We start from the raw sequence: 288,358 nt of genomic DNA, 5'->3' as shown, positions 1-288,358 counted from the left end.
CTCATTCAGAATACAAGAAGAGATAAAGAGCTTCCAAGATAGGCAGAAACTGAAAGAATATGTGACCACCCAACCAGCTCTACAAGAAATATTAGGGGGGGGGATTCCTGGGTGTCTCAGTGGTTTAGTGCCTGCAATCGACCCAGGGTGTGATACTGGACACCCGGGATCGAGTCCCATGTCGGGCTCCCTGCATGGAGCCTGCTTCTCTCTCTGCCTGTGTCTCTGCCTCTCTATGTGTATGTGTGTGTGTGTGTGTGTCTCATGAATAAATAAATAAAATCTTAAAAAAAAGAAATATTAAGAAAGAGGATGCCCAAAGAAATAATCCACAAAAACAGGTACTGAATAGGTATTATGATGACCATAAATTCATATCTTTCAATAGTAACTCTGAATGTGAATGGCCTTAATGATCCCATCAAAAGACACAGGGTTTCAGACTGGATAAAAAAGCAATACCCATCTATTTGCTGTCTACAAGAGACTCATTTTAGACCTAAGGACACCTACAGCCCAAAAATGAAAGGTTGGAGAACCATTTACCATTCAAATGGTCCTCAAAAGAAAGCAGAGGTAGCAATCCTCATATCAGATAAATTAAAGTTTATCCCAAAGACTGTAGTAGGAGATGAAGAGGGACACTATATCACACTTAAAGGATCTATCCAACAAGAGGATCTAACAATCATGAATATTTATGCCCCTAGTGTGGGAGCTGCCAAGTATATCAATCAATTAAAAACCAAAGTAAGACATACTTAGATAATAATACACTAATACTGTGAGATTTCAACACAGCGCTTTCTGTAAATGACAGATCTTCTAAGCAAAACACCTCCAAAGAAACAAGAGCTTTAAATGATACACTGGACCAAATGGATTTCACAGATATTTACCAACTTTATTTCCAAGTGCAACTGAATACACATTCTTCTCAAGTGCACATGGAACTTTCTCCGGAATACGCCACATCCTGGGTCACAAATCAGGTCTCAACCGATACCAAAAGATTGGGATTGCCCCCTGCATATTTTCAGACCATAATGCTTTGAAACTTTAACTCAATCACAAGAAGAAATTTGGAAGAAACTCAAACACGTGGAGGTTAAAGAACATCCAGCTAAAAGATGAAAGAGTCAACCAGGAAATTAGAGAAGAATTATAAAGATTCAAGGAAACTAAACACAATTTTTTTAATTAAAAAAAAAATTTTAAAGATCATGGAAACTAATAAGAATGAAGATATAACCATTCAAAATCTTTGGGATACAGCAAAAGCAGTCGTAAGGGGGAAACCATGCAATACAAGCATCCCTCAAGAATATAAAAAAATAGTGAAAGGGAATAAAGGGGAAAGTAGAAAAATTAGTGGGAAATATCAGAAAGGGAGACAGAACATGAGAGACTCCTAACTCTGGGAAACGAACTAGGGGTGGTAGAAAGGGAGGTGGGGGGGGGTGACTGTGTGACGGGCACTGAGGGGGGCACTTGATGGGATGAGCACTGGGTGTTATTCTATATGTTGGCAAATTGAATTCCAATAAAAATGAATTTATTTTTTAAAAAAGCATCCCTCAAAACATTGGAAAAATTCAAATACACAAGCTAAGCTTGCACCTAAGGAACTTGAGAAAGAACAGCAAATAAATCCTACACCAGGCAGAAGAAGAGAGTTAATAAAGACTCGAGCAGAACTCAATAAAATAGAGACCAGAATAACTGTATAACAGATCAACAAAACCAGGAGTTGGTTCTTTGAAAGAGTTAATAAGATAGATAAACCATTAGCCAGCCTTCTTAAAAACAAAAGAGAAAACACTCAAATTAATAAAATCATGAATGAAAAAGGAGGGATCACAACAAATACCAAGGAAATTAAATTCATATGATTTTAAAAACATATTATGAGCAGTTATATGCCAATATATTAGGTAATCTAGAAGAAATGGGCGCATTTCTGGAAAACCACGAACTACCAAAACTGCAACAAGAAGAAATAGAAAACCCAAACAGGCCAATAACCTGGGAGGAAATTGAAGCAGTCATCAAAAACCTCCCAAGACACAAAAGTCCAGGGCCAGATGGCTTCTCAGGGGAATTCTATCAAAAATTTAAAGAAGAAACATACTTATTCTACTAAAGCTGTTCCGAAAGATAGAAAGGGATGGAATACTTCCAAACTCGTTTTATGAAGCCAGCATCACCTTAATTCCAAAACCAAACAAAGGAGAATTATAGACTAATATCCCTGATGAATACAGACGTGAAAATTCTCAACAAGATGCTAGCCAATAGGATTCAACAGCACATTAAGAAGATTATTCACCATGACCAAGTGGGATTTATCCCCGGGATGCAAGGCTGATTCAACACTCGTAAAGCAAACAACGTGATAGATCATACCAACAAGAGAAAAAACAAGAACCATATGATCCTCTCAATAGATGTAGAGAAAGCATTTGACAAAATACAGCATCCATTCCTGAACAAAACTCTTCAGAATGTAGGGATAGAGGGAACATTCCTCAGCATCTTAAAAGCCATCTACGAAAAGCCCACAGCAAATATCATGGTGTAACACTGGCAGCCTTTCCACTAAGATCAGGAACACAATAAAGATGTCCACTCTCACCACGGCTATTCAACATAGTACTAAAAGTTCCAGCCTCAGCAATCAGGCAACAAAAAGAAATAAAAAGCATTCCAATTGGCAAAGAAGAAGTCATACTCTCCCTCTTCGCAGATGACATGATCCTGTACATAGAAAACCCCAAAGACTGCACCCCAAGATTGCTAGAACTCATACAACAACTCGGTGGTGTGGCAGGATACAAAATCAATGCCCAAAATCAGTGGCATTTCTATACACTAACAATGAAACTGAAGAAAGAGAAATTAAGGAGTCAATCCTATTTATAATTGCTCCAAAAGCATAAGATACCTAGGAATAAACCTAACTGAAGAGGTAAAGGACCTATACCCTGAAAGCTACAGAACGCTTCTGAAAGAAATGGAGGAAGATGGAAAAATATTCCATGCTCATGGACTGGAAAAATGAATATTGTGAAAATGGCAATGCTACCCAGGGCAATTTACACATTCAATGCAATCCCTATCAAAATACCATGGACTTTCTTCAGAGACTTGGAACAAATCATCTTAAGATTTGTGTGGAATCAGAAAAGACCCCGACTAGCCAGGAGAATATTGACAAAGAAAACCAGAGCCAGGGGCATCACAATGCCAGATTTCAGGTTGTACTACAACGCTGTGATCATCAAGACAGTGTGGTACTGGCACAAAAACAGACACATAGATCAATGGAACAGAACAGAGGACCAGAAATGGGCCCTCAACTCTATGGTCAACTAATATTCGACAAAGCAGGGAAGACTATCCACTGGAAAAAGGACAGTCTCTTCAATAAATGGTGCTGGGAAAATTGGACAGCCACATGCAGAAGAATCAAATTAGACCATTCTCTTACACCATACACAAAGATAAACTCAAAATGGATGAAAGATCTAAACGTGAGACAGGAATTCATCAAAATCCTAGAGGATTTTTCCACAGGCAACACCCTTTTGAACTTGGCCACAGCAACTTCTTGCAAGATACATCTATGAAGGCAAGGGAAACAAAAGCAAAAATGAACTATTGGGACTTCATCAAGATAAAAAGCTTCTGCACAGTAAAAGAAACAGTCAACAAAACTAAAAGACAACCTACAGAATGGGAGAAGATATTTGCAAATGACATATCAGATAAAGGGCTAGTATCCAAGGTCTATAAAGAACTTATTAAACTCAACAGCAAAGAAACAAACAATCCAACCATGAAATGGGCAGAAGACATGTACAGAAATTTCACCAAAGAAGACATAGACATGGCCAACAAGCACATGAGAAAATGCTCCACATCACTGGCCATCAGGGAAATACAAATCAAAACCACAATGAGATACCACCTCACACCATTGAGAATGGTGAAAATTAACAAGACAGGAAACAACAAATGTTGGAGAGGATGTGGAGAAGGGGGAACCCTCTTGCACTGTTGGTGGGAATGTGAACTGGTACAGCCACTCTGGAAGACTGTGTGGAGGTTCCTCAAAAAGTTAAAAACAGACCTGCCCTATGACCCAGCAATTGCAGTGCTGGGGATTTACCCCAAAGATACAGATGCAGTGAAACAGCAGGACACCTGCACCCCAATGTTTATAGCAGCCATGTCCACAATAGCCAAACTGTGGAAGGAGCCTCGGTGTCCATCGAAAGATGAATGGATAAAGAAGATGTGGTCTATATATACGATGGAATATTACTCAGCCATTAGAAATGAATACCTACCATTTGCTCCAGCATGGATGGAAGTGGAAGTTATTATGCTGAGTGAAGCATAATAACTCTGGGAAATGAACAAGGGGTGGTGGAAGGGAGGTAGGCAGGGGATGGGGTGACTGGGTGATGGGCACTGAGGGGGGCACTTGACGGGATAAGCACTGGTGTTATGGTATATGTTGGCAAATCGAACTCCAATAAAAAAAATATACAAAAACAAAACAAAAAATACGTGATCCAAAGATGGTCCAAGTGCTAGAATGATCAAAGAGGGACTTTAAAATAACAATAATAAATATATTCATGAATTTCTTTGAAAAAGGTAGACAGCATATATGAACAAATGGAGAATTATGGTATAATGGTGAAAACTACGAAAAAGAGCCAGATAGTAACCTAAAAGTGAAAAATAAAATATAGGATAAAGAATTATTTTAATGGACTCATTAGCATACTGAACACATCATATGAATCAGTGAATTTGGTTGAAAATTGAAATTGAAATTACCCAAATTAAAACACAAAGAGAAAACATTTTTAAAAGAGGGGTGATAAGAACATCCAATAATTGTGAAACAGTATCAAATAGGTTCACATTTGTATATCTGGAGTCCCACAACAGAAACAACAACAAAATCAGAGAAGAAATATCAGAAGAGGTAAGGAGTGACAATTTTCCAAAATTGATGGAAGATGTCAACCTGAGGACCTGAGAAGTTCAGAGAAACCCAAGAAAAGTAAATACAAAAAAAACAAAAAACAAAAAAACAACACATGTAGGCATATCATAATCATACTGCTATCATCTAAAGGATAAACATAAAATCCCGAAATCAGAGGAAGAAACATTGCATACAATGAACAATGATGAGAGTAAAGGCTGACCTCTTATCAAAAAAAAAAAAAAAAAAAATGAGCAATGTAATGGCATCTTAAAGTTCTTAGAAAAAAAAGAAGAAAGAAAAACTGTTAATCTATAATTCTATATCCAGTAAAAATGTTCTTTAAAAATGAAGTAAAAATAAACACACTTGGGAGCAGGCAAAAACTGAAAGGATTCATGCTACCTCCCACAGACTTGCATTGTAAGAAATATTAAACACTAGTGCTCTACGGGGCTTTTTCAGTAATTTTTCTCTCTGTGTTTCAATTGTATATTTTCAAATGCTGTGTCTTCAAGTTCAGTAATCACTTCTGCAATGTCTAATCTATCACAAATTCCGTTTTAAGATTTTATTTCTTCATTTGTGAGAGAGACGGAGAGAGAGCACGCACAAGCGGTGTCCGGGGGTAGGAGACAGAGAGAAGCAGTCTGGCTCCCGACCAAGCAGGAAGCCAGACTGGGACTAGATCCCAGGGACCTGGGGGTCACAACCTGAGTTGAACGCAGACATTTAACCAATGGAGCACCCAGGCGCCCACTCCTCAAATCCCACTTACTACATTTTCATTTCACACACCGTAGTTTTAATCCCTGGAAGTTCAATTTATGTCTTTTTAACATTTTCTGTCTTTACTTAACATGCACAATATTTACTCCAGCTTCTTGAAATTGGGGGTGTAGTTATAGTAATTGTTTACTGTCCTGGTTTACTAATTCTGTCTTCTGTGCCAAATCTGGATCAGTTTATAGATTATTTTTCACCTCTATATGGATAATACCTAGCTTATTTGCATGATAATTTTTTATTGGATGCTAGACATTTTGAATTTTATATTACTGGATGCTGTATATTTTTGCATTTCTGTAAATATTCTTGAGCTTTATTCTGGAGTGCTACTAAGTTACTTAGAAACAGTGTGATCCATTTAGGTCTTGCTTATGAGTGTTCTTAGGAGAGACCAGAGCAGCATTTAGCTTGGAGTTGATTTTGCTGTTACTGAGGCAAAAAAATATCTGAGAACTCTACCTTGATTCCAGAATTATGAGGCTTCCCACATTGGCTGATGTCTTCTTTAAGTCCTGGGTATTGTTCTCTCTAATCCTTTCTGGTGGTTCTTTCTCCAGCCTCAAGTAGATTCTTCACCCTCATGCACTGATCAGTATTGAACTGAAAATATACACAGAACTCTGCAGATCTCCATATTTTTCTCCCTCTCTCTCCATAACTCACTCATCTTCTCAACTCAGAGAGACCACCAGGCTTTATCTGGGTTCTTTCTCTCTTATGGCCTGGGAAATCTGTAGCCAATAAGCTTGGGAAATTACAGATCTCATCTCATTTATTTATATAGTGAAGGGAATAACTCCTCTTCATTGTCTAATGTTCAAGGTCTTGAAAACTGTTCTTTCATATGTTTTATTCAGTTTTTGGTTACTTAAGGAAGTAAATCTTGTCTCCAAATTTACCCTTCATCTTGGCTAGAAACAGAAATCTTTGCATTATGCTTTTTAAAATATTCCATGTGTTCTGTGTATTATGACTGAAATGCTTTTCCTTTGAGACCCAGTCAAGTAAAAAGCCTTTTCATTCCTATATGACATCAAGTTTAGAATACAATATGAATTGTGGAGGCAGTGAAAGTCATGACATTAAATAGGGGTGTACCTACTTTCTTCTTCATTTACCTGCTTCCTTCTTCATTTTCAAATTCTTCTCTGACCTGAGTTACCTTTAGGACCAGATGTTCCTGCAAAGAACGTGATTACTTTCCACTCTGGGAGTTGCATAAAATATCTAAAAACTCATATACCAAATTTGTTTCAAATTTGCGATCTTTCATCTAGGTAAGATATCCTTACCTACCTTTTCTAGAATTTCTCTACAACTGAAGAAATACAAACATAAGCAACACACACACACACACACACACACACACACACACACACACCCCTACCAATTCCATACTAAGTTAGTGTCTACATTTTAGCTTTCAGCTGGAAAGGTACTTTAAAAATTTAATTAACTAAAATTAATCTCTGACGTCTCTCTTTTGGACAGCTCTCCTTCACTTCTGACAAACATATTTATCACAATCAATGATTATGAAGTGATTAAAATATAAAAAGTAACATCCCATATTTCTAAGGACAGTGAAAAAAGGCAACATGAGTAGGTTATAAATCTTTCTATTACTTGCAGTATGAAGAATAGGCCACCAGCTGGTATTTAAATAACTAAGTTGTTTTACTGAAAATTCAATAGAGGGATTGGCTAGATGTGGATGATGCATTATGATTATATGATTCAGTGTTATGTTCAGGGGTAATTGTTTTGAGGAACATGGTTATAAAGCTTCAATGAATAAGCATCTTAATTTGAAACTGATATTACATGTTGCACACCAATGAAACAGAAGGAAAAAGGGAATATCATGACATTTATTGTAGAATATTTTTCTATTGCTTCCTTTTCTCATAATAAAAATACACTAACAGTATTCATGAAGTGTTTACTCTTCAAAATATTTTTAAATTTCCCAGTTTTGAAAAATTAATAGCACATTTTAAATATTCCTTTAAATACTTTTTTTAAAGTCAAGCAGTCTAATATTGTCTCTCTCAATGATGAGTCTAGTAAAGCAAAATCAAGTTTAAAAATGAGATTATTTGGATAAATTCAGGTAACTCTTTCCTTTGTGTCATTTGAAGACAAAAAAACTTGTAGGAACTGAATAATCTTTCCTTTCTGTATTAACTGGATTGAATGCTGTAACTGAAATTCATCACATCATTCCCTTTTTTAGCTATATTTTCTCATTGACCTCTATATTTGGGAGGACAGTCTGGCCTGCTGGTAGTGTCAGATTAGGATTTAGGAGCCTTTGATTTGGAATGCTAATTTTCTAGTTCAGAGGTTTTCAACTTTCGTTCAGCTTTGACACATGAAGGAGGATGCTCCCATGCATAACATGAGACATTTTCTTCTTTTTCTTTCTCTTAAGGAAATACTAGGAGGCAAGTAAAATTAAATGACTTTATTATGGAATTGAACTCAACTGTGGCTCAACAAGTATAAAACCAGAAGTCTAAAAAGTATTTGAGGACTGAGGCTAACAATTACATTATACTTTCTCAACATGCTGTATTCCAATGACTATAGAATATATGAGTGTTAGTACTGGCCCTGTCACTTACTACTTGGGTGTCTATGGACAAATCATTTCATTTTGATGAATCTTGAATTGGGTGTATAGTTTCTCGAAAGACTTAATGAGATAACATGAGAAATGTGGTGGATACATTAGAAAAGCATGCACAAATATAGGGTATTTTTAAGGTATTCTTTTATATTAATATCTTCATTTGTGAAGTTAGCAGTAGTGATGTTTATTGATATTTTGTAGTGATTTTGCTCCCATGGCCCCAAACGCATAGGTTAGTAGGGTTTTGTTTTTTGTTTTTTGTTTTTTGCTTATACTTTATCCTCTAACCTTAAGTTTATATTTCTTTCTATACTCAAATCTTTAGGTTTATTTCTTTGTTCTTTAATAAAAATATGAGAACACATGGAAGTGGAATGTGGTAAAGTCATGTAAGGAAATGCATCATTTACCTTCATTAAGTCCCGTTTTTGGATTTCACCAATAGCTACCACCAAAGTTGCTAAGAAAATTCTTACCACACCTGTGCTTACTCTATCTTCTTAACTTTACTGCCTCACTCTATTTGAACCTCTAAGAATACTGTGCTCTGTATTGACAATTTTTAGCAACCCCAGGATTTACTTGCATCATTGCATAAAAAGGCATAACCCTGTCAGTACCACATACATGAGAACAAGCAAAGCAGAACTCTCTTAATTCATTAGCATTCACTTTGCAGCACTGAACTCCTAATTAAGATTCATAAGTATTCATATTCATTCAGGCTATTCTACATTTTATTTGCTACATTTGGTTAGAAACATTTAGACACATTAACTATTCTTTCAGTCAGAACAAATACTTCCTGTGTTTGTGGATAAGCCAATTGATAATTGTCCTTTATCAAAAGCAAAACATAAAAACATGCTTTGTTTCCATTTTCAATTTTCCTTTATTTCTTCACATAAGTCATTGTATTTGGACAAAGAAAAATAATTATTTTAAGAATAAACTTTTGAATTGGTATTGTTAGCTTTTTCCAATGGCCATAATGTCCTCAGAAGTTATGCTGATAAATATATTATAGAAAACAATGAACCTGAGAAGTTTGCACCTTTGATAAAAAACGTGATCAGATGAGGGAAGGGTGACTTGAAGCTCCATCACCTAAGTAATGGTTGAAGGGCTGATGGATGATTATTTCAGAGGAAAGATTTTATGGGCTGAGGAACAGCTTTTGTTAGAACATAAGAGAGGCATTTTATTTATTCTATGTTATCTCAAAAGATACAACCAGGATATGTAGAAATTATAAGGAAAGAAACTGTAGATCAAAAAAGTAAGACCTCGTTTATAATTATATTTGTTCAAAAATAATATAATCTGATTGTGGAATACCACAGGATAATAGGGCCACCAAAATTAGAATCTCCATATATCTTTTTATTACTATACAGATCAGAGACAATGAATAAGACAACCAAAACTCATGCCCTTTTCATGATTAAAACTGAAAAATACTTCAATTTACACGTGACTTAGAAAACATTCTGAGGCCACAAGAACCACCTCTGGAGTACCCTGCAGAGCAGCAAGTGGGCACTTGAGGTGTGGAATACAAATATAATCACCATCCGAAAGATAGAGTCCCACTATCTCTTGATAGAGAATAAATCTGTTATCTGGATGTTCAGAGTTCTGGTTATGGGGTATTGAGAGGGTGAGCCTTGAAAATGGATGCAATAATATTGGGAGTTGAATCCCATCTCCAGAAGAGTGGAAAGACTTGGAAGGAGGAATGGCTTTGGATTCTCATGGATTTGGGGGATAAGGAGGAAGAAGGAAATAAGTAGTAGGAAGTATTATACAAAAACAAAAGAAAATAGAAACATCAGAAGACGTCATTATCATCTCTCCTCTGCGCACAAAAGAATATAGACGTTAATTAAAGAACCTGCACTTCATCATACCAACAGAAGAGGAGACTCGCGCTAAGAAATCTAAAAAGCCACCAATTGTTATTGTTGGCATAGGAAAATGTAAGATACTCCAAAATTAACAGAAAAAGGAAGACACCATCCATACTAAAGGTATTGTAATAGAAAACCAAAAAATGAAAAGCAAAATATTTCAGATGATGAAAATTATTCCCAAAAAACAACCACAAAGCAGAGAAAATGTATAACAAAATATGCCAATCTAAATTAAATATCCTTAAGCAAATATTTGCTGACATGAAAAAACCTCAAAGAACATATTTAAAAGTCCAAAATAAAAATAACATAAGAACAAGATGGAAAATGTGAGTTGACTAAGCTCAGGAACAAAGTTGAAAATAAAGAAAAAATTGGAAAACATCCGAGGAATAACAGATTATGAGTAAAAATTAAGACAATAAGTTAATTAGAATGAAATAAAGAGAAGTAAAAAGGATCAGCAAGAAAATGATAGACAAAATTAGAAAAAATGTAAGTAAAGAAATGGTCATTAATGAAGGGATTAGCACAAAGATAACCATAAGAACAAACACAGAACATGTAAAATACATAATATTTTATATATAACATATAATATTAAAAGTACTAAGGAACATAAAATATATATAGACAACATAGAAAAAGAAATGCAGGGACTCCTGGGTGGCTCAGTGATTGAGTGTCTGCCTTTTTGGATCAGGACAGTGATCCCAGAATCCCGGGATCGAGTCCCACATCAGGCTCCCTGCTTCTCCCTCTGCCTATGTCTCTGCCTCTCTCTCTCTCTGTGTCTCTCATGAATAAATAAATGTTTTTTAAAAAATAAAAATAAATGCAACAAATATATAACACACAGTAAATATTACTTAAACATATATCAATAAATAAAAATGAACTTAACTCACCTATTAAATAAAAAACATTTTCAGATTGGCTCATGTAGCAAAACTCAACTATTAAATAAACAGACCAACTTAAACTGATTCAGAAAAGCTAAACAGGTAAAAGCAGGTACATTCCATGGCTTAAAAATATTAAATTAGACAAAAAGTTTACTTCATAATGCTAAAGAATCCAATTCACAGTGAAGAAGTAATGGCAATGAACACATATTCATCATACAATGCAGCAAATTTCTTAACAAAGTACAAATTACAGAAAACACAAGAAGAAACAGACAGAGCTATAGTAATAACATGGGAGTTTAATACTTCACTCTCACTCAAAAAAAAGAATAAAAAAAGAACAAAAACATTAAGAGATATATATATAGCCTTCATAATGTAATGAATAAGGTAGATCTTATTGACACCTATTAAAAAACATACTTTCTTTTTAAGTAAACCTGAAGCATTCAGTAAATCTGACCATCTATGAGGTCGCCAAAAACTGTTTTAAGTTTCATAGAGTAAAACTAATGCCACATTCTTGGACTATAAAATAACAATTAAAAATTAATTAAAAACAAAACAAAGATCCTCCAATGAAAGACCGTTAAAAAAAATTAACTTTTTATTAAACAATTCTTTGGAAATGAAGAAATAAAAATTTCTCAATTTCTAAAGAATTGTGATAAAAATAAAAATTAAAGAATCTATGGAATACAACAAAAGTGATCAGAAGAAAGCATATAACCTTAAACACATATCAATAAAATGAAAGTTTAAGAATAATCAAATTCCCAACAGTTATAAAAAGTACAGTAAAGTAAACCTGAAGTATAAAAAAGAAGAGTAATAACAGCAGATATTAATGAGGCATAAGAAAGGAGAACAATATGCTAAATAAAACACTAGTTCTTAAAAAGTAAGTAATAATACAAAGTACTAACCAGCTTAACTAGTCAAGAGAGAAAAAAGGAGAAAAAATACAAAGTAAGACATGATAAAGAGAAATTCATCTTGAAACAAGATTTATTTTAAAATCATAAGACAGTAAATTTATAAATATCTATGCAAATAAACTAGAAAAACCTAGATGATATAAATAATTTCCTAGGAAAAAAATGAATCCTATATAGATAGGCAGATTAAACAGATCAATTTCCATAGAATAAGTAGAGAAAGTTATCAAAATGCTGAAGCAAAAAATAATCCTAATCAAATATTAGCAAAAGATATCAATAGTATATGAAAATAATATAAGGCAAGAAAGATTTATTCCAAAATTGTAAGAATGGCTTAATATTCATTTAGTATATTTCACTCTATTAATAATTTAAGAATTTTATTATCACCATAGAAGCTAAAAAGGGCCTTAACAAAATTTGACACTTATCCCTCATTTTAAAAAACACTTCATAAAATAGTATTTAATGTATATGTTCTTAACATGATTACTAAACATCACTCCTAAAGCCAACATCTTTCATAATGGGAAACTTCTAACAAGAGGCATTCCCACCAGGATAAGGAACAAGACAAAGAAGGAGATCCATTGTCTAAGTATTCTTTAATATTAGATTGGCAGTATTAGCAAAGCAAAATTAAACAGTAGATTAAGCATTGTAAAAGAAGAAAGTAAAACTCCCTATTTGCAGATCATATAAGTCTGGAAAATCCGAGGAATTATTAATAAGAAACTAAGTCAAATAAAGTAGAAGGATATAAATATAATATACAAAATCAATAACTTTCAAATATACAAATAATTATCCAGAAGATATAAGGAAAGACTCCATTTATAATAGCAAAGATAAAGTTCTTAAAAATAAACTTAACAAGAAATGTGTAAAATATATATAAGGAAAACTTGAAAACACACTTGTCTTGAAAAAATGGAAACATATCCTTTTTTCTTGGGAAGGACTCAATATCCTATGTAATTTCTCTTCAAGATATTACATATATATGCAATATATGTATGGATATGCATATATGTCTATACATATAGCACTCCCAACAAAAAAATTTTTTTAACAAAGCTGATATTTTTAAAGGTCATACTGAACAATAAGTATTTTAAGAATATTTTGGAAAACCTTTCAAAAGAGGAATGATGAAGCCACTCTATCAGATATCACAACACATTAAAGCCCCTTTACAGATTTAATAGTATGGCATTGAGCATATAGAGAAATAAGCCTAAGAAAATAGAAAGGCCAGACTTAATTACTTAGAGAATTTCAGTGTTTAAGGAATATGGTATCTCAAAACATGGGAGGAAGTATGAACATTTTAATAAATTATAATAAAACAATTATATCAATTTGGAAAAAAGATAAAACTGGATTCACACTTCACAATGTTAATTCCAAATATCTGGAGTGAATAAATTTCAAATACATCTAAGATCTATATGCAAAATATGAAATCATACAAGTAAAAGAAAAAATATGGGTATACCCTTTATAACCTGTGTTTGGGTAAGGCATTTTTAACTATGATGTAGTGTATACATACACAAAACAAAATGTTAATTAGACATTTAAAAAAGTTTTGCATGGCAAATATAAAAGTAAAGTCAGAAGACAAATGATAAACTGGGAAAAAAAAAAAAAAACATTTGCATCATAGATGACTAGTCTCCCTGATACCTGAAGAGTCCTTTAAAATTTGAGGGAATTTCTGCCCCTGGATGCCACCGAGTAAGCACCATTAAAGTCTCCCTTCCCACCGTCATCAGGTCTAAGTCAGAGTCTCCCAAAGAGCCTGAGCAGCTGCAGAAGCTCTTCATCAAAGGTTTGAGCTTTGAAACAACTGATGAGATCCTGAGGAGCCGTTTGAGCAAGGGGGAACGCTTATGGACTGTGTGGTAATGAGAGATCCCAACACCAAGCGCTCCAGAGGCTTTGGGTTCGGCCCATACACCACCATGGAGGAGGTGGATGCAGCCATGAACCCAAGGCCTCACAAGGTGGATGGACGAGTTGTGGAACCAAAGACGGCTGTCTCATGAGAAGATTCTCAAAGATCTGGTGCTCATTTAACTGTGAAAAAGATTTTTGTTGGTGGCATTAAAGAAGACACTGAAGAACATCATCTAAGAGATTATTTTGAACAGTATGGGAAAATTGAAGTGATTGAGATCATGACTGACCCAGGCAGTGGCAAAAAGAGAGGTTTTGCTTTTGTGACATTTGGTGACCATGACTCTGTAGACAAGATTGTCATTCAAAAATACCACACTGTGAATGGCCACAACCGTGTGGTAAGGAAAACCCTATCGGAGCAAGAGATGGCTAGTGCTTCGTCCAGCCAAAGAGGCCGAAGTGGTTCTAGAAACTTTGGTGGTGGTCGTGGAGGTGGTGTTGGTGGGAATGACAACTTTGGGCGTGGAGGGGACTTCAGTGGTCAAGGTGGCTTCGGTGGCAGTAGAGGTGGTGGTGGATACGGTGGCAGTGGGGATGGCTATAACGGATTTGGTAATGATGGAAGCAACTTTGGAGGTGGTGAAAGCTATAATGATTTTGGCAATTACAACAATCAATCCTCAAATTTTGGACCCATGAAAGGAGGAAATTCTGGAGGCAGAAGCTCTGGCCCCTATGGTGGTGGAGGCCAATACTTTGCCAAACAACGAAACCAAGGTGGCTGTGGTGGTTCCAGCAGCAGCAGCTATGGCAGTGGCAGAAGGTTTTAATTACTGCCAGGAAACAAAGCTTAGCAGGAGAGGAGAACCAGAGAAATGACAGGGAAGCTACAGGTTACAACAGACTTGTGAACTCAGCCAAGCACAGTGGTGGCAGGGCCTACCTAGTTGCTGCAAAGAAGACATATTTTACACAATACTCATATGAATGGGCCAAACACTTGAGGACTGTATCTGTGACTAATTGTACAACAGGTTATTTTAGTTTCTGTTCTGTGGAAAGTGTAAAGCATTCCAACAAAGGGTTTTAATGTAGACTTTTTTTTGGCACCCATGCTGTTGATTGCTAAATTTAATAGTCTGATCATGAGGCTGAATAAATGTGTCTTTAAAAAAAAGTGTGAAGGGGAAAAAATCCAACAGAAAATGGGCAAAAGGTATGATCACAAAGTTCACAGAAAAAAAATACTTATATGGTCTTGAATATAATAATATTCATAATAACCTAGAAAACTCAAGCTGAAGTAATACTGGTTTACACAGTTACAATGAATCAAACAATTTATTGCTAGCTACCATACTTTCTATTTCATTTAGCAAATTATTCTCCTGGATTTTTTTTTTTTTACTTAACAATAGACTGTCTTCACATGAAAGAAGAAAGCACACATGATCCAGAACTGGCTACTGAAACTAAGCAATATATAGTGTAAACTATTCAAGAAAAAATCCAAGTATCTTCATAGATGTTTAAAATAAATTTTATTGCCATCCACCCCCATGCTTCCATCACCCTGTCCTTCACCAATAATTTACTTTGTGTCGATTCTGAATGTTTCATATATATGGACTCATATAATATGTGGTCCTTTGTGAGTGGCTTCTTTCACTGAATGTTTTCATCCATATTATAGTATGTGTCAGCATTTCTTATTGCTGAATAATATTTCACTGTATGGATATACAGAATTTTATTTATCCATCAGTTGATAGACCTTTGGATCATTTTCTCTTTTTGGCTACTATGAATAATGTTGCTATGAACGTATACATACAAGTTTCTGTATGCACATTTAAATTTCTCTTAGGTATATACCTAGGACGGGAATTACTGGGTCACACGGTAAGACTATTTTTAACATTTTGAGAAACTGCCAAATCACTTTCCAAAATAATTACATTCTGACCATTCTATTTTTAAACATCCTCCTTAAAACTTATTCTCTTTTTTATTGTAGTCATCCAAGTAGGTGTGAAATCATATCTCATTGTGATTTTGATTTGTACTTCTTTGATGGTTAATGATGTTGAGTATTTTTTCACACGCTTATTGGTCATTTGTGTATTGTTTTTAGAGAAACATCTTTAGATTCTTTGCTGATTTTTTATTACCTGAAGTATAATTGACATATTAGTTTCAGATGTACAACATAGTGATTCAACAATTACATACATTACAGAATGCTAAGAAAAGTGTAGTTACCATGTGTCCCCATACAAAGTCATTACAATATTATTGACTATATCCCTATGCTGTACTGTTCACCCCCATGACTTACATAACTTGGAATCTTATACCTCTTAAACCCGTTTGCCTATTTTGCTTATTCTCTATCCCTCTCCCCTTTGGCAACAGTTTGTTCTCTATATTTAAGCATGTTCCTCTTTCTTGTTATTGTTTATTGGCTTTTTTTTAGATTCCACATTTAAGTAAAATCATATGGCATACAACTTTCTCTAACTCATTTCACTTAGCATAATAACCTCTAAGTCCATCCATGTTGCTGTGAATGACAAGATTTCATTCCTTCTCATTGCTAATATTTCATTGTGTATATATACTACATCTTCATTATACATTCGTCTATTTATGAACAATCCCTTGTTGACTTTTATTCATCTTCCATTATTGATATGTAATAGTTCTTTATATATTCTAAATATAACTCCCTCATCACATATGCCATTTGTAAAAAATTTTCTTCCATTCTGTGGATTATCCTAATATTTTAAAATCATATTTTATTGAGTTTCAATTCCTTTAAAGCCATTTTCTCTAATTTTGTTCTACAAAATCTAATCTGTATCTATCCTTAAGTATATTCTGTGAAAAAAACAAAATAAAAATGCCTCACAGTAAATGATCTTTGATTCACATTAAAGTTCTGAGAAGTCCTGTGTAACATGCTTAACTTTATTTAATCCACTAAGAACTAACACTATGCTCAGTTATCAAGGAAATTACTATACTCAGAACACACTTTGGGAAATATTACTGAAAATCCAATCTGATCAAAAATATAAAAGTTAAGTCGAAATATCTCTTTTTCTTAGTAACAAATTCTTTCTGTATGTAGCAATAGTACCACCTTCTGGAAATCTAGAGATAGCACTGTCATATTTTTAAGAATTTAAGAACAGTCTTCTGTTAGTTATAGTATCAATTTGACAAACAAGCTAAGACTTTGTACTTTACCTGGTAGAAAACAGAAAATGATCATCAATGTATTCTGGTGTAAAACTGATAGTGCTATTCATGGCAAAAAAAAAAGTTAAACATTACTTTGCCAAATTTTTAACTAAAATTTCTATATTTCTGTAGAAAAAAAATCAGAGCTCTATTATCCCCCAGAATTATTTCACTAGATCTATCTACTGACAGGTTTTTATATGCTTTCTTAAGTAAATGGAGCTTTTTACATTAGGTTTTTCATATGAGATTAAAAAATAAAAACTCATTTTGATAATGGTGTTGTTCTGTACATCAAAATTTATTAAACAATTTTAGAGCACTTTTTTGCACAACACACTGTCCTTAGTGTTTTAAAATATTAACTTATTTAAGCATTTTAAGAACTCTATAAGGTATTTTTTATCTTCATTTTACAATTAGAGAAACTCAGTCACACAGAAGATAAGAAACTTGGCTAAGACCACACAGTAATGAAGTTAAGATGTGAACTCAAACCAATTTGGTTTTAGGATCCTTAATAACCTAGTTATGCTGCTTCTAACATTCTTTTTTTTTCTAAGATTTTATTTATTTATTCATGATAAAGTGTAAAGACAGGCAGAGACACAGAGGGAGAAGCAGGCTCCATGCAGGGAGCCAGACACAGGACTCCATCCAGGTCTCCAGGATCCCACCCCAGACTGAAGGCGGAGCTAAACCGCTGAGCCACTGGGGCTGCCCTGCTTCTAACATGCTTATAAAATGTGTAGGAAGAATAAACAACTGGAAAATTTTAAATATTGGATACTTAATTTACTGAGGCTGTAGCAAGGGTCAGACCTCAAATGTGATGAAAAGTTGCTTAGGACTTCTTCCAAGGGTCAAAGAATATGAAGGCAAACATAATTCAATTGGGATGGGAAAAAAAAAAAAAAACAGTAAAAAGTCATCTCACTGTATAGTAAAAATGAAATAATATTGAATATCAAGGAGAAAATGAAACATGAGAACTTTTCACAGTGTACAGTAATGATCAATATAGTTCAGCTACTGTGTGTAGACCTAATGCTAGAAATCTTTTGACAAATGAACACTGATCCGGGAAATAATAAGGTGTTTAAAAAGACAATGTAAAAACCGCTAAGAATTTTTGCTTTCTTTCAGATAGAATTTAGGTCACAAGAGATTGTTACTGTAACAAGAAAACAGAAAAAAAAAATGAAAATTATACTTTGGGCCATCAAGAGCAGTAGGTAAAAACATCTAAATAAATTCCAAGAATAAACAGGGTCTTCTTGGTGATCAAAGAGCTTTTGCTTTTATGAGACCAACTGCTTAATTTGGTATCTGTGGTTGGGATATCACTCCGACGTAGGAAGAGAGATTTTGCTGGCATAAGAAAAAGACCACTGAAGCTTTTAATGAAAATATGATTGATATACTAGATTGCAAATGGAAGAACTCCAAATGTGAAAATAAGTTGTTGATCCCCCAACAGGAATTCTGGCAAAAGACAGAGAGCAGATCTAAAAAACAGAAAAAGTATCATTTTGGTTGAGGGCAACTATAGCCACTAAAGAGGAAAAAATGAGTCTCAGAAAAGAAAAAGCCAGGAAGGGAATCACTAAATTCTCAGTCTATATCTTTGACTAAATTTTGTGTGAGAAACCAACTCAAGTTGTTCACTTAAATAAAAAAGATAAACTGCATGTAGAACTGTTACTCAAGGAACAGAGTTTGCAATGTATATCTAACCATGTTACTTGTTTAAACAAAAGAAACACCACTCATTGGAGAAAAATAGCAGAAGCCAGAGTCTCCACAACTTAACATTTATATTTTTCAGAACAATACAAAACTCTGCAAGATACAAAAATGTAAATGACACTCATTACTTTAATAAAAGAAAACCAATGGAAACTAACGCTTCCAGATTTGGAATTTTCAGACAAGGATTTTAAAACAGCTATTACATTCTCAGTGATGTACAGGAATGTATACCCTCAATGGGGGGTTAAAATGGAAATCTGAGATACAAAATAGAATTAAAAAAAAAAAGAACCAAAGGAAATTATAGAACCAATACATTATAAAAATTCACAAGATTTATTAACAAAATATAGAGTATGAAAATCTTAGGGTTAATCAAATAAAATTATGCAAACTGAAGAACAGAAAGAAAAAAACTTTGAAAAAAATTAGCAATGCCTCAGAGAAGGTTAAATAATAACAAATGGTGTTACATGTGTTGTTACACAACACAGACCCAAAGAGGAAGAAAGAAAAGAATAGAGAAGAAAAATATATTTGAAGAAATAATGAGCCAAAATTTCACAAACTTGGTAAATGACATGAATTTCAATATTCAATATGCTAGTAACTCCCAACCTAGATAATTATAAACAGGGTCTTCCTAGGCACTCTGTAGTTAAACTGTTGAAGACCAAGATAAAAAGTAAACGTGAAATCAGAAAAAAAAAAAAAGGCAAATTATACACAAAAGAATAGAGATGTAATTAGTAATTTCTTACCAGAAACTATAGAAGCTAGAGGAAAACAAAGGAACACTTGAAAGGGCTGAAAGAATAAAATTGCCAACCCAGCAAAAACTATAACACTGTCTTCCTGAGATTTATAACATACAGGGATATACTATATTTAATAGCTATAGCAAAAAAAATGGTATGAATAATAAAACCCACAGTTACAACATTTGTAAATATTACAAAACTGGTACAGTGTTAACTATAAGAAAGCTTTCAAAAACTAAGGAAATATACTGCTATCACTAGAGAAACCTCTAAAAAATGCAGACATGCTAAAAAGCTAACAGAAAAACTTAAATCAATTTCTTAAAAATATGGAATATCCAAAATAGAAAGAATAGAGAAACAACAATAGTGAAGAGGGGATAAATAAATAATAAAATGGTAGATCTGAAGCCAATCATATCAATAATCACATTAAATGTAAATGATCTATACATTCTAAAATGCAGGTATTGCCAGAATGGAAAAAGAAAAAGCAAAATTTGCCATATCCTATCTACAAGAAAAACACTTAAAACATAAAGACAGATTTAGGTTGAATGGATATATCATGAGATCAGTATTTTTTTAATGTTGAAGAGGTTATATTAATACTAGAGAATGTATTTCACAATGAATATTATCAGTAAAAAGGACATCATTAATAATGATAAAAGGGTTGATTCATTAGAAAAATAAGTCATATACATATGTGCACCTAAAAATGTCATCAAAACACACTAAACAAAAATAGTTCAAAGGAAAAATAGATAATTCCCTAATCATAGTTAAAGATTCTAAAGTCTTTTGGTAACTGATAAAAACAACTATATAAAAATCAATATGGGGTGCCTGGCTGGCTCATTCAGAATGAGTGACTTTTGATCTTGGATTTGTGGGTTCAACCCCCACATTGGGCATGGAGATTACTTAAAAATAAAATATTTTTAAAAATCAATATAACCAATATAGAACATCTAAACATAATCAATCACTTTAACTTAATAAGTAGCTATAAAACATTCCACTGAACAACGACAGAATATAAACTCTTCAAGTGCATGTGGCATATTCACCAGAATAAACCATAAGCTGAGCCATAAAGCAAGGTTCAACAAATTTAAAAAGACTAAAATTTTAGAGTATTCTCTGATAAAAAGAGACATTGAATTGGGTATCAATAACAATAAAATATATAGGTAACAGATTAAACAACACTAAAACAATGACACTAAATAATCCATGGATTAAAAAGTGAAGGTATTAGAAAATATTTTAACTGCATAATAATAAATATACAATATTCCAAAATGTGTCCATGAAGCTAAAGAGAGTTTAGGGGAAACCCATAGCTTTAAATGCTTATTTATAAAAATATAGGGGTTCTTGGGTGAGTCAGTTAACCATCTGACTCTTGATCTCAGCTCACGTCTTGATTTTAGAGTTGTGGGTTCAAGCTTTATGTTGGGCTCCATACTAGGCAATTTAAAAAATTAATTAATTAATTTAAAAAAGAACAGAATTAATGATCTAAATATCTACCTTAAAGAAATAGAAAAAAGGGCAGCCCGGGTGGCTCAGCCGTTTAGCGCTGCATTCAGCCCAGGGCGTGATCCTGGAGACCTGGGCCATGTCGGGCTCCCTGGATGGAGCCTGCTTCTCCCTCTGCCTGTGCCTCTGCCTTTATCTCTCTCTCTCTCTCTCTCTCTGTGTGTCTCTCATGAATAAATAAATAAAATATTTAAAAAAAAAGAACTAGAAAAAAATGAAATAAAAAAGATTTTAAAGCAGAAAAACACATTAGAGCATAAGTCAATGAAAGATAGAAAAATCAGTAAAACCAAAATGTGGGTTTTTTTAGAATAATAATAAAATCAGTAAAACTTTAGCTAGACTGGTCAAGAAGAAAAACAATATAACATCAATATCAGGAATGAATTAGGTGATGTACTACAAATATAACAAGGAAAATAGGGAGATCTAATTTTGGCATAATAGCATGAGGGTTCTGTGTAATAGCTCCCTAGAAAAACTGGAGGAAATTATTTTTTTAAAAAAACAACCATTTAAAGTCTCTATATATGGTCCCAAAGCCTACAGAAAATAAAGAAATATTTTCCAAGAAAAAAAAAATCTACTAAAACTCAGTAGAAACAGCAAGTGTCTGGGATTTGAGCCAAAACTTATTCCAACTCCCTCCCTCCTCCAACTCAGCAAGATGGAAACTCCAATCTAGACTGGGGCAGCCAAGGAAGCCGAACCACATTACCTCTCTAAGTTAGAGAAATATCTTCACAGGAGTAGGATGTCAGCATTTCCGATCCTGCCTCAACTACATGCTGCTGAAGCCAACTCCTGAAGGAGTGTACCCATACGTAGGAGCTCCCTTTTTTGGAGCAGCACTCTCTTGTGGGTTGTAGGCTATATCTTGGGACAGCATCATAATAACAGTTTTGTTTTTTTTTAACCCTAAACCTAACCCAAATACTGTGCTCATTTTATTATAATGTTAAAATTCCTCAGTTCCAATGAGATAAGAAAGCTGTAACATTTCCTCTGCAATTTGTAAGAAGGTCTTATGATCATGTCTTATGGGATATTTTCTCTATGAGTATGGAATAGAATTTGGCCTTAGAATCTTATGAACTTTCAAAGTTATGTGAAATAGCAAGTACTTCCAGGAAAGTTTTCACTGAATCAGTACTAAATATGATATAAAATTAATTTGTTTCAGAAAAAAAAAAAACCCAGAAGGTATACGGCCATAATAATAAGTGCAATTCTAATGAATATCCCAGTCTTTAAACAGTATATTTATTAAAAATTAAAATTTCTTTTTGATAACCAGTTAAGGATTCTTGAAAAGAACCTATAGAAAGCTTAGCAAATTTGCTATTCTCCACCAGGGCAACCTCTGAACTGAAATTAGAAATCACAAGGAATGACAGAAGTACAAATTTGTTTTTTCCAGAATTTAATATTTTAAAAAAAGAAAATATAAAAGTTATCAAAAAGTCTTAAAAGGCTCATTTGGGGGCTAAATGCTGAAACATTTTTCTTGTAATTGATTTAAGGTAAAAAGTAAAAATTATATAAAAAACACAGCAGCTACAGCTGTCCCAATATAAAGCCCACCTGCAAAAAGGCAGGACAAAATTAGCTGACTCAGCAAAATATTCACATCATGACCTTAGTAACAAGTTTCAAGGGGTTTCAATTTCCAAGGTCTAAAAGGAGGATCATCTTGTATGCTTAGATTCTACTTCTTCAAGAATCCACTGAATGCCATTCAAAAAACCAGTTAGAGTTTCAGCCTCTGTATCCTGGACCTATGAGCAGATAAGAGAGATCACTGTAAGAAACTGACTCCAAAATCTTATGAATAAAAGAAACATTTTTCTAGATACTAAAAAAAAAAAAAAAAAATAGGATTTAAAAAATCCCAGTAAACTTTAGGTGACTCAAATTTGTCTTCTAGAGAACTTAGATAAAAAATATGATCTGTTTATAATTATTACCAAACTGAGGCTTATTATTTATCTTGGAACTCAGCTTTGGGAATGGGAAGAACCATTTCTATGACTTGTTTGTATTAGAAAAAAAAATTCCTCCAAAGGATCCACTTTGAAAACTAAAACATTTTTTAATGATTCCAGCTAGTCAGCTGGTAAAAGTGGCATCAAACTGCAAAAATGTATTAAGACTGCCATTCTTCCTAATGGTAATGCCACTCTTCCTAATGGTACCACTCAGAAAGGTACACCTTTATGAGTAGCTTTCAAACTGTGTTCCAAAAGAGTCTTTAGAAGACTCCACAGAAGGTATGCAAGGAGGAAGGAAGAAAATCCTCTTATTAAGCATAAGCACTTCCAATTTTAGTTTTTCTTTATTTTACATAGGAGCTTTCATGTAAGGCTTCATTTGAAGAAAGGATTCCATGATTAAAATAAAATTTGGAAAGCAAGGAACAGTAAGATGAAATCTGTATTTCTGATGACCCTTAAAGCATAATACTTAAATGTTGGGAAAAAAACAAAAAACAAAAAACATGATACTGGCATCTAAAACAAAACAAAACAAAAAACAAAAACAACACCAATCTCCAGTTGTTATTTCACTGTGTCTCTGATAGGAGAGGCAAGGAGAGACCAAACGATCAGGTAAAACTTACTGATACCAATCAAATATCTCCCACTGATCAAGCTATTAAAACTAACTTTAGAATGCTATTTCATTAAAGAGAATGAGTAGGAAAGAATAAAATCAAATAGAGAACAGTGAAAATTAAAATAAGATTTTTCTCACCAGAGAAGATAGGACCTTACCATCCATGGGTGGTTTAGATGATTTAGACGCAGCTCATGAGCCAAATAAAAACAGGGCATTCTTTTTACATTTGCTTGAGAAATGCAAGATAAAACCAGCATAGGTCTTCCTGAAGATCCAAAAGCTGGATCTGTCATTGCCATAATACGAGAAAATTCATCTTGCCATTCATGTCCTAGAGAATGTAGTCAAAACCCTTAATTTGCATTTTATAAGGATTTTTAAAATAATAAAACAAACTTCAAAACAAGGAAACAAAAAAATTACCAGGATCCAAACATAACAAACTGCCTCTATCGCTGTTCATTTACTGATTTGTCATAAAATTACTATTAGATAGCATTCAAGGATAGGAATTTCAATGAAATTAGAGGGGAAAAAAGGTCACAATACCATTCAGATGTCTCCAGAGTTTAAATGCAAAAATACTTTGATATAGGTATTTTCCTCTCACAAATTTTGTAGCTAACACTACCCTTTCTTTCAAAGACCTTAGTTTAAACAATTTAAAAATATACTTGGGTCTTGCTCTTTTATTTAAACCAACAATCTCTGCCTTTCATTAGACTGTGTAAATTGCTGACATTGTGAGGGAGTCAAAATCCCAAAAGGACACCCAATGATTCACACCCTTGTATAATCTCTTCCCCTTTGAGTGTGGAAGAAACTTAGAATCAGTGATTGGGTATCACTGCCATAAGTAGGCTACATTATAATACACAACTGACCTCAAGAATGAGCCATTATACTAAGTGAGGCTGACCTAATCAGGTAGGCCCTTAAAAGAGTTGAGGTTTTCTTAGAAAGATTCTCCATTGCTGGATTTGAAGACAAGAGGAAGTCACAAGGCAAGAAATGAAGATACCTTCTAAAAGATGACATAAGCTCTCAGCTGACAGTTGGCAAGGAAACAAAAACCTCCGTCCTACAATAGTAAAGAACTGAATTCAGCCAATAACTTCAGTGAGTTAGCAGATTTTTCCCCAGAGGCACCAGAAAGTACTGCATCAAACCATCCAACTCTGATTTCAGCCTGTGAGACCCTAAGCTGGAAACTCAGCCATGCTGTGCTGACTTCTGACACAGAGAATTATGAGCTAATAAATAGGTGTATTTTAAGTCACTAGGTTGGAAGAAATTTGTTATATATGAAAAGAAAATGAATCAATATTTAATGTCATTATCAACAAGGTGTACTTATTATTTTTAAAAATTTTATTTTATTCAGGAAAGATACAGAGAGAGAGAGGCAGAGACATAGGCAGAGGAAGAAGCAGGCTCCCTGTGGGGAGCCCGATGTGGGACTTGATCCCTGACCCTGGGATCACGCCCTGAGCCAAAGGCAGAGGCTCAACTGCTGGGCCATTCAGGCATCCCAACGGTGCATAGAAACCTAATCATACACTTTTTAGATTTTGACTTGTCCTATCTGTTCTTTGTTCTTTATCCCCCCCCCTTCTTTGGACTAAGTTTGTAATTATTCCATTTTACCTTCACTCCTGGCTTATTTAATTATACCTCTCTCACTTTTTAAGTGGCTACTCAAGGATTTACCACGCACGTTTTTGTAAGTTTACCTTTGGATAGTATTATGCAACTTCACACATAGGAAAACCTTATACCAATGTATTCCCATTTGATCCCTTCCATTTGCTTATATTGTTATTATGTATCTTACTTAAAGGAATCATATACCCACAATACATTATTACAATTTTTTCCTGTACATAATTATAAAAAAATAAAAGTTAGGGAAAAAAATCTTATATATTGCTACCTTGTTTCCATCCTAGGGTTCTTCATTTTCTTTTATTTATTTATTTGCTTTTTTTTTAGATTTTTCATTTTCATTTAAGATCCAATTCCATCTGGTATATTCTTCTGGTTGAAGAGCTTTCTCTAATATCTCTTGTAATGCAAATCAGCTGATAATGAAGTTTCTCAGGTTTTGCCCAAAAGTTTTGATTTTGCTTTCATTTTTGAAAGATATCTTTGGATATAAGGTTTTCTCCACTTTGCAATACCATAAAGATTTCCCTTCACTGCCTTCAGCAATTCTTTCAGGAAATCTTTGTCCTTATCTTTGGCCCTCTATATGCATGCTTTCTTTTGCTTTGGCTGTCTTCAAGATAATCTCCTTATCTTTGGCTTTCATCAGTTTGGCCATAATGTATCTAGATGTATTTTTTTATTTATGTATTACTATTATTTTAAATTTATTTGGAGTTCTCTGAGCATCTTGGATCTGTGGTCTGTTGTCTTTCAGTAATTTTGAAATAATTTTGGCCATTATCTGTTCAAAATTTTATTTTTCCTTATTCTCTTTCTTCATGTTTTGGGACTCCAATTACACATGAGTTATATCAGGTATTGGCATACTACATTCTATGGATCTATTTTTATAAATATTTTTTTAAAACAGCCATGCCTATTCGTTTATAAATCATCCATGGCTACTTTTGCACTCTAACAGCAGAGTTGAGTGTGAGAGATCATATGGCTTATATGCTGAAAATATTTACTATTTTCTGGCCCCCTGAGAAAAAGTCCACTGACCCTAGAGCTGTTTCCCTTGATGGGTTCCTCCAGCTTGGTTTTTCCTATTTTACTTTGGATAATTCCAATTTATCTTCAGTTTTACCAAAGGTTTCTTTTGCTGATAAATCTATTAAGGAAACTGTTCACCTGCTATATTTTCATGTTTAGCATTCCCATTTTATTCTTTCTTCTTTCTCTCTGCTGAAATCCCTATCTATTCATGCATATTTTCCATTTTTTCCACTAGATCCTTTTACATATTAATCATAGTTATTTCAATATCCATTTCTGAGAGTGCCAACATCTGGTTTTATCTTTAGGTATGGTTCCATTGATTGCTCCATTGATTGCTTCATCTCTTGATAATGGGTCATTTCATTTTGATTTTTTTGTGTCTTTTATAATGTTTAATTTAATGCTAAATGTTTTTTTTTGTGGAAGAACAGTAAAGAAAAGATTGAGGCAAAGAAAATATATTCCCAGAAATGGGTATGCTTCTTCTTCGGCTAGAACACTAATGCAGTGGATTGATTCCAACTAGTCAGTAGTTGAGCTGAACTTAAGTTTTTAGCTCTGGTTAACTTCAGTGCACCATAAGCTTTAAATTCTTTCAGTAATGCTGTTACCTTGTTCTGAGTGAGAACAATATATTATATATTCATGCATTAACTTATTCACAAAAGATTGTGGAAAAAAATTACAATACTGGTTTGTGCCCCAATAATATTCTGATTTGATGCCTAAATAGCATTGTGGAGGGCAATTATTCAGTATATGTGGAAAGTATTCTTAACTAATCCCACACATCTCTCTACTATCTTAAAGGTAAAATTTTCCAGTTATCAGTATAAATTATTTGAATAGAGCTAGCAGCAGACAAAACATCAATAACAAGTGCAGAAGCATACAACAAGAAATAGTATGTTGTTCTAGTATCAAACTTTAATATGCATCAGAATTCTGTGGGTGCTTATTAAAAAAATACCCAAGAAATAATCCAAATCTATGAATTATAATCCACTAGAGTAGGAATCAGGCAGCTGTTTTTAACAAGCTCTTCAGATGATTCTAATGCACATCAAGGTTTGAGAACCCACTACTAACATTAATGGTCACAGAATCACATTTATTAAATTAACCACCATGTTCTTAAGAAGTCACAGTAAATCCCAAAAATCAATTGTATTTGCTTTGCAAAAAAAGGTTCTCTTAAAAAGAAAATATGATAATGCTTACTTTTATGAGCTTCAGCATTTGCAACATAGATGAATCCATCAACAACTTCACACACCTTCTGAATTTGTGGAATTACACTATATCGGCTTCCTTGTTGATCATCTCCTTCATTCTGTAGACTGAACATCTTGTTAACTGCACTTGTATGCTCTTCTCTTGCTCTATCTCTTTCCTTTCTATAAGAAAAATGTAAATATAAAATATAAACAAATACTAAGCAGGCTCCAGCCCCCCTAAAGTATTCAAGTCCTGATGCCTCAGGTAGGCCACCAAGTAGGCAGCCTTACCTGGTAGTTGAATATAATATCAAGATGTTGAATTTATGTTGGTTGCTCAACTGAAAACTGACTCCTGATCCAATACCTAAAGGAAAAAATTACAGGTATCAAAGCAAGTCATTAAGAAATTCAAAAAAAGATCACATTGAAAAAATTACTCAGTGCAAGCAAAAAGAGCAACCAAAAAGTCCATGACAAGTTATACATAGCTTTGGAATAAAGGGAAATGTTTGTGTTAAGGTATAGGTGCTGTATGCAGTTTTCATTTACATTATAATAAAAATATGGATAAAGAACAGAGAACTGATAAGGCTTATAGCATTCCTTTCTGTATCATCATATTAGTAGCAGAGGCATCATTAACAGCTAGTAATCTAGTAATATCTATCTTCTAGACTAAGACTCATTTCCCAACTTTTTTGTTTCTTGTTTGTCATACACTCCATATATATTCAGTGAAATGGCTTTTTTGCCCTCTGAAAATGTTTTTAAATTGATGGGGAGTCACCAATGGCACTGTAGAAAATTGAAGAAATATGCAGATACTGAAATGTGAAATTAAACTTGGGCTATACTCTTGAATTTGCCACACTGTCATTTTTTGTGAGCCTTAGTTTTGACATCAAAATACAGCAATAATACAGAGTGCCTGGTGGCTCATTCAGCTAAGTGTCCAACTCTTGATTTCGGCTCAGGTCCTGATCTCAGGGTTGTGAGATAGAGCCTCACATCAGGCTCTGCACTCAGTGGGGAGATCGCTAGAGAATTCTAATTCTCTTCCCCGCTCCTCTTCCTTTGCCCCTCCCACTGCATTCTCTAATAATAAATAAATTTTTAAAAATATGTATAAATAATACATACTTCCTAGAGATACTATAACATTAAATGAGATTATACATGTAAAACTCCTAATAGAGGAGTTATGGTAAATAACACATACTAAATATTAGCTTCTTACTGAAGCTGATTATTTAACCTAATTATTCAACACTCTTATTTGTCCTTTCTTAATCTCTTCCCTTCTTTGGCTGTGTTAACACTCAGGGGCTAACACTCTTACCTCATGAAAAGATCCTTCTTTCTTCCATGGCTCTATTTTTTTTTTTTCATATAAATGCCCTTTTAGATCTGCCTACTTCTCTCCATCCTCAATCCCTCTTTTAGTCTAAAATCATAACCTCACCTGGACTTTCGCAATCACTCTAACCAGTCTCCTACATCCATTTTTTACCCTACTGTCCACTCTTCTTCTGGCTTAAAAATGCCTACCTAATTGTTTTTCTTTCCTTCAAAGCCATTGCTCTTTAAAAACAACTTAATATAATCTTATTCCACTTTTTATACCCTTACTACCTGCATCATAACCAATATAGTTATTTAAATAAACCTGTCATACCATCTTATGTCACCATTCCAGGCAACATATATGCAGAAATCTTGGTAGGTGGAACTGCAAGCATGACCCTGATCTCCTGGCCACCAGGTCTGGTGCACAAACTCCTCAAACAGATCATAGAGACAAATTCAACTATATCTCTTTGTTTTCATCAGTTTAACTTCCAGAGATTATCCTCTCAACACATCTAACCTCCAATCAATATGATCTTCACACTGTTCTGTACCACCTTGCCAGCCCCCATCCCCTCATTCTTCCCTGATCTTGCAGGGTTTGAGGCATAATTAAAATGACATTTATAAACAATCACTTCTGTTGTCTGTAGAATAAAATTTGCATTTCATGATCAGCAAATTTTCCCATATCCCAAACCTCTCTTCTTTAGGTGTTCTACTTCATGGCCTTACCTGAACTGGCCTACCCTTAGGTGCTGCTTCTCTTGCAGTACTCTCAAGTAACAAAACTGCTTATTCTTCCACATTTTAGGATGAAAATGTAGGGTCGATGCTCTCTTTACTCCTCAGAGCTATGTCCTGTTACTCACCAGCCCTCCCAAAACTTCATCTCTTTGAGATACACCATTCAGCTGCAGTACCATCTCCTCTTCTTCAACCTCATTATTTATGAGTCTCCTTTCAATAACCCCTTCCTTCAAACATTCACTGAAGATTTCAGCACCTGGTTCACAGTATTTCTTTTCATCCTCAGAAACTCCAAGTCCACGTGGACACCATGATTCCCAAATCTTGATTTCTAACCCAGATCTTGCTCTTGAGATCTGGATGCATAGAGTAATCCACAAAGTCATTTGCTCTTTTACTTACCAAATCTATAGAGTGCCTACTATATGCCTGACACCAAACACACAGCTAAGAATAAAGCTGGTAAGACTCTTGTGCTAATGGAGTTCCATTCAAGTGGACTGCTTATAGCAGACATCTCTACTTACATCTCCCAGAGTTATCAAAGTCAGCATATTCCAAAGAGTAGCTGTCATTCTCCCTATAAAGATCCCTCAAAAAGTTTCTCTTCCTCCTTATCCTAGGGAATGGCACTATCATCTAATAGGAAAACCACATCAGAAATACTGCTAATACATATTTAGGCCAACACTGCATGCTTCATATTTTTTCATGATATTATAGTGAAATAGCCTCTTGTAATAAATTTTCCACTCAGGAGCCAGATCTTCCTCAAATGAAATCTTGATCATCTTACATCTCTTTAAAATCTTTCAACAGCTTCCAAATGCTTAAGCATGGCATATATATGTCTTTTCACCTAGCCCCACTCTAGACACATAGAACTACTTCAAATGTGTCATATGTATCCACATCTTTGTGCTTTTAGAAATGTAGCTCTCACTGCTCACAATACTTCCCCCCTCCCCCTTTTAGTGGCCTACTTTAACTCATCCTAATGACTCAAATAGGGCATCATGTTCAACGTAGAGCCTTCTTTGACCCTTTCTAGCCAGGAGCTAATTATACCATATCTAATTACCTATATATTTTATCTTTGTCCTTATCTAGACCAAGTATCTTCAGGGCAGACAAAATTTTTTATATTTGTTTTAAATTTCTGTACCTCTCGCATCTAATAGGTGCTTTCAGTAAATGAATAAGCAAGGTATAAGTTAGATTACACTATTACTTTTATTACATCTCCTGCTTGCCAACTAACTACATGATTACTGTTTTCATAGAAGAGGAAGGTGTTAATTTAGCTCTTTTTAAAAATTCCAATATATATCAAAGTACTTTGCCCACAGTAGACACTGAATGGTTTTTGCTATTAATATTCTTTTAAAATATGTAAGTACTGTACAAACATCTTGATAACATATAATTTACCTTCATATAATCTTATATTACACAAATTTGAGTAAATAAGAGGAAGTTCACCTCTCGTAAAAAGTAAATCAATTATTTTAGCCCACTGGGATCTGGGGAGGAGGAGCTCCTATTTACCAAATTACTATATTTCATTACATCAAAAAGTTAATTAAAAATTAATCTATTAACATTAGTGTCAAGCTCAAAGTATTTTGGTTATTATGTACTATAGATTAACATGAAAATTACCATCAATCTGTCTCTGAGGCAAACCAGCTGTTGGGCAAAGTTCCTCAGAGGACATCAAGCTCAACACCAAAGATGTATTCAGTTCTTCCAAACCTGGTCCAAACATAGCAAATCGTGGTTCATTCTGGATGATCAATGAGTGTAAAAACGATGTGACAGCTCCATACATAGGACGGCTAGATTTCAAGGATCTTCTTGTATATGGACAGCACATCTTATAGCTGTATAAAATTGTCAAATTAGAAAATTAACACAGAAAAAAACATAGCCAGTTACTCATTTAACAATATATAGTTTATTGAGAACATGCTAGACACAGGAAATACAATAATACAGTTCCAATCCTCATGGAGGAAAGTAGAGGACATACACATTATAACATGTATACCGGATGTCATAACAAGAAAAAGCAAAGGCTCTCTGAGAATAGAAGTGGTCCAAATGTTGAGGAAGTCTTCCCCAGGAAGTGTTTACTTTCTAATCTTTCATTTTCTCATGGAACATTTTCTCTCGTGGTCTAACATTTGTTTCAGTCATAAAAATTCACTACATAGAGTAGTGATTCTCATCAGTTTGGGGAAATTTTGCCTCCCCACCCCAAGGGAGCATTTATTTGGCAATGTCTGCAGACATTTTTGTCATTATGACTGGGGGGTCAGTGGGTGGTACTGCTGGCATATCTAATGGACAGAGGTCAAGGATATTGCTAAACATCCTACAGTGCACAGGAGAGTTGGTCTAAATACTTGGTCTAAAATGTCAATAGTGCCAAGATTGAGAAACCCTATAGTAAACTATATAGATAGTTAGCATGAATGTCTCTAGAGGTGAAAAAGAAAGAAAAGATAGAAATTACTAAAGCCACCAATATAACCAAATTTCTTAAGTACTCCTATTAACAGTCTCAAATGTAATAGTTTAATAAGTGTTAAATATACAGGGAGGCTTAAATGTTCCTTAAAGGTAATCTAGCAAACTAAGAACCATGTGAAAAAGACCATGCAATTTCTTTCAATAGCTATATATTACTAAATTACCAATTCTACATGTTATCAAAAATTAAAACACAGTACTCAAAATAAAACTTAAAGCCCTTTAACTAAATCAGGCTGGTTAAGATAATTACTAACCTAACAATACAATGATCTTTATATAGGAACCTTGTAATTCAAGAAGGAAAAAAAAATCAACTTTGAGGCTAGGTAGATCTGGCTAAGCAGTTTTTTCATCTGCACTATTTAAGCAATAACAATTAACCCAGGGTTATAAGGATCAGAAATTTATGATTTAAGAAACAAAACAGTGAACAAAGGAAAAAAGAGACAAACTTTTAAATACAGAGAACAAATGGGTGGTTAGCAGAGGGGAGATTGGTAGGGGGGTGAGTGATACAAAACAGGATTTAGAGTACACTTATCGTGATGAGCATGAGAAATGCAGAGAATTGTTGAATCATTATATTATATATCTGAAACTAATATAAGACTGTATGTTAATTATATTTCATTAAAAATACTTTATATGATCATGAATAGTTACTATGATTATTAACTATTCCTGGAGGAAAGTTGGCTCTACAGCATGATATATTTGATGCTATGGTCGGCTATGTAAGACAATGCAGAAGTAACAACCAGCAAGTAAGAGTACAACAGCACTTACTGAAATTGTATATAACATATTTCACACATTTTAATCAAGTAGTCTCACAAGACTAAGTATTTAGATTAGAATAAGGAAAGATGTGAATTACTCAAATAAAATATGAAAAAAAATCCTGAATCTAGGTACTAAATCTAGCAGAGCAAAACCATTCTTACCTAAAACATAAATATTCTTTTAATTTATTTACAATGCCTTAAATTTGGGGCCCTCAATGAAGTAGGTTACATACAGATCCAATGACATTATATGTTTTTAAGGTGGCAAGATAGGATTCCAATCTGAACAGTGCCTTATAAGCTACATGACTTTAAGCAAATCCATAACCATTTTGAACCTCAATTCCATATCTATAACAAAGATAATCCCTTATTGGGAGATGACTAAATAAGTAAACAAACATAAAGCATCCCTCATGGAATCTAATATACTATAGTTGCTCAACAACACTATTCACTCAGCTACATGATATTTAAAAGTGTCAGTGCTTTTGGGTGATAATAAAATCTTATTTCCCAGAACCTTGAGAATGATTTTCTTCCCTGCCAAAGAACTGGTCTCCGATCACTGATCATTCCTTTTTTGGATACAGAAAAGTAGTCACTATTTAGGAAAATGACAAATATGGGGACTTGGGTGGCTCAGTGGTTGAGTATCTGCGTTTGGCTTAGGTCATGATCCTGGGGTCCTGGTACTGAGTGTCACATCAGGGTCCCCAGAGGGAGCCTGCTTCTCCCTCTGCCTATGCCTCTGACTCTCTCTTTCTCATGAATTTTAAAAAAAAAAAAAAGAAAAGAAAAAGAAAATGACAAATGTTCTAAAGATGATGAAACTTTTAAGAACTATTTTATTTCTTAGCATATAAACTATCTACAATTATTCAAATACTCTAGAGTCAGGAACCACAGGCAAATAAAATGTGAAAACTGAAAGAGTCCTATGAAGGAGGTCATTTAACTTAATCCCCAAATTTTAGAAAAGAACACTTACAACCAAATTCTATGAAATAAATTAGTGGCAGAGTCAAGACTAACTTAAACCATTGACTTGTAATACAGTCAAATTTGGAATCTTCTTTTTAATTCATAAACCTAGATACTTACACTGCCATGTAGTCAAAAAATGCACCATCAGTGACCTCAGATATAGGCTTTTTTAACATTTCTAGGTCTGGAAGAGACTTCCAGTCAACAGAAGGCCAAGAAGGAAGATCTCTGAGCAGAAAATATCGCCACAGAATTGGATCTCGTACAGTTTCATTCCAATAATGGCTTGTACTTCCCAACTGACACAGATCATGAGGTGAAAGAAATGACAAAATATATAACTGCACATCAATCTGAAATAGAAACAGCAAATCCGTAAGAGGGATGAAAAATTTATCTTGAAAATTGTTTTCTGATAATAAGTTATAATTATTCTATTATAGCAGGGATCCAAAGGTCAACTGAGCAGTTTGCCTTTTTACTAATTATACCATAATGAATTTCAAAATTAATAAAGAATCACACTAGATAATAAGGATCAACTTAACAGTATTTTCATAATTAAATCTATCATTCCGAAGTTATTTTCCTGCCATCAAAAGAGGAACATAGTGAACATTTAATTGCTGACACACTGAAATATTCACTAAAGACCAATCGCTGCTCTGGTATTTCTCAAGCACAATAACCAAGTCCTTCAATTTCCCCTCCTGGGTACTTTGCCACACCATTTATTTGAACAAATCACTGAAGGAAATAATCTAGTCTTCAAAATAAAACCTTTATCAAGCCGACAAACTTCTGATTTTGTCATTAGTTCTAATCAAAGAGTAAATCCGCCATCTGAGTTCCCCCATAAAACCCGTATTTCAAAGAACAGCAGTTTCCAATCTCTGATAGACATGGGGAGAATGTGTCACGTCCAGTTGAGATAGAGAATTTGAATAATTTCTAGGAATGTCTCCTCTCTCCATTTTCCCCTCTGCCTGAAAAAAAGTTTAACAATGAGTGATGCGGTTTGTTTTAACTTGAGGCACTTTTAACTCAGTCATTGTCACTTAAATGTGAGGGTTTGTTTTTTTTTTTAAGATTTTATTTATTTATTCATGAGAGACACGGAGGCAGAGACGCAGGCCGAGGGAGGAAGCAGGCCCCACGCAGGGAGCCCGACCTGTGCCCCGGGTCACGCCCTGGGCCGAAGGCGGCGCTGAGCCGCGGAGCCCCCCGGCTGCCCCTAAGCCGAGCGGGGTTACCTGAAATACCCGCGAAGGCAACAGCCGCCCTATCCTGGCACTGCGGGTTCGGCCACCCCGGAAGTCCGCAGGGGTCTATCTCCCTAGCCTGACGTTCGGGGTGGGGGCTGCTAGAGCCGAAACTTGTTCTGGGGGTAGAAGAGCCGAGGGTGACCGGACCGCGGCCGCCGACCGTGCTTCACTGCGACCTTCGGTCGGGCTGCGGAGCACCAGAGGTCAACGCCTCGGCGTTTCTGGCCAACTGTTGCCCCCAGGTGACGACACGGCCCGGACCGGCTGCAGGACGCGGCGCCCCCCCCCCGCCCCGAGGCCGCCCGTGCGGGGCGCTCCCCCTCCCCCGGCCCGGCCCCTCGGTCCTCCGCGGCCGGCGGCCGCCACTCACCGGCAGCCTCGTCAGGGCGCTGGCCTCCTCACCCGCCTCCTCCTGGGAGGCCCTGGGCGCCGCCCTCTCCTTGCCCACCGACTGCCAGAAGTTCCTCCAGCCGCTGAGGATGGCGGCCTCCAGGCGGCTCCAGTCGCTGTGGTGCGGCGGCGGGGACCTGCCTCCGCAGCGCGGCTCGCTTCCCGCCATGGCCGCCGGCGCCGCCCGGGACGCGCCGCGGGGTGACGCGCGCTCCCCGCTCCCGCTCCCGCTCCCCGCGGCCCGGCTCCCGGCTCCCGCCTCGCGCCTCCCGCCTCCCTCCCCCACGTCTCCCGGCGGGCGGCCTCCCTCGGGCGGGAAGGGAAGCGGCGGGGGCCCGACCTGGAAGCTCGCCCGGAAGCTGCGCGTTCACCTCGGGCCTCAAGCCCCCGAACCTCCCCCGGGGCCGTGAAACCTCTGGCCCCCGGTGATGTCCGTGCTTCTCCCAAAGGCCGTCTGTCTGTCTGTCTGGGCCCAGGTGACCCCGACTTACTCGCCAGCTCGCCCTCTGCCGCTACCTTCGCGGGCTCCTTACCCGGCGGCTTCCTCCCCTCCGCCCGTGCTGGGTGCAGTTTTTTGTTATTCAGTCTCTGATTTACTGTGTGTTTTAGTTGCGGGAGCAGCAAAACCGAGACCAGAGAGGTGGCCAGGGGCCCAGTCACGAATGGCCTTATGCCAAGGCGAGGAGTCTATATTCTCTCTAGAAAAGTTCAGACCCGTTTAAAAACTCCTGAAGGTAGGCATCTCCTAAAAGGGTAGCAAAATTGGGCTAGGATAAGAGAAACCAGGTATGGTTCTGTTGAAATCCTGCTGGTGTTTTTAGACCTGTCAGAGCAGTTACCCATTTTACTTACACTGTCCAGCCTTACTTTGAAAGGGCTTTAAGATGCTATACTAAGCCCACATTAAAAGGTATTAAAAAACAAAACCTCAGCGGAGTAGTATAAAAGATCAAATTGGCTTTATTGAACAATTCATGAAACTGCAAGCAACCCATCAAGCAGATGGAAAGGAGCTCCAGTGAGCTGCAGGACAAGAAAGGATTTTCAAGGTAATAAACAAATTAATTAATTAAAATAAAATAAATAAAAAATAAAATAAAAAATAAAATAAGTAAATAAAACAAATAAATAAAATAAAAAATAAAATTAAAAATAAAATTAAAAAATATAAAAAAATAATAAAATAAAATAAAAAATAAAATAAAAGAATAAAATAAAATAAAATTAAATTAAATTAAATTAAAATAAAATAAAATATGAGGGGCACCTAGGTAGCACAGTTGCTTAAGGGGCAGATTCTTGGTTTGGGCCAAGGTTGTGATCTCGGCGTCCTGATCTCAGGCTGAATGTGGAGTCAGCTTGGGTTTCTTTCTCCCTCTCCCTCTGCCGCTCATCCTCTAAAATAAGTATTTTTTAATATTTAAAAACAAAAGCAGAGGAGGGGCGCTGGCTGGCTGGGTCTGTGAAGCATGTGACTTTCTGATTTTGGGTTTGGAAGTTCCAGCCCCACCTTGGGTGTGGAGATTATTTTTTAAAAATTAAATCTTTAAAGGCAGAAAAAAATGGAAAAAAAAGAAAATTAGCAAAAAGTACACTGTTGTACACAAGGTCATCCTCCTAAGGGGAATGGGAGAGGTATTATCAGTAAATTTCCTAGTGCTAACCAGGAATTCCATGTTGACGGGTTAAAAAGGTTACTTTCTTGGAGCACGTGGGTAGCTCAATTAGCAAAGTGTGGTATGGTACTCTGAATTGCAGCTCAGATCTTGATCTCAGGGTTGTGGGATTCCATGCCCAGCATGGAACCTACTTAAAAAACAAAACAAAAACAACTGTTACTCTCCTGAGGAGGCTGAAACTGCAGTTGGGTTAGGTATGAAGTCCTGGTTTGCTGAAGTGGGGACCTTAAAATAATTCCTTTTGGGGCCTGTGGATTTCTTTTCCACAAAGGTGAATTATATTGAACTGGGTATGATCTCTATTGGTAAGAAGGACACAAATACTTATTTAGTACCATATGTCATTCATTTTCAAGTAGATTACCTTGATCTAATCCAAAGAATACTCAAAAGCCAGATTATCTCTGTTCCTTAAAGGATTATTTCAATCTGTTATAAAACTAAGTTTCTAAGATTATTCAATAAAAAGCAAGACAGCATCATCTGTTATACCATGCAAAAATAAAAATACATTCAAAATAATCCAGTGATTTAAAAATTCTATTCTTGAGTGGCATCTGGGTAACTCAGTCAGGTTGGGGGTCTACCTTCTGCTCAGGTCATGATCCTTGAGTCCTGAGATCAAGCCCCACATCAGGCTCCCTGCTCAGCAGGGAAGTCTGCTTCTCCCTAGTGCCTTCACCCCACTTGTGTGCTCTCTCTCAAATAAGTAATGTTAAAAAATAAAATACATTCCATTCTTGAGAACGGACATAATAGATAGATCACTACATAATTTGGTTTAAACTCCTTGTCAACCACTAGTTGCATACAATATCCAGGACCTGCAATTATCCATTCTTTTTGTGAAGGTATCAAATATGGAAATTCTAAATTTCACATTCAACGCATCCATCCACCATTGTTTTAATATCTCAATTGTCAAAATAGTCTGTCATATATAACCCAAATCAACTTTGAAAAATTAATCCTTTTTAGTCTTCAAAACAGAAGATCAGCAACTTCATAAAACAAAGTCTATAGGCTATTGGAACATATATGTAAGTTATATGTATATATACAAATATTTAAATTTATATTTAACATTATACTATTTTCACACATTGTCCCTTCATATATATTAAGCAGAGTGAGTGCTTAATACTTAATAATGAACACATTTACTGGCCTGAATTTACACTTCTAAAGGAACTATCTGGGGATCTCAATGTCAAGTAACAGAAATCCAATAAAGCCGGATAACTGAGGTTCTCTGAGATCCGAATTTAAAGTTTCATTATTTTTCTTGCATGCTGTTGCTATTGGGCAATAACTAATCCAATTAATTGCAAGCTTGTTTCTATGAGGCTGTCCAGAGGAGAACAAACTATGAATAGATTAACCATATGGTATTTCTTCTCCCTTTTCTAGGAGCAAGAAAGAACTAGCACAAGAAAAAAAAAATGTGTTTCAAGTATGAAGTACTGAAATGGTTCTCAGCTTTTACAAAGAAATGTGAACATTTATAAATGTATGGGTTATAATTTTTTTTATTATGAAAAATTTTAACATGTATAGGAGAGTTAATAATGTAATGGAATCCCATGTATCCACTAGCTGATTCAAGTTACCAAGTTATCAATCTTGCTTCATTACCATCTCCACCTAATTAATATATACATCTCCATTGTCACTCAATTATTCTGACTGATGAGTATTATATTTTCCAGCATGATGAACTGATACCCAGAATTAGACTTAAGGAAAATAATAACTCTTTTGAGCTCTTCAGATGTGCTAAGCATCCTAGGAAATTAACCCAATTGAATTAAGCAATTTAACATTAACTCATTTAATCTTCAATAACCTGTGAGTAGGTACTATTATTATTCCTTTGTTAAATAATAGGATATTAAGGTACAGAAAGGGTAAGTAATTTATGTGGAGTCACATACCTAGGTAATGACAAGGCTAGTCTTCAGCCCAGATATCTGGCTACAGAATCCATATTCCTAACCACTATACTACCCTATCTGAAAGTTATTAGGACTGTAAGAAATAATATTCAAATGTCAATAGTAAACAAAGTTTTCATTCCGACACAACACTCAGATATAAAAGAAAACAAATAACAGGATACAAATATGGGAATATGGTTTTATTAAAAAAAATTTTATATGCTCCAAAACATTTTACTTGGAAATCTTCACTAGAAGTAGGAAAACCAGAAACTTTAGAACACCAGCATGAATACATAACAAATACTTTAATTGTGGATACATTAAATGTATTTTAATATAATACTTCCAGTAACATGTTATATCATGTTAAAAATAATACAAGGAAATAACACTAGAGAACTACAGAATCCTGGATTCTGTTGAAGATAAGGTATCCTTATTAGAGCCAGAAATGAAACCCTGGAAAGTGCCAAGAGAAAAGTGACTATCAATCCAAAACTCGGATGTCATCCGGTTGTAGGTTTTTAAAAATGCCATTAAAATGAATCTGAGAATACCTTTAAACACAGTTCCCACATTAATGAACATCCTAGAATCCACAGTGGGAGTGTAAATGTAGAAGTAGGAATGTAATTTTATTGTGGGATTTTAGCCATAACTCTCATCTCACTCTACTGTAAGCAAAGGAATGAGAGAAAGTCTTGTCATGATTTGCACCTTAATCAGCATCAAACAATTCACAGTAGCCAGAAACCCTATAAATGCCACAAGGCAGATAGGCCTTTAAGTTTCAAAGCCTACTTAACATAAAAAAAAATTCACACTGGGAAAGAACCACACAAATTTAAGGATTATGAAAAATCCCTTAACAGAGTTTACATTTTCGTAACCATCAGAGAACTCAAAATGGAGAGAAACCCCCAGTGCAATAAACACAATGAGGCCCTTAGGTGATCACTCATTAGTAAAGCCCACACTGGAGAAAACATCTTAAATGTAATCAAAGTAAAAAGGTCTTAAGTAATGACTCATACCTTAATCTGTATCAGAACTTCCATAAGAGAGAAACCTTATGAATGTATTGAATGTGCAAGGCATTTAACCAAAGGGATAGAATTTGAAAACACTAATCCTAAAGTACATAGGTGCCTTCTCAACCACCATAAATAAAATAGCACTTCTTTCCAGTCACACAAGCCCTTTACCCTGCTTTATTCTTCATAGCACTAACCACTTAATACACTATAAATTTATTTCTTAAAATGGGTTAACTTCCCCCACTAGAATATAAACTCCAAAAGATGGTGTTTTACACAGCTATATCATCAATGCCTAAGATGAAACCTGGCATGTAGAGGCACATAATAATTGTTGATGAAGGAATTACAGTGCTTTCCTTACGTAGAGAGTATTTGTTATCTTAAAGATACTTCATTCTAAATGAAAAGAATTTACTTAGGCTTTAACACATGCGTAAAAAAAAATCTGTTGTTCCTTGTTTTGTAATACACCAGAGTAAAAAGCATTTTAACTGTTATGGTCTACAAATTATTCTCCAATCATGTGAGGGATGGAAAAGTTGTACAAAAAGCACCTGGTAGCACCCTCAGAACTACACCAACCAGTGAGGGACCCAAATGGTTCACAAGGGTCAAGAAGGCAAAACGAAGTTCCCATTTCTGAAGAGAAAGTTATGGTTTTCTCAAGTTCCAAATCTATGTAATACTTTACACCTCTAAGGAGTAATTCCTTATTTGCCTTGTCAACTACTGGTATAGAGGGTGTGGCAGTTTGGAATCCAAAAGCAGCAACCCTTTTGTGCAGAGTTCGGCACTTAAGAACCAGGTATCTTGTTAAGAAAAAAAATCACTAAGGGCCTACTCATCATTAAGCACAAAGAATAAAGATAAATTTTTTTAAGGAGTTTACCAACTCATTAAGAAAAGAACTATAAAGCAGTGTTACCTGCTTGCTAACATGTGAGGGAAGATTAAGGGAACAGAAACAAATGAACATCAAACTGTTGAGTGGAATGAGCTGAAAAAGCCTTATAGATAGTTTCACTGGAACTGAGTCCTAAAGGATAAATGGGTGTTCATTTGGCCACAATGAAGGGCAAAGCATTCCAGGCAGAAGTAATAAATGCAAAGAGTACTGAGGGGAAAAACACACAGCATGTTAGAAAAGAAACCAAAGTGCTTGCAATTGATCACCATGCTCCAAAAGGGGAAGGTTAGAAGGTTAAGGTGAGGGAGGGTGATCTGTGTTCTAAGACCATACTAAAAATGATTTAAATCTTTATACTTAGAAAGCACAAAGGTATTTTATAGTAAAATTTGTTAAAAAGCTATGTTAAATAAAAATCTTAGTTGTGTATGGAGAAGCAAGGAGACAGAGATAGGGAGAGATTTTCCTTGTACCAAGAGGCTCTATCAGAATGTTAATCAAATAGGGGCCTGGGTTTTAAGTGTTTGAGGAACACTAGACTAGAACATGATTACACAGGATGCATTGCAGAGATAAACATGGGAAGGTAGACAGTAACTAGGTCATGGCATTCTCTGTTGCCCTGCACTGTGAAAGATTAAAACAACCAAAACATAAACCAAAATGGATTTTAGATAAAAGATGAGGCTTAGTTGTTTAGACATACTGAATTTAAAATTAGTAAAATTATCTAAGTGAATATATTTAATAGGCAGTTATAGGAAGAAGGCTCAGAGAGCAGAAGCTGGGATTCAAGCTCCAAGTCTAGAAGTCAGTTGAACATTATAGGTGTCAGAAAAAGCCATGGCAAGGAATAACATCACCTAAGAGTAAGTAAAAAAAGAGACAGAGAAAGGAAAAGGTAGAGAGGATAAAGAGAAAAAGGACAGATATCTAGGGAAGAACAATACCTAAACCAGGCAGGAAAACAACAACAAAAAAAAGAAGCCCAAGGGAAATAAGGAAAGGTGGAGACTGGCTTTCACCAGGAAGCAGGCAACCTCTTTTCTTCTAAAAATGGAGGAAATGAGTAGGGCAAAGACAGGAAATACAAGTTGAACTCCTCATAGTTTTAATCTTCTGTAAGACAGGACCAAGAGCCATAAGCTAAGGGAGGGGACAGAGGACATGAGGAAAGTTAAGAGGTTTAGATTGGCCACCATGGGAAAAGGAGAGAAGTCACACCAGTAAAAAGCAAAAGGCTTATATTGAGGATTCTCCTAAAGTTAAAGCTGAGATACTTATAGGGATCGCACTTTGAAGGGCTGCATGTACTTCATACGGGATGCAACATTCCAAAAAAGATGGGTGACAGGAATAATTCAATGCTGAGACTTGCAGAATGATTAGACTGAAGGACAAAGGGACAATGGACCTGAAGGGATTGTGGTGTCCCCTATAAGGATGAGGCTGGATCAGGAAGGAGAAAATCTGAAAGAAGCTGATGGTTTAGGACAAAGAGGAACAGTCCAAAGAAGGGGGCTGTGAAGAAGCTGAAGAGATGCACAGAAATAAAGGAGGAAAAAGTAAAAAAAATAAGTACAAAGCTAGAAGGATGTGAATTGTCATCAGTTACTGAAATTTAAGATTTCAGAAAGAGCAACTCAGGGTGGTGATATTCATTCAAAGTGTAGCCATGGGAGTAAGTTCTGGAATGTGATGAAGTCACGGGAGCAGAAGTCAAGGATATCAGCAAGGTATTAGGATCATCCCAAGATGACATAGGAGTTGAGGTAGACAGAGATACTGAGAGTAAGAGAGCAAGTTAGGTTCTCTGGCCTTTATCATTCATCTCTACTATTAAAGACAAAAATATTAAAATGTAAATATATATGAAAAGGTACATTCTAAACACATGAGTTAATGATGGACTAACCCAACTTGGTTTCATCTTCATTACTCATTTGATAAACCATCCATTTTCTTTTAAACAAAATAAGAAAATTGCTTGAAAATTTTTATATAATGCCAATAGCATAAAAACTGTAAATGCCATTAGTAATGGTATAAAAAAATGAAACATTTGTATTGTGGCATCTTTCTATTTATCTTATTCTGGAAATGGAGTCTGAATACTAGTTGTAATTTTTTATTTTGCCAATTTTTATATCCACAGCATATATCTAAAGCAATGAGGTGACTTGATTTTAATCTTTGAAGCATAGCAAACTTCAAAATAGATTTTAAAATAATCTGAAAATCTATAAAATGGTCAATTTTATGTCACAATAAAAAAAAAAAAACCTAACTAGTAATAAAAAAATTTGTAAAGCTACACTGAATTCCTACTTAGTATTAGCTATAGAATATCTGCAGTTCAGGCTGAGTTAGAATAACATACATGTCATCTTAAAAATTAAAGAATCGTTCCTTCATAGATTTAAAAATATATACTGAAAGATGCTTATGGCATTTAAAAACAGGAAACCACGTTGGATATCTTTATGTAGTGTAACATTCTTAAACTCAGTGTCAATATATCTTCTTTTCTGGAACATTTCCATTTCATGGGGTTTTTTTTTGTTTTGTTTTGTTTTCCTGTTTGAAAAGGAATAGATGAACTTACTGGTTAGTGTGATGCTGAAAGAAGTTTAAAATTTGTTTTGCATTTGTTGTATTCCATTCTTGTTCTTTCAGGGGTCCTTCACACACAGATACATACTTTTTCAAAATTTTTTCTCCTACTTCTCGGAAATCCAAGGGTTCTTTTTGTGTCATATAGCTTGCTCCAGAAACACCAGAATCCACTTCGTGATTTTCTGGCTGTTGATCTGCACAATGCTTTAATCCCCAGTAACACATTTCTCCACTGTACATCATAGCCAGCAAATGAATGTCACTAAATATTCCTGGGAAAATCATTTAAGTTGAGAAATTAGAATTTAAATGTTTAAAAAGAAACCCTGGTTATTCAAATTCTAATAAATTTCTTTTATGTCATTAAGCATTTTTCTTCTCATTTAACAGCTACACTAGAAAAACCAAATTATCACTAATACATTTCTCATGTAACTGGCATTTCTCTATTATATGAGGTCCATCACCCCACCCCCTAAAAAAAAAAAAAAAAAACAGGGAGAAAGTAATTATTTAGGTCACTGTGTTCTTAACCTTTTTGGGATTCTCTTTAGGACCTCTTTGAGAAACTAGTATCATCAATGGAACTTTTCCCAGAATATACACCCAAAATTTTCCATATATTTCAGAACACTTAGAAATCCTGAATCTCATCCATGAACACAACTTTTATTTTGGGGTATATTCTAGGATCAGTGATATAGTTCCAGTCGAGTAATCTACACCTCCTGTATTTCTAGAAGAGTCTACAGAAATTTAACAGACATAAACATGACCCTAAGAGGCCATATAATTCTAAATTAACGAAGATGTTAAATTACATATCTGAGATGCTTTATGTTCTCAGATAAAAGGAATATAATGGAGGATTGTCAAGAGTTAAAAGCAGTATTATGAAATAAAGTAATTATATAATTAAATATTTATGGCACTGAGTATATTAATTTGGTAGACAAACAGACCCAGAATCAAAAGATCTGGGTATAAATTATTGACTGTGATTTTGGGCAACTTTGAGCCTAAATTTGCAAATCTGAAAAATGAGATTCTATACACTCTCCTATTTCATGGAGTTGTTGTAAGAAATACATAAATAAAAATATATGTAAGTTTTAGAAACCACAGAATGCTATTAAAATACATGATTACCTAACTTCTTAAAGCCGCCAGAATACAAAATAATGATTTATTCTTATGAATGATTAGAAAAATTTACCTCAAATCAATGAGTACCATAATCTTAGTTGCTCATCTAATATGGCTCATCAGAAATGACTATAATGGTACTAGAGATACAAAATTAGAAGAAAAATCCAACTTTCAAAACTAGCATACTGTCTATGTCTTGAATCTACTGCAAGGACTGTATAATCTCAGAATCTGTTCCTACAGCTTAGCCCTTTACTTCATCTCAAATTCAGGTTCTAAGTAGTACCAAGAGAAAGAACAGGTTTAGCAGGAGAGAGGACTCATTAAACCAACAATAAAGAAACAGTCATTTAAGAGCAGAATCTGAGGCTTGCATTCATGAAAATGATAGGCCACACTAATTATGCTTTCTGTGAATGCATAATTCAGTGTTATGTACTATATAAGTATAAACATTATTGTTATAAAAATAATCTATAAACATTAGTAAGTATAATTATTTCTTTTCACTATTCCTTTAGTTAAAAGATCATAAGCCTCAGAAGCAGGTTACATTAGATGTTATTCAGAATTACATTTTGTATTAGATACGGCATTTTGTTGAATGCATATCCTTTTTATTTTTGGGATCCTATACGCTGTCTAGTTATTCCTCAAAAGAATGGTTGAAGGTAATAAAAAAGATAGAAACTAAAATGGAGGGAAGGATGAACTTTTAAGCAGGCTAGAGCTTTGGGAAGAAGAGTACAAGTATTTTCCACAAAGTGAGGCCACTTGGGAAGGGTGAGAGGAGTGCTTGCCTTGGGGATATCTGGGATCCAATCTCTGCCCAAGTCTAAGTTAACCTCACTCTTTATATTTTTTTTTTTTTTTTTTTTTTTTTTTTTTTTTTAGGAACCTCACTCTTTATATTAACCAGGAGTGACTGCTGAACAGGGGCACAGATATCCTATGGAAAAATGTTACTAGAGAGTGAATGGCTATATGCTAAAGAGTTGTTCACAAACTTGAGCCTACATTAGGATTACCTGGACAGGCTAACATGTTGATTGCTGAACCCCCATCTCTAGAGATTCAGATTTGGATATGGGATTGAGCCTATGAATCTGCATTTTTAACAAAGTCCTAGCACTTAGAGTAATGCTGCTGATCCAGAGACTATGCTAAAGTAATGTAGGTAAGTATCAACAGAAAAGATGAACAATGTAAATTAGGCACTCTCTTTCAACTTCCCCAAGGATTTCACTACTTTCTAGCTATAGTCTTTTTGCTGCTATGAACTTTCCTTGATATTTTTTCTCTTAATGCTCTGCATGGTTTCCAATAAAATATTCACTTTACACTATGCAAGTCAGTGCACTTGGTGAAACACATGTGATTATTGGGAGGGGGGGGGGTGCAGGGAAGGAGGAGGAGGATAACCCATGAAGTGAGAATGAGGGCAGAAAGAGGATTTCCATGGGGGGGAAGAGGGGAGGGGGAAGGTAGCCAGATTGATTTCCCCTAGGAACAGTGGTATCTAAAATCTGGCTGCATTGTACTATGGGAGCTTATTAAAAATGGATTCCTAGGGATGCCTGGGTGGCTTAGCGGTTGAGGTCTGCCTTTGGCTCAGGGTGTGATCTTCAGGTCTGGGGATAGAATCCCTGCAAGGAGCCAGCTTCTCCCTCTGCCTATGTCTCTGCCTCTCTCTCTGTATCTCTCATGAATAAATGAATAAAATCTTAAAAATAAATAAAATAAAATAAAAAATAAATAAAAACGGATTCCCCGACTCCATATATTGAACTGACCCTGCATGTGTTACACAGAAATCTGTTCATTTTTAACAAGCTACCTAGGCAATTAGTAAGATGCTAGTTCTGAGGTATTCCTTTCAGGGATCTAAAATCCAGTTCTGGGTTACACTATGAGCCAGAATGCTGCTGAGAAGGCAGCAGGGGAGGTCCTTAATGGTATAAAAAAAAGTCATAAGCTAAGGGTGTGCAAAGCTCTATCGTACTTTGATTTAATCCATTTTACTCCAGGGTTATTCTGACAAAGCTATTTTAATAAGGGTCCACAGAAGAAAGACACTCAGAAATGACATAAAGAGGCCTACTGAATATATTATTTGGTAATTCTTTAAAGCTGAAAATTTAATGGCATGCAAGTAATGTTCAGAAGACAAAATGATTATCTGACCTTGGAAAAAGAAATAAAAATCACACTAACTATACACTGCTTTGAGTTTTACCTGAAGTTGGGTAAATTATCATTAAGATCTGGCCACAAAAATACTTTGGTAATTCATATTGAACTTTAAAAATTAATATTAAGGATTATTCAGAATTATGCTTCCTCCTCCCTGATGGAGTCTCAGGAGTAATTTGGCCTCTGAAAGATAGGTTTTCCGGCTTCTCATCTTGAAAGAAATGGAGTAGGGAGGAGCAAACTGCTTTAGATGAGAGCAAGAAGCCAACACCAGAAGAGGGACCTGGCCCTGGCAAAACTGCTAGGCAGCAGATACTGTTTTCTTTTTTCTGGAAAGGAGGCCTATCCCTTTTGATTCTCCTCTTGAAGAAGTGGAAGCTAGGGACAGTGCAATCAAATTATGATTTAAGAGAGGACACAAGTACAAAAAAAAAACATCCTGAAGAGAAAATTCCAGGCCATAAAAATATCTTACTCTAAACTGGAAATGGGAGAATAAGGGAAATTGGTGACTCTTGCTACTTTCTTTGGTTCTAAATAGGTTTTGGTGCCCATCCCTGCTTTTCCTTTTATACCAACCCATGTGGATGGGTGAGAAGATTTTAGAAAGGCAATTGTCAGTGCAACTAATCACTTTACTAGTTGTCTGAAAGAAATACTTCCTACAAATAAATCATCATACCCCATGTTTGTCAAAACATCATAATCACTGGAGTAGCATTTGGTATGCACAATTTTTAGGATAAGCTACTTGCCTGAACTAACTGAAAGTAATACCTTTCAGGAGCCAGTCATATGTTAATGACACTTAAATCATGCTGTTTTTTTCTAGGCAATGTTTTCAAATAAAATGGAAAAGCCTACAGAAACTAATAAAGAAAAATAATATATACTTAAAAAGATGGTAAAAATAAGTGGTTCTTCCCTCCCATACCTCAGTCTGAAACTCAGTGATGCTCTATATCCAGTTCCTAACATTTTTAACTGCATAGATATTTATGACAGGAACTAACAGTTGCCACCCAATACTCATTCTTCCCTCCTGTCTCAGTTAAGAGACAATTTTATTTGGGATGGCAATGTATTAGGTAAAGGGCTATCCTGTACATCCCAGGTTCCCTTGTACATGTATGAAGCCATGTGATTAAATTCTTGCCAGTGAAATGTAGGTGGAAGTTGAAGTGTCAGAAACTAAGATGGTTGCTCCAAAGGAGAAGATTTAGCTGAAAGAAACATCCTTTTGCCATCCCTATAGAGTGAAACATAGGTGAGATGAAAGAAGCTCCAGGAGCATCCTGAGACACTGAGGATGCATAGACACTGAGGATGCATTATCTCAACAGGGATTCATGTTGCACAGCTCTGGGAAGAACTGTTTACATGGTAGTCTATATAAAGTGCCTCCCTGAGGCTATAAGGCTACCATTCTGAAGATGATGGAGAAAAAAGGTAGAACATGATAATGCCTTGTGCCACCATAACCAGCTCTGAACTGTTTTTATGTGAAAAAGCAGTAAATTTCTACTTGTTTAAAAGTTACTTCCAATCTCTGTTTCAAGTAGCTGAATCTAGTGCTTGAATGGGGGCTATATGGGGATACAAAATAAAAGCAACATGATACATAATTCTCCCAGAATTTCTAAAGAGAAATTAGCAGTATTTTTCTGTATTACATTAAAAGATATTTAGATTTTTTTAAAGCCCTTTTATTATTCTTTGGTAGATAATGTAACTCCAAATTCATTTAAATCAGAGATAAGTCTAATAAACTTAAAACTTTTTAAAAACCTTTAAAACAGAAAACTTCAAAAAGAAATCACATTACCTTCACTCAGTAATTTAGCTGTGTCTAAGTCTTGGAAAGAAACTCCTTCATTTAACTGGATAGGACACCGATAATTTAGCATCTGTAGCAAGTAACTGATTCCATCAATAAGGTACTAAATAAAAGTCAAAACCAAAAATTGCAAGTATTAAATGCAGAGCTGTAGAAACTTTGAGTGTTAATTTTTTCCTCATTCCTTACTTAAGAGAAAATTGGCTAATATGTAGACATACCTTATGGTTATTATACTACCATGGTAGAAGGACCCACTACCCCCAAAACTTTTATAAATGTAACCTTCCCAAATACTCCAATTAGCAAAATAGTATGGGGAAAAAAAAAATCAACCAAGAACACATGATTCAGTAATATACCTGTCAAAAACATTATCAGAGGAAGAAAAGGATAAAGATAATAAAGATGCATTCAGTAAGTATTTATTAAAATATATATACGCACTTATTATAATTTAGAAGTATTATGATCAAACTTTGTGTGACCTCTCACTTCCAGGCGTACATAAAGCATGCATATAATCAACTCAAGTTAGACTTCTTAGTGATACTTAACACTAAGATTTACCGATTTGGTCACAAGAGTCAAGATGAATCCAAGGGGTACACTGTTCTAGCAGCAGGGTCATGGGATTCTTTATAAGTGATCTGCTGACAGAGAGAGGCTCACCAGGTCTGTTTTCTTTAGACCTAATAAAATTAATAGACTGTCTAGCTTGTATCTTAAAAAGTAAAAATCTGGGATCCCTGGGTGGCTCAGTGGTTTAGCGCCTGCCTTTGGCCCAGGGCGCGATCCTGGAGTCCCGGGATCGAGTCCCACCTCGGGCTCCCGGCATGGAGCCTGCTTCTCCCTCCTTCTGTGTCTCTGCCTCTCTCTCTCTATCATGAATAAATAAATAATCTTAAAAAAAAAAAAAAAAGTAAAAATCCAAAACTTAAAAAAAAAAAAACACACACACAGAACTTCCCAGTTTCGGATCCCTGGGTGGTGCAGCGGTTTAGTGCCTGCCTTTGGCCCAGGGCGCGATCCTAGAGACCCGGGATCGAATCCCACATCGGGCTCCCGGTGCATGGAGCCTGCTTCTCCCTCTGCCTATGTCTCTGCCTCTCTCTCTCTGTGTGACTATCATAAATAAATAAAAATTAAAAAAAAAAAAGAACTTCCCAGTTTACATAGGTTTTCACATGTTATCTTATTTAAATCTTCTCAATAATTCCAATTTGTTTAAGAATACATAGCTAGTAAGTAAAAGATCTGGAATATAAACCCAGCATTCTTACTACATCAAAGACAGCTTTTTGAGACCTATAAATGTCAGTGATCAAAAACGTATAAGGAATGCGCTTTTACCTTTTTAAGCAAACTGGACTTTCTTGTGAGCCACTCTCTCCTTTTGGTCAGAGAATGACAATACATATAGAGTAGGGCTCCCCGTCTCCAAGAGAGACATTCTAGGAGTTCATCCCCAAGCAAATCGCATGGCTGAAATACAACAAAAACATAGCTAAAACAAACAAACAAACAAAAAAAACAAACAAAAAACCTCACATCTATAAAAATCAAAACTTCAAAATATTGAGCAATTCAAAATACTTTCATTTCATAAAATCTCCTCTTTACTTAGGTACTTACACATGAATGCCTTACTTGGAATCAGAAGTATAGAAATCTATTGCTACATGAAATTTAAAGTACTCCAATTTGCAGTATTTTAGAAAATAATATTTCAGTATTTTAGTAGTTAATTCTAATATATCTAAAATAGAAGTTTTCTAAAATCTGATTAAAAAGATAATTTTTCATTCAGTGAGTGTATGGGAAAACTGGACAGTTACAGCAAAAGAATGAAAATGGACTACTTTCTTACACCATAAACAAAAATAAACTCAAAATGGATCAAAGATCTAAATGTAAGTCCTGAAACCATAAAATTCCTAAAAGAAAACATCGGTAGTAATTTCTTTAATATTGGCCTTAGTAACATTTTTCTAGGTATGTCTCCAGAGGCAAGGGAAACAAAGCAAAAATAAACTACTGAGACTACACCAAAATAAAAAGCTTCTGCACAGCAAAAGAAGCCATCAGCAAAATGAAAATGCAAGCTACTGAATGGGAGAAGATATATGCAAATGTTGTATCTGAGAAAGGGTTAATATCCAAAACACATAAAAAATGTATATGACTTAACACCAAAAACCTCCAAATAACCTGATCAAAAAGTGAAGAGGACCTGAATAGACATTTTCAAATGAAGGTGGCTAAATAGAGATGGCTAAGACACATGAAGAGATGCTCACAATCACTAATCGTCAGGGAAATGCAAATCAAAACAGTAAGATATCACCTTGCACCTGTCAGAATGGCTAGAATCAAAAAGAAGAAATAACAAGTGTTGGTAAGGATATGGAGAAAAAGGAACTATCATACACTGTGAATGGGAATGTAAACTGGTACAGCCACTGTAGAAAAGAGTATGAAGGTTTCTCAAAAAATTAAAAATAGAATTATCATATGATCCACTAGTGGGTATTTACTCAAAACAAAGACTAATTTGAAAAAATACATGCACCCCTATCTTTATTGCAGCACTACTTATAATAGCCAACATATGGAAGCAACCAAATGTCCATCAATAGATAAATGTGGTAAAGATGTGGTATATATATACAAAGGATTATTATTCAGCCATAAAAAAGAATGAGATCTTGCCATTTGTGACTACACAGATAGACCCAGACAATTTCATACTAAGTGAAATAAGTCAGAGAAAAACAAATACCATGTGATTTCACTTATATATGAAATCTAAAAAGTAAATGAATAAAAAACAAACACAAAGCAGAATCAGACTCATGAATACAGAGAAAAAACTCATGGTTGCCAGAAGGATGGGTGAAATGGTGAAGGTGAGTATAGGCTTTCAGTTATGGAATGAGTAAATCACAGGAGAAAAAAGGTACGATGGTATCGTAATAGCCTTGTAAGATGTAGCTACACTTATGAGCATAGCATGGCATATGCCAACAATACTTCAATAAAAAATAAATTTTAAAAAAGGATAACTTTTCAGAAATATGTTACTTGAAACAAGATCACACTTATTTGTACTACTGCTAGAATAAAATAATGAAAAAATATATACAAAAACAGTTTTAATAAATCAAACTTTTAGGGGAGCCTGGGTGGTTCAGTCCATTAAGCATCTGCCTTCAGCTCAGGACATGGTCCCGAGGTCCTGGGGTCGAGGCCTGAGTTGGGCTCTCTGTTCGGCAGGGAGCCTGCTTCTCCCTCTCCTTCTGCGCAACCCCCCCCCCCCCCACTCCTGCTTGTGCTTCCTCAAGCTCCCTTTCTCTCTCTCTCTCTCAAATAAATAAAATCTTAAAAAAAAGACTGCTTCCTTAGTCAAACTTCTTAAAATGAGGCCTTTGTAATTTCACTCTATCACTATAAAAAAATAGATGATGATCAAATTTTTACTGTGTTGTATCATTTAAAACTTGGGATTATGTGTTCCTACAGTCAGCATCCCCTGATAAACACATAAAGGACAAAAAAAAATCTAAGAGAGCCAAAAGGCAGTTAAAGAGTTATTTGCATAAAAGAGTACCTAGGGCTAGACACAAAAATCTTGCAATCATCTAAACAGAGAGGAAAGTAAAAAGCATGTGAACAAGTTATGAAGACACAACAGAGACGATCAAAGGATTAAGAAGATCATTGGTGAAGGCCTATCTTTCCAGGATGGGAGAGGAGGAGATGACTGGGGAAGAGCAAGAGCAAGGCTCTGAGACAAGAAGAGGAGCATGCAGGACCTCAGAGGGATGGGGCAATCAATGAGAAAGAAGACAGCAAATATCCAGGGGGATGAAGACTGTAAAAAGAACAAGAGATGTGGTTAATTAGATTCCTAGGGACCTTTAAGAAAACAGCACCAGCAAAAGTAAAGGGAACAGAAACAGCAAATATCTGTGTTTAGAAAATGATCGGCCACCATTAATTCCAAAACAATTCCATCATGCAAATATTCTGAAACATATGTGTGATACTTTAGTTAAGATGTTGGTCTGAAGCGTTAAAACTCTCATATATTCCTCCTTCAATCTTAATTTAAAACAGAGATAAAGATACATTCCAGAAGAAAAAATTAGACTCCAAAGAGCAATACAGCAAGAATTAGCACCATTCCACTATAATTCACAGTCATGCAAAACTTACTTTTGGATGCATATTATTTTCTTTAACTAAAATTTCTGGTTCTGAAAGAAAATTGATCAGCTCTTTTACTTTCTGTGAAGAGTCTTCAGGAAAATCTTCATCTACTAGTTTGTTCTCCTCAAAATATGTCATGTCCAAAATAGCCTGAAGCAAAAAAAAAAAAAAAAAAAGTATCCATAAATGATTTAAACATGAATAATTCTTACAGTTTAACCTTACATATACAGATGCTTTGTAAGACAGTTAAATCTTCTGGCACAATATTTAAATTTGAAAAGTAGGAAAAATGTCTACAGTAAATATAACCTGAGATGGACTTTATAAGAAACTTCATAGTTATTTTACTAAAATGCTGAATTAATGATCTTGCTTCTCTCAAAACAAGTAAATAAAATGGAAACTTAAACTAATCATGTACAATATAATTAGGAAAATTAACTTATGTTCTTTTCAAGTTACACATACCTACTTCTTGAACATTGTCTAAATGCTTGCTATATCAATTTAAGGTCAACACCTCTAGTTTTATATATTGAATCCTCAAAGGATTTGTTCCCTCAAATGCAGAACCAGCATTTGGGGGATATGTATCCTGCCGCCCAATAAAGGCAACATATCACCAACATTATGCAATTTAAACACTAAATCCCCAACATTCCTAAATACAAGATCTTCTGTTCAAGTGCCTTAAAACTTCCCAATTCTATCTCTTTTTTTAGTTTACTGAACTAAGACTAGGAAACTGAATTATACCACTAATCACCTAACTAACCAAGGATAAGTTAATTTTCTTTTATTGGTAAAATGAAGAAACTGCTTTTCAAAGTTCTTTGCTTTGAGGATAAAATGAATTTGTAAAGCACATAGAACATTATATGTAAATATGTAAAGCACATAGAACATTAACTAGCATACAGAGCTACTTAAGCGCTAACTGTTCTTACTCAGAAGGCCTAAGCCAGGAAGGGCAAGATCATTATCCAATGGAGAATTACCTGTTGATTCAAAAACATAATTAGGGTCCAAGGAGGCCTGGGGAATTTAAATCTGTATCTACAGGTCCTTCCTCTTATCTTTAGAAATAAATTAAAATGTTTAGGGGCACCTGGCTGGCTTAGTCAGTAGAGCATGGGATTCTTGATCTCAGGGTCCTGAGTTTAAGCCCCATGTTGGGCATGGGGCCTAGTTAAAATAAAAATACATAACAAACAAATAAATAAAATGTTTAGAACTCTCCCATATGAAAGAAATGCAATAAGCAGGGAGTCCTCCAAAGGAAAAGAAGGTCAGGCAAAGCTCTGCCAAATAACAGCAGGCCTTTTAGGGTTTGTGAGTAGTTGTTACAGGCTCATTCAACCATGATACCTGAAGGCAGAAACCAGCTTTATGTACCTCTTAAAAGAAAGCAGAGTGCCAGGAATCTAAGTGGTATTCATGTGTACTCTGGAAGCTTATCTCAGTTTAGTTTCTATAACCACTTCATTTTTATGATCCTTTCCCCATTCAAGTAAGAGCATATGAAGCACTGTGTCAACTATAAAGCTCTACAGGAATGTTAGTTATGTAATGAAATTACGTTACCTTTTTTAAAAAAAAAAGATTTTATTTATTTATTCATGAGATACACAGAGAGAGAGGCAGAGACATAGGCAGAGGGAGAAGCAAGCTTCCTGTGTGAAGCCTGATGCAGGACTGGATTCTAAGACACAAGGATCAGTACCTGAGCCAAAGGCAGATGCTCAACCACTGAGCCACCCAGGTGCCCCTATGCTTCTTAATGTCAATTTGCCTCAGCAATGTTTGAGAAAACCAAGAAAATAGGTCTTGTCCGCACAGAGACCTGGATTTCAAAGGAAAGTAAAAAATGGGAGAGGGGTCTCAGAAGAATCTTATAAACCTACATGACAATAGCAGGGGTGTCCTGTTGAGAATCTCAAGAAAAGATTAATTTCAGGTGAAAAAAATAATCAGGGACCTCACAGAGACCTTCATTCCCTCTTAATAACCTTTAAGAAGTTGGAAATTGCATGTATTAGTGTTTTATTTATACATAAAGGAAAGCAATTCTGTTATCAACAAGATTTTTTTCCTTAACACGTAAGATAATAAATCTTCCTTTTTTGCATACTGCCTCAAAGTTTCAAGTCCATATGGTTTATACATACAGGGGGCTTTTTTGACAAAAATTAAACACTTTATTTTTATTTTAAAGTTTTTATTTTTAAGTAATCTCCACACTCAACATGGTGCTTTAACTTACAACCCCAAGATGAAGAACTGCATGTTGACTGAGCCAGCCAGGTGCCCCCAAAATCAAACACTTTAAATAGAGAATAAACTGGTTTCACTACACCTAAACCTTGGAGTCAGACATCGTATATAAGCAGTCTACCCCTATGACATGTCAGAAACCACATCTGTTTCTGTACCTGTGTGTAAAGTTCTAGAAGATTTGATGGATTTGAACATTCTTTGTCTTCTCCACACAGAAGTTTCAATTTTTCTAGAGCTGCAGAGGCTCGAATTAAAAAGTGATCTGTAAGAGATAAAAACATGAAGATTATATCATGTAGTTTCAAAGCATTAAACAAAAAGAGGTGTATCTGCAATGATGCTATGTTACAACATTGAAGAAGCAGCATGGTATTAATATCTTGTGTAAAACATGAAGTATATCATAATGCCTAACCCTCCTTAACAAATTTATCATATTTATTTTGAAAAACTACACTGAACTTCCTAGGTTAACTTGTCATTTCTTAAATCCAATTTGTATTTCCATTTTCACAACGCTGCTTTTATGAGGTTCACATACTCAAAATGTTTAAGTAATAAATTTAAAATTTTTATTGGAATATGCAATATATATTACTGAATATATAATATATGCAATATACATAAATCTACAGAAAAGCCTTCCACTGAAAACTTAAAATTTCGTAAATGTATAACTTTATCCTGTGTTTATATATTTATGTATATAAATAGCTGTTACAATGAATTAAAATTACAGAATCCATCTGGATATTTTAAAATTCCTTTAAAAACCTAGAAATGTAACAAATTACCTACTTCCTTCAAAGGAAGAACTAAGTAACCTAGTATGTCCTCTAAAAACAATTTACCCTCCCTCTCCTCTACATTGTCTAATTTCTCCCCTTTCTCTAATGTCATATTCTCTTTGCTTCTACAGGTTCACTTTTTCTTATGCATTTTTCCTCCCTAACCTACAAAGTGTCCATACCAAGGTGCTATCGATCTACCCTTTTGCACCACCTCATGTCAAATTTAGATATGCCCACCATCAAGACATCAAAATCCTTGAGTTTGCCTCTCTGTGCTTCCCTTCTGAATTATATACCCTTTCTGACTCTAGCCAATGGACAGAAAACGTAATACTTGGTGCAAGCCTATCTGATCCAGCTTTAGCATTTACACAAATAGATAAGCTGTTCACTGTTTCAGTAAAGACACCTTCTTAAGTTATGTCTGCTGGTAATCATACGATGACTTCAAGTTTTCCCAGGTGAAGCCTAATCTGTATCTAAACCAGATTCTGCTTGCTTTTAAAGTCCTGAATTCACCTGAATTGAACGCTACTTCTTTTTTTTTTTTTAAAGATTTTGTGACGAAGCACAGAGGGAGAGTGAGAAGGAGAAGGGTATTCCCCGCTGACTGCAGAACTTGATGTGGGGCTTGATCCCAGGACCCTGATATTATGACCTGAGCCAAAGGCAGAGGCTTACCTTACTGAGTCACCCAGGTGCCCCAAAAGTTACTTCTTTAGCACTGTGCTCTCATTTTCTCACCAGAAGTAGTATCTACACAACCCAGAAAAAAAGATTCTACTGTGAAGTGAAATTGTATGGAACATGGCACTCCTAATGTGCTTCTTTAGAAACTGAGCGGAAAAAAAAAAAAAGAAACTGAGCCGATATTTTCTTCTTAAATTGCAAGACTATTTTAAATGTAAAGACTTGCACTGAATTCACCAAACCACTGCTAAAGGAGTAGCTCATATAAACTCCTCTAAGTACAGGAGAAGGGGGATAATGGCTCACATTTTAGCAAACTTTTATAAAATGCAGTACTTTTACTGGGACCATTCCATCAAAGAAATGATTGGCAAGGCAAAGACAGTGATTTTTACGTAATCCCTGAAAAAAAACCTTCTCGTGGAATACTTTCATATAGTAAACATACTGTGTTTGTACAATGAGAAATAAAGAACTAAAATTGATAAGTAATGAAAAGTGCGTTCTTAGATGGAATGTCTGGCTGCATATTATCTAATTTGAGGTAGAAAATATAACCTAATATAAATATATAGTTGATACATTAAAGGGCAAATTTTGAGTGAACATTATTTTTGTTGTGTGGAAAAGAACGCCAAATTCAATTCAAACACGCAACCATGTTTTAATTAAACTTCATAAAATAAGAAAATCTTGCTACTAATACTGATTATAGCTCATACCATGGATCACTATCATTTTAATTTTAAATTCTCGCAACTTTAAAATCTCCCAACAAGGAGCACCTGGCTGGCTCAGAGTAGAGCAAGTGACCCTTGATCTTGCAGTTGTAGACTGGAGCCCCTTGTTGTGTGTAGAGATTATTTAAAATCTTTAAAAATAATAAAGTCAACAAGAATATATAGCACTTTACTTTTACTCTCACCCCTCATTCAGACTAGGATTAAAGAACTCTTCCATGGGAAAATGAGAATGGATTTTGGGTCCAGTGATAAGTGAATAAAAAATTACTCTTCGATCTCTTTAGAGTGGTTTAAATGGAGTTAGGGTGGGGTGGAGATCACTGTATAGTTGAGTTATAAATAACTTGGACATACTTCCAGGTAATAACCACTACAGTCCATAAACACTGTATGTGAATCCTGGGATTCACTTACCACACACCCAACAAGAAGTCAGCTTCAGGGTGATCTATGGGTTTTGAAGAACATACTCCTAAGAAAACCTAATCCAGCAAATAATCTTCACTGGAACTTTTCACTGTGCCCTATCACTGTGCCATTTCACTGTGGCCCTATCCTATTCAATAAATTCACCAACCATCAATCATCGGGCAAAATGTTCCACTACTACTTTCCTGTAGTCCACGAGAATTTAAAAACCTATCTGTAGTAGACGCTCAAAGCTCAAAAAGAAAATAATGTAGGGGGATCCCTGAGTGGCTCGGCGGTTCGGCGCCTGCCTTCGGCCGGGGGTGTGATCCTAGAGTCCCAGGATCGAGTCCCACATGGGGCTTCCTACATGGAGCCTATCTGCCCCTCTCTCTCTGTGTCTCCCATGAATAAATGGCTAACATCTGAAAGAAAAGAAAAGAAAAGAAAAGAAAAGAAAAGAAAAGAAAAGAAAAGAAAAGAAAAGAAAAGAAAAGAGAACCTATAAGAGTCTGAGATACAATAAAAGAGAGTTGGACGGGAGTCGAGATAAATGGGGATCCCTGTGTGGCTCAGCGGTTTAGCGCCTGCCTTCGGCCCAGGGCATGATCCTGGGGTCCCTGGATCGAGTCCCACGTCGGGCTCCCTGCATGGAGACTGCTTCTCCCTCGGCCTGTGTCTTTGTCTCTCATGAATAAATAAATAAATCTTAAAAAAAAAAAAAAAAGTCGAGATAAAGATATAATAAAAAATAAAAGTCAAGGTAATGCTCCAAGCCAGCCTGTGCTAAGGAAGCCACTTAAGACATTTCCAAACTAGTGTTCTGATACTAACAGAGCTCTTGTGAGAATTGAAGTAATGCATATGAAAGGATCCCCCAAACTATACCAACGTAAAGCTTTTTTGTAGAATACTATTTACAGTTGGGTGTAGAATCCAAAACGGAAGACGGAAATTCATAACGCAACAGTGAAAAACTGCTCCCGTTAGCCGTGCCTCGCTATCTTTGCTGCACCCAAACCTCCAAGGACCTGCGTACTATCAGCTTTAACCACTCCTTTAAACTTGTGTACTTTCATCCAGATTCTAACCCTTTCCCAATCGCTATCAAGAGCAAGACGTGCAGCCCTCATCTGAGATTTAGAAGAGGTTTTCACGGGTCATGCAAAATGCGGTTTCGACGCAAACGCCGTGGCAGAGGGCACCGAGGAGTTCCTGGAGGCGGACAACCGGGCCCTGCAGGGAGGCTCACGAGCGCCAGCCCCCGGGCAGCTCCGGTCCGGGAGCTCTGCGGACCGCAGGCCGCAGCCTCCAGCCCAGTCCGCCGGCCGGCGCCAGCCCCGAACTACCGCCAGCCCGCCCGCCCCGCGCTCCTCCGCTCCCTCACCATCTTCGCCGGCGGCTTCGCTGAGCTGCTGTATGTGGGCCTGAGCCAGGTCCCCGAGCTCCTCCACCCGCCTCGCCACACTGGGACTTGCGGCCGCCATGGCCACAACGGGCGGGCACGCCCCAGCCACGTGACTGCGCCTGCCCGCGGTCACCTGACCCCCGGCGCCGGCGGGGCGCGGGGGCGGAGCTCGCGCGCTGGGTGGGCGGGACCCCAGCTCCCGCAGGAGGCCTGTCCGGGCCGGCAGAGGCGGCTACAGATTATTTTCTTCCTCTCGGACTTCCCCCTCCCTCCCCTCATCCGGAGCCACTGGCGTGCGTTAGGGGCGGCCATGACGTCAGGGCACGCCTGTCTCCCACCCCCTCCTCTAAGCCAATCGGGAGCTGCCCACGCCCTCAATTCACCCAATGGGAAGCCAGCTTTCTCCGCGGGGGCGCGCGCGGAGCCGCAGGACGCGACTTGGCTGTTGGTGGTTGGCGTTAGGGCCCTGGCCCGCGCTGCAGAGGTCCGTAGGGCGGGCCGGAGGGCCTGGAAATAGGACTGTCCCGTTTTGGCCTTGTAGCGAGGGCGCTGCCTAAAATAAGATGATTATAACATCCTAGCCAGAAATGGAAAGTCTGACAGCCCCCTTGCAGCACCTCTAAGTCTTGGAGAGGTTATTGCGTGTCTCGGGGGGGTAGGAGGAGAGGGAGCCCCAAACACTAGTGGGCGTTCCTACTCTACGAGAAGGAGAGTCGCTTTTCTGAATCTTATTTTTAGCACCTGGGTTTTTATTTCTGAGCTGCAATGACTAACTCACATAAATGTACTTGAACCGTCTCGGGTCCAGCAGTACCAAAATTTTGCATTTACAAAAAGCCCTATTGCCACACATTTCAACCCCTCAATGTGCTCATTATGTGTGAAACTCAAGAGTTGCAAAGCACTTAGTCAACGAGTCTAATTTCTACTTTTCATTCTCTGTATTCTTGCTTGTCAAACGAATCTTTTTTTTTTTTTTAATTCTATTTATTAATGAGAGATACAGAGAGAGAGGCAGAGGGAGAAGCAGGGTCCACGCAGGGAGCCGACATGGGACTCGAACCCGGGTCTCCAGGATCAGGCCCCAGGCCGAAGGTGGCGCTACACCGCTGAGCCACCCGAGCTGCCCCTGTCAAACGAATCTTAACTCGAGTTTTGTTTTTCGATTCGACAAAGTACATCTTGACAAATCTCCATTCTATCTTTTTATAAAAGATAGTTTTTCATTTAATAGGAAAAACTAAAAATAGGGAAATGCTGTGTTGTGATTTATAAGTGATTGATCACAATGGCTTCCTAGCTGACCTTTGTAAAATAGGGTCTTCTCTTTCAGTTCATAGGGGACACATCGGAATCTTGTATTAATTTTGTTTCCTTGGTGCCTTCTACAGCGCTTAGCACATAATGAACATTCAGAACATGTCTATTAGTTAAAAATTCCACGTTACCTTGACAATATTCTACTTTCCAATCAGAAATGTAAAGACCAGGAAGGTTGCATTATATGATCAATGTGGCTAAGGAATCAAAACTCTAATAAGCATTTGACACCTCAGTGTATATTTTAAGTAAATTTACAATTTCAATAATTCAACAACCATGGACTTTCAATAGGAAGCATACTTGACACTGGGACTTATTGCTCAACTGATTAACTCAAGTGTGTGTGTGTATCTTCAAAGAGTTGAAAAGGATACCGGAGCATGTAATACAGACCTTCAACTCCACATGAAGAAACTGGACAGAATTAGACTATGAACTGCTCCTAACCCTACAGTACAGGATTCTGTGATTTGTTCAAGATTTGTCCGAAGTAGGCACCTGAGGAAGAGTGCCTCACCATAGATATAAACGGGTAACAGCCAGCCCTCACCAAGAAAAGCATTAAAGAAAATACTTGAAGCCAGAGAAACCCTGTCCCAAAAAAGAAAATATGAGTAATTTTCTCCAATTTTATAAGTTACTTTTACTTTAAAAAGCCTGTATTATAAAAATGTAATGCTAGGTTTTAAAAACTTCTCAGAAAAATTAATAACCATTACGAATCTACCAAAATATCTTCTAAAATAAATAACTGATCTATTTGTACCATTGTCCTCATCACTGATATACAATTGGATAAAATCCAGTTCAATAAGAAACTAATTAAATTAAATCAAATTTAGAACCAGAAGGCCTCTTCTCTTGCAATGTCTCTCTATGTCCCTCTGCTGACAATGCTTAACATTGTCTCAGCTTACAAAAAAAAAAAATATCTAAAAGGCCCATATGCAATGACTCTGAGTTTGGAAATTGCTTGGCAGTTTGGAGGAACGGAAGGAGGCCAAGGGCTTCTAGTGTAAGGGGGAATGTGGAACAAGGTGAAGCTTAAGAGCACAGGTAGAGGCTATCTCTTGAAATGGATGCCTCACTCACAATCATGGAAATAAACTCCAAACCCTGAAGTGAGCTCCCACTGGCCATGGCTACATTAAGTGATCCTGTTTTCTGGCCATGGCCAATTCATTTACTCAATTAGGTGGTTATTAATTCAATGTTTAATGAGCACCTACTGGATGCCAGGCACAGATGTATGGTAGTGAACAAGACACAGCAGCCTTCGTGGAGATAGATCCAATGGTAGATAATAGATCCAGGGGTAAAAATTTGACAGAAGCCAAGACAGTCAGATTTCTTTCTCCTGGTAATTTTAAACAAGAAGAGAGAAGCACAGAGCAAGACTAATCATATTAATGTCAGTGTTCCAGAGAGAAACTCACCTGCTGCTGCAGAGGTTCCTTGGGGAGGACTTGGCTTCTTTGCCTCCCTACGTCTTGATTGCTCAACCTTTCCTTGATAGTTTTCTGTATCTTTATCCTGAAACTAATTAAAGTCAGTTTCTGTTGCTTGCAATTAAAAAAAAAAATACAGAATGTGTATAGGTTAGTAGGGGCAAATCAGGCAGGGCTTCTGATGCCATGTTAAAGATTGGGGGGAGGGATCCTAAATAAATAAATAAATAAATAAATAAATAAATAAATAAATAAATAAATAAAAAGGGATCCCTGGGTGGCGCAGCGGTTTGGCGCCTGCCTTTGGCCCAGGGCGCAATCCTGGAGACCCGGGATTGAATCCCATGTCGGGCTCCCGGTGCATGGAGCCTGCTTCTCCCTCTGCCTATGTCTCTGCCTCTCTCTCTCTCTCTCTCTCTCTGTGTGACTATCATAAAAAAAATAAATAAAAAATAAAAATAATAAAAAATAAAAAAATAAAAATTAAAAAAAAAAGATTGGGGGGAGGGGAGAGAGAGAGAGAGAGAGAAAGAGAGAAAGAGAGAGGCCTAGTTGGGGGAAGGGGACAGCAGGAGAGGGAGAGAGAGAATTTTAAGTAGGCTCCACACTCAGCACAGAGCCAGATGTGGGGCTCATTCTCACAACCCTGAGATCATGACCTGAGCCAAAATTAAGAGTCATCTGCTTAACTGAGCCACCCAGGTGCTCTTCAGACTTTCTTTATCTTAGGTGGGACAAAAGAAGCAAGGAAGTGATATGATCAGATTGTATTTTAATGACCGTCCGCTAGCTGCTGTGAGGAGAATGGAAAGGCAGAACGTAAAAGAGAAGTGGGTAGTTCAGCTAGGAGACCATTTAGTTCTCTGGATGACAAAGTAATTTGTACTAGAATGTGGACAGTGGAAATGGAGAGAAGTGATTCAGTTGGATATGCTATAGAAGTAGAATTAGTAAGATTTGGGGAAAAGATTGAACGTGAGAGGGGTGGGGGAAAGGTATCAAGGATATGCCCAGGTTTCTGCCAAAAGCTTCTTGACCAAGGGCAGTGACATTTACAGATTCAATGAATCTGGATGTGGAGCAGATCAGTGAAGGAGAGCAAGAATTCAGTCTTACTGATTTCTAGAGATCTTTATGTAAATTCAAGTTGAATAAAATGTTTATCTAATGTAACTTTGTATATTCAACTAAAAAAGCAACTGGCAATTCAATTGTGAATATTACATCTGCAGAGAGAGAAAGAGAAAAAAAGAGAAAATTCCACTATTGGCATAATGTTAACTAAGCTTCTCTGTGTGAAATAACTTAGGCCATGATAGAGGCATCTTGAGTAATAATAACTTTATACAGTTTAACCTCTAGCATAAATTCATTCTGAAACAGGAAAGAATATTGTCATTAAATGTGTCATTTGAGTTTCTTAGGTCTCATTTTGTCTTAGAAGAAACTATCCACCTCCATTCCCCAAGGTAATTAATCATTTTCCTTATTTTGTAGACAGCCCTATTGTATTATTTCCTTTATAATTTTAATGATATTCATATTACTTGCAAGATGTATCTGCCAGGTAATCATATTCTAATAAGTATGCACTATTGCTGCAATATCAGATAATCCCCAAGTTCTATGCTTTATCAGGGACATGACATTTAAAGATAGAGTATATTATTAGAAGTTCACTAGAATCTTAAGATTCTTAATACTCCTAAAACAAATTAATGGAACACATTGAAACCTTACAAATAATTGCAATTTAAGTTGCAAATATTTTAATAAAAGCTACCCTTTGATTTACATTATTAGTTTTTTCATCCCTAAAAAATAAACATTTTTAAACCATATCTACTCAAAACACGGATTTCAACTGACAAATCAGCCACATGTATCCTAACATCCTGAAATATTTATTCTAGGGAAAGCATTATATTATGTAGAATAATTTTTTTAAAGATTTATTTATTCATTTTAGAGAGACAGAGAAAGAGCTTGAGTAGGTGGAGGGGCAAAGGGAGAGACAGAGAGAGAATCCCAAGCTGACTCCCCATTGAGCACAGAGCCAGAAGCAGGGCTCAATCTCAAGACCCATGAGGTCATGACCTGAACCAGAATCACAAGTGGGATTCTTAACCAACTGAGCCACCCAGGAACCACTAGTAGAATAATTGTGATTGCAGGTCTCAGAAAAATCAACTACAACCTAAATAATGAGGAAATATATGAATTGGAAAATGAATCCCAGAAGTAGGACAAGCTTCAGTGCTGACTTAAACCAGCAGCCCTAGCTCTATTTCTTTGCAAGTCTCTTGGCTCTGCCTTTTTTGTATGTTGGCTTGACCCTCAGCTTGACTGTGAAAATGCTGTGGCTATTACAGGCTTCATATCTAAGGAAACTACTCTCAGAGGAAGAGAGAGGCAGTTACTACTGGAAGCTCTCACAGAATTATAAGGAAGAACCTTCTCAGAATTTCAGATCGTTTGATTTCCTCATATTTCATTGGTTCAATCTGGTCACATGCCTGGTCCAGAACCAGATACTGACACAGGGTTAAAATTACTCTTATATTGACCAGGTCTGTATCAGTCAGAGTTCTCCAGAGAAATAAAACCAATGGGGGGGAAGGGGAAGTGGGTAGTGATACCTCCATCTACATATCACAAAGATAATCTCTTTAAAGTCAACTTATTATTTGTTAATCACATCTACAGAATACTTCACAGCAACACCTAGGTTAATCTTTGATTAGATACCTGAATACTCTAGCTTACTTAGGTTGACACATAAAATTATCACATGCAGAAGAATGCAACTAGACCATTTCTTCACACCATACACAAAAATAGACTCAAAATGGATGAAAGACCTAAATATGAGACAGGAATCCAACCAAATCCTAGAGGAGAACATAGGCAGCAACTCTCTGACCTTGTCCACAGCAACTTCTTATTAGACAGGTCTCCAAAGGCAAGGGAAACAAAGGCACAAATGAACTATTGGGACTTCATCAAGATTAAAAGCTTTTGAACAGCAAAGGAAACAGTCAACAAAACTAAAAGACAACCAACAGAATGGGAAAAGATATTTGCAAATGGCATACCAGATAAATGGCTACTATCCAAAATCTATAAAGAACTTATCAAATTCAACACCCAAAGAAAAAATAATCCAATCAAGAAATGGGAGAAGACATGAACAGACATTTCTCCAAGGAAGACATACAAATGGCCAAGAGACACATGAAAAAATGCTGAACATCACTTGGAAACAGGGAAATACAAATCAAAACCACAATGCGATACCACCACATACTGGTCAGAATGGCTAAAATTAACAAGTCAGGAAATGACAGATGTTGGCAAGGATGTGGAAAAGGGGAACCCTTGTACAATGTTGGTAGGAATGCAAGCTGGTGCAGCCACTCTGGAAAGCAGTATAGAGGTTCTTCAAACTGTTGAAAATACAGCTACCCTATGATCCAGCAATTTTACTACTGGCTATTTACCCTAAAGATACAAATGTAGTGACCCAAAGGGGCACCTGCACCCCAATGTTTATAGCAGTAATGTCCACAACAGCCAAACTATGGAAAGAGCCCAGATATCCATCAACAGGTGAATGGATAAAGAAGATGTGGTATATATATACAATGGAATACTATTTAGCCATCAAAAAATGGAATCTTGCCATTTGCAATGACAGATGGAACTAGAGGATACTATGATAAGTAAAATAAGTCAAACAGGGAAAGACAATCATCATATGATCTCACTCATATGTGGAATTTAAGAAACAAAATAGAGGTGATAAGAGAAGAGAGGAAAAAACAAAACAAGAAGAAATCAGAGAGGGAGACAAACCATAAGAGACTCTTTTTTGTTAAAGATTTTATTTATTTAATCATGAGAGACACAGAGAGGCAGAGACATAGGCAGAGAGAGATGCAGGCTTCCTGCAGGGAGAGCCTGATATGGGATTTGATCCCAGGACTACAGGATCACGACCTGAGCCAAAGGCAGATGTTCAACCACTGAGTCACTCAGGCATCCCAGAGACTCTTCACCATAGGAAACAAAACTGGGGGTCCTGGAGGAGATAGGCGTAGGGGGATGGGGTAGCTGGGTGATGGGCATTAAATTAAAGAAGGTATATGATATAATGAACACTGCATATTATGTAAGACTGATGAATCACCTCTACCTCTGAAGATAATAATACATTATATGTTAATTAATTGAATTTAAACAAAATAAACATAAAAAAAAACTATCACAAATTCTATTGCTGAATTTGTGAGGAGAGTGTTAAAAAAGGGTAGAAATGGGGATCCCTGGGTGGCTTAGCAGTTTGACGCCTGCCTTTGGCACAGGGCGCAATCCTGGAGTCCCGGGATCGAGTCCCGCGTCGGGCTCCCAGCGTGGAGCCTGCTTCTCCCTCCTCCTGTGTCTCTGCCTCTCTCTCTCTCTCTGTCTCTCTCTCTATCATAAATAAATAAAAAGAATTAAAAAAAGGGTAGAAATGAAAACTTGTACAAAATTGGGGTTCTGCTAGGAGGAAAAGAAGTGGATGCCAATTCGGCAAGCAAAAATATCCACTATTGACACGGATCATAATTAAGTCTCAGTATATCTATGATCTCTGCTGGTAACACCCAAATTGATAACTTTCTCATGCTGAAATTGTGACCATATTAGAGAGTTGAGTTTGGTAAGTGAATTGATAGCCAGTGTAATGTTTGGAGAGGCAGACACACATTACAAAGTGCTTTTTTCAATTAGACATTGTCTCAGTGAATTAGAATTAATTATGAGTTATAGACAAAACCACAGAGGCTTAAGATAGATGCTTATTTCTCTCTCAGATTCAAGAAGTCTAGACGTTTTCATTCTTGAGGTGTATAAGCACTCTGTGGTGTCAGGGTGCCAGATTTCTTCCATCTCGTTGCTTTGCCACAAGTGTTTCCTTCCTAAGGAAGGAACTTAGCTCTTGATTTCAGGTGGTTTGTGGAATTCTAGCCATTATATTCATATTCTAGCCAATAGAAAGGAAGAAAGGCAGATCATGTTCCTTCCTTTTAAGGAAATTTCCTGGAAGCTGCATTGACCATTTTCACTTAAATCCTACTAGGCAGAACTTAATCACATGGTCATACCAGGGTATAAGAAGCTAGAAAATGTAGGCTTTATTCCCAGCAGCCCATGTGCCTCCCATGGGGTGACTATCCTAGTTTATCTGGAATTTAGGGCTTCCAATGAGACACAGGATTTTTAGTGCTAAATGTTGGTCACCATAGTTCCTTTACTCTGGAAAGAAAGGAGAATGGATATTTTCCAACAGTGCCACAACCAACTGGAGGTTTTTTCCATTGTAATTGATAAGAAATTAGACTTAAAATGGCATAAGCTAAAAAGAACTACAAAAAACAATTTGTTGAATGATGTAACTGAAAAACAGAGGGCCAGATAAAGTCATCATAACCAGGTCTCTTTCGAACTGCCTATTCCCCTTGCCTTTCTGTTGGCTCCATTCTCAAACAGGTGGTACCAATGGTGGCATAAGGCTGCCAGCAGCACGGGGCTCCCAGCTTTAAATCAGAAACCAGTCAAAAAGAAGAGCCTTATCTTCTAACAACCAGAGCAAAATATAAGGCCCTGGTCCTCATGTGCCTGAATTTGATCAAATGCTCCTCCCCTGAGCTCATTACTATCCCTAAAGCATCACTGTCCCTTGGAGCAGGTGGGTCCATCCCTCCTGCCAATCTATTAGACCAGAAAGCAATGAAGGGAAGTTTAATTTTTAAAAATGTAGATACTGGGATGCCCGGTGGCTCAGCGGTTGAGTGTCTGCCTTCAGCTCAGGGCGTGATCCTGGAGTCCCAGGATCAAGTCCTACATTGGGCTCCCTGTGTGGAGCCTGCTTCTCTCTCTGCCTCTGTGTGTGTGTGTGTGTGTGTGTGTGTCTCTCATGAATAGATAAAATATTAAAAATAAAATAAAAATTGTAGATTCTGAGAAAAGGGCGGTTGGAGGCTGCTGAGTTTCGAAAACACTAATGTTCACTACAGATGGTACTGTATCATCCCTAATCCCTTTGCCATGCCTACAATATCAGAAAAGCAGAGACACTCAGATGAAAAAAAAAATCTTGCTCTTTCACAGGTAACACGTGTGCAGGATAACATTTTGTTTTTTATTAGAGAGAGAGAGAGAGAGAGAATGCACAAGCTGGGGGAGAGGGAGAAGCAGACTCCCAAATGAGCAGGGAGCCCAGCACAAGGCTGGATCCCACATGGTCCAAGGCTGGACACCGGGACCATGATCTGAGCCCAAGGTAGACACTTAACTGACTGAGCCACCCAGGTGCCCCAGGATAGCATAGTCTTAAAACACCTTTTCTGTCTGCCTCTTCCTTCCTCATTCCTGTCCCATCCCGTCTTTATGGTCTTTATTCATCCTTTATTCCTATTCCCAAAGAGCCAGTTAACCAGTTTTTTTATTCATCCTTTATTCCTATTCCCAAAGAGCCAGTTAACCAGTTTTCCTAAGTAGATACAGAAGATTCTTCAAGTCCCTGACAAAAATTATCCAAAGGGCCAATACACCCTTGTTCAGTTAATCTGGCCAAACCTGGAATTATCATTTCCATCTGTGATCCCCCAGTTCCCATCTTGGAATCATCCTTGAATCCTATTACTCACTCAGCTCCATTCTAGTTCCATCCAAACAGATACAAAGTTCTGAATATTTTACCTCCTCTCCTTTCCCAGTAGAGGTGAGCAACTATCCAACCAAAGTTTTGAGTAACATGTTCAGTTTTATTTTTTTTTTTTTTTTTTTTTTTTCAGATGGTAAATTATTATGTTTTATTATTTTTTATTTTTATTTTTTTTTAATTAACTTTTATTGGTGTTTAATTTACCAACATACAGAAAAACACCCAGTGCTCATCCCGTCAAGTGTCCACCTCAGTGCCCGTCACCCATTCCCCTCCAACACCCGCCCACCTCCCCTTCCACCACCCCTAGTTCGTTTCCCCGAGTTAGGAGTCTATGTTCTGTCTCCCTTCCTGATATTTCCCAACATTTCTTTTCCCTTCCTTTATATTCCCTTTCACTATTATTCATATTCCCCAAATGAATGAGAACATACACTGTTTGTCCTTCTCCGATTGACTTATTTCACTCAGCATAATACCCTCCAGTTCCATCCACGTTGAAGCAAATGGTGGGTATTTGTCGTTTCTAATTGCTGAGTAATATTCCATTGTATACATAAACCACATCTTCTTTATCCATTCATCTTTCGATGGACACCGAGGCTCCTTCCACAGTTTGGCTATTGTGGCCATTGCTGATAGAAACATCGGGGTGCAGGTGTCCCGACGTTTCATTGCATCTGAATCTTTGGGGTAAATCCCCAACAGTGCAATTGCTGGGTCGTAGGGCAGGTCTATTTTTAACTCTTTGAGGAACCTCCACACAGTTTTCCAGAGTGGCTGCACCAGTTCACATTCCCACCAACAGTGTAAGAGGGTTCCCTTTTCTCCGCATCCTCTCCAACATTTGTTGTTTCCTGCCTTGTTAATTTTCCCCATTCTCACTGGTGTGAGGTGGTATCTCATTGTGGTTTTGATTTGTATTTCCCTGATGGCAAGTGATGCAGAGCATTTTCTCATGTGCATGTTGGCCATGTCCATGTCTTCCTCTGTGAGATTTCTCTTCATGTCTTTTGCCCATTTCATGATTGGATTGTTTGTTTCTTTGGGGTTGAGTTTAATAAGTTCTTTATAGATTTTGGAAACTAGCCCTTTATCTGATATGTCATTTGCAAATATCTTCTCCCATTCTGTAGGTTGTCTTTTAGTTTTGTTGACTGTATCCTTTGCTGTGCAAAAGCTTCTTATCTTGATGAAGTCCCAATAGTTCATTTTTGCTTTTGTTTCTTTTGCCTTCGTGGATGTATCTTGCAAGAAGTTACTGTGGCCAAGTTCAAAAAGGGTGTTGCCTGTGTTCTCCTCTAGGATTTTGATGGAATCTTGTCTCACATTTAGATCTCTCATCCATTTTGAGTTTATCTTTGTGTATGGTGAAAGAGAGTGGTCCAGTTTCATTCTTCTGCATGTGGATGTCCAATTTTCCCAGCACCATTTATTGAAGAGACTGTCTTTCTTCCAATGGATAGTCTTTCCTCCTTTATCGAATATTAGATGGCCGTACATTTCAGGGTCCACTTCTGGGTTCTCTATTCTGTTCCATTGATCTATGTGTCTGTTTTTGTGCCAGTACCACACTGTCTTGATGACCACAGCTTTGTAATACAACCTGAAATCTGGCATTGTGATGCCCCCAGCTAAGGTTTTCTTTTTTAAAATTCCCCTGGCTATTCGGGGTCTTTTCTGATTCCACACAAATCTTAAAATAATTTGTTCTAACTCTCTGAAGAAAGTCCATGGTATTTTGATAGGGATTGCATTAAACGTATAAATTGCCCTGGGTAACATTGACATTTTTACAATATTAATTCTGCCAATCCATGAGCATGGAATATTTTTCCATCTCTTTGTGTCTTCCTCAATTTCTTTCAGAAGTGTTCTATAGTTTTTAGGGTATAGATCTTTTACCTCTTTGGTTAGGTTTATTCCTAGGTATCTTATGCTTTTGGGTGCAATTGTAAATGGGATTGACTCCTTAATTTCTCTTTCTTCAGTCTCATTGTTAGTGTATAGAAATGCCATTGATTTCTGGGCATTGATTTTGTATCCTGCCACGCTACCAAATTGCTGTATGAGTTCTAGCAATCTGGGGGTGGAGGCTTTTGGGTTTTCTATGTAGAGTATCATGTCATCTGCGAAGAGGGAGAGTTTGACTTCTTCTTTGCCAATTTGAATGCCTTTAATGTCTTTTTGTTGTCTGATTGCTGAGGCGAGGACTTCCAGAACTATGTTGAACAGCAGTGGTGAGAGTGGACATCCCTGTCTTGTTCCTGATCTTAGGGGAAAGGCTCCCAGTGCTTCCCCATTGAGAATGATATTTGCTGTGGGCTTTTCGTAGATGGCTTTTAAGATGTCGAGGAAAGTTCCCTCTATCCCAACACTCTGAAGGGTTTTGATCAAGAATGGATGCTGTATTTTGTCAAATGCTTTCTCTGCATCTAATGAGAGTATCATATGGTTCTTGGTTTTTCTCTTGCTGATATGATGAATCACATTGATGGTTTTACGAGTGTTGAACCAGCCTTGTGTTCCAGGGATAAATCCTACTTGGTCATGGTGAATAATTTTCTTAATGTGTTGTTGGATCCTATTGGCTAGTATCTTGTTGAGAATTTTTGCATCCATGTTCATCAGGGATATTGGTCTGTAATTCTCCTTTTTGGTGGGGTCTTTGTCTGGTTTCGGAATTAAGGTGATGCTGGCCTCATAGAACGAATTTGGAAGTACTCCATCTCTTTCTATCTTTCCAAACAGCTTTAGTAGAATAGGTATGATTTCTTCTTTAAACGTTTGATAGAATTCCCCTGGGAAGCCATCTGGCCCTGGACTCTTGTGTCTTGGGAGGTTTTTGATGACTGCTTCAATTTCCTCCCTGGTTATTGGCCTGTTCAGGTTTTCTATTTCTTCCTGCTCCAGTTTTGGTAGTTTGTGGCTTTCCAGGAATGCGTCCATTTCTTCTAGATTTCCTAATTTATTGGCATACAGCTGTTCATAATATGTTTTTAAAATCGTTTGTATTTCCTTGGTGTTGGTAGTGATGTCCCCTTTCTCATTCATGATTTTATTAATTTGAGTCTTCTCTCTCTTCTTTTTGATAAGGTTGGCTAATGGTTTATCTATCTTATTAATTCTTTCAAAGAACCAACTCCTGGTTCTGTTGATCTGTTCCACAGTTCTTTTGGTCTCGATATCATTGAGTTCTGCTCGAATTTTAATTAACTCTCTTCTTCTGCTGGGGGTGGGGTCTATTTGTTGCTTTTTCTCTAGTTCCTTTATGTGTAAGGTGAGCTTTTGAATTTGAGATCTTTCCAGTTTTCGAATGTATGCTTGTATTGCGATGTATTTCCCCCTCAGGACTGCTTTTGCTGCATCCCAAAGATTTTGAACGGTTGTACCTTCATTTTCATTAGTTTCCATGAATCTTTTTAATTCTTCCTTAATTTCCTGGTTGACCTTTTCATCTTTTAGCAGGATGGTCCTTAACCTCCACGTGTTTGTGGTCCTTCCATATTTCTTGTTGTGATTAAGTTCTAATTTCAAGGCATTATGGTCTGAGAATATACAGGGGACTATCCCGATCTTTTGGTATCGGTTCAGACCCGATTTGTGACCCAGTATGTGGTCTATTCTGGAGAAAGTTCCATGTGCACTTGAGAAGAATGTGTATTCAGTTGAGTTTGGATGTAAAGTTCTGTAGATATCTGTGAAATCCATCTGGTCCAGTGTATCATTTAAAGCTCTCGTTTCTTTGGAGATATTGTGCTTAGAAGACCTATCCAGGGTAGAAAGAGCTAGATTGAAGTCACCAAGTATAAGTGTATTATTATCAAGGTATTTCTTGAGTTTGGTTATTAATTGGTTTAAATATTTGGCAGCTCCCACATTCGGGGCATATATATTGAGGATTGTTAAGTCCTCTTGTTGGATAGATCCTTTGAGTATGAGATAGTGTCCCTCTTCATCTCTCACTATAGTCTTCGGGGTAAATTTTAATTTATCTGATATAAGGATGGCAACCCCTGCTTTCTTTTGAGGACCATTTGAATGGTAAATGGTTCTCCAACCTTTTATTTTCAGGTTGTAGGTGTCCTTCTGTCTAAAATGAGTCTCTCGTAGACAGCAAATAGATGGGTCCTGCTTTTTTATCCAGTCTGAAACCCTGCGCCTTTTGATGGGGTCATTAAGCCCGTTCACATTCAGAGTTACTATTGATAGATATGAGTTTAGTGTCATCATATCTATTCAGTCCTTGTTTTTGTGGATTGTTCCACTGAACTTCTTCTTAAAGGGGAATTTTAAGAGTCCCCCTTAAAATTTCTTGCAGAGCTGGTTTGGAGGTTACATATTCTTTCAGTTCCTGCCTGTCTTGGAAGCTCTTTATCTCTCCTTCCATTTTGAATGAAAGCCTTGCGGGGTAAAGTATTCTTGGTTGCATGTTCTTTTCATTTAGGACCCTGAATATATCCTGCCAGCCCTTTCTGGCCTGCCAGGTCTCTGTGGAGAGGTCTGCTGTTACCCTAATATTCCTCCCCATAAAAGTCAGGGACTTTTTTTCTCTTGCTGCTTTAAGGATCTTCTCCTTATCTTTGGAATTTGCACGCTTCACTATTAAATGTCGAGGTGTTGAACGGTTTTTGTTGATTTTAGGGGGGGATCTCTCTATTTCCTGGATCTGAATGCCTGTTTCCCTTCCCAGATTCGGAAAGTTTTCAGCTAGGATTTGTTCAAATACATATTCTGGCCCTCTGTCCCTTTCCGCGCCCTCGGGAACCCCAATTAAACGTAGGTTTTTCTTCCTCAGGCTATCATTTATTTCCCTTAATCTATCCTCATGGTCTTTTAATTGCCTGTCTCTTTTTTCCTCAGTTTCCCTCTTTGCCATCAACTTGTCTTCTATGTCACTCACTCGTTCTTCCACCTCGTCAAGCCTCGTCGTTAGGACTTCTAGTTTGGATTGCATCTCATTTAATTGATTTTTAATTTCTGCCTGATTAGATCTAAATTCTGCAGTCATGAAGTCTCTTGAGTCCTTTATGGTTTTTTCTAGAGCCACCAGTAGCTGTAAAATAGTGCTTCTGAATTGGCTTTCTGACATTGAATTGTAATCCAGATTTTGTAACTCTGTGGGAGAGTGGGCTGTTTCTGATTCTTTTTTTTGAGGGGTTTTCCTTCTAGTCATTTTGCTCAGTGCAGAGTGGCCAAAAACAAGTTGTATTGGGAAAAGGAGAAAAAGAGAGAGAAGGAAAGTAAAGAGAAAAAGAAAAAAGAGAAAGAAGAAAAAAATAGGGGAAAAAGAGAAGAAAAAGAAAGAAAAAGAAAGAAAGGAGAAAAAAGAAAAAAGGGGGGGTGGGGGAAGCAATCATAAATCAAGAAGAAAGAGAGAAAAAAAAAGCACAAAACAAAACAAAACAAAAAAAAACAAACAAAAAAACAAAAACAAAAACAAAAAAACAAAAAACAAAAAAAACCACAGGGGAGTATCTTCCGATTCTGTGTACTTTAAGTCCCTTGACTTCCCTTGGAACTGGTCCGTGTCGCTGGTCTTCTGGGGGAGGGGCCTGCTGTGCTGATTCTCAGGTGTTAGCACTTGGGGGAGCTGCTCTGCCCCTGCCTGGTGCAGGGCTCGGTGGGGGTTGTTCACCCCGTGAGGCCCCGGGAGGAAGCCACAGTGGCGGGGGCAGCTCTGGGACCCTGGATCCAGCCCCCGCAGTAGCTCCGGGGCTCTCCTTCTGCAGGGCCTGGGGGCTCCGGGGCGGGGCCGCTGATCTGCTCAGTTCCAGGCAGGAGCGTCCTCGCTGTCCTGGGCCCTCCCGGCCTCTGCCTGTCCCGGGGGAGGCCGGATCCTGGGCTGTGTCCCGGCGCCCTGTGCTCCGGAGCCTGCGCTGTTGGATTCGCGCTCCCGGCGGTGCAGCCCCCTCCGCGGAGCCGCCGCCCGAGCCCCTCCGAGCTGTTCCCGGAGCCGCGCAGCCCCCTCCGCGGAGCCGCCGCCCGAGCCCCTCCGAGCTGCTCCGGGCCCCGCCGAGCGCTGCAGCCCTTAGGGAGCTCGGCGCATCTCCCGGGGCGCAGTTCCTCTGTTACTGTCCCAGGGAGCCCGAGGGCGTCCCCGCCTTTCTGGGGATCCTGCTCCAATTCCCGGGGAGCCCCTTTCCGCGGGGAAGGTCGGTGCAGCTCCTGCTCCTCCGGGACGGGGCTCTCCTGTCCTGGGGACACTCGCCCCGGCCTCAGCCCGGCTCCTCGGGGCCCCTCCCCCTCGGAGGCCTTTTGTGTCTTTATTCCTTTTTCCCCGTCTTCCTACCTTGATAGAAGCGCGAACTCTTCTCACTGCAGCGTTCCAGCTGGTCTCTCTTTAAATCTCAGGCCGAATTCGTAGGTTTTCAGGATGATTGGATGGTTTTCTAGGTAATTTGCTGAGGACAGGTGACCTGGAGACCCTACTCCTCCGCCATCTTGCCCCTCCTCCATGTTCAGTTTTAAAGAGGATGATTGAGGACAGTCCCCGTGGTGCAGAGGTTTAGCGCCGCCTGCAGCCCGGGATGTGATCCTGGAGAACCAGGATCAAGTCCCGCTTCAGGCTCCCTGCATGGAGCCTGCTTCTCCCTCTGCCTGTGTCTCTGCCTCTCTCTCTCTCTCTGTGTCTCTATGAATAAATAAATAAATAAACAAACAAACAAACAAACAAACAAACAAACACTTTAAAAAAATAAAGAGGATGATTGAGGTAATGGCCCCACAAACACATCCATGCTCTAATTTCTAGAACCTGCGAATGTTAGAGTACCTGGCAAAGGAAAATTAAAGTTGCAGATGGAATTGTGATTGCTAATCAGCTGAATTTAAAATAGGGAAATTACCCTGGATTATCCGGATGAGCCTACTGTAATCACGAGGGTCAAAAGTGGAAAAGGGAGGTGGAAGTCAGAGTAATGCCATATGAGAAGAACTTGACTCACCTTTGCCAACTTTGGAGATGGAGAAAGGGGGTTATGAGCCAAGGAATGTAACCTCTAGAAGCTGGAAAAGGCAGGGAAACTGATTCTCCCCTAAAGCCTCCATTAGGTTTATATTAGTTTGTCATAGATTGCCACAAAATCAATGTCTTAAAACAACACACATTTATTCTCTTATGGAAAATAAAATGGAGGTCAGAATCCCAAAATCAGTTTCAACAGGTGTCAACAGGGCCATACTCCCTCTAGAAGTTCTAGGGAAGAATCCATTTCCTGTTTCTCTCCAGCTTCTAGAGCTGTATTTTTTACATTCCCTTACTCATGGCCCTTTCATCTGTCTTCAGAGCTAGCAGTGTGGTAGATTGAAATCTTTTTGTGCTTTTATCACATTACCTTCTTTTTGAAGTCAAATCTCCTGACATCCCAGATTCCTGTATGAATCCAACTTCTAATTCTTTGCTGCCAACCCTTAAAAGACTTGTTAGAAATTATGCCTAAAGGACAACCGGCTTTTCCATTATTGGACCACTACTGTCCAATGGAACTTTTTGTGATAATGGATATGGTCTATATTCGTGCTATATTGCATATAAAATGAATCATATACGGTCTATTTTGACTCGCTTCTTTTGTTTACAACATCTCCAAGGTTCACCCATTTTTGCAGCATGTATCAGTACTTCATCCCTTTTTCTTACCAATTAAGATTCTACTGTTTGGATTTACCACATTTTGTTTGTCTATTGATCAGTCGATGGGAATTGTGGTTGTTTTCACCTTTGGCAATTAATATTGCTATAAACATTTCTGTGCAAGTTTTAGTGTGACCATATATGTTTTCACTTTTTTAGGGTAAGAAATGAACTGCTGTGTCATATGGTAACTCTATGTTTGTTTTGACAAACTGCCAAGATTGTTTTCCATATAAGGGTTCTATTTTCTTCACATTTTCATCAATATTCGTTATTTCTCTTTTTGATTCTAGCCATCCTACCAGGTGTAAGTGGAATTGTGTTTTCCCTAAAGAAATGGTATTGAGTATCTTTTTCATGCACTTCTTGGCCATTTCTTTGGAGAAAACAGCTATCCAGATCCTTTGTGCATTTTTCAATGGGCTATTAAATGTTTTGTTATATATATATATACCATATTTAAGTCTTTAATATATAAAAAGCTCTTTATATATTCCAAATAGAAATTGTTTAGGAGATGTATGGTTTGCAAATATTTTCTCTTATTCCATGGGTCATTTTTCACTTTCTTAATGGTGTCCTTCTTTTGCTCCTCATACTTTCCATGTCATATCTAAGAGCCCACCACCAAATCTGAGGCCATGAAATGCCTGTATCTTCTAAGGGTTTTATAGTTTAGCACATTTTACATTTGGATCTTTGATCCATTTTGCATTAAGTTCTGCTTATAGTGTGAGGAATAGGTCCAACTTTATTCTTCGGCATATGGATATCCAGTTGTTGGAAAGAATATTTCTTGCCCATTGAATGAATAGTCCTGGCACCCTTGTTGAAAATCAGTTGTTTGTTGATCTTTTTACCTAGTTATACTATCCATTATTGAAAGTTGACTATTGGAGTCTCTATTATTGTTGAATTGTCTATTTCTCCATTTGTTTCTGTGTTTTTGCTCCATAATTTTGGGACTCTGATGCTAGCTGCATATATATTTATACTTGTAGTATTTTCTTGATGGATTTTCCTTTTATCATGTTTTATGGGTACACTTATGAATGATCTGGCTATGGAGAATAACTGTGTTCCTCTTCCTGCCTCCCCCTGCCCCCCTGCAGCTAAAAGGATGTAAAAATAAGCCATGAAGAGAGTCTAGTTTTATTATTACTAGGATCAACTTTCAACTGATAATTCAATTATTATTGCATAGCTATTCAATTACTGTCAAAAAGGAGGGCCATAGATTTTTTATTCTAAAACACAAAGAACATTATTTTTTAATCTACTCATTTCATCATGACGAGAATGTTTCCCTCTTGTTTCCAAATCATTAGATTCTAGCTCCTCTTTTCCAGGCAATGTCAAAAAATATTTCTTCCAGAAACTAGACTCAGTCATTTAAACATCTGACTTAGGCTCAGGTTCTCTGTTCAAGCCCCATTGTAGTTGGGCTTTCTGCTTAGAATGCTCAGTAGGGAGTCTGCTTCTCCCTCTCCCTCTGCTCCTTCTCTTTCTCTCTCACTCAGTCTATCTCTCTTAAATAAATAAGATCTTTAGAAAAAAAAAAACATTAGACTTCTAATCCCTTGAAAGAAGGGAATCTATCTCATTCCTTCTTATACTTCTGCTGTGTAGAAGAGAGCCTGCCCTAGAACAAATGTTTGATGACTTGAAATTTTATAACTGTTTTAATCATCTCCTCAGGAACAGTGTCTATAGATATTTTAAAAAGAAAGTGGAGGTGATGTACCTTTTTATCCCAATGAGATAAAAAAGATAAAAGAATATTAATTATAGGAGCAGAAGAAATAAAGTCAGAGTCACCTGAAATAGAAGTAATTACTATTGAAATTTCTATAAATATTCTTCTAGGCATCTAAGAATAAACAAAAGCAAATTTTTTCATAGAATCATACTGTCATAGGGCTTTAACCTGATTTTTCTGACTTGTCAATGTCTTGGAGATATTGAAATGTGTCACTCTTTTTAATATTTCAGGGACTACACAATTAAGAGCTTAAGCAATTATTGGAGTTGGTTCTTACCTTAAAAAATTACACAAATGGTATGTAATTATACATAGTAAAAATTAAAACAAGGCAGTGCATATACATGGAAAATTATACATTCCCCTTCACTTTGGACTCCTACTCTCTCTAACCTTCTAGAATAACCACTGTTAACAGGTTAGTTTCCTTTCAGATATCTATGAATTTCCATACAAGTATCATAAATATATAACTGTGGTTTATTCTTTTTTACATAAATGGAATCACATTATACACCTTATTCTGCAATTTGATTTCTTTAACAATATATCCTGGTGAAGTTCTCCTGTTCAGTACATGCAGACCCCTCTCATTCTTTTTAACTGCTGTGTAGTATCTCCTGGTAAAGATAAAGCATGCTGAAGGGATGGATATTTAAAATGTCATATTTTGCCTTCTAAAATGTAAGAGAATCTGTTTCTTCTGTATCCTTGACAACACTGAGTATAACTAATCTTATTCACAACAGAACCCCTAGCACAACATCACATGGAAGGAACACAATGTCATTAGTCCATAGATTAATGATGTAGCATACTTTTAAAAACCACATTTAACTATATTTTTGTAATAAAAATTGGTATATTTAATTCATTTAAAAACACATACACGTGTATATATATATCCATATAGTATACAACTTCAAAGTTTATTCATATGGATCACACAAAGTTTATAGACCATTACTCTAGAACACGCAGAGAAAAAGACAGTGAAAAATCATAATTATTAGAAGATATTTATATAAAACCCATTTTTCTTCCAAGGTTCTTAAACAAAATGGGAAGTGAAGCCTACCTGTTGAAATCTACTTTCCATTCTTTCTACATGTCACTAAGCTATCTATGAATCTGTCAGTTTTCCTTTCCTTTCAGTACTTTCCTAACTGCATTCTAGTGAATAGCACTTCAATGCTTTTAGACTGGTTATGTTTTAGGACTAGTCAGTATATTTGTCCATTCTACCCTTTTATCATTCAGAAGGGTTTGCTTAGACATCAATAAATGAAACTGCAAGGTACTCTGAGGTAGGCAGAAAACCCACAGTGTAGATTGCCTGGAGGGTAGCAATGTTTCAAGTAACAGTTTGAGACTAGGGGGAACTGGCTAGTGTCCATTAATGATAGAGCTGTTGGCTCAGCGGTTTAGTGCTGCCTTTAGCCCAGGGCCTGATCCTGGAGACCCAGGAACGAGTCCCACATCAGGTTCCCTGCATGGGGCCTGCTTCTCCCTCTGCCTATGTCTCTCTCTCTCTCTGTGTGTGTGTGTCTCTCATGAATAATAAGATCTTTAAAAAAAATTATCCTAAACATTTCCACACATTCTTAAAATTTTTACTTTTTAGTGAAGGCATAATAGTCTTTCAAAAAGATGTACTACCATGTAATGAATTAGTTCCCTATGGCTAGATAAGTGACCCTGACTTGTGCTCTATTGAGCAGCTAAAATAATAAACATGGAACATGATACATTAATAAATAAAGGGTGTCACAATCTCTTGGTAGCATGTGTTTTGAAATATATTACTGTAGGCATTAGTTTTCTTAGAGTACAACTAGTAGGATTGTGCTGCAAAATCAATCAATCAATCAATCACCCAATTAACAGGTACATCTAGTTTTGCTTACATGGCTTAAATGATTTTGTTTGCCTAGGGAATTTTCAAGTTTGGTCTCCCCTTTGCATTTTATTTTAATAATTGAAAAGAAGGCGTAAGCAAAGACTCCATGTCAGAAGGTCCTTGGTATATATGGGGAGCAGAAGGTGGGCTGAGCTAGCTAAAGCCATAGTTTCCAAACATAATTAGTAAATGTTTACTTTCAAATAAAATTGTATTTTTAACCAAATAACATAAAATGGATAAAAGTGGTGTTTGGTTTTATTTTTTAAGTGGTGTTTATAATTTAAATGTGATTTTTTCATTTTAATTGTGAATTTTTTTTAATAAATTTTTTTATAAATAAAGTCAATGAAGATAATAAATCTTTTGGATGAATAGAAAATTTGCAATCATGGGAATATGCCTGATGATTTTCTTGTTTTTGTTTTTCTATTTGTGTACACAATACTAAGAAAATTCTGATTTATATTGCAGCTTGCCCTAAAATCCCTAAAATCTGTTTCAATTAAAGTATATTGGAAGCTTGAAAAAAAGTAGCAGGAACTGTTTGCTTCAATAGTCAATCACTAATAATTTGGTTACTTCTTGTTTCCATATACAACATTTGTATATGAAGTAACCAAAATTGAAAACAACTCTTAATGCTATCTATGGTACGACATTATCAGAAAGTGTTTCAGGTGCTTTTGTTCAGCTACTATGCTGTAATGAGAACTAATTCTAGGCAGTAGATCTGTCTGAGCAGTGCATCCAAGTATTATACACCTATACAAAACTATGTGAGTCAATACGCAGAAGTGAAAATGATAAAAATTAAGTATAGAGCTCAGCCTTCTTTATCACTGACATATTTTTTAAGTTCAAAATAAGCTTTGTGAGGATAAAAAAACTTCATTCTAAGGTCTGCCTACCAACTGCACAACCTGGTAACCTTCAGTATGTTGAAATCAGAGCTAGATCACAATTGCGTGTACATGCTACTGCTTTGTTAGAACTGATAGAGTAGCTCGAATAAAATTTAAGATTTGATTTTTTTTTTTTTTTTTAAGATTTGATTTTAAAATATGTTTGTGGAACCTCTGAAATGCTTCTGTAAAGCTGTTAAGGTTGTACCATTTGCTGAGCCTGGATCAGAGAGATCCTGGCTATAAATGGACGTTGAACTTTATTTGTCCTATGAGGACTCTTGAAAAGTTTAGGAGAATGTGTGAGAAGACCAGAGCTGTATTGGAAATGATCATTCAAGAGGTGGTTAACACTGAGAGAGAAAGGAAGTTCAGCTAGGAAGTGACTGCAATTAAACAGATGAAAGAAAGAAACTGAAACTGAAGTTGGGCACTTGGGCAGAATGAGGGAAAAGTGGGTGTTAGAGTCAGCTTCAAAGACATCTCATAAAAGAAGTGTAAAGATAAAAGCAGTCTTTAATACCGTATAGTCCAGGGTTTGAATCCTGCCTGATGTTTTCCAGTTTCTGAAAATACAGAAAGCATCTGAGAAATAGGTAGGTTCACAATGTTTGATCTTCTAGCACCTGAATACTGCAGACACTGGTCTGGACATGACATTACATCTTGCATTCTGTGGCTCATTTTAAATTCTTAGCCACAGGGGCCCCCATAGTTAGAGAATAGCAGAGCAGATATCTGAACTCAGGCAGCCTAGCTACACACAGAATCCATGTTCTTTACCATTTACTATCAACATTTGATTCTGAGATTGTGTGAATTCAACCTGTGGAAGTCAAGAGGCAAATGCTCAATAGCTTGAAATATACTGGTAACATGCAGGGGGAAGGAAAACCAGAAGAGATGATTCCCTCTTGTACCAGGGTAAGAAGCTTGAATTTGGATCTTAAAGGCAGTGGGGGAAAACCATTGAGAGGTTTTAGGCAGAAGTAACACAATCAGACGTGAATGCATACAAAAACGCTCTGGTGTGTTCTGCTCCTTTATGTTTCTTTAGAGCCTTAATGTAATTTTCATTTTCATTCCTAGAGTTGAACATTCTCCAACCATCTTATGTATTTATTTTACTTTTTCTCCCCCTACACTGTAGGATTTAATTCATTTTTTATCCATTGAACAATTAAATGCATGTTAATTAATACTAAGTAATGCTTCAAAGAGCCTGTGAAAATAACACATAGAAGAAGTAAATTAGGAGATGATGATTCGCATTATAAAACATTTACAGATTTATGTAAAATTTCAAATTTATGTCTTTCATATCCACTGGAGGAAAATTGTCTGTTTTCCATATATTAACACACCGTTGTATCATTGTATATACATGAAGTATACATACATTTTTTAAATGATTCAGATGACCTAGTTAAAGACTCCTATTAGTAGTTAAACCAGTCAAACAACCTTTGAAAAACAAGTCTTCAGACTCCCCTGTTTATCAGCTTGGAGGAGTAAGTACTCCATCAAATGTGAGGGCAGGATGTCTTAACTTTCAGTAATGAGAGACGATGCTAATAAATAGTATTTTAAGATAATTTAAACAAAAAACCCTTAAGTAGAGAATGACAATTTACAATCTAACTTTGACAAATCGTTTGCATTCATTTGATAGAAAAGAGGTATATATTTATATATATATATACAGATAAATGTATATATGTACATAAATAGCATGATATGCATATACATATATATATATATACACATGCATAAAATGACATAATACAAAATAAACTTCTCAATTGTCTCTTTGGAATCTGACCTTTTGTTTAAAAGCTTTGAATTCAATTCTTCCAATTTTTATGAATGTGTAAATTAAGCTGTACAAGATTACACAAAGAAAAGTTTCCAGAATACATTTGGCACAAACTGTCCTTCAAAGCAAGGGGGAATTATTCTTATGAGTTCAGAAAAATTCATATATTCAAAAAAATAGGTTTTTACACAGATTAAAATTGAAATGGTTTTGTGGAACCAGGAGGGAAATGTGTACAGAAGAATTTTTCTGTAATTTGTTCAAGACACTCCTATTATATCTAAAAAGTATAAAACACAGCATAGATCTGTCCACAGAGTTGTGAGACTGATTTTTTTTTCCCACAAGAATTATTCATACAGAGTACAAGACTTGAAAGGTTTGTCTTTAATTTAGCCAGAAAAAAAGAGTGAGACCAGCCAAGACAAGTGAATCATATGACCACAGTTAGACAAAGTTGCCAAAGTTGTTTTCCATTTCACATGCCCTCTGGAAGGACAAAAGTGGAAAAGCAGACCCAATTATGAATGCTGGCTTTTTCACCTTCTGTGAGCTATAGTACAGTAGCTGCTGTATGCTGCATTAGGACTACTAAGGGAACTTAAGCTCTCATACCCGAGTTTTGCCTGTATCCAACTTAAGATGTGTTGAAAATACAGAGCATTACTAAGTTAATTTCTCCTAATGTAATTGGATAGTCTAACTTGGTATCCTATTCCCTCATTGGTTTTGATTAAAATAATAATATTCATGAGGGAAAAAGAGTTAATACAATAAATGGGCAAATGCTTTTATGGACAGCCCAGAAACTGGATGGTGATTGTTCACTGCATTAAAGTGTACTTGCTGGGGATCCCCAGCAAGTGGTTTGGCACCTGCCTTTGGCCCAGGGCATGATCCTGGAGTCCCGGGATCAAGTCCCACATTGGGCTCCCTGCATGGAGCCTGTTTCTCCTCTGTGTCTCTGCCTTTCTCTCTATATGTGTCTCTCATGAATAAGTAAATAAATAAATAAATAAATCTATCTTTAAAAAAATAAAAAATAAAATAAATAAAGTGTACTTGCGAAGGAAGCCAAGGTCTCATTTAACAGATTTTTTTTTCATTTGATTTCCTTGTGTGCTTTGCTTTGGTTCAATACTAACAGCCATATTCCCAGGGCCTGGTCCACACTTAGATAAAACCTTTTACTGAGTTTCCACTTGGTCCATCCAGTCGGCTGAGCGCAGAGGCGGTTCTGAAGAAACTAGACTTGGCTCATGTCCTCAAGGGGTTGGTCAAAAGAGAAGTCTTTGAGAGAACGTCTGTGCCATACCAATTCACAACTGCAACTTGAATAATGCCTGACGTTTATTTATTGTTTACAACGGAGCCAGAAGCTTCCCATGAATGATCTCATGTGAAACTTAGGGCAGTTTTGAGAGTTAAGATTTTCAGATAAGGAGAGGATCCTGAAGGTTAGGAAAGCTCTTACGATTTACCCAGGGACAATCAGGGATATGCACACTTGCATGCTTACATCTGCGGAGTAATCTTTGGAATTTCTGGGACTCAGGTGCCAGAAAGATCTTGAGAAATACAGATTTGGATGATGGGGAAGAAGTGAAAGAAGGTCGCAGAGGCCCAGTCCCAACCTCATCTCTCTTGTCCTGGTGCAATCTTGACCAGGCCTCCCGGCCACACCTAGTGGCAGACGCTTGTGGCAGGTTTTTAGGGCCAACTTACATTTTAACACGACTCGGCGCCCGATGCGGAGAAACGGGAGAAACGGGGACGCGGTGCGGGTGGGGTGAGGGAAGCAGGGGACCACGAGCGGGCGCCCCTTTGCAACCCACACGGGAGCCAGCAGGTCTGGGAGAGTAAGAGGCTCTGCTCTGAGCGCGACCCTGCGCCGCCCGAGCGCCAGCCCCAGGCGCACTCCCGCGCCCCTCGGGGCTCGCCCGCAGACGCAGGTGCACGGCCCGGGGCGCCCGCAGGGCTGCGCGCTCCCCCCGCCCCCCCCCCCGCCGTCCGCCCCCGCCGCGCCCGGCAGACGCTCCCCCGCCCCGGCCCCTCCCAGCCGCGCGTCCCTCGCGACCTGCAGCCTCCCGCCCGCCCCTCGAGCGCCCGCCCCCCTCCCTCCCGGGGCGTTGACGCGCCGGCGGCCGGGCCGCGCTCCCACCGCTCACCCCCTCACGCGCGCTCCGGCCCGGAACATGGCGGCTCTCAAGCTCCTCTCCGCCGCGCCCCGGCTCCGCGCCTCCGCCCGCCTCTCCGGGGGCGTCCGGGCCAAGGTAAGGTGCCGGCGAAGGGGGCCCGCGCCCACGCTCTGCAGCCGCGGGGCTCCATCCGCCGCGGTCCCGGGGCGCGCCGCCGTCGGCCTGGCCTCGCCGCTCCCGCTGCCTGCGCGCTGCTGCTGCTGCTGCTGCTGCACCCCCGCGGCCCCCGACACCGCCCCGGCCCCGCGGCAGGCCCGGGCCGGGGCCACGAGCGCGCCGAGACGCCGCAAGGGCCCCGAGGGCGGCCGCGTCCTCCCGGCCGGCGTCTCCGCCCCGCGGGGCTCGGGCGGGCAGGCGGACGGCGGCGGGGCACGGGCTGGCACCCCGCACCCCGCCCTGGGGACCTGGGGCCTCGCCGTGGAGGGGGCGGACGCGGGGCGTCGGGGGCTGCCACGCGGTCCCCTCCGCGACCTCCCGTACTGGGCTGCGCTGCACCGCGGCGGCGGCAGGGGGAGCCCGGGCTGGAGCGCTCGCCCCGGCCCCCCGCCCCGGCCCCGCGGCCCCCCGGCCCGGCCCGTGGGCTCGCGCGCGCCCTTGGGGCGCAGGCATCCCGGGGGGAGCTTTGCCATTTTCAAACTCGGAGGACCCTGTGCCGCCCCCACCGTCGGCTGCCCGCCGAGGGTATCCAGCGGCTCTGTTCGCCGCGACTGCTGGCTGATGAGTGGGTGCCGTGTTTGGGGGGGTTTGCGGGCTCTGTCGGTACCGGCACGCCCACGCCCAGGCTGGGTCCCGGGGTCGAGCCCTCCGAGGTCAGTCCTCGCCCCGATGTGCTGGGTCCTGGAGGGGACCCGTCCTAACCGCCAGAGCCTCTTCCTTGCCAGGGAAAAGAAGAAAAGTGTGCTGCTGAGGAGCGCACTAAATACTAGTTTGGAGCTTGAAAGCCTGCTTGCACGAGGTGCGTACTCAGAACTGCCGCGCGCCCCTTTTGCTCTGTCTGTCCCGCACCCAAGCTCTTACAACGATGAACACACAGGGGCCACTAAGTCCCTTAGGTAGATTCTAGGGGATGACTTAGAACTGGAGCATTTTACTCGGAACTGCCTCTTAGGGAGCATTTTAGTAATTGAAGATAGCTTTGGATATGTAAATTACTAGAAGGGCACTTGACTGACCTTCGGTCACATCGCTGCGGTCGGTCGCTGAGACCTGCAAACCAGGGCATTGCCATACCCTTGGATCCTGGTCAAAAACATTCCATCTTTTGGAAGTTGGTTATTTGCCCAAGTGTAATTTTCTCACTTTCTGTACTTTGGAATGGCATTAAACCACTCAGGAAGCCCAGCAACCCTCTTCTTAGGTGGCAGAGTCACAGATTAGAGGCTTCGTTGTGCCTCACTGAAAGTTGGTATCTGGGTTCAAACTTTCCCCTTTTCGGGTTTGATTATAACAGGTTCAGTGCCTGCTTTCAGGTGTTTCTTCATGCTTGGCACTTGGTGTCCCTGCTGGTAATTTAGTCCTAGAGCTCATCTCTAACTTGGCTTAAACTGGAACATTCGCGTGCTTGTTTAACTTTTTTCAAATTTATACATTGGCTTAAAAAAAAAAAAAAAAAGATTTTCTTTATTTGAGAGAGAGAGAGAGAACAAGCAGGAGGAGGGGCAGAAGGAGCCTACCAGCAGACTCCCCGCTGAGCTGGAGCCCAATGCAGGGCTCCATCCCAGGACCCTGAGATCATGACCTGAGCTGAAGTCAGACACTTAACTGAGCCAGCTGCCCAGGCGCCCCCACATTGACTTCCTAACAAGATGAAAGTTTCTGGTTGTTAGGGACGATATTATATGCCTTATTCTCCATCCCTCTCAACATTTCACACATACTTTCAGACATAGTATAGACACTCAACACATGTTTAATACATGGATGAAAGAACCCTGTGAACAAACTGGGTAGTAACCTTGAGAATTTTTCTGCTAAACATAATCAACAGCCCAAATGAGATGGTGTGTGTGTGTGAGAGAGAGAGAGTGAATGAAAGAATGAATGAATGTGAGACAAGTCTCTCAAACTTTAATGAGCCTCAATTATCTGGAGGCTTTAGGAAACATGTTTCTGGGTCCATCTCCAGAGTTTCTGATTTAGGAGGTCCTGTGTAGAGCCTCATACTTTGCATAGATGAGTTCCCAGGTGATGTTAATGCTACTGGTCTGAGGATTACATATCAGAACCATTGGCATGGGCTTAGAGTTGAGTAGACTATCTGAAGTTATCTTTCTTCCTCCATTATTATTTCAGAGGCAGTATTTAATACTATTCTCCATTCACTGTGGAAAATTATTACTGGAAAAAGGTCCTGAAACTACCATCAACACTTTATCTACCTTCCTTCTTTGAACCTGTTTTTTCCTAGGTCTCTCTCCAATTCCATTTTCCCCTGAGCTGCTGACCTGGTACAACTTAACAGGTTGACTCCACCTGAATGTCACTTAGTGCTTCAAGCTCTTTCTGACCCAGAGTGAACCATAACCCATATCCAGCCAGTGTGTAAGCTAGAAATCTTGGACCCCTTCTTTCCTTTCCTCTTTCTTCCATGTCCTGTTGATAATCAGTGTCATACATGCACCTTTTCCTGAAACTTCTTTGGGGTTGTCCTTGGCACTCTTTGCCAGCAACCATCTATTTCTTCCTTATAGCTCCCCAGTGGGATATTAACATTTGTATTTAACTTTTTAAATGATTAATGACTGTTGTCCTTGTTAGTTTGTAAGTTTCTTCAGTTCAGGAACTATGCCTGAAGTGGGTTTTTTGTTTTAACTCTGTATTCCAGTATTTAGCAGATTTGATGCAAAATGGACATTTTTAAACAAATGGATGAATGAAAGAATGATTTCCTCTGTGACTTTCCTGTTTCAGGCTTTCATATGAGTTGTGACATCTCTGTTTCAAAAGTTTTGCAGTCCCTTCCTCATTGAAGGATGAAGTCAAAGTCTAGTGTTGTCCTTAAGGCCTTCTGCAACCTGCCCCAGTCTCCCTTTCCAACCCGATCTTCACGAGCTTCTCTCCATGGGACCTGATCCTGCATATCCCTGAGCACACCGAGCCTTTTCACATCTCCGTATCTTTACTCATGCTGCTTCTCTTTCTGGATTCCCCATCCTCATTAGTATTTTAACTCTTGGAAAATTCCTCAAGCTTTCTAATACACTAGGGAGAATGCATCATTCTTTCATCTGTGCTCCTTTAAAGTGCTGGGTATCATTTTCTTGTTGGAATAAAAAGAATGTGTATGTTCCTTCAAAAACAGTAGGCAACTACTTTGGAGAATTGGCCAACTGACTAGTAACTCACTGTGAGTTCCTTGTGATTTGTTTATTCATATCATAAGTACATAACTGGTAGTGTTTAAGGTGAACAGTCTCTTGTTGACAGATTCTGGTCCAATAATGGACAGCTAAAGCATTTCAACACATGTCACCACCTCTGTTTGGCAATGATTGTGTATTCCCTTGCCAGGTGTGTGGGTATGTGTATCCACCTGTATATTATTGCCTTTTCTAACAGAGTCCTCTTCATTTCCCTCCATATGGCTTCTCCTCTCCACTTCTGTTTATCACATTTTGATGCTGGAGTGGGCAGTATCAATCTTCCTGTGTCCTGATTTATTTAACTGTAACGTGACAAGGTAAATATCACCGGGGTGTACAGTTCCATATCATTAAGATAAGATTAATTTAAAAATAAAAAAGCAGTATGCTATATGGACTTTCCCTGAAAGACCTTCAACATGAAATGCATTTTTTCTAAAAAAATTCTGGAGTATTGAATGACAAAGAAATTTAGGCAAAAGAAAAAATGATAGAAGTGATTAGAAAGAAGGAGATTCTGAATTTGGAAGTCATGAGATTTAGGCTCAGTAGTGGAATCAGACCTCAAATTCTAAATGTAAGAATTTGAACTAGAGGACAAAAGGTGAAGATGGAGAGAATTTTAAAAAGAAAAATAGAAAAAAAATTTTTTATGTAAGAATTTTGATTATTTCTTATGCCTCAGTACCTTAACTGTTCTTTAGCAGTACAGTCATTATATGTCTTTTCTCCAATAGTAATACCAGAAACTAGTGGCACCATAAAATGGAATTCTGCAGAAGGTGAGAGTGTGGAAATACAAAATGAAAAATATTATGTGGATGTAAAGGAAGACATTGGTGAAAAAAATCATCCCCAGGATACATAGATGGTGAAACTGCATAGTTCATTATTCTTCATTATTTTAGGTAACCTCTGCAGACTTGAAGGCTATTTATTTACTTGTGTGGCAGGTGGTGCTTGAGTCTTTTCACCTTACTGTTTTAGCATTTTAAAAGGTAGAGGTCAATTTTTAAGCAGTGTAGAGCTTCATTCAGAATCAGGCGTATACAAAAAAGAAGATACCTCCCCTACTCTGTCTTAGAGAGTATTGGCAGTGATGCTCCTTGACTCCCAGAGGCTGGGAGAATGGGAGAGAATGTGGGCAGAGAGGGAGCCTGTTCATAAAGCAAACCCAGAGGCTTTCTCTGCAGTGCTGTCTGCGAAGCTTCAAGCCTTGAAGAACCACAGGAAACATCCTGGTGCAACTGGTTTCAGACATCCTTCCTCTTTGCCTCACTACCTGAATTCATACTGTTGGATTGCCCAGTGATCTTGGAATACTTAGAATGGCAAACCTGACTACAAACAAAATAAACATATTAATCTTAAGGCTGGAACCCATTTTTCAAAACCCTCAACAAAGATGGCATGGATTAATTTCCCAACGCATAGATCATGCTAAAAAAATTCTTTGTAAAATCAGTAATACATGGTTATGTGTATAGGTAAGGTAAAATGGGGAGGTTAAATATGAAAACTAAAGCCCAGCCAATGACAAGTTAATCTTACTGCCCTGGTAGGGTATAAAGAGATGGTTGCATCCCCCAAAGGAAGCTAGCATCCCCAGGGTATCTGCTGTAGTACAAACACAGGGTCCAGCGACTCTGATATACCATTACTTAATCCTTACTACATCCTTAAGAAGCAACTGTCATCCTTTTGTAAGCTTCATATCAGCACCCCCATGTTCAGATTTTGTAATTTTCCCAGTTTCATGCAATTGTGGCTGAATTTAAATTTGAAACAAGGGTATTTTGTCCCTAAGATTACTGGAATGTGGCCCATTATGTCACACTATTGATTTCTCAGCAAATAGATATCAAATGTCAATATAACCAATAGATAATGAAGGTCAACAAATGTTAACTGAATGTGTGAAAAATGAAAAAAAAATTGAAGTTGGGTATAAATTCTTCATTAACCTGAGCCATTCTCACATTCCCTGTAGACATTTCATTTTTATTTATTTTAGCTTTTGATTATCTGGATAAATGTGAAATACTTGAGTCTTTTTAAAAATACTTCTGAAGTTTTTTTTTTTTTTTTTTAAGATTTTACTTATTTGAGAGAGAGGAAAAAGAGCAAGTAGGGGGAAGAGCAAAGGGAGAGGGACAAGGAGACTCTGCGCCCAGTGCAGAGCCCATCATGAGGCTCTAGCTCATGACCCTGAAAACATGACCTGAACTGAAATCAAGAGTTAGATGCTTAACCAATTGAGCCACCCCGGTGCCCCCTTCTGAGGTAATTTTTTAAGGTGTGGGACAAACATTTCAATAATTTCTGTTTGTAATGAGAAAACTAATTATCAGCCGAAACAAAGGAACAGAATTCCTAACAAGTTTTGTTTTTCCTTGTGAATCCAAAAAGCGTCCTGGATCCATAGGTGAAATGAGTTTTCTTTTGACTTCTTTACAAGACTCATGTTTCGTGGTCAATAGGTAGTTCAGAGTTACTGCACCCCCCTGACTACTTAAGGGTAGATGAGTTCTTTTATTTTCTTCCTCCGGCTGAGGCCCTGACTCTTAACCACTTTTTTTTGGTCTTTTTTTTGTTGTTGTTGTTGTTTGGTAAGAGATAAGATTAGCATTTATTTATTGCATGTTTTTGCATCTTTGATTTTTTTCCAATTTTATTGAGGTGTAATGGACAGAACAACATTCTATCAGTTTGAGGTATACAGAGCAATGACTAGATTTGTCCTTCACTGTTTAGAAAAGGTAATGACAGTAGAGTTCTTCATGAAAAAATAGAGTACTCAAAGATTTGTTAATCTGTAAACAATCAAATAAAAGTAGAATAAGATTAAGGACTTTTAAAAAACATGGAGAGGAGCATTTTGTGGTAGAGGATGCTGTGATGAAGGCTAAAACCTGGGATCTGCTCCTGCTTTAACAGTGTTGGATACATTACAAGATCTTGCTCAGCTTCAGAAACTTGACCTGTGTAATGAATTGTTTAGATTATAGTATGTGGTTTTTTTTTTCTATTTTTGAGAAGATAAACTTGACTTTTTATTTTACGATTCATCTTTTGGCCTCGTTATTGAGGTTTTCGAACTTTTAATTTCCAAGATTTAAAAAAAATATATTTGTGCGTGTACGTGTGTGTTGAAGCAGAATCCGATAAACACCTTGGTACTGAGGATAGGACAGAGCAGTAAGCTCTCCGCAGCTCAAGCTTGTTCCTTGCTAGCTCTGCCTCCACTTATTTCCTGGTGGTGTGCCAGGATAGACCGCTCTGTTTGCCAGACCTGAACCAAGGTTGAATTTAAGGGGACAAAAGTCATCCATGAAACCTCTGCCTTTGCATGTCTCATTTGACTTTCAGTATCGTCCTCTTGAAATAGGCTTATTAGACACTTTCTGTGAAAGTAATTTATAGAGGAAGAAAAGAGTGCTAGAAACTCAATAATGCCTTTACCTTGATCCCATATAATGTCTGTCAAAGACTGATAAGGCCGTGTGTGTGAGCTTACATTTACCGACTTGTTAAGGTGACAGCATCTGAGGAGTCAGGAGCCTTTCTCTTTGCTCCCTCTTTTTAGGTTGAATATATAATAAGAATGAAGGAGAGGTGATATTTATTATGGATGGTTACAACTCAGTCAACTCTAGTTTTCTCCTATCCATATTGCGGATGAAATAGGGAAACTGTTTAAAACTGATGATGAATGTTCACTAGATAACCTGTTTTGCACCAACTAGATCACTGCGGTATGACTAGCCAAGCCTCCCTCACAAATAATCGTTTACTACTGTTCTCAGCAAATACAAACCTAAAGCCCCATGGGGGAATAGGTCTTTTTGTGTACTGTTCATTATTTGTCCCCTTAGGAGGCATTTGCTGACCTAAGATTGGGTTAGGGGTCCGAGTATGTACTTGTATTTTGGTCACACTGTATTTGATGTTCTACAGAGCAGCAGTCATGTCTTAATACTTACTAGATGGCAGTAAACAGAAGAAGAATTGACACATAGTACGTTCTCAGTGAGTATTTGTTGACCAAATGCAAGGTTAGCTCATTATCAGAAACTGATGATTGATACCATCATTATTGTGAATTTGAGTCCCAGTTCATCAGCTATCCACTTTCAGCCTTTGGCCATATATGACACAGTTTTCCTTTATACAGTGGAAGAGAAGACATCCACCGTGATCACAATGGGATTCAATGATAATCTATGGAGAGAGTATGTTCTTGTTACTCTAAAGATGAATTGCTTGCAGCCCTACTCTTTGTTTCAAAGAGCAGATAGTGAAGTTATCCTTGTATATGTAAAAAGCCAAATACGTTGGTATACATGCAAAATATAGTATCTCCAAATGATTTTCACTTACAATTTTTAAAAAATGTTTTAGGGATGTGTTTGCTACTTTTCAACCAGCACACGTCGCAATACCAAATTTTATACAGATCCAGTGGAAGCTGTAAAAGACATCCCTGATGGTGCAACAATACTGGTTGGTGGTGAGTAGTAGTACTGTTTTCCTTTTGGTAATGGTAACGTCCTTATGTTTTTAGCAAAGCAGGGAAATCAGAGTAGCAAAGCTGTGGAGATTAGAAATGCCAATTATTTTATTGCTGATTATTATTTTTATGAATAAAAATTTATTGCATATTATGTAATTATTTTATCAGTGTCCTCATCTTGAAAATTTAGCAAGGTTTAGCACTTAATGTTTTACTTTTTCCTTTTATGTTTCTTTTTCTATTATTTTGAAAAGCCAAAGCTTTAAATGATGATATCTCATTAATAGGTTTGAAAACACTCCTAGATCCTTGGGAATTCTATTTAACTTAAAACATTTGCACTGATCTCATTAGCTCTTACCCAGCCACTCCTTTTGTCATTCCTCATCCTAGGAGATAGAAGGCACATAAGCATCTATCTGTTGTTAAGCTTCTGGGTTCTATTGCTGCACCCTGTTTGGAATGTCTTTTATTTTTTTATTTATTTTGTTTATTTTTTTTTAAAAGATTTTGTTTATTTGAGAGAGAAAAGAGAGCATGAGTGGGAAAATGGGCAGAGGGAGAAGCAGACTTCTCTGCTGAGCAGGAAGCTTGATGTGGGGCTTGATCCTGGGACCCCAGGATCATGACTCGAGCTAAGGGCAGGTGCCCAACCAACTGAGTCACCTACTTGCTTCTGGAATGCCTTTTAGAACCACTGTCTCATACTCATTAAATTTGCTGCCTGATTCTTATAATTTTTTTGTTTATTTTATTTCTAGGCTTTGATTCCAGAAATCTAGGCTTATTTTTAGGACTGCTGTTCATTCATTCATCCATTCAACTGATCAGTCATTGAATGTTCATTTTAAACTCAATACTATTTGACAAATTGTGGAAGCTATAAAGAAATAAAAGTCATTGTTCTAGGCTTCTGATTCTGCAAAATCTATTCAGGCACATGAAACAAACATCTTGAAAAAAGTTAAAAGGTTGAATTATAAAGTTGGGTAGTAGTAGATGTGTAGTTAAGTGCAAGATGTGCAGCATGTAGCCATATTAACTGGTTGCACTTGGCTTTATTCTTATGATTTAAGGATTTGACGGTTATATCTGGTGCTATCTAATGGTGCAAAACATTTGGGTAGTTACTGAGTTGCTGAGATACAGCTATACATTTCGCTTAGTAGACCTAATAATGTGTTTTGTATTTTTTTTTTTTTTATGGAAAAAGATAACCTACATTTCCCTAAAAGAATGTTACCATTTTCACAAATTGTTTGTCTTTTTCACTTCCAGGTTTTGGGTTATGTGGAATTCCAGAGAATCTCATAGGAGCCTTACTGAAGACTGGAGTCAAAGAGCTGACTGCAGTCAGCAACAATGCAGGGTAAGTGTGCATATTTGTAACATGTGGCTTGAAAAAGATGACACTTCTTTATAATATTCATATAAAATTTATGAATGAAATGAAAATTGTCCTCATGAGCAATATGCACAAGCATCAAAAGACAGTTTTTAACAAGCTCAAAAGTTGGAGGTTACATTTCTTCAAATATTTTTGATACCACCCTTTATAATCATACATAAATCAGATTTGCATAAATGTATATGTTAATCTGATATGCTTTTATTTTTCTAAATTTTAAATATATTGTTAAAATATATATACTTTCAATTTGAATCTTGCATTTTATAACTTAGAGACTTCTCTTTATATTACATTATTATAGATCGTTATGTATAGAGGACAATTTCAAACAGTTTGAAATCTGTTTCAAGTTTTTTAGTTATGCCATATTCTAGAGGATATATAAGGATATCATTAATCATTAAATATGTTGCTGGTTTTGGTGGAAGGAGGAGGATATGCAACCAGCACAGTAGGATCTCCTATCAAAATGGTTAACATAGCCAAAACATTTTAATAATGACATATATATCAAGATATATTCTGTTATGAAGAAAAAAAGCTACTTCTATATAAGATGATAAATTATCAGCTCTCTCTCAACAATGAAAGACTTTAAAGATCTTCAAAAAAAAATTTAAAAATTAGGGGCTCCTGGGAGGCTAAGTTGGCTAAGTGTCTGACTCTTGATCTCAGCTCAGGTCTTGATCTTAGGGTGGTGAGTTCAAGCCAGGCACTAGGCTCCATGTTGGGTGTGGAGTGTAGTTGAAAAAAAAAAGTTAGCTATATTGGCAGTTTAGCCAAGCATCATAAGTACAATTTAGAAAAATAATAATTATTTAGGACATGGACCTGATCCTAAATTTTTGCTCAATTTTCCTTTGTTAAGTTTATTTAAGCTGTTATTTGCATTTCTCACCTTTTCTCTGCATATCCACAGTATTCCCATTTTTCAGGATCTGCCTTGAGTTCCTTTCTGAGTTCCTTTGGATACTTCTAGCTTTTCTCTGTATACCGAATTGTGTTCATTCTCCAATATATATTATGGACTGATTGTTTTGCTTATAGTCTTCTCTTCCCCATTGTGCTGAGCCTCAGGCTCAATACAGAGTAGTGGAGCTGGATGGGATTGTAGAGATCATCTGTTCCAGTTCCCTCATTTAACAGAGGAAACTCATTTGTAAATAGAGAAGTAACTTGTTCATGGTCACTTGACATTTCTTTTTTTTTTTTTTTTATAAATTTTTTTTTTAATTTTTTTTTTTTTAATTTATTCATGATAGTCACAGAGAGAGAGAGAGAGACAGAGAGAGGCAGAGAGAGAAGCAGGCTCCATGCACCGGGAGCCCGACGTGGGATTCGATCCTGGGTCTCCAGGATCGTGCCCTGGGCCAAAGGCAGGCGCCAAACCACTGCGCCACCCAGGGATCCCTCACTTGACATTTCTTTTTTTTTTTTTTTTTTTTTTTTTAATTTTATTTATTTATGATAGTCACAGAGAGAGAGAGAGAGGCAGAGACACAGGCAGAGGGAGAAGCAGGCTCCATGCGCCGGGAGCCCGATGTGGGATTCGATCCCGGGTCTCCAGGATCGCGCCCTGGGCCAAAGGCAGGCGCTAAACCGCTGCGCCACCCAGGGATCCATCACTTGACATTTCTTAAACACACCCTGTGCCACTTGAGCTTACTTTGTATTTATTAAAAATACTTTTGACTATCAGTACTTTGTTTCCAGATAGCTCAGTGCTTACAAGGGATGGTGTAAATCAACATAAATTCTTGATATAGAGTAAATACTGATAACAGTCATCGTTGAACACAAAGAAGGCATTTTGCACATGCTCATTGGCAGTTTATTGTCTTAATTAGGTGGGTTTAAACCCTAGAGGTCTATAACAATGAGGGCTTTCTTTTGGCTATTAGAATCAGATAAATGAGGAAAACTTAACAGCATCGCTTTGTGGGAGAACCAAAGACAGTTGGAATTATTGAGTAAATAGAAATTAGAAGTAATAACTGCTTTCTTGGGGCACCTGGGTAGCTCAGTTGGTTAAGCATCTGACTCTTGATTTTGGTTCGGGTCATGATTTTAGGGTCCTAGGATTGGGCACTGTGGGCTCTGTGCTTGGAGTGGAGTCTACTTGTCCTTCTCTGCTCCCCCTCCTTAATACTTTTCATTTAGAAAAAGGCCTTTTATGGAAGGATCTGCCTGTGTTGGAAGACTTTCCAAAGCTAGGGACTTCTGATTGTCTGTTTTTGTTTTCTTTCTTTTTTGATTATCAACCTTTTAGCCATGAGGTACCACTCACCTTGCTGTGGAGTATTAACTATTATCTTGATGAGAAAAACCTTCTCCCCTAGGATCACTCAGATAAATCAGTACTTTGATATGGATTGATTAGGAAGATGGGAAAAATTGAAAACATGCTTTTCATTGATTTTTTTAAAAGACTTTACATAAATTACAAACCTGTATGAACCAAAAATTTTGCAGTAAACTATATATGTCAACGAATTAAATTAGAGAAGGGAAGAATACATGTATTAATCATGCTCATTTCCTCATGACAAAATTATTTTTTTTAAAGATCTTTTTATTTATTCATGAGAGACAGAGAGAGGCAGAGACAGAGAAGCAGGCTCCTTTTAGGGAGCCTGATGTGGGACTCCCAGGACCCTGGGATCATGACCTGAGCCAAAGGCAGACATGTAAACACTAAGCCACCCAGGTACGCCATGGCAAGATTATTTTAATTTTTTTATTTTATTTTATTTTATTATTATTATTATTTTTATTTATGATAGTCACAGAGGGAGAGAGAGAGGCAGAGACACAGGCAGAGGGAGAAGCAGGCTCCATGCACCGGGAGCCCGATGTGGGATTCGATCCCGGGTCTCCAGGATCGCGCCCCGGGCCAAAGGCAGGCGCCAAACCGCTGCGCCACCCAGGGATCCCGATTATTTTAGATTATAGTTCTTCAAAGTGGGAATTGAGACAGCTCCAAGGACAGCCCGGCTTCCATGTGGAAGCCTAGTTAAGTACTATGTGATGATATATGTATGTCTGTGCTGGTGATTGCAGTACTATTACTTTTATGTGGTATTACATAAATCAGCTATGGGAATTTTATGAGGACCCAATGAGCAGTTTTCCCCTACACCAGTGGTTTTGAACCACTAGATAAAGGCAGGTGCCTTCTTTGCTGTGCCGTCTCTATTATTTGTTGAGGCAGCTGCAGCTCTGAATGGAGAACTGTAGGCCAACTTGTCTGATTATAAGCATTTCCCCAAGATTAGATTATTTTGTCTAATAGTGGAGGACTAACCACTTCCTGGGATGTATACTTGAACTTCTCTGCTCAGCTCATGGAAGGGAATATTCACTTGTTCCATATAACTGTGTCATAAATTAATGCTCTACCCAAATATACCATTTTCTTTTCTTTTGATAGTCTTGTTATTATCAGAGTAAATATAAACTGTAACTGAGATTTAAGTATGTCAAAATGAGAAGAAACAAGAAAAATACAATTTGGTAAATAGTTGCAAATTCATTTGTATTAGAATTTTGTTTTGACAAGAATTTCCAGTTAATGAGATTTTAGATTCAGAAAAAGAAAAATATTTGCGGAACATTTATGTCTCCCATGAAATATTGTTTTCCTTTACATGAATATATCTCTTTATTAATTCTTGGCTTTAGACTTCTTTTAACCACTAAAATGTTTGAAATCTGCATTTGTTGTACTATAAGAGAATGGTCAAATCTACTCCTTAGGTGTACTAGGAAAATGTTGGCTCCTAAATAAAGGCAAGCAAGGTAATCTCTTTTAAAGTCCATCAAAATTATCTTTGATATCAAAGAACTGCAAGATGTTTTAATATACATGTCTGTTGGAAGGGCATGTTTCTCATTTGCAAAAGATGACATGTGTCTGTCTTCTTTCTTTATATTGTAAGGGCTTTGCCTTTTTTATTTTTGTATTATCAGTGTCTGATCCACAGTAAAGAAGGGATGCATGTTTGCTGAATATGTGAATTGAGAAGTATGTGGCAAGAAAGACACTCTTATTATAAGCTACCCAACAGCATGTTTTGAGGCATAAATACTAACTCTATACCTGGTCAGGGAGTAGCTTGGGCTGAGCATCTTAAGCACTGCTTGGTTGCCATACCAGGTTGCTAGTCCAAAAAGAGAGCAAAGCCAAATATAGCTAGTTTCCAGAGCCAAGATCAACAAATAAAGAGAGGTCATCTCTAAACAGAGCCAAGTTCAAATGTGTTGAAAAGCCAAACAGATCCATGAGAGAGTGGTTAGAAAAATCTCTGAAGTCAGTGAATTGGGCAGGTACATTCTGGTGTATCATATGGACCTATATACATGGAGGGAGTTTAAAGTATTTGAAACTACAGAAAGCAACTGGACTGTATTCACTCTCATGGATTATTTTATTGTAATGACTTTATTTAGATAGGGCTCCGGAGCATATCAATGGTACTCTCATATTGGGAGTTTACCAAAAGAGAGTTTACCAAAGGGACTCTCTTTAAAGGAAAGGTCAGGTTGAGGGAAAACAACATGAGTATTGAAGTACCCTGAGTTAGTAACAGGAGAGCGGTTACCACCAGCCTTAGGCCTGAAGAGTGAGGGGAGGAAGCTGCCAACACCTGCAGGTAAGCTTTACAGAGAGGGCTGTCCAATGTGCTGCAGCTTGCCAGGGAGGGAGTCGGGGGAATCGAAATCCTGACATCCTTCTCGCACCTGAATCCCTTGCCATAGGGATTGCCATAGGGCAAGGGATTCAGTCTACACATCAGCCCTTCTAGCATAGGGCAAGCTGGAGATTGGCAAATAGAAAATATCCAGCATAAGGATGCGGTGATTTTTATTTTTTGTTACAGATGAGCCAGTGAGGAGGAGGAAAGTGAAATCAAGTAATAAATTCATTCAACAAACGTTCCATAAGTGTTTGTGTAGTACCTCTATATGTTGTGTAGGCTTTTAGGTGGTTGGGAGTACAGCGGGGAACAAAACAAACCAAGTTCCCTGCCTCATGGACCTTATGTGCCAGTGTAAGGAGAGGCAGACAATAAATAGCAAACATAACAAATAAGTAAAATTTCCAGTATGTTAGGTTATAGTCTATGGAAAAAAAAGAAAAAACCAGAAGGGGACTGGAAGGATGAAAGTGGAGGGGCAGGTTTCAGTATAAAATCCAGCAATAAGGGAAGGACTTGTTGAGGGGACAGTTGACCAAAGACTTGAAAGAAGTGAGGGGTGATTCTCTTCTGGGAAAGAGTTTCAGAGACAGAGAAAGGCCAGTGCAAAGGCCCTGGGCAGTATGCCTGGTGTTTTTGCCGGGATAGCGAGGAGCTCAGCAGAAGAACAGTGAGCAAAAGGGAAGTGGGAGGAATGAGGTCTGAGATGTCAGGAGCATCCCATCTATGGGGCCCTGCAGGGCTGCTCTAGAGACCTCTGTTTTTACATGAGTAGATGAATGCCGTTGCAGCGTTTGGGCAGAGCAGTGATGTGACTGGACATATTTTGTTTTGTACTTAATTGTTTTGGCCACCATTTTGTGAGTGGATTACAGGGGGCAGGAGTAGAAGCAGAGGAGGTGGCTATATTTAGGCAGGAGATGGTGTAGGTCACACAGGAGGACGTGAGAAATACTTCCATTCTGAATGGATTCTGAAGATATAGTCAGGATTTTCCAATCTAGTTGGTAGTGTGAGAGAGAAGGGACAGATCACTCCATTACTTGTTTACTAAAGATCTGCAAGGATGGGAAGTATGGGGCAGCCTGCAGGAGCCGCTGAATTTAGGAGAATGGAATTGTTCACCTGAAGAACTGAAGGCCTGGCAAGGTATTAATTAGAGGTAGGTAAAAAACAGTGAGAAGGCATAGTTTATGAAGTGTGGGGAACTAATTTTCCAAGAGACAGGTAATCTGTAGTGATGTGGAGCCCTCTAGTGGACAAGCATATTATTAATCTTCCAAGAATTCTCTGCATATTTCACAAGTACACCCTGGAAAATACCTGTTTGGGCTTTAGTTTTCTTCTGAAACAAGCAAGAATCAATCATGTAGGCATTCCTTTTATATTTATGGTGAGTCAGAAACATTATTAGATTCAGAATTGGAAGGTTAGAACTATAAACAAGTTTAGCAAATGGTTGACGGTTACCTGGACTACATTGAGGTATTCATTGTGTCTGGACCTCCTGGTCTAGGTTGAAATGGAATTGGCTTGGAAATGATACATCCTGGGAGGTAGGAGTCTGTTGAGTGGGGATGGGCACTTGTGGGCATGAGGAGTGTGAGGATGGACAGTGAAGCGAAGGTGGGAGAAAAGGAGGTTGTTAGAAATGTCCATGGTTTGTCACACAGGGTACCATAACGTCCCTCTCCAGGTCAAACATGGTGTGTCACTAGGAATCGTAGACTAATATCCCACCAGTCCATTCTCCCACTGTGTTCCACTGCCAAAGCCAGAATTCTGGAGTGGGTCAGCCTCTACATCAGGATGGGCAACAAACCTATGACTTCTTTCTCCCCAAATAGTCCTTGAATTGTCCCATTTCTGTATTCCTATTGGGGCTACCTTAGTTCACACTTTGCCTAATCATCTTTGCCTGTTTGGATAATTTCAAGCCTCTTAACTGATCTCCCGGCCTTTTGTCACTGAATCTCTCCCAATTAATTATACACTCTCTTACTTTCTACTTAAAATTATCCACAGGGTCTCCCATATCCTTCAGGATGTAATAGTCATTTTTTGGTGTGGCTCACGCAACAGGTCGCACGCTGGCCTGCCTTCTACCTCTTTTGCTCACTTCTGCTTTCAGTCCACACTACAATCACACTTAATACGGAGCCCATCAGACCACTGTGCACCTTTGTGAAGCTGCCCATCTGCGTTTCTGGCTCGCTGCTTCCACACTCTACACTGCTCTCAAAGACTATTCTTCAACTCTGTTCAAGTGTCATTTTCCGTGAGCCTTTTTTGGACCCTTCTTCTCTCAGTTGGGCGACCTTCAGTGTTCTCATTGCACTTGATGCAGACCTCTCTTGGCATGTCTCTCCTTCTGTTGTAATTATAGGTTTACATGTTTATCCCTTCCGCTCTCAGAGTTTCCCCTGGCCCAGGACCTTACATAAGGGGCAATAAGAACTTAGTCAAGGACTGTTGGGTGAGTGAACCATGTAGATGATATGAGCTCCATAGGGGAAAGGCCTTTGGAGCACTCGGGATTAGGAGGGAGAGATCATAAATGATGGCTTCTGTTTCTGGGAGGCACTCTGGCTTTGTCACTATATTTCTATCTTTAAAAAATACTTTACCATGGACTCCTGGGTGGCTCAACAGTTGAGCCTTTGCCTTTGACTTGGGTCATGATTCTGGAGTCTGGGATGGAGTCCCGCATGGGGCTTTCTGTGGGGAGCCTGCTTCTCCCTCTGCCTGTGTCTCTGCCTCTCTCTCTGTGTCTCTCATGAATAAATAAATAAAATATTTTTTAAAAATACTTTTCCATAGTATATAATAAAGAGTAACACAAAAATATGATCCTGTCACAGATATAAAGTTTGAAGGATTTTTACAGGCTGCCGACCTGTGTAATCAGCCCCAAGTTCTTTAAATGGAACATGACTGATACCCTAGAAGGTCTCCCTCACACTTCTGCGAGTCACTGTTTTCCTTTCCCACCACTGAACTTAACTATTATCCTCATTTCTGATCTTATCCATTAGTTTTGTGTGACTTTGAACTTCATGCAAAAGGAATAATTCACTAAATACTCTTATGGTTTTTTGGCTCAGCATTTTGCATGTGGGAGTCCTCCATCCTTGACAAGGGTTGTAGCTGATTCCTTGTCACTGCTGTGGAGTATTCCATTGTGTACTCCCACCGCAGTTTGTTCTGTGGTGGAGTAGTCCTGCCTATGTCTCTGCATCTCTCACGGATAAATAAATACAATCCTAAAAAAAATGTGGTTGGGATCATTTGACATTCCCCTCTTCTGTATGAGAGTGCTAGGTATTCTTGCCAACGCTTGGTAGTTCCTTCTTTTTCTTTTTTTAAAGGTTTTATTTATTTATTCATGAGAGACACAGAAAGAGAGAGGCAGAGACACAGGCAGAGGGAGAAGCAGGCTCCATGCAGGGAGCCCGATGTGGGACTCGATCCCGGGACTCCAGGATCACACCCTGAGCCAAAGGCAGATGTGCTTAACCGCTGAGCCACACAGGCATCCCAGTTCCTTTTTATTTTATTTTTTTGTTTTTTTATTTTATTTTATTTTATTTTATTTTATTTTATTTTATTTTATTTTATTTTATTTTATTTTATTTTATTTTATTTGTTCATGATAGACATAGAGAGAGAGAGGCAGAGACACAGGCAGAGGGAGAAGCAGGCTCCATGCAGGATCGACGTCGGACTCGATCCCAGGACTCCAGGATCACGCCCTGGGCCAAAGGCAGGTGCTAAACCGCTGAGCCACCCAGGGATTCCTTCCTTTTTATATATATATATATTTAACTATTCTTTCATGTTTACAGTAGTGTCTCTGTGGTTTTCACCATATTTTTTTTAACTATTTTTATAGCTTAAGTATACTTCATTACCTGAGAAGTGCTTTCATTAAGTGGCTAGTTTTGAAACTCTTGAAGAGCAGGATAAAGTGGAAAGGTATTCAGTCAATTATTAATCTGTCACATTGACTTTGCTTGAAATTCTAAGTTTGGGGACGCCTGGGTGGCTTAGTGGTTGAGTGTCTGCCTTTGGCTCAGGATGTGATCCCAGGGTTCTGGGATAGAGTCCCACATAGGGTTCCCCACAGGGAGAGTACTTTCCCCTCTGCCTGTGTCTCTGCCTCTCTCTCTGTCTCTCATGAATAAATAAAGTCTTTTTTAAACAAAAGAAATTCTAGATTTATTTTGCTTTGGAAAATAATAGAAATAAAACAGGCACAGACTTAGAAGCCTTCACTTAGTGAAAAAAGCCAACAGTACATGCACCATTTCCAAGAATAAATTGAACTCCGATGTGTCAATGTAGGCTTATCCTGGGTAACAAAATGTACCACTCTGGTGAGTGATGTTGAGAATAGGGTAGGCTGTGCATGTTTGGGAGCAAGGGTATATGGGGAATCTCTGTACCTTCCTCTCAATGTTGTCATAAGCCTAATGTTGCTCTAAAAAAAAATGTAGTCTTAAATGAAAAAAATCTTAAAAAGAATGAATTGAACTCCAACTTAGGTAGAGGTACTAAACTATATTACATGTAACTTAGCAGATAACAGCATTATTCTTGCTGCCTGTAAACTTTTCACTGATTTGTGATTCATTTCCTGATTTTTTATTTTATTTTTTATCTTTTTATTTTTTATTTTTATTTATTTATTTATTTATTTATTTATTTATTTATTTATTTATTTTTTAAATTTTTATTTATTTATGATAGTCACAGAGAGAGAGAGAGGCATAGACATAGGCAGAGGGAGAAGCAGGCTCCATGTACCGGGAGCCCGACGTGGGATTCGATCCCGGGTCTCCAGGATCGCGCCCTGGGCCAAAGGCAGGCGCCAAACCACTGCGCCACCCAGGGATCCCAATTTCCTGATTTTTTTAAATTAAAAATGTTTAAGCATTTTTAAATCTTCAGCTAAATATCTATGATAAAGGAAAAATGTTCATAGTTATTTATGATTTGGGTCTGTATTTCCAATGTATGCTGTTCTTTTCTAATTTAATTTACTTATTTATTTCAAAGAGTGTGCTTGGGCTCTCATGAGAGGGGTAGAAGCAGAGGGAAAGAGAATCTTAAGGAGACTCCTCCCTGAGCACAGAGTCGGATATGGGGCTCAATCTCACAGACTCTGAGATCATGACCTGAGCTGAAATCAAGAGTCAGATACTTAACCAACTGAGCCACCCAGGTCCCCCCTGTTCTCTTTTTTAAATATGAGAATGCCTTGTTCACTTTTTAGGACAGAATTCCTCTGTTTGGAGCCAGTGCAGGTTATTAGAGTGGCATTGCCTTTGCATTTACATTTTTTTTTCATAGCAGAGGGCAAGATCCAGTTTGCTCGTCTTCTACACTAGTATTACTTGGGAGCAGTGGAAAGAGTGAAAGGTGCAGGGCAGACTTTTAGGACTGGAGTGGATTTGAATACCAGCTACGTCACTTACTACCCAGGATATCTGTGGGCAGAAGTCACTGAAAGGCTTTTGAGCTTAGTTTCCTCAGCTGTAAATTAATAGTCACCTTGCAAGGTGGGAAAGAATATGGGTTAAATGCCCAGCAGAGGGGATTCCTTTAAAGTAATAATATTTTATGTTTTTGGAAGTCAGGGATATTAGTGTTCTATCCAATGCTCCTTTGACAGCAAGTTGCTTGCATTTTTCTTCTAGGGTTGACAACTTTGGCTTGGGCCTTTTACTTCGATCCAAGCAGATAAAACGCATGGTCTCTTCATATGTGGGAGAAAATGCAGAATTTGAACGACAGTACTTAAGTGGTGAATTAGAAGTAGAGCTGACACCTCAGGTAAGAAAATTTCTCTGCTCCTCTTTTACAGTAGTAACTTATCTTAAAATTTACCCTTTTCCCCTCTAGGGATTTTCTTTTGCAAGAGAGGTAAGGCAGAGAGGATGCGATTTTGCCAAAGAAATTTGTTTGTAGGTCACACCTGTTGATTACTAGAGGACTAATATTTTGTGTTGCTGTGCACCAAAAAAAGGGAGGAATTTCTAGTAAAAATGCCTAGGCTACAGGATAAATTTTTAAGTTTGGCACTAGGATGTCTTGTGCTGGCAGTGTGCAGTAGGACTTGCTAAAATGCTTGAGTATTGTCCTAAGAGTCGGTTCCTATGAATCATAGAGTTAGAAAACCGTGAGGGATATGCTCCTGCTGAGACATCAGGAAGGTGAAGTCCATGGAGAGTAAAAGTGACTACGTCACAGAATAAGTGCCAGAGTCAGAGCTCAGAGTCAGAGTCAGAGCTCATAAGGATTTGATGTCCTTACCAAGCATGCAGTTACTGCAGTTAACTCTAGCCAGTTTCCACTCATTTCATATTCTACATCTTAACTGGTTCAAGAGTTTGTCATAGAGAAAACTTTCTGAAGCCATTTGGGTAAACAAGGGCCTACAGGTTATATGCATTGGTCTTCTAACTTGACATCATCTGTCTTCATCTCTGAAATTGAACCTACCCCTTTATTTTTGTCAACAGAATTATTACCACTAACTTCACTAGATTGGTGATAACGTGATAGAGCAGAATTTTAAAAATTAGTAAGTAACTCCCAGGAAATGCTTGTCTAGAGAGAGCATGCAGGGGAGAACTTTTCTACTGAGGCTTTACAACATAACAGGTCATACCTAATCCCTCTGCAGTGTTGGCACCTGTGCTTGTCATAGCTTTGCACTGTGCCTGGTATTTATCCAGTTTTCATTGAAAGTTTTTTAAAAATAACAAAAGGTATCCTGTCTTAGTCTACTTGTACTGCTATGACAAAATACCACAAACTGGGTGGCTCAAACAAGAGGGAGTGGTTTCTCATTGTTCTGGAAACTGGGAAGTACAAGATCAAGGTACAGGCTGACGTGATTCTTGGGAAGGGGGAGGAGGGAGAGGGAGAGAGAAAGAGGATGCCCTTGTGCGAGTACTCTGGGGCCTCTTATTATAAGACCCTAACCTTTTGGGTCAGGGCCCTACCCTTATGACCTCATTTAACCTTAATGATCTCCATAAAGGCCCTGTCTCGAAATACAGTCATATTGGGGGTTAGGGCTTCAACATATGAATTTGGGGTGGGAGGGGGCACAATTCAGTCCATAGCATATATTTTTCCTCTCCACATTGTAGGTTCAGGTGCAATTTCCTTTGGGTTTTGGAGTCTTTGAAAATTAATCTTTGAATTACTTCTATTATCTATTGCATTATCCCTTATTTTTTTAGAGGGCATATAAATGGAAGTTCCTTAGGATTTCTTTTATATTCCTTTTTTATTTTTATTTTTTAAAAGATTTTTATTTATTCATGAAAGACACACAGAGAGAGAGAGAGAGAGAGAGAGAGAGAGGCAGAGACACAGGCAGAGGGAGAAGCAAGCTCCATGCAGGGAGCCCGACGTGGGACTAGATCCTGGGACTCCAGGATCACTCCCTGGGCCGAAGGCAGGCGCTAAACCACTGAGCCACCCAGGGATCCCTTCCTTTTTTTTTTCCTTTTAATATTTTATTTATTTATTCATGAGAGACGCAGAGAGGCAGAGACACAGGCAGAGGGAGAAGCAGGCTCCCTGCAGTGAGCCCAGTGCGGGACTTGATCCCAGGACCCCAGGATCATGCCGCTGAACCACTGAGCCACCCAAGAGCCCCTCTTTTATATTCCTTCTTTAAGCTTAGAGACGTCAGTGTCTCTTTCCCTGTCTTAGTGGCAGGTAAATAAACATTGGCTCTGATAACTTGTTTTGCAGCCTGTGAGCCAGAAAAGTGTTGATAAAATGGTAAGGATTAGGATTCCCTTTGGGATTTGCATGTAGGGGTTGGTGGTAACGGCAGGGAGCCTCTATGTTGAAATTGTCCACTTTTTTTTTTTTAAGATTTTATTTATTTATTCATGAGAGACAGAGAGGGAGAGAGAAAGAGAGAGAGAGAGAGAGAGGCAGAGACACGGGCAGAGAGAGAAGCAGGCTCCATGCAGGGAGCCCGACGAGGGACTCCATCCCGGGTCTCCAGGATCAGGCCCTGGGCCAAAGGCAGCGCTAAACCACCGAGCCCCCCGGGCTGCCCAGAAATTGTCCACTTTTAGGTCCTTGCCAAATGGGACAAAGTATTCAAGGAGGGTAGACATAAAAAATATCTTACAGTAGGGAGGGTTGTTATGGTTGACTTGATTATTTAATTTTATGTATGTTATTAACTCAAAATACAGTACAAAACAGAGTTATCTCTATTAGATAGAATAGAGAAGCTGTTGGCTGGAAGATTGTCAGTTATGTCTCATATCCTGCCTTCCCCAGATTATCCCACCCACTTTGATGACTTTGTGTCTGAAGTCCCATCTTTTGGTTTCTGCTTTAAATTTAGTATTTAAAGGACCCAGTTAAAGTAGAAAAATGTTTTCAGGTTGAGATCATTTTAACATACTGTTACTAATATTGAAACCAATTCTTGCTACTGATTGACCAGTCAGTTATGTAGTGTGAATATGATGTAATTAGACCAAAACAGGTTTCAGTGTTAGGGTGGGTGTTAGGAAATATTCAGGGCCAGAGTTATTCCCCAATGGGAAAGCAGTTAGAGGTGAGAGAGAGCTAGGGAAATCAGGTTCGAATCACAGTTACCTAGGGAGGGGGTAAAGATGATCAAAAGAAGGTGCAAAGAACTTTGTGAGCAGTACATTCTACTCTGAGATAAAATTTGAAGTACTCTTAGCTTTTAGAAACCAAATTAGCTATATGTTCTCTTCGCCTAACTTTGGATTTTTCACTAGTCAGATTATGTAGTAGATAAAGTGCTTATAAGAATGTTTTAGAATAAACTCTTAAGTAAATGAACCTATTACATTATTATTTATAATAACGGTAGTGTTATTCGTGATAAGGTCAGGCTATATACGTACATATGTCACACAGTAAAACACAAAATTTAAACACATGTTTTAAAATACATATGGTTAAAGTGACATACTTCAGATTTGAAAATTGATTTTAAAATATTACAAACAGATTGACATAGAATATGATAACAGGAGAGCAGTGGGAGACCAGAAAGCTGTGAACACAATTATACAAAGAGGGAGTTACATTTGAATGTGGATTAAGAATTGAGAGATTGTTTTTTGTTTTTTTTGTTTTTTTGTTTTTTTATTTATTTATGATAGTCACATAGAGAGAGAGAGAGAGAGAGGCAGAGACACAGCCAGAGGGAGAAGCAGGCTCCATGCACCGGGAGCCCGACGTGGGACTCGATCCCGGGTCTCCAGGATCGCGCCCTGGGCCAAAGGCAGGCGCCAAACCACTGCGCCACCCAGGGATCCCAGAGAGATTGTTATCTAGAGAGACAATACTTGTTTTCAACTAATCTAGCATATAGTGTTAGTGAAATACACTAATATGCAATACTAGGTACTATTTAGAATGTTAAACTTCTAGAGAAAGGAACCATGTCTGTAAATGTTTCTATATCCACATATAGAAGTACACTTAATGAACTTTTTATGATGTGTTGGTTGCTCTCTTGCAGGGCACGCTTGCAGAGCGGATTCGTGCAGGTGGGGCTGGAGTTCCTGCATTTTACACCAGCACCGGGTATGGGACCCTGGTGCAACAAGGAGGGTCCCCAATCAAATACAACAAAGATGGCAGCATTGCTATTGCCAGTAAGCCCAGAGAGGTAAGAAGTACCCTCATCCAGGTAACACTGGGATACCTCTTTCAGCGTAGACTTCCAGGTGGACTCAGTGGGTAGATAGAATACAGTCACCTCTGTGTGAGAAGAGACACTGTCCTTCATTTATGTGCATATGCTAGGTACAATTTCTAGCTAAAACAGAGCATCTGCCAGTAATTAAAATCACATACAGAAACCAGAATAAATAAATGAGAAGAAACAAAACTGAAATCTATAGAAGATGTGTGAGTCAAGATTAGTTTTATGGTAGGTTTTAACAAATGTAGGAGCATTTATAACTTCTGATTATGCTTATGTGAAAAAGAGAGTAGATGCATCATTGTATCGTAGTAAACTTTTATTCTCAAGCCCCTTCTGGATGTGGATGAAGGAGGAAGAAAAAACCAAAGACATCACAAGTTCGTTTACCATTTCGAAAAGCAAGGGGCAGTTGTAATTACCTAATAGAGCATTTGTCCTTCATTTTATATACTGGACATACTTGAGCTAACTGAATAATTTAGTTTTATTTAAAGTGCTGGGTAGGTTGGCGTATCTTTCTCCCAGATAACGTCACTCACATATTAGAAAAGAACAGACCTCTAGATAGATACTTGAGAAACTCAGATTTGAGCCAGTTGTAAAAATTACACAGCCCAGTATTCCATTACTGTAATTTTAGTCCTTCTCCCTTCTCCCTGGCCACACAGCTCAAGAGTGTTAGTGCAGGCTGCAGAAATACTGTGCATAGCTCAAAGGAAATGACAGCTTTATAATCAAAGGATCTCTTAAACCACTTGCTTATAGCGATTTTTATAAAATTTTTTTTTTGATTATAGGGATGTTAGCTCTGCACCTCCATGTTATGAGAGAAGATAAAAGGTCATCGAACATGCCCCTTGCTGTTCAGCGTTTGTCTCTAGCAGTGTCCTCCATCTGGAGCTTTGCCTTTCTGCTTAGAGTGACCTATATTGACTCAAAGCTTTGATTAACATTTTTTTTTTAATATTCTATCTTGCTTCTCTCTTTACTGCCTAATGGGGTTTAAAAATTTTTTGGCAAATAAGACAGGAGCCTAATTATTAAAATGGATCTTAGTAATGTAGATAATGATGCCTAGAAAAATTGGGTTAATACCTTGAGAGTTTGGTAGAAGTTAGAGCGTTAACTCACCCTGGGAAAACATAGGATAGACTAGAGTCTGTCCTGAATGCCTGGATTCGTTTTTGCCTGGAGTCAGATGCACAAATCTAGTAGTTTTGTACTTTTATCTGAATTACCTAGGAACATGACAAATAATTTCTTAAAATGATTGTTGTTAGCTCTTTATTTCTCCTACTTATGGTAGGAAGAGGAGGTGAGTAAATCTTTTAATTCAGTGGTATTTACTGAGATCCTACTCTTTGTCAGGCACTGGCCCAAGTATAGTTAGAAAGGGTGATGATCTAGACCAAGTGTGCCTGCTAGTGGAGGAACTAACATAATGAATTCATAAACATATTTTGTTAATAACGAAAGTGCTGTGAAGAAAAATCAAGTGGGGTAAGGGCAGAGAGAATGCTCACTGGCCAGGGAAGTGGTGTTCCAGATTGGGTAAGGGGAAACCTCTCTGAGAAAGTGACAGTTGATGGAGATCTGAATAAAACAGGAGAATGAGTGAGCAAAGATTATAGGGTTGTGCTCTGGTTAGAAGGAAGAGGAAGGACAAGGTCCTGAGGCAGGCTAGCCCTGTTTGTAGAACAGCAGGGCAGCAAGACAAGAACAGAATGAATGAGGCAGAGAGCAGTAGGATGAGAGGCTGAAGGGGGGAGGTGTGAGAGCCAGATCACATGAGTTGGGTTTTACTGAGTGGTGAGGGCACAGTAGAGAGTTCACAGACAGGAGAATGAAGTGGTCTGAGTTACATTTTGGAGGGATCACTGTGGCTGCCAGGTGGAGAGTTTTTGGGAAGGTTCCAAGAGCAGAAGCAGTGAGAGAGATTAAGACGCTGTCGTATTGACCCAGGTGGGCAAGGAAGTGGTTTAGGCTGAGGTGGTTAACAGTGGAGCTTGTGAGAAGTGGTTGGAATCAGGACATATGTTGATAGCAGAGCCAGCAGGATTTACCAATGCATTGGTTGTGGGGCATGAGGAAGAACAAGAACCATGCATGCTGCTTATGAGATGGACAACGTATGGGAGTAATCCAAGAGCCTTGTCTAGGACTGGATGTATTTGAGACATCCTCTAGGCTTCAGCAGAAGTTGCTCAGTAGTCTCCAGCTTGTCTCCAGCTTGGGGAGGGTTTAGAGCTGGAATACGAGCTTTGGAGTCTTCAGCATCTAGTATTTAAATCTGTGGGACTGAGTGTCTAGGGTTGGATTACAGGCAGTGGATGCCTCCTTTGCATTTAAGAAGTGGGAAGAGGAAAAGAAGCAGCAAAGAAGAATGGGAAAATGTTTAGTAAGTGAAGAGAAAAGCAAGGGGAGTCTAGTAACTTGAAAGACAAGGGAAATTTTACAAAAGAGGAAGTGTTCCCCATCAGGTAAGCACACCCCTGATCCTGTACTCTTTGTTGATCCAGAGTAGATGGGAAATGGTCAGGTGGGGGTTTTTCTCTTCCACAGCTGTGAACAGCATCTGAATCTCCTTATCAAAAACAGATTTGTCCAACCCAAGCTGCTGCAGGGCACAGTCCAGGTGGTTCAGGGCTTCGCACAGCACCACCGCCCCATCACGGTCCAAACTAATCCAGTGCAAATTCAAGCTCTTCAGTGACTTGCAGACAGTGAGAGCCGAGGCCAGCGCCTCACAACAGGCAGTAGTGAGCTGACACTGTGTCAGAGTGAGAAGTGGGACATTGGCTTTAGAAACATGGAGGTCATTGGTGACCTTCAAGAATTTTTCTGAAAGAGGACTTTTTCTGCATTGGTGGGAATTTGATTGGAATGGATACAAGAAAGGGCTAAAAAAAGGGGGAGGTGGTGACCAGGAAACCTACAACTCTTTTAAGTGAGTGTAATAGCTAAATAGCTAATGTGACAAAACCAGTCCTTTCCCTGTTTTAAAATTTTAGAATGGCCTGGCATAAGCAGCTGCTGGTTTGTAGATCCATCAGGGAATGCTATAATTAGAATAGGAAAAAAAAAAAAAGTCAATTTTTTCACATTGCCTTGGATTAGCATATATTTAGATCTTTATGAAGTTTTCTAGATCTGTATACAACATAACATACCTGTCATCAGTCATCATTGTTGTTGGCAGTAATGACTTTGAAATACATAAAAAGCTTTAAAAAGCTACGTTTTGATGTACAGTTTATAAATATCCTTCATATGACTTGTCTAAATTTCGTGTTAACAAGATTCTCCTTATTCAGTGATCCCATAAATTCACTGGAAAGTGGGGGAAGGTCTTTAAGGAAGCTGTTCTTTAAGAAAGGATTTCTGCTTTAAACCATAGTTGAAGAAAAGTCAATACACCAAACTTTCTCCTGAAGCTTCCCCTGGTATGCATGCTGTTTGTCCACTAGAGGGTGCAGTACGAACGAGGATGGAGCTATGCCTTCCCAGGCCCCAGTCATGTGTAGGATGGATGTGTAGTATTGGCGTTGTTTCCTCTCTTCTTTGTTTGAAATCCCAGAGCTAAATCCCTGAGAAGAAAAGAGGAACAAAATGCCATGGCATAGTTTTACTTTATGATTCCTCTCCCCTCTTCCACCTCTATCTGTAGTACAATTAAAAGGCAATGCACATACAAAAATCAATAGCATCCATTAAACCAGTAATGACAGAAGAGGAGGTATAATAGAAGAACATAGAATACTCATAGTAGCATCAAAAACCATGAAGTGCCTATGAATAAACCTAAAGAAAATATATACAAAGCTTTTTTGGGAAAAATTAAAAGCAATTCAAGGAGGTAAAAGAAGACTTCAAAAAATGTGGGCATATGTTCTGCTCACAGGTGGAAAGATATGGTATATCAGTTCTCCAGTTTCATCTGCAAATTCTAGAAATTCCAATTAAAATTTCAACAGATGGTTATAGATTAATTAGGAGAGATGAATAGATTTTTGTAACTATTTTGTGTTCAAAATACATTGGCCATTTTATGCAACTTACATAGTTTTGGTTCCCCCTCCCCTGAAGTGGAAGGAAAGATGGGCTATTTTTCATGTTCTGTATATATAACTAATGCACACAAATAATAAAATGAGTGCTAACCTACAGTCTATGCCTTAAGCATGTAGAACTTCTAGTTCCTCAAGTTTAGTTTACCAAGCTCTTTCTTGCTGCTGAGTCTTTGCACATGCTGTTCCCTCAGTTCCCCTTCCGCCACTTTGACTAAATCCTAGTTGCCTACCACTAGTCACCCTTGAGATCTCCATTTAGATTGTTCTCTCTCTGAGAAACCTTCTCTGACTAGATTTGTATCCTTATTGTCTGCTTCTGTCAGAGCATATAACCATGGCCAACTGGAACTCATGCAAATACCTGACAATGCCCTCTTTGTCTCCTGCAGGTGAGGGAGTTTAATGGTCAGCATTTTATTTTGGAAGAAGCAATTACAGGAGATTTTGCTTTGGTGAAAGCCTGGAAGGCAGACCAAGCAGGAAATGTGATTTTCAGGTAGTATGATGGTTTTAAAAAATTTGAATGAAACGCATTCCAGCAACTTTACATTTCCTAAATTATGATTACAAAAATGGATATATTGATGTGTTTGATGTTTAAAAACTTATTTATAAAGTGGCTTACAATCAAACAAGCCCACCTGTCAGCATATATGTATGTGTGTGCAAGGCTACTGCTGTGCAGTCTTGGTGATGTGGTGTACTTGTGGAAATCTGTTCTAATTGGTTGGGGCCCACATTGTACTGCTTGTAAGCTATTTTGAATCTAAATACCCTTGTATATAGTCACATACAAACTATTTTTCCATGTGGTATTTTAGTTGCCAGGACAAGTTAAGTGTTAAGATGTGCTTAGCAAATGTGAGAAAAGCACACAATTGTATTTAATTTTGAAATTGTTATTAATATGCATTAAGGTAAGATGCCTAAATTTTTTTGATATTCTGGAAAGATCTTGCTAACAACCATTTGGGTCGCTTCTTTTCTAGTCATGTTGGTGTCTACTAGGAAATACTTCTGTAGGTTCTATCTGAAAAGTTGATTAATCTGGATGATGCTCAACTTTCATTCTTGTTATTTGGATAGCCACAGATATTAAACCACAGGCTTAATAGATTTCAAGATCTTTTGATTACCCTAAGCGTATTAAATACCAAATATTTAGTATCTTAGATTTATACATTATATGGTTTTGAAAATTGTACTTTTGAATATACACATACAAGTTTTCCAAAAATTATTTATTTATTTTTCCACAAAATAAACAGTATTTTTGAAAATATACATACAAGTTTTCCAAAATGTTTGGTCTTGAAGACTTTGCTGGTTAGGTTACAGAAATAATTTTCTGGATATTTACTGTTATAATATGGAATTTTACTGTTTTCGTAATAATGTTTATCTTTACCAAATGCACCTTTGGTGAGATCATAGTTAAATTCTCAGTGACTACCCTCATGTTGTTTTGTTCATTTCTGAAGACCTTATATGATATCAATATTATATTTAGTTTCTTGAATTCAGCCAGGTTTTGGTTACAACTGATTTTGGCAGTTACTCATTTTGCCTCATGTCTGCCTTATTTGACATTTTGGTGTAATGTTTGCAAAGTTAAGTTGCTTTTTTAAAAAGATTAATGAAATTGTAATAGAAGCAAATGGAAATGAACTATTTAAACTGTTTCCATGAATTTATCATGTGTTTCACTGCCTGGCTCTGATATCTAAAGACTGCACAAGGGCTCTACCCATCATTGACTTATGCCTGTGGTTATTGACAGGAGATAAGACTGCTCATCAGCAATGGTCAAGTGACTTAAATTCTTAAAATACTGGTTTCTTTCTTTGTTTTCTTTTTTTTTTTTTTTTAAGATTTTATTTATTCATTCATGAGAGACACAGAGAGAGAGAGGCAGAGACACGGGCAGAGGGAGAAGCAGGCTCCATGCAGGGAGCCTGAAGTGGGACTCGATCCCCAGACTCCAGGATCACACCCTGAGCTGAAGGCAGATGCTTAACCACTGAGCCACCTGGATGTCCCAAGATACTGGTTTCTAGGATGACCTTCACTTCTAATGGGACAACTGGTAAAATGTCTATCTAGGCCATCATTAGGACAGCCCTGCACAGCTTTGCCTCTGGCCACACTGCCCTTGGAGGTTTTGATGTTGGGCATGCCAGACATCTAGTGGAATCCAACATAGCGACTTGTGAAAGAAAGTACCCAAGGACTTCTCTCTCAGGGACACACCTGTCTTTATATTTATTCTTGAATCTAAGTGAGATAAACATTGGTGGCCTGAAAGAGCTAGTAAAGGAAAGATATAACTTATTTTCCTTTATCATGTAAGTTTTTTTATCGACTTACACTCTCAGAAACAAAAAGTATATTAAATTTTTTTATGGATGGTGGTGGTGCATTAGTTTAAGAACTTGAGTGCAAAACCATCAGCAAAATTGGCACTTTCTTGAAATTTTTACACCTCAGGGTCTGATGTGGGTGTTGCACTTCAAAAAATTTCATTAGAAATTGGTCCCCCAGAATGATCTTTATAGATGACTCACGCATTACCAGTGAATGTTTCATTTTATTTCAGCAATAGATTTCTCTTTAATAGAGAATATAATTACTCTGCCTTCTCATACAAAGCCCTTGCTACCTTTCTTAATATTTTAACAAGAGCAAGTTTAGTGAAATATATGACTATAGAAATAAAGTGGCACCCCGGTTAAAAGATTTAGGCAAATTAGTTTTAAATGAGTAGATTTATTAATATCTTTTTCATCTTTCTGAATGTAATCTATATTAGAATATGAAAAATAGTCCCTCTTTCCTTCAACCCCATAAAAGCTATAATTGAATGAAATGGGGCTATTATTTTTATTTATAAAATTAACACAAAAAATATAATACATTCTTTTTAAAAGATTTAAGATTTTAGTTTATAGAAATTCTTTTAATCCGTAATCAAAGCTGAGAGAAACTCTTCTTATTTTTGGTTTTCTTTCCTCCTAATATAGGAAAAGTGCAAGAAATTTCAATTTGCCGATGTGCAAAGCTGCAGAAACCACAGTAGTAGAGGTAAGAGAAGAGGTCATTTCTGTTTTCCAGAGGTTGCTTTTTAAACTTGCTGTTATGTATTAGTTTAGAAAATTTATAACAGTTCATGTGTTTTCTGAAAGATAAACAATGGCCACTTTTAAATTTGGGTATTGAAGGATTCTATTTAAATATGTAATATTTGCAATTTTACTGTAACATTAGTTTTTTTGGGATCAAGTCATGAAACTAGCCAGCTTCTTTTTTTTTAAGATTTTATTTATGTATTTGACAGCGAGAGAGCCCACAAGCACTGGGAGTGGGAGAGGGAGAAGCAGACTCCTCACTGAGCAGAGAGCCTGATGTGGGGCTCAATCTCAGAACCCTGGGATTATGACGTGAACTAAAGGCAGATGCTTAACCAACTAAGCCACCCAGGTGCCCCTGAGACTGACTAGTTTATAACAGTCCTTTGGTACTTGAGTAAAATACTCCTCTTTGGGTAAAATTGCAAGATGGATTTTTATATACAGAATCCCAGAAAAATAGTAAGTTATATCATTATCTTATTGTAATTGATACTGAGAATTCTTTAAAGAAGAAGGATGGTAGTATAAGTAATTGCTTTGATGTTGTTTTGTTTGGAGCATTTGAATTAAGGAACTGACTCTTCTTTGGGCATCTCATGGTGTGGCAGAGACATGACTAATTCTGGAGCCTTTATAGGGTTAAAGCTCTGGGATAAAACTAGGTTGCTTATACCTAAACCCTGACATTTTGTATTATATGTATTTGAACCTGAAAGGAGATACCAAAATGATTCTTAACTTGAGGCTTTGAGAATCACCTTGGAACCAAAGTTTCATGAAAGTTTGAGTTAACTTCTCCTTGGGAGAGTTTTTTGTTTTCTTTTTTTTTTTTTAAGATTTTATTTATTCATAAGAGACAGAGACAGAGACACAGGCAGAGAGAGAAGCAGGCTCCATTCAGGGAGCCTGATGTGGAACTCGATCCGGGGACCCCAGGATCACACCCTGGGTGGAAGGCCGACACCCAGCTGAGCCACCCAGGGGACCCATCTTTGGGAGAGCTTTATAGAAACCTATCATGGGATCTGGAAATGAGAATATATGTTCATGGTTTTTCTCGTGGTGGTAGTGTCATGTGTGACATCTTTTGACTCCTGCATGCATTTGGCCAAGATGATATTTCATGGAGGCAGTACGGTGGTATTTTTGAAAAATCAAATGTTAGAATTCTGTTCTTCTCTTGGAAAGTGAAATGTATTATTTTTAAAGTTTTGGAGGATGTGGTACTTTCAACCTAGGCATGGTGGTTTCTTTTGCAACAGCTTTAGTATATTTTTTGCATTCAAAATGGACAATGTGGTTTACTCTCACTATGCAATCTGTTTTTTTTTTTAATATATTGAATCATCTTAATGACCTGTCCATGGCACAGGCGCGCACATGCATACACACACATGCACACACACAACACACACACATATAATATCACTGAAGAAAAGCCTATAACATAGCTTAAAATAACTGGTAGTTTAACCCTATTGATTTTACTTCTGTAATACTTCCTGGAACTAATATTCCTTCTCTGAGTACCAAGGGCCTTATGCATTGTCCTGGCTGAAGTTCTTTTTTTTTCTTCTTCTTTTTCTTCTTTCTTCTTTCTTCTTTCTTCTTCTTTCTTCTTCTTTCTTCTTTCTTCTCTGCTTCTTTTAGCCAATCTTGTTTCTTCTAGGAACAGAAAATGACCCTCTCATGTCTGAGAATCACTGTAGATAGTAGAAAAGAGAAGAAGTTTTTTGTTTGTTTGTTTGTTTTTGGCATAAGGGAAAGGAGATGAATTCCTTTAATCAAACCTGCAAATATGGTAAAGGCTATTCCCCTTGTCTGAGAACAGACATCTCTGTCAGTGCACTCTTTTTTGCTAGACCCAGACTCACTGTGGGATCCTTTTCAATATGAGACTTCAGTCAGCCACTCTCAATTAACTATGCCTGCAATGTCCAGCATGGTGGCCACTAGTTACATGTGACATTTGAATTTAAATTAATTAAAATTAAACAAGGTAAAATTCATTTTCTCTTCAGTAGCTGCATATGTCTAGTGACTACTGTTTTTTTTTTTTTTCTGTTGTTTTTTTTTAAGATTTTAGTTTTATCTATTCATGAGAGAAAGAAAGGCAGAGACATAGGCAGAAGGAGAAGCAGGCTCTCTATGGGGAGCGTGATGTTGGACTTGATCCCAGGACCCTGAGATCACACCCTGAGCCGAAGGCAGACAGTCACTGAGCCAGCCAGGTGCCCCGTGACTACTGTTGTTTTTTTTTTTTTTTTTTCGTGACTACTGTTTTGATCAACACAGATCTAGAACATTATCACTGTGAAAAGTTTGATTGGACAGAGCTTGGTTAGAGTGATGAAGATGAAATCTAATTTGTCATTCTAGCTTAGGAATCTAAGCAAAACAGCTTTTAGATAATGGATTATCATAAGCTCAATAATAGAAGAGATCTGAATGCTCATAACCTGAGTTATAAGAACTATGTTCTCAAAAGAGGAAAATCATTTGGAATTGTGAATGGTGAGTAGATGGGATATTTTCTGATACAAAATTTCCATCTTGACTTTGTGACTTCTAAGTCTGTGTTACTCTAAGTCTAGTGAGTACCCTGGATCTGCAGCTCCTCTTCTTTGCTATGTTCTGTGTACTCTGTTACCTGCATTGACCTCCCAGATTCGCGTTACCTGCATTGACCTCCCAGATTCTGTAAATCACAGCTCTTCCTATCCTGCTTTATTTGATGGGGATCCTAGTGGAATGGATGATTATGAGCTAGTCTCTGTAGTGTGGTATTTAATAGGAATCTTCAGAAATCATAAATTACCCATATTTTCTCCTGCCTGCTAGTTATTAACAATAATAAAATAATAACAGTTACTGTTAATCAAGTATTTATTATTAGTCACTGCTATAGTCTTTATGTGCATTGTTATTTGTGTAATTCTTTTTTTTTAAGATTTTATTTATTCATGAGAGAGAGAGAGAGAGAGAGAGAGAGAGAGAGAGGGAAAGAGAGTGAGGCAGAGACACAGGCAGAGGGAGAAGCAGGCTCCATGTAGGGAGCCCGACATGGGACTCCATCCCGGGTCTCCAGGATCAGGCCCTGGGCTGAAGGCAGCGCTAAACCGCTGAGCCACCTGGGCTGCCCCTTGTGCAAGTCTTTTTTTTTTTTTTTTTTTTGTGCAAGTCTTATAATAGTCTTTCTTAAAGGTAGGAACCAATATTATTCTTATTTTACAGACGAGGCCTTTAAAGTACAGAGATAAGTGATAAGTTTAATATTTATCTAAACTACAGATAAATATGTGACCTGATGTCACACAGCTAGGTGGACCCAAGACAGAAACACAGAGAGACTGATTCCAGGGTGTCTGTTCTTTTCCATTATTTTGTGAAATGTTCTCAAATCATCATAAATGGATGACTTTTCAAACTTTTGGAAGATACTGAATCTCTAGGAGTAGTACATTTCAATGCTAACTATTAGAATCAAGTGGAGAGGTTTTTGGCTAATTTATTCCTGTCTCTTGTACTTCCTTGCCAGTTATTCTGATCATGGTCTTTTTCTCCTCCATGACCATATACCTCGGAGTTGGCTTTGAGAGAAGCCTCATCCTGTGATCAGTTGCTCTGTGGGACCATTCATTCTTTAATTTGGTTCATTCTATCTTGTAGCTTCTCTGAACCTTGCAGCTCTTCACAAATTTCCCTAAATACGGTGATTGAACATCTGTTCTAGTACTTTCAGACAGTCGAAAACTTTTTTAGAAGTCTTAGCACATCTCCTTTCTCTTACAGAGGAGGAAATAGAGGACATTTCTGAAGCAGAGCCTGGGCTAGAGCCTGTCTTCCGAAGCTCTGTGCCACTCCACAGTGTGGCATCTTTGTAGCCTTTCTCCCTGTTTACATCCTGTAACTTGAGTTTGAAGGAGGTCAGGATAGAACTACAAATACATATTAATGATAGTTCCCTTAGGCATCTCAAAATTGTTTTTGGCTTTAGAAGCAGAGGGACAAAGGAACATAGAAGTCACCTCTTGCTTTTGTTGTTGTTGTTCATAGTTTCTTCTCTAATTAATTTACAGTAAATATTTTCTATCAATAAGTAAACCAGAGTGTTTATCTTGAATTAAAGAGAGCATAAAATTTGCCCTCAAAGTGAGTTATTTCCAGTTTCTCTAGAAGGGGAATGTTCCTCCTTTTCAAAAAGTCTCCCCTTTCAGATGTGTTCTTCATAAGCTTGTGAGTAGTATAAAGCCAGTGAGGTGACCAAGTGTGTCTGTTTTCTCCTTTAATAAAATCAACATGAATATTGCATTCATATTTCTTAAAACCTGCAGCCACTTGCATGCTTCACCACAAAGTTGCAATGTAGTGAATGTCAGCTGTACTCCCCCTCCCCTGGCCACCATCCCCTTAAGGAACTGGTTTGCTACTGGGAAAAATAGTACAAGTGGGTGCACATATTGGCACACATGCCAGAAAGATGTTTCTCTTTTTGGCCCAGATGGTGTTATTTCTGGACCTCCTTCTCTTTGAGTGGGTGCAGTCGTCTTCCCTGATAAACTTCACAAGTTTAAGTGCAAAACCAGCCAGAGGATGACTCTTGGCATTGCATTCTGTGTGTATAATGAGAAGTGAGGACTGTCACGTCTTCCTAAGGGAACTCATTTGGCTTTTGTAGGGATCGTCTTAGCTCCTCAATTCCCTGTGAGCCCCCTCTGCTAGTCTCTTGGGTGCCTATCCCACCACCCTGGGTTTTTCTTTAAAGTGACCATTCCTGCATTTTTTTAAAACAACTTATAATAGGAAACTCAGGAGGAGGGGCTGGAGTACTTCACTCAGGAGACTGTTGAGCTTTTGTCTCCTGCAAGCAGCCTGGCATGCTGGCTCTGTCAGAAAAGGTCGTCTGACTCAGCCACTGAAGGCTGTTGAGGCTGTCTGCGACGGAAATAGCCCAGCTGCCTTCGTCAGGTTGTGCCATGGCTGGTGTTAGAAGACAGCACATTTTATACAAAGCCTCTTCTAGTTTAGCTAATTTCAGCTTTTAGTAAAGCAATATATTTATTATCACGGTTTGAAAAAAATTTTTTATTATATTCACATTATTGTATATTTATATATTTGCATATGAAAGAATTGCTTATATTATATACTTGATGCATGCAAATGTTGTATAAATGTAACCTGTGTGGGTTATGAAGCATAATAATACTTTGAACACCTACGAACCCACCTAAGGTAAGAATTAGAAGATTGCTCATACTCCTCATCTGCCTGCATCCCCTGCAGCCATAATTATCATCATTATCAAGAATATGGTGTTTTATCAGTCCCTTGCTTTAAAAAAACAATGCTCCAAGATATAAGGTTATGGCCATACTGAAAATTATTTCCTAGAGCACTATCCTAAGACTTCTGTTAAAAGAGGCAAGCCTTGGGAACCCGGACTTCTATGTTCCAATGCTTGGCACATGCCATCTCTCCTTAGGAGATTAACTGGAGGAAAAGATGGCACATCTGCCATCCTTCTGAGCAGATACATGTTGTTTCTGATTGGTGGGTGAGGAAGGGCAAAGGTTGATTGCAGTATAAATGATATTAATTTTTAAAAATATTTTATGTCTTTAGATCTTTATTTTTTTAAGATTTTATTTATTTGAGAGGGAGAGTGAGAGAGAGAGAGAACATGATCAGGTCAGAGGGGGAAGCATATTCCTCACTGAGCAGGGAGCCTGATGGGCTTAATCTCAGGACCCTGGATCATGACCTGAGCTGAAGGCAGACACTTAACCAGCTGAGCCACCCAGGCACCCCCCCCCCCAAATTTTTGTTTTTGATGTTCATTATGAAGGATGATAAACCTATACAACAGTAAGCAGAAGAGTAATGGGGAAGCCCCCTGAGTGCACCCCTTAGCTGCAATGACTGGCAGCCTATAATCACACCTGCCTCATCTACATCCCCATCTCCCTTTTTATCCTCCTTTATTATCTGTAAAGAAGCACCAGACAGGGGATCCCTGGGTGGCACAGCGGTTTGGCGCCTGCCTTTGGCCCAGGGTGCGATCCTGGAGACCTGGGATCGAATCCCACGTCGGGCTCCCGGTACATGGAGCCTGTTTCTCCCTCTGCCTGTGTCTCTGCCTCTCTCTCTCTCTCTCTCTCTCTCTCTCTCTCTCTCTCTCTCTCTCTCTCTGACTATCATAAATAAATTTAAAAAAAAATTAAAAAAGAAACACCAGACATTATATCAACCCCATTTTAGGGAGAGTTCAAGGAAGTTCAGAAATTCTCGTGTGCCAGGCACTTTTGTAGGTTCTGGAAGTATGGCAGTGAACAAAACAGAGAAACAACCCAGCTCTCAATGGAGCTTACGTTCTGATGCTCAAGATAGACATGAAATAGAAAACAGAAGGGAAGTACATGGTATGCCATATGTTGATATGTGTAAAGGAGAAAAAAACAAAAAGCATGAAAAGGAACATAAAATGTCAGGAGAAGAAACTGAAATTTTAGGTAAGGTGGTCAGTAAAAGGCCTCAGGGAAATGACTTCGGTTAGAGACTCCCAGGAAGTCAAGACACCAGCTCTGCAGCTCTCGGAGGGGAAGAAGTCGAGGCAGTAGGAGTGGCAGGTGGAAAAGCCTGTGGCGAGAACATTCCTGGTGGGTTGGAGGAGTAGGGATGAAGTCTCCCTCTTTCAGTGCAGGGAAGCAGGCTGAGGAGCATTACATGAGAGTAGCTTTCTTGAGGGTAACAGCAATAGCTTCTTCTGAGGCTATGGGAAATATGATTTGTATTTTTAGTTCACTTTGTAAGAGTTCTCAAGAGATGATTAGACCTAAATCTGACTTTAAAACTCTGAGATGAATGGGGCATGATTTTGAGATTGGAGCCTCCTGGCTCTTGTGACTCTCTGTCCCTGTTTGGAGATTCCTTGCGAATCATCTTAGAAGTGATCAAACTGGTTGTTATTTCACTTTACAATTAGAAGGTGGGAACACAGTGGATTTTAATGGCATAATCACTTCAGTGGATTCTACGAACATTTAATCTCCACCAAGCAGGCCAATTAATGTATCCATGTTTTAGAGTCTTTGGTTATCTTCCTTCCTGCTTTAGAGAATACAAAAATGCCTACAGGATAAACATAACTCCTTTCCTCCTAAGTGTCTTTTATTCTTAATCTTGACATTGCTAATGCCTTATGATATTACAGCTTCTAAAGCAGTGAAACTCATAACTTGTACAAGAGACAGTAAAAAGAAAAAGCATAGGTATAAACAGAAAAAAATTAAAGGTTTTCTCCACATAAGACAAGCACTTCTAACCAGTTAAGAGACCTCATTAGATTCAATTTCAAGCACGCACATCCATACCCAGGCAACTACTGGTCCTGCCCATATGGAATTCATTCACACAGAAATCTCTGGTTAACATGTGGAAGCATGATATTTATGAGAATTTGGCTGGAATGTCAAGTCTGACATTCACTGTATGATGCATAATATGCTAAATGTCTTTTACTGCCCTTAAGTATTTACCTGGTAAAGCTCTACTTCAGTTAGTTAACTAGAATGAGGACAGCAAGAACTATTTATGCCAATCCTCTTTACAGCATCCACCTGGACCAGTTGAGTTGAACACTTGACACACATATTCTTTTTTGAAAAAGGGTGGGAGGAGGTAAAAGAGCTGTTTGATACAATGTAGAGAGAATGAATACCCTCTTTCCTCCAACCCCCATAAACCCTGGCAACCCTTGATCCTAAGGGAGAATGCAGTCACTTGCCCAGGTGTTAACTTTTCAGATGGTTGTGATAAGCAGTGGATATCACTTACATCAGTTTTTGTTTTTAGACCTGTTAAATTATATATGATCTTTTAATTTACATTTCTTTCTCTCATAGTTTTATTGTTGTAAGATTTTATTCATGCTTTGTATTTCATTTTATAATTATTACTAAATCACTCTGAAAGAGGTATCTCTAAGTTCTTATGCTATTAACCAGATATACAGTCCCTTGACAGATGATAATATCCTTACATAACTAAACTGACTGAACTGATTAATTCTACTTATTTTAAACTATTAAAGTATTTAAAGATCATTCATGACTATTAGAGACCATTGAATTTTCATGAAATGCTACATTTGTTTGAAAATATTTGAATGCTAATGAAGATGTATTTAACAAATTGTAGTTGAGTATTTTGGCAAAAATTACCTCAAAAGTAGAATTACTCATATTAATATCTACTGTTTCCACCAAAGAAGCAGTAAATACTAAAAAAGAATGGACTTGGTGAATGTCCGGTATTAACTTTACTGCCTTTTTTTTTCTTGTATACCCTTATAGATTACTAAATATAATTCTTAGACTAATGACCATTTGCATCCAGAAGAGTAGCAGACTAGAAACATGGTTTATTGATGATAAAAATATATTAAATCAAGTGCTAATCCTGACATTTTATTTCGTGTTGCTTGGTAACAATGTAGCAGCTATGTAAGAGAGTTTCATTATCTCAGGTACAATGGACTTCATTGCATTGTGGGGTAGAAATACCAATTACAGCAAGTCATTTGTATGCCATTATCCTTACAAAATTTTGTGCTATTTTTTATTGTTAGTGCAGAGATCCTGAAAGTCATTTAATAACACATGGATGGATGTATTATTTTGATGGATTGGTGAACTTTATTCTATTTTTGGCTTCTTGACTTTGTATCTATTTATAATTTTTAAGGCTTTATAAATTTGTATTTTATCAACTTACACTGTAAAACTTAGGCTTTCGCATTTTACTGTAAGTATGTATATTCTAAAGGATGATTCATTAATTCTTAGTGAACATTTTTTATCCATGACCACCTAGAGAGGGGAGAAAAAGTATCTGGGCAGAATTTCTTGCCTCACGAAAAATAATAAGGGTATATTCCTCATCCTTCTCTAATATAAAACATTCCTAGTTTAGTACCTACTTCAGGAAAAGGAAACCTGTGGAACCAGTATGATTCATTTTAAATGAAAAGACTGATTTATATTGTGTAACTATGTATGTTCTATACACTGTTAGTTCACAGCTATTATTTAAAAGGGTTGCAGAACTATTGCCTGTGGCCTCTTTTTTGTACCACATAGAGCTAAGAATGTTTTTATATTGTTAGAGGGTTATTTAAAAAAGAATATATGGCAGAGTCCACAAAGCCTAAAATATTAACTGGACTTCACAGAAAAAGTTTACAGAACCTTAGTTCACAGCATGATTTATATTTCTGTAGTCTGAACGTCTTAAATGTCCCTCAGTATTATTTCTTGAAAGACGCAGTGGGCTCAAGTAGAACTGAAATAGAATAATAACTGGCTTGAAAAATATTAATGAAAAATTAAATTGAAGAATTTATGTGGTAGTGAAATGAGTGTGCAATCTAATCTGTCAGACCTTTGGGGGACAACCATAAAGAAAGGGAGGTCAAATACTTGTGTATCTGCCCACAGTTGTTACTTTCTTTAAGATCTCAATGCTTTTGTCAGTAAATCTGACTTTAGTATTATCATGAATCCATGGACTGATTTTATAAGTGTCTTGCCTTTTCCTGCCTTTTTAACTTGTCTCATACTTGAAGGCCAGTTTCTTGTGTACACAGTGCACAGCCAGGTGAATGTTGGTACCTCAGGATTTCTGCAACCTGAGCCATGTCCAGCATGCAACTCCAGCCCCAGCCGGCCGGCAGAGTTTCCAGAAGCTGTGAAGGTGGTCTGGAGTTGGAGTCATCCTGTATTCCTGGTGTTGGGAAGGGCCCTACAGCCCTGGACTTTCATTCAAAAACTGTGATGACTTTTAAGGGGAAACTCATGGACACCTTGGAGAAAGGAAGTTCTTATAAATCTGTCATAAGCCTAAGTTGCATATGCTCAAAAATTAATGACCTCTCTTAGCTGTCATGTTTTAAATGAAGCATTAATTAGTGACCTACTTATCTCTTTCTGTACTTTTGTTCAAAAGATTCAGATATTTTGGTTTGGGTTGAAAACTAAAGTTTATCCCTGAGGAAACTTGCTTGTGCTATCCATCTTGACTTCTTTTGAATGAAAGTAGCATTTGTTACTCTTTTGGGAGCAAGAGAAACAAAATGAATAAAGAGTGACTCAGATATTCATGGATGATTTATGTTCAACCATGGGCACACCACTGCCTGCAAACATCAGAGGGACTAAATGTTCAAAAATAGATATTTTCCATATTCCTTAGGATGGAGCACACTGTTAAATATAAATAAATTAGACTGCAGGTGTGTTTTCACTGCTTCCTTATGAAAGCTTTGCCTTATTGAATTTTTACAACCTCACGAAAAAAGTATGTCTTATTTTGTTTGTTTTTAGATGAAAAGATTTGAAACCATTGCTTAATTTGGGAGAAATAATGTAAGATTAGAAAACAAGAATAATTTAACTGCTAGAAAGTAAAGGTTTTTGACTCTGGTTCATTCCATAAAGAAACCAAGTCCACTTATGTCCAAGAATGGAGGTCATGTCTTTCATTCAGTTTCTGAAATTTAGTATCAGGACATTGTGTTTCTGTCACTGAATAACTAAGTCCACATTTAATTGCTTTGAAGAGAATTTTAAATACAAATTTCCTGGGAGGGAAGAAGTTTAACAGGAATGTGAAGAACCCTTTTCCATGTTTTCTGTGAAAGGCAGCTGGGTTATTCGTTTAAAGAAGCTATTTTAGTTTCCTTAATAATTGGGGGGAAAGGATACAAGTTTTGTATTGTAAAAAAGTTATTTTCAGTTTAGAATTTCATTTTAAATTTTGGAAAAGCTTTGCTGGCTTAGACAAAACTTGGGGAAGAAAAATTCATCGTTACTAAACTCAGACAAATACAGGTTGAGTATAAAAAGCTACAGGATTAAAACTGTTGAATTTGAAAGTTTTGGTATAATTTAAATTTCTCTCAGTTTGAGGAATTTGCAAACTGTCATTCATTTTGAGAATTGGCCAATCTCTGAAGTGGAATTAGACCTTTAGAAACAAAGGAAGTATTAAATTGAATTTTAAAAGCATTCTATAAATCCATTCCTGCTATGAAAAGTATTTTAGCTGCTGAGTTATTAATAGCTTTTTTCCTCAATGCTTTTGGCATTATGTTTGCACTCAAAATGTTTTCATTTTTCTTCTTTGTTTATATTTTTAAATATATAAAGTAGCATTTTACATGTACATTGATGGGAACTAGGTTTTATAACGATGTAGGAAAATAGAATGGAAAACTTTTTCTTCATGAAATTCATTCTTAGGAAGTAGAAGGGGCAAAAGAATGCTCTAAGTAGAATGAATACAGCTAAACTATGCCCTACACAGGGTAGTAGACTATCATTGAAATATTTTCAGCAGTGATGATAGCAGGTGAAGGAGTTATATAGCCTTGCAAATAATAAAAATAACAACAGAGACAACAAGTACTATTTATATCATGCACTTAAGTGCAAAGCACTTTACTTCATTGTAATTATCCAGTGAGTTAGGTTTTATTGTCCTTATTTTATGGAGGGAAGAAATGAGGATAGGGAGGAATGCCTGGGTGGCTCAGTGGTTGAGCATCTGTCTGCCTTTGGCTCAGGCCATGATCCCAGGGTCCTGAGATCGAGTCCCACATCAGGCTCACCCTCACCTCAGGGAGCCTGCTTCTCCTTCTGCCTATGTCTCTGCCCCCCCCCCCCCCGTCTGTCTCATGAATTAATAATTTTTTTTTAAAAAAAGAAAGGATAGAGAAAAACTTTATGATAACAAAGCTAGTAAGGGGGGAGGATTAGATCTAAACCCATTTCTTTCTGCAGTGGCTGAGATAGCTCAGTTGGGAGAGCGTTAGACTGAAGATCCATTTCTTTCTGCCTCCAAAGCTTATATGCTTTAGCAAAAGTAAAGGATAGAAAGTATATTTTAAGGTATATTTTGTTTTATACTTTGCTATTAACGTTTTATTGTAATTTACTGCCTCCTTGCTGGCAGGGTCATAGATCTTCAGTGAATTGAATTTTTCAGTCAATTCAGGGTAGCTGCAGGACAAAGTGAATACTTTCATGAACACAAAATTAGAAATCATTCAGTAATACTAACTTCTTAAAATTATAAAGTAAAGTAGTCCCCTAAAAGCTATAAAATGAGAGCCCTCACACTTGGGAAGCTAGAATGGTTTTTCCTCCAATTAAAAATGAGGTGGATAGTGTTATACAATGGTTTGATTCTAAGCAATGTTAGGATTCTATATGATAAATATTGGCAATGGTTATCTATTTAAAAAATACAGAAGACCACCCTTCCCATTCATAGTTTCACTGTGTATGGTTTCAGTTACCTGTAGTCAGTTGTAGTCCAGAAGCAGATGACTCACCTTCTGATGGTCAGTAGGAGCCTAACTACATCAAAACGCCTACACCATTCACCTCACTTCATGTTCCTGTGTAGGCATTTTATCATCTCATATCCTCCCAAGAAGAAGTAAATACAGTACAATAAGATATTTTAAGAGAGAGAGAGAGAGAAAGACCACATTCCCATAACCTTTATTATAGCATATTGTCATAGTTCTATACGATTACTAGTTATTAATCTCTTTCTATGCTTAATTTATAAATTAGACTTATCATAGGTAAGCATATATAGAAAAAAACATAGTATATATAGGGTTTGATACTGTTCTCAGTTTCATGCATCTGCTGGGATTCTTAGTCCATATCCCACATGGATAAAGAGGGACTACTGTAGGTACTTCCAGTTTTTGGTCTGGCATCTAAGGAGCCTAGAAGTCACCGGGCCTGTCTTCACAATAGGAAAAAACTGAACAAACTAAAAATCAACCAGTGTTTCTTATAGATTGATCAGGGAATTGAGGTTGCAAGGAAAGCCATTGGCTCCAAAATGGGACAACAGGCTGAAACAGAGAATCATAGCATACTATTTCATACTATTTCTGCCCAGGACAGAAATCTCTGAGGGAACCAACACTGCGATAGGAAACCCTAAACTAATTGATGAATTGCTGGAGGTTCAAACTTGAGAGTTAAAAATTTTTGGTGGCCCCATCTTGCACCTTGAGTTGGTGGGGTACACTTTCTTGGGTTTTACCTCTAGGCTCTCTAGCAGATTCTTACAATAGAGATTGGAGAAAAATCTCTCTGTGCTTCTGGTGGGAAGAGGGGGAAGTAGCCATATTGAAATACACCCAAGAGTATTATTCTTTTTTTTTTTTTTTTTCTCATTAAACTTTTGTTTTAATGGGTCTCAAAATTATGTGACAGATTTTTGGTCAAGTTGTTTCCATTAAAAAGTACTGATTTTAAAAACTAAGAGTATTATTCTTTTAAGGCCTGCCTTCGAGAGAAACTTTTTCACCAGAGCCGAGCCTGACTTGAGGAAAAGTAGCCTTCTGGTGTGGGAAGGGGAATACCTAACCCTGCCCTCCTCTCATCTTCCTGTTTCACTTAAGGAGGGAGAAACCACAAAACTGTGAAGCACTAGTGAAAGTCACACTAGTGGGGCAGGGGCAAAGGCTCACTAGAAGACAGACCTAAACACAAAACTGTAGATGTTTCCCTGTTCCCCTCACCATGGTGGTGGTCACCATGGCTACCGCACAGCAGAGCTCCTATATCATGATAGGGAAATATAAAAGATCTTCTTGTCTCAGACCTCATTTAAGAAGTCTCTAGGAAAATCCAAAACAACAGAGGAGACAAAAATAAGGACATTGCAGAAAAATTTAGCCTCTGACACCTACTGCTACAGCAAACAGTAAGCACAGCTTAATCCTGAGCTAGCTCACCATAAAACTTGACATTGAGAGCATATTTATCTCAGTTTCTTTTACCCAGTAATCATGTATGGTTTCCAACAATTTTTGTTGGAAACCAAAAATTATAAGCCATGTTAATAGCAAAAAACATTTGATAAGAGAAAGCAAGCATTAGAAACAAACTTAGATATGGTACAGATGTTGGAATTACTAGAATGGGAACTTAGAACAACTAGGACTAATATTCTAAGGGTGCTAATGGAAAAAGAGGACAGTGTGTGCAAGAACAGGGATAATGTAGCTGAGAGATGGAAATGCTAAGAAAGAATCAAAAAGAAATACTGGAAGTCAGAAACACTCTGACAGAAATGAAAAATACTTTTGATGGGCTCATTAATAGACGAGACATAGCCAAGGAAAGAATTAGTGAGCTGAAAAAATGTCAAGAGAAACTTCCAAAACTGAAATGCAAAGACAAAAAGGAATGAAATAGAACAGAATATCCAAGAACTGAGTCAATTATAAAAGATGTAACTTGTGTAATGGGAATACCAAATGGAGAAGAAAAAAGAACAAGGAATAGAAAAAAATATTTGAAGCAATAATGACTGAGAAGTCCCCCAAATTAATGATAGACACCAAACCACAGATCTGGGAATTTCAGAGATCGCCAAGCAGCTTAAATACCAAAAAGATTTACAGTTGGGATATCCTATTCAAACTGTAGAAAATCCAAGATAAAGTCTTGTAAGAAGCCAGAGGAATAAAATACCCTATATATAGGGGAACAAGGGTAAGAATTAGATCAGATGCAGATATTTATATGTGATGTATTGTGAAGGAGGGCCAGGACTCCAAGCATTTGGCACTCTCTGTCTTGGCACACAGGTCTCAGGATATTTGGGTGTAGATGGGCCAAAATGGGATACAGAGACACTTCCTGCACAGAACCAAGGGCCTTGAAGGAACAATGGAACTGGACATCTCTTGATTTCTTTAATGCCTATTCATATATATTATGAAATTAAGACCATATTGTATATTTTTTACTACATAAAACATTAGGAATGTTTTTATAGGTCATTAAATATTCCTCCCCAAAAAGCTATTTCAACAGTTAACAACTCTTTTATTGAACTTCTATGTTGTTTTCTATCTCTCCCTATTACAGACAATATTTTGGTGAGTATCCTTGTTTCTGTGCACATCTGATTATTTTCTTTGACAAAATTCCTAGAGGTGAATTTTTTGGGTGTTTGCATCAACATTTTACAAACTTTGGATAAATATTGTAAATTGAAGGTAATTTCAGTGATCCCATAGTGACCTATAAAAGTATCACTTTTGAACCATTCTTGACAACATGATATTATACTTAAAATTAGTTTGATAACTTGCTAGGTAAAAAATGCTGCCCTCTGGTTTTAATTTGTTTATCTTTGATGACTAGGGAAGTTGAGTATTTTCTGGCTATTTATATTTCTTTTGTGATTTTATGTGTTGTAGGTATTGCTGTCATTATTTTAATGAGGATGGCTCTGGTATTTCATCTCTAGGTTCTTGAATCTCCTACTTAGATGAAGAATTGTATGAGGGAAGAAGAGGGAGTGCAAGATTATGGTTGATGTGTGATCTGAAACTAAGCTCTGTGGGTTTGAACCTAGCTTCCTGGGGGCATCTTCCGCTGCTCCATGCTAGGGAAGAACTTGATTGGCTCTAGCTAGTAAACTAGAAAAGGAAGAGCATTGAACCCACAGCAGTAATTCAGTTATGGAAGTAAAGATGGATAAGGCCATTAGACATAACCATGATTGGCAGCTATACCCACAGACCGAACCCATTCCTAAAATAAGGTGTGAGTCAAGTGCTCTGTTGATTCACTGTTTTGAGACAGCTCTGTAAAACTTATGGTCATGATTTCCCACAAAATCGTCTTGCTGCAAATGAGGACATAGATTCTGTTGAGAAAAGGAAGGCAAGAAAAGGCCAGAGGAAATTCCAAAACCATTATATTATGTTAGAAATCTTTACCTATGATATCCTCTCCCGAAGATTATTGAATAGCAAGGCACAGTATGGCTGACCTAAGGGATACTCTTACAAAACTGTCTTATTGCAAGAAAGGACAAAGGTTCCTTTTACTAATTTTATTTTCTGCTTTAGTTTACCTAACAACTTTTGACCTACTTATTGATTTATTCCATGTTGGTGTTAAAAATTTAGCTTGTGATTTTAAAGTCACTCCTATTAAAATAATAGTGGCTTTCCTCACTCCTTCCAGAGACCTTGTCAAAAAATGTTATTTTTTCCACCTCAAATATAGATCTCGTCTACAAATACTGAAGTGATAATTAGGGCTTATGCAAGATTGTTTCATTTTAAAAATTAGCTGCTTTTTTTTTTTTTTAAAGGAGTTAGTTTCCTAATCTTTCTTGTTCAAGAGTATAGCTTTAAAAAGAAGGCATTTTAAAGTCATGGCTTACAGAAATGATTTAAGTAAGAATTGTGTGAGAGGAAAAGTGATAAATATTACTCATTGACTCCTTTTGTGTTATTGGTTATATTTCTTATAAACGTGTTTCAGCATGTATCATTATTGTAGTTTTAGCATATAGCATATGGCAGCCTTCTAAAATTAGAATATATTCAGATTTCCCACTGGCCTTTTACTAGGCTCCTAGAAAATCCAGGTGCAGAACCAAAAATTAATAAAAGTGAGAGGATGTAATTGCCAAGTTGTTAAAAATTTCTTTTCTGGAGAGAAGCCACAGTATTCAAAAGAAACTGTCCTAGCAACATATTAGTCAAGGTGAACACTCTTGTGAGTTTTTTGAAATATGAAGGAAATCAGATTTCTTTTTTGTTCAGGATAGCTGTTGCCACTTCTGATAGCTTTTTCAAAATTAGGTTCCTCATCTCATAAAATAAAATTTTCAGACTTCTTTCTGCCATTCCCATTCCTGCATGCCCTAAATCTCTTCATCTGTACCCTCTTGCCGCATTTCCCCAGATCGTGTTCTTTCCTGACTCCAGGACTTCACTCTTGCCATCTCTTCTGTCAGAAATGCCCTCTCCACTTTTCTGCTTCCTGAGTGGAGCTTTCCCTCTGTGGTAGTAGCATTTATCACCATGCAGTACTGTGATTAGCTGTTTGCTTGTCTCTTTCATTAGATTGGGAGTGCCTTGTGGGACCTTGTCCTACTCATCTTTGTATCCCCAGCGCCTGGCACAATGCCTGGCACATATTAGATCCTCATTAAATGATGTTTGAGTCACTGAGCCAGCAATTTTAAAATATGAGCATTGCTTTGCAGGCTTAGAAGTGTTCTGCCCACATTCTACTTGATTGGCATCATTATCCTGCTGTGGTCTAAGGAAGCAAAAATGCCTTATACTCAGTGGTTCTTCCTGACAGCTTTATATTTGAGGCCTTTGTCAGGCCCTGAATTGAGAGACTTGATAATCTGCTGCCAGCTGTTCTGTAATTCCTTTCCTTTTACTGTGACTAGCTTCCTCTGGCTTCCCTGGGATCATTTTATCTCAAGGTGTGCCTTTTAATGCTGCCTGGGATAGATAGCGTGTCTCATTCAATAGGCTTTTATTATGCAGTTAAAGCAGAACAAGCCTTATGGTAGTTAACTAGATATGTAGAGGGTTATCAATTGGTGGCAAATAAACTGGCCTTGTAAATGCAACTGCCTGTTTACTCAGGTGAGAATTGGCACAGCAAACATGCAAGTATGGAGGAGTATTGAAGGTATACTTAGTGGCATGGAATTAAAATCATGTGTTGCATTTAACAAAGTACATCCAGTAAGAGGGGGATGATTTAGTGTTCAACAACCTAGAGTAATTAAAAAGATACATTAATTTGCATACTTCTGGGTCTTTTTATAGCACATCCAGGAACTAATGTAGACTTACAACATATAAAGGCTGGAAAGAATATTAGACATCATTTAAAACTCAACTTTAACATTTTGGAGATGAAATGACCTTACGGGGTTCACATAAGAACCACTGCTAAATGACATTAGTTGATAATTAAAACCAGAATTTACGTCTTCTGACCCCAAGTCCAGTACTCTGTATCATTCTCTGTTGTCTCCTTATTTTTTAAGTATAGAAATCAGTAAAATACATAGCATTAGAATTACATGGACAAAATCAATCTCTTACAAAATATTGGCACCAACAAATTACCATGTATTATCAACCATAGCCACTTGTCTTTAATGGGGGGAAATTCTGTCTAAAAGATGAAGGTGCTTCTTTAAGTTATCATTCTTAAGTTTTCAATATGTTGTTGAGTTTCAGGGATGAGCTGTACATGCCAAAAAGATGTTTTAGATTTGGGAGTTCATCAGCTTCATTCACCATAGGTGTTTCAGTCATTTCAGTGAATGATGATATCGGAGGCAGTACTGGCTCTGCTTTCCTAGTGATGACTAGAGGAAATTTTTTTGTAGGAAAAAACTGGAACCAAGTGATACCAGCCATAAAACTGATTGTGTGTACCTGCTGTTTGTATGAAGGAAATGGCCATTGTTGTTACTGCTTTTTGTTTTTTGATTACTAACATTACAGCTGAGAATGTGATGAGTTTGAATTTATTTAGGCCTTAGAGATCTAGTTTTAGAAATTATACTCATGGGGTGGGAAAGGTATCTTGTTTTGAAGTTCATTTAGTTTTGCATCTTATGTCTACTTTTCTTATACTAAATTAGGGGAAAAGAAACATGGCATTTTAATATTTTTAATGAAATTAAATAGGATTCTATTTTGCTTACTGCTTTATAGAAATGAAAACATATAGAGAACATTTAAAAGGTAAAATGAAAAAAAAATCTCTTGTTCTATCCACATGGTAAAGGATTTTAAATTTAGGAATTATTGAGTCATTCACAAGGTAAATTCTAGTTTCTGCTAGATTAAGCAACCAGGAACGGTGTTCTGGAAATGCTAGAGTTTAACCCAATTCTGCTTTGCAGTTTATGTGTTAAATACTGAGTTCTTACATTATGAAATGCTCCAAGGATGATTAACAGCCCCAAATTGAAGGAAACAGTCTTAAAGACTTTCAAAGTTTTAGTTGGTTTGGCATCACTAATAGGCAGTTTTTCAGTGGCTGTAAAAACCCAACACAGACTTTCTTTCTATTCCTGTTTCTCCATAACTCTCTTCATTGAAAAGTGTTCCTAGTTTAATTCTTTTAATTATATCATGTCTCCCTGTTTTCCTTGGGGTATGTGATAATGGTGTAATTTTTTCCTTAGTATTGTAGATAAGACTGGTGCTTTGAATGAATGTGTTAGAAGTGTTTTAATTCCTCTGGGTAGAGGTACTCTTTTTAATTACTTCTCTGGATTTGCTATAGCCCTAATAAAATTTCCTTTTAGAAGAATATATGACAAATACAATTTGGATATTTATAATACTGCCTGGATGTTATTAAATCACATACTTAGTGAAGATGGGCATTTTTGGTCAAATTTTTAAAAAATGCTAGCAAAAAAATCAGCATGGACTAGACTGTTTGGATATGGTATTAGATTGGATGAAAATGAAAAAAAGACTTTTAAATTTTTTCTTCTTAATTTTTTAAAAGATTTATTTACTTTAGAGAGAGCATGAGTGGATCGGGGGGCGGGCAAAGGGAGAGGGAGAGAGAATCTTAAGCAGACTTTGCACTGAGCATGGGGCCCAATGTGGGGCTCGATCCCACAACCCTGAGATCATGACCTGAGCTGGAACCAAGAGTTGGACGCTTAACCAAGTGTGCCACCAGGTGCCCCGTATTTAAATTTGTTTTTAAAAAATGATCTCTCCATTACAAAAACCATTGGGATAGTCCATGAAGTAATACTCCTATTTTTATTGATCAATATGGCCTATTAATTTCATGGCTAATCATAGTTCCAGTAAATTAAACTATTTTTAGGTACAGCTTTCCTTTTAATGAGTTCAAACTGCTTTCATCCATTTTCCTTCTCATACCATGTTTCAAATGAGACATTATAGTAAGGAAGGATTGTTTCTATTTTATTATGAGGGACATTAGGTTGAAGGTGTATATCCTGAACTCTGAGACTGGACACAAGTGGAGAAAGGAATATTTTTCTTGCATTTTTTCGGTATTTCTGTCACATGTAGTTTTTGTGCTGGTGCTTAGGTAAACCCTTTTAATTTGCTCTTCCAAAAAATTATTAGGCCAGATATTTATTTTACATAATCTGTTCCCTGTTGAATTTCATTCAGTTAAAATGGCCCATTTTATTTTCCTAGCCAGTAGAGACCTGATGATATTATTTCTATGTTAATAGTATCCACTCTTTTTCTGGCCTTGTATCAATTTGATAAATGAACTATTTAATTTTTACCGATTTTGTTCCAGAAATGATATAAAGTAGCTTACAGGACACACAATACATACAAAACAACATCATTTAAAAGTAGGGCTAGGGACTCCTGGGTGGCTCAGTGGTTGAGCATCTGTCTTTGGCTCAGAGCATGATCCCAGAGACTCAGGATTGAGTCTTGCATCAGGCTCCCTGAATGGAGCCTGCTTCTCCTCCCTCTGCCTATGTCTCTGCCTCTCTCTCTCTCTGTGTGTGTGTCTCTCGTGAATAAATAAATAAAATCTTTTTAAAAAATAAAAATAGGGCTATAAAAAGAAAGAAAAACAATGGTAGGTCTTTAAAATGGAGCTGCAATTACACTGAAAAATCATACTGTCATGGCAAACATGTATGAGCACAAAACATCAAGTAAAAATGAAAGTACTTAAGTAGTTTGATAATATATACCATATGAAGGAACCTAATGGTCAAATCAGGTGAAGTACAACTGTTCTTCCCATTAAACTAGACAATTTTATCTTGGCACCCTGTTTTAATTGCACAAAAGAACTCATTTGATTGTAAGAAGGAGAAACTGACTCTTTATAACAATGATATAAAGATATTGGTTGCTCCAGGGGTAGGCTCTTCCTGGAGCATTAAAAAACTGTTTGGACTCCTTGAGTATTGTTTTTGCCAGACTTTTGCTAAATCCTTGGGAGGTCATGGGCCTGAGATTGTCTTCTCTGACAGAGATGGAGATGTTTCTGTTCAGAATTGTACATTACACAGAGACTCTTTACTTTTACCACAGTAGACTCAGAACATGTTCCCTGTGTTTGCTCAAGGCTTTGATAAAGATGTTGAACAGGATGGGACCAAAGACCTTATTACCCCACTAGAGTGGAGTTCTCTTCAAATCTGGAGTCTTGCTGAGGCTAACGGGTTGGGGGGGGGATGTTTATGGACCAAAGCCCTGAAATCTCATGAAGAATTTTATAAATAAGGAACCTTTTGTTTGTAGCTTTCACCAGATTTGTAGAGAACTACACATTTCTTCCAAGGTTAAAAATCACAGCATTGGAGACTTCTAAGGATTTGTCAAGCCATCAAATCCTTCTGTGATTCTTCAAGTACTAATCTACCCATCTGCACAGCACATCATAGCAGACTTCCTGTTTTTTTTCATTACTGTATCTAGTAGGAACTTAATTCATATTTATGGATTTTAAGTGAATGTCTCCAGGACACATTTCCCTGCTAAGTCTGTACAACTGTTTTGTGAGGAACTTGGTCAAGTTCTTTGTGAAATCACATACTGCTTTTCTCCTGGCCTACCAGTGTGCTAACCTGATATGCAGATTAATGCAGTTCATTCTGCATGGTATGGTCCAGAGGAAACTTGTACTGGTGCCTCACAATATTCTTGTCTTTGTTTCATGACCTTATAGACTATCTGTTTAATAATCCATTTTAGAATACCATTGTGAACCAAACCCCTGTTTTGAAAAGGAGTCTTCCATCTGCCAACATCGCTACCATTTTTCACTTGACTAATTCTGTGACCATATTTTCAAGGCCTTTAAGAATCCTGGGATATCATTTTGCTATGGCCTGGCATTAGTTTAGAGTATCTATCTCTTCTTGGAATTCAATTCCTCCTTAGCTGTATTAGTATTGCCCTTTCCTTTTCCCTGATAGGGAAGTCAGTATCAAAATGGAATCGAACTGCTGTCCTTTTTTCTGTCTTCTGTCTCAAGCAGTGCTGATTATCATTTCTGAATTCTCCATCAGCAACAGCAAAATCACCCCAGAAACCACTCTTTCATCATCTGTAGCATTTTGGATATGACTCATCGCATTCCAATTTTGTACCTTTTGACACACTTCTGAAGGTTTCTTGTAACTCCCATTTGTCCCAGATCATACTTGTCTCTCTTTTGTATGAGCCCTCATAAGAAATGAGGAAACACATAGCTATCCACATTATACCTCTTACACTCTTCTTCATGTGCTATTCTCTTTATTGTCGGGCGGTCCATTTTCATATTGTCAGAATAGGGATTTTGAAAGCCTCTTACATCTATTTGTCATTTAGAGTTTCTGACCACTTGATCCTGCTTTTTTTCTCTCTCGACTTTTTGAAATCTTTTCTTCAAAGACTAGGATACATTTCTATGTATGTCCAGAATTCAATTCCTAGTCTATTATAAATTCCAATTTTACATTTGACTTTTTCTTAGGGTTTCCATCATTTCTACTTTACCAAGTTTATCTTTATTCGTTAGAATCTTGATTTCTATCACTCCTTCATTCTGAAATACAGAACCTGTCAGAAGGCAATACAGAATTTATCAGAGGAATATGATGAACAGAAGATGTTCATATAATTAGTGTCTCTCATGATATAACTATCTTGTTTCTGAACCAAGAAATTTCTATTTCTATTAAAAATATGCCCTCTACATCTTTAGTTTGGTGAGCACTGATTATATGACCATTAGTGTGATATTCTTTCTCCTTCTGAACTCACTTTAAATATACTTCACCGCATTTCAACACTAGGTCTGTGTTTTCGCGGGCATGTGCATATTTTTCTTGAGGTAGCATGTTCTTCTGTCAGCTTGTTTTCGCTGAACATTGTAGGATATCTTATTGGCATGAGATCCAGTCAACCAAATTTCAATAATGACTATGTAATCATATTTACCACTGTTGTAAGGTTCAACTTTCTTAATAGGTTGGAGCTTATTAAGGTTCCAAATTCCTTAATAGCCACTCATCTTTTCAGTTTTTGTGCATTTATATGTAGATATCTAAGACCATATATAATTTGTACCAGGGCCTTTTAGCTTCCATGTCATTTCATCTTATAATTTTGCACTAATCATATCATCCCTGGCATGAAACTTAATACAGCATGTACCTTCTTGCTGCTTGAATGTTTTTTCTCCTTTGGATTCTTAGGAAGGATGCCCTGCATGCTCCCCTCCCTTTTTCTCCACATTTTCTCTTCATTGGACCTGAATACATCCAGAGCATTTCTGAATCTAACTTGTAATGTTTTCTATAATTGCTCACTGCTTTCCCCTTCCATTTTTCTAGTGTATGACAGCTTTTCCTAATTTGGGATCAGTGTTTTTCATGATTATAGACATTAGTTGCTTGTTGTTGTTGACTTTTTTATTTCTTGGCAAAAGAAGTATGTTCCTCCTAACCTGTTTTGAAAGTTAAGATGACTCAGCAAAAAAACCTGCAGTGTAATCCCCCCCCCCCCCCCCCAAACAGCCCACAACTTGTATCACAGTGAGGTTTGCAGGGTCAGACCCATTTTTTGTGTGTATCATAGATTCAGGTTGTCACTAAGATAAAATAAGAAAGTTATTGCCTTGCAGCTCCTCTGTTCCCTTACCTGAGTTATAAATAATGTTTGCCAAGTAAAAGCAAAAACATTGTCGCCCAAGGATGAATTCTTATCCTTCTCTGAGCTTTAAAATAAAACTTTTCAGAATTATGAAATAGAGTACAGGGCAGAGAAAGCAACCTTTTAAAACAAAGTTCAAATCAATAATAATTAACATTTCCTAGCCTCTATTTTTCTGCTAATGACTGAAGACAAGTACTAATTAGAGAGGCCTCAAGTGTCTGGGTTTCTAGATGAACCAGATGGTGCTGCATAAGAACTACACCTAGTGCCGGGGAGGAGTCTGGGTTCTTAGCTACCTGTCCTACATCTTGATCTTGTCTGAGGACACTTATTAAATCTGCTCACTGCTTTGCACTGAGACTGTTTCTTTGTTCTTTAGTTTCTGTCTTGCCTACTTCTGATTTCAGGAGGCACGCTTCTGCCATGGTTAGTGAGTACTCTTGTGAGCTTTTATTTTTACTTTTTTCTTAACAAGCTCATTTTATTCCTCTTTTTTTTTTTTTCAGATTTCCTTTACCTCCCATGTTATCACCTGATTTCACGAGACTATTTCCCCCACATTGATTCTTCCTCAGAATCACTCAAGACCCCAGAAGGCTGCAGTCCCTTCAATAGCTGTTATTAAGATAGTTCTGCCTCTCTGTTTTTTTTAAACTCTTCACAGATTGTCTGAAAACATATGTTTCCTTCTTTTGGTTTGTACTTCAAATGTTTTCTTCCTTTGCTGTTAGCTCTGCTAACCAACTCTGAGAAAGTTTTGATTTTTATATAGAAATTTTCAGTGCTGTTGAGTGTTGATACTGTTTGGACAGATGCTACACATGTATTTTCTACAATAGGAAAATCATTTCTCTCAGGATGACAAAACATAGAACTGATGACATTTAACCAGATTCTTGCTTCCTTCTAAGTTCTTTTGTCAGGACACATTCTCTCGCCCTATTTGTTGTCAAAGTCATAATGTCATTGCCCTCAGTAAGGAAACTTTGTCTTAATTTGGTGTTTTTTGGCAAAGCTTTCTTTATTGGAATCAAAAGACAATAGTGATTGGTTATCATCAGCATTTCTGTATTAAGAGAAGTATTACTATTTTTTTTTTTTTCCTTTTCTATTACGTTTCTTGTCCTACTGAAGGGCAAAGGCAAGGAGACCATTTAGGAAGCTGCTGTAGTAATTCAAGCAAGAGAGATGAGGGCCTGGACTTTTGGAACAGCATCCAGCATGGAGAATAATTCGTATTATCTTTAAAAAGCATAGGAAAAAGAGTTTCCTTAATTTATTTTATAATGTTGTAAGTGCTTTTAGAGTTTAGAAACCACAGTTTTTCTTTGAGTCCCTGTTTTCTTTTTACATGTCCTTTTGGTACATGTCTGACTAATTAAGGAATTTATGACATCCTCCACTTAATATATTTTCTAGTTTGGGAAACTCCTTACTTAATGTCTGCTGCATCTTAAAAAAAAAAAATATGTAGGTTTTCCACCCTTTGATACAGAAGTAAAATGAAAGAAAAATAACTTGGACTGTTACCCAGAGATGATAATTATTAGCATTTCGGTGTATTTCCTTTCAGTTTTTTTGTAGGTATAGAGACAATTTTGTCAAAGAGCATATTAGTAAATATTTGTACAAAATCTTGCATTTTATGAAACATTAAATTATGACATGTCATTATGTATTATGAAAGCAAAGTATTGATCTACCATGTGGATGTATCATATATATTTTACCATTATCCTATTGTGGGCAACTTAGGTTGTTTCCAACTCATTATTATTTTACCAAATGCTTTGGCCAATATTTTCATGAATAATAAGTCTTCATGTCCTCAGGATATGAAGTCTTCATTATCCTCAGGATAATGAGTTCATGTATAAACAAGTTTTTAAAGTCCAGAACTTTTTTGAAGGCGTGAATTGAATAAGCATAAATATATGAATAACCCTACTGGCTAAAAGTTCCAGCTACTGGAAGAAGTGTGGTAATGCCTAGCTGCTCTGCATTTCCTGTATCCACCTCCTCTTCACCTGGTAACCACCCTGTGGGGAATACCAAAGCATAGAGAAGTCTTAGGGGGGGAAGATACAGATTACAGTGATGGGGAGTCCCCTTGCTTCCCCCTAACTCATTCTCAGATGAATGCACGTCTACAGGTCTGTTAACTATTTCAGCGTCGATGTCAACATGTTTACTGACTCTTATTTGGAGTTTTTGTTTGATTTTGGTTAGGATCCTTCTAATTATCATTGAAGATAGCTTTTATCTACCGCATCCTCTCCCCCTCCCCCCCCCCCCCCCCCCAGCTATTTGGGAACACTGCATAATAACTAAAATGACCTTTGTAATCCCTGGTATTCTTTCATTGGAGGAGGAATATGGTATGGGCATACAGGTTAAAATAGCATAAAAAGTGCCTCTTGACCTCAGAATTTCCAGAGGTAATTTCAGGTATTTGTTTAGGTGGCATGTTTAATATAATTCACCTTGCACAAGTTAGATTATTTAAGCAAATAATTCTTTGCTTTGGATATGGCATGTGCTAAACTGAGCGTATATATGGCATATACTGAAGAGTCCTTAAGATAATATTTTTTCTTGACACCAAAAAGATATTTCTTTGACCCCAACAACATTGGCCGTAGTTTTTCTTGATCATTGTTATTCTGAGGTTCTTTTTATTTTGATATAAAAATTCTTTTTCGTCTTTTTTTAAATGAGTTATAAAATAGACTAACTTGGAGTATTTCATACTGCTGTAAAATGAACTTTTGCTCTGTGAATGACTTCAATTCTAATTACATGGAGTATTTCTAGTTATTAGTTAATATTTCCTTTTCAGATTTCCATATTGAAATTAATGATCTGTCTTTAAAATTATTTCAGCAGTTGCAATTCTATCATGATTCTAGGAAGCTAATAACAGAAATAATTAAAAACTGTTACAAATAGCATTTGTATCTATATTTAAAAAGCTCTTCAATTGACCAAGCAGATGTTGTTACAGATTTTTGTCTTTGATATGATAAATCTCCCATTAAATTTGAAAATCAGGGTTTAAGGGATGTGCTTTCAAGTTTTGAGCTGCAATTTGTGAAAGTTCAAGCAGCTGTACTGAGAAAACATTTGACAAATCTGAAACTGAGACTCTTTTAGGCAAAGACTAAGTTCTGGAGCTTTATGTTCTGTATTTTATTTTCAGACACATGTATTTGAATTTCTTTTTTTGTGGGTCTAGAAGTGTCTGTGATTAGTGTACTTTATCTCTCTTTGATATATATGTGTGTGTGTGTATTATATTATTTTTTAAAAGATCCATCCATTTATTTATTAGAGAGAGAGAGTACATGTGTGTGCACACACGCACTTTGGGAGAGGGGTGGGGGGAGAGGAGAGAGAGAATCCCAAGTACACTCCCTGCCTGAGTATGGAGCCTGATGCCAGCTGATCTCACAATCTCAAGATCATGACTTGAGCAGAAATCAAGAGTTAGATGATTGACCAATGGAGCCACCCAGGCGTCCTTATATATTATTTTTTACATTTTATATACAATCTTAAGTTGGAAGTAATGATGCATATACTTCTTTTTTTAAAATAAAAATGTTCATTTTAAGCTCTCACTAAATTTTTTTTTCTTTTTACCTAGGTTGAAGAAATTGTGGATATTGGATCATTTGCCCCAGAAGACATCCATATTCCGAAGATTTATGTACATCGCCTTATAAAGGGAGAAAAATATGAGAAAAGGATTGAGGTAATTGATTTAGCTTAGTATATATGAATCTGATTATCAGAGAGAGGTGCCACTGGGGCCATTCCAGATGATAGGGAATTAGAGCTAAATTGAAAGTCTTGCTTTGGATTGTAGTAGGAGCTTCTCATGTGTCCATCCTAAGAGGACATGACTGTCTATGTTATTGTCCAGCCCAACAGTGACTTGTGTTTACAAAGTGTATATCACCAAGTTATGGTATTCTCTAGGCTGTCTTCTAGTCTTCTGTAACTCTCTTAATTTACAATGCATAGTTTTGACTGACTGTCCTAGCATTGAGGTTTTAGCCTGGCTGCACTTAGTGTTTGATTATCCTGAAATACCTGTCTTGAAGATGCTTTGCACTTCATAAAGTCCAGAACATCATTCCCATTAGCATCAGGCACTGGTGGATATGAGATTATGTCAGTAATCTCCAGGAGCAGTGGAGGTATTCTTAGGCTACTGAGGGCATAAAGAATGCTCAGCTGGGCCAGAATTGATATCAAGATTCACAACTGTCTAAAGTGTAGCAACAGAACAGATATCCAGTAAGAGATATTGGGCAATCAGAGATACCTTCTGCCATGTTTCAAAGACATCTTGCAATTTAATACTAATGTCAGGGGTCTCAGGAGAGAAGATGTGGGACATTTGCAAATAGGAACCAGAGTCTATGTCAAGGAGATTTAGTAATGGAAGTAGTTTCCTGGCTAGTTTCTGGATATTTTTATGATTCCTGTGATGCTCTTGTAGCAAAACCAGTCTAGACTCTGCAGGTGGAAATATGCAATTGCCAGTAGCAACACCTCATAAAAAACATTCTGACAACCCTGCAAAAACAAGAGTCCCAAGGTCTGTTCCTTTTCTTTGTTCTGGTTCAATCCTTGAGCACCTGAGAATTCAGTTTCAGAAGTCTTAAGAGTGATAGTAGTAGCAGTCAAGGTGACAGTAACAGGAATCATTTGCTTCAAAAAACAGTTCAAGTATATCTTCTTCTTCAAACAAATCTGAACTCTTTCACTTTCTAAAACATTTCTGTCATCAGATACCACCCATGTTATTCTTTTAAAAAAAACCTCTCTGTTCTATTGTAAATTTACCTCATAGTAGTAATGGGAGAGACTTAAATTTTTTTTCCAGTAAAATTTTATATTTCAGCAGTGATAAAATACAAGGTATTACTCAACTATGAATAATCTATTTCTGTCTATTTTAAAGCGTTTATCGGTCCGGAAAGAGGAAGATGTAAAAACCAAATCCGGTAAACCTGGAGATAATGTAAGGGAACGTATCATCAAGCGGGCAGCTCTTGAATTTGAGGACGGCATGTATGGTATCCTTTACCTATTCTGGGGCTGGACGGAGACATAGCCCTCACTTTTTCTATATTCATCAGCCTACTGGGCCTCCTGCTTAGTGATTCTTATTGCTAGTCCACTGTAACTTTTAAAGCAGTGGCTCAATTTTTACAAAATGTGGCATATAGCCTAAAGATATCAAGATATATGAAATTGGAATTATAATCTGTTTGCCTTCTTGAAACAAAAGGGCAATCAAAATTTGCTTAGCTATTTTCTAATATACAATGGATTTCAGTACAATTTGGCATTTTGCTAAAGGTTATTGGGAAAAGAGATTACCCAAGATGAGAGTTTCAAATCTCAGAAGTACTAGTTACAACAGTGCTATTTACTTTCTCTGTGTTCTGACATTTGCATACTCATTGAAACATAAGATCCAACTTCTTAACAACCCTGGTTTCCTTTGACAAAGATCCCAGGAGTGTACCTTTTTATGTCTAATGCTTTGTAAGAGTATTCAAGGAATGATTCAAATTCTGCTTTAGATACTTTGTCAAAAAAAAATAAAAGAGGTAGGTTGAGATAATTTAGTACAGTTATTTGGTTTTTGACTGTGTTTAACAGTGAGTCTCTTGGCCATTTTGCTCATTTTCAGTATGTCAATATGTCAAACATTGAACTATACAATAACAAATATTGCATGTAAATACAAATAGTGTTTGATAAATATTTGTTGAGTGGTAAATACACTAAAGCCATAGTTAAAGGCCTAAAGAAGGAGCTAAAAATAGGACAAAAGTGTCTACGTTCTATGAGCTTCCCCTGCCCATGAATATCATCATTCAGACTGATCCTGACTGGGGAAACTCTTTTTCTACTTTATTTTTACCTCTACCGTTTTATCTTTCTTTGTTTCCCAGTTTATACCTTGTATTATGGTGAGAATTCACATGGGAGAGGGGAATATAATAGCACCTCCTCTTTAGCTCCTGTGTCTGCAAGATAAAACGTCAACCAAGTTAACTTAGCCATGAAAGCTGGCCCTGGGTTTTCTTCTGACCCCTAGTCAGTTGTTTTCCCAGTAACATTTAAACACTGACTATATGATAACTCTGATTTTAGATAATAATGGCTTCTACGTGTTCTTTATTCACTGTTCTAGTACAGCATATGAAAAATACTTGCTAGTTGATATAAATGGTCTTTTCATACCACCCACTTTTTTTTCAATCCAGAGTACACAGACTTCTTTATGCCTGATATTTGACTCACTAAAAAGCATTAACAAACTGGAAAAATTATAGAATATGATGAAAGAATTCAGGCAGTGTCTTGATTAATTGAATCTTCCTGCCAGCCTTCATTGTCTATAATATTGCAGCATATACAAACTTTATTTTTTCTGGCTCTGATGCATAAAGATCTCACTGTTACTGGAATCTCATCAGAGCGCCATCATTCTTTGCACTAGTTCTGGTGAGTACTGCAGTGTGAGGTGGTGGTGGACAGCATGAACAGCAGTTCCAGACAATGTGAGTATCTCTGATCTGGTTAGCCTGCTTGTGTTGAGAGGCAAGATTAAATCTACACCATTCAGACAAATCAGGACCCAATCACTTTAGGAAGAAGAATCAAACTCTCAGTTAGCTCTTTGATGACTTAGCTCAGCTACTTTTTATATGGTCTCAGTTATATTCACTGAAACTTGGACACCTCCTCCTCCTTCTTTATATCTTAGAGCAGATTCAGTTTCCAATGAATGTTATCTCAGTGACCCAAAGGAATCATTACAGCTTTAGACAGACATTTTGGTATTGTCAGAAACTTTCTTTTTAATTTAAAAATGACAGCCCTTTTTGAGAATATTAAATCATTGTCATTTTTAGTTGGGAGTTTTGAATAGTGAAAATTACTTTTAAACAAAGGTCAAGCCATGTTTAATAATATGTCAGGGATAATAAGTCATAATACACCAGTTCAAATTTGCTAAGCACATTAATGAAAATAAAATATGTCTTACAATAAAAATGACCTCTGAAGCTACTACTTTGATATCTTTATAGGAAAGCGTATTAGTGTTATTGGAATTAGGATTTTCTTTTTAAAAAAGATTACAAAATAGCACCTGGAAGGTGATGGGAGAATGTATTCCATGATTACATTCAGAACAAGTGCCTTTAAAGTTCAGATTTATACATGTGTGGCAGATTTATGGCATAATCTCTCTACCTTTTATTCGGTGGACCTTAACATCTTTTTTCCCCAGCTAATTTGGGCATAGGGATCCCGCTTCTAGCCAGCAACTATATCAGCCCAAATATCACAGTTCATCTGCAAAGTGAAAATGGAATCCTGGGTTTGGTAAGGCAGAAATTAATGTTTTATTTATCCAGTCTTGATGGAAAAATGAGATAGTCCATATAGTAAAATCTTCTGAGAGTAGTTAGCTTAAAGTTCTCAGCGTTATTTTTAAGGTGTCTGACCCTCCTGGCTGTTCCTCCTGGGTCAGTTTGTCGGTCTGTTCCTGCTTCAGAGAGCTCTCACAGTGTACTGTTTACATAACTTTTGTGTGATTGGACAAGATAATGAAGGTTATCACTCATACAGAATTTAGTAAGAATTCTGTAGTAAGCAATGACCGATAAAACTCTGAATGAGAAACTGAAAAGTAAGGTTTTTGCTTGAGGAAATGAGACATTTTTTGACAGTTGATTAATTCAAAAAGTTCTTAACTGATTATTTTGAGGCCATGTTGTTAAAAAGGGAAATTTTTTTTCTCTTCCTCAAGATTAACCCTGCAGATGAGTTCAACATTCTCATAGAATTTGGACATACTTTTAATTCAGTCCATAATAATAAGAAATACTTTTGCTTCCCGGATGACATTTTTTATGTAATATTAAGTATTGGCAGACATTATTTATAGTTTGGCCTATTTATAAGATTTCTAATCTTCTGTTCTCAGTAGATCTTAATTATTATTGTATTAATTGTATTATATTGTATATTGTATTATATTGTATTGTATATAGGGAAAGTGTGTATCTAGTCTTTAAAACATAAATAATGCAGGGTATCCGGGTGGCTCAGTGGTTGAGCATCTGCCTTCAGCTCAGGTCGTGATCTCGGGGTCCTGGGATGGAGTTCCACATCGGGCACCCTGCAGGGAACCTACTTCTCCCTCTGCCTGTGTCTCTGCCTCTGTGTCTCTCATGAATAAATAAATAAAATCTTTTAAAAAATAAAACATGAATAGTGATCATTAACATATAGTTGATACTGATTGAGGCAATAATCATGACCATCCTTAAAAGCATAGAACTGATATAAGTCTGGATAAAAGATTCATATTGCAGTTGAAGACTCACATATCTTTAAAATGTGATTATTTATAGAGATTGGTTCTCTCATTTTCAAGACAAGGGAAATGAGTTGATATGTATTATCCATGGTCAGGTGTTTAAAGGGAAAATTTACGTAGTTCTAAAACATTAGTTGCTACTTCAGTTTATTTAAATGATAATGTTTAGTCTCCCTCTCTTTTTCTTTTTTTTAAAGATTTTCTTTATTTGAGATAGAGCTAGCAAGAGAGAGGCAGAAAGAGGGAGAGAGAGCATCAGTGGGGAGAGAGGCTGAGGGAGAAGGAGAAGCAGGTTCTCTACTGAGTAGGGAGCCTGACTTGGAACTCGAGCCCAGGACCCTGGGATCATGACCTGAACCAAAGGCAGATACTTAACTAACTGAACCACCCAGGTACCCCATGGTCTTTCTTTTAAAAGTATGTTAGAATTTCCCAGCTCAGATTTCCTCACTCTTGGTTCTGACTTATGCCTTCCCCCTGCCTTTTTCCATTTCCTCCTGTTCCATTTACTGTATCTTATGTTGTTATGAAACTACTCACCCCATTCAAGTAATGTAGATGCCTTATAAAAATACATACAAAATTAAAAAGCAAAACTGAGAGTAACCAAGCAAAGGGAAAATATGGGCATCAAAACTTAGGTGTTGTGAGAGATAAGGTCCAAATTAGAACTTTTAGATACTGCATACCTAAAGGATGAAATTTTGCCTCTCCAGGTCCTTCTAGTCAAATAAGACAGACATTTTTTATTATAGTCACTGATACTACCAGGCAGATTTATGAGTAACGTTGACTGCATAGTAGGTACTAAATAATTCCTTTTTGTTTTACTGACCTATATTTCTAATAACTCAAATTTTCTTTCAAACTTCGGTTATTTTTAGGACATAATTTTTATTTATCACAGTTATTAGTATAGGAAAGACTAATCAATATGAGAAATAGCCCTGAAAATACTGGAATTATTTTTAAAAGTTTCACCTCAAGTCTTTTGATAGGAATTTCCTACCGTTTTTAGAGAAGTTATTTATTTATGCTACGATTTTAGTGTATAATTCAGTGAAAAGCTTCTTTTACTAATTCAGTGTGTGCTTTCCCAGGGTCCGTATCCACTACAAAATGAAGTTGATGCAGATCTAATCAATGCAGGTAAACTCCTTCATCACATGTTTTTCTAGTGTTTTCCTTTGCTGTTAATTTAGTTCTTTGCTGAATAAGAGAAAGGAGTTGGACTTGATTCTTTGTCTTTTTCCCGGAGTGTGCTCCATTGTGTTTTTCACTGAAGCGAGAAGAGAAGCCTTCCTAGTCTCTTCTTTGCCTGGTTTGCTCATAAGAGATCATCTCTTAGTTAGAGAAGACTAGGATAGGAGAGAAATTGCAGGTGGGGCTACATATAATGGCACCCAGGCTGAAAAATATCTGCCTTTTTGTGATGAGAAGGATGACAAGTGGATCCAGAGGCCAAAAGAAAAGATCTGTCACACTGGGATTTTTATTCTGAGCAATACTTAGTGTCCCTTCATCATCATTGAAGGAGAGCATCCTTCAAAGGTTCAAGGGTATTTAAGGATTTATTCTGCCACTAAGTACAACCCAGTAATGTGAACAATAGTTTTTTTTTTTTTCAACTGGCACTCTAGTCTTTCTTCTTAATTTGCACATTTATATGCTTCGCCTTTTATTATTAAGCCTTTTATTTGACTATGACATAGAGTTGCATGTAGTAAGAGCAGCCCAGAGGGGAAAAAAAAAAAACAGGCCAGATCCTTTGGCCATCATCGCTGCCCATACTTGAGGCAACACTGCCACCTTGTTGGGGCTGAAGATTATCTTAGATTGGGGCTCCTCATAAGAAGTGAATTCTTATATTCCAGCATGATTTTCTTTACCTTTCTTTTACTCTTCCTCATTCTACCCCCACAAAAGTATTACTCTTCACATTCAAAAGTAGTACATGTAAATCTCAGAAGAGAAGCAATATTAGCTGAACATAAAGGCCAGCTGCCATGTGGAATTGATGTTTGATACTTAGAATTTTGGGAAGTAAAACCACTTCTGGTTGAATAGTTGAATTAGCTAACATGACTCAACCCTGAAAGGCCCACTGTGATAAAGCAATGACATTTAACTAAGGCTGTAATTTAATTGTACTGTACCCTTTAGCAATAGCTCATTGATCTGTGAAAATATTTGCTGCTTGGTTTAATTAATTTATGATGTTAGTGAGTTATTTGCAAAATGAATAACTTCATTTTCCAAATTTTCGGCCTGAGTTCATAAAACCCACTTTCCTTAGAAAAGTAGTTAATCTTTTCAATGATTATTGGACAGTAGGCATTTTTGATTCCACGAGCTTAAAAGTAGCTCAGTCCTACTGAAGCCACTAGTTTAATATTTTAGCTCCCCAAATAGCATGTGTAACCTTAGACTGCCTTGTTAAACAATAATTCATTGCTTTTTGGGAAGCTGAGCTACAAATCCATTTACTAATATTTTAACTCTTTGGTCAAAGTTCTATTCAGGATTTAGGTTGCTTTGGATTTTGGAGAACTGCCTAAATTAGGGAGGAAATACTTTGAGTGAAAGAACCCAGAATACATAATGGTAGTCTCCTCAACTCCCCAAATTTGTAAGTTACCTGGAAGATTAGCCCCTTGTTTGTGTTAATTTAAAAGGATTTCTATAGAAATCTCTTGGAATGAATGCAAAAAGTTCTATTTCTAGCTATAATCAGTGTTTTAAAATAACTATTTCTAGGTATCCCTTCTAAATAATAATCTCATAGGTTATGTAGAAATAAATTATCACCGTATGGCACTATTTAGTTTGGAGCATACTTTTTCATACTTATTATACCATTTGAGCCTCAAGTGAAAACTTACACAGATTGGGAAACTGAGGCCCAAAATAATAATATGGTATATACCCAAGATCCCATTGCTAGAGACTGGACTCACACACCGTATCCTGGCCTTTTCCTCTACACATTGAGTTATACCCATTGCTGACCTAAGTTTTACAAAGGTGCAGAAGGCAGTGCTTAACAGCAGCTTTTCAGAGGTCCTGTTAGGATTTGCAGTATTCCGGTGCAATTGTGAAATTTCCACTGAGTCTCACCTTTTAGCTTTCATACTAATGTACATTTTGCATTCTTCTCCATTTCTTAATTGTCTTTTACTATACCAATGGTGTTTTAAATGACTTACCTTTAATTGAAACTGCTTTAGAAAGAATGGCCACATTAATCTCATGAATAACCTTATAATTTATCCCTGGCCCCTGCCATGTGCCTCTAAGGGCAGTGGTTCTCAGTGAGTAAGTGGGGGTGATTTTACTCCCCTGGGGATATTTGACAATGTCTGGAGACATTTTTGATTGCGAGTGTTATTGTCAAGTAGCAGGTAGAGGTCAGGGATGCTGTTAAGTTATCCTACAATAACTGGAACAGCCCCCCCTCAAAGAGTTCTCCAGCTTCAAATGTCAGTAGTGCCTTCTCTAGAGGCCCTTGTGCCACAGCTGAGGAATCACGGACCTGCAGACTAAGGTACAAACAGTATAGCATTCAAGATCTACCTGATAGTCATACCTGCCCTTTCCAGCTTCATCTTCCATTACACCCTCAAGGACTTCTGTATCCACCCATCCTGGACTACTGGTTCTGTTCTGATTATGACTCATGCTTTCCTTCTTTCATGCTTTTGCTCTTCTTCTGCCTGTCACCAGATTTTTTTTTCTGTCCCCTTCTTTTTTCATCCTCATCTCCTTGAGAGTAATTTCCTATCAAAATGTGTTATACCTGTTCTTCCAGTTCCAGTTCATTTGTCCTCTCCAGATCCTTCTGTGGTTCAGAAATGCCCCTCCTTTGAACCTGTAACGCATCTAGTGTCTCACATTTTGCTTCTAATTATTCATGTGTATTTATATCTAGCTGAATAGTATATTCCTTTTACTTTAGGGCATTGGTTCTTAAAGTGTGGTCCCCAGACCTTCAGCCTCAGCATCAGTATCACCAGGGACTTATTAGAAATAGAGATTCTCAGGCCCCATCACAAGCCTATTGAATTACAAACTCTGGGAATTCAACTCAGAGATCTGTTCTTCATGAATTCTCATAGATGTTAAAGTTTGAGAAGTTTTGGTTTAGGTCATCTATGTTTGGTTTGTAACACTGTTCAAGGCACATAGGAAACATTTATTTAATATTGAGTGAATGACACATGCTAAATCATGAGCCAAAGGATTCCATAAGTATGAAATTAAATAGCTGTTTTTGCCAAAATATTGTGAAAGTATTTAGACATATACAGAGAAAAACTGGAGGAAACAAAAATCAATCAGGAATAGTCAAATAAGAAAGTTCTTTTTCTTTAAAATATTGATTGTTGATTACAGTTATTTCTTAACAAATTTGAACATTGTAATTGAAAAACATGGGTTCAACTTTAGGATATCTATTTTTATTTAGATATTGTATATATAAAAATACTGACAACTAACTTGGCTTCCAGAGAATGTAATTTATAACATGCCAGAATGTATTAGCAGGTGCCTGACAACTGTTTTTTATGAGAGTTGTTTTCTGTGCTCTTAAATAAAACTATGCTCCATAAATCACATGGGGAGAGTCAAACCTCTCTCACTGATCTCCAAGTTTCCTGTGAGTGGCAAATAATGCCTTCTATGTACGGGTCAGCTGGCAGAGATTGCCCTTTGGAAGTCATTGTGATTTAGCACATGGAGAACAAAGAATTGAGATTTTTATGTTTCTCTGCTTTTTTTTTTTTTTGTCCTACACATTCTTGCTCCTTGCTTATCTACCTCACAGGACCGGTAAGGAACAAAATTTGCTGGATAAGGAAGTTGTGTTAGGATCAAGTTTAGTTGTATTATGCCTGTCCTGAAACCTCCAGCTCCCAGGCCGGGTGTATAACTCTGCCATATAAACCAGTTGTTGGGTCCTGTAGTATTTATTCCTAGAGGGGCGATGGCATTGTCTCTTTTATAAGTAGGTTTGGAGTGATGAATAATAAAAATGACAGTAATAAAAGCTTATGTTTATGGAGTCCTTTCTCTGTGCCAGGTGCTATGCCTGCATTATTTCATTTAATCCTCCAAATCTTATGTGCTTCTTAAAAGCCCCTACTGACCACAGCAGAAAGTATTTTCCAAACCTTTCATCTTTATAGTACTTTGAAAGATGTGAAAATGTTTCCCCTATTTAGAATCAAACCCCTTTGGGGAATAAATATTTCAGCATGATATATAAATAGCCTCTTTCTCTCTACTTGTGCTCAAATGGAGAGGGATATTGATAGAATTTAGCTTTCAGGCAAGGTTTGAGAAGCGGAGCGAACAGCTGTGTTGCACACCTGGGCATGCATGGTCTGACCACTCTGGTCCTGCTGTATCTGGGAGCTTTTCTCTCTTCCAAACCTGGAATCATAACTTTTCTTCCCCTTCTTTTTGACTGCTTTATTACACTGGGGTAATGCATGGAGTGTTCTCATACAATTGACTTCTACTTGCCAAAGTAGCATGTGAGCATTTTTCTAGTTAAGATCAGAAGCTTCCTCCTAGGCAGTGTACACACAGAAAATGGATCACAAAAAGAAAGCAGCTGAAATATATGTCAGGTGATATGATTGGTTGTTTGGGGACTGGATGACCCTGAAGATCCTGTCCAGCTCCGAACTTTCATTCTGAACTATAAGTTTTGGAAGAGGTCTTCCCAAGAGGACCTCTTGGAAGTTAAATATGTGAGGCAGTATTAGGGTGCTATTCCCTGATCTCATCAAAGTCCTATGATTTTATGAGAAACTTATAGGAGCAAGAAAGGAAACATAAGGCAGAGAGAGAGAGAAAAAGAAGAGATTCAGGCCTAATGATATTAAGGAAATAAGGGGCACCTCACTTTCTAGATTATTTCTTGATTTCTAAGAAATATCTGAGGAGCAGATATTTGTGTCCTTCCCTTCAGAGTTGGGTTTCTTCATGCTTTTTCCACAATCTCTTTGCTCCAGTGACTTACAGCAGCACTCTATCCTGACAGGTGCATCCCAGGGATGCCTTTTCCCTCACTCTCATCAGCATTTAGCAGGGAATTGTGGAGGGAGTGGGGCTGGGGGCAGGTAGGAATGTTTAGAGGCAACAGGGGGTGCTTTATCTGTAGAGAATTTCAGAAACAATAATAAAATTAAAGTTGGTTTGCTTTCTTTTATCACCATGCAGGGGCAAATCTGAACAATGCCACTGACAAAGTACTCCTCTTCATAGGGCAGCAGTGCCCACTGTGTCCCCCGTGCCCCCATTGACACTGTGATTTGGTTAAAGAGGCCTTAGTTCTTTAGGAAACAGAGAAGGCAGAGACCTGTCTTTGCATGATTTCTACTCTTAGGAATCTAATAGCTTTTTCTTTCCTTTGTTTCCTTTCTTATGTATGTGTGTTTAGGCAAGGAAACAGTTACTGTTCTTCCAGGAGCCTCTTACTTCTCCAGCGATGAATCATTTGCGATGATTAGAGGGTATGTGACAGCGGAGCCCCTCGTGTTCCACATGGCATGGAATGAACTGAGTCATCCCCTGAACGTGTTAGCAAGGCTCCAAAACGTAACCACATCTCCCAGCCAGAAAATGGTCATAGCTCATTCAGCTGCACCAAGATGTGAAATTATTCACATTGAATGTTGAGAATTGGAACATTGAGCTCACAGTTATTAAAAGAACCCCCCAAATGGAATCTATATCTATGTGCTGAGAATACCAAAGTCAACATTTTTAAAGTTCTTTCTGAGGATCCCAACATTTCCTACAAAATTGTGTTTTCATTTTCTAGCTAGCATTTCCCTTCAAATCAAGCCACATTCCCCTCACGGAAGGAAACAAACGCACTGTGTACACCTGTTTTTAATTTGTTTTTGGAGACTATTTAGGCTATAATTTTTTTTAAAGAACTCTTAATGGTTATTTCTCTGTATCAGCTTGAGCTGATTGATTTGGAAATAGGTGTTGGTGGGAGAAAGCAAATTTATTTTGGAGGGTATAGAATTATTTTAATTGCTGGCAATTTCAAGCAAATGGGACATAAAGCTTGTGAAGTTTGCTTTATATTTCCTTTTTCTCTCTCAGGGGGCATGTCAATCTAACAATGCTCGGAGCAATGCAGGTTTCCAGATATGGTGACCTCGCTAACTGGATGATACCTGTAAGTGGACATTTTTCTTTGGAGTTGTGCCTGGGATGCCATAATTATTTTTTAAGAAAAATCTTGTTGCATTGCTGTGCTATATTGTTCTACAATATAATGTAAAAATAAGGACATATTTTAATAATGACATTTAATATTTTAGTCAAATTTTGGTAAAGCAGCTACTGAGAACTATTTAACTTTGCTTATTTACTGTCTAGTTGTGACTAAAAAGGTAAGATCGGGGCCAAAACCTAATTTTCCATGAGGAACAGAGAACTGGGGAAGATTAAGAATAAGTGGGTTAAAAAAAAAAAAAAAAAGAATAAGTGGGTTAATTCTGATAAAAATAAGAAATACCAATATTTGTTATAGCTAAATTTTTATAATTAGAAAGAACAGTTAACAGGTTCATTAATTTTATGTTAATTCTATATTTTCTTATGGTGATTAAAAACCTCTCTTGATCGGTCGATCATAAATAATCATTCACATTGTCTTACCTCATAAGTAATCAATCACATTGTCTCCTGTAATGGAATACAAATCTTATGGTGTTTAAACATGCTTGTGAAATGCAAACAATTTTCATTTACTAACAGCCTAAATCAAGGAAAAACCACTTAGAATCAGCTTTGGAAGAAGGACTATAATCAGTAGACTTAATTTATGAATGTGTTTTGTTATGTTCCAGGTTGTTGCTTTGTGATATGTGTATGGCAACAAGAAATAATTCATGTCCGTGATTATGAGCTCATTTTGGTTGGTAACTTAGGTTATACTTTGTGTGCACTTAAGGATTTGTGTGGTTTTTCTGTATTGTCAGCCAAAAGGAATTTGTTTAAATAACTGATACTTGTGTTCTATGATTTGAGAGTTTTTCTGAAATCTTAGATTTTTTCTCTAGTAATTTCTTGGGGAAGGTAGATTAATATATTTGATGACAGTGTTAGATTGTGTTTAGCTCTTTTGATCTAATATACCATTAAATATTTTTTTAATTTTTATTTATTTATGATAGTCACAGAGAGATAGAGAGGCAGAGACACAGGCAGAGGGAGAAGCAGGCTCCATGCACCGGGAGCCCGACGTGGGATTCGATCCCAGGTCTCCATGATCGCGCCCTGGGCCAAAGGCAGGCGCCAAACCGCTGCGCCACCCAGGGATCCCACCATTAAATATTATTTTAAAGTTTGAATAATGATTAAAGTCCTTGTTCTCAAACTTCATTGCATATTAGAATCACTTGATAGTTTTAAAAAATATTATGCTCCCAGAGTTTCCAATTTAACTAATATGGGATGTAGCCTAGGCACTGGGCATTTTAAAAGCAACCTTGGTGATTATATAGCCAAGTTTGAGAACCAGAATATTAAAGAATAATCATAAATCACATTTAAAACATAAGGAAAAGGGGCACCTGGCTGTCTTAGTTGGTAGAGCATGCTACTCTTGATCTTGGGGTTGTGAGTTCAAGCCCCACACTGGGAATAAAGTTTACTTAAAATAATAAAGTGTAAGGGAGAAATATGATTGAACCATTAAAATAATAAGAATCTTAGTAAATTATGGGATATATTGTTATTTTAGTTTAAAAATATTCATCATTCTAAATCAGCCATCAAGAGTTGACATCAGGGAAAATCTCCTGAATGTTGTACAGTGAATCAGATTGACAGTTTATGGGAATACTTATTTGTGTAGATAATGAGAATATATTTTTATTTTTAAAATCTAAAAAAAGGCCATATGGAGTAGTAGAAGGAGTGTAAAAATGTAAGCCCTGCATTCTAGCCCTGACTCTATGCGGTAACCAAGGTGTGATGTTGAACATGTCACTTAAATTCTTCATGTTAAACCATCCTTATCTATAAAATGAGGAATTAAGACTAGATGATTTCAGGTGTCCTGTCTGGCTCTCATAGCCTAGTGGTGAAGAGCAAGGGCCCTGTAGTGGGACAGATGTGGGTTGAAACCCAATTTTTGTCACTCACTAGCAGTGTAACTGAGGCATTGCCTGCTTTTCTTCATCTGTAAAATGGGAATGATATAATACTACCTACTTTATAAGATTACATAAAGGAGTAAATGATATTATGTATACAAAGTACTTAACACTTTGTATATGATGTATAGAGGTTGATGCATACTTCAAACTAAATAAATGGCTTGTTATTATTTAAGAAGGAGAAGTTGGGGGTACCTGGCAGAAAAGGGAATAGAATTAGTTACTATGAACAGAAACAATAGAGATTTAAATATGCCTATTTCTCTGGACTGTTAACAAGTTTTGAAATCAATTTGCACAGTGGTCGTGAGTATGGAGCAGAATAATGTTCAACAATGTTCAACACATTTTGCCTTCAGGGAACATGGGCATCTTTAAAAAGTCAGTGTATGTTTTGTTTATATTATAGTTTAGCACTTGGGGAGGCTAGAAGCACTCAGAGTATGCATTCTGTAGTTGCCCTATGAAGGAAAGATTTTTCAGGATATATCACATTTTTACATATCCTGTGAGTGATTAAAATATCAGTGTTTGTTACTTTATACTCTTCTTAATACTCTAAGAACTCATGCATTCCCAAATGACTGGACCTAATAGGGCAGTGATGGAGAACTCTGGAGGTCTAAAGGAACAAAAACGAAGCATGAAATGTATTCTTGTGTCTGTTTCCACTCTTTTTGGTAGTGGAAGTTGATAGTGTCATTTCTTTTCTTACTTTCTTTCTTTTTTTTTTTTTTTTTTTTTGTGAGAGAGAGAATGTGAGCAGAGGGCAGGGGTGGGCGCAGAGGGAGGGGGAGAGAGAGAATCTTTTACAGGCTCCTGCCTACCTAGCTCAGAAACCAACATGGGGCTCAATCTCACAAATCTAAGCTCATGACCTGTGCCAAAACCAAAAGTTGGTTGCTTAACCGAGTAAGCCACTTAGGCACCCTGGTAGTATCATTTCTGATGAGATTTTCTTTTGTTCCTTTAGTAACTGATAATCACTTTTGGATTCTTCATATGTGATGCATAGTGTTTATTTTGACTCTTTTGAATGCAGAATAGCTTAAGAGTCCAGACCATGAGCTTCAGTTTGTAATAAATTTGATTTGAATTTCAGTTCTCTCCCTAACAAATCATACAATCCAGAGTACGTTTTTGTTAGGATTAATTGAAAAGAAAATGAAAGTGGCCACTAAAAGCACTGCATAGATATAGTGGCTATTATTTTTTCCTTCTTCGGTGCTCTATTGTTTAACGTTAAAGAGAATATTTGCCCTAAAGTACACTGGCATAAGCAAGACTGTGTTTTACGGAAGCTAGTACAGACTGCTTATCCTGAGTTCATATTCAAGTACCAAAAATTAAACCCTTTGAGGATGCATTTCTTGCTCTTATTGGTTATGGGTAGGATATAGCCTGTCCTCTTTAAAGTTTCAGTGAGCAGTCTATTTCTATTTGTCCCAAAGATTTATGTTGATTATTAAAATGTAGATATATTTTTATTGCAAGATCTGGCAGTTAAGAAGCTGAAAAGTTCAGCTTTATTATATCATTTTTCATTTACTTTTATCTTTTTGCTGAGTTGAATAATCTTTCAATGGTTGTAAAGCCTTGAGTTTCTCTGCATCATGGCATCTCCATCAATCATCACAATGTCAGATTACAATAAACATTAAACTTTTAAGGCAGGTGAATGGTATGGATACTATTTGTCTTATCCTTTAATAGCTTCTTTGTATGCAGTGTTAGTCTCCTATACACAGATTTTTTAAAATTCTGCCCTGAGTATCTGAAGAGAGAAAATGTGACAAAATAGTAGTTGGCTCCTTCAAGTTCTCTGATTATCGTGATGATGGTAAAACCCCAGGCAAGCTACAAAAATGTGGACAGATGTGTAGCCCATTGAATCTGCATTCAGAACTGTTCTGGCTTTCCTAATGCCTATTTTTGGAAAACAGCTGCCATAGATTATTGACTTGTGAAGGGAAGCAGATGTGCATGAACAGCAATGGAAGCTGGTTATTGAAAGCATGCAACTGTGGCCTGCTGGACAGGGCTGCTATGTGGGAGTGACACAATAGCCAAGGGCTTGCTCTTTTTATGTGGGGAGAATTGAAATGAGGGAGTCTTAAGGCAAAGGAAGACAGGATGTATTGTGTTTGTTTTTCCCTCACATTTTAAAAATTTCTTTGTGCCTTTTAAAAGAAGAAGTACAAATTGATGTACTCATGTATGCTACATGTATGAGTGCATAATATTGGTTTGGTATTCTAGTTGTGTCTTTTTAAAATAAAGCTAACTCTCTAGTCTTCTGTTTGTACACTAAAGAGGTTTGTGTTCAAGATTTAAATGATGTTAATGATATCTCAGTAAAGCTGGGAAAAATTTAAAAATTAAAAGATTTAATCTAGTGGTTTAATTGCATCAACTATAGTCCAAAAATTAAATCCATAGATGATATAAATATAGAAATATAAAGATTAAACTATAGATAAAGATAAAAACCTACAGATATAGAGATAGATTTAACATATTTGTCTTGTTCTGTAAACCATAGGTAAGGAAAATGGTGGAAAAAATATGTATATATGGTATTATGCTTTTACACTTATTTGGTAATACTTTTACCATAGTGTAATTGTAGTGGAAAGTGTAGAACTTTGGAGTTAGACTGCAAAATACTGGTTCTGTCACCTATTAGTGGTAGGGCAGGTGATTTTATTTTGGTATACTCGTTTACAAAATGATAGTGTTTAACTCATATGCTTGTTCTGGGGATTGCATTAGTTCATTCAACAAATATTTATTAGGCATGTATTAAGGGCCATGTACTGTTCTTGCCTCTTACAGATGCAGCAGTTAACAGAACAAATGAAATTCTTTGTACTTACGGAGCTGATGTTCTAGCAGGGGTCAGCACATATGGCCCATGTGCTGTACCTGACCCACTGCCTCTTTTGGAAATAAAGTTTTACTGAAACACAGCCCCATTCATTCATTTATATATTACCAATAGCTTTTATGCTGCAACAGCAAAGTTGAGTAGTTGGAACAAGAGACTGTATGGACCGTAAAACCTAAGATATTTACCATTTAACACTTTATAGAAAAGTTTGCCAACTCCTGCCTTAGATCATTGGTTTGAAAAGTTTCTTTTCTAATATAAGCATGTAATAGTATAAATTTCTCTCTACGTGCTTTCTTAGGCACATCCTGCAAATTTTTACATATTGTGTTTTCATTTTCTCTTCAAAATATTTCCTGATCTCCCTTTTTAATTTTTTTTCTGGGACTTAGTGGTTATTTGGAAGTATGTCATTTCATTTCCAGATATTTGGTGATTTTCCCACATAACTGTTAATTTCTTTTAGTTCTCTCGAAGTCAGAGAACATAATTTTATGTAGTTTCAGTCATTTTGAGTTTGAAATTTGTTATGGCCTAAGATATAGTCTATCTGAGTGACTGTTCCTACTGCATTGGAAAAGAATGTGTATTTTGCTCTTGTTGGGTTGAGTGTCCTATAACTCAGATCAAGTAGGTAGATAGCATTCAAGTTTTCTATGTCCTATCAGTTATTGAGAAAGGAGTAATGAAATCTTAGCTATAATTCTGCATTCGGCAATTTCTATTTTGAGTTGCATTATCTTTTGGCTTTGTATATTTTAGAGCTCCATTATTGGTTGTAGGAGTACACAGTTAAGGTGGTTATACTCTTTTAACAAATTAACCACTATATCCCACATTATTTCTGGTAATATTTTGTATTCTAAAGTCTATTGTGATATTAATATAGTAATTCCATATGGTATTTTTTTTCCATTCTTCTACCTGCAACTTATTTATGTCTTTATATTTAAGTGAGTTTTGTAGTTTTGTAGTTAATACATAGTTAAGTCTTTCTTCAGACTTATAGAAGTCTTACAACCTCTGACTGATTGGAGGTTTAAGCCATTTACATATATGTGATTGTCAACATGGTAGAGCTTAAATCTATCACCATGTGATTTTTTTTTTTTGCCATTTGCGCATATGACTTTTTTCCCCCGCTATTATTGGGGGAGTCAATGAAACATTTTTTTATGATTCCATTTTATCTTCACTATTGACTTATTTTTCTTATTTTTTTCTAGTAGTTCCTGAAGGGTTTTATTTATTTTATCTGTATTACATACCTTTTATTTATCACAGTCTTAGTAATACCATATCACTTTACAATTAATGTATGAACCATATAACTATGAACTTCTCTTCCCTGCCGTTACCCTTTTTTGCTGCTGTCGTACATTTTATTCTGCATTTGTTTTAAACCCTGTGATGCTTTGTTACTATTTTTGTTCTAAACCATCAGCTCTTACTGGGTGTTATTCTATATGTTGGCAAATTGAACACCAATAAAAAATAAATTTATAAAAAAATAATAAATAAACCATCAGCTCTTTTAAAGAGATTGAAAATATGAAAAAATGTGTTGTATATTTTTATTATATAGTATACTTCATATATAAAAGTTATATATTCCTAATATTTTTGCTCTTTCCTGCCCTTTTCCTTGACATTGATCCTGATTGCCATCTGATGTTATTGCCCTTCTCCTTGAAGGATCTCCTTTGATGTTTCTAACAGTGCAAATGTTATAGATGTCATTCAGGTTGATTCTTTCAATATTTGTTTTTCAACTTTGTTAATGTTAGTTGAGAGAAGGCTTTAGTTTTAGTGGAGTTAGCACCACTACTAACGTGATTTCCTTTTGAGCACTCTACCTGATGCCCCATGAGGCCTTTCCCCTCCAGTTAGTAGGAATATGTATTGTTTCCAGACCTCTGTGAATCCTGGACTTTTTTTTTTTTTTAGTTAATACCTCCTAGTGGCTCTTTTCTAGGCCTTAAATAATTTCTTCTTGTGTGTATATGCACATCGGTACTCTGCCAAAGACTTGAGGTAAATCCTTTGCAAATCTTGTGAGCTCTCTTTCTGTATAGCAACCTCTGTTTTGGTATTTTGAGATATCTAGTCAAATTCTAGTTGATTTGGTCTCTCTGAACCCAGCAGGACTACTGGGTCCTGCCTGAGTTCCCCTCCCTGCACTGAATTCTTCCTTCCAGGCAGTAGGCTGAGGCATGTACAGGCCCACTCCATTGGTTTTCCTTCTCTCAGAGATGACAGTTCTGTACTGCCTGTTTTCTCCTATCTGAAAGCTACTTTTTCCTTTATTCAATACCATTAATAATATTTTTGAACTTATATCTTCATATATTTCTTGGATGATTTTCTTAGTACAAATCCCTAGAAGAAGTATATGTTGGTCAATTTTTTAGGGTTTTTGATGCCTAATTAATTACTGTACAAAAGAATTATCCCAATTCATACTCAGAATGTTTTCATTCTGTTACCAGTGCTGCTGTTTTTTCTTTTTATTTATTTTGCATTTCTTTAAACTGCCATCTAGGATGTCTAAAGAGCCAGCAGTACCTCTTCTCTTTTGTTCTGGAGGCCTTCCTTTTGGCTTTTAGCAGTTATTATCTCTTACCAAATATTGTTCAGTGCTGCTGTCTTTGGTCATTTTGAAGATCACATTCATGGTGATTATTCTCAGTGTAGTGAATGTCTCTTTACAGACCACTGTAACAAGCATGTGTGTGTGTATTTTCTATATCCAGTATGTTGAACAAGCTCTACCTGTGGGATAAAATAAAAACACAACTATTTTTATCTCCCATGGTGTCTTTATTTTAGTTAGGGAAGCTCTCCTTCTGTGTGACATTTCAGCTCATTCTCCGATAATATAATAACTATCACTGGGTCACTTTAATCTACAAACTCCACTTTGATTCACGACTTAAAGAGTCCAGTTTCCTAATATTTTCTTAAAAGATCTAGTTAGTGTCCTTTGTGTACGCTGAACAGAGGAGTGCTGATTTTTTTCAACCTATAATGATTTCACTGAACCAAAAAAAAAAAAAAAAAAAAAGATGCCTGGTGGTTCAGTTGGTTAAGCATCTGCCTTCAGCTCAGATCATGATCCTGGGGTCCTGGGATCAAGCCCCGCTTCGGGCTCCCTGATCAGTGGGGAGTCTGCTTATCCTTTGCCCTCTGCCCCTCCCCCGGTTTGTGCTTTCTCTCTTAAAAAAAAAAAAGTGAACGTTGCTTCAACATATTTAAAAGCAATGTATCTCCCCCTCCTCTGGCTCCCCAACTAGAGGCAAGGCTGGCTGGCTGCATTTGGGAAAGGTTTTGTGTGGTGACCTGCTTTTTACTTCATTCACCTGCTCCCCCCAGTTCACTGTTCTGCACCTACCTGGGTAAAAATCAGGAGAATGAGAAGGCAAAGAAATAGGGCGGGAAAGTTCTTACATGGTTGGTAATGCTATGAGCTGGTTCCCTGCTCTCTGGTCCTTTCAGAGAAAGTGGATCATTTTTCTTTGTGTGTGGGGGGGGTCTTTGCCCCCCCCCCCATCTGGGCCCCTTCTGCAGCATCTGTCCTGGAGAACAATGGCTGAGTGCTTCTCCTGCAGCTCCCAGTTTTATTGTGGTCCACTTCACACATAGGTTCTCCCATTGAGAAAATGTTAGAGTATCTTTAGACAGGCCTTCTTATGACTCATACCTGGGAAGGATCACACATTTCTTGTTCACTTTCCATAGCAGTAGTGTAGTTACTTCTCCCAAATGGTCACTTCAGCTTCCTCAGGTAGAAGTCACCATTCCCCAGTTGTGTCCAGACTCTTCTTCTAGAGGTGGGATCCTCTGGAGTTGTCATCCAGGCTGTGCTGCGGGTTGAGCGAAGGGCACGCATACACTTAGCCCTCTCCTTGGTTGCTGGGGCCGAGGGAGTAGGACCACAGCATGCTTTTCTTCCAGATCCTTCGCACACAATCCTCTATGCTTACTGAACTCTGATTTTGCCAAGCGTTCTGCGTCTTGGAGCTTGTTTTGGACCATTTTCTCTGTAAATTCTGCTTCTGAGATCTACCTCACATGCAGGTATCTCCTAGCTATAGTATTTGTACATTCATCAAAAGCAAGATAACCAAAGTTCCTATCTCTGGTTCCTGTACATCAGGATGATCCCCCAGCCTATTCTGATTCCCAGCTGTCCTAGACAGAAGAGAGGACCATGGAAGAACCTAGCCCGACACTGTTTATTCTAACTGGGGAATAAAAGCTGCACCAACCCCTAGTTTGCCGGGGGGTGGAGGAGGGTGGGGGCGGGGGAAGGAGGAGGAAGAGGAGGGGGAGAGAGGAAGGAATGTCAAAAAAAAAAAACAACAACAACCAAAATTGCTCTGACCCAATGGACAGAACTTTACTTGCTGTGCCAATTTAGAGACCGATTTAATGTTTGCAAAATTTCCAAGAGCAAAGAATGATTCTTTCCTGTAAAGCAATTTAACAAATGAGCATACATTTTTTAAAAGACAAGTGAGTATTTGTGAAATTTATTAGAAACATAAGCTGTTTATTATTGCTCTTTACTTGGATACTATATTTAGTTATTCAAAAATGCTTTTATCTGTGACTATCTGGAAAACATCTTGAAAATTAATACTTAGTTTTATTATTTACATCTAACATTTTTGGGCTAAAAGTATATTTATAGACTAACATATTTCTACATTAGTTTTATAAGGAATTTTCCTCTTACATGGAGGATACTATGTGTTGGTGATTAAAAGCTATGATTAACGCTCAAAAGCCACAGCTAAATTATAAGTCTAATATTTTTACAAGGAAGGAACTAATAGCTATTGAGCACATGCCATTGGCTAGGTATTATTTATTTGTATATTTATTGTCATTTAATAGAATGTTGTGAGTTAAATATAACCATTGCTGTTATAGGTGAAGAGATAGATCAGGAGTTAACTATTCAAGTTTATATATGTAACCCATTTACGAAACAGGGATTTAACCATAGTTTCCTTTGCTCTTATTTATTTTGTATTGCACCACAGTGTTCTTTTGGGAAGTGTTTGATTAATGCCTTTCATGGTAGAAATAAAACTACCTGCAAAATAAATAAATATTCTTACAGCATTTCTGGAAGCTTGATAAATTATTGTTTCATTGTGTGGAACAAAACTTCTATTGCAATTGGAAGGATATGGGCTGTATATATGATATTAGTTCAAGCTGGAGTTTTGAAAGGTGCTCATTGACCATTTGCATGTTCTTTTTTCTGCGTCTTAATCATTTTTTAAAGTTCGCACTCTCAAATTCTAAAGTCTTCACTGCCTAATCATATAAAAGTAGCATAAACCTCATGTATGAAGTATTCTATCCATTTTATTTACCATTTTGTTTTAATTTACCAATTGAAGAGTTCTTTGGAAGAGTTCAAGTCTTCTACCAGGATTTTCAAAAATAATGTTAGCTTTTAATATTTGTTAAATGGGAAACATTGAAACATAACTAAAAATATGGGAATTATTGCAAAGGGGAATCCTAAATGGAAGTTTAAAAAAATTAAGATCAGGAAGGAACAATAGCAAATTCATTGGCAAGTCAGGCTCACTCAGCCTAGGTCCCCACCAGTGTTAATCTTCTAAGTAGGTAAAGGGACATGAGAATGTGTAAACTTTTTCATTTTGGAAATCTCAATTTTCAGTGATCTTAAAGAAATGTTGTCTTTTATTTGCTATCTGAGTCTTTTTGGGCTCTGGAAGAAAGGAATTCTTTCCCTCCTTGCTATGTTGTGTATGATGTGTTTGTGAACAACTGCTTAGTTCTATGAACTTCAGCTGTGTATTGGAACTCATGTATTCGAACCAGAAGCTGAAAAAAAGGTGAGCTAGAAATCTGATTGATTCCAAGCCATGGTGCTACCTGGCCTCTCAGCAGCTATTGTAAGAATTTCTTTGATCATATACCTTCCATTTTCTCTGGAGTTAGAAGACAGTCTGCTGTGCAAAGAATGGGAGTTTGGTCACTGTCTTCTTCATCTTCTCCTTCGTAGTCCTCCTCCTCCCTCCCCTCCTCCTCCGTCCTTTCTCCTTCTCTTTACAGAAAGAATGAGCAGTGAGTGAGTTTGATATATGCAATTATTATCCCTTTCAACAGTGATGTATTTGTATGACTGCAACAGCCTGTTTCATTAAACAACCCACTTAAAAGAAAGGGAGGAAACATTACAAATGCTAGATGAAATCTCTCAGAAAACCATTTATTAATAATTTCATAAATAATGGTGCTGCCGATATAACTTAGCAGGAAATAAAACTAAAGGGCTGAAGACATGACCCTGTCACTAAAGGCTAATGAATCTTGAAGACTAAGTTTTATGGAATAACTGGATTTGGCATTTTTAGTTGATGAAATCTTTACTTCTTGCTTTACTCTTTTGGTTTAGAGATCGTTTTTGATCAGCACTTTTATTAACAATAAAAAGTTTTATTAGAGAAAATTTCAAATATATACAAATATAGAATAATAAAATGTATGCATCCAGTTTACACAATTATCCATTCATGGCCAATTTTGTTTCATCTATATTCCTATTCACTTGCCCCTTCTCTCCAGATTATATTGAGGTAAATACCACATATATGATCCTACACCTTAATGTTTTAGTATTACCTCTGAAGAGTTCCTTTTATAAGCCACAAATCTGTTATCCCATTAACAGGAAGGAGTTAAGGATATAATTTTAATATTATCCAGCTATACAGCACCCTAATTTTATTGATGGAAAACTTGAATCCAGAAAAATGGTGACCCGACTGAGGTCACAAAACTAGTTAGTAACTCAGGAAATCCTGGAACTCATCTCTCCTGTTTTGTAATACAATAGGAATATTGTTTCCATTATGAGGAAAAGTTTACTTTTGAAAAATAACATGTCAATACAAAGAGCCTCCCATTTTCCTTTCAAGTACACTTTGAAGTATTTCTCTGTGGAGTTATTTAACCTTTGTAGACCTCAGCTCTTTTTTTTAAAAATTTTTTATTTTATTTAACTTTATTTATTCATTCATGAAGGACAGAGAGAGAGAGGCAGAGACATAGGCAGAGGGAGAAGCAGGCTCCATGCAGGGAGCCTGATGTGGGACTCCATCCTGGGACTCCAGGATCACACCCTGAGCCTAAGGCAGACACTAAACCACTGAGCCACCCAGACATCCCTAGACCTCAGCTCTTTATTTTTAAAATGTGGTAAATGAGATGGGTTTTATTCAACAAATTTATTAGGAGTTGTTTGTTTATTGTATTAGGTATATTAACCACTTTGGGTAGAGTACCAAGCTTAGTACAACCTTTCTCCTTAAGAAGAATCTTATTTCTGTGGTGAATATGGTAAAAACAGGGTGAGTGATGGTACTGTGTAAAACTTTTTGTGCACTAAATATTAAATATGTTGATTCAGAAATAACTGACAGATGTATAATAGTTAAGTCTTCTGGTCCAGGAATATGGTGTATTTTGTCATTTATTCGGGTTTCATTTTACCTCATTCATTACCTTTATTCCTAATTATTTTTCAGCTTTTGCCAGTGTGTCCAGCTGGATATTTCATTTCAGTTTCTAAGTGGTCTTGCTAATATAAACGAAAACTATTGGTTTTCTATATTTATCTTGTATTTATTAACTTTTAAAATTCTCTTATTAGCTAGTATAATTATTTTAGTATTTTCTTAGATATTCTATGCAGTGTTCTTATCTATAAAATTTTTTTCTTTTCTAAAGTGCATATCACTTACTTTATTTTCTTTAACATAATATCCAAAACAATATAAGTAAGTAGTAATGATTGAGGATTTTCTTGATTTCGATAAGAATTCATTTAGAATTTTCACTTTTAATATTATGCTTGCTCTTTCTATTTTTATACTGTTTATACTGAATGCCCTTTATACTGTTTTAGAAGTTTCCTTTTATTTATAGTTTTAAAAGTGAATGGCTGTTGAATTTTATTCAGTGTGTTTACTGATTTAATCACACAGTTCATCTTTAACTTGTTAATGTCATTTAAATTAGATATTGATATATGTTATTTTGTAATACAAATGATCAATTTTTAACAATCTGTAAGATATTTTTATGCTTATTGGTCACCTCAGATTTTGTGACCTTTCTTGTGGCAGTTCATTTTTATTTTGCTAGCAAGCATATCTTTTGGATTGTCACATTTATTTGTTCAGAGTACTGTGTAATATTCTTGTTTTAACTTCTTTAGTATCCTTAAAAACTATTACTGTAACTTCTTTTTATTGCTAATTCTGTAAGTGTGCATATTCGGTCTTCTCTTTTAATTAGACTTATAAGAAATTTGCCTACTTTAAAGTTAGTCAAGTGTACTTTAAGAAATCTGTACGTCTGGTGTCTGAGTGGCTCAGTCTGTGAAACAGCGACCTTTAGTTCGGGTCATGATCTCAGGGTCCTGGGATCAAGCCCTCTGAGCTCCATGTCATCAGGCTCACTGCTCGGAGGGGAGTCTGCTTCTCCCCCTCTCTCCTCTCATTCCCCCCCCCTTTCAAATAAATATATAAAAAAATTCCTTAAAAAGGGAAATCTGTAATTTATTAATGTCCTTTTTCTTATCTAGCTTCCATTTAATGTCATACTAGTTCTAGATTTATAAATCGAGTGCCTTATTTTCAGGCTTTCTAATTTTTTAAGGTTTTTTTTTTTTTTTTTTTTAATTCATGAGAGACACAGAGAGAGAGAAGCAGAGACATAGGCAGACGGGGAAGCAGGCTCCTCCCAGGGAGCCCAGTGGGGGACTTGATCTCTGGAGCTGGGATCACACCCTGAGCTGAAGGCAGATGCTCAACCACTGAGCCACCCAGGCATTCCTTCAGGCTTTCTAATTTTAAAAACATTTAGAGTTCTGCATAATTTTATATTGCCTTCTATAAACTTAGATATAAAACTCTTATATTTATTCATTTCTATGTAGTTTTTAATTTTAGTTTTTGATTCCATTATTTTTAGAAAGTGTTCCAGCATTTGATCATATTAGCCCTGGGATGTGTATTGGTAGACCCACAGAAACAGTGCTAGATCAGATCATGGCTATATTGTTAAGAACCACATAGAGCAGCTGGCTCCTATTTGGGGGTCATAAGATATAGCAACATATCTTGCAACCCTAGAGATAGCTCCGTAAATTCACATTGTGAGAGGCATATGACTTTGCGACTGAGTGAATATCAGTTTGACATATCACATCTTATCCTCTTTCTAGACCTTCATTATTAAAATTGAATGCCAGGAAAAATCATCAGCATTTTACATTTAGCTTTCTTCCTCCTTTCTTTTTCCCTCGTCAGGCAATATAGTTGAATTTTCCTAAGTAAAAGACAAATAGCATTTTTGAACTTTATTATATCCAGTATATTCAACATTGCTTATCTTATCACTTCGTAATAACTCAAATAGATTATTAGAGTATTTGTAATAATACTTTAAACAATATTCCACATACATGATTTTTTCAAATTATCTATATCTGTGTAAGTACCAATTTCTTTAAAAAATGTATGGAAAACAGATTACTAATTTTGTTACAGTTATGCATAAAAAGTAAGTAAATATGTTTTTGCATGAAGTCCTGGCACAGAGTCCTTTGAGGGAGACCCACACACTTTAATTCAGGAACATGGAGATTTGACATATTTTACCCATTCATTATCTGTTTTGCATATTTCTGGATCATAGTTACAGCCCTTAAAATTAACAGTATTGGATAACGAATTTCTGATTGGTGAGTTTTCAGTATGATTTAGGTACTAGTAGATCTGACTATTTTTGTTTAAACTGAAACTACGTAGGGCATTCTCCAGGATTGCTGTCTGCTTCTTGACTAACTCTATTAATACCATCTAACAGATTAGGAACAGTAAGAAAGAAAAATAGTGCAATAAATTCAACATAATGAATATTTTAAAATAAGAATCTTCTATGGGGATTCAGTTACCTCTTTCTGGAAGCTAGAGACTTTATCCAATTTTTTTTCTGACTTGCTCTATAACTTTAAGTAATATATTTAACTTTTTCTTGTTGATTTTTCTTTTTGTAAAGGAAAGCTTGAATTATATCTATTTTCTGCAAGTACTATTTAGGTGAGGAATTATCTTCATAAAATTGTGTTTATTAAAAGATGCTCAGTATGGAAAAAGTAAACCATAACAAGAAAAAATAAATAACAATAGCAAAAAATAAAAATGGTATTTATATGTCATAGAACAAAGGTCCAGTCTATATTCTCAGTTTTTGCAAACTTGTGATAATATGGCTGCAGAACACTTTTATAAAGGTTCTCATTACCATGTTTGATTTTTTTCAGACTTTCTCAGAAGTCTAAGCTGTCATTAGGACAAGCTAATCAAAATAATAGTAACTTGGATAGTAAAGTGTATATATTTGGGGAAGAAATAAAACACAGCAAGGGAAACTATCAAAATGAAAAGGCTGTGTACCAAATAGGAGAAAATGTTTCTAAATTGTGTATCTTATAAGAGGCTAATATCCAAAATATATAAAGGACCTCTACAACTCAATTGCAAAAAAAAAAAAAGACTACAAATGGGCAGATGTTTTGACTACTTTTCCGAAGAAGACATCCAGATGGCCAACACACACATGAAAAAGATACTCAACATCTGTAGTTATCAGGGAAATGCAAATCAAAACCATAGTGAGATACTGCCTCATACTTGTTAGTATGGCTTTTATCAAGAGGACAAGAAATAACAAGTGTTGGCAAGATCGTGGAGGAAAAGGGGTCTTTGTACACTGTCGGTGGGAATGCAAACTGGTACACCCACTGTAAAAGACAGTATGGAGGTTCCTAAAATAATTAAAAATGAAACTACCACATAAATGAGCAAATCTCTTTCTGGGTATTTATCTGAAGAAAATAAAAACATTAACTCAAAAAGATATATGCACCTCCATGATCTTTGCAGCTTTGTTTACAGCGGCCAAGATATAGAAACAGCTTAAGTGTCCATTGATGGATGAATGGATAAAGAAATTGTGCTAAATCTACAATGGAATATTATTCAGCCATAAGATATGAAATCTTGCTGTTTGTGATAACATGAGTGGACCTTGAGGGCGTTATGCTAAGTGAAATAAATGAAGACAGATACTATATGATCTTTCTTATATGTGGAATCTAAAAAACAAAAAGCAAGTTCATAAATACAGAGAACAGTTTGGTGGTTGCCAGAAGCGGGTGATGGAGCTATGAGAAATGGGTAAGGAGGGTCGAAAGGTGAAAAGAAAAACATTTAAAAAACATTAACAACAACAGAAACCCACATATGCAGTTTTCAGGACTATCTTATTTTTTATCCAGCTACTAACTTGTGACTTTATGTTAGAGTACTCTGCATTGGTAAATGTTGGGTCCTGCAAAGAAATAAAGTTCACTTATGACAAGAAAAAAAAATATTGTAGCCAAAAACAAAGCACAGATTCATTTTACCATCATAAATGTACTTGTTTTTAGGGAGTTTGCAGAGTTTTTTTAGCAATAAACTGGAAGAGTTATTAGAAGAGGCCCTCACAGAGGGAAATCTGAGAACTAATCTCCGTGTTGTTCTTACTTTGATGAAAAAACAAAAACCACAGGAACAAGCCACATACTGAGATTTAAAAAAAAAAAATAAACTGTATTTTGGAATAACTAGATTTTTAGAAAAGTTTCTGAGCTAGAACAAAGAGTTTTCATATTCCCTCCCCCAATTTCTCTCATTATTACAGTATTCTATTAACATAGTACATTTGTCAAAACTAAGAAATACACAATTACAGTGGAGTCAGGATAGGGTATCCGTCTTTTTTTTTTTTTTTTTTTTTAATTGTAGTAAAAACACTTAACATGAGATCTACCCTCTTCACTTTTCAGGTGCACAATATGGTATTAGAGCTGTAGGCACAGTGTTGTACAACAGATCTCTGGAGTTTATCTTGTATAACTGAAACTTTATACTCATTGAACAGCTCTGCATTTCCCACTCTCCCGCTAGCCCCTGACTACCATGGTTTACTCTCTGCTACTATGGGTTTGATTACTTAGATACTTTGTGTAAATGGAATCGTGAGGTATTTGTTCTTCTGTGACTGGCTAATTTTACTTAGTATATTGTCTTCTAGGTTTATCCATGTTGTAGCATATGGCAGGATTTCCTTCTTTTTAAAGGCTGAATAATATTCTATTGTATGTATACACTGCATAGTTTTTATTCATTTGTCAATGGACATTTAGGCTGTTTTATATCTTGACTTTTGTGAATAACGCTTCAGTGAACATGGGAGTGCAGGTAATCCCTTTGATATTCCTGATTTCAGTTTTTCTAGATATATGTCCAAGAGTAGAATTGTGAAATCATGTGGTTATTCTGTTTTTAATTTGGGGGGAAACTACCAAACTACTCAAATTATTCTTTATGAGTAGCTGTACCATTTTACATTCCCACCAATAGTGTACAAGGGTTCCAGTTTCTTCACATTCTTGTCAATACTTATGTTTTGGGTTTGTTTTTGTTTCGGGGGGTTTTTTGATAGTACATATGAGGTGATACTTCATTGTGGTTTTGATTTGCATTTTTTTGGTGATTAGTGATATGGAACATCTTTTCATTCAACTGTATGTAGGCCATTTGTATGTCTTCTTTGGAGAAATGTCTATTCAAGTCCTTTGTCCATGTTTTAGTTGAGTTCAGTTTTTTGCTGTTGTAAGAGTTCCTTATATATTTTGAGCATTAACCCTTTATCAGTTGTATGGTTTGCAGATATTTCCTCCCATTCCTTAGGATGCTTTTTTATTTTGTTGTTTCCTTTGCTATGCAGAAGCTTTCTAGTTTTATGTAGTCCCACTTGTCTACTTTTGCTTTTGTTCCCTTTTGTTACTCCATAGGATTCCAATTTTATTCTTTTCCGTGTTAATAATCCAGTTTTTCCAACACCATTTGTTGAAGAGTCTACCTTTTCTCTGTTGTGTATTCTTGGTACCCATCCTGAAGATCAGTTGGATGTATATGGTTGGATTTACTTGGGGCTCTTTTCACTGCTGCATTACTCTTAGTCTGTTTTTATGCCAATATCATTTTAATTACTGTAGCTTTGTAACATTTTGAAATGAGGGAGTGATTTCAGGAAAACAAATTCAGCTTTGTTCTTCTTTCTCAAGATTGCTCTATTTAGGGTCTTTGTGCTTCCATATAAATTTCAGGATTGTTTTCTTCTTTTTTATAAAAAAATTCCATTGGTATTTTGATAAGCATTGCTTTGACTCTGGAGATCACTTCAGATCGTATGGACATTTTACCAATATTAGGCCTTTGAGTTTGTGAATATGGGATGTCTTTCCATTTATTTGTGTCTTCTTTAATTTATTTCATCAGTGTTTTATAGTTTTCAGTGTAAAAGTTTTTCAGGTACGTTACTATTATTATCAATTTTTTCCATTATTCTCTTTTTTAGGATCCATAAAAAAGAATACCATATTACATTTAATTGTTGCATCTCCCTCATCTTCTCTGGGAGAAGACTGTTTTTCTGAGAAAAAGACTTCTGTGTGATAGTTTCTGTTTTTGCCTTGTTTTTCATGACTTTGATAGTCTTGAGAAGTACTGGCCAGATGTCCTGTGGAACGTCCCCCACTCTTGTATTATACATCTCCGTCAGAATTCCTGGGTGATGAGGTGCATTGTCAATGAGCAGTAATATTTTGAGAGAAATCTTTTTGTGTGTGTAGTAAGTCTCAACAGTAGGCTTAAAATATTTAGTAAACCATGTTGTAAACAGATGGGCTGTCATACAGGCTTTGTTGCTCCATTTATAGAGCACAGGCAGAGTAGATTTACCATAATTCTTAAGGCCCTAGGAGTTTTGGAGTGGTAAATAAGCATTGGCTTTTTTACAACTTCAATTCACCAGCTGTATTAGCCCCTAACAGAGAGTCAGCTTATCCTGTGAGCTGTGAAACTAGGCATTGACTTCTCTTCTCTAGATGGCGTCTTTTTTCAAGAGAAGGCTGTTTAATGTACATTGAAAATCTCTTTAGTGTAGCCATCTCCGTTATTTATCTTCAGCCAGATCTGGATTGATGCAGCTTCTGCATTAGCACTTGCTGCTTCACCTTGCACCTATGTGTTATGAAGATGGCTTCTTTCCTTAAACCTCATGAACCAACCTCTGTTAGCTTCAAACTTTTCTCCTTCAAGTTCATCACCTTTCCCAGCCTTCACAGAATTGAATAGAGATAGGGCCTTGTTCTGGATTAGACTTTAGCTTAAGGGGAATGTTATGGCTGGTTTGATCTTTTATCTAGACCACTCAGGCTTCCTCCATATCAGCAGTAAGGCTCTTTTACTTTCATATTATTTGTGTGTTCACTGGACTAGCACTTTTAATTTCATTCAAGAACCTTTCCTTTGAATTCACAGCTTCACCAACTGGCACAGGAGGCCTAACTTATGGCCCAGCTTTCAACATACTTTGCTCACTAAGTTTAACCATTTCCAGCTTTTGATTTAGAGTGAGACACGTGGAACTCTTCTTTTCACTTGATCATTTAGAGGCTATTGTGGGGTTATCAGTTGTCTTAATTTCAGTATGGTTATGTCTCAGGGAATAGGGAGACCTAGGGAGAGGGACAGAGATGAGGGAATGGCTAGTGGGGGGGAACAGTCAAGTCAAAATATGCACAACTTAATTAAGGTCATTATCTTATGTGGGTATGACTGATGACACCCCAAAACAATTAACAACAGTAAAATCAAAGATTACAGATCACCATAATAATGATAATGAAAAAGTTTGAAGTATTGTGAGAATTACCAAAATATAACATACACATGAGTTGAGCAAATGCTGTTGGAAAAATGGCTCCAGTAGACTTGTTCAGTGCAGGGTTGACATGTACCTTCAATATGTAAAAACATACAGTATGTGTAAGTACAATAAAATAAAGTATGCTCATACTAATCCACAGTCATACAGTTTTAATAATAAAGGTAAACAACTTTTTTTAGAGGAAAAAGTAACTCCTTCCTGAACAGCTATGTGTCAGTGATTACCAAGAAACTGTTTCCTTCTAAATTCCAGACCTAAACACAGCATTCTTGGGAATAAAAATAATTTCTAGCAAGTACATCCCAACTCCAAGTATTTGCCATGCATGAGTTCCAGATGAATGTGAATGATGTCATGTCTGCCCACCAGTTGTTGTAACAAAATCAATACAATTGATTTTTATTTTTTATTTTTTATGAGAGACACACAGAGAAAGGCAGATACATAGGTAGAGGGAGAAGCAGGCTCCCTGCATCAGGAGCCTGATGTAAGACCCGATCCTGGGACGCTGAGATGAGCACCTGAGGACCTGAGACAAAGGCAGACACTCAATCACTGAGCTACCCAGGTGCCCCAATAAAGTTCTTACTGCAGCTCTTGCTACTCACCTGAGGATATACTAAATTTAAAATACTCAACTTAGGTTCCAAATAAAATGTATCTGAAATAATCAAGTTTTTTACTCACACATCAGTTTTTATTTTTTTAGAGATTTTATTTAGATTTTATTTGACAGCACAAGTAAGGGGGAGCAGGAGAGGGAGAAGCAGTCTCCCTGCAGAGCAGGGGCTCGATGTGGGGCTCAGTCCCAGGGCCCTGGGATCATGACCTGAGCCTAAGGCAGATGCTTAGCTGACTGAGCCACCCAGTTTCCCTACACACTGGTATTTAATACTATTTTCTAATGTATGTGAGATCCATCTCTAGTATTGTGGAAGTTAAATTATCACAACATCAAGATCAGAAACTTATGAAGTTTAGAGATTTAAAACACTGGTGTATGAAGAAATGAGTTAAAGTTTCTCTATATTTCTACTCTTGATCTTTGTATTTTACTTCAAAAAATATTTTAAATTATTTATTCTATTCTCAGTATTTTGATTTCTCCATTCTCAAGATCTTCTCCAAAAGGTTTTTTTTTTTTTTTTTTTAATTCGTTGATTTGTCTTTAATGACACTTCATGTGGGATGCCTGGGTGGCTCAGTTGGTTAATCATCCAATTCTTCATTTCAGCTTAGGTCATGATCTCAAGGTTGTGAAATCGAGACCTGTGTTGGGCTCTACGCTGGGTTGGAGCATGCTTGAGATTCTCTCTTTCCCCTGCCCTCTGCCCCTCCCCTCTGAGCTCTCTCTCTCTCCCTCAGTGTCTCTCTCTAAAAATAAATATTTTAAAAACACCTCACTTTTCCTTTTGTTCTCCAGCATCAGCTCTCTTGTCTCTCTCTCTCTCTCTCTCTCTGGCCATCTATGAGCTGGCTCTTGAAAAGATAAAGTAGAAATTAATGTTCCCTCAATGTCCCTTGTTATGTATCTTTCCAAAATATTAACTTCATGGCAAATTCCCGGAAGTAATTCTCTCAACCTATTATAGTGTCTGAAAAAGTTCTTTGTTTTACCTTATTCTCCCCAGTTTGAGAAGGAGCCATTTTGCCTTTTATGCACTTTCAGTTCCTAGGTCCTCAAAGGAAAATGTATGCTTTTTGATTTCTGATGCCAGTGATGTTAGCGGCTTCCTCCCGGCTCCCCACCCCACCCCCCACCTCAACACACACACAGTGACATTGCTCCCTAGCTTTCTCTATTGTTCTCAGAGGTGGGTTATTCTCAAAAAGACGGTGTGCTTCTCCTTCTTGGGGTTAGACCACACGCTGGTCCCAGGATCTGACTCTACGTGAAATGATGTTGCCCATGGTTCTCCTAGTCCTGAAGATAAGGTATGCTTTCTGAGAAAAGCAGAAGTGAGACTTCCCTTCATAGGTCAGAGCCATCAGGTCCCCACGTTACAGATCAGGACTTGCACAGGGAGAAAAAACTTAAAAGACTCTTCAGTAATGACCAAAGGGTTATCAGTTTGACATGAATGTTCATAGCTGTTAACTCCCAGTAGGTATGTGACAGTCATTAAACCAGGTCAGCAGCTGATTCTGGAGGACATCTTGGAAATAAACAGAGTACTTATTAAGTTAGAGGCAAATGGTCTTAACATCCTTCTACCTAACCCTCTAAACACTTGCTTAATAGGGCAGCCACACTTAATATACATAGCATACTATCACAATTGCTTGTAAGCAGTTTGTTTTGTTTTTTACTTTTAAATGATCTTTTACATTATTTTTAAAATCTTTTCTACTGTAGATTAAAAACACTGGTAATGATTTCCATATATTCCTTAATGTTCCTTCAGTCACTGTGTCTTGCTCTGAGAATTCCATCCAGCTGTCAGAAATGGCAGCGTAATTATAACAGCTCAGTAACTGTGTGCCTAATAGCTTGCAGACAAGGGAGGAGGTGATAGAGCAAGTGTGCTCAGCCCGTGGTTTTTGTTCTCACACTTCCCCCTTCATCCCAACCAACCCATATCCTGTTTTAGAAATCTGAAAATAAGATTTCTGAAAACTATTTTCTAGTTCCAAAAGAAGTATTGATAATTTTGTATTCTACATCAATGAGCTGTTGAAGGAATTGATATATTTTATCATTTACACATACTGACAAATAAAAATGATTGTTACAGCTTTTATATTTTTAGCTGGCATATTTGTTGTGATTATCTGGGGATCTCCTAATATAAGCCTTTAAAATAAACTCCATGTGATAATAAATGGAATCTGTTTTCCTGTCATTAGAACATTAGTTTGATCCAACCATATGAAATTCCTGTGTTTGGTCACATGTGGCAATTTCCTGTAATTCTAATATATTTCTCTCAGTGACCCAAGAGAAGGAAGAGGTTGTTAATGGAGAAGAAGACTTATCCTTAGATTTTAAATTTTATACTTACCCTATTTCTAGATAATTTACAAGACCAGAAACTCCAGTACTTATATTTAATAAATTCAATTAAATACTACTTATTTATGTGTAATAATCCTTAATCATTTTAAATAAAAACAAATCCCCTCATATGTATCCTGGAGTACTTGCTCAAGTTCTTTCCATTGATGTCTTCTCTAGGAAGCCTGATAAAACAGGTGAACTCCCTTAGCCAGGTTCTTTGATGTCTGTTTTCGTCTCTGCAGAATTATGAATTAACTCTATGAGAACTAAAATCATACCTTCAAAACAGAATTTTTCCCCTGTCCGTTTAATTAACCCAGTAAAATAGAACAGAGTGTTAATCTGTCTGATCTTACACAAAGAAGTTAACCTATGCAAAGTGCCTCATTTATAACCAAAAGAGCCTAGTCACACACTAGCTATAATTTAGGAAAAGAAAATGTGAAAGTTTCATACTTCTAACTATTCACCTAATAAATGCTTACTAATCTTCTGTATAAAGGTGGAGTTAATGATTCACAGTCGATTTTTCTATGTGTTGTGATTTTTTTCTTTACTTGGAGTGATGAGGTTTCAGAATTGAACTATGAAGACACTACTGAGTGGTATTTATACTTTTACAAAATGAGAAAATTGGGGCAGTTAATAGCTAGGAGCAGAACTCACTTTTTCTATTTGAAGTTAATTGATTTCTTTAGTGTACAGGCACTGACTAATCCAAATAAATATGGTCAATCAGAACATAGTAGTCATACCTTTGGAGCCCACCATTGTATTTTCGTTGCTAGATGATAGTGGAATTGGGAAGAGACTGCTCAGGGATTAGGGTTCCTCTCATGAGGAAGAATTTCAATTATAACTACCTGTATGGCCTGGCCACTACCTGCCAGTGGAACATCAACCCTGATCTTAATACGGGTCATTTGGCAGATTCTACAATAGGGATAAGTAGGGACGCTGTGAGAGCACCCAAGAGAGATCCCTAGTCAAATCTTGTTGATGGGGTGGGACAGAGGCATGTAAATACATTCTGGAAGAAGTAGTTATGTGATATGTAAAGAGTGAGCTGGAGTACACTTAATAGAAATGAGGTGGGTGGGACCTTATGGCATAATGGGAAGCCATATGCAGTCCACAATCAACTCACTATTCCTGGCACAGAAATGGGATCTGAGGTGTAAGGAAATGGGGAGAGTTGAGGCAAGGTTGTTCCAGGCCTTGTATCCCAACTGAGGTGCTTAGGCTCTGCCCTGGCACATTGAGGAACTACTGAAAGGTTTTAAGCAGAGAAAGAACAATAAAATACTCATTTTAGAGAGATTATAGAGATTATAGTCATGGCTATGGGTTGGAATGGAGAGACAAGGCTGGACACAGGTTGACTAATAGGTATGTTACAGCACTGTAGGGAGAAATCATAAGGCTCTTAGGTGAGAAAAGTTCGAGTTCAAGAAATACTGGAAAAATTGGAGTTTTTTTGTGATTGAATGGCTGATTGCACATAGGTAATGAAGGAACGGCGAGAGATAAGGAAGTTTCTGGTGTGGACCTTGATGTGAATGATTGGCTACTGAGATTGGGAGTTAGTAGGTAGATGAGATTTGCCTTGGTAAAGATACTTAATTTTGACCGTACTGAGCTGAGGCATGAATTGAGGTAAAGAAGTTTTTGTTTCTCACAAAGAACCGAAAGAAGGATCCCTGATTAGCAGCCAGCTCTCTTCTGTGCAGTAATTTGGTGACTGAGATTCATTTATCCGTGGCTCCGCCATTTTCAACATGTAGTTGACAGAGGGGAAGAACATGGAGCATAGTTCTTGAAAGATTTTATGATCCAACCCTGGAACTATTATGTCACTTTCACCCACTTTCTGTTGGCCAGAACTTATTTACGTGACCAACCCTAACCTCAAGGAAAGCTGGAAAATGTCTGTGCCCAGGAACAAGAGGAAACATTTTTGGGAATTAGCTTATAGATTGTGCCACCTGATGACTAGAGACAGGGGAAATTGGAGAAACTGGAGCAAGGTCCCTGAGAGAACAGGAATAAGAGAGTTTACTAAAATGAAGTTTTGAGTTTGTCCAGTTGCAGCTTTTTGAGAAGCTTTTCTTTTTTTTTTTTTTTAAGCCCATATTATGATTGGTGACTGATGTTTGTTATAATTTGTTAACTTACGTGACAATAGAGACTGTAATTATATTTCTAGCTCCATACTAGCTGGTTTACATGATCAGTCCCTCTATCCTGGGAAATACAATTAATCTTTGAAAGGAAAATCACATTTTCTTGTTTTTGAATACAAAGTATAATGCGGAAAAGAGAAATATTTGTGCTGTAACTTTGTTATAACTTGGCAAAACTAAGATAAATTATAAGTCCTTTTCTCTAAAACAGAAGTCTGACCTCTCCTTTACGTTTAAACACATATTGATACTACATTTTTTTATTTTCCTTCACTCCTGCCCTTTAGCTAGGAGCATGTTTAGAGGCCCTTTCTTATTTAGAGCATTTTTTAATAGTGGAGAAGTGAGATAGAAATAAAGAGGCTTACATTTGGTTTGAGGTGGGTACTTAATGCTCTGGTGTTTCATTTTGAGCCACAAACCCTAGTTTTATTAATAAATCACTCTTCCCTTTTCCTTCCAGTCAATTAATGGTTTTCAGTGAGTTACATGGCATTAATTTAAAATGCTTTAAAAATTGTTTCTATATATTGTATGTTGTTTCTCACCTAAGACCAGAATATAGGTGACAAATCTGCAGATAAGCCATTACTACTTATATACTAATGATAAAAGTGATGGAAGACTCATTTTCAGTATGTTTTATAACGTATTTTAAACAGCATTTCACAGAACTATTCAAATGTATTCATTTTACCTTTTTTGTAAAAACCTTAAAACATCACCAAAGGTCATGTTTAGAACTTGAATTACTGTCTTTGGTAGTGCAATTTAATATTTGTACTTTGATGCATTGAAGGTTTTTTTTAAATTTTTTTTATTTTTTTAAAGATTTTATTTATTTATTCATAGAGACAGAGAGAGAGAGAGAGAGAGGCAGAGACACAGGCAGAGGAAGAAGCAGGCATCATACAGAGAGCCTAACGTGGGACTCGATCCAGGGTCTCCAGGATCACGCCCTGGGCTGCAGGCGGCGCTAAACCACTGTGCCACCGGGGCTGTCCTTTTTTTAATGTTAATAACAATTCTTTTACTTTCAAATTCTCGGTTAGGAAATAGGATCAAAGTAATAAGTAAATTATATTTAAAATAATTGATTTCAGTTTAAATCTACTTTCTAGAAATAAGTTAGATATCTGTATTCATCCTTTATTCTTAATTCCTATTTTGGTGCCTGGTTTATAATTGACCTTGAATAAAAAATATTCATGAATTGAGGATAATGCTTGAGTCAGTATCTTTTTAGAAAAATTTATAAGTGTGTCATAATAAAGCATGCAGCATTTCTAGTTCATCTTATTGCTGTGTTCTTTGCATACTTGATACTGGAGTCAGTCCTTCACTGTGCAAAGATGAGTTGGCCATGAAACGAGTATCCAGCAATCATCTCTCCATTATGCTAGCCAGAATACATTTCAGAGCTGAAGTTGCACCATTCAAGAAATGTATGTTTGCTGATGAGACTTTAAAGAAAGCCACACTTTGTGTCACTCTGGCCCAGTTCTTCAATCATGCCCAGAATCTCTTCTTCATCACAGGCCTATTTTTCTCCAAGAATCACTTTCCCTCTTGTGATTTATTTAAAGGTATATTTTTAGCTTCATAACCTCTCTGTTTTATCAGCTTCTTGTTTGTATGTCAAATAGGATGTTGGATTTGGAGGAGGGAGATAGAGATGGCTGTGAGGTCTGTATCTCATCTCTGTAAAATGGCAAGCATTGTGTTGGACATCTGGATAGGTAAATTTTGGTATCTGGCACAGTCTCCTGCTTCAAAGAGCAGTAGTATATTATCCTCCTAAGAGACCTGCTCCCTCCTCTCCTGTGCAACTGTAACAGTTTTAACTCTATGCCATAGAACTCATTTAGATGCCACATTATTTTATCAGTCATACTAGCTGCTATAGCAAATAGGACTCCCAATTTCAGTGGCTTAGCACCTTATATGTTTACTTTTCACTGATATTGTACAGCACAGTGTGTTTCTAAATAAGTGGGCTCTGCTGTACCCAGTCATTTAAAGACCCTGAAGAACTCTGAAGGAGCTCAGTCATTCTCCAAGGTCACCTTGGATGTCAGTGTCCAGATTGCAGAAGGCAAAAGAGCATGAGGAATTGCATGTGAGAGGTTCTTATGAGCAGGAGCCGGGAAATCACAGATATTACCTCCCTTCATTGTCTAGAACTCAGGTACATGGTCACCCCTGACTGTAGTACAGAATCAGAAAATGCAAGTTGTTGAGTCCCAAAAGAGTGGCTGCTAAAATGGGTTGAAGGGAAGTGATGAATTTCCCACCTGCATTGGAGAGTATATGCCTCCTCTAACCCTGTTTCTTTCTGCCGGTATAGATAGAATGAACTGTTTTCCTTCAGTAATTGATTCTGTTTGAGAAATCATCTGGGAACTGAAATGGAAGGAAATAGGTTATTTTCTTTTTCAATACAATGAATTTACTTTTAAAAACAGGAAAACCAAATATTTGAAGGTGTTTCTGTTAACCTGCTAGAAATACTTTCCATTAGGCAATGCTGCTGTTCTCTTTGCCATGTGATATGGTGCTGCTGTGAGACACCACCTCTAAGAGATCCCCTGCCCAGCACCAGCCACCTCTTCCTGCCTCTGCTTCCCCAGGCACCATCAGCATGGGCATCCTCATTGCTCTACTAGGACTTGAACAGGCCTATGTTATTAGTTTGATCCATTCACTCCTCACTCATCCAAGCACTTACAAGATGGGGAAAAAAAGTGGAAATGCGCTGTGTTATAATTATATCCTAATTAGCAAGGATGTGCGGGGAGGGGAAAAGGCACTTAGCACTAGGCTCTTGGGGATGAGGGAGTGGTGGCAATGCTTATTTTAGATGGAGGAAGTTTGGAGCACCCGTGTGGCTCAGTCAGGCATCGGACTCTATTTCGGCTCAGGTCATCATCTCAGGGTCATGAGATTGAGCCCTGCATCAGGTTCCCTGCTCAGCAGGGAGTCTGCTTCTCTCCTTCTCCCCCTTCCTCTTCTGTCACTCATACTCTTTCTCTCTCTGTCTCTCTCTCTAAAATAAATAAATAAACCTTTAGAGGGAGGAAGTTTGCTCCAAATTTCCTTAATTACTCGTGGATGCTTTTCCTTCCCTCGATGATGAAGTTTATGAGAAGAAGCCTGTTGTCATCAACTCTAACTCTAGCACTCTGTACAATGACAGGCTCGTACTAGATTCTCAGTAAACCGAAACACTGGATGGTGATATAAGTCAATGAATTTATAAATTTTATTTACTCTTCAGTTTTCCATATATTATCTCATGCACTCCTCATAACAGCTCTATGATAGGGCATTCTTACTCTTGGTTTATAGATAATGGATTCAGAGATAATCCAGAGAATTTGCCAGTGTCGTACAGTGGGTTCATAGACTAGATCTCAAGTGTTCTGCACCTAATCTTAGGTATATGGGCAAGAATGTTCCTTTTAGCAGAAACAGAGATGGTTATTCTGCCATGTTCTGTAGCTCTTTCCGTTCCTGCCAGCACAGTGTTTTGTATCCAGTAGGCACTCTATAAATATTTTAAAATAATTGACAATGATTTAAAACATGTAAATGGGGCAGCCCGAGTGGCTCAGCGGTTTGGCACTGCCTTTGGCCTAGGGCCTGATCCTGGAGACCCGGGATCAAGTCCCACATCGGGCTCCCTGCATGGAGCCTGCTTCTCCCTCTGCCTGTGTCTCTGCCTCTCTCTCTCTCTCTCTCTCTCTCTCTGTATATCTCTCATGAATAAATAAATAAAATCTTAAAAAGTAAATAAAACATGTAAATCAGATTCACCTGAATTGGGACATGCTTCTTGTTAGAGGCTGGCATAAGCTTTTACCCACCATTATTGTGCCACAGGCGAAAAAATTTGCCTCTGGTATATTCTAATTCAAGGATTTTTTAAAATGCTAGCTTAGTTTCTGCTTTTCTTTGACTTCTTCATTCTGCTAGCACTTATAATCTTCCCAAGGACACTGTCTTGTGGAAGCTGAGACTGGCTGCATGTTCTTACCACAACAGGTTAATTCATTTTCCAATGGACTTGCTTTAGTGTCCTTGGCCCTAAAATCTCAAACTTCCTTAGTATTGGAGTTTATGATAAATATTCATTGGTTCCATCTCTGAATTACTCATATTTCATCCCATAAAGGTAGAGAAAATATATTTCTCTACAGAAACATTATTTTTATTTTATCCCATAAAGGTATTGGTGTTCTCTACAGAAATACTATGAATATAATATACCTAACTTATTAAAGTTGTAGCTAACTAATGAAGGCATGGCTCCTAGAAGTATAAAATTACACATTTCCATGTAGGTATTCTCACTCAAACGTACATGTCTGAAGACAGACTTACTTTGTACCTTCCATTTCTGTCCTCCTCCCTACCCCCTTCCCCCGCTACTTGCAGCCACTTCCAGTTCCTGTCCATCTCATTTAGTGGCAGGCTCCAAACCATGAAGACATCCTGACCACTTGTTCCTTTCCTTTATATAATGCACATCTAATTCATGTTCGTCCAGTGTTGGCATTGACCTCTAAAATGTTTCTGAAATCAGAGGATCTGAGACCTCTATGTTTGAAAGCCAAGTGTGAGTGCATTGCCTAATCTCCTTGTAGCTATGAAATTTTGGGGAAGGAGCTGAGAGTTTACTGTCAAATCAGCAAGAGGACTTGGATTAAAGAAATAAAAATTTAAGGAGATTTCAATGTTAGAAGACATTTCTCTTCCATATATTTGAATAAGAATTTATTTCATCGTCTCTGGAAACACCTGATTTTTCCAAGACTCTGTAACCAGGAGACAGAACAGACGGTGGGAATTATTCAGAGTATGTGGCCTGTAGAATATGGCTGGTGAATGTTTAATGAATCAGGAGATGGGCAGGTGAACAAAAATAGAATGGTGATGGTGAAAGTCCTGAACTCTGCTTCTGTTTTCTGTTTTTGCTTAACAGAAATAAACTTTTTGTTTTGTTTGGCTTATTTTCCTAGGAGCAAGATAAATGCCAAGTTTTAGAAAGGCAGACCCACCTCTTCATATTAATCATTACTAGGGAAACACCATTAGTGCCTTAGCCTACTACCTAATGGCATTTTAATCTGCAGGAAATCCAAGAGAGTGCTTTAGAAAGTGTTTGTAATTGAAGACTCAGTGATGCCGATTATGTGTTTAAAAAGAAGGAAGTGCATGTCAGGGGTATGTGGATTTCAATCTCCTATTATTGCAATAATGATAAAGTGCCAGAATTCTGAAATGGTTCTTAAGATTTTTCTTATCTACTGATTGTCTTGCTGCCAATATATCATCAAAATACCATTAGCCACATATAATAAAAGTAATATCATAGTATTTGTCCTGAACTTATCCTTCAATCATAGAATAATGGAGTAACAGAATATTAATGTCATGAAGCTACTAGAACTAAGCAATAAAGGTCAATGAGTTTTTCTCACTCATTAGTCCAGTGACTTATTCTTGCCAATTAATTTAATTCTGCCACATACTAGAAGAAGTGAGAGAGAATTATATCTTCTTTACCATTTCTGTTTTGTAGGGGAAGATGGTGAAAGGAATGGGAGGGGCTATGGATCTAGTGTCCAGTGCGAAGACCAAAGTGGTGGTCACCATGGAACATTCTGCAAAGGTAATGTGTGCTGTGTTTGGAAATTCCCAGTATGCCAAAATCCTATATACCAGGCCACACAACCGTGGTTTTTATTGTTTTCTCAGGCTTGTTCAAATTGATAGCATTTATATTTTAGAGAGAAGGGTTGCAGATAAAAGCTGTTAGTTAGGATCTTCAGCTAAATGGTTCTTGAACTTTGAGTGAAAGACACAGTGGGGTGTCTTTAATTATTTGCATATACAGTAAAAGTAAAAGCTATAATGTCTTCAAACTCAGTGAAAATGTCAGGGCAGATGTTGAGATTTGGGTTTAAAGATGATTATTGTGGCTGCTCTCTGCGCGCAAAATGAAAAACACAACAGAATATGGCCTTTTCACAACATTTATTTTCAAGGGGACAGTATGGCTTCTTACCAAAGTTGTGTGGTGCCATTTTGGGAAGCGTGAGAAAATGGTGGGTAGTGACAGCAAGTGTCCTTATTTTGAAAAGTATGATACTTTTATTTTGATAAATTATCAAATATTTATTGAGTGCTGATTATGTGTTCAGTACAACCAAAATTATACAAAAATCATGGATCTTATGGAGTTTACATTTGGTGGTGGTGGTGGTGGTGGTGATGATGATGGTGGTATCATCATCCTATGATAATAATAGCTACCATTTGTTGAGCTTACTGTGTACCAACAGTAGACTAAGCACTCTGTATATTTGCATGAACAAGCCCATGAACCTGATACAGGTATTTTTTATGGTTTCAGAAACAGCTTCAGAGAAGTTAACTTGCCTGAGGTCACATAACTAGTGGAACTGAGATTAGAACTGAGTGTCTGTGATTCCAACGTCCAGTCTTCTAATTCTAGAGCTCTCAATGTAACTATGTTCCTTGTTCCCAACTCAGTGTCCTTGAATCAGTTGAGTTGAGCTTAATTGCCTTCTTGACCTGAAGCCCTGGGTTTCTGATGATTTATAAAATTGATAGCAGGTGGTACTTTCTTCATTGTCTGTACCCTTTGTTCATTCACCTTTATTTTTTATAATTCTTAGTTTTGTTTTGTTTTAAAGATTTTTTATTTATTTATTCGTGAGAGACAGAGAGAGAGACAGAGACACAGGCAGAGGGAGGACCAGGCTCCATGCAGGGAGCCTGATGTGGGACTCAGTCCTGGATCTCCAGGATCAGGCCCTGTGCTAAAGGCAGGCACTAAACCACTGAGCCACCCGGGCTGCCCTAATTCTTAGTTTTAACACGAAATCTACCTGTTCTCACCTTGAGACCTGCAAATTTGAATGGAAGTGTTAGTTCATTTGCCCGTTTTTTTTTTTTTAATTAATTAATTAATTAATTTATTTATTTATTTATTTATTTATTTATTTATTTATTTATGAGAGAGAGAGAGAGAGACAGCATGAGAGGGGAGGGGTAGAGAGAGAGAGAAAATCTCAAGCAGGCTCCACGCCTAGCATGGAGCCCGGCATCAGGCTCAATCCCAGGACCCTGAGATCATGACCTGTGTTGAAATCAAGAGTCAAATGCTTAACCAACTAAGCCACCCAGGTGCCTCTTGCCCTATTTTTATTTGGAGATGCAGTATCATGGGAGAGCATGGACCTGGAAGATTTGCATCTGTCTTGCTTCCCATGAGGGAGTTCTGTTAGAGTGATGTGTGCCATGAAATGGTTTTGTTGTGAAAATTGTAATAAATATGAAAATATCCTAAATTGTTTTGTAAACAGTGGAAAGTGAGCAGTAGAGCATAAATATGAAACAATAGAAATGAAACCAACACAGGTGACTTCCGAAAGATGCCTTGCAAGAGCATCCAGAATACTTCATTTCAGAGGCAAAAGGATGACAAGCATGCAAATCAAATCCAAATCTTTTCTGGAACATAATGTCTAATTTGGAGAAAACTCATTCTGACTTCCTTTTTGTTGTTACTTTAATGTTGATGCATAGGCATTGAAGTCCGACTCATTTTAGATTATTTTTGTTCATTCGTTTTCTAAACATTGAGGCCTGTATTTAGCAAATTCTTTCTCTTTCTCTCAATTTTTTTTCCAAAGTCTTTTCTTTCATCTCAGCCAGAATTTCTAAAAAGAGGAAAAGAAATGATTCTTCAAACTTTTGATTAGAAATCCCTTATTAGGGATCCCTGGGTGACTCAGCAGTTTAGCACCTGCCTTTGGCCCAGGGCGTGATCCTGGAGTCCCGGGATCGAGTCCCATGTCAGACTCCCGGCATGGAGCCTGTTTTACCTCCTCCTGTGTCTCTGCCCGCAGCCCCCCCCCATGTCTATCATGAATAAATAAAGAAAAAAAAACATTAAAAAAGAATGAAGCTACCAACTTCTTAAAAAAAAAAAAAAAGAAATCCCTTATTAAAACTTTTTACAGAAGCAAGATATTTTTACTATTTTCTTCTTTTTAGGCATATTTTTTTGGTGTCTAGCTACCTTTTTTCTAAGGCTTCTTTTCATCTCTTGACATGTCCTCCTTCTTCCACCCTCTAAAAATGGCAAGAAAATGAAGGAGCGGTTTGAGTCTTCATTAGCTACAAATCCCTGTGCTTGGCATTGCACATACTGAATCTTGTCAGCTTCTCAGTGACCCTCTTCAGTAAGACTGGGATGTGGGCAGGTTGAGAAACTTGTCCAGGTATGTGATAGAGCTAGGAGTCTCACTCAGTTGGGTCCATTCTGTGTTCATCATACCCCATGCTGCTGAGGACGATGCTGTGTCCTCACCAGAGCTACCTCTGCACCAGTGTTCACCCTCATCTGCCCTTTTCTGGAAGCTTCAGGTCTCAGAATGTTCACTTTCCCTTTTTGAATTTCCCCTAAGGCCCTCCTGCTTTGGTGAGACAGATAACCTGCAAAAATACCTGTTACTCTAGGCCCAGAATGCTATTCCTCAGATACCTACTTCACTTGCTCCTTCAGTTCACTCAGGTCTCTGCTCAAGATATCACAGAAGCTTTTCCCCAACTATTCTAGAAAACAGAAGTACCCCTCTCTTGTGATGGACCTTCATCACCTTCTTCACCAGAATGTAAGTTCTGTGAGGGCAGGGGTGCTATCCATTGTAAGAGCTGAAGAGAATCATGTCTGATGTACATTAGGACTCAGTAAATACTTGCTGAATTCATGAATTCTTCAAATAAAAGTGGTACTTTGAACAAGTAGAGCACTTTTAACTTTTTTGAAGCAGTTTCATTGCTACTGCCTCCACATCTTATCATTACAATACTCTTGTGAGGTAGGTCTCGTCGTTTCCCTTGCAAAAGAAAACAAACTCAATATCATAGAGGTTAAATATTCCCATAAAAGTTAAGTACAAAATTAGGAGCAAAATCAAGCCAAGAATCCATGTATCCTGCCTTTGGGTTCCCATTTTTTTTAATAAGCTTTTTTGTCTGGCAGGTACCATCACCACCAACAATATAAAAGAAAGTGTTTTGTTTTCAGTATTGTGCACTGGAAATGTTTCCTAAGGGTATAACTTTCAGAGCACAAAAACAGAGAAACTCAGTCATAGTTGTCATTTATTGGAAACAAGCAAAGCTTGGGTACCTATTTTAGGTAGAGAACATAAATGAAAGCTCTGTTTCTAAACCAGGTTTAGATTTTATTTTTATTACAGTAGGAGGCCTGGATTCTGAAAGGATAAAAAGAATCATAATTATATTGTTAGGATGTTGGGAATAAATCTTTATGAATAAGTTTTGATCAAGTCTATATCTGATAGCAAAGGTGTCATACAGAAATCTTGAATGCAGTTTTATGTTGTCTTTACTTTTTATGGAGAGAAATTATAAAAAGTAGTTGAAGTTTATTAGTCCTATTTATTTTGGACCAAATGTGTTACCAAAAGCCAACAAATGTGAAAGATTTTTTTTAAGAAAATTCTTCCCTGGGAAACATTATTTCCCTGAAAATAATTTTCAGCAGCATTGAGAAGTATATTCCAAGGTAAATAAAGTATTTCTTTGTTGGAATAATTTATAAATAATATGATTTCAGCTGGTTTAATTTTTTTTCATTCATAAAAACTTGTAAATATTTTATAATTTGTTAATAAGACTATTTTGTGACTAGGATCTGTTAGGAAAAAATAGAAATCTGGGATGCCTGGGTGGCTCAGCAGTTTAGCGTCTGCCTTTGGCTCAGTGCATGATCCCAGTTCAGGGATTGAGTCCCACATCAGGATCCTGTGAGGAGCCTGCTTCTCCCTCTGCTATGTCTCTGCCTCTCTCTGTGTGTCTCTCATGAATAAATAAATAAAATCTTAAAATAAATAAATAAAAATAAAAAATAGAAATCCTTACATGGTTTTTACCTTTTTATTTTTCCATTAATGATGGAAATGCCTGCCAAAAAAAAATTATATAATGGAAAAGAAAAAAAGCAGAACACAGTCCAACAACCAATAAAGCTCTTTAAAATGTCTTATAGAAATTTAATTAAGCTAATAAATCTAAATTCTGAGGCTTTGAGTATCCAGTTCTTGAAAGGAAAACTAACTCACAGAGAAGCTTTCCTGTGTACCACAACAATTCATGAATGGAAAGAAAATCATTCCTGTTCACGCCTGGGTTGTACCATAGTACCATCCTTAGGCTAGAGATCATAGGATGCAACCTTTAGAGAGAAAATAAAAGGCCATGATAAAGATTTTTGTGTTATATTTAAGAAAAACAGCCTTCTAGTCTAAGATCTCAAAGCCCTGAAGACTATTTTCAGGGTAATGCCTTGCTGTTTGTACCGTCTCATTTGGTTAGCCTTCCCCTAGAGAATGTGCCTGTAACCACAAACTGTTATTACATCCACATATAAAAACCATTTGTAGTAGCACCTGTTCTCTACTTCAGAGCTCACTGACTCTTTCTACTTAAGTCCTTTGTGCTTTGTTTGAATCCCTACCAAATAAGTGCTGTGTAAAGGCCAAAAATACCCCAGGAGCATAAACTCCATGTGAGTCATATCATCTTGTCCTTTTACCCTGCACACCCCAATTTCCTTTAGTTAGCCAATCCCATTTTTCTTTTCTGCTTACCACACCAAATTGTCATAGTGATCTGACAGTACTATATTTTGTAATATGACATTCCCTAATAGATTATGTCTGTGAGATGTGTGTTGGTATGTGTCTGTAATATAGAAGCTGCTTTTCACTTGGTTTAAGCATTGAGATCAGTTGGGAGAAGGAAACGCAAGGGACAGTGACATTCAGGCTTCTTTTATGATGTTTTGGCAAAAGCCCAAAGAGAGATCTGTCATAGGTTTCGTTGTGCCACCAAAGTATTCTCTTGTAAAAGTTCAGCCTATGCAGCCCCTGTTTTGAGTGAGTTAATGCCAGCCCTGAAGCTTTAGGAAGGAGTAACCAGAAAAGATAGAATAACCATAATTCACTCTGCTTCTCTCTTGACTTACAAATTTGTATGCTTCATATTGCAGTCCTGAGATGTCTTTGCTTCTCCCTTTGATCATACCTTTATTTATCTCCCCAAAGTCTTGTAAGCCCTGTCACACACTTCTGCTGGTTGTGCTTCTCCTAGTGAGCTCAAATACGTTGGGAATATTCAAGTATCTTGAGACTAGAAAGCAGCCTCCAGTGGTCCTTAGATACTCAGTCACATGGTATTTATTTTACAAGATAGCTCTGTTGGAATTCCTTCAATCAGAATTACAATATTCAAGCAGTAAGTCCTGAAGAATAGAGAGAGTGTTACCATTTGAATGTGGGGTGATGGAGTATGTGGTGGTGTTTGTTTCCCGTAGCCTGAACAAAAAAAGGCTTTAACATTTGGTTCCTTAAAGAACCAACTTTTAGAATTTGCCTTCTCTGCACTTGATCATTAGAGCTTTCCCAAAGAAGTTTCTTGAACGAAGAATATGTTGCAGCCACACTTAAAAAGCATGTAACAGAAAAGATAGGCATAAGATGGTGTTTTATGTAAAACAAAATCTTATTACATGCACGCTCTGTTGCCTCAGGTGAATAAAATGCTGATATCAAATGCAAAAATCATCCTGTTGTGAAAAAGAGAGCTTTTTGTTTGGGATTAAGTTCATTGTGATAACATGAAGCTTACCCTCATGATAACAAAAGGGATTTATTATCATTTAACTGGAGTTGTTTGTTACTGAAGAATTTAGGTGCAGGATTTCACACAGATATCTAAAGAATTTTTTTTTTTTTTTTTTTTTTTTTTTTTTTTTTTTTAATTTTATTTATTTATGATAGGCACACAGTGAGAGAGAGAGAAGCAGAGACATAGGCAGAGGGAGAAGCAGGCTCCATGCACCGGGAGCCCGACGTGGGATTCGATCCGGGGTCTCCAGGATCGCGCCCCGGGCCAAAGGCAGGCGCCAAACCACTGCGCCACCCAGGGATCCCCAGATATCTAAAGAATTAAAGAGAAATCACCATGAGGCAAATAATAGAAAGTACTGAGACCCTAAGTCATTTAAAAAGAAAACAGTGACTTCCCAGGTCTTGCATGAAGTCTGTAAGGAATCAAGGGGGGAAGAAGAGAAAAACGAGAGAAGCAGGTGGAAGAAAGAGATTTAGTTCTTCATCAAGGTTATAATGAAGTTAGCAATAAAATAAAAAGGGCATGGTGAAATCAGGAGCCTTCGGGGCTAGTCAAAACATTTTTAATGCTGCACTTTGTATTCGCTTCTCTGCTTTTTCTGGCATTTCTTCACAGAAGACAGAAAGAAGCAGAATGGGAAGGATGCACCAGAACCCACTGACGCTAAATATTTGTGTGTAGATTCCACCTCTCCTACTTTACTGCCCTTTCAGTCGTTTTGTGTAATTCCTCCAGTGATCAGTGATCAGGGAAGAAGACAAGGCCATCATAGAGGAAACCACAACACAAAGAATTGAAGGGACCCAACAGACCATTCAAAGACAGATGCAAGAGAAAAATAGTCTTTGGACTACACTGTATCTCTTTTTTAGGATTTATTTTGAAAGGTTAAAAGCTCAGCTTCTTTATGACTCATTAATCTATGCAGCTTCCACGCCACATTGTAAGGCTCAGCCCAGCATGGTTAGAGTAGAGAGCTAAAGTAGAGGTTAGTCCTATTTTGGCTTCATAGCTAATCTGTTGTTGAATATTGAAATTGTGACATTCTTCTATTTTTTTTGCCTCTCGTTTTTTCTTTTTCCTTGATCTGGGTTGTGTCTTAGAGCTAAATGCGAATGGAGTCCTCCAGCTACATTGTTCTCACTGCAAGAATGCCCTTGTTGCCAGCGTCCTAGGCCAGCCATATATGGTTTCATTAGCTCTCTGGGTCTCAGGAATTGTGCTTAGGCCTTTTCTGCATAATTACATGACTAAATTCAAATAGGAGTTTAAGAGCTCCTAAGGAATTCCCTAGTAGACATGTTAAATATGTTTTGTATAAACAATAGTAGCAAACATTTGCTGAGCACTGGTTAAGTGCTGGACACTTGTATCTCATTTTGCAGTAACCCCACAAGGTAAGGCTGATGGGGAAGTGCAGGCGTAGGAACTTTGCACAGCCAGCATGGAACAGAACCAGACTTTACCTTCAGGTTCCTTGGCTCTGGCCACACTCTTAACCATAGGCTATACTGTTTATATAGGGGATAGTCTATAAAAGGTCTCTACTGGCAGCATGCAGCCAGTTCTGTCAGTTAAAATTCCTAATTCCTCCTAAAATGGAGTTGGTTGTTCATGAAAATCCAAGTAGTTACTTTCACACAAGATGCAGATCTTGCTCAAATAATGAGAACAAAGTAAGAGCACCCTGCAAAAAAATGTTCTTCAGAGGCCCACAGATTGTTCACTTTGTTCCCAGGCAGTCCCGGAATTCATTGTGACATGCCTTATTTGAGTTATATTAAATGTAAGGAGACCTGACAACTGTACAAGCTTGAATATTCATCATTAATTTCAGCTCTTTAATTAAGCTTCTCTGACACGTGCAAACTTTCTTTGAAACTGGAAGGGAAAAAAAAAAAGAAAGAAACTGGAAGGGAAAATAGAGCATTAAAAATGAAATGAAAATGAGATTTTATTTCTACAGTTATAAATATTCTTATACAGTAAGATTCAGAAGCCTATAACGTGTTATTAAAGGTGTAATGTCTATTCTATATGTATTTTGCACTCATTTTGATTAAATTAGAGTAATAGTTTGTCTTTTTGAAATCCATCTGGGATTCCCAACAGACCTTCCATTTTCCTCCCCATTCATTTATTCAAAAAATACAGAATACTTTTTATGCCATGCACTGGGGTAAGTACACTAAAACCTTTTAATTCCTGGTGCATTGGTGAATTGACAGTTTATCACAAGGAGCAAAATCTTTTTAATTAAACACAGTTATCTGAAAGCCCTTGCTTGTGACTGTATACTTGGTCTGACAGAAATCTTCAGAGAAAGATAAACCAGGTAGCAGGTGCATATTTTAGTAGTAAAACAGCCAGATAGCAAAGATGATGATGACATCATGTGTGGTGTTTTTAGATCCAAAAAGAAACAATAGAAGCATTTTGCCATTTTTTAATAGAAGATCTGTAATATGATGGGGTAGCCTTCAGCCTCAAGGGAAATACTAATTTAGGCTCCTGTTGCCTGATACTTAGAAAAGAGTTTAATCATTATCATAATCAGATCATCAGAGCTAATGTTTACAGCTGTGTTCCATACATGTACCCAGAGCCACCTCTATATCTGGGATGTGGAGAAGGGGGATAATGGGGGGTGGGGGGCTGCTTCCCATTCTTTTTTTTTTTTTTTTTTTTTTTTAGTATAGTTGACACACAATGTTACAGGAGTGTCAGATGTATAGAATAGTGATTCACCAAGTTTGTATGCTCTGGTAGCATAGCATAATGTACATCTGTCCTGATACATGTATCTATTGTAGTATCATTGACTGTACTCCTTATATTTCTTATGCTGTGTCTTTAATTCCTATAACTTATTCATTCTGTAACTGGAAGCCAGTACCTCCCACTCTTCTTCACTGACTTTGCCAACCCCATACTCCCCTATCTGGTAACCATCAGTTTGCTCTTTGTATTTATAGGTCTGACTCTGCTTTTTGTTTATTCATGTTTGTTTGTTTGTTTGTTTTTAGATTCCACTTATGACTGAAGTCATATGGTATTTGTATTTCTCAGTCTGACTTATTTCACTTAGCATAGTAACCTCTAGGTCCATCCATGTTGTCTCAAATAACATGAATCCCATTCCTTTTATGGCTGCATAATATTCCTCTGTATGTGTGTGTATGTTACCATGTAACCACGTCTTCTTTATCCATTCATCTATTGATGGACACTATTGATGGACACTTAGTTTCTGCCCTATCTTATAAATAATTATAAATAATGCTGCGATAAACATAGAAGTGCACATATCTTTTCAAGCTAGTGTTTTTGCTTTCTTTGTGTAAATACCATGCTTTTTACTCTTAATACTTTTTTATTTTATGTTTGAAGAAAGGGTACAGTAGCTAAAAGAAACTGAAAAAATACAGATTTCAGCCAGCTCATACATTTTACTAATGTGAACAAACTGAGTCTCAGACAAACTCCAGGAAAAGCAAATAACTCTATGAGAATGTGAATATAATCATGGTATACTACACTGCCTGGCCCTGCAGTGAACTGTATTACATGATCATTTAGGGAGAGTGATGTCCATTCTAACCAGGAAGTTAACTACAAATTGTGACCCAGCTCTACTGAAGAACTGCAGAGAATGGGGAGAATAGGGTTTTATAAGAGAGTTAAGTCTTCATATGCCACAATAAGAAGTTAGTAGATAATGTCTAAAATAGATTAAACAAGAAATAAATAGCATGGTAAACATGATATTTAAAAATGAAGAGGTAACAGGAAAATATGTAGAGATATAAAAGAAAATGCTAAAAAAAAAAAAAAAAGTAAAATAAAATGGTTCCTGTTGAGAACAGGTCTAACTATAAAGGGGAGGCTAGGCACTGCTGTTTTCATGTATGTTTTACTTTTCTAACAAAACTAACTTTATAAAGGGTATTATACATTTGTGTTTCATGTGTGTTTCCTATCTTTGGTGAATAGTAGCTCATGTATGTCAAAGAGACCCTTCCCTGAAAGAGAAAAATAAGCAGGACACTAGAAGTGAAATTTCTCATTTTAGAATAGGAGGACTGGGACTTGAGAAGTCCAATTTGTAGCAAGGTGTTTCCCAACTAAGTCGTTTATGACTTTGGCTATTCATTTGGTATTCTCCCTATATTCTTTTAGGAACAGAAGCTGTCTCCAGAAAGAGTAAAAGCATGACTGTGCAAACATTTTGAAATAGCCTGTACCTAGGAGACGATTTCTCTGATAGTTCCTGTTTGTCCTATTGTTATTCTACTTCTAAACAAGAATTGCTCCCTAACTACTCCTCTTTTTTTTCAATATTTCTTCTTTAAAACAGGGAAATGTACATAAAATTATGGAGAAATGTACATTGCCACTGACCGGAAAGCAGTGTGTCAACCGCATCATTACTGAAAAGGTACGGTGCCTGTTTTTATTCCCTCTAATGCCTACTACCACTTTTTTATTTATAAGGCATTTTTAGAAATTTTTTGCTACCCTCTAAAACTGTGTTGTGTTGATAGTCATAGGATTAATTTAATCCATGGGTAGCCTGAATAGGAAAATTCATCAATTTAATGTTTCTAAATGTAGAATTCTTAACGTGCAAGTGTCTGGAAATATGCATATACAGGCTTGAACTGCTGTCCTTGGTAACTTTGACAGTGTATATAATCAAAAGTTTTATTCATCCTTTTACTTGGACTATTAGATGTCTAAAATGGATGATATGTATAAAATCAAGAATATACTAATCATTCCTACCTTTCTTTGTTGCTTTCCCAAATCACAAATGCAAATTGTTGGATTTCATTTTGGGAGAGTCAGCCGAAATTCCGTTTTAATTATGTGGGTTCAAATTGCAGTAAAAGTCCCACAGTGAGCCAAGAAATTTATTCTATGGTTCTTGCATGCTTTTAGTTCTCTTTTGTAAGTGGACTTCAGAACACACCAGCCATTTTAGTGCTTCTCTAGATTTTTTTTCTTAGCTGGGAAATGTTGGCTAATGGTACAACTCAGAGCTGCTCAGATCTGAGAGCAGCCTCACTGACAGTTGTCTGTAGTCATTTTTCTAACCCAGATTTGAACCTAGGATGTTAGAATGATGTAATTCTCAGATGGAAGCCTGGAAGGTGTCTTTTGGATTTGGATCTCTTGATAAAACCAAAAAACAAAATTATCTGTATCAGGGTTGGTTTGTTTGGATGCTGTTCTTTTTGCTGGAGCCACAGGGATAGCATCCTGGCATGAGTCTGGTTTGCTGCCCCTCACTGAGGTGTGGTAAGAGCACCCTAAAGCAGCCCTGTGAGGGGGGAAGTTCAAAATACTTTACACACACACACACACACACACAAAAAAAAAAAAAAAACTTTACAGAGCCAGATTTTAAACAGCATTCTGTTCTAAAGGGTGCCTTGCCCTAGGACTGTTTAAGTGGAATTCCATAAAGATGACTTGTGGAAAACAGAAGTTGGATAAAAGGGCAGAATATTTTATTTCACCATTTATTCACCAAATCTCACCACTTCTTGAACCCTTCCAAAACTAGGTGATAGGACTTACGGGAAAGAATCCATTACTTTGAAAGTGAAGGCAATGTAGTCTTCGATTCTGTTTTCTTTAAAAAGTGGTAAACCTTCTAAGGATAATTCCAGCAACATTCCCCACTTGCTCTTCTTCTTCTCAGTAAGCCCCCTCCCCTCTCTGCATTCCGTCTGTGCTCTGGCCTTGTCCTTACCAGGTTAGTGCTCTGATCTGCAGGACCTTCCACATGATTCTGCCTCCCCAAACCCTGTCCAGCCTTTGAGTCTAGTGGAGTTTTCGTCTCTATCTGTGGCTTTATCCTTACAGTGATGTACCATTCATTTTGGCCCCTACATTTCCTTGTGATGTAACATATTTAACTTTACTGCCATATTTAAAAACTTTAATATCCTTTCTTCCCATCCACATTATTGTTTTATACATTTATTCATTTAATAAGCATTTTGTAAGCATTTTGTCTGAACTAGAGTATTCTTAACAGTGTGCTACAGGAAAGAGAAAGACAGTCTCTGCTGCGAGGGAACACATTCAGGGAGGCTAGACACCACCATGCCTCCAGCAGGACCCGTAGTTTGAGCCGTATACGTGATAAGGGCCAGGATAGTGATATGTGTCAGATGGTGAGTTAGGAATGTGTAAGGAGGCTGCCCAACAGCCTGGGGAGTGTCGGGAAAGCTGCTAATGGTATCAAATACAAACTTTTCTTTCTTTCCTTTTTTAAAAATAATCATTTATTTATTTTTAGAGACAGAGCATGAATAGGGAGGTGTGGAGGGAGAAGGAGGAAGACACTTAAGCAAACTCTACCCTCAGTACAGAGCCTGACACAGGGCTCCGTCACATGACCCTGAAATCACAACCTGAGCCAACACCAAGAGTTAGATGCTTAGCCAACCGTGCCACCCAGGTGCCCCAAATATAAACTTTTCATGTGTTTTGCAAGGCATTCATTTTACAGACTCTCCTTCTCCTATCTCTGTTTCTCTCTTTCTCACTTCAGCTGTATTAAAATGGTGTGAATTATGTTGTCTTCCTCACCTCCCCACCCCACCCCCCACATCCGTGTTCTCCTGAGACTGCACATCCTGTTTCTCTTCCTGGAATTGCTCTTCCCACCCTTTATATCTGGCTCATTTCTGCTCATTTTTTTATGTCTCAGTTATATTTTTCTTTCTTGAGTCTTCCCTATCTCTTCAAAAGCTTTGTGGGTGCTTCTCTGAATCCTAGAACATGACCTAATTCAGCACTGACCACTGTATTAAAATAACCTCTGAGCTCTGCCTGTCTCACTCATTACTGTTTATCCAGTATTTTGCATGGTGTTTGCCTGTACACAGTGAATGTTTGTTGAATAAATGTACTCCACTTCTCCTAATGAGAAAATTGATTAGATGAGTGATGAGTCTTGAACGGTAAGTAGGAGTTTACAAGTGAGAATAAGACCAAAGAGGCCCTTCTAGGCACAAAGGAAAGAAAATAGGCAGTATCATGGTGGTTTACAAAATAAATAGCCTACCCAAGGACCTGCCAGTGGAACAGAGTAGAGTGAGGGGAAGACCAGGCTCCAAAGGCTACCATTGAAAAGACATTGAAAGGCTAAATTTATGAAGGAATGTGGGAGTGCCTGGATGGCTCTATCAGTTGAGCCTCCAACTCTTGATTTCAGCTCAGGTCATGATCTCAGGATCATGAGATCAAGCCCCATGTAGGGCTCCTCACTGAGCGTGGAGCCTGCTTGATATTCTCTCTCCCTCTCTCTCTGCCCATTCCCCTATCCCTACTCACACACACACACACACTCTCTTAAGAATAAATGAATGAAAAAAAAAAAAAAAAGAATAAATGAATGAGTGAATGAATGAATGTGAATGCCTTGTTAAGAAATTTGGGTTTTATCTGGAAGGCAGTTGGGAGCCCTTCGGTGTTTTTAGATCAATTAGATGTGCATTTTAGAAAGAACCCTGTAGTTTCTTTTAAAAAAAAAAAAATTATTTATTTATTTATTTATTTATTTATTTATTTATTTATTTATGATAGAGAAAGAGAGAGAGACAGAGAGAGAGAGAGAGGAGGAGGAGAGAGAAGCAGGCTCCATGCCGGGAGCCTGACATGGGACTCAATCCCGGGACTCCAGGATCATGCCCTGGGCCAAAGGCAGGTGCTAAACCGCTAAGCCACCCAGGGATCCCTGAACTCTGTAACTTCAATGCAGAATAGGGAGAGAAGAGATGAGACAGAGTCCAGTTAGAAGACTCCTGCAGTGATCTAGGGCAGAAATGTCAAGGTTGTAAGCCACAGGACAGAAGGACAGATTTGAGAGACCAAGATGAACTCAACCTAGCTAGTTGATGAATTGGACATGGCTGCCAAAGCAGAGGATGCTTCCTAATATTTCCTAATGAAGCTGAGACTGTAGGAAGAGATGAGGAAGAGCAGTGAGAGATAGGAAAAGAATGGGTTCTGTTTGGATATACTCACTTTGATATTCTTGAACATGTTAACATCCTGAATATCCAGTCAGAGATATTTTAAGATTTTATCTATTTGTTAGAGAGTGAGCATGGGTGGGGGCAGGGGGGAAGAAGGAGAAGCAGACTCCCCACTGAGCAGAGAGCCTGACACAGGCCTAGATCCCAGGACCCTGATCATGACCTAGCAGAAGGCAGATGCTTAACCCAATGGACCATCCAGGTGTCCCTCCAGTCAGAGATTTCTGATAAACAATTAGAGCTGTGGCCCTGGAGCTCAGAAGGGAAGTCAGTATTGAACTAAACTTGTGGAAGTATTAGCATATGGGGATAATTGGAACCTTTACTATAGATGACATTGGATAGCAAAAAATGGACAAAGTGAAAGGCAGCCGTGGAACTTCAGGTAAGGGAATGGTGCATATTTACCCCCGTGCTCTAGACACAGTAGGTACTCAAGAAATCTTTGTTGAATGAGTGAATGAAGATGCAGTACCATTAAGGGCGGTGAATGCTTTAAGCCCTGCCGTGGCAGATGTGGTACTAGAATTCCATTTTCAACTTTGAGGAAGATACCATTGGTTTGCCACTTGAAAGAGGCCTTGGAGATGTTTTGACCCTGATTTCCTAGTTTGGGGCTGCTAGAATGAGGTTGTGAAAGATGCTTTCTTTGCCAGAAGCTGGGCTATGATTAACTGCTTTATCTGTAATGTAGTCTCCATTTTTATCAAGGTTTTGTTTATACTTTACACCGCTAAATGGAAATCTTCCTAAATATTTCAAAAGTAAATTTCCTTAATTTTAATAATAGATGCTTGGCTTTTCAGTATATGACCTTGAGAGCTAATTTGGGTTTGGTAAAGGTGTTAAAAGTTTTTTAAAAGCCATAGATTTTTCTCTCCCTGATCACTGAAGCCTTATATTCATGATATCACAGTTATCTTCTCAAATCCTTCCCTGCCTATTCTTAATAACACAGTCTGGAGGCTCTTTTTTTTTTTTTATTTGCTCCATTTTGATAAATTTATAATTGTTCATAATGCAGGAAAAGGAAAATCAGTATGAATAATGCTCCAGACACATTTTCTGCAAAGCAAAAGTGTCCATTTAAAATTTTTTTAAAGTTGTCATTTTAAAATTAAATAATCTAATGCAGCATTCAGACATTCCAAAATGACCATTTTTTCCCCTCTCAGAACACATATTTCTGCTGAAAAAAAAAACTGAAAAAAGAGGGTTTTTTTAGGAATATAAAAATGTGCAAACAGGAAGATAATTTGCCAGAATATTTCCTCCAAAATTTAAATCCTCTTTTCCAGTAAAATCAATCAGGTCATCTATGGATGCATCAAACAGACAATGCAGGTATCACTGGTCCTCTTAATATTTTGCTTGTGGGCAATAGCCAAACTGTGGAAGGAGCCTCGGTGTCCATCGAAAGATGAATGGATAAAGAAGATGTGGTTTATGTATACAATAGAATATTACTCAGCCATTAGAAATGACAAATACCCACCATTTGCTTCAATGTGGATGGAACTGGAGGGTACTATGCTGAGTGAAATAAGTCAGTCGAAGAAGGACAAACATTATATGGTCTCATTCATTTGGGGAATATAATTAATAGTGAAAGGGAATAGAAGGGAAGGGAGAAGAAATGGGTAGGAAATATCAGAAAGGGAGACAGAACATGAAGACTCCTAACTCTGGGAAATGAACTAGGGGTGGTGGAAGGGGAGGAGGGCGGGGGGTGGGGGTGAATGGGTGACAGGCACTGAGGAGGGGGGCACTTGACGGGATGAGCACTGGGTGTTATTCTGTATGTTGGCAAATTGAACACCAATAAAAAATAAAATTATTATTTTTAAAAAATATTTTGCTTGTGGGGAAAAAAATTGACTGGAGAATAATAAACATTTCAGGTCTTTGATTTGAGTTCACACACAAGTGACAATAAGTTAAGCTATTAAGGAGAAAGAGCGTGCAGTTATGGGTACCCCTGCTATGTCTCAGGCATGTTGCTAGGTACTCAGAGGATGTTTATTATATTTGTCCTGCATAAGGATCTTGGGAAGTAGGATTTTTTTATATCCATGTACACATGCAAAGACCGGTTCACCAAAGACCAATTAGCTAGTGTGTGGTAGAGCTGGAATTCCAGTCTAGCTTGAAAGCCAGAGTCTTTTACTCTACATGGGGCTGAATCTTCAAATTAAGCGTCCTAACCAGGAGTCTGTTTAAAATGGCAATTTAGGGTTTGACTTCCAAGCTAGCTGAAAATAAAGATCAGCCTGTGAATAATAGTTGTGAATATAAGGTAAATTGGAGGGGAAGAGGGATATGGGAAACATAATTAAATCTGGGTAAGAGGAAACCGACTGTGAAAGCCAAGAGAGGGAATAGTGTCTGTTGCTCTGGAAAACAACTTATAGATCCAGCAAGTGGAATTCAGGGGGAAGCAGTTTGGGGCTCTCATGGTCAGAGCTTCCCATGCATTGATCATCTAATCTGTCCTGAGGTAAATGGGCCTGCTGACACAGAAAGCTTCCTAACAGAAAGCCCCAGTGACCATCTCAGAAGAATGTTTTAAAGGATTCCTGAGTGGGACGTTATCTTAAATGACTTTGTCAGTCCCTTCCACTCAGGTTGTCATATTGCATAGTGTAACAGCAGGTGTCCTGAATCAGTTACGATAAATTGAGTCAGCCTCCTGAGGTCACAGTATACTAGTTGGCACTACCATCACATGGTGGTACCAACCAGAATGTTGTAAAGGAAAGTTTGCAGTGGGAGGTTCGCCTTCTCATGCTTGTCTTAAACATAAGCATCTTCATTTGGTGTGCATACCAGAGAGAGATTCTCATGATATCCTCTTGGACCTGTATGTCTTCACAGGACTTAAAGGGAAAGTTGTAATATTTAGCTGATCTTTCAGGATCAGGATAACTCTCCATTTATAATTGCTCACAGGCACTTCCGAGTGCCTGCCTGCCTTTTATTTCCTGTAACTCTTTACCCAGCTCTCCCCACCATCCTTGTGCATTTGCCTTCCAAATTTCTCCTCCCTCCCTACTTTTCTTCATTCCTTTCTTTCTTCAAATCATTGTTATTCATGTAATTGAAATTTTGACCAGAAGTGTTAGACCTGATTAAAGGAAAGTAGTTAAACAACAACAACAAAAATTGGTTAACAGAAGTGGCAAGTGCCATCAGTAGTCACCACTCATTTATTTTCTGGCATCAACAATGCTCTGCAGCTAATTGCCGATTAGGGAGTTGGCATTTATTCGCACCAAAATATAATTGTTAGAGTTGACATTTTCTCATTGCTGATTTTCAGAGTCTTTTGTCCTGGATCTTGTCTCTTCTTTAAGAACTTGAGAGGTTATTTCTGTTTTGTATTATAAAATAATTACTGTAATAGAAATTGTCATCGTTTTCTTGATTCCAACAGGCTGTGTTTGATGTGGACAACAAGAAAGGCCTGACTCTGATTGAACTCTGGGAAGGCCTGACTGTGGATGACATAAAAAAGAGCACCGGGTGTGATTTTGCAGTAAGTGTTTCTGTGAACAAATCCAGCCACTTGTCCTATATCATGGGCTTGATTAATGGGTGTTTACAGGACATGAACCATTAATTTGTGATCATTTTTGGAGTTGACCTTTACAGAGAACAGGAGTGAAAGGGAGGGTGCCTTCAGATGAGAGCAGGTGGGAGCAGGAGCAGGCTCTGACTCACGGCCAGTGTTTGGCTCAGGAGTCAGAACCACCAGGGGCTGCTGGAAACAGGAACTAGGCTAGGCTAGGCTAAATTAACCCGAAAATTTGAGCCAGACACGTGGAGAAATGGTACTGCCTTATTTTAAACTTAGCTATGACTTATGGCTTTCTCTTTGATTAACTTTGATGCCTGATTATTCCATCCATTGAACATATTAGAGTGTTGAGCTCTGACATTGACTTATAGTCACAAAATAGGTATATCCTGTATTTAAAGAAAAACCTAGTGCATAAAAACTAATACTTATAAAGCACATAATACTTCAGGGGAGTATACATTTAAGAAATCCCCAATCTCTTTTTAAAATGAAGAGAATACTATTATAGCATAATCACTCTTTAAGTGCTTGTTAATGAATCACTGGTCTCCTACCTAATGGGAATTGAGAGGATGGCTCAGTCCATTTGAAGTTAATCAAAAGTAAAGGTGAAAAGTCTCTGAAAACCTGCAGGAAAAGAATTTGCTTCTCACATACCTTTTTAAGAAGGGATCTACTACTTAAAGTGAAATATATTTGTAATGGGAAGAAATTTGCAGCTACCCAAACTAGAGAAAGCAATTTAACAAAACTTATTCGATAAATCATGCATATATTTCATAGACTTCTTCCTTAGGTACTACATGCTTGGCTGGTACCTATTAGTGCATAACAAATGTCTGTAAAAACAATTTTGCTGCATAATTCATTATCCACATATAACTGTTTCTGGTCCTGTATGAGGGTCTTTGTCTATTAACCTTTTTTGAATTTCCCTTTGGAAAAAAGAAGTCTGTCAGCAATACCTAGCACAAAAAGCGCATCTTTAATTAGCTTTTCAGTAACCCCTGGGGGGAAAAAGAGATTTGTTTATACTTGAACTATTTAGAATTCCTTACTCCAGTGATAAAAGCAAACAATTCTTCTTACATATCAGCTCTTCTTTGTATGTTTTCCCTCTGCGGATAAGTTAACCTCTTCTTCATGAGGTAACCATTTTGAAATCCACGTCATGTTCAATTCTTTGCTACAAAAGAGAGTATGCAAAGAAAGAATCTTTTTTTTCCTCCCCATTCATATATAAGTAAGTCAAGATGAAAAAGGTAGAGTTTTACAGTGTTTGCTTTTTTTATTTTCTTTTAAGTGGTAGTTTTCATGTCCGGGTGCACCGAAAAATACCTCTGGTTTCTGTTTTAGTACCATATCACCCCTCCTTTTCTTTGGACATTGACATGTAATCGTGTTTCCTCCAAATTAGGCTGTTGAGATAAAATGTTAATTTGTATGTTAGCATTGTCCTGAAAATGAAAAGGTGTGGTAGCAGCTGAACCATCTCAACAAAAGAACTCGCTTTTGAGGATCTGATGATCAATGGCATCTCTTTAGACCCTGACAGATGAAATCACACAGAGCAGATTGTTTTTCTGTAATGCTAGGGACTGGAATGTTCTAATTAATAACATGTTCTGTGGAATAGCTGGGTTATCGATAAAATACATTTAATCATAAAATTACCTTGAAGGTAACATTTCCTTGATAATTCAGAAGATACTTCATGTCATACTTTTGAGGCTATTCCATATGATTATTACTGTATGGGCAGTATTTTAGTCTCTATGTGACTTTATATAAGTTAGTCAGAATTTCTTCTTGAGAAAAGACCCACTCAGTCTTTGCTATGTATCTGGTAATAAACATTCTAGAAGGGAATAGTTAGACAACCAGGTTTTTGCATGATAAAAAAAGGGGGGGGGCAGGTAAAAACCTAGGTCAAAGTAATTTTGAAAATGTTTAGCTAACATCTTCTCATACTAAAGCTGTGACCAGCTAATGAAAATGTCAAATTTCTGTATATCATTCAGTATGTTACTGCCAGTTACTTGATGTGCCAAAGTAGAAAGAAAAGGGGAAAGTGATATCCCACCACTTAAATTGAATTGTCTCCAAAGTCTCTCTTTCCACTGTGTAGTTAATTCAAATGGTTATTCATTTCTTTCTTCTTTAATACATGCTTATGTTACATAAAATAGTTTTTTTCTTTACCATATATGTCTGTGGACTTTTTTTGAAAAAGAATATTTCCTTCTGTTTTTTTTAATTAAAAAAATGTTTTTAAATTTGAGTCCATATTTGAACATCATATGGTAAAATAAACTTCCAGAGGTCATTAGTAATCCCTGATTATTTATTAAACATCCATTTGTGTCCCATATTGAGTTATGAAATATGAATAAAATAGAACAAATTGGTATAGTTCCTATTCCCAAGGGCCTTGGTCTAATTAGGAATACACCTAAACCACCAGTGGCAAAAAAATTAAATAAGAATACTGTTTATTTATATGTTTGCAGTGAAATATGAAAGAAGCCAGCTTTAGATATTCTTTGCTAAGTTGAATAAATTTATACTCAGTACCTGTTATGAACTGACATTATACCAGAATTAAACAGTATACCACTGGGATTTCAATGGACTGGGAAGACAAATTGTTGGCTTACTTTCTATGCTTAAATCATATAGTCTTATGCCGCCCTGTAGATCACCTTAGTGGGATAATCTTGCTTGAGCTTAAGATGAGCTTAAGATGTTGATGAGACTGTGAGAGAACAGGATGAAAAAATGGTTGTTAGGTAGATGTTTTTCATTACAAAAATAGGCCAAATCAATCTACATAAAGCTTCATCTTTTTCTTTCTTCATAGAAGTCAGAGTCCACATTGAGGATACAAATGATAGTAAGAACCCAAAACAAGGTCCATATGCCAAGGAAAATTATCAGATGTTTAGTTTATAAAATTAAGATGTCCAGTTTCCTTTTAAAGGAAATGGTACAAAGCATCTATTGGAAATTATCTTTTTCCCAGAAATATAGTTTTATTTCATTAAATTATTTCTACAGATGCTCTGTTGTTTAAAAAAAGAAAATGGGTTGTTTGTGAGACACACTTTCTAAATACTCAAAGCCATATGCCTTTTATTCTTTTCAGTAGAGTTGAAGATCTGTGCACATGTGGGCTGTGATTTTTGTCTATTTATTGTATGTCTATTATTTTGTCTATTATTATATATCTGCTCTTGGAACTGGCAAGTCTGAATGAGCTGTCATTTATTTTAAGCTATATATGAAGCCATTATTCTGATCATGTCATTCTTTGAGTAGAAAAATGGAAAAGGGGGCATTAACTCTTGACATTGTGAAGAGTTAATACAGAAACAATTTATAAGTGAACTAAAAATATTTAACCTCATCACAGCCAAATAATTGCCTACTCCTTCTATTTTTAATACTATCTTAACCTCTATTAAAACCGTTCTTCTGGTTTTCTGAAGCTTATTTAATCCTTGATTCATTCCTTTGTTCATTAATTAAACAAAATGTTAACTGTTTATTCTGGAAGGCAGAGTGCCAGCTCTTCCATCACTTCATTCTTGAGGTGCTCAAAAAATCATTTGAATTCTAATATCTCTTATTGTGCTTTACATGGGCACTATTCCTTACTAGGATTCAATGGATATTTGCCAGATTGAACAGAGACATCTGTACCTGGCATTACACCTTGAAAGATACTAAGTCAAAAGATACAGTCAAAATTAAGCTAAACCACTTACAGTTTGGCTAAGTTTCTTCTTCCATCACCCCTACCATTGATCTAGACCTGCCCTCATTTTTCTCTGCTTCAAGGCTTGTAGGAATGCATGTACTATTCTGTATATTGATAATTATGGTCAATCTTTAATATTTGTAATGCTATTACCTCTTTTTAAAAACAACTTGGAATCTTTTTACTGCCTTTGTATCATTTCCATTCTGAATATGAAATTTCTGATAAAATTTACCACATCATACTTCTCTTCATTTATATATATCCAGTTTATCCAATAACTATATTGTTTCTTAACAAAATTGTGAATTGATGACTTATTTTGATCATTTTAAGACTTGTGCTTTCCTCAGTGTCTTGTTTTAAGTAGTCTCAGAGGCATCAGTCTCAGAGCTCAGTGATCCATTCAGTGGAAAGCTTGGTTATCTGAACCCTTTATTGTCTCCATCTGCTCCTTCTCCACCCCCTATTTGTTGCCAGTCTTAACGATCCTTAATTTAGGAACTATAATGTGCAAAAAGGTTGCAAACTACTAACTACACAATATGTAAACAGAAAAATTGTCAAATTGATTTAGAATGGAAACTAATGAGGAAACGCTCAAAATGTAAACCAAAAAGTCTGTCTAGTTGATTTAGAGTGGAAAATAATGAGGAAACTCTAGGTGATGTCCATGGCAAGGCTGTTTGTTGCCAACATCATTCAAGTTTGGAGATGTTTATGCCATGTGGTTATTTTTACAATTTGGTCATTTTTTTCTCTTTCTTTTACCAGGTTTCACCAAAACTCATGCCAATGCAGCAGATCACAACTTGAAATGCGGGATAGACATTTGTCCCACACTGCGTGTTCTTCATTTTAATCACATAGGATTTCATTGAAAAGATATCAGTAATCATAATTGTATATCTCATGAGCAGTTTTTGACTAGTTTTCTTCAAGCATTTTATACTACATATGGCCATATAGACTTTGTTCTCTCAAGTGTGCTATGACATTTAATGAAAGACAAAAAATATATATAAATGATTATCTTACTTGTTTTGTAAGTGCTGAAAAGGCTTATCTTTACAGTTGGTGCTCACATTGGATTTATCTTTGTCTTTTGTGATAGGTACACTTAATTATACTCAGATGGGCCCTTAGGAAGACTTTCTTTGATGTTCTTTTCCTCCTAACTAAATCATAACATGTAAAAAAAAGAATGAGGGAGAAAAATAACTCCACCCAGAGTATACCCAAGGCAGCATTGTACTAGTCTTGATTGATAACATATGTGTGAATTTTGAGTAGGAGACATGCTGTCATAATGATAATGTTTTTCTTTTGGCCTCCTGTGACTTTTCTTTTAGAGCCTCTGATTTTATGATTGCATCTTATTTCCCTAAAGCATCCCTTCTCCTCCCTTATTTGTATAACTAAATGGATGTGCAGTAAGGCAAACAGGAACATCTCTGTATAGAAGAAGTAACTAACTGGTTTATAGGAGAGACCAAGGGGTACAAGGTCTTTTGGTGCTGATGTCCAACCAAGAAGTTGCCTTTATAAACCAACCATCTGTGCTTTGCCAAAGACTAAGGTTTATCATGAGAAGAGGGTTGTAAACCTAATTGATTTAATCAGTTTTATCATTTTAAAATAGTACAGTATTTGTGTGTATTCAGAGGGGTCCCTAAGAGGCTTTCTCCATGTTATTGAGGCCTAGTGGGCTACTTGTACAGACCACCTCTGAGGCCACAAGGGGCTGTGGGGTAATTTATCGTGAATCCAGTCACAATAACAACAGAATTAAAAATTATTTTTTCTTTCTTTTCAAGTTCTCTTACTTCTGTTTCGAAAAGTTTCTAAATATTGAATGCCTTTTTCTACAGAACACAGTTCTTTTTTTTGCTTAGGCTATTTCCTTGAATAAACTACTTTTAATTTAGCTTTATACAAATAGAGGGAATGCTGATGAGCAAGTCAAGGATTTGAAGAACAGTGAATTTTTATTGTTAAAAGAATAAACATGGTGAAGTGGGTTGTGTAAGGAAGTTGTCCTCAGAAGTGTCATCCTTACCACCCGTTTGCCCCAAGGGATACTCTTTAAGCTCCTGAGTATCAAATGGGGGAAAGGTCTAGATAGCCTAAAAATGGGTCAGACAGCTGTCCTCTGGACAGAGGTAGGCACATAGTGCAATATATCATTGCTCTGGCACCAGATATAGGAATTTTATGCATATTTTTGGGTGATGGTTATCATTAAAACTCACCCAATCTTCAGGTAGAACTACAATTGTGTCATGTATCATATTAGAGGGGAGAGAGGATTTTTTAGTATCACACTCTCTAATATAGTCTTAACTGACTGGCTGTAGGATTGAAGGCATATCCTTCCAGTACTGATAAAAAGGACTCTCTTGGAATTTGTGAGGCCCAGAGAAGAATACATATCTGTTAGAATTATAATTTGGAAAAATGTGTGTTATTGATGGTTGCTGTATTTGCAGACTTGGTTGATTATAATTCCAATCCATTACTTTAGGATAATATGATTCTAAGAATGTTCCCAACTTTGGTAAAACCTAAGTAGATGACTGTATATTCTTGATTAAAGAATTCCATAGATATTGGACACATTAAGATATAGTGTAAATAATCCAAACTGATGTAGATCACTGTGATTGTCCTTTTTCTTGTTTGGGAAAATATACTAGAGCTTAATGGAAAGACCAACAATAAATCGTTCACATACTTTACTGCTTCTTATCAAGTTGTTGCTTTTTTTGTTTGTTTATTTCACCAAAGAACATAATTTCTCATGAAAGAATAAATGAAATGTGCATCTGTCACCAACACTCCCCTTTCCCCTTCTCTCTCTGTCTCTCTCACAAATGCATACATACACACATCCTGCCAGCTAAGGTCCATTTGGACATGAAGAAGCTGAAATACAGGTGCATTGAGTTCTAAGTAAGGAGCATCCTAGTGGGATTTGGATTCTTGGTTCTCAACATGCCTCAGGCCAGCTTCCCTCCAGCCATGCTTTTGTATGAGTCCACAAGTCTCCCATTTCACTTGGGGTGGGTCTTTGTCGGTTTTTGTCATCTGCAACCAAAGTATGAACTCAAACAGCTTTTGTACTTCTTGAGTCTTGGGAGGGATCTGGTCTCCTGCAGAGGTGATACAGACAGAATATGTGTAAAACTGCTTGTAGCTGGGCCCAGAGAACACATACAAGAGCAATTACCTGTGTTACCAGTGGGTAGGAAGGCTGTGGTTAGAGGTTTTCTTTTTTATACATTGTCAGTATATTCAACACAACTTTGAAAGTTATTCCAATGGAAGTATAGGCAGAGATGTATTCAGTGGATGGTTTTCTCAGCACTAATCTTTTTCTCCCAGGGTGCAATCTTCAGTTTCTTAAACTTACTTGCAGATTCTCCGTCTTTAAAATAGGCAGTATCTACTGCTTTTCACTATGACTCTGCATGGTATAGTTAATATTCTATAAAATTAACACATAATATATTGATTAATACATTAGAAAATGTTGCAAAAATTCTGATAGATTTTTTAAATGTTGTATCATAATATTATCTTGGGACAGATTTGTTCCCATCCTTTATTTTTTTTATTTCTTTTTCCATCCTTTTATTTTTTAATAACTACACTGCCTTCCCACTAATTTAATACTAAATATTAAAGTGGGTTTAAGCATAAATATCATTAAATGTCATATGATCTAAAGGCATGTCTGTGTGGCATACACTTGAATTCTCTTGTTTCCGTTATGTTAGATATGTCTGTGAAATCACCCAAAGACACCCTTGACGTCCTTTATGGACCATGCAGCATTCTATGAGAGGGATGCCTACACCAATCCAGATAACTAGTTAATAAGACAGTTTCTTCTCTCAAAACCATAATCAAACAAAAATGATATTTGGTTTTAGAGGTTAAATATGCTTGATTATCATGGTCACTATTGCCTCTACTGGGGTGCTACTCTGGCCCTTGTAAATGACCTCAGGCAACTCTCCTTGGCCTTCTGCACCATGACCCACACTGAGTCCATGGGAAACACTACTGTTTCCACTGACAACCTATTAGAGCCCGGGTACCTGACATAGTCATTTTATTTCTTTGGCTCATTCCTAGGCATTCTATCTCTTACCCTTTAAATTTTTCAGGAGGAAATCGGACACCAGTGCAGAAGCTCACATGTAAACTCTGATGTTCCCTTTGAAACCCTTCTTTCTTAATCCGGGCAAAGGAGGTAGCATCTCCCACCTACCCTTCTTGGCATTAGAGTACCAAACAGCTACTTCCAAATTTTCTCCATAAATACTCCTCTAATCTCCAGTTTCTAAGCCCCGTATGCAGTCAGTGTAAGAGTTTAAGAGTTGTCTAACTGGTTCTCAGCCAAATAATGGTTCAAAATGTATGCATAGTGGCCTCACTGGAATGTGACATACATTGTGTGTGTGTGTGTGTGTGTGTATTTAACATCTCGTATATTTTTGTAACAGATCTATGACTTGTCCATGGTAGGTTTCCAAATATGTATATTGAATCAATTTCCTGTTGAGAACATGAGGTGATAGTAGGCCAGGTGTAAGGATTTCCCTCAGCTAAATAATTAGGTAAGACCTTTACAGAAGAGATAGGGAAAGACACAAGAGATGGAGTCTAGAAACTACAACAAAGGAAGTGATAATCACTTATATTTGTTTAGCATTTCATACTTTACAAAACACTTAGAATATGCTGGCTAGTTTATTTCATTCTCACAGTAATCTTCTAGGGAGACATTATTACCTCCATTAAAATTAACTTCATTAGTCTCAGAGAAGTAATGTCCATCAATTCTTTAATCAAATTAGCCTTTCAAAGCTAATGTTGGGTTTTGCCAAGGTAGTTAATGAGATGTGAATTAAATCCCCTGAATAGAACTAGATTTGTTGCTCTCTGGTAAGCTATAAAACAGAGAGTCCAAAACCTTTAAACCTAATGGGATAGATCTTGAAGCTTTGTTCTCCTTGTTCATACAGCTCTTGTGTACAACTCAGTTTATAAGAAAATGGGTAGTTGTCAAAATAAAAAGGTTAAGGGCACCCACTAAATGAAATGTCACTGTGGAAGACTTGAAATTACTGAAATTGCTTATATGAAAGACCCTGTCCTGTGTAGGCGCCCACAGTTAAGAATGCTCACCTGACATCAATAGGAGGGGCTGATGAGCATTGCTTCATTTCTGAAACTAAACACCTTTCTGAAATTTAGTTTACTGGACATTAACCTTTACCCATGTTCATAGTCAGAGTCGTGGTGCAGATCCATTCAGTTGAACTCCAGAGAAGAGGTTGAAATTGGCAGCCTGAAAATAAATGTTATTGGTGACATGGAGGTGTCATGGAGGAGAGTATCTCTCAGTGAGATTTAGTGCCATTCCCTTCACTGAGGAAGAAAGGGTCCATGGAAAGAAGAAAATGGGTCACAGCACTGGAGCCTGTGGAGCTATTCGAGGTAGGTATAGGGCTGGGAACACCTGAGAGCCATCAAGATATATGAGAACATCTGTTACTACCCTTTCTTGGAATATGAGATACCATCAATTTTTTTATTGTAGTAAGAATATTTAACATGAGATCTGTCTTAAAAATTATTGTTAACTGTAGGTGCAGTGTAGTACAACAGATATCTAGACTTATTTGTCTTCTATAATTGAAACTTATACCCACTGAACAGTAACTCTTCATTTCCCCTTTGCCCCATTCCCTGGCAGCCACCCTTCTACTCTCTGTTTCTATGAGTTTGACTGTTTTAAATACTTTCTGTAAATGTAATTGTGCAATATTTGTTCTTCTGTGAGTCCAGTGCAGGGCTTGATCACACAACCCTGAGATCCTGACCTAAGCCAAAATTAAGAGTTGGGCATTCAACCAACTGAGCCACCCAGGTATCCCTTGTTTTTTGTTTTTTTTAATAGCTATCCTAATAGGTGTGAGGCTATGCTTTATTGTTTCAATTTGCATTTCCTTGATTAGTGATGATAAGTATCTTTTCATATACCTGTTGGCAATTTGTATGTTTTCTTTGGAAAGATGCCTATTCAAGTCCTTTGCCCATTTTTTTAATTGGGCTACTTAAATTTTTGCTGTTGACTTGTGGAGTTCCATATATATATATATATAGCCCCACTATTCAATTTTTGTTTTTGTTGCCTGTGCTCTAGGTATCATATCTAAAGTCATTGCTAAGACCAATGTTTGGACTTTCTATGTTTTCTTCTAGGAGTTTTATAGATTCAAGTCTTAAGTTTAAATCTTTAATCCAGGGATCCCTGGGTGGCGCAGCGGTTTAGCGCCTGTCTTTGGCCCAGGGCGCGATCCTGGAGACCCGGGATCGAATCCCACATCGGGCTCCCGGTGCATGGAGCCTGCTTCTCCCTCTGCCTGTGTCTCTGCCTCTCTCTCTCTCTCTCTCTGTGACTGTCATAAATAAGTAAAATTAAAAAAAAATAAATCTTTAACCCATTTTGAGTTGATCTTTATGTATGATGTGAGATAAGGGGCCAATTTTGTTCTTTTGTATATGGATATCAAGTTTTCCCAACACTATTTGTTGAGACTCTCCTTTCTCCATTGTTATTCTTGGCACCCTTGTTGAAGATTAGTTAACTATATATGCATGGATTTATTCTTGGGCTATTCTGTTCTGTTGGTCTGTGTACCTGTGTACCAGCATCAAATTTAAAATGCATTATGATTGCATTTGCTTTTTATCATTTGTAAATTTTATTGTAGACATATTAAGTTTTTTTTAGCCTTTCAGTCTCAGATGAGTTTGCTTAGTATTTCTTCTTTGTATTTAAAACAAAGAGTTGTTAATGGATGCTTTATTCAGCTAATAGATATCATGAGCCATTAATGGCCCAAGGCAATCCACCTGTCTTAAAGTGTGTGCATTTATAGTCCAGGTGCTTCTCACTGGGAAGGGTTCAGATTGTCCAGGGGACAGGTTAGGGGTGTGAATCAGGTCAGAAGGGTGGGAAGGAGCTGAGGCGCCTGCCTCAGCTTCGTCCAGAGCAGTAGGGCTGCCAAAAGATGAAGGAGCCAAGTCAATTGTAGGATACTGTCATTTGTGAAATGCATTCCAATTTCAGAGATGTCAAAATGTGGGAAATTATTCATCTTAGAATCACTAAATTTGAGGGGGTCATGTAAGGGCTTTCTCAATTAGCATAATGTTTTATTTAAGAATATGTTAAAGAAACATTTTATTATGACTTAAGTATATACAGAACTGATTACATAGGAAAAGACTCTTAGGGACCTCCTTTCTGAATAGGAAAGAATCAATGATTGTATTAGCGTGTATGTAAATGGTGCTCTAAAAAGTTCTTCCTAAGTAGTCGGAGTGCTTATTACATAATCTTTCTATCATGATTTGCCTTCCAGGTAATTCTCTATGTTCTTCTAGACTCATCCTTTCCATAAACAAAATTTTTGTCCTATGTTACACATTTACCCTAAATGTGAAATGTTTTCATTATTGTAATTAACAATAATCCAAATACATGAACACACATATAGAAGGCCAAAACATTTGAGGATGCACTTACATTAAGTCAGTAGTATCAAACTCTAACAAAGCTTTAACAGAGAGATCAATGGTATTTAAGATGAAATTTCTGTTAAATAAATGTTTGTCTCTTCCCCCCAGCTTCCACTCAAATTCATATGTTGAAATCCCAGTCCCCAATATGATGATATATGGAGGTAGAGCCTGTTGGAAGTAATGAGTTTAGAGGAAGTTAAGCAGGTGGATCCTTCATGGAGGGATGAGTACCCTCATAAGAAGGGGGCCCATTTCCTCTCTGCCATCTGATGACACAGGAAGAAAACAGCCATCTGCAAATGAGGAGAAGGGCCCTCATCAGACACAGCATCTTGATCTTGGACTTCCCAGCTTCCATAACTATGACAAATAAATGTTTAAACCATCCAGTCTATGGTATTTATTATAGCAGCCTGAACTAAGACACATGTGATGAACTTGGTGAATGCTCAGGAAGATAAAGAATTTAAAAGAATCAAAGTATGGGGAAAGAATAAAGTACTTGGAATATTTAGCTGAACAAGAGAAGCTAAAAGAGTGATTTAATAAGAACTTAAAGAAGTAGTGTGTAAAACTATTGAAGAATGCCCTCAGTCCAAGAAAAGAGAAGAAAAGGAGGGGCAAGGAATTTAATATAGACATTAAGCAACATTTCCTGAGAGTGAGATTTTAAAGAATAGGAATTAAATTACTTGCCTATTTGCTCATTCATTTATTTATTAATTTATGAAGGGAGAGGAAGAGGAGAAATATTGTGTAGTCTGATTTAAAGGCAGTCTTAAATCTAGTTTCCTAAAATTTTGATATTCAAAGAAATTTCTATGGGCTTTATAGTCTAGATTCTCTTTTAGATTTAATAACTCTCATAATCTCAAGAAACCTATTGACATATGCTCAGCAAACTTGTTAATTTTTGGTGATGGGGTGAATAGAATGGATGAATTATTGAAAAATCCAGTTGCACAGGATCATAAATTTCTGACTCCAAATAACAGCAAATAAATACTCAACTGGTTTGAGTTATGACAGTAATAATATGGGGGTCTCTCTATTTCTTATCTCCCTCCTTTTCATTTTTTTTCTCTTAGGTTTTTATTTTAACATCTTTTTTGAGCACTTTATCAGGTCCAATCAGTAGACATTACATGGTAAATTAAACGGAGAACTTTTAATGTAAAGAATTGTTAATTATAACAGAATTTGAGTATTGAAGAATTAGCTAGTAAGAAGGAAATAAGTCTCAACAACACATGAATAGTAGATTTAAGGATCAGCCATAACTCTGGGTTTGAGGGTGACAAAACATGAGAGACTCCTAACTCTGGGAAACAAAGGGTAGTGGAAGAGGAGGTGGGTGGGGGAGTGGGGTGACTGGGTGACAGGCACTGAGGAGGGCACTTGATGGGATGAGCACTGGGTGCTATACTATATGTTGGCAAATCGAACTTCAATTTAAAAAAAAGTTCTATTGACAAAGCTTAATGTCATGCTAGTTGGCAGAGGAGTACTATTTGCAGGGCCCACTCCCATTATCTTGGAGAAGACAATGAAGAGTACATTTGGAGCTGAGAGGCTCCAATTGATAACTGACATAAGTACCTGCTGTAAGCTAGCAGTGTGCTGGGTTCTAGGGATCTAGCAATATGAATGTAGAGAAATAGCTCTTAATGAGATAATTACACTTAAGAGTAAATTTATAATTGTGCTTAGTTTCCCTTTTCTATGAAGAAAAAGTATGTGCACCATGAGAGACTGTTTAGAGGGGTCTTGAAGTTAGATTTCATACTTACCTCTGTTCAGCCCATCCTTAAATATGTGATAGGTTGTTCAATAAAATGTGTAACCATGTTTCGAAAAAAAAGCTGAAGTGACTCTTAATCAAAACCAAGACAAGCAACTCCCCCCCCCCCCCGCCCCAGAAAACAACAGAGAAAGTAGTTCATGAATTGCTATAATCTGTACATAATCAGAAGGAATGCTGCCTCAGGTAGTGCAGTACTCCTGGTAAGGAGCAATTGGAGGACAAAAATTAACCATGGTTTATGCTTGGTTTAACAAGATCTGAGTTTTTAAAGTTTCAATGAGGTAATAATTATTGAAAAGATAGGAACTAAAACAATCCTGGTGCAGAGTAAGAGGCATACCACTCAATGGCTATTGTAGTCATTTGATTTTGGATGTCTTATTTTTGAAAGATATTACATAGATATAGTCTGTTCTGGGAAAGGGTCAGTTGAAATACTGTGGTGATTCAGGAAATGTAGCAATGAAAATGTTGCTGACAAAACTGAGCCAGCTGTGTTTTCCAGAAAAGAAGCAATTGTGAAGTGACCTCATTGTCATATAGTGTCATGGAAAAGCAGAAATGTTCCAAGAACAGCTGAGCTTGTGGTAGAACTGGACATCTTTACAAAAGTTAACTCAGGCATAAACTTAGAAGTTATATTCTTATGGAAGAAGCGGAAAAAATGAGGGCTTAAATTCAGAGTCGTATACATAGAGTAGATGCCTATGTTTATCTCCTATGACTTTCCATTTAATAAGGAAACATGTTTCTCATTTTTATCAGCCCCACAGCAAAAAGACTGATCTATCTGTATGTATATAACAGGAGTATGTATTCCAGAAAGAGTAATTAATTCAATAAAATAAAATAATTCAATAAAAATAATTCAATAAAACTTTCCAAGGAGATACACCTGCCTAATCCTGTTCTGCAAGCATGAATTTTTTTTCAAGAATACAAGAAGAAAGCATTTGAACCTTTGCCCTGTAATCAACTTATGTCCTTCAGCCTATGACTTGACCTCATCAGGAAAGGTATTAATTTGTGGATCAAGTTATATGACAGGGATTTGGTTTAAAATACTCTGGCAAATGGGGGCGCTTGGGTGGCTTAGTTGGTTCAGCATCTGCGTTGATCATGATCTCAGGGCCCTAGAAAATACCCCTGTGTCTGGCTCCCTGCTCAGTGGAGAGTCCACTTCTCCCTCTCTCTGAGACCCTCTCCCCACACTTGTGCGCTCTCTTTCTCATTCTCAAATAAATAAATAAATAAATAAAATCTTTTAAAAAAATACTCCGGGGGAGAAAACAATAAAAATTGGGAAAGAAATTATAGATGGCAAAATGTGGGTAATTATTGAAGCTGGGGGTAATTAGTATATGAAAGTTCGTTATACTGTTCACTTTATGAGATTTTTCATATTAAAAAGGCTTTGAAAGGAAATATATAAATGAATATCCATTTCAACATCTTTATAATAACTACAGTTCTGAATAAGGAGATTTAATCATGGTCTCTTGGATTTTGGATAAGAAATTTAATTAAAAGGAACTGGAGTCTCGATGGAGGAGAGAGTATGAGGATGGATTCTTAAGAATTGTTTTATTCTTCCAAACACCAATAACACAAATTTCAGTGCTAAATAGATTAAAACAAGTGCAAAAAGCATAAAAAGACAATCAGCATCATTAGCCATCAGGGAAATGCAAATTAAAACCACAATGAGATACCACTACACATGTATCAAAATAACTACAATATAAAACAATGATGACACCAAACGCTAAAGATGTGGACATACTAAGTAAGTCCTACGTTGCTGGGGATGTAAAATAAGATAGCCACTCTGGAAAACAGTTGGGTGGTTTCTTTTAACACTAAACATGAAATTACCATATGTCTTAGCAAATACTACTGAGCATTTATCCCAGAAAATTTAAAACTTACGTTGATACCAAAACCCATACATAAATGTCTATAGTTGTTTATTTCATGAGAGCCAAGAACTGGAAACAGCTCAGATGGATGAATGGTAAAACAAACTGTGGCAAGTACAAAGTGTGGAATACTACTTAGCATTTAAAAAGGAATGAATTTACAACAACAAGGGTGAATCTCCAGGAAATTATGCTGAGTGAAAAAAGTCAGCACCAAAAGATTATATGCTATATGATTTCACTTATGGAACATATTTGAAATGATACAATTTTAAGAATGTAGAACAGAAAACTAATTGCTAAGGGTAAGGGACCTGGGAGGAAGAGTGGAAGGGAGGTGGGTGTGGTTATTACAGGATCACTTGAGGGGTCTGTGCGGTGATGGAACTCTTCTGTATCTTACCTGTGGTGGCCTATGCAGTCCTACACGTGTGATAAAATGCTATAAAATCAAATATACACCTATACACAAATAAGCACAAGTAAAACTGGAGAAATAGGAGAAAGATTGGCAGATTGTATTAATGTCATTAGCCTGGATGTGATACTGTAATATAGTTTTGCAGGACAGTGTCATTGGAGGAAATAAATGTACTGGAGAATTGGGTATCTTAGTATTATTTCTTTCAACTGAAAGAGAAATTAAATCTTCTCAATAAAAATTTCAATGAAAAAATTAATGCAAAAATAACAAAGTTCAGAGCCTGCTTGTTTAATTTGCTTAACACATTGGTAGATATTCTTTCTGGTTTCCATATGGAATAAAGAAAAGGTTGTGATCTCACTGTTAATTAATAAGTAGTTGTTTTATCTATGTCACCCGCTAGTTGGATGTCTCTGAACAAGTTTCTTAAACTCATTCGGCCTATTTTCTAATATGTAAACGGATATAATATCTTTCCTCACAGGCCTGTCCTTGGTATTAAAAATGTATCTTAAGTGCCTGGTACATGGTAGCCACTCAAAAAATTCCCCTTCACAAGGGAGATTTTTTTTTTTCATTTTTAGATTGTTTTTAGGACCCTTGCTTTTCTATTTTTGGTGTCTTTTGCCTTTGGAAGTTTTCTTTTGTGTTTGTGTGTCTTCGAAACATGAAAAATATTTATGTACAATAAACTCTGTTTAAGAAAATTGAGTTTGGAAAGAAAGTTTAAAACCAGTGGCCAAAAAGAGATATTGAATTATCTGTGGTTTTCAATTATCTATTCTCTTCCTGGCCAAGTGTAGCATATGAATTCAAGAATTACTGGCGATTTAAAATGCTGAACAATTAAGCCATTAAAGATGAATGTATATTCTCATGGTCGTCTCTCATCATCAGTGAGAGCTTGTTCCTGGCCTTATAATGAGAAGTTTTGAAAAACCAGCATTGCACCATCAGTAATTACGTGTATTTCTGAGTCTGCTTACTTCTGTGAAGCAATGAAAGAGCAAAAATGAGACCTTTTTTTGAAGGTAAAATGAAAAAAAAATTACTCTTTTAAAAAGCAAGCAAGCACAGAATATTTTATTTCTAGTAATGGTGGTATAGATTGCCGTAGATGAAACTGGCCACAGAAAGCAACTGGAAAAGCTGAATAAAATACCCATCACCACCACCACACGCAAAAAAATGCCAAAGGTATCAGAGTATACAATGAACCAAAATTTTCTGAAGCAAAAAAGCAGCACAGTGCAGTTAGTCTTATATTCTTAAGCTTGACATTCTATGGCATTTTTCCCCTGGAGGCATTTGGTAATTTATAAGATTTGTAGACCCAAAGCACTGAAAAAGTAAATATAAAGTGACAGCCTAGGAGTCTGAAAAGCTTTGAAGAGCTAAAACTGCCTCATGAAGTTGGGACGACAAAAATTAGGAATTAGGGCCAGCTGAAAAGGAAAGATCCTAGTAAATATCTTAAAATTCCACTTAGTTCCCCAGAAGGGCTATACCTAAGACATAAGGATGGACCAGAAATAGACAATCCGTTGTAAAGACAAAAATCCATCTTCAAAACCTCTCAGTCCCTGAGTAAAATAAGGTGATCTATGCCATGATATGACCACTCAACAGAAAGATAAAAAACTCTTCTCAAGGGGACCTCAGAATGAGCCTTAAATTATTGCCTCAAATTTTAACAGGTGATTCAGATATTAGAATTCTTGGACACAGTCTTTATAAAAAATTAATATATTCAAACAAGTATATGATGAGAGAGAGAATTTAACCAGAGAAATTCTGACATATAATAAATTGAAATTAATTAGTAGATGAATGTAAGAGCAGACGAGACAGTAAAGGAGAGGATCAGTAAACTGGAAGATAGAATAATACAAATTTTCCAGACTGAAGCAAAGAAGGAATAAAATGATAAAAAAAAAAAAATACAGAAAAGTGTGTAACACATAGAACAGAGTAAAAAGATCTAATATCTATAAAAATGTTGGAGAAGAAGAAAGAATGGGACTAAAGATTTAATGGGCAAGATATTGGCGAAGAATTTTCCAAGACTTTAAAAAATAAGCTACAGATTTAAAGAAGCTCCACCAAACCTAAGCAGCATTAAAAACACCCAAGCAGCATTAAAAACAAAAACAGTAACCTAGGCATATCAGCAGCCAGTCACTAAAAGTCAAAGACAAAGAAAAATCTTACAAGCAAACAGAGGAAAAAGGACACATTAATTTTAAAGGAGGAAGGATAAATTGGAGAGTGAATTCTTAAAAAAAATTGATGGAATTAAGTTCCATCACCTGTGGGGCATGCTGGCAGGGGGTGGGGGTGGCGATGATTGGGGGGTGTGTTCCCACATAACACCCAAGAATTCAATTCAACTCATTTCTGACACTATCTACCTGGATATAACATCAGATTCTACAGGTTAAGGATTCCTGCCTGCAAGACTGCTCCCTACACCCTCCTACTTCAGATACCAATCACAAGCCCAAATTGTTGCCTATTCTTCTGACTGGTTGTAAGTCAGAGGTTCCCAAGACACCCCCCCCCACCCCCTCCTTGGGTTCAATTAATTTGCTAGAGTAGCTCACTGGACTCAGAGAAACATTTTATTTACTAGATTACCAGATTATTATAAAAGGATAGAAGTCGAGAGCAGCCAGAAGGAAGAGATGCACGGGGTAGGGGATCAGAGCTTCTATGCCCTTTTTAGGTACAGCATTCTTCCAGCATCTCCAGGTGTTCACCAATGCAGAAGCTCTACAAACCCTGCTCTTTTAGGTTTTTATGGAGGCTTCCTTACAATCATGACTGATTAAATCATTGACCATTGGCAATTTTTAAAAATAATTTATTTTTTATTGGTGTTCAATTTGCCAACATACAGAATAACACCCAGTGCTCATCCCGTCAAGTGCCCCCCCTCAGTGCCCACCACCCAGTCACCCCCACCCCCCGCCCTCCTCCCTTTCCACCACCTCTAGTTGGTTTCCCAGAGTTAGGAGTCTTCCATGTTCTGTCTCCCTTTCTGATATTTCCTACCCATTTCTTCTCCCTTCCCCTCTATTCCCTTTCACCATTGACAATTGATTCAACCTCCAGCCCTTCCCCCTTCCCAGTGGTCAGGATGTGGAATTGAAAGTTCCAACCCTCTAATCACGTGGTTGATTCTCTTGATCCCCAAGTGGGAGCCAAAACAAATCACCTTATAACTTAACAAAAGACACCTTTTTCACTCTCAACACCTAGGGTATTCCAAGGGTTTGGGGAGCTATGAGCCAGGAACTGTGTGGACAAAGACCAAATGTATATGAAAAATACATTTTGATCATCTGAATAATCAAACATATATTTCTTATAAATCACAATATTGCAGTCTACTTCCTGGTATTTGAGCATGTATTCCTTATAGGAAAACAATCATAAAAGTCAAAAGATAGCAGGATACTACTAAAATCTCATTCAGCTATTAGAAACTATTCAGTCTAGCATGTATCACATGAAAATGTCTCCCAGAGCTGGGCTATTCAAATTTGTAGGCTTCCATTCGATCTAGTTAGGTTTCAAAAGCAGAAATGGTCTCAGTAACATATAGCTTCACCCCTTGCCCTCCCATTTAGCAAGTCCAATGCATAATTCTTGAAGAGATTTGCAGGCCTTCTGTTTTACAATACTAAGTAGGGAAAATATTCCCCAGTAAGATCCAATGTCCATCCCCATAATACTATCAGGTAAAAGAGTTGCAACCACTTCACATAAAGCCTGTTCAAACATTCAGATTCTCCTACAAACTTCCACCTTAATTCTATCATCTCTTATATTCCTAACTCTAGCCTCCAGTAGGGCTTGTATCAACAGGCTTTGATTTTACAATCCTGGGTAGGGGAAGTGTTCCCTGGCCAAACATAATATCCATTCCCATAAAGCTTTCATTTTTTTTTAAATTTTTTTTTTATTATTTATTTATGATAGTCACAGAGAGAGGGAGAGAGGCAGAGACACAGGCAGAGGGAGAAGCAGGCTCCATGCACCGGGAGCCCGATGTGGGATTCGATCCCGGGTCTCCAGGATCGCGCCCTGGGCCAAAGGCAGGCGCCGAACCGCTGCGCCACCCAGGGATACCCCCCATAAAGCTTTCAAGTAAAGTTGACACAACCTCCTTATATAATACTGCTTACACATGCCAACTTTTATAACCCTATCAACTCTTATACTTCTACAGTTTCTCATTCTAATTATAGACCAAATCAGGATTTCACCAATGGATTTTGGTGCCACTGTTCCTGAGACCACCATATCAAGAGGAAACTTCTCTAACCTCTGGTCATTTTAGCTACTTTTGGGTAAAAGACTTTGGGTCCCCAGTGAGGGATTGAGGGATCCAAAAAATGATAAAGGAAAAGTTATATAAGACACTAGAACAAATGGGAAAAAAATAATAATGGCATATTTAAGATAAAATACATCAATAACCACAGGAAATGTGAATATATTTGTTCTGTTAAATGAATAAATTATAGATTCATGACTGTAGCCACTAAAAAAATAGTGAAAATATAAACTAACAACAAAAGTGGTGGATTAATTCAAAAGAGGGCCAGAAAAAAGGGGAAGTAAAGTAAAAGGAATATTGAACATGTGCAACAAATTGAAGAAAAAGTGGTATACAAGCACAAATGTACCAGAAATAACAATAAATACAGAATAAATATACCAATTAATTTCTTAGTGGGCACCTGGGTGGCTCACTGGTTGAGCATCTGTCTTTGGCTTGCGTTGTGATCCCCAAGTTCTGGGATTAAGTCCTGCATCAGGCTCCTCACAGGGAGCCTGCTTCTCCCTTCACCTATGTCTCTGCATCTCTCTGTGTATCTCATGAATAAATACATAAAATCTTAAAAAAAAGAAAATGAAAAAAAAACAGATTTGAAAAGATACATGCACTTCTATGTTTGCTACAATATATTTATAATAGCCAAGATATGGAAGCAATCCAAGTGTCTGTTCATAGGTGAATGGATAAAGATGTGATATATAGATATAGATATATATGTCACATAAACACACACTGGAATATTATTTAGCCATAAAAAAGAAAAACCTTGTGATTTGCAACAACATGGATGGATCTAGAGTATATAATGTTAAGCGAAATAGAGAAAGATAAGTATCATATGATTTCACTCATGTGGGATTTAAGAAACAAAACAAATGAAAAAAAAAAGATACAAAAAAAACCAGATTCTTAAATATGGAGAACTTACTACTTGTGGTTGCCAGAGGGGAAGCATGTCGGGGGATGGGTGAAATAGATGAAGGGGATAAAGAGTACACTTACCATGATGAGCACTGAGTAATGTACAAAATTGTTGAATCATTATATTGTACACCTAAAAGTCATATAACACTGTACGTTAATTATACCTGAATCAAATAATTATTTTAAAAAGATATGTAAAGTTTGAAAAATACAATGGTAGTATTTGCATTAGTATTTATTCAATAAAGCAGAACCACTAAGAGAAAAAAGGAAGAGACTTCTAAGTCTCTTAGTAAGTAAATAAGTAATTAGAATTTATACAATTAATGTGGGAGTTAAGGTAGAATTTTCTTTTTTTTAAGATGGGAGAGGAAGAGAGAGAATCTTAAGCAGGCTTCATGCCCAGTATAGAGCTTGATCTCACAACGCTGAGATTATGACCTGAACTGAAAATAAGAGTCGACCACTTAACCTACTGAGCCACCCAGGTGTCCCCATCACCTTACTTTCTATAGGAACTTAATTACAGGTGTTTTAATTACAAGTGATAGTTTGAATGACTGTTCTTCTACTGCATGCCATATACCATCAGTGTTCCCTTTACCTCTGGACAACACAACCACTGATTTAAGCCTAATTAAAGTCTTTAAGCCTAATCAAATTAGAAAACCATTTCCAGATAAGCCAGAACTTAGAGAGCCTAACCTTGTAGTTCGGTTCTGCTAGAATTACTACTGGTACCAATATCTGTATCAATTAGGGGAGTAGAGCCATATTGAGTGATAGAGAATAAATAATTTATTATCAGAATTAGAATGGACACAATGAGGAATGTACAGGGGGAAAAATTTGCTAAATAAAGTCTTCAATCTATTAATTATGAAACTGGAAGAATGATATGACCAGAGACCTAAATATGGAAGCAAGGATGAGGGGAGAGTTATGGGATATTATGTTTGCCAAAATAGAGGTGACCTGTAGGTGTTTAAAAACAGAATTAAAGGAAGTTACAATGTAAATGTCTCTAGATGATTACTATATTAATAACTTAAGTTTCATAACAAGTACTTAAAATCATGATCTAACTCACAAGGAACATAGACACTGAAATGGTATATCTAACTTTGGGTGAAGATAGAGATGTGGTCATATAGATGAGTGTGTAGATATCTTCTATATGTCCAATGACATTACTTTACCTGAGAATTACATTAAATTTGCTTTATGCTCCTATTCCCACCAAAGGGAAATGCCAACATACTCTCCAAGATGTCCTCAGATTCTAGGGAGTTTACATTCTCATGGTCAGACTTTGCTGTAATTTTTTATTCCTTCTGAGCTCTTCATTTCACTCATGCCTCATATCCACCTGCTGTTCTCTTCTGTTGGTACATCCATGGGATTCAGTTGCTTTCCTCAATTTCCCCATATCTTCACCCACACAAGTAACTTTTGGGCATAAAGATTTAGCTTAAGTTTGGAATGACAGAGAAGAGGTGTTTAGCAATATTTAATGGTCATCTGGCTATCTCTGCCCCCAGAAATCTCTCTGTATGTGATATTGCTCTGGAGGTTCCTGCTGCTATTATGATGAACAGCTCCTTCTTCCCTTCATTCCTCTCCAACCCCCATTTTATTAATCTTCAAATTTCTTTTTATTTTGTGTTTGTGGAACAGTTTGGTTCTCTCTTTATTTATATGTCTCCTTCCAGATGGTTATCTGGGGCCCCAAACTAGTTGATCAAGGTATTTAACCAAGCAAAAAACCATCTTCTTCCCTAAAGATCAATAAAGCCACTGTAACAAATTATGGTTTAAATAGCAAATATAAAGTGATAGATAGTTAGATGATAGATACATGATAGATAGATAGATAGATAGATAGATAGATAGATAGATAGATAAAAGAAGGAAGGAAGGAAAGAAGGAAGAAAGGAAGGATGGAAGGAAGGAAGAAAAGTGAGAAAGGAAGAGAGGAAGGGAAATAGGGAGAAAGAACTGACTATCCACTTATTCCTTTCACCATTACTCTCCTTCCTAAATATAGAATATTTTTCTTCCCTTCTGAAAATATCAGTAGTGATAAACATAAATCATAAGCCTTTAAAAACAAGACAAATAAAGAAACTTGCCCTAGAAACAAGTCTGTAAGTTGCAGCTGATTTACTTGAAATGGGGCAAAGGTCCACTTCACCATTGCCCCGTCTACAGAAAGACACAAAATGTCATGAGAGAATTTAAGAGTGAAATTCAGCTGTCAGAATAAATCCCTGGGTGTTGTATCTCAAAGCCTGGAAAGTAAATAAATTTCTGCAGGAAACAGGTTCTTTTAGGTGGGCACAGCTGAGGTCTGTAATGACAAATACAACTTGTATATGGTGATGGGATGGAGTTAGTGGTTATCCTAGAATGGAATACAGTGTTATTAGTAGAGAATGCTATCATTAAACAGGTTGAACAAATAATAGTTATTTTAGGTTTGGGCAATTTGGTTATTTTTATTTTATTTTTTATGTATAAAATGTTTTATTTTATTTTAATTTTATTTTTATTTCAGATTTGGGTATTTTTAGATTTAGATACTCAGTCACTTCCGTGAAAGTCATTCAGTCCTAAACACTGTCTTGTACCACCCTACCCACTACGTTTTTCTATGCTACTTCCTACACACTCCTGTAGTAATTAGGGAGCCACTTGTTTGCAGCCTATACACACTCTATGCTTGCTCCTGTTTTGATATAAATTCTCATGCATTTTCACTACCTTTCTTCCTTTTCACTTAACTTCTACCTTAAGACCCAGATGGAGTCCCATCTCTTCCAAGCAGCCTGCTCATTTTAATTCAGAGCACTTTATTAATCTCATATTTTCCATTAGTCTCACACAGATTGGAAAATAATTGTTCCCTAGGCTTTGTTTTTCTTTTGGAGACCCTATAATGCTCCCTCCCCCACCATACACACACAATGAGAGTCCATAATTTGGTGATCAATTAATTGGTTAATAGACTGATAACAAAGATTAGCTTCTCATGCTTTCACCATTCTCCAATACAGAGTAAAGTTTAGCCATGGCCAACATTAAAGCAGTGGAATTTTCCAGTGAAATTCCATTTTCAACCAGTGTTTTTTTTAAGGAGTGACAGTTCAATTTTTAGATAGGAAGGATTCTAGAGAAATAAGCAAAAAGCTATGCAAACTGTGAAATTCCACAAGTGTGTTGACATCTCTGTGCTTCCTAGAATGGGCCCTGATTAAACTTATTACCATTATTGTTCTGGAAAGTAACGGTTCTCCCTGCAGCACTGAAAAGGAAAGAGTGGAGGTGGAGGAAGCATGGTCAGCATGGTGTAATGAAGAAAGAGTACAAATAAAGGCAAAGGGATATAGGTTCTGTTTCTAGTTTTGCCATTTAACTGCTTTGTGACCATGAGCACGTGCCCAAATCTTGGAAGTTTGTTCCCGTTTTCTGTTAATAAAAGCACAGACATTCACTGTCCTCTAAAAGCAGCCTCCCTATAGACAATAAAAGATGCCTTTGACAGTGGCCCAGAAAGCCTCTTGGACTCTTTAATAGTGGTCATTCCAAACAACACACAGAAAAAATCTAGGGTCAGAGAGAGAGAGAGAAAAAAAATTAATTTGATGATGCTTCATGGAAAAATTAATCTTAAATATCATGGATTCAGAATTGTAAAATATGGGCAACCCGGGTGGCTCAGTGGTTTAGCGCCGCCTTCAGCCCAGGGCTTGATCCTGGAGTCCCGGGATCGAGTCCCACGTCGGGCTCCCAGCTTGGAGCCTGCTTCTCCCTCTGCCTGTGTCTATGCCTCTCTCTCTCTCTGTCTCTCATGAATAAATAAAAATCTTAAATAAAAAAAAGAAACAGAATATGTAAAATATAGATGCTGTTACAGTTTCTATAAAAACTACTTTACAATTATATAGTTTTATTTTTTTTTTTCTTTTCCAAATGAATCTTGGGAAGGCTTTTACATGAAAGACAGCATAGTCTTGGCAATGAAAAATTCAAAGGTAGGAGAAGTACATAATGGCTTGGATGGAAGTTGCAGTAGATTTCACTGCCATTTTCAGGTTTTTATACTTAATGGAGACCTGAATATAGTTATAAAAACTTTTTGTGTGTCTGTATTCCCATGTATTAAATGGGAAGAGTATTTTATGACAGACGAGGGTATCACAAAGTTAAATATCTACAGGGACCAGAAAGTTAAAGGAAATGGATAAAATGAGCAGTAGTAAGTAACAGGGAGTGGTGGGGAGTATAGTACCTTAGAGGTTTACATTTAAACAACCTGATTGGTATCCATCGAGCAAATTGCTTGGCACAATATTGTCATTTCCTTTGATTTTTTCATGTATATTTGATATGTGAATCTAGATTTTTGGCATTTAATGAAAACATTTGATCGTTGTGCAGACCAAACAAAGCCTGTCTGTGAACTCTACCTTAGAGTGTACCATCAAAAAAAGGACATTAAGAGAAGATCATACCTGATTCTGTCTTCAGTTCCTCATTTTATAAGTACAGAGACCAAAACTTCAAAAGACCACCTGGCCAGTAAGCAATTTATGTAATCAACAAATATAACAGACATTATGCTAGAGACTGGGAAATATTTAGTGAACAGGAGAGATATAGTCTCTAGTATCATGGAACTGTCCAACTGGACCAAGAAAACTATATCTCAGATATCAAGACTCTCAACAACCAATATAGATTCCTTCCAAATCCATTCTCGCCTCTCACAGTACAGAATCTGATGTTGCCCTAGGCTGGATCATGCACTGTCAGTCACTGGAATGTTCACATAATTAGAAATATTCTGCAAGGTGATTAGGCTGTGTCATAGCCTCTTTCTTCAGATGATAAATGGTAGTAGAAGAAATGTATTGAAATGATGGTAAAGTCTTTTTTTTTTTTTTTAGTACTTGATAGAAATGCATTCATAATTTTAGCTTACATGGTAATTTCCTAATGTGATATGTCTTAAATGTTTAAATAAATCTTTGGAAAATAAAAACTCTTTGGGAAAAAAGTATTGTGTTAGAACTTGGTGAGTGGTTGTTGAAATAGCAGAACAATTAACACCTTATTGATACTCATATGGTCTTTTTTTTTTTTTTTTTTTTTTTGATACTCATATGGTCTTGATCCATTCCCACTTAATAGCTTTTGCTCATTCTCTTCTCTCTTTACCTTTCTGGAATGCTTTTCTACATGTTTAAATCCTACCCATTCATCAAGGTCTTGCTCAATGGTGTCTCTTCAGAAAGTGGTTATCTCTTCCTCTGCTAAAACCTCATTCGTATTTATTTCTTATTCCAGTAACATGATGAGTTTCTTAAAGGCATAGATAAATAAGTGATTTTTTTTGCCTAACATTATAGAGTACATCTTCTTGTGTTTAGAATGATAGTATCATCTCAAATTGTGTGTTCACTTATAAATCTGTTCTACTGAAGTTCTAGTAGGGAAATGACAATAAATACAATAAGAATTAAGATAAGTTCCCTATAGCACTATGAAGAGCATACATAATGCCCCTCTCATAGGTTGAAAGGAAAATGCAATCTATTGGAGTGGGAGGATAGAAAGGGCCAGGAGAGAAAATCACTTTCAGATCTGCATGGGAATTTTTTTGTATGTAGTAGGATAGAGGGAAAAAAAAACTAATTGGATATTAATTACTTCAGTTTAGGCAGTTCCAGAAATAAATCATTTACTCTTTTTGTTGGAGAAGCATTCTTTTGCTTCTCAGTACTTTTACATCATTCCATTTTCTCTCTCTCCTGTAAAAAAAATCTGCTAGATTCTACACAAACAGAACTAAGTTTGTATTAGGTCCTATTCTAGGTAAGCAGAATATTTGGGGAAAGAGAGAAAATATTGCCTTATCCATACCACTCATCTCACAATATGCCCACTGCTTCCTAATAGCAGAGCAAGTATTACATGATGAAAGGATAGAACACAGAGCATGGGACATAAGGAAGGGAACTTTTGGAAGGAAGTTGTTGTAATAACATGAAAAATCATTGGACATATAATCAGCTATCTAAATTATAAAGCATAGCTCATGACCCTATTTCTTCTAGAGAAATGTAAAAGGTAGATTTTTAAAAAAACTAGGCAACAACTAAAATCAAAGAAAAACTATCTTGCTGAAAAACTTGGATTAGCTCTGAGGTTAAATTGATGTAAGGCCAATATCAATGTGTAACTTGGCAGGTATGTAGCAGAATAAAGGATTAATAAAAGACCAAAAAAAGTGAGGAACTTCTAACGGTAAAGAGAGCCATGGCATCAGGAATTTTCCCAGGAAACTTTAACCATGAAGTGCTGTTGGAGTCAGAAAAATAACTAGGTTTAAAGACACAGCCAATGGAGACTTCCTGGGGGATGTAGGGGATCTTTAAGGCCTCAGGTGCCAGACATAGCTACAGGTTCAAACTGAGGTAAAACACAACTCACTTCTCCAGGAGGGTTGTGCTCGCTTCGGCAACACATATACTTCTCCAGGAGGGCTCTAAAATATTGCTAGATTTTCTGGAGTCACTGAACTTCATTTGAAAGATTGTTGGCCCAATGATCCCTTGGGAAATTGCATTCCTATCTTAGCTCCTGTGTACCTGTGATCACAGATGAATCTGTTACCTACTAATGACCTAAATCCTACCTACATTTGTTCAAAGAAATGGATTCTATTCTCCATCCTAGACTCTTCCTCTTACACCTGTTTTCATATTCTTCACCTCTGGATCAGTCAAATGTACTCTGATGTAATAATTATTTCCATTTAGTGAATATCTATGATGCATCCAGATGCTGGTAAGAGATTACCTGTCTTATTTCATATTTTTTTGTAAACCCTACAAAGTTGAAGAGACAGAGGCTCAGAAAAGTTAACAGAATTGCTGAAGGCTGGTTATTAAACAGCAAAGGTAGAATTTGACCTTAGACATGTTTAGTTCCAACGCCTGCCATAAGCTTGAAAAGGAGTAGGAGTTAATACACCTTAAATAATTAAAACTATCACCTTAGCTGGCTAATCCTCAGCTGTACCAATAACATGTCACAAATAAGTGGTCAGGCAGCTGGTTTTTAACTACCGCAGGGAAGTTTCAAATGAAATACTGTTGTTATGCAGATTGCCTGGCTTAGGAACAAAAAGCAAACAAAATCCAAAGCTGTAGCAAGGACTTTGAAGATAAAAAGCTTTTAAAATGGAACAAATGATTGTTTAAAAATGCTATTGAATGAGTTTCCAGGGATGGCTATTGTTATGTTTCAAAAACAACAGCCAACTTTGTGTTCTTTTAAGAAGCATCAGACTGCTAGCAATTTCAAGAGGGATGGGAGGAGGCTGGTTCAATGAACTTTCCCAAACTGTGAGCAGCAATGTCATAGGAAACCCAGGTTAGGAGCTCTTCTGGAAAAGGCAATTTCCAATCAACAGCCATTGTTCATTCATTCTTTCATTTACTCATTCAGTGTTCTTTTTCATTTTTAAAGTGCTGAAATACACAGAGGAGTATATAAGCCAAATGTAATAACTTTAAAGAATGATTACAAATCAAACACCCAAGTAACATGAGGAATATACTCTTAGCAGTTCATGCCCTCTGAATGGCTTTTCCCATCAGGTCTCATCAAAAAGGTCACTTTTGAGTAATGACCCATGGGAAGTAAGGGAGAAAGTTGTGTCTTTCTGAGGGAAGAGCTTTCTAGGCAGAGGGAGCAAGACTTTTCAAGACTCTGAGAGAGTAGCAACTTAGGTGTGTGCGAGGATAGTGGAAGTTCAGTTTCACTGAAATAAAGATAATGAGGAAGAGCATTATGAAATAAAGCCAGAAGCAAAATGGAGGGCTCAATTATGTGGGGCCTGATCATGTGAACCTTGTAGGTCTATAAGGACTTAATGTTTTATTGGACTGATATGGGAGCTATTGGAGAGTTTGAGCAGAGAAGTGTTAAGAACTGATTCACATTTTAAACTGACCAGTCTGGCTAAGGGCAGAAGCAGAAAGACACTATAGAAATAGCATTGCAACAATCCAAGCAAAAGATGATATTGGTTTAGCTTAGGGTGGTGGTAATGGAAGTAGTGAGAATAAGTCAAAATGTCCATGTAGTGTGAACAGGATGTGCTTACATTTCTATTATCACTTATCTATGCTTAAATATGTTCACTTATGTGTACTTACACATATCAGTTTCTATGATTTTTATTCTTCTTGCATCATAGATATATGATAACTTCTTTAGAATTTCCTTTTAGTAAGAGTCTGCTATTGGTAAACATTGTTTTCTTTTTTCTGAAAATGAATTTATTTCTCCCTTATTTGGGTGGCAAGTATTTTCTCTGCAAATTGAAGATATCACTTCCCTCTCTTTTACCTTCCATGGTCTCTGTTAGTCAAAATGTTCCTTTGATGGTAGTCACCTTTTTCTCTCTGACTGCCTTAAATCTCTCAGTGGTATCTGGTATGATTTGATTAGATAGGCATTTCTTTGTATTTATTCTGCTTGGGATTCCCGAAGATGTCTATATCTATGAATCAGTGTCATTTTTCAGTTATGGAAAATGCTAACCATTATCTCTTCAGATATTGCACAAGTTTCTTTCTTCTCCTCCTCTTTCTGGACCTCCAGTTATATGTATGTTATGCCTTCCTACTCATCTTCTCTTTCTCATAGCTGCTCATTCAGACTCTGCATCTGTGCTGCATTTGAAGTGTTTTGTTTGGCCTGTTTTTCAATTTATGATGTCTTTGTTTAGATGTATCTAATATGCTAGTAAATCCATTTATTAAGTTGTCTATTATAGTTACTATATCATTTCTGAAAGTACTATCTCATTGCCCTTCAAATCTCTTACACCATATTTCATTTTATTTTTTTTTTTTTAAGATTTTACTTATTTATTTGAGAGAGAGAGAGAGAGAGAGCACACAAGTGAGAGGGGAAGGGGCAGAAGGATCACGACTGAGCCGAAGGCAGACACATAACTGATTGAGCAACCCAGTTGCCCTTCTTATACCATATTTTGTATTTCAAATTTCCTGAAATTATTCTCAAACAGGTATTTGATTTACTTGAAGTCATGTGTCTTACTATTTCAACATTTGAAATTTTGAAGAGCTCCATTTCTGTTGGATTTTACTATGAAGACTTGTTTCCTTGGGCATGTTTGGGTTTTGACTGTGTGCATGACCATTACAAAAATATTTGTGGGAGTTTTCAAGGCCTAGAGTGTTGGTACATTCTTTCAGGAAGGACTCGAAGAGAGAAGGATGAAGCATTAACAGTCTGGAAACTTTTTAAAGATTTTATTTATTTATTTATTGAGAGAGAGAGAGAGAGAGAGAGAGGGAGAGAGAGAGAGAGAGAAGGGGGAGGAGCAAAGGAGAAGGGAGAGGGAGAGAGAAAGAATCCCAAAAAGACTCTGCACTGAGTGCAAAGCCTGTTACAGGGCTCAATCTCATGACTCTGAGATCATGATCTGAGCTGAAACCAAGAGTTGGATGCTTAACCAATTGAACCACCCTGGCACCCCTGGAATCTTTTTAAAATAAAGACTCAGTTTCAGATTTTTGAAGACTCTGTAGTTATTTTTTTTAATTAGTAGACTTTTTTTAAAAGATTTTTATTTATTTATTCATGAGAGAGAGAGAGGCAGAAACACAGGCAGAGGGAGAAGCAGGCTCCATGCAGGGAACCCAACATGAGACTTGATCCTGGGTCTCCAGGATCAGGCCCTGGGCTGAAGGCAGCGCTAAACCACTGAGCCACCGGTACTGCTCCAGACTTTATTTTTTTAATAGCATTTTAAAGTTCACAGCAAGTGAACTTGCACTTGTGTGATGCACTTGTTACACTTTCTTAGTGAATTTAAATTTAGCTTGCAAACTGTCATAATGGCCAACCTTTTTAAAAAAGATTTATTTATTTGGAATGGGGGTAGAGTCTCCACACTAAGTGAGGAGCCTGACAGGAGATTTGATTTCATGACCCTAAGATCACAACCTAAGCCAAAACCAAGAGTCAGATGCTAAACTGACTGGCTGCACCACCCAGGTGCCCCAGGCCAACTTTTTTTTAAAAATAACTTTCTAGGGACATTTTCCCCATCTTTGTTCAGCACCAAAGCAACTTTCTTGAAGTGTCCTCATGTTGGGAGAAGATGTAATTTGTGTCTGGTTCAGACATAAACTGTGAATGGAGCTTTAGGAGGGGAAGGTCTCCTATTAAAGTCCCCAAACAGCAGGTTCTGGGTGTGACTTCTGCTCCTGTACCAGTGAGGCCATGAAAACTGAAATTCAAGTGTGCCAAGTTCAGCAAATGCTCTGAGTAAAAGCGATTTCCTCTTAGGAGGTAAAACATCTATGTTTTCTCCTACAGGTAGAATTTGGCCTGAAGTATCCCCACATTCTTCCAAGATCTTCAGTACAATTACTAAGGCTTAACAAGTATTTTCCTCAGTCTTTGTAGTTGTTTTCAGTTGAATACCTGACCAAACATTTGATCAGAAACATAAGTCCATTCATTTTTTTTTCTCTCAATCAATAAATAATATTTGAACATGTATTATCATGCTGGATATTTGAAGGAGGCAGTTATGTGTTATATGTTATTCCTGTCCTTGAGGATCTTGCAGTCAAGTACGGGAGGAAGTACGTAAAGACTACTTAATGTAAAATTTTGGTGAATTGTTGAAAAGTTCAATATTATTTGTAATGCAGTATCCATGTGCTTTCCCCGAATGCAGTTAGAGTAATTAAGAACTCAGCTCTGTGGCAAGAGATCTGTGAATCATCATTATTCTCTGTACCAACACTTCATTTTTTTCTGGAGATAACAGAGCTTCAATAGAAGAAGACTGAGGAAAGACACAGGTGGATATGGAGGTTCAAAGGATATTATTACTGGTTTAAACTCTGTTCTGTTGGGGTCATTAAAACACTGATAATTTTGCTCTTTCCTGTCATCTGGACCTGCTTTTCTTATGTGAACCATGAATATTACCTTCCTGGGGAGTCTACTATTGCCAACATTGTCAAGGAGATCTTATAGATGTCACTTCTGGTACTAATTATAAGAATGGGTGTCAATTATGGGATCATTATTTTACAGTTTCATGTGATCATAGAGTAGTTCTATGGACATTGAAAAACCTGCATCAGACCGGCACCTGCCATAAGATTTAGAGTTCACTTGACACTTTCAGGTATACTTTTTCAATCCCAGGAAAATACTCAATGCATCTTTCATTATTAGGACATTAGATTTTATTTAAATAGTATAGAAAAAAATCCACCAAATCAACTTTAAACAGTGACGTATTTGATACCATATCTTTATTTACACAGCATTCTGAGAACAGCAGATCTGAAAGGCAAACCAAGGTTAATGTTCTGGCAATCAGCTAAAGTTAATTGATGGAGACATTTCAGAGTAAAATAAAATTATCTTGACAGCTTTTCATTAGGATAACAACCTGACAGTCAAGGACTACCTAATTTTTCCCTAATCACGACAAACTATTATTAATAGCAGCACATGTATTACATCTTGAGAGACAGATCCCTGCAGACTTTAGAGCATAGATTGGGGAAATATCCTCCTCCCCATTAGCTAGATCCTGGGCATTCCTAAAATGATGATATAAGAGTAGTTTATTTCAAATAAAGTTCAAATGGTATTTAGCTTCTTAAATTTAGAACATATGGCAAAAATCTAAAAATATGAGGAGTGTTAAAAAGTAATGTTCCAGAAACTTTCACCAAATAATTGTAGCCCGCATGAGTAATTTTTCTTTTCTGTTTTTGAGAGAATGACTCACTGATCAGAAAATTTTGCTTTACTCACAGAATATACATTATATACTTGATGTGAATAAATCTTTTATGACTTTGGAATGGGTCATAAAGTCATAAGATGAAGGAAACTCTTTTTATTTGGCCACATTTTATGGGATAGACTTGAGAATAGTTCCACAACTTTCTGTTGAGAATTTGACATTCCCCTAAGCCTTGAGGTCATGCCCTTATATATTGGTGAGTGCTAGAAGAAAGAGGAGAGCATGGAACCTGAAGAAGTTTCATTACTTTGGTCCATCATTACATCCTTCTGAGAATTCAAGAAAACTCCAGAAAAGTAGTATGCAGAGAGGAGCCTGGTGAGAGGCCATTCAGGTAAAGTGAAACTGAACAGAAAATTGGAAATTTTTTACTAAAGGCAAACAGGCCTGCCCCTAACATTTATGTGGCCTGGGAATTTGTAAGTAAAATTTTGTAAGTTAAAAATCAGTTGACAAACCGTTAAATAAAACATCTTCCTATCTTGAAATTTTACCATGATAAGGTTCAAGGCAAGGCACCCCCAAATATGCCACTTGGGAATACTGATGATTTTGAATCAAAGTTACTTAAGAAAGAGCCAGTGCAATAAGGACACTCTGACCCTCCTTGGTCCTTCTGAAAGCAGGAAATAAATTTCCCATGTTGAAGGGTACTCTACCTGAACCTGGAGGACAAAAGGCATACTCATCACCAGAGTGAAGGAATTCAGGGCCAAGAAGACTGAATAAACAAACTTTCCTTGTTTTGTCAATTCTTCATAAATTATTTCTTTGTCTAAAAAGGCTTAATAAAAGCTGCCTGCTTTGGTCCCTCCCTTGAATGTCATATTTTTATGAGCTCCCAAATGTATGAAATTAAATTTATTTTTCTCCTGTTAATCTGTCTTATGTTAATTTAATTTAGGCCAGCCAAAGAGCCTAGGAAGGAGAAAAGGAAAAGTTTTCATCCCCTACAGCCTTCAAAATGATATATAGAGCATTTGTATAAAGCTATTGTTTTTATACAGCTTTATGAAACTTAACATTCATAGTTATCAATTAAATTTAAAGGCAAAAATATATACTGTAATAAATATCACACTCTAGATAAAAATAAATGAAGCTGAAATTTTAAAATATTTTAAATATTCAATTTTACTAAATATTCATTTTTTTAAGTTTTTGTTATTTATTCATAGAGACAGAGAGCGAGAGCGAGAGAGAGAGAGAGGCAGAGACACAGGCTGAGGGAGAAGCAGACTCCATGCAGGGAGCCCGACGTGGGACTCGATCTCGGGTCTCCAGGATCACACCCCAGGCTGCGGGCGGCGCTGAACAGCTGCTCCACGGGAGCTGCCCAATTTTACTAAATATTCCTATAAAAATGTTTGAAATTATATTATTCATCTTCCAGCTAGTTGCCAATGTAAAGAAATGGTATCCTGCTTCTTGGTGTTATACCCAGATGTACAGACTTAAGAAAGGAATTGTTTAATATTGAAAAGTATTCCTCTGCTGAGTGCAACTCTTGTGAATATTGCACCAACGCATGAATATTTTCAGAATCATGAATTGGAACAGAAAGAAGAGCAAAAAAGAAGATGTTCAGCACTACTGGGAAAGGATGCTTTATTCTGCAAGAATCTGTTGCTGTCTGAATCTCATGACCCATGAGTGGAAGGATTTGACAAATTAATTAATTCATCTTAAAAAGTTTTTGGCAAAAAAGGTTTAAGAATTCCAGAATCATCCAATCCATTTTTTGGAAGCCTCTGGGAAACACAGCCATGTTGCATAAAGAACTTTCAGTGATGACCAGTGGAGGCAGGCACAAGTGTAGCACCAGGGCACCCACGAAGAAAGCTTCAGGAGAGCTTGTTCCCTGATGGTTTGGGTGGGAGAGGGGCTGTGGATGGGAGCAGAGGTGGAAGAAAGGGAGTTATTTGGAGGTACAACTCTTCTGTGAGGTTTCCACACCAATAAATTTTGAAATAGAATTGTAATTGCTCACGTGACCCTCTCTAGATTTGTAGCATATGGTATTTTTCATGGAGTGTTTTTCCTTCATCAGTGTCTGTCAAGGGTTCTTCAAATAACCTGAGACTCTCTTAGAATCTATTAAGAAGCAGTTTCAGGAAAGCTCTCTAGAGCCCCATTTCAGCTGCTACAATAAGGTAAGATAAAAGGAATGGAAACTATCTACCTCAATGATAGGCTCAGCTTTTAAAGTATTTGTTACATCTGGGTCCTGTTTTTTTTGTTTTGTTTTTTGTTTGTTTTGTTTTGTTTTGTTTTGGCAAGAGGACAGAGGTTAAAGCTGTGAAAAAGAATAGCACAAACCCACATGATAATGAAAAACTGGGCTTTTATTGAATATTCTTTTATTTCCAAAGACATCAGACCACAATGTTTTGCACATTTTTAATGAATTCCGTTTTTTTGGCCTGTACTTTTGCAACCAAACAACTAGATAATTAGTACTTAAAAATGGTAATACTAAAAATTTAAAGAGAAGGAGAGTTGCTATGGAAATTATTCTATGTACATATGATAGGTAAGTGTCTTGATTTGAAATGTGAGGTAGTCCCAGAAGAAATACAGGTTTAAACTGCACTAATAGCATGAAAAAATCCACTAACGTACATGAGAAGGACGCTATTTGTGTTGAAGAAAGTCTTGCATTATATTTATCCAACAATGAGAACACAATCCTTTATTTTGAAAGTATGGTCAGAAACTGAATTAAAAACTTGAAAATCTTCATTCTGTTGTTTGTGTTTTGTCAGCTGGAACATAAGCATCAGGTTTGGAAGAAAATGAGCACATGTCCCCTTTCAGAACAGGAGTGGGGATGGTTCACTGATAAATATTCAAACAGTGTAGTGATGGTATATATGCCAAAATATCAGAGTCTAAATCAAATATCAGAATCTAAATCAAAATCACTTTCCTGAGCAAATACATAGTCTCTAACAGGGTCTTCTAGACAAATTAAAATGCCGTCTGCTATGTTGAAAGGATTGGGCATAATGAATATGTTCTGAACACAAATATTCCATGATACAAGAGGGTTTATGTAGACACTGGAATTCCCGTAGTACTGAGAAAGAAGTTAGGTTAGAAAAGGCAAGAATCCTGTTGGAAAGACAGTGGTATTGTTTTGACTATCTGTTTAATAACTTTTCACTGAGAAGCTGGTTCCTAGTATAACACCTTTCGATAGTCTTTAAATAATCTGTAAATTCTCGAGAATTTACTTCTCATGGCAAGCTTCTTGAAGGCCTTGGAGTTTTTTAAAATGTGTTTGTTGGAGTTACCAGGCTCAAGAGACTCTGACTCACAATGCCTGTGCCTTTATTACTTAGCAAGAGCCATCAAACTAAGTACAAAAGAAACCGGAATTCCAGGTTGACTGGAAAAACTCTTTAGGAGAAATTAAGATCTTAGCTGCACCCAGGGAGAGGCCCAAAAATGACAAGACTATTTATTTTTATTTTTTAAGTAATCTCTATACCCAACGTGGGACTGGAACTCACAACGCTGAGATCAAGAATTGCATGTCCTACCAAATGAGCCAGCTATACACCCCAAGACTGTTTTTCAATGTAACTCACACAGATTAGGCTCACTATTTATTATCACTATTTTATGTTGTTACCATCACTGAGCTCATGATTTTCTGTTAAACACTGAAAGAGGTAAGTTAATTTTTTTCTGGACAATTAAATGCCCTTCAGCATGCTATTTTTGCTATGCCTTTAATGACATCCTAAAGACTTGAAAGAGTTAATATTCCTCTCAGTATCAGAAAGCGACTTAAGTTTCCACAAAAATTTAGATTCTTATTATTATGATTAGAGATAATGAGGATAAATGTGCAGAGATAATTGGTGCATAGCGACTGCAAAAGTACAACAAGGATGGACAACACTGTTTGGCAGGACCACACATTAATACATGGGGAGCAGCTGACAAGCTCTGAATGCTTTAATTCTGAAATCTGTTCTGTTTCAGGTTTATACGGTGCCCATCACCTGGGCCCTATTCTTTATGACTATGTGCTGAACATTGACTGACTCAAAACTATTTTGTTATGAGCTATTCACATCACCTTAGGGAGGCTGGTCAATTTTCCTATAAGCCATTGAACATGAAAACATATCTTAGAGTAAATTAGTTCCTAAGAGGGAGTATGACACCATGAAACTCTTATTGCTTATTCTCCTCTAAGCACTGAACTAGGAAGCGATTTTTAATTTATTTACTCCCTCTGTCAGTACTATTCCAAGGTAAGAACATTTGCCATAGACCCGGTGGTTTGGAGGAGGCTAGGGTGATGTGTGGGGGGCTGGCCCACACTTTCAGTTAAAAAGACCATGACCTGAAAAGGCAATTGGCTTGAGAGAAAAGAGAAGGTAGCTCTGTGAGTTAGCACTGAAAAAAGACCTAGAGGTGATGGGTATCAATTACCTACACATCCTCTTATTATCTCCAAGATATGATAATGGAGACTGCTTCCTTCCCTAGTCACTTAACACATATTCTCTCATCTCTTTATGATTTTTCCTTTAACTGTGGGGCTACCCTTGGTGTTCATGTTACTGTGATTTAACTTGAGTAAATTCATGGAGAAAGGAGAAGAACACACATGTGTGATATGCCTAGAGTCTGTATCCACTTACAATTATACCTACCCACTAACACTGCTTTACTTAAAGACTATGATCCACCAAGTATTTTGCCTTCTCAAAGAGCCAGTCTAGAATGCCATATTGCAGTTTGTTACCATTTCTCCTTTAAACATTTTATCATCCACCATTCAGATACAAACATCTAAATTTATAGCATTTTAGCAGCGAGTATGTCTCTTGTATATTCCAACAAATGCAAGTGGTTAAGCTGTGTTTGATGAAAACCCGAGGAGCAGTATTTAATCTTCCAGATTCTTTCCCTCCCCAGATGATCTTAAAGAAAACCTCAGTTTCAGTTTTCTCAATTGTCAAATAAGGACAATTGTATTTGTAATGATTACTTGAGATGATATATGAAAAAGTGCTAACTGCTATTTGAACAGTATTATAAAAATTTAGTTCCAATAGGCATGTAAGAAGAGAATCCCTCTACATTGGAGAAATGTCTTGAACTTCATAAAGAGTGAAGTGGAATTTTAGAAAAGGTTTTATGTATTTTCTATGTATGTATTTTAGTCTTCAAAGTGTTTTTAATCAGTTTTATGAATAATAGTAAAAGGATAACTTGTAGGTAACAAATACCAGTGATTTAGGGACCAGGGACATATTTTTTATTGAATAAAGTAGAATCCAAACCTTAGGCTAATATATGCCTTCAACAACTGTGTGTCTCTGTGTGTGTGTGTGTGTGTGTGTGTGTGTGTGTGTGTGTATGAGAGAGATGGTTAGAATGCCAATTTCTTTTACATTTATTTCTTGATTTAAAGCATAAAATGTTTTTCACATGTCCATTTACAATATCATTTAGCCATATGAACCTCTTCCAATTCTGAATATCGCAATATTCACAGGCCACATCCTTCACAGATTTATATTATAGGAAGCCCATTTTGCTGCTTCCTGACACATACATACAGGAGACATAATTGATGCCTGAACTATTATTTCTTCTTGTGTTTATGAATTGCTATGCTTTTGTTGTGGTTAACTAGGCAATGAGGAATGAAGTTTATGAGGTCTTGATTTGCCCTGCCTTGGTTTCCTTGGGAGAACCACAGGATACTTCATGACCTTGGACAGTTTACTCCAGATCATGAAAATGGCATATTTATCTCTAATGTGACTGCTAGGGAACAGGATTTTAATAGTGTTATATCCACAAATCTCTTATGCCGAAGATTTTGGTCTTGCTGGTAGTTCCGTTACTAGCATGAAGAAACAATAGATACTCCTTAGTAATTGAGATAGTTACCATCTTGACCGTGCCAATGATCTGGAGTTGGTTAAAAATTATCATGTGACTTGCCATGGGGAATTCTGGAATCTCTTTTCCCCCATAATGTTAATGGAGTGGTTCTTAACCAAGGATGATTTACTGCTTCCATTCCAGGGGACACTCAGAAATGTCTGGAGACAGGGGCGTCTAGGTGGTTCAGTTGGTTCAGCATCTGACTCTTAATTTTGGCTCAGGTCATGATCTCAGAGTCATGACATCAAGCTCTGCATGAGGCTCTGTGCTAAACATGGAGTCTGCTTGTCTCTCTTCCTCTGCTTTCCTCCCTGCTCATGTTCTGTCTCTTTTTCACTCTCACAAATAAATAAAATCTTTAAAAAAAATGTCTGGAGACATTTTTAACTGTCATGACTGGGGAGGTATTGCAGACATCTAGTAGGTAGAGACCAGAAATATGGCTAAATATCTTACAGTACACAAGACACCTCCTCCTCTCACATTTATACACAAAACAGAATTATCAGGTACAAGATATCAACAGTGCTGAGGTGGAGAAATTCTGTGTTTGAGGGTTTCAGAGTAAAGGGTTTCAGTTAGGTTATGGGGAACAGGGAGAAAGAACCACAAGCCTGGGTCAGATCCATTGCACATTGTCTACGAAAAAGAGTCAGGTTTGGTGGTGATAAAGTATGATTCAGAGTATTCCTGTTACAAGAAATACATAGGTCCCCCATTCTCCCCTTGGGACCACATTAACACAGATTAGGCTCACTATCAAGTGCTTACACTTGACTGCTGATTCTCTAAAATAAAACATTCAGTGTTCACTTTCCCATTTCTTGATAATCTTTCAGGCAAGAAAGAAATCCAGAGCAATTAATGACATGCCACATTCCCATCATATTCCTATCCACCCCCAATCCAAACATACAAGGGACTGTAAATTGTACATATGTGCATTATTGCATGTCAGCCTTTGTGAGGAGGTTTTTAGGAGCTGCACATCATCTGCACACAAAATGTGCAGGTGGTGTGGCAAAGCAGCTGCAGAATAACTGATCAACTTCCAAGGATTATGTCAAGATTCATTCATATTAAGTCAGCCTGGGATCTGCAATCTACTATAAACTGAACTAATTTAATAAGGGCATCTGTTATGTTTCCTTCCACTTTGCCTTCAGCAGGCATTCCTTTTTTCTAACGAGTGAGGTTTTTGTTTTTGTGTCTCATGACAGCACCTCTTCTCTCCATGAGGCACTGAGCCTTTGCCAACTTTCCAGCTACCTTCTAAATAAATCAACTGTGTTCTATCAGGTGGCAGAGAGGGCATTTTGAATTTTCTGTGGCAGATGGTTTGACACACCTAATTGAAGTAATATATCTTCCAGATAGTCTTGATATGCTATAAGGAAATGTACAGCATGTCACACTGTGACAAATCTCTGCTGCCTGAAATAGGAAATTTGGAGTAAATGTGTTGCACTCAGCATAGACATGGCATTTTTCAAGGGGAAAAAAAACCCACCTCTAGATATTCAGCTTTATTAAGGCAGACATTTCTGCCAGTTACATACAAGAAGGGCATCAAGGGCTCTATTAGCCTATTTGGGAGTAGTGTTATAATGAACTGAATAAAAAAAAGGCCACCTGTTCAAAATTAGGCATAATCCAAGAAAGGAATGGCTTTCAAAAAGCCCAAATAGAGGCACGTAATTTAGAAAACCAAACTCCCTTACTGGCTTTCAAGATCCACAAAATGGGACTACGTTTTCTTATAATAGAATCTCACTGGGGCATAATGGGAAAAAAACAGCTGACTTAAGAGTTCTAGCTTCTGAGAAAGTTTTCAGGTATGCTCAAAATTACCGGGGGAAAGACATTCCATGAAGAAATTTTCAGCTTCCGCTAAGTGGAAGCTTTTATATATTTAGGTCTGGGTCTTCAGGTAAGAGAACTTTTGCAGTAGAGCAACAGATGTAAAGACTATCCTTTTATCAGAAGCTGGATGATGCCTGTATTTAACCTCATAGGTTTTGGGGGGGATTGGTGGTACAGTGAGTGAAGAGGATTGCTATCACAGAACTGGAGCACGACTGTGGTCCTGAGAACCAGCCAGGAGGAAATGGTATAATAATGTATTAGAAGGGAAAAAGAAGAAAGAGGTTTATGAGAGCAGAAGGAACCTGGAGCCTGCAGCCTCCCCACACCCTACAACTCAGCACGGTCAAGACTGAAATGATTGATAGGTTGGCCCCTTCATCCTGCCTGGGCCTCACAGATTCAATAGGCTCACTCTGCCCCAGACATTCGTAGAAAGACAGAGCCCCAGGCCACTGTCCCATGGGGCCAATTTCTTAGAGGTCCTTATTCTTTAGAATAGGTAATTATCGGTTTGGAAGATATCTCCCCACCTGAGGACTTGCTGAACAATTTCCAGAATTTCCAACATTTCCAGAACAATCTGTATAGGTCTTAAATATAGTGCTTTAAAATAAATTTGGTTGCTATTTCCATTTCTCTCTTCAAATGCTCAAATGTTACCACCCCAGACAGGTCTTCTCAGATTATTTTGTCTAAAACACCAGGCCCTAATATTCCTCTCTATACCATTACCCTGATCTAGTTTGATTTATGGTACTGTTACTATTTAAGATCATTTTATGTATCCATTTGCATATTTTCTGCTCTCCTTCCCTGGACATCCACATTTCCTCTCTCTGCCCCCATCAAAAGACCGCAAACACAGGAACCAGGTAAGTTTGTCTTTTTCACTGTTGTATCCTCAGAATCGAGACCAATGCCCAGAAGGTGGTAGCTGGATAAATAAATTCTTTGCATCATTCTCAACATTGATTCTGACTTTCTGACCTGGACCTACCTGAGGAATGGGTATGTGCCTCCCATGTGCTTGACATTATCGTGTATGTTGCATGGGTCAAGAGAAGTAGATACAGCAACAGGTGTTTAACAGATGGGGGTTTGTTTTTCTGACCTCTTTTCATGGATGGGTATTTGTTTTTTTGACCTCTTCTCTTCCAAATCCTGACCCTGACATGATGAGATTTTCTCTTTCCCCCTCAAACCTCTGCTCTTTCTGATTTTAATACATCTTTTCCGCTCAAGTCTTATGCATCCCTGACTTTGACTTCCAGAGACCTGCTCTGCTTTGTTCAATATTATGGCTAAATTTCTCATTTCATCACCAGCATCCATTGGACTTATTCTTTCTCAGTCATCAAGACCTTCCTGTTGCCAAATACACTTGATCCTTGTATAGCTTATTTGCCATTAATGCAACTGATGCAACTCGTAACTCTTTCCCTCTTGTGGTTTATGTATACAATGGAATATTACTCAGCCATTAGAAACGACAAATACCCACCATTTGCTTCACCATGGATGGAACTGGAGGGTATTATGCTGAGTGAAGTAAGTCAATCGGAGAAGGACAAACAGTGTATGTTCTCATTCATTTGGGGAATATAAACAATAGTGAAAGGGAATATAAAGGGAGAAGAAATGTGTGGGAAATATCAGGAAGGGAGACAGAACATAAAGACTCCTAACTCTGGGAAACGAACTAGGGGTGGTGGAAGGGGAGGAGGGCGGGGGGTGGGGGTGAATGGGTGGCGGGCACTGAGGGGGGCACTTGATGGGATGAGCACTGGGTGTTATTCTGTATGTTGGTAAATTGAACACCAATAAAAAATAAATTTATTATAAAAAAAAGAAATATTTTCATCTTGTGGTTTCTGTGCCCTTATCCATTCCCAGTCCTTCTCTTTCCTTATTGGCCACACCTCTCCAGTCTCATTTACAGGTTTCTCCACTCTCCAACCATCACAAAGTGGAATCTCTAAGCTAGTGCTTTTCAAATGTTTAATGTGCATACACTTACACAGGGGATTTGCCAAAAGGAAGATTGTGATTCAATATGCCTGGGTTGGAGCCCGTGGTTCTGCATCTCTAATGAGCTTGCAGGTGATGATCACACTGTTAACACAAGGCCATCTATGCCCAGCAATCAGAGGGACCTTTAAATTTTTTTAAAGATTTTATTTATTTATTTATTTATTTATTTGAGAGAGAGGCAGAACGAAAGAGCACAGCAGGAGAAGCAGCAGAGGGAGAGAGAGAATCAGGCTCCCTCTCTGCTAAGCAGGGACCCCCATGCAGGGCTCAGTTCCAGGACCCCAGGATCATGACCTGAGCCAAAGGCAGACACTCAACTGACTGAGCCACCCAGGTGCCCCTAGAGGGATCTTTTAGAAAGTCAATTGTGCCATGTCTCTCTCCTACTCAGAACTCCAAGTACTTCCCACTACACATTGAATGTATCATAGCCTTTTCATAAGCTGGTCCCTTACCTACCTCTCCAACTTAGCCTCAGGCCATTCTTCTGGCTCTGTGTACTTCAGCCACACTACCATCTTCCAGTTCCATAAATACTCCAAGCGTTGTGGTTAAGAGTATGGGTATGAGAGCCAGACTTCCAGGGAATCAATCCCAATTCCACCACCACTATCTTTATGACCATGGGTGAAGAACTTAGCTTCTCTGCCTCTGTTTCTTCTTCTGTAAAATGAGAATGATAATCTCACCCACCTTATAGAATTATGAAGTCTAGAAGAGCTAATGCATATAAACAACTATAACATAGCATGTGAAGAGTGTCTAGTAAATATAAACCATTATAACCCTTCCTTCTCGTTTTTCCTTCTTCTTGCCAGCATCTTTTTTTGTTAGCCTTTAAGAGATGCTATTTTTTCTGCCAAGAAATCTTTTCCCTTGCTCTTTGTATACTGGCTTCTTCTCCTGATGAATGTCTGTTCCTGACCTCAGTTTGTATGCTGGCATGGCCTGACCTGAATTCCTAAAATAAAGGGAATCTAGACTCTAGAATATAGACACTAGAAGTTGACTTATGAGACTTTTAGCCCAACTCTCTTATTTTACTGATGCAGAAAGTCATCATAGTATCCTAATGATGACTGAGCTAATATTCCCAATTATGCCTTGTGCCCTGATGCTGATTAGCTCTTGTATGCTAGTTTAGCAGAAAGTATGCAGAACTCCTTGCTGTTTCCAGATTCTTCATCCAGCCCCCGCCACACACCTCTTTTTTTCTTTTCCCCAGGTGCCTTGGTCTAGTCCACATAAAATTGCCTGGAAGGAAAAGAATTAGTGTATGCCTGGGTGCTTTTGGAAGGAGCCAGGAAGCAAGCTTTATGGAAAGGCAGTTGAGAATGAGATGAGAAGAAGACTGACTCATTTTGATCACTGGCCAATTTTCTGGGATTTAAGAATAGATTCAAGGTTTAGTATCCCATCCTCTCCTTTGTCTTAGTCTGAAGAATGATTTACTGCCATCTCTTCTTTCTTCCAAGCCCACCTCTCTGCTTTTCCCTATGTATTATTGCCAAATTAATTTTCCAGGGACTCATCTTTGTATATGTCACCTTGTCTGTTCAACAATATTCAGTAGTCCCCTTTCTGCTTATATAATATATTCCTAACTTTTGGCTTGGAGTTGAAGGCCTTCCTTATTATAGTCCTATCCATCTCTCTTATTCTGAGTCATGCTCCTGTTATGATCCCGTCTCTGCTGGAAATTCGCTCCACTTGGTTCTTCAAATGCTCTTTCCAGCCTCCATCCTTTACTCAGAGTGGTCCTCCTACTTGTAAGATTATTCACCACAGAGTATGATCAACAGTTCCTTCCAATGCTTTGGTGGTAGGTAGTCCACAGTGGGGTACATGGTATGCTATTCTAAGAGCCCCTTCTGAGTGTTGAATTTATAATATGTGGCATTAGCTATTAGCAGACTTTAGCTTGAGGGATGGGATCACAGCAGATCTAGAAGGAAAATGACTTAAGATCAGGCTAAAACTGATTACTCTGAGGTACCAAAGAAAGAACCTCTTAATCAAAAAGTCTGCATGGAGCAAAGACAAGGAGTTAATGTTAGTAGAGAGTTTATCTAGCTCAGCCCAAGAAAAGAGAACTTGAATGTGAAGGACACAGGAAGCTAGCATGCTCTTTAAGGGAATGGCCCATGCTGCAGTGGTCTTATCTAAGACTATTTAACTCCTTCAGCCTATGACTATTTTACTCATTTCTCTTTGATCCTGCCTCACTAACTACACATCTGATTATGAATTCAGGTTCCTCTCCTCCTCTCTCACCTCCTCAGGTATCTTGAGTCCTAGCAAAAGGCTGCCTTTCCTGGTCCAATAGGATTTTGTCACAGGAAAAGAATATGCCCTCATAAACATTTTGATATACTGATTTATATATCACTCTTTTGTGAATACAGTTAGTGGAAGTCACTTCTCCACTTTCTGACCAGCCCTGGCCACCATAACTAAACTGAGCTTCTAAATCTGTACACATGAGACCCACACCTTGGAGCAGGGTAACTCTGTTGGGTCCGAGCCTTGTGAGTGAATGGCATCCAGGCCTCCTCCTCAGGCTTTTCACCTCTACCCTCAACAATATTCATCATTAATACTCACTGGCCATTAGTAAAGATGCCTGTTTTATGCTAGTGCCCATTCTCCCCCAAAAGACTGGAATCCTCTATAAAAATAGGACTTTATGTCTTAATCCTAGGGACTGGCACATAACCTTGACTAACTAGAGTCAGTGTGATATTTATACAGTTACTGCTGATCTTCTACTACTAGAATATAACCTCCATGTCATCTGTTGCCTGTTTTGTTCACTGCTGTATCTCCAATGCTTAATAAAGACTGCCTGGCACATATTTGGTGCTCAAAAATATTTGACGAATGAATTATCTGAGAGGCCATGACATTCTATTCCTCTTCAGACCTATTTATTTTAATTTTTTAAAGTTTAAACTCTATTAGTTCATATATAGTGTAAGATTAGTTTTAGGAGTAGAGTTTAGTGATCATTACTTACATATATAATGCCCAGGACTCATCACAAGTGACCTCCTTAATACAGGATCTATTTATTTTAAAACAAGCAAGAAAATCAGTTAATTTAACTTGATCATGCCCCCTACTTCCTGACCTTCCCTCCCTGCATTGTCAAAGTTTTAAAAGCACTTACTCTGGTTTCTGTCAAATGTAGTTTATTGTGCACATATGTGTCATGGACTGTTGTTAAGTAATATATATACATATGTGTATATATGTATATATGTATATGTGTGTGTGTGTATATATATATATTTCCTATATGCCTACTATGTGCCAGGCACTCTCATTTACATTCCCAGTCATTTTCCTCATTTAGTCCTCATTATTCTTTGAACTTAGGCATTACCCCTTCTTTTATGTTAAACAGATACCCTCTCTGAGGTCTCTTGCTGGAAACAGCATTAAAAATATTTCATTTTACTGCAAAAAAATATATATATATGCTTTTAAAATCCTTACAAGCATTCTGTGAGGGAGATGGTACAATTATCCTCTTGTTGCATGTAAGTAAACAGCCATGGGTAGTGATGTGATAGCATTGCATGTGAACTCAGGCAATCTGGCTTCAGAGTTTGTGTTCCTAATCACTAGACCAACTGTTTCTCTTATGGTTATAGCACCTGCCTCTTTATTTGGAAACTATCTAGTTCATGAGATTATAGTGCATGTTAAAAGGGAGGTTTAGCCAAGATGTGGGGAGGAAGACTTTCCGGCACATTGTTAACAAATCATGTTAATAATGAGCATAGTTTATTTATCCACAGCATCATGAATAAACAAGCAGATCAACAGAAAATGGGATTAGGTCAGACAATGCTCAAGTTCTGCCCTGGAGAGCTGCTAACCTAAAGGCATAAAATACACTGTGTAGGCTCTGAAAGTAAGAGCAACTAAGCTTAGGGAATGACAAAGAATTGTCATACTTCACCACCAGCAAAGGGCTTTTCTCTGTCACTCTGCATGATGGAAAGAAAACTGGCCTATAATATGTTCTTTCCATGGCCCTCTCTTTCCAGACCAGGATTGCCCTTTCCACTTGCTGCTTATGAGGGTCAGGCTTGTCCAATATTCTTGGAAGGTCCCATAAGTTCCTCACACTAAAGGTTGAAGCCCCAGCTGGCTTTGTGTGTCCTGAGCTCAGGGAGCCACTTGAATTTGTGTTAAAAGCATACATTTTGGAGCCAGACACTTCAGATACTACTTAGTCCTAATTAATCTGGTTAATTAACTACCTGTAACTACTGTTTTCTCATCTATAAACTATGTACCTTATGGGTAGGTCCTCAGCCAACTCAGGCCATTGCCTAGCATATGCACTGTATGTATATGTATCCTCCATATATCAGGTTCTAGAAGGACAAGAAATTTGCACTCTGGGTAGATTGTTAGGCTTCAGCCATAGGCAGTTAGCCTTTGCACTGTTTTATTACCTCTACAATAATACCCAGCCTCACAATTACTGGGTAGTCACTGTGTCAGATGATGTCTGCCCTATATTATAGAGTCCCCAGCAGGACACAGATGGTAAGTTCAATTAGAATAAATCATGGAGGGTCTAATAAAAGGACATTCACAAAAGTGTGGGAGTGGTGTAGGGAACTCACAGAGGAATAAGGCAACACCCGATGGGCTAGTAAGAATGGGGCCATTACCCCTGGAATGAAAGAATGAGAAGCTTATCCAATGTTGTAAGAATCAAGCCTGCCCTCAGCTGGACAGCACTGGGCCAGCCTGTGAAGTGACCTTCATGAGAGAGGCTCAGGAAATACATTGCCTCCTTCTCCTCTTCCTGACCTTGTGTTGGGGCTCCACAGTGACCAAACAGCCTAAAGTCAGAGGCCAATGGAGCCCCTTGCTTTAGTTCACATATGTCAAGGTACAGAAGGTTGGCAGTGTATGCAAAAGGGTCAACAGAGATCTTTGTATAGATTACCTGTTTAATTTCTACAATATTCTTGTAAGGTAATTATTATTCTAGTTTTTCATAAAAGGAAATTGATATGTAAGCAGTGCAACAGTTATATATATGTATATGTATATAAAGGTATACCTGTGTACACATATATTACATATTTAAATAATATATTTTTATTCTTGGTTTTGTTCCAAAAATATACGTTTATTATAGAAATGTTGGCAAATTGAATTTAAATAAAAAATTAATTAAAAGAGAAAATTTGGGAATACAAACCCCTCCCTCCCAAAAGAAAGTATTAATCAGATAACTTTATCATCAGAGGTTACCTCTATCAACATATTTGCATATCCATCCATTGCCTTTTATGACACATTTTTATTTTATTATATTTTACTGTATTTCAGTTTATTTCATTCTAGGTATGAAGGCATGTGTGAATATTTCAATGTGTCATGCACTGTTCTTTGTGCTTTCCAAATTCCAGTAATTTCCAGTAATTCTCATAACAATCCTATGAGGCAGATACTATTATTATGCCCATTATATAAACTAAAGAGGCTAATGACCCCAAATAGCCAAAACAATCTTGAAAAAGAAAAGCAAAGCTGGAGGTATCACAATTCCAGACTTCAAGCTATATTACAAAGCTGTAGTCATCAAGACAGTGTGACACTGGCACAAAAACAGACACATAGATCAATGGAACAGGATAGAATGCCCAGGAATGGATCTACAGCTGGTCAAATGATCTTCAACAAAACAGGAAAGAATATGCAATGGAAAAAAGATAGTCTCTTCAACAAATGGTGTCAGGAAAACAGGACAGCCACATGCAGAAGAATAAAACTAGACCACTTTCTCACACTATACACAAAAATAAATTCAAAGTGGATGAAAGACCTAAATGTGAGGCAGGAAACCATCAAAATCCTGGAGAAGGAGAAAGGCAACAACCTCTTTTACCTTGACTGTAGCAACTTCCTAGTAGACACACCTCTGGAGCAAGGGAAACAAAAGCAAAAATAAACTATTGAGACTTCAACAAGATTAAAAGCTTCTTCAGAGTAAAGGAAACAACAAAACTAAAAGACAACCTACAGAATGGAAGAAGATATTTGCAAATGACATATCAGATAAAGGTTTAGTATCCAAAATCTATAAAGAACTTATCAAACTCAACAGCCATAAAACAAATAATCCAGTTAATAAATGGACAGAAGACACGAACAGACATTTTTCCAAAGAAGACATATAAATGGCTAATGGCTAAAATGAAAAGATGTTCAACATCACTCATCATCAGGGAAATACACATATCTAGTGAATGTGGAGTTCAGATTCAAATTCCGGCATTCTGGTTTGAGTCCCATTCTTAACCATTCTGCTCTACTGACTCTGAGTTTTATATATATAAAATATACATACATGTACATATATGTATGTAAATATTTATATATTTGCATGTGTATATATATGTAGATAGTAGAGTTGGAGTTGTGTTACATTTCTGTTTGCTACTTTTGTTTTGTTTATAACTATGTCTTCAGCATTTGTTAGTATTGTAGTTATTTTTCTTGATTACTTTAATCCCAAGGAAGTATGGAAATAAATATTTCAGCAAGGAATAGAACATGCCAGTAAAAAGCAGCTACACAATCAGGTAGAAAAAAATGTACTCCCCAACTCACACATGCACACATACACACACTGAAGAAGCAAAAGGAAATAAGTTTATGTTTTTAGTCAAATATTAAATCACTTGACATGTAGTTACCCTAACATGAGTTCCTTGAATAAGATTCACTGTATTTAATTGGTTCTATGTGTTTGATCAATTGAAAAAAGGCAGAAATAATTCATTGGCAATAAGTTAATTGCTATGGGCATTTGATATGTACAAGAGCCTTTGGGGATTTAGGGATACATAAGACAAGTCCACGAAACTCTCTTATTCATGGTCTAGTTGTAGAGGTAAGATATATCCGCATAGAGGAATGTTATATACTGAATGTTTGTCTCCTCCAAATTCATATGTTGAAGTCCCTAACCCTCAATGTGATAGTATTTGAAGATGAGGCCTTTGAGAAATAATCAATCTCATCTCATGATGAGATCATGAAAGTGAAGCCCTGGGACACCTGGGTGGCTCAGTGGTTGAGCACCTGCCCCTGGCTCAGGGCGTGATCCATGGTCTCGGGATTGAGTCCCACATCAGGCTCCCTGCCTGGAACCTGCTTCTCCCTCTGCCTACGTCTCTGCCTTTCTCTCTCTCTGTCTTTCATGAATAATAAATAAAATCTTAAAAAAAAAATAAAGTGAAGCCCTTCTGGTGGGGTTAGTACCCTTATAAGAAGAGACATCAGAGAGCTTCCTCGCTCTCACTCTCTTTCCCTTGTGCCCTCAAAGAAGAGGTCCAATAAGCACACAGCAAGATGGCAGCTGCCTACAACCCAAGAGAAGAGACTTCTGATTGAAACCTACCTTGACAACACCCTGATCTTGGACTTCCCAACCTCCAGAACTGTGAGTAATAAACTTCTGTTGCTCAAGCCACCCAGTCTATGGTATTTTGTTGTCATAGCTGAGCATACTGATACAAGTAAGATAATTTTAAAAAGTAGTTTAAGGCATAAGTACTTAGAACTAAGTGAAGGACATAATAAATATGTTGGAGATGAAGGGCATCTAAACAGCTGTGGTGGTTGGATAAGACTCCCAGGACTTGGGGGCATTGGGGAGGAGGCAGAGGCTGCAGACTCACAAGCAAGATTACCTAATGACCATACAGATTTTAAACATGCCCACTTTGATTCACATGCTTGGTCTGAGCAAACAGCTCCTCTCAGGGCTCTGTGTTTGTCCTTCTCTGTGACTCACATATTTGCTCCCTCTTCACATGGTTACCATTAACACCTGCTTAGCCTCAGGACTCCACTTAAATATCTCATCTTCGGGAAGCCTCATTGGCTCTCAGCCTTCATTATGGTCCCAGTTAAAGAATTCTCTGAACCTCTTCTTCAAAGCACTTTTCATAGTGATATTTAAATTATTAATTTGTATAATATTTTGTTAATGCTTGTCTGCCTCATTGGATTGTGAGCTCTTTAGGTGCCCAGTTTGGATTTATTTTGGTCCCCATTATGGTCCCAAATCTTGGCATAGTTTTAGTAGGCATTAGGCACTTGATAGATGTTTGTTGATTGACTAAATGTATGAATGGCTATCTTCCCCAGTCCCCATAAGAGAGCCCTTAACTTTCTATAGCAGTGACATATTTTAAAGACTGTATCTTTTTTTAGACCTGAAGTTAGAACCACATATATAATCAAAAGAAATAGGTTGTAGTCTCTGAGGCCATTTTTTAAAAGATTTTATTTATTTATTAGGGAGAGCACAAACCAGAGGAGGTACAGAGGGAGAAGGACAAGCAGACTGCCCACTGAGCAAGGAGCCTGACATGGGTCTCAATCCTAGAACCCTGAGGTCATGACCTGAACCAAAGTTAGACACTCAACCAACTGAGCCACCCACACATCCCTCTGAGGCCATGTTTTACAAATATGTTGGTTGGCTTTGACCTATCATAGCCCTCTTTAAGAGCCTCAATTTTTTTTTCTGATTTATAGAAATCTGAGAGGATGGAAGCTCATGGTCAGATGACAAAATAGACTTTGGTGGAATTGCTGACACATAATAGTAAAGGAGAGCTGGGGTGTGGTTCAAATAGCCGTTCAAACTTTTGTATCTTATCACAGACTGAGAAAAGAGTTTTTAAAAAAATATTTTTAATTTTTTAGTAACTGCTTAAAAACACAAATACAATGGGACTAAAGTGCAAACATTTCCACTAGAAGCCTTTCTAGGTACTGGAGGTAAAACAAATGGAACTACATTTCCTTTTTTTGTTTGTTTTAAGTGCTTTTTTGGGATCTGAGCCCCTTACCTATTCGGTAAGAGAAGTGGGAAGCTAAGCCAAGGACATTTCTTCCTTTTCTGTTGGGTTTCTCTGCGAGAGTCCTTTTTTTTAAATAGATTTTATTTATTTACTCATGAGAGACAGAGAGAGAGAGAGAGAGGCAGAGACATAGGCAGAGGGAGAAGCAGGTTCCACTTAGAGAGCCTGACGTGGGACTCGATCCCCAGAGCTGAAGGCAGCGCTAAACCGCTGAGCCACCCAGGCTGCCTGAGAGTCCTTTGACTTTACTCAACCACTCCCATTTCCAGCTTCCTATGGAATCAGATGTTTGGGAGAAAAGGCAAAATCTGTTTTTGGAGACCTTTACTTAACAGTGAGTTCAGAAACCCCCATTTTAATGGCTTTGAAATTAATTGCCTCTAATCTATTTTAGGACAAGTTTCCATCTTTCTGAGATGACCCTGGTGGTGACAGTCTTACCCAGAACTTAGGGCTCTGGTTCCTCTCCCCATTCTGCCTCCACAGAGCATATGGCCATTCATGATCCTTTCATCTAGACTGTGCATATGAGAAAGCTTGTCATGGTCAAAGCCCCTTTCTCCTTTGGACATTTGTGGAACTATAAGGCCTTCCCTAACCACGACTCTTTGTGTAGGAGCTAAAAATGACCAAGTTACTATTGTCAATGGTTAAATGATAAAAAACAAGACTCAGCATGTTTACTGGTTAATAACATTTAAGAGACCTTTTCTAATACAAAAGTCCCTCCCAACATCTGCCTCACACTCATAATTACAAGCTGGCTGGTGAATTATGTTTTCACACAAAATATGCCATGAAGAAACATGACTCAAAGCTACCTCACCTGTCTAAATGCTAGAACATGTACCTTTCTCATTGGCCACTTATTCCATCTGATATTTAATAGTCAGAAAGTAATATTCTCAAAGGCCTATAAGCAACCAAATGGATTTCTCAATACCACATATTAAGTTCATAAAGTTTATTTATATAGTCAAGATCTTCACTTTGTCCCTGTATATTCTTGCAGTGTACAAAATTATAACAACTTATGAGTATGGTTTCCCAGTTCATAATATAGTAGAAGCAATATATTAGAAAGGGAAAACCCATTAGAATGAACAAGAACACGATGATGGCCATATTGTGATGGAGAATGCAGAGAAATGAGAAAAGGCAGATTCAAGAACTTAAAATAAATAAACAGCACAGTAGCTCAGAGCCATTTTGTGCAGGAACATGGCCCTCTCCACTCATACTGGAAAGCATTTCTGTATTACAACCATGCAGGATAACAGTGTTGACCCTGAATTGTCAAGCAAAATAAACAGACAAAATCATGACAGGTAACCTCCTTTTAAGAGGCAGATAAGCTTTCAATATATGTTTCACAGGCTCTTGTGGGTAAGTTTATGGTTAGCTATAAAATTCATTTATGTGAAACACTGTACTTTGTGATAATGTCAAATGAGGTGAAGTTACCTATTGAAAAGTATAGCTAATACAATCTTCATTTTGTAGACATACTGAATATTCATGAGATAAAACTTCCTTAATAAAATTTAATAATAATGTGCTATCTATTTCTAACTTGGCTGGAATTAAGGTTGGAGATAGCTCCCCCTCTGCCAAAAAAAAGATCGCTATCCTATATACAAAATGTGGGCACCTGACTGGACTGGTTACCTCCAATTTGTAAGCTGTGGGGAAGATAAATTCTCCAATCTGTGTAAACTTCAGACAGTCCAATTAACGACAAATTGGAATAACTCAGTTAGCAAATGTTTTCAGCAGAGTAGAGGAATTGCATTTAAACAACCAAAAACCAGGGGAAAACCTTAGCATCCTAAAGAGTTTGGCTTATCATATTTCAGTATTATATTTGGGAAACAGAAAGGTACTCAGATGCTGCATACGTTGGTTCAGATTCACCTGCTTTCTCTGTAGGAGACACCAAAGATAGTTTTTCTTTCCTTGTTATTAGATTTGTCTTTGTCTGCCTTCTGGGGTACTGTGGAGATAAGTGCTTTGAAATTACCCAGAGAGAGGCAGATTAATGGTTTTGTTTTTCAAATATCTTAGTAAAAGATTTGAAAATTATTATTTGTGAGGTTGTAAGTAGATACTTAATGAAGCATGGCAAATTGAGTATCCCTTCAGATACACTGAATTAGCACTATGGACCAAAGACCTACAAAATAAAAATATTCTAAGCTAAAGTCAGAAGTTCTCAGGATTCCTCACTTATCTCTGCTTCTGAAATTTCACTCCTGGAAATGATCCATGTTGTCTGCTGAACATGTTGTTTTGAGTTTTCTCTTCCTTGCAGCCCATGATGGGGGCTCTGAGGTGCCAGTGGGGCATAGGCAGTGCCTCATCTCTTCAATTTGGGGAGCTTAGCACAAGCTATTCGGAGTCGCAGGGTCAATCATTCCACATCTCTTTCGTGAATCCTCTACCATCCAGTGTGATATGTATCTGTGGTGGTGCAAGGGTGAGAGCTAGTGATATCAGAGCTTGAGCTCTAGGAAGTCAAGGAAGTCGAGGAAGACTGGAGCCTTGTGACAAAAATTTGCTGATGGAAAAATTTTTTTACACTCAGAGATACCCCATCCCACTCCTATCTGTGTGCCACAAATTCAATAGGTGCTCCTTCATTTTAGGTCCAAGATTCTACTGGTAAAAGTGGCCTCCCTTTATATCACTTATTTTCCTAGCTCTGATGCCGTTGATGAGAGCCCATTTCTTTTTCCATATCTGATTCACCAGCTTTGGGAGGAAGTAGGCTCTTGGAATCCATAGGAAATGTGATTGTCTGTAATAAGAGAGACCACCTTTCCTCCACTCCAAGTCAGTACCTGCATTGTCCTAGTAGTGAACTTAAATTATTGTGTACTACCTCAGAATTTGCCCTGCTGGCTTTTACTCATGATTGATGGGGGAATTGTAGCTCAAAATTATACATGAAAATAACTACTGAGTAATTTTTCTAAGACATTAGTGTTTAACACACTTTCAAATCTTTGATCTATTGTGAACTTCACAATGGTCCCATATAGAAGTACTACAGAGATATGTTGTATCATCCTTATTTTACAGATGAAGAAATGGAAGGAAAGTGACTTATCCAGTGCTCACTCCATGAAGTGCCCTCCTTAATGCCCAAGCACTGGGTGCTATGTGGAACTGATGAATCACTAAATTCTACTTCTGAAACTAATAATCCACTATATGTTAATTAAATTGAATTTCAATTAAAAAAGGAAATGTTCTAGAATTAAGCCTCTGAATAAAAAAAGCAGTGACTTATCCAAAGTTACACAATTAAGAATTGACAGAAAGGGGGCACCTCAGTTGCTCAGTCAATTAAACATCCGATTCTTGATTTTGGCCCAGGTCATGATCTCAGGGTCCTATGAGCCCCATGGGGGGGGGGCTCCCTGCTCAGCAGGGAGTCTGCTCATCTCCTTTTCCCTCTGCTCTCTCTCTCTCTCTCTCTCTCTCTCTCTCTCTCTCCCAAATAAATAAATAAATCTTAAAACAAAACAAAAAAAGAATTGGCAGAAGGAAAAGTGGATGGAGGCCTTCTGGATCTGCCATACTTTCTACTTCTGGCTGCTGACTCTCTTGGCCATGCTAGAGCATCATGTGATGCTGCAATATGACAACAGCATTAACAACAGCCAATCAATGCTGTCCCTCGGATGTGAAGGTGATAATACAGATCCCACGACAGATAGGGGCGAAACTATTCATCTTCTTGCTCCCCATGTAACATAACATTTCCAAGCTGTTTGGGATTCAGGACTAATGAAACCTTGAAATGAAGTACAACTAACTGGTCATTCTGGCAATGAAGTCTTTGACCTGATTAGCATCAGGCTGTATCTAATCAAGACAATCACGTGTAATGACGAGATTGATAAGCTGCTTTCATTAAAGGGTAGAGAAAATCAGAAAATGCCTACAAATATGTGATATACCAAATTAAAAATATATTATGTGCCCTTCCTTATTTGAAATCTGCTGAAATAAGTAAGTTTATTTATATATCTCTTCTTTGGAGCAGAAATTCTGGAACGAAACTGCCAAAGACAAGAGACTGTTGCTGGGACTCCTGCTTCCCCTGCTTTCCCTCATGTTACAAACACATTTCAAAGGAATCTTAACTTCCACGCTCTTGTGGTCCTGTTAGCTCAATTAGAGGGGCCAGCCTGGCCTTTTTCACCGTGCCCTGTAGGAATACCCTTTGATATCAGTGGGGATCCTAGGGCTGAATGAGAGAATAGAATGAGAAGCTGGCTTCAGGGGAATATTTGATCTCAGAGTTGGGTCATGGAAAGAGCAGACACCACCTGTGAGGATAGTTTCAAGCCAACTGAGGCGATCAGCCTCTGCCAAGCTGACTGCAGTGGAACGCAGACGTTTACCTTAGCTAAACCTTGAATGGCTGCTGTGTATTCTCAATGAGCATACTCAGGGAGCCTAGAGTTCCAGACAGTCCTCATGCCAGATCTGCTTTCTGAAGCAGGAGGTTTGTTCAGGTTCCATACTCAAGCTTCCTGCTAAAAATGTCACAGAGAACAAGTACACTGCACAACCAACCCCAGAACCTGATTCAGTAGCTGAAACTATGGAATTGCTTGAACCCCACCCCAGCTTTATCCCCACAACCACATCTCACTTAGATTCTGAGAGTACTGCCTTTTATCCTACTGTCTATATTGAATGAGAGAAGAAAGAGAAGAAATAAAGATGGAGAGAGATGAAGAAATGAAGGGCATAGAAGTAGAAGGAAGGATGGGAAATGAGGCATGTTTCTGAGTGGCTTGCTTACCTGGGGAAAAAATAAGTATTAAAATAAGGCCCCATGCAAAACAAAAGATTATTTTCTTTCCTTTGTATCCTTGACTTCAGACAACAAATTTTCCTTCAGTAAAGACCTTTCTCTCATCCACAAACACACACTCAAGATTGATCTCACCACTCCTAATCCTTGGAACACTATTACTGAGGGCAGTCAGGTTTCTAGAAGTTCTTGATGGAAAAGCAAAGGGCCTACCCCTCAGTGAGTTCCAAGGCATGCTTTCCTCTCCTCCTGTGCTAATAAATGACCATTACAGTATACATAGAGTTATTGTCCATCTGATGTCCACAGTATATACAGAGCCAGCCTATCTTTGAAGTACTTTGGTAGGAGACAATAATTGTACAGAATAAGGAAAAAAGGACAGAATGGGCCCGATTACATGAACCTCTCCATCTCTATTTGGTCTGGTTTTTCAGAAGCAAGAAGAAGATTGAAATATGAGGGAAGTAAATAGACATTGTGTTTGTCATAAAAAATGAAGGAAACCAAAGGACTGGGTGGCTTGATTGGTTAACCGTCTGTCTGCCTTTGGCTCAAGTCATGACCCCAGGGTCCTGGGATAGAGTCCCACATCAGGCTCTCCTCCCTCAGCCGTCCCCCCTGATCCTGGTCTCTCCCTTGCTCCCTGTCTCTCAAATAAATAAATGCAATCTTTTTTAAAAGAATGAAAGAAACTGTAACATTGAAAGCCATTCTGCTATGAAACAAGTGTGCAGAGTCCTTATAAATATGGCATATGGTTCAATGATTGTCACCAAGAAACCTCATTTAAAAAGACACTGGAGGAAACAACAAATTAAGGCCTATTTCAACTTGAATTTCTGAAAAATCATGGTGTCTCACTTCCAAAAAAGGAGCTTCAAAAATATTTTTCGCTCTCTTAGGCTGAGAGGATTAGTGTTGCCTAAATCAAATGGCATTAATGTCAATCAAAAGGTGTCATTTAGAACTATTATCAGGAGATAATGAAGACCATCTCCAATGTGGTCTGCAAGATTTTTTGGAAACATTGCTTCTATAGCAGTGCATGCTGTTGTGCATGATCCACAAGAGTTGTTTCCATTTTCAAAATGTAGTACTCTGCTGGGACAGAATTGAAGGAATAAATTATTTTCTCTAGTTAATGCCTCAGGTCAGACACCTTCCTGAATCAAGTATTGTCACCGGCAGAATTGCCTAAAAGCATAATGCATGACTCATGAGCACATATGGCAATGATATTTAAAACAAGGCCTGGGTATGGAGTTCCATTTTTACTTATTGTGCCATTTGCACTAATGAGGGCTTCACAATGAAGACCAATACTGCCTGGGTAGCTCTAGCCATGCCTAAGGGAGGAATGAAACATCTATTAACACGAAAGCATATTACTCAGTTACTCTTATGAAAATAGAAAAGAAAAACATAGTGTTAACTTTTTTCAAGTAGAGAAAAACAGAAAAAATATTGACTTATTATTGCTTACTGATTTTTTTTCACCCTACTCTGTTAGAACCAGGAGGGCTTGAGCACAAGGCATGATGAGATGTGAGCAAAGCCTGGGTTCAGAGTGGACCACCTGGTATCATTCAGGCCCAGAATCCATGGGGACAAATCAATTCAATTTCAGTGAAGCTGAATGTCCCATCCAAAGAGAGTGGACAGTATGGCGAAAATCTCCCAGGCTATGCTTGAATACTCAGAGGCCAAGTGGGCATCATCATGGCTCTGGAGATGTGGCCATGGAAAGGGGAAGACACTGGTTCTCTGGGGAAGCCCATTAACAAGATCCATGAGGGGTCTCAGAGCCTCCATAAGCAATCATGCTCTTCCTAAGGTCTCATCCCAATGGCTTCTACCATCTTCCTCTGTGCTTCTGTTTTGCAACTGCCCCATCCCACAGGGTCAGGGCAGGATGAAATCTGAGCCAAAGAAGACTTTTTAATCTGAAGTGACATTAGGGGGCACTCGGGTGGCTCAGGCTGTAAAGTGTAAAGAAAAGTGTCTGCTTTTGGCTCAGGTCCTAGGATCAAACCCTGCATGGGGCTCCATGCTCAGCAAGGAGTCTGCTTCTCCCTCTCCATTTGCCTCTGCCTCTGCCCCTTCTTGTCCCCCAGCTTGTGCTTGCTGTCTCTCTCAAATAAATAAATAAAGTCTTAAAAAATTAAAAAAATAAAGCGACATTGAGGCTGGAGTTAAAATGAAGAGAGTATAATGAATCATGGATGTGCAGAGTCAGACTTCATCTTTATGTAAAATTTCAGATTTTATGCATTTGGGGAATTGCTTTCTAAAATACATAAAAATATTATTTAAACTATCCTGATTACTGGGTTTTATTGAACACCCTAAAATTCTTGCCTGAGCTGAGTGCGTATTTGCATCCTGTGGGTTTCATGATTTGACCTTTGCTTTGTCTTAAGGTATGATTTAAACAGCAAGAACCCAAACTGATGTTTCTCCAGTGGATGCTCATGGGGCTTAGAGTACAGTATTTTTAGGTGGTGTGGAACAGACACTTTCTGCCATAATACACATAGATGAGATGGTGAGAATCAATTTTCTGTGGCTTTGATTTCTATTAAGCATTGGCCATCTCCTCAAGTACATTTTTATACATGATGTTTAGTTAAAATCAATTGAATTTCTTTAAAAGTGGAAACCAAGCCCAGTCATGTTCCATGACCCAGGCAGGCATAGGTCTACTTAGCATTAGAGATATATATAGGAGAGCAGCCCCGGTGGCCTAGTGGTTTAGCGTCACCTTTGGCCCGGGGTGTGATCTTAGAGACCGGGGATCGAGTCACACGTCGGGCTCCCTGCATGGAGCCTGCTTCTCCCTCTGCCTATGTCTCTGCCTCTCTCTCTCTGTGTGTCTCTCATGAATAAACAAATAAAATCTTAAAAAAATATATAGGAATCCATTGCTCTTAGATTGAAATGAGTTCAGTCATTTTTATTATCCTCCATTTGGTTGGCAATGAAAAAGCTTTTTTAAAACATAAACAAATGGTTCAAAATTAATTTAAGAGTTATTAAATGAGTTTGCATCTAATAAAATAGAAGCATAGCAGCCAAGAACACTTTTATGTAGAGAAATAGGAAATCTATCCTACAGGGGAAGGTGGCTCAGAGTGGCTTCTTACTATATAGCCTGCTTTCAAACCCTGCCATGGTCAGTAGCCATCAGGCCTTCCAAGGATTGGGCAGGATCTGGGACAAGTGTGAACACAGTCAAGATTTTTCTTTCTTTGTAATAACATTTTTCCCTTTAAAATTTTTCTACCCCTTTTGCATCCTCTCTTGATCACCCTATGTGCTCCAGCCAACAACTTGTGCTCTAGGTGCTTCCCTTTGCTTCCTGTTTCTACCTCCATCAATCAGAAACACATTTGATCACAAGTAATAGAGCCTCAACTGTATTGGCTTGGTCAAGTATAGGTCTCTTTTCTCACAGCCAGAGAAAAGTAGTTCATGACTGATAAGGATTATTATTTATTGTCACCCCAAGCAAAATTGGATCAATTAAAAAAGAAAAGAGGAAAATAACTATTGGGTAGGCCAATAGTAGTATATGCCACATACTTCATTAAATCTGACTGTTCAGTGCTCTGTTCTTCAAACAATTAATGTGGTCTGTAAATGGCATAGAAAATCTGTGCTAAATACTTTAAAACCCACCACTTGATTTAATCCTTAGAGCATTCTTACGTTAGATGTGTCTATTTCACAGAAAAAGTCAGAAGCCTAATGAAGTTAAATGGTTTGCTTCAAGTTATGGGGTGCATGGTAGAGCAGGAACCCAAAGCCCGACCTTTGGCTTTACGTCTAATACTCTTTCTGTTATATTAGTATGATAAACAGAACTGTGCCTTATATTAATGGTCTTTGTTGTAATCACTGGAATTTTACCTCTTTGCCTTTTCTTTTTGTGGCCAATATTTTATGTCAGAGGAATGATTTTAATCATGAGAATTCAGGAACTAGTTAGCTTTTGAACATGCAGGATATAGATCTCAGCTGATGCTGGAGGCCTTGAAGATGACACTAAAATGGGTTTTTATAAGACAGGCTGATGAATACCTCTATATTTTTGGTGGATCAATATAAATCAGGATGAAGTGGTAAAAAGCATTGCTTATTTAATCCTTGGGTAAACCTCAAATTCTGAAAGGGTATGAGATCCAATCATTACCACAAAGAAAATGCTTTTATGATGAGCTGATCACAAACTTATAAGTTGGAGGGCGAATGCTAAGTGGAGTAAGCCAGACAGATACTCTATGATACGACTTATATGTGGAATCTAAACAAGCAAAAAAAGTTGAACTCATACAAACAGAGAATAGAGAGCCACTTAGTGGCCAGGAGCTTCGGGGTTGGTGGAATAGAGAGAAGTTGGTAAAAAGTTGGTAAAAAGGTGAAAAACAGACTTTCAGTTATAAGATGAATGAGGTCTGAGGATCTAATGTATAACATAATGACTATAGTTGATAACATTGTGTTGTAGAATTAAAATAAGCTAAGAGAAAATAGAAGTTAATGTTCTCAAACACACACACACACACACACAAAGGTATACTAGTGTGAGGGGATAGATGTGTTCATTAACACCACAGGGAGAATTCTTTCAAATATATGGATATATATGTATATGTCAAATCATCAGGTTGTACACTTTAAGTATCTTACCTCTATGTTTGTTAATTATAGCTCAATAAAGCTAAAGAAATTAGAAGAGAAAAAGAAAACCTTTATTACAGCGAGGCCAGTTATGCAAACATTAATTTTTAGGATATTTATATGCTTTCTTATTACTTATTTTAATTATTTCAGATTGTGGAATGAATGTACTCATTTTTCTAAATATGGAAGCAGCAATTTAGGCATGTGGCCACCATATATCATACTGCATTAGAGTCACATTCATGAGTAGTACATGATCAATCTCAACAAAAATATGTTAAATCCTTCATGGAAACAGTTAACCTAAAAAAATAAATATCATGTAACTATTAAAAAGTGTAAGTTTTTAGAAGAATAGGGTTTTGAAAATAATTATTGAGATGGTCTTTCTTTTATTGCTAGAGGACCTTAAGATAGTTTTGCTCCATCTCAGACCATCCTATCTCCTTCCTGGGATTTACATTGAATTTACATAAAAATCCTTATAGTTGTAGAAATATGTTTCTCATCTCTGCAACATGTTTCTGTTTTATGTTTATATGAGATGTAAAATCTCAGCCATTTTTAGATTTTATTTTTCCAAACATGTCTAAGTATAGCATATATTCTTAAAACAGACATCTTAAGTACTTTTCAACCCATGGTTTTTTGACTAATTTCATTGCCAGTGACATTTTCAGTTTGGATTTTATTGATGATGATGATTCTTCTTCTTTTCTTTTCTTTTCTTTTGTTTTTTTCTTTTCTTTTCTTTTCTCTTTTCTATTCTTTTCTTTTCTTTTTTTTTTTTTTTTTTTTGTGGATCGACATTGCTAGGATAGTACTATCCCTGAAGGACATAATTTTTTAAAATTACATTTGTTTTCTGACTGACAAAAAACCAGAATCAGTTTCATATTTTAATGGACTTGATCAAATACTAGATATCTTCACTCAAGTTTTTTTTTTAAGGTTTATTTATTTATTTGAGAAGGAGGAGGGACAGAGAGAGAGAGGAAGAAGAAGAGAATCTCGAGCAGACTCTGCTGAGTATGGAGCCCCATGTGGGGCTTGATCCCATTCCCTGAGATCATGACCTGAGCCAAATCAAGAGTCAGATGCTTAACCGACCGAGCCACCCAGGCATTCCTTGAATCAAATTTTTGTTTTTTGTTTTTTTTTTAATAAATTACTTTTTATTGGTGTTCAATTTACCAACATACAGAATAACACCCAGTGCTCATCCTGTCAAGTGTCCCCCTCAGTGCCCGTCACCCATTCCCCCCCACCCCCCGCCCTCCTCCCCTTCCACCACCCCTAGTTCGTTTCCCAGAGTTAGGAGTCTTTATGTTCTGTCTCCCTTCCTGATATTTCCCACACATTTCTTCTCCCTTCCTTTATATTCCCTTTCACTATTATTTATATTCCCCAAATGAATGAGAACATACACTGTTTGTCCTTCTCTGATTGACTTACTGCACTCAGCATAATACCATCCAGTTCCATCCATGTCGAAGCAAATGGTGGGTATTTGTCATTTCTAATGGCTGAGGAATATTCCATTGTATACATAAACCACATCTTCTTTATCCATTCATCTTTCGATGGACACCGAGGCTCCTTCCACAGTTTGGCTATTGTGGCCATTGCTGCTAGAAACATCGGGGTGCAGGTGTCCTGGCGTTTCATTGCATCTGAATCTTTGGGGTAAATCCCCAACAGTGCAATTGCTGGGTCGTAGGGCAGGTCTATTTTTAACTCTTTGAGGAACCTCCACACAGTTTTCCAGAGTGGCTGCACCAGGTCACATTCCCACCAACAGTGCAAGAGGGTTCCCTTTTCTCTGCATCCTCTCCAACATTTGTTGTTTCCTGCCTTGTTAATTTTCCCCATTCTCACTGGGGTGAGGTGGTATCTCATTGTGGTTTTGATTTGTATTTCCCTGATGGCAAATGATGCAGAGCATTTTCTCATGTGCATGTTGGCCATGTCCATGTCTTCCTCTGTGAGATTTCTCTTCATGTCTTTTGCCCATTTCATGATTGTATTGTTTGTTTCTTTGCTGTTGAGTTTAATAAGTTCTTTATTGATTTTGGAAACTAGCCCTTTATCTGATAGGTCATTTGCAAATATCTTCTCCCATTCTGTAGGTTGTCTTTTAGTTTTGTTGACTGTATCCTTTGCTGTGCAAAAGCTTCTTATCTTGATGAAGTCCCAATAGTTCATTTTTGCTTTTGTTTCTTTTGCCTTTGTGGATGTATCTTGCAAGAAGTTATTGTGGCCAAGTTCAAAAAGGGTGTTGCCTGTGTTTTCCTCTAGGATTTTGATGGACTCTTGTCTCACATTTAGATCTCTCATCCATTTTGAGTTTATCTTTGTGTATGGTGAAAGAGAGTGGTCCAGTTTTATTCTTCTGCATGTGGATTCCAATTTTCCCAGCACCATTTACTGAAGAGACTGTCTTTCTTCCAATGGATAGTCTTTCCTCCTTTATTGAATATTAGTTGACCATACATTTCAGGGTCCACTTGTGGATTCTCTATTCTGTTCCATTGATCTATGTGTCTGTTTTTGTGCCAGTACCACACTGTCTTGATGACCACAGCTTTGTAGTACAACCTGAAATCTGGCATTGTGATGCCCCCAGCTATGGTTTTCTTTTTTAAAATTCCCCTGGCTATTCGAGGTCTTTTCTGATTCCACACAAATCTTAAAATAATTTGTTCTAACTCTCTGAAGAAAGTCCATGGTATTTTGATAGGGATTGCATTAAACGTGTAAATTGCCCTGAGTAACATTGACATTTTCACAATATTAATTCTGCCAACCCACGAGCATGGAATATTTTTCCATCTCTTTGTGTCTTCCTCCATTTCTTTCAGAAGTGTTCTATAGTTTTTAGGGTATAGATCCTTTACTTCTTTGGTTAGGTTTATTCCTAGGTATCTTATGCTTTTGGGTGCAATTGTAAATGGGATTGACTCCTTAATTTCTCTTTCTTCAGTCTCATTGTTAGTGTATAGAAATGCCGTTGATTTCTGGGCATTGATTTTGTATCCTGCCATGCTACCAAATTGCTGTATGAGTTCTAGCAGTCTTGGGGTGGAGGCTTTTGGGTTTTCTATGTAGAGTATCATGTCATCAGTGAAGAGGGAGAGTTTGACTTCCTCTTTGCCAATTTGAATGCCTTTAATGTCTTTTTGTTGTCTGATTGCTGAGGCGAGGACTTCCAGAACTATGTTGAATAGCAGTGGTGAGAGTGGACATCCCTGTCTTGTTCCTGATCGTAGGGGAAAGGCTCCCAGTGCTTCCCCATTGAGAATGATATTTGCTGTGGGCTTTTCGTAGATGGGTTTTAAGATGTCGAGGAAAGTTCCCTCTATCCCAACACTCTGAAGGGTTTTGATCAGGAATGGATGCTGTATTTTGTCAAATGCTTTCTCTGCATCTAATGAGAGTATCATATGGTTCTTGGTTTTTCTCTTGCTGATATGATGAATCACACTGATGGTTTTACGAGTGTTGAACCAGCCTTGTGTCCCGGGGATAAATCCTATTTGGTCATGGTGAATAATTTTCTTAATGTGTTGTTGGATCCTATTGGCTAGTATCTTGTTGAGAATTTTTGCATCCATGTTCATCAGGGATATTGGTCTGTAATTCTCCTTTTTGGTGGGGTCTTTGTCTGGTTTCGGCATTAAGGTGATGCTGGCCTCATAGAACGATTTTGGAAGTACTCCACCTCTTTCTATCTTTCCAAACAGCTTTAGTAGAATAGGTATGATTTCTTCTTTAAACGTTTGATAGAACTCCCCTGGGAAGCCATCTGGCCCTGGACTCTTGTGTCTTGGGAGGTTTTTGATGACTGCTTCAATTTCCTCCCTGGTTATTGGCCCGTTCAGGTTTTCTATTTCTTCCTGCTCCAGTTTTGGTAGTTTGTGGCTTTCCAGGAATGCGTCCATTTCTTCTAGATTTCCTAATTTATTGGCGTGGAGCTGTTCATAATATGTTTTTAAAATCGTTTGTATTTCCTTGGTGTTGGTAGTGATGTCCCCTTTCTCATTCATGATTTTATTAATTTGAGTCTTCTCTCTCTTCTTTTTAATAAGGTTGGCTAATGGTTTATCTATCTTATTAATTCTTTCAAAGAACCAACTCCTGGTTCTGTTGATCTGTTCCACAGTTCTTTTGGTCTCGATACCATTTAGTTCTGCTCGAATTTTAATTAACTCTCTTCTTCTGCTGGGCGTGGGGTCCATTTGCTGCTTTTTCTCTAGCTCCTTTATGTGTAAGGTGAGCTTTTGTATTTGAGTTCTTTCCAGTTTTTGAATGGATGCTTGTATCGTGATGTATTTCCCCCTCAGGACTGCTTTTGCTGCATCCCAAAGATTTTGAACGGTTGTATCTTCATTCTCATTAGTTTCCATGAATCTTTTTAATTCCTCCTTAATTTCCTGGTTGACCTTTTTATCTTTTAGCAGGATGGTCCTTAACCTCCACGTGTTTGTGGTCCTTCCAAACTTCTTGTTGTGATTAAGTTCTAATGTCAAGGCATTATGGTCTGAGAATATACAGGGGACTATCCTGATCTTTTGGTATCGGTTCAGACCCGATTTGTGACCCAGTATGTGGTCTATTCTGGAGAAAGTTCCATGTGCACTTGAGAAGAATGTGTATTCAGTTGAGTTTGGATGTAAAGTTCTGTAGATATCTGTGAAATCCATCTGGTCCACTGTATCATTTAAAGCTCTCATCTCTTTGGAGATGTTGTGTTTAGAAGACCTATCGAGGGTAGAAAGAGCTAGATTGAAGTCACCAAGTATAAGTGTATTATTATCTAAGTATTTCTTCAGTTTGGTTATTAATTGGTTTAAATATTTGGCAGCTCCCATATTCTCATATATATATTGAGGATTGTTAAGTCCTCTTGTTGGATAGATCCTTTAAGTATGAGATAGTGTCCCTCTTCATCTCTCACTATAGTCTTCGGGGTAAATTTTAATTTATCTGATATGAGGATGGCTACCCCTGCTTTCTTTTGAGGGCCATTTGAATGGTAAATGGTTCTCCAACCTTTTATTTTCAGGTTGTAGGTGTCCTTCTGTCTAAAATGAGTCTCTTGTAGACAGCAAATAGATGGGTCCTGCTTTTTTTATCCAGTCTGAAACCCTGCGCCTTTTGATGGGGTCATTAAGCCCGTTCACCTTCAGAGTTACTATTGACAGATATGAGTTTAGTGTCATCGTGATACCTATTCAGTCCTTGTTTTTGTGGATTGTTCCACTGAACTTCTTCTTAAAGGGGAATTTTAAGAGTCCCCCTTAAAATTTCTTGCAGAGCTGGTTTGGAGGTCACATATTCTTTCAGTTCCTGCCTGTCTTGGAAGCTCTTTATCTCTCCTTCCATTTTGAATGAGAGCCTTGCTGGATAAAGTATTCTTGGTTGCATGTTCTTCTCATTTAGGACCCTGAATATATCCTGCCAGCCCTTTCTGGCCTGCCAGGTCTCTGTGGAGAGGTCTGCTGTTACCCCTAATATTCCTCCCCATAAAAGTCAGGGACTTTTTTTCTCTTGCTGCTTTAAGGATCTTCTCCTTATCTTTGGAATTTGCAAGCTTCACTATTAAATGTCGAGGTGTTGAATGGTTTTTGTTGATTTTAGGGGGGGATCTCTCTATTTCCTGGATCTGAATGCCTGTTTCCCTTCCCAGATTCGGAAAGTTTTCAGCTAGGATTTGTTCAAATACATATTCTGGCCCTCTGGCCCTTTCGGCGCCCTCGGGAACCCCAATTAAACGTAGGTTTTTCTTCCTCAGGCTGTCATTTATTTCCCTTAATCTATCCTCATGGTCTTTTAATTGTCTGTCTCTTTTTTCCTCAGTTTCCCTCTTTGCCATCAACTTGTCTTCTATGTCACTCACTGGTTCTTCCACCTCGTTAAGCCTCGTCGTTAGGACTTCTAGCTTGGATTGTATCTCATTTAATTGATTTTTAATTTCTGCCTGATTGGATCTAAATTCTGCAGTCATGAAGTCTCTTGAGTCCCTTATGCTTTTTTCTAGAGCTACCAGTAGCTGTATAATAGTGCTTCTGAATTGGCTTTCTGACATTGAATTGTAATCCAGATTTTGTAACTCTGTGGGAGAGGACTGTTTCTGATTCTTTCTTTTGAGGTGAGGTTTTCCTTCTAGTCATTTTGCTCAGTGCAGAGTGGCCAAAAACAAGTTGCATTGGGAAAAGGAGAAAAAGAGAGAGAGAGAAGGAAAGAAAAGAGAAAAAGAAAAAAGAGAAAGAAGAAAAAAAGGGAAAAAAGAATAAAAAGAGAAAGAAAAAGAAAGAAAGGTGAAAAAAAGGGGGTGGCGGAAGCAATTAGAAATCAAAAAGAAAGAAAGAAAAAAAAAAAACAAACACAAAACAAAACAAAACAAAACCAAAAAAACACGTGGGAGTATCTTCTGATTCTGTATACTTTAAGTCCCTTGACTTCCCCTGGAACTGGTCGGTCCAGCGGGTCTTCTGGGGGAGGGGCCTGCTGTGCTCATTTTCAGGTGTTAGCACTTGGGGGAGCTGCTCTGCCCCTCCCTGGTGCAGGGCTCCGTGGGGGTTGTTTACCCCATGAGGCCCCAGGAGGAACAGCCACAGTGGCTGCGGCAGCTCTGCAGCCCTGGAGTCAGCCCCCGCAGTAACTCCGGGGCTCTCCGTCTGCAGGGCCTGGAGGCTCCGGGGCGGGGCCGCTGATCTGCTCAGTTCCAGGCAGGAGCGTCCTCGCTGTCCTGGGCCCTCCCGGCCTCTGCCTGTCCCGGGGGAGGCCGGATCCTGGGCTGTGTCCCGGCGCCCTGTGCTCCGGAGCCTGCGCTGTTGGATTTGCGCTCCCGCCCCGCAGCCCCCTCCGGAGCCGCCGCCCGAGCCCGCCCGAGCCCCTCCGAGCTGCTCCGGGTCCCGCTGTGCGCGCTGCAGCCCTTAGGGAGCTTGGCGCATCTCCCGGGGGCGCAGGTGCCTGTTAGTGTGTCCGGGAGCCAGAGGGCATCCCCGCCCTCCTGGGTCCTCCTCTAACTCCCTGCGGGCCCCTTTCCACCCGGGAAGGTCGGTGCAGCTCCTGCTCCTCCGGGACGGGGCTCTCCTGTCCTGGGGACACTCGCCCCGGCCTCAGCCCGGCTCCTCGCAGGGCCCCTCCCCCTGGGAGGCCTTTTATTTCTTTATTTCTTTTTCCCCGTCTTCCTACCTTGATAGAAGCGCGAACTCTTCTCACTGTAGCATTCCAGCTGGTCTCTCTTTAAATCTCAGGCCGAATTCGTAGATTTTCAGGATGATTTGAAGGTTATCTAGGTAATCTGGTGGGGACAGGTGATTTGGGGACCCTACTCTTCAGCCATCTTGCCCCTCCTCCTTGAATCAAGTTTTTGAATAAAATTTTATTATTAGAGGTGTGTAAGTAGTAACTGCCACTTTACCATTCTGAGTCTCACTTTTTCCCTACCTTGCAACTGCTGTGTGTGTGTGTGTGTGTGTGTGTTTCCTAGAGTTCTTGGTTGTTGTTGTTTTACTTCAGTTTTCTAGATAATTCTTGTTTCTTCTTGCTATAACCTTTGCTGTGTCCCTGCCTTTCTCTACCACATCATAGACATGTTCTAGCCAATTCATTTGCAGGTGCAGTGGCCCCTCTTTTCACGCCTGCATTCAAACTACACAGCTTCACCGCACAAGCAGCTCTCTGCATTATTCAACAGACTTCTCTGTTTTCCTTTCTCTTGTCTGATGCCCAATAACAAAATGGCATTAAAAGCCTCTTAACTTTTTTTTTTCTCTAGCTTCACTGAGATATAATCAATAAAATTGTATATTTTAAGGCGGACAATGTGATGATTTGATATACATATATATGGTGCAATGATTATCACAATCAAGTTAATTAATACATCCATCTCCTCACATAGTTACTATTTATGTATATGTATGTGTGCGTGTGTAGTAAAAACATTTAAAATTTTCTCTCTTAACAAATTGCAAGTATCCAATACAATATTATTAACTATAGTCACTGTACTATACATTATATCCCTAGAACGTATTCATTTTATAGCTAAAAATTTGTACTCTTTGACCAATAGTCCCCCTTTTCTCCTCTGGCAACTTCCATTCTGCTACCTATTTTGATGAGTTCCACTCTTTTTGTTTCTACATACAAGTGAGATAATACATTATTTATCTTTCTCTAACTTATTTATTTAGTATAATGTCCTCCAGATTCATCCATGGTATTGCAAATGGCAGGATATTTTTATAGACAGAAATATTTTGTTGTATATATATATATATATTTTTAATGTGTTTTAAATCTATTTTCCTTATCCATTTATCCAAGAACAGACACTTTGGTTGTTTCCATACCTTAATTGTTGTGAATAATGCTGCATTGAACATGGGACTTAAGATATCTCTTCAAGATACTGATTTCATTTCCTTTGGATGGGGTGCAAAAATCTCTTCAAGATTCTGTTTTCATTTCCTTTAAATATATTCCCAGAAATGCAATTGCTTGGTCATATGATAAGTTCTATTTTTAATGTCTTGAGGGGTCACCATACTGTTTTCCATAGTGGCTGCACCAATTTACATTCCCACCAACAGTGCACAAAGGTTCCCTTTTCTCTATATCCTTTAAAAACACTTGAGTTTTTAATCCTTTATTTTTAAGTTGAATTAAAAAATATATTTTTTTTGTATTGTCAAAGTGTGGTTGCTTTTCATTTAAATGAGTAGAAAGGAAAAGGGAAAAAGTAACCAAGAACAGCGCTTTACCTAAGCAATGAATCTTTGTCTTGTTCTATAAATATCTAAAACTTGAATCAAAAGGGGTGAGCTGCTCTTTTGGATGCTGATGATTCTCAGAGTGGAATCTTATCGACTGATTGTTCCTAAGATAAGCTCCTCAGATCCTCCAAAAGTAGTTTAAGTGCATGAGGGTTGGGGAGGGGAGGGTCTGGGTGTGTGTTATTACATTAAGCAGCAAATGGCTTGGTTTTACTGAGGATACAAAGAGCCACAATGTGTTCCTCTGAAGGGAATTTATTGTCATTCTTCAGGTTAATGTTTTTAATATTAGAATATTTATTACCAGTGAGGTAATGTTTAAATAAATCAGTCTGCAACTTTATTATGCAAGCGCAAGAGAGTCTAGGCCTTTGCATGTCCCTTGAGCTTATGTTAAGCTTAGCTCTTAGAGTTGGCTTTAAGCAATTTCACTGCCTTCTCCTTTACTGGGTTGACTGGGGTTTATCAATGGATGGTCTCCAGTAGATAAGGTTGTCCCAGCAGCTGCATGTTTGTCTAATAATGCCCCTTCTACCATCACTACCTGGGATTCCTCTTTTTGCCCCACAGTGTATTGGCATCCTTGATATACACGTAGGCAAGATTGTCCAACTGACCTCGACCTTGGCAGATTTAAGTGGAGACCAGGGAGCACTCAAGTGGCTCCTTCTGTTCATTTTCCCTGAAATTTGAGATCCATGTGTATATACTTTTCATTGAACGTGGGTCACATTTTTTGAAAGTTTGCATAAAGGCTAGAAGGTTTTCTCCAAGACTGACATGGAAAGCTAATGGTCAAAGAACTTAAGTGTATTTGTTCTGTTTACATAGTGAAGGTTGATTGGCTTGGGATCCTGGGGCACTGATAAAAATAAAACTATAAATTCAGAATGTATTAGCATACATGTGTCCCCATGTGTTCCCATGAAGATCAGTATGCCGTATAGAGGACCATTATAGGAACGTGCTGAAGACTTTCACCTGAAAAACAATCTGTTTTCAGGATTATCATAACCCTGAGTTGAGGTACACTCCCAGTTTTAACATAACCAGTTAGGAGTCATGGAGCGTAAGAATGACATGGACAGATAAGCCTGTCACTCCATTCTTTACCCTTGGAGTCCCCTGGGCTCCCTGGAGGTTAGAAAGATGTTCTAATAGCAAAATTCCTCAATTCTAAATAACTCTAGGAAGGAAATAGGCCCATTCTCCATTTATATGATAATTGAGAAGCTTCTACCACTTAACCAAAAATCCTCTCACCTAAAAGAATGTCACCCTGACTATGACCTCTGAACCAGTGGTGTCTCAGGCAACTATTTTTCTTATAATTCCAGTGAACAGCTCCTGGGATAAGGTTTCATACTGATAAACAGTAAGGTTGTGATCTTTACTAATGGTGCACTTACTATTATATTTTCTAAGAGTCAGATTTATGAGATCCCAGCGGTTGGGAATTGTGATGGTTAATTTTATGGTCAAATTGACTGTGCCTTGGGGTGCCTAGACATTTGGAGAAACATTATTCTGGGTGTTCTCTGAGGGTGTTTCTGAATGATTAACATTTAAAGTGGTAGATTGAGTAAAGCAGATTGCCTAGCCTAATGCGAGTGGGCCTCATCCAATCAGCTAAAGGACTGCATAGAACAAAAAGGCTGACTCTGCACTGAGTAAAAGAAAATTCCTCCTGCCAGACTGCCTTTGAACTAGGACATTGGTTTTCCTGCATTCAAACTTCAATGAAACATTGACTCTTCTGACTCTCAAGTCTGTCAGTCTTCAGGCTGGGACTGTTACCCAGCAGACCTGGGAACCATTCAACCTACATAATTGCGTGAGTCAATTCCTTATAATAAATAAAACTCTCCTTATTTCATGTATGTGTATGTGCATATGTGTGTGTGTGTATAATAGAGTTTCCTCCACTATCCAATAGTAAAGCATTCCCATGACATCTTTTATAATATATAAAACTCTCTCCCTATTTTATGTATGTGTGTGTATGTATGTGTATACACACACACACACATATAGTTTCCTCCACTATCCAAAAGTAAAGCATTCCTATGACATCTTTTGTAAGCCAAAATGCTATATAGCAAAGAAGCAATTACCATTAATTTATATGGAAATTTTTTTTAGTGTTCTCAAACTCAAAAAGTAACCTCTCTTAGCCCTTTCTCACATTTTAGGATAAATTTTGCTGAAGGATGCACAGAATACATCAAAATAAAGCACAGATTCTCAAAGACATAGCTCAAAGCTCCCACGGCCTGATGCTGAGATGCTGAGTATAGTTCCTGGGGAAGAAGTCTGGCCATACTCCTTACAAGCTACCTCTGTAAGGGCTTCCCCTCTATCGTGGCTCCCTACAAAACCCACCCTGAGCACATTTTTGCTTTTTGCCTTTTTTTTTTTCCAAAGTGAAAAATCCTCTTCAGATTTCTTTCAGTTAGCAAAACTAGGTACCAACATAGGTCTTTTGTAAAAGCAAAGTGGTATAATGTGAACTTTGAAAAGTGGGGGATATACACATCCTATTGGTTCTGTTTCTCTGGGGAGCTGTAGTACAGGAATCAATCTCACTTCCACTGAAATCTGTTAATCTTTTTTTCATACTTATATGCTTTTATATATAAATACATGTGTATAGAGAGAGTATACACTTATTCTTATTTCTGCGTTTCTAAGTGCTAGATGTAGACATGGTCTAGTATTGTACAGGAAGAAAATTCCTTACACCTGGTGCAGGGTCTCTATACTGCTGTGGCTCCTCCTTCAGAAGCTCACAAGGGCTGCCAGCTGCAGTCAGGCAGACAGGGTGTGAAGTATGTCAGAGGATCTAGCAGTGTTCGGCCCATTGTGCGAGGACCTAGAAATAATCTTCTGCTACTTGGGCTCTGTAGAGGCTACAGGAGGGAAGAGGAGAATGAGGAACGAAAAGAAGACAGGGATGCTGTGGACAGTTTGTACTTGTTTAGAATTGGCTTACAGGGGTGACTGGGTGGCTCAGTGGGTTAAACGTCTGCCTTCAGCTCAGCCCCACATTGTAAAGCTCCTTGCTTAGAGGGGAGCCTGCTTCTCCCTCTGCCCCTCCCTCTGCTTATGCTCTCTCTCTATTTATCTCTATTTATCTCTATTTATCTATTTAATAAATAGATAAAATCTTCAAGAGGGGGGAGCACAGTTTCCAGCCTATGGAAATATTAAAGGTCCTTTCCTCTGGTTGTCTCTACATCTCTTTCTCACAAATGGTTTCTCTTCCACTCTTAGCCTTGGGGACAGGTGAGCACAGTCTGGCAGACAGTGGGAAATATCCAAGTTCTGCAGTGACTATGCCTCAAACACTCTCTCAAGACCAGAGATGTGACATTGGGGGAGATAAAGGACCTCTGCAACAGGAAAGTCTATGTGGATTCCGACTTTTCCACTGTTAATTTCTGTCCTAGTTCCCCAGGAAGGAGGCCCTAAGTCATGGTGCTGCTCCACAATCCCTGCCATGTGCCAGCCTCTCCCACACGCTCAGGTGTTATTTAGGTGGCCTCCTCCCCCGCCATCACAAGGGCAGCCCTCCCAGAACACGTTAACCGTTATGCGTCCTGCCCACACAGTGCAAGCACCAACCATGAAAACGGACTTTTTTTTTTCCCTTTTAAATGTGCCTGCTTTATATCTTCATTCTCTCAAACAGGAAAAAGAGAAATGAGTTACAAGGGAATTTGAGTTTATCAGTCTCTGGAAACCAGTGTCTGTGGAAGCTGCTGCTCCAGACTTCCCCTACTGCTATTCATCAACAGGGCAGGAAGCTGGCATCCAGGGAGGGAGGCCTCTGCCTGCAGTGGTCTGGGGCATGTGGCCAAGGTCAGGGGCACAAGGGGAACAGCAGGAAAGCTCATTTATATATTCTGGAGATTTGAATCAACATTGCTAGTTAGCAATACACTGGGCAAGACCTTCCTTTTCATCGTACCTGTCTGGCCTTTCCCCATGCACAGTCACTTATGTTGGCATTTATAGATATGGACAAAGTGTCATCCAAGAATGAATAAGAAGTGGTCCAGACCCAACTGAATAGGGCCAGCCCAGGGCACGAGAATCTGGCTATCCCATTGGCTAAGGTCTTATCTAACAGTTCTCTATCCAGAGTAATCTTTGCATGGCTTCCCATTGGTTCCTAGGAGCATCGTTACCACTTCTGTTCCTTTCCATCCCACTCAGGGTGCTGTGAATACAGAGGTATCCTGGGATTACCCTGTGAAGCTGCTCATCCTCCCCAGAACCTAAGATGGCTCTTTTAGACATCCTGCTTCTGTAGGACAGCAAACACGATACAACCACTGGCCAGAGACAGTAATCCAACGGCATAGTGTTAGAGAACTGTTTTTCAGTTGGCACTGGAGCATTTTTCAAAGCCAGCTCCATAGCTCCTTTTTTTTTTTTTTTAATTAATTTTTATTGGTGTTCAATTTACCAACATACAGAAAAACACCCAGTGCTCATCCCGTCAAGTGTCCACCTCAGTGCCCGTCACCCATTCCCCTCCAACACCCGCCCTCCTCCCCCCTTCCACCACCCCTAGTTCGTTTCCCCGAGTTAGGAGTCTTTATGTTCTGTCTCCCTTCCTGATATTTCCCACATTTCTTCTCCCTTCCTTTATATTCCCTTTCACTATTATTTATATTCCCCAAATGAATGAGAACATACACTGCTTGTCCTTCTCTGATTGACTTATCAGATAAAGGGCTAGTTTCCAAAATCTATAAAGAACTTATTAAACTCAACACCAAAGAAACAAACAATCCAATCATGAAATGGGCAAAAGACATGAAGAGAAATCTCACAGAGGAAGACATGGACATGGCCAACATGCACATGAGAAAATGCTCTGCATCCATAGCTCCTTTAAAATAGGCTCAGGATAGCAAGCATTTCCTGAGTTGGGGGGAAGGGGTTCATTGTATGACTTCATTTGATTTTTCTTTTGTTTAGTGACAGGAAATCTTCTCTTAATTCTTTTCTTCCTACCTACTCCCTGGCCTCCATTCCAATTTAAAGTCCAAGAGGTGGGGTGCCTGAGTGGCTCAGTGGTTGAGCCTCTCCCTTTGGCTCATGTTGTGATCCTGGGGTCCTGGGATCGAGTCCCACGTCAGGCTCTCTGCATGCAGCCTGCGTCTCCCTCTGCCTGTGTCTCTGCTTCTCTCTCTCTCTCTCTCTCTCTCTGTGTCTGTCATGAATAAATAAATAAAATCTTAAAAAAAAAAAAGTCCAAGAGTTGTCAAAACTTTCAGTGTGAAGAATCACATGCAGTGTTCGGACCTACCTTCAAAAGATCTGGAGTAAGTACACGTATTAGCATTTTTAATAAGAGAAAATTATGATGCAGGAGTCCTCAGCCCATAGTCTGAGAGAAACCGTGGAGACTTTGCTGCTTGAATTTGAGGAGTTATCAGTGATTATATAATATCTGAATCCATTTTCAGCTTCATTGCTTTGATGTACTTTACTTTTTCCATTTTAGGATTTTAAAAAACAAAACAAAAACAAACTAAATGCAGAATGCCGGAAAATCTTGCCACTATCACTATATTGAGTGAATTTTTAAGATGTAAAAATATGTATCTGAACCTTGCTTCACAAAGTCAACTTTAAACCAGAACTTTCATTTCAATAAAGATTGGATTTAAGCAAAATTTTAAAGAAAAATAAAATGTTATTATGTTTACCCTTCTGATATTAAAATTCTTCAGAATAAAATATATTTGGTTGTAGTTAAGATGTAAATGGAATTCTTAGGAACTAAGTAGGACTTTTTTTAATCCAGCCTGAGGCTTTTCTCTGTCTCCTCGTGTCTCTGTCTCTGTATCTTTCTCTCTTATTTTCATTTAGTTAGAGAGGAAACTATTTTTTCCTTTTGGATCAGATTTTCTGTATTCAGAACATAAATGAGTCCCATGATGGAGTTTGTTTTCAGGGACACATCAAGTTACTAGTTGCTCCAACATATCAGAGGGCAAATTTTGCTTTTTAAAAATATTATTCTGATTAAGAAACTGAGAGATTCCTGGGAAATTAGATATTGATTAGATTTGATGTCACATGTAAATAAAAATTTATTTATCAATTGGCATTTTAAATACTCTGAGGATTTTGGATATCTTGAGGAAACTTGTAACCAAGTTGTTGGTAAAGTGAGCACCAGTTTGTCACATGAATAGCCATCCCCTAATTTAGCCTATGTATATATTTGGTCATCTGTACGCTCTATTCTATTAAAGTCAGGTGCAATGTGCCCTGTATGAATAACTATAGTCATGAGCAAATGAGACAGAGGAGCATGGCTTATCTGGAGAATAGGAAGGAAATGGATCTTGCTGGAGTGGGTGGGGAAGGAGGGAAGGAAATGACATATTGCATGTTAAGCACTGAGCTAAGTCTTTATGTCTGCTATCTTATTTAATTATCAAAATCCTATCAGGTAAACATTATCATTGTCCTCATTTTATGGATATAAAAATTTTGAGCTTAATTAACTTGCCTAAAGTCACAGACATGGTAAGTATCAGAACTGGGACTTCAGTACAGACCTGATTCAGAACCCCTTGGTCTTTCCATTGCCCAATGGCTGACTCTTGGCATGATGGAGGATAAGCTATAGGATCCAGAATGAGTACACTGAGGATTCTCATCCTGTCATTTATTCATAGACGCAGCTATTTCCTACTTTAAATAATGTATAAGCCTCTTGCAACAATAGTCATTAGTTAATCTTGTCAGTCCTGGAAATCACCCCCTTCTCTCCACCAGAATGCATAGGGGACCAGATCACCTAGGCAAGAAATTGAAAGTGACCTGATGTGACTATATATAGTCCATCTATCGCTCTGCCTGAAAACTGTCTGACAAAACTATCAATGGCATAGTTGCATGCTGCATATGGTCTCTGAATTTATTTTGTGATAGCTTTGTGAGGTGTAACTCGTATACAATTAGCCTCACATATTTAAATTGTGCCAGTTGATAGTTTTCACATACACACAAATACATAATCAAAATCAAGAATAATAAACATATTTATTATCCCTTTGTAATTACTCCCTCCCATCCCTAGCCATCTTGACGTCCCTAGACAACCATGGATCTACTTTTTTTAGTATTGATTGGTTTTATATTTTCTAGGATTTAATATAAAGGAATTGCATAGTATTTATTCAATTTTGTCTGGCTTCTTTAACTTAGGATATTTTTGAGATTCATCCATATTGTATTAGTCATTCACTTGTATCAGTAGTTCATTTTCCTTTTATTGCTGAGCAATATTCCATTGTATAGATATATCGCAATTTATAATTTATTTATCCATTCACCTGTTGATTACATTTGTCTTCAGTTTTTGATTGTTTTTGATTGTTACAAAAGTCACTATGAACATTTGTGAACAAGTCTTTATATAAACATATTTTTTATTTCACTACCACTACATACCTAGAAGTCGAATCATTCCATCATATGCTAGATATATTTAACTTTTAAGAAACTTCCAAAGTTTTTCCAAAATAGTAGTATGATTTTACAATCCCATTGATAGTGTGTGAGAATTCCAATTGCGATATATCCCAAAGAATCTTGAGGTTATTGGTCTTTTTAAATTTCAGGCATTTTAATAGATATGTTGCAGTAGCTCGTTGGGGTTTAAATTTGCACCTTCCCAATAGCTAATGAGTTTGAACATCTTTTCATGCATTTATTTTTCATTCAAATATCTTCTTTGGAAACATGCCTGTTCAAAATTTTTGCCCCCTTTTAAAAATTAGGTCATGTGTTTTCTTATTATTATAATAATAACATGCTCCTTATATATTCTGTATGTAAGGTCCTTAGATATGCATTGCAAATTTTCTTCAATATGTGACATGTCTTTTAATGAACAGAGTTCTTAATTTTGATGAAGTTTGATTTATCAAACTCAGGCTTTTAGTGTTGTACCTAAGCTATCTTTGTCTAGCTCAAAATCACAAATTTTCTCCTATTTTCTAGAAGTTATATAGATTCAGATATTACATTTAGGTCTATGATCTATGATCTCTCTTGAGTTAATTTTCCTATATGGTATGAATATGGATTCAAGCTCTTTTTTCTTTGTCTGTGTCTCTATATCCAGTTGTATCAACACCATTGGGTTTGGTATATCCCTGGACCTAGGACTTTGGGATCATGCCCTGAGCTGAAGGCACATGCTCAACAACTTAGCCACCCAAGCATCCCTATAATAAGTCTTAAAATCGGAGTCTGTAGGGGTACCTGAGTGGCTCAGATGTTGTTAAGCATCTGACGGTGAGATCTTTTTTTTTTTAATAATAAATTTATTTTTTATTGGTGTTCAATTTGCCAACATACAGAATAACACCCAGTGCTCATCCCATCAAGTGCCCCCCTCAGTGCCCGTCACCCATTCACCCCCACCCCACGCCCTCCTCCCCTTCCACTACCCCTTGTTCGTTTCCCAGAGTTAGGAGTCTCTCATGTTTTGTCACCCTCACTGATATTCCCCACTCATTTTCTCTCCTTTTACCTTTATTCCTTTTCACTATTTTTTTATATTCCCCAAATGAATGAGACCATATAATGTTTGTCCTCTGATTGACTTACTTCACTCAGCATAATACCCTCCAGTTCCATCCATGTTGAAGCAAATGGTGGGTATTTGTCATTTCTAATGGCTGAGTAATATTCCATTGTATACATAAACCACATCTTCTTTATCCTTTCATCTTTCGATGGACTCTGATGCTCCTTCCACAGTTTGGCTATTGTGGACATTGCTGCCAGAAACATCGGGGTGCAGGTGTCCCGGCGTTTCATTGCATCTGTATCTTTGGGGTAAATCCCCAGCAGTGCAATTGCTGGGTCGTAGGGCAGGTCTATTTTTAACTCTTTGAGGAACCTCCACACAGTTTTCCAGAGTGGCTGCACCATTTCACATTCCCACCAACAGTGTAAGAGGGTTACATTCTCTTTGAACCCTAGCCATTGAACTGGCTAGGGTTCCCTTTTCTCTGCATCCTCTCCAACATTTGTTGTTTCCTGCCTTGTTAATTTTCCCCATTCTTGATCTCTGGGTCATGAGTTTAAGCCCTGTGTTGAGACCACTTAAAAACAAAAACAAACAAACAAACAAAAAACCCACCAAGGTATTTAAGTCCTTAACATAAAAGTTTATGTTTATCTCTCTCTCTCTCTTTTAAGTTTTGGCTTTGGCAGATTCTTTGCATTTCTATACAGGTTTTAGAATCAGCTTGTCAATTTTTACAAAAGGCCTGTTAAAATTTTAATTGTATTTGCCTTGTATTTATAGAACATCTTAAGGAGAACTGACATCTTAACAATATTGCCTTATGATCCATGAATGTGCTATACCTCTTTCTTTTAAGTTTTAAAGATATTTCTCTCAACAATATTTATAATTTTCAGTGTAAAGGACATGCACATCTTTTGTCAGTTGTATCCCTAAGTGTTTCATTTTTTTGATGCTATTATCATCAAAAAAATCATACTTTTTTTTTGGGCAGCCTGGGTGGCTCAGCAGTTTAGCGGTGCCTTCAGCCCAGGGCCTGATCTTGGAGACCCTGGATCAAGTCCCACGTAGGGCTCCCTACATGGAGCCTGCTTCTCCTTCTGCCTATGTCTCTGCCTCTCTCTCTCTCTGTCTCTCATGAATAAATAAATAAAATCTTTAAAAAAATAAATCATACTGTTTTTTAATTTCAATTCCAAGTTGTCTGTTGCTCATACATAGAAGTACCATTGATTTATGTGTGTTGTGTCCCAGATTCACTGATTCTAATAGATTTGTTGAGGTTCCATTAAGCTCCGCTACATAGATGATCATGTTGTCTGTAAATAAGGACAATATCACTTCTTTTAAAATCTGAGGAGCTATTTATTTTTATTGCCTCATTGAACTGGCTAGGTTCAATAGAATAGAAGTTATTAAATAGAAAAGGTGACAGTAAACTTCCTCAGTTTGTTCCTAATATTGAAGAGAAGACATTTGGCCTTTCACAATTAAACACAATATTGGATGTAGATATTTTTGTGAATATCCTTTATCAGGTTGAGGAAGGTTGCTTTTATTGCTAGTATGCTGGGAATTTTTATCAGTAATCAAATATTGTCAAATTGTCAAATATTTTTCTGTGTCTACTAGAATGATCATTTGTTTGATTTTTTTACTCTATTAATAATATTTTAAATTATATTGATTTTCTATTTGTTAAAACAACCTTGAATAAATTCCCTAGAATAAATTCCACTTGGTCATGATATATTATCTTTTTGATATGTTATTGGATTTTAGTTGCTAACATTTTATTAAGAATTTTTGCATTTGTGTTCATGAAGAATATTAGTCTAGTTTCATTTACATTTAATTTGATTATTGATATGGTGAATTTAAATATACTATCTTGTTATTTCTTTTCTATTTATCCCATCTTTATTTTTTTCTCTATGCTCTGTTTTGGGTTAACTGAGAATTTTTTAATTATTCTACTTTATCTTTGCTGGCTTATTAGCTATAACTGTGTTGGTATTTTCATTTTGTTTCAGTTTGTAGTATAGATCTTCAACCTATCACAGTTTACCTGCATGTGATATTTTATATATAGAATAAGGACATTACAACAGAATACTTCCATTCGCTACTTCCAGATGTTTTCCTATTGTTATCAGACATTTAATTTACATATATGATACATCTAATTACAATTAAATTACATTTAATTTACATATATGTTTATGTTCCACAACACATTGTTATTATTTATGCCTTAAATGGACAATTATATTTCAAAGAGATTTAAATAATAAGAAAAACATCCTTTTCTCTTTTTCAATGGAGTTACCATTTCCAGTGTTCTTCATTCATTTTATAGAACAAATTTATATCTGGAATCATCTTTTTTCTTCTTGAATGACCTCTTTCAACATTTCTTGTAACACAGGTATGTTAGCAATAAATTCTTTCAGCTTTTGAATATCTGAAAAAGTATTTTTTTCACCTTCATTTCTGAGCTCAACATTGATAGCTTTTGTTTCCTTTTTTTTCTGTACTTCAAGATGTTGCTCTGTTTTCAGGCTTTTCTTATGGAAAATCTGAAGTAACTCATTTTTGTTCCTATGCATATAACATGTACTTTTTCTCTGGCTACTTTTAAGAATTCTTCTTTATTACTGCTTTTAAGCAATTTGATTATGATGTGCCTTTGTGTAGTTTTCTTTATGTTTCTTGTACTTGGGGTTCATTGAACTTTTGGACTTGTGCATTTATAGTTTGCATTAAATATAAAAAATATTCTTTCATTATTTCTGTCACTTCTTATTTTTCCTCTGCCATGGAGACTCTAATTATATATAAAGTTTGGGAAACTTGAAGTTGTCTCAAGGCTTCCTGTGGCTATTAAGCAGCAAAAATGTGGGTAATATGACTAAGGGACTAGCTCTAAATTTTATTTAATTTTAATTAATATATAAATTTCTGCAACAATGTAGCTAGTGGCTTAAATATTGGATAGTACCAATGTAGAGGATGAAAACAGAGAATAAGCATATAGACAAAAATTGCCTGGTGTTGGCAAATGCTACTACAAAGAAAATAAAGCCTGGTAAGAGATTAGGAGGAAGGCTGAGATGAATATGTGGTGCCTTCTTATGTAAATGTTCAGGGAAGGTCTCCCTGAAAAGGTGCACTTGAACAGAATCCTGTCAAATTGAGGAAGCAAAGCCAGTGTTTGTAGAGAGGAAAAGAAATTCTGGCAGAAGGAACTTTAATTGCAAAATCCCTTATCGGGAGCATGCTTGATGTACTCAAGAAACAGCAAGGAGGCCAGTATAAATGGAATAAACTGAAGTGAAAAGAGAGTGATAAAGACATGTAGGCCATGGTAAGGGCTTGAAATTTATTCTGATTAAATGGAGAACTATTTATGTGTTGAGGAGGGGTGACATGATCTGATTCACATGCTCCTGCTGCTGTGTGAAGAATAAATTGGGGATAGCAAGGTTGGATGGAGAAAGACTGATTAGGAAGTCTGTAATAGCCTGGAGGAGGGCAGCCCCAGTGGTTCAGTGGTTTAGCGCCGTCTGCAGCCCAGGGCATGATCCTGAAGACCCTGGATCGAGTCCCATGTTGGGCTGCATGGAGCCTGCTTCTCACTCTGCCTGTGTTTCTGACTCTCTCTCTCTCTCTCTCTCTGCATCTCTATGAATGAATAAATAAGAATCTTAAAAAAAAAAAATAGCCTGGAGGAAACAGGATGACTATTCAGGGTGTTCAAGGCAAAAGTGTCATGAAGTGGTCTCATTAGATAAGATTTTGCATAGATGATAGATAAGAAATTGCATATGTGATGGAAGATCAATATAAGGGTCAGAGATGACCTCTAATCATTTGACTTAAACACTGGAAGGATGGAATTTTATTTACTGAGAAATGAAAGATTGAATGAGGAAGAGGTTTGCAGGGGGAAATAAAGCATTCAGTTTTAGATATAATGAGTTTAACTTTCTTTTTATACATGCAAGTGGAAATTTTGAATTGCTACTTGTATAGAGGGGACTGTAGCTCAGTGGACTGTTTGGTCCAGAACAGAAAAGTGTGGAGGTGGCCAGTGTGTGAATAGTACTTAAAGCCATGGAACCAAACAGCAGCCTCTAGTGAGTGAGTATTTATAAAGAGAAAAAAACTCAAGACTAAGCCTAACTTATCAACTCAATGCTCATTTAGCTTGCTTGGACCTCTGAATGCCACAATGCCCTTCACTCAACTCTCTTGGTTTCTTTACTACCCGATAACAATGGTGGTCTTTTCATGCAGTCTTTTTGTGTTTTTGTTGCAACTTTAATGCAATGACCACTTGGGTAAGATTGAGCCATAAGGGAGACCACAGATCACCTTCAAAAAGAAAAAAGCATTTAACTCTTAGAGTTAACACTAGGCTAGGGTTACTAGGAGAGCTAGGAGCTTCTGAATAGGATGAGCCTAAAGAAAATCATTGATCACTTTAAGAACCAAGTACTTTCCTGGGCATAGGGGCACTGTGTATGATTGTGCACACTGTGCATTGTGCAAATCTAGAGGATGCCTTTCCCAACGTGCACAAAGATTTTATATTTATTTTGACAGTTTTCCAGAAGATGGCAGGAAAGAGTCTTGAGGAAGGGATACATTTTTAAATTTTGCCCAAAGGCACCACATTCTCTGAATGTGATGCAGATCCTGGGCACCCTAGTTTTGGAGGATGGTAGCCCTCTTGGAAGTAAAAAATTCAAATGTGAAACGGGGCCTTCCAATGAAATCTCTTCCATGTTCCTCCCCTAGTCCTAACAAGCAGAATACAGATATGATTAGGGATAATTCCTCCCCAGTACAAAGGAACACAGCCCAACCTGATGGTTTTGATAGTTTGACAACTTATAACTGTCTTTTTATAAGCTTCCTGGACTATCTATTCTTTCCTCTCACAGACCGCCCGGATGCAAGTTGAGAGAGGTCCTGTGGGAAAGTAGATTGAAGAAAGAATTGAAGACTTACAGATTGGATTTTAAGTCTGCTCTGCCCTTAATCGACAATGGCCTTGGTCAAATCATCTGACATCATCTCATCTTCAGGATTTGTAAAATGAGAGAACTGATGATCAAAATCACTTCTGGCTTAAAGATTTCAAGATTCTGAAATCTTCTATAAGATTTTATGTAGGGTTAATAGATTTTTTTTTACATTTTTCCTGAATAATATATTTCATATTTTCAAAGTTGAAAATATGAAAATTTGTATGCTATCCCAAATATTCCAGATTTAGAATAGCATAACCTGAAACCCAACAATATTGTTCTAGGTAAATGTAGGTTTATGAGGTGTTAGGAAAACCTCTTTCTGTCTGTACTATACATCATACCATGTTGTGGAGGAAGAACAATTGACTTTGAAGATCAGTCAAAATTCCTGGGTGGAAGTTTTAGCTCTGCCACTTACTAGCCATGACCTTGAGCAATTTACTAAACTTCTTCGACACTCTTCATATATAAAATTGGAGTGCTGACATCCACTTGAAAGCATTACTGGGTAGACTAATCAAGAATCTGTTTGTAAGAGCTCTTGGTAAACTAATATGTTTTACGTATTCAAGAGGCTATTAGTATCATGCTGAAGACAGTTTTCTGTTACAGGGAAATATCAACAAGTGAAACCCACAAACCAAAGGTATTGTTTGATAAAGAGAAATTTTCTCTATATCATGGCATGTTATCTTCCCAACATCCCTGGGAGGTGAGTTTCATTTTGCCAGTTTTAAAGGTAAGGAAACTGAAGTATAGCTAAATATAGTTCAATTATCTTTGAAAATGATCATAAATCTAGAAGAGCGACCCTTGATTTTATTTTTCTCCCCTACCACATCATGTTAGACAAAGATTCCATTTTGATCATTTAATTGTATGTTTTTATTTCTCTTCTCCTATTCCTTCCAGGTTTTCAGTGTGACATTTTCATTCATATTTTAAAGGAAAGATTTATTTGAGCCACACACATGAAGTGTGTTATGAAAGAAGCAGACACAGAA

General features: G+C 37.5%; 3 protein-coding genes across 3 annotated transcripts; 1 reads left to right on the top strand and 2 right to left on the bottom strand.

The window, feature by feature from the left end:
- Window positions 1-21,634: 21,634 nt before the first annotated feature.
- On the bottom strand, window positions 21,635-36,588 carry FBXO4 (F-box protein 4). Its single transcript, XM_041750927.1, has 7 exons — window positions 35,997-36,588; window positions 34,479-34,714; window positions 31,714-31,934; window positions 28,243-28,318; window positions 27,956-28,131; window positions 24,181-24,356; window positions 21,635-23,184 (listed from the first exon to the last, which is right to left on the bottom strand). Exons 1-7 carry the CDS (start codon window positions 36,183-36,185, stop codon window positions 23,095-23,097), a joined length of 1,164 nt encoding a protein of 387 aa, XP_041606861.1. The 5' UTR covers window positions 36,186-36,588; the 3' UTR covers window positions 21,635-23,094.
- A 3,229-nt stretch (window positions 36,589-39,817) lies between these two features.
- On the bottom strand, window positions 39,818-60,211 carry C3H5orf51 (chromosome 3 C5orf51 homolog). Its single transcript, XM_041749814.1, has 6 exons — window positions 59,889-60,211; window positions 56,025-56,131; window positions 53,596-53,739; window positions 50,731-50,862; window positions 49,366-49,480; window positions 39,818-44,470 (listed from the first exon to the last, which is right to left on the bottom strand). Exons 1-6 carry the CDS (start codon window positions 59,986-59,988, stop codon window positions 44,184-44,186), a joined length of 885 nt encoding a protein of 294 aa, XP_041605748.1. The 5' UTR covers window positions 59,989-60,211; the 3' UTR covers window positions 39,818-44,183.
- Window positions 60,212-85,519: 25,308 nt separating this feature from the next.
- Window positions 85,520-210,542, top strand: OXCT1 (3-oxoacid CoA-transferase 1). Its single transcript, XM_041748377.1, has 17 exons — window positions 85,520-85,681; window positions 93,370-93,478; window positions 94,760-94,850; window positions 105,289-105,424; window positions 109,134-109,283; window positions 113,782-113,888; window positions 116,413-116,473; window positions 143,727-143,834; window positions 145,053-145,167; window positions 147,402-147,496; window positions 149,597-149,645; window positions 154,945-155,017; window positions 155,622-155,697; window positions 186,241-186,330; window positions 196,768-196,848; window positions 203,898-203,999; window positions 208,579-210,542. Exons 1-17 carry the CDS (start codon window positions 85,604-85,606, stop codon window positions 208,618-208,620), a joined length of 1,563 nt encoding a protein of 520 aa, XP_041604311.1. The 5' UTR covers window positions 85,520-85,603; the 3' UTR covers window positions 208,621-210,542.
- Window positions 210,543-288,358: the final 77,816 nt, after the last annotated feature.

The sequence above is a fragment of the Vulpes lagopus genome, chromosome 3 (genome assembly GCF_018345385.1).
Source record: "Vulpes lagopus strain Blue_001 chromosome 3, ASM1834538v1, whole genome shotgun sequence".
NCBI lineage: Eukaryota > Metazoa > Chordata > Mammalia > Carnivora > Canidae > Vulpes > Vulpes lagopus.
The sequence above is the reverse complement of the archived record's forward strand: the minus strand, read 5'-3'. Positions and strand labels throughout refer to the sequence as shown.

Bases quoted from the DNA above. Each gene is read 5' to 3' on its own strand.
- FBXO4 (XM_041750927.1), bottom strand. From the start codon at position 36,185: ATGGCGGGAAGCGAGCCGCGCTGCGGAGGCAGGTCCCCGCCGCCGCAC. The intron at 31,935-34,478 runs GTAAGTATCTAG...AATTTTATACAG, and splicing joins TTTTTTGACTACATGGCAGT to CTATAAGATGTGCTGTCCAT. The intron at 23,185-24,180 runs GTAAGGTCCTAT...ATCTGCTCATAG, and splicing joins ATCTAAACCACCCATGGATG to GTCCAGGATACAGAGGCTGA.
- OXCT1 (XM_041748377.1), top strand. From the start codon at position 85,604: ATGGCGGCTCTCAAGCTCCTCTCCGCCGCGCCCCGGCTCCGCGCCTCC. The intron at 145,168-147,401 runs GTATCCTTTACC...TTTTTTCCCCAG, and splicing joins ATTTGAGGACGGCATGTATG to CTAATTTGGGCATAGGGATC. The intron at 186,331-196,767 runs GTAATGTGTGCT...TCTTTAAAACAG, and splicing joins CCATGGAACATTCTGCAAAG to GGAAATGTACATAAAATTAT.
- C3H5orf51 (XM_041749814.1), bottom strand. From the start codon at position 59,988: ATGGCGGCCGCAAGTCCCAGTGTGGCGAGGCGGGTGGAGGAGCTCGGG. The intron at 50,863-53,595 runs GTAAGTTTTGCA...GTTGTATTTCAG, and splicing joins AAAATAATATGCATCCAAAA to CCATGCGATTTGCTTGGGGA. The intron at 44,471-49,365 runs GTAATGTGATTT...TGATTTTCCCAG, and splicing joins AGCTAAATTACTGAGTGAAG to GAATATTTAGTGACATTCAT.